The sequence below is a fragment of the Diplotaxodon limnothrissa genome, linkage group LG13 (assembly GCF_057381915.1).
Source record: "Diplotaxodon limnothrissa isolate DT_005_m linkage group LG13, D_limnothrissa_male_GT1.1, whole genome shotgun sequence".
Taxonomy (NCBI): Eukaryota; Metazoa; Chordata; class Actinopteri; order Cichliformes; family Cichlidae; genus Diplotaxodon; species Diplotaxodon limnothrissa.
Window position 1 is genome coordinate 5,446,887 of NC_140608.1, and position 232,400 is coordinate 5,679,286.

The window sequence follows — 232,400 nt, forward strand, 5'->3', positions numbered from 1 at the left end:
TAAGCTTGTAGACATTGGTCAATATGACCTGCTGTAATTCAAACCAAGCATAAGAATGGGGAAGAAATGTGATTTAATTGTATTTGGTGCCAGCCAGGCTGATCTGAGTATTTCAGAAACTGCTGATCTGGGTTTTCCCTACACAACCATGTTTACAGGCAATGGGTGGAAAAAAGATAATATCCAGTGAGTGGTAGTTCTTGCTGGAGGAAAATTGTCAAACTGCTTAAGGCTGTTAGGAAGACAACAGAAACTCATCTCAACTCATCTTTGAATGCATAACAGGTGCACATCATACTCCAAAGCAGATGAGTTAGAGCAGCAGAAAACAACCCCGGGTGCCACCCCTGTCAACTAAGTACAGGAGACTGGTTACAATTTACATGTACTCCCCAAAATTGGTCATTGGAACATTGGAAAGACATTGTCTCAGTCTCAATTTCTCTTCTGCAACATTTGTTGCAAGGGTCAAAATTAGGTGCCATCCCACCTTCTATCAACATTTCAGGCTGCTGGTGGTGTAATTATGTGGGGAACAGTTTTTTCCCCTTCGTAACAGCTAGCCATCATGTCAGTTCCTTTATGACTTCAGTGTACCCATCTTGTGATGGCTGCTTCCTGCAGGATAATGTTCCTTGTCACAAAGCTCAGATCATCTGAACATGACAGTAAGTTCACTGTACTCAAATGGCCTCCTCAGTTACTAGATCTCAATCCAACAGAGCCCTTTTGGGATGTGGTGGAATGGGAGATTGATTTCATGGATGTAAAGCCGACAAATCTGCAGCAACTGTGTGATGTTATCATGTTGAATTCCTGATGAATGTTTCCAGCACCTTGTTGAATCTGTGCCACCTAGAATTAAAGCAATTCTGAAGGATAAAGATGGTCCAAGTGGTTGGTGAGGGTAGCATACCATTATAGTGATCATTTAATGAAGTTTTAAAGTCTCTCTCTCTCTCTCTCTCTCTCTCTCTCTCTCTCTCACACACACACACACACACACACACACACACACACACACACACACACACACACACACACACAGAGAGAGAGAGAGAATAGTCTAAATGGCTAAAAGCAAATGAATTAACAATAATTCTCTCCCCAAACTCACCATCAGTTCCTTGCTTCGAATCTCAGTGATTTACCATCTGAGAAACTCTCAAATACTCTAAAAGAGAGTGTTTATTATTTTTGGCCCTATTTTGTTGAATTTTCAACAAATAATATGGATTTGAAGATCTAATGCTTTTCAATGTAGAGAGCACTGGGGATCTAAATAAATAAATTGCACTTAATAACCTTTGAGAGGCGCTGTTTATTTAGTTTAGTGTGCTTGTGTGCTGTAACATGACACCTTACTGAATTGTGTTGCCAAATTTACAAACTAGAATGTGTGATCTGTGAGCGGGAACAATGGCTACTACTACTACTACTACTGCAGTTGAATGTACCACAACTAGTGGCTTAGACACCGTCACATGATATTAATGAAACATAGAGGGGGAAAAAGTGGACAGACTTGCTTAAGATGTGACTCTTCATGGTGTCAAGTGTTCCTGGAGCTGAAGTATACACACAAACACGTATAAAGAGCTGGTAATACTTAAGTTGGTGAACAGCCAGTGTGATACTGCTGGCTACTGATTGTTCGACTAGTTTGTGTGGATTTGGATTGTAAAACTGATGCACTATTAATCTGTAAAAATTAGAATGTGATGTTCAAAATATCAGAATTTTGTCAGCCAGCTTCACACACACATTAAAGCATGATGCTATTATCTCCCGTGCCAGTATCAGTGGTAGTCATGTGTTTCTTTTACCTAAAATTTTGGCAGGGTGTGCAGTAGACACAAAGTTAGATTGTGATTAACTTTATGCACACTGCTTCAGGCGGTCGAGGTAAAGTAAACCACACTTTTTCACACCCCAAAGGCTATAATCTTTCCAGTCCCCTTTCTTTACCCTCCCACACAAAAATGCGCACACCTTTAGAGAGTTGCAAGAGGTTAAAAGAGAAGAGGAAATAAAGAATAAGGAGAGCGCTGATGAGAGTGACAGAGACAGAAAGAGACAAAGAGAGGCAGAGATAGCGAGTAAAAAAAGGGATTTGCGTCTAAATTTTAAAAACCTCACAGCGTGCAAGCAACAACACAGATGAAAAACAAACAAGGTTAGAAAAGAGACACAAAAAGAAAAGTTAAAGGTGTGCTGCTTTGTTGTGGGAGATTTCTCTGCCTTGCCGGTTGTTGCCGATTCTCACCTGCTGTTTTATGTTCACCACAAGAGTTTTGATAGCAACTCAAATTAAAACTTACAAGGCATACAGTGAAGAAGGTTTTACCTGAATGCTTGTGTTAATCTTTAATTACAACTAACACTACACAGTATTTTTTGCCATAATGTATATTTATGTATTTAATATTTTGTACATAATTTGTCCTTTTTTACTCTTTTCTGTCTGCTGTTTAATCTTCAAAAGACGCAGATGGGCAGACCCACCTGCTGAGTGGTTATCACACATAATACAAGTATACATACAAAGTTCTGCGTCTCCTTGGATGATCTAAGGATGTAATACAAGCTAGCCTGGATAATAGTATGATTATGTTCAGAATCAACAAAAAAATAAAGCGATAGATCTTACAGAATATTTATGGAAAAATAATCTTATTATTCCCATTTTGCAAATCTTGCATTGGAAAGCATTTTTATGAGTCTCAAAGGAAGTAAATAAAGATATAAGTCATCTAGAACGGCTATTTTTCTATTACGTAAGGATAACAGAGTATAGATGACAGTTGTTCCATCCATGTGTCATCCCAGAGTCATCCCATTATGTGCTCACGGGCGAGCGTTATCTCTGTCGACATGTCGGGATTTTGCAAGTGTAGCATGAGCAGGTTTTACTCTTTGCAGCAATAGCTCTCCAGCGCAGGGATACTGGTTTCTGGATGGTGTCGTTCAAGTTGATACAGCTGTCTTTCTGCCGCTTCTTTAGTCTTTAGTCCATTTTCCTCGTTTGTGCATCCACCATCAAACTAAAACGTCAGCTTGATTCAGACAAACAAACATACAGCAACCAAAAAGTCAACTCACATAAATTTGGGGCCAAATTCAAAACTGAATACCATCCATGTAAAGTCACATGTCTTGGAAAGCTTACATGAGTTGACACTTTGCTGCAACTCAATTGCAGTAATCTCTACAATGGAGGTGGTGAGAACAACATTAGCATGAACCACAAAGCCACAATAGCCACATTAATGGGAAATACACCAGGGAGAAATGAATAGAAATGATCTGTTAAGACTAACGTTTATGTAAACAAACAAATTGACATTCTTTCAGATTTTAAAATAATGTAAATTCAGCTCCCTCTTTAGACATCTGATCTCTTCTGATGAGTATGTTGGTATTTTAGTTGCTCTAATTTCTACAAAGACAACACTGTGTTTGCCTCGGCTGTTTAATGGTGTGTGATGTTACTGCATGTCTGTTTCACATTACAATATTCATGTGTCAATGTCAGTGTCACTGTGCTTTGGATTCTTTCATTTTTAGTGCATAATCTTTGCATTATTGAATATTGCATGTGTGCATGTCTGTGTGAAACCAGTTTTCCACTCATCTTCTGTCTCAAAGGCTTGTAGAGGAAACAATGAGTTTTCATTTTGAGTCAGCCCACTGTTCTCAATGGAAACTTCACACACAATCACACACAAACAAAGAGATATGGTATATGATGGAACATGCTGCTAACATGTGTGTATCTGTCTGGTTTGTTACCAATAAAACCCTGATATTTTGATATGAACAATACAAACAAGTAAGCATGCTAAAGAGTACTGGCTATATTATTCCACATTCAGAGTATGCTGTGTTGTCCTTAAACCTCAAACAAAAACCTTATTTCTTGCATATTGTGTTCCTTTGTACTAATCTGCCCATTTGCAAGCAAAATGAGGCATGTGAAGAGGAATCACATGCCTCACAACAGTTGCAGCAACCTGTATTCAAATTGACCTAACTTTCCATCAACTTCATAGGAAGCTTTTCTCTTCTTCTCTCGTGCAGACACCATTAGAATTGAGGAAGACAGTTGTTTCATATATGTTCTTTTTACAGAGTATCAGTTCACAGCTTAATGCAGATTCATTGTTGGGCAGAGAGGTGTATCGGGGGAGATTCTTGTGTATTCCTGAGGCTTATTTTGTGGTTAACCAGTCAGCAGTACTTCAGAGGAGCAGGGAGATGTATTTTACTGCTCATACTGAGAGGATGTAGTGTTAGGGAGTGTCAGTACTTGGCTGATAACATTTCTGCAGGCCAGTGTTAGTTCGCAGCAAAGCTGCTGTAAATCAGTGACATGCAATGACATCTAATCCACTCACAATTTACGCAAAACAATTCCACATAACTGCAGACCATAATCATGATACAGAGAAAACATTTTGCTCATGTCCAGACTGGTTCTGTGGCTTGGACTGCAGCTCACTTGCACACTGCTTTTAATGAAATGCTAAAGCAATAAATGGAAATGGCATCTAGCAGTCAGGCTCACTACCTTTTGGCAAAATGGCAATGAGTTTCCTTTGATCGTAACTGTTTTTTCTAAGTCTGTCATTCATTGAAAGTCAAGATATGATACATTACTTGTGAGAAATCTATCATGACTTTGTGACTGCTTGCAAACTCAAATTGTGTTGCCTTCAGAAGAGTCCAGGTCTATTTAAGGGGAAGTCCACCTCATATTGAGTTATTGTTTCAGACGGTTAGCAATGGCGGTCATCTCCCCCTACACAAAATCCAGCATTTTGGTTTTATGTCTTCTGCTTGTTAGAAATTACATTTGGTTTTTATTTTTCCTTTAATAAACCAAACTGCAGGTTCCCTGTTAAAAATATTACATCTCTTTCAAAAACTTTTGAGCATGCTTATTTTATTTATTTATGTATTTATGTCATAAAAATGCTAATATTATAAACATAAAATCGAATCGCAATTTTAGCTCCAATGTATTAACGTCACTGAAAATACAGAAACTTGCCTCTTATCTCACAATCTCATTAGTTTCCTAATAATAAAAACAAACAAACAACATTTTTAGTATTATAGCACAATGACATTGATATTTTTTGCTCTATACCCCAATGTGGGACTAAAATGACACCATCCCTCTGCGGGGGGAAACACCGAGTGCATATTCTGTTTCTACTTCTTTCATCTAAATATGCATACCGTCTCAGAATATCACCTTTTGGGTTTTTAGGGGAGTTTGTGGTGGGTTTATTTTTCACATGTGCTGTGCACGTGTGCTGCACAAGACAGAAATTTTAAACACACACGTACACGCACACACAGAGGAAAATTCAGGTAAGAAAATGTTATGAGGTCATGTTGTTGAAATTAGATGGCTCCAAGGTAGACCGCTTTGACATTTCAGCAATCCTTTCTTTGGCAACATGCTTTCGCATTATGTTTTGAAACTAAAACAAAAGCTTTTTTTGGTTGTTGGCATGTTAAATGCCATGTCTTTTTGTGCAAATAACTTTTACAGCAGTAAAAGGGGATGTGTGACTGATCTTTCACATGCAGGTGTATAATGTGTGCTTGCCCTTTTGTTACATTGCCTCATCTCAAAATTTCAAAATACCTGCTTTGAACAAGGCCTGTGGAATGAAATTGTGGTGTAGTGACAACGTGTATCTGGCACCAATTTACCACAAGAAGGCTAAAATGTTGCTAAAATGAAATTTTTGTAAGAAAATTTACTAACGTTATGCTGCTATCTGTATCTACACAAACCCATTTTAAGCCCTGACAAAAGTAATTTTTATTAACCAAACTCAGTGCTTAGAACAAACAAACATCCTGACACGATGAAACGAAAGACTGAAATGTGCATAGAGAGATGAGCTCAGAACATTTTTTTTCCAATTATTGGGTCAAATGTGATAACAGCACAAAGGTGTGTGTTTTTTCCACTCTTTGATTTGACCACATGTGGCAGTTAAGATACACAAACATACACAGGCACTGTAGAGACCATCTATTAGAGCAACCATGTCTATTTTTCCATTTCCTCTGTTCACACTAAGCTGTTGAGGTACCTCTCTAACCACGTGCTTTTCTTTTCCAAAAACGAAATTGACTTTCACCTCACAAAACGCAGCTCATTTTCTTTGTTTTGCACCTTTGTGTGAAGCTGTGCACGTGCACTGCTCAGCACCTGACGGTTTTAATAAATGTGCTTTTTGTTTGCTTTGCTGCTTCGTAAACCCGCCGTGGCCCTTCAGATGCAACAGTCCCCAGGTTCAGCAACTGCTAAGGCAAAATTCGCCCACACAAAGTTGCAGCGTTAAAAACAGCCGTGTTCAATATATATAAAATCAAAATAACCATACAAGACTTTGGTTGGAAAGATCTCATGCAAAATCACAGGGACAGACAAATTCAGCAGCTGAAGGACTCAAAATCAGTCAATTAAAATACTACTGCAAATACTTCAAAGGTCAGCCTGGAGGCCACAAAAGGAAGCAACAAAGCCATCAGCTTGAACTTGAAGTTTGTAGAATTCACGTCATGGAATAGTAAATGTTCGCATTTTTATTTAATCTACTCAACGCAGATTCTACTCAAGGACCCCTTTGCTATATTAATGTTTAACTTGACCTAAGGTTTACTTAGCAGGAGTTCAGTTAAAAACTGTTAAACTACATGTAGATATGTAGTAAAATATAGGAAGTAGATATGATAAATATATACACTAGTGTTTATGGGTATGCAGTGTGAGTAAAACATGGTCTTTATGATGGCTAACAGTGAGCTGGATTAATAAAAAAATACAAATAAAAAAAAGACCATATCTGAAATGAACCACTTTGCATGTGCACATCATGAATCTGAAAAAAGCACTAAGATTCTTTGATATTTTGATTTCGACGGTTTCTCTCTGACTTTTCCCTGCAGTCCATGTTGTTGTTGCACTTCTCATTCAATACCATGAGGGTTCTTTAAAGCTAAGAATTACAGCATGTGTTTAACAATCAAACCAACATGTTGCTTTGAATGTATGTTATTAGTATAAAATCCACTTTGTTGTTGAATGTGAGGAACTGGTAATTTCCCCCAGTCAGCGTCTTTCTGTCTTTTTTCTTCTTCTGCCGCAAGAAAAGAAGCTTAATTTTTTAATTGTATTACAAATAACACATGCAACACTTCTGACAGGATAGTTACAAGAATTACAGAGGCATTTTTTGCGTTGCTTCATGTTGGGCACTTTGTGTTCTTTCATTGTATTTTAGAATGGTTCATTCCTTTAATGGAGGCACAGAACACTTGAACGTATGCTGCCCATCAGTTTACATCTTTGTGGCGTACTAAAAGTGCAAATTTCAGCAGAAATTGCAAACCAGTATTTCTGTTGGTCTTTTATCTGTTAGCCTTTGAGGTTTGTTTGGTGTGTCATGGCCTGAAGGATAAACAATATGCCGAAAGGGGTTCCAACCCAACGTGACAACAGAGTAAAGTATTTAATTAGAATGATCCACGACACAAGGTGTGTGTGTGTGTGTGTGTGTGTGTGTGTGTGTGTGTGTGTGTGTGTGTGTGTGTGTGTGCACATGAGTGTGTCTGTCACTAGTGTTTGATCACAGCAAAGTGAGAACAACTGTATTACTGGACTGCTGGAGCAAAACAAGAGTATAAAGGATTATAAGCAGAACTGCGAGATGAGGGTAGAGACAGAAAAAAAGGCAAACAGGGAGCGGTTACTTTGGTCATTGTGCTATACAGCTTCCTGTATTTGTGTCTTGCAAATCAGTAAACAAATTTATGTAGAGTGAGCTTCTTTTACAGGTTAGTTAGGCTTCCAGTGAGGTTAACGAGTGTGGTCATGAAGCAACAGACTGCAACTGACAGTTTCTCATCAAAGCAGAAGATCTCCTACAGATTTTCCAGGTAACAGATAGAGTCTTTTGTCCCTCTGGGGGTAGAATTGCATAATAAATAAGCTTATTCAATTCCCAAGACAAGATGCGTAGATGTATGATCTTAAGCTGCCTCGACTGGATCTAGATTCTTTTGCGTGTTAGTGCATTTTGGGGAATAATTGAACCCTAAATCTTTAAAAGTAAATATGAGTGTAGCAAAGTTTTAAAACATTTTAAATGATTTTGTTCTATTTTTATGGCTTGTTTATTTATTTATTTATTTATTTTTAATCAACATTTTCTGTGCTGGCATAGATTTACCAAATGAACTGGACCATTGAGACGAGACAGTACAGAAGACTCACTATTTGGATATGTTTGAAAACATATTTGGATGAGCTAGTGGACAGACATAATTAGTCCACCAACATACTACGAGCATACTGAGGTGAGCCTAGAATTTCATTCACCAAAAATGGATCACAGATTCTTTAAACACAGTCTTATGTGGCGTTAAACAGAAGACTGCATAATCACTGCACATGAACAAAACCTCAGGAATGCACCAACACCACAAAGTCTTCTGTATCAGCATTTACCCGTCATTCGAAGTGGCCACACCCCTAATTTTAAGCTTTACTTTCATTTAAAAGGCTGAATTAAGAAAAAAAACATACCTTTTTCACTCATCTTTTTCAGCAGACAGGACAGAGGCTACTGGATCACCTGGTATCTGATTATAATCTAAATTTAAACAGATGTCATGGGCAATCACCACAAGTACATGAGCTGGATTCAGATGTTGCATGTGTTTTTTTTATATATATAAAATGATCTACTGTGCAAGTGCAGGGTATTATATTACTAATGTAACAGCCTCTCAACCTTTATGTACCAATTTAAAAGTATCTCTGTAGCATTGTTTGTTTTTTGTATTTATCTTTAAAGACTTATTAACAGAATTATGGGAAAAAAATGAACCCTTTTACACAAAAATGCTTTGTGTGTCAGGCTGTAAACATTCTTGCTTCTGCTTTGATGCTAGTGATTTTCTCAAGAGTCTAATGGGGCTGACTTGCTTTGGAGCCAGCCTCAAGTGGCCACTGGAAGAATTGCAGTTTCCCTTTTTTAGTTGTCCCTAAGACAACTAAATCCTGTTTGAGCAACAAATCTTAAAAGTTACATTATCGTGATATTTTGGAAAATATTCAGCTTCTATTAACAACTTACATTTTTCACATAAGCAAACACGCTGTTTGTTTAGTCTTTTTTGTAGGATAAAAGAAACAGTTCAGCCTCTTTCGCATAAAGTGCCCAACTCTTGATGTTCAGAAGTAAATAGTAAAAGTAAACTGTCCTTTTTTTCTTCTCTTTTCATCATTTTGATATAAGGTGAGTGCCCTGAGTTGCTTCTTTCACAGCGTGTCTTCGTCTTGTCTTCCTCCCCTCACCCCAATTGGTCACCCGTCCTTGAGCCTGGTTCTGCTGGAGTTTTCTTCCTGTTAAGAGGGAGTTTCTCCTTCCCACTTTCGCCAAAGTGCTTTCTCAGTGGGTGTCATATGATTATTGGGATTTTCTCTCTTTTCTTTGTATTATTGTATAACTGTTGTAGTGATTTAGAGTTATACAGATAAAAATGAACTGAAAAAACTAAAGTCCAGAGTACTTTGTTGCAAAGCTTAAATAGTTTCAATTGTTTTATGAACGGAAATCTTTTTCATTTTGAAATTTGGTAGAGCTCCACATCCTGTGCTGAATTTTCTGAGGTTAAACCTTGATTATTAACATGGACACATATTTGTGGATTTCCAGTGTAGAGTCCAGAAAAGCAATGTATTACACATTATTGGTAGCATGTTAGTCAACTACTAACTGGAGAAAGTAGCTGCTTACAGTATATTTCTTTTACACTGTTTTCTTGTTAGTCTGAAAAATGAACTGAAACACATTATCTCTTAATGCAATGCGAGACAATATCCATCTTAGACTAAAGTCCCACATAAAACACAAATTCCTATCCTAATGAGGACAATCTTTCTTTTGTTTTTTTTAATGTATGATCAGAAAGCTGACAGCTGCATAGCAGCCTTAATTCAAATCAATTTTATTTATATAGCGCCAAATCACAACAAAAGTCGCCTCAAGGCGCTTTATATTGTACAGTAGATACAGAGAAAAACCCAACAATCATATGACCATAAGAAACTTTAAAGTGATTCTGTTTTAGAAACACAAAGAGGCAGAAATGTCCTGCTCATCACTACTTCTGTTACCTGATCAACATCAGGTTCTGGCTGCTGGACTTAGCTTTGAAATCACTCTAGGTTCTTGGCTAGCTTTGTGTTAGCATGCTGTCTTTGCAAATGTTTGCAAAGAGCCAAAATTTTGTTAGCAGTGTAATAGTTGTTTATGTCCTGCATGAAGTTTCCACTTCACCACTGCGCTCTTGTCCTTTTGGTGCAATAAAAACAAAAGTAATGTCCACGTCTTCACTCTTCAAAAGCTGTGTGGCTGTATTGCTCCACCATTTTCCTCCTCCCACACACAAACTGAAATTAGCTGATGATAGTGTAAGTGCTAGAATACGGCATGTCTGATGTTTTTTTTTTCTTTCTATGTGCCCAGAGAACAGACAACAGAAGAAACTTTGTAATGCAGAAAGAATGAATAAAAGAATGTTCTTAAGAAATGCATTAGTACAGTAATGCGTTACAAACTGTGTTACTCAAAAAAGGGAATGTGACTACAGTAATGCGTTCCTTTGTAACATTACTTTACATTACAATATGTTACTTTGTAACGACCCAACATTGCTGATGTCCTGAAGGACACTGTGACTTGCTGCGTTTTCTTTGCCATGCAATCCACAAATCTTATGTTCTTCTCATCATTAAGTGTGGTTTAAATAACAAGAAACAATACACAAGGAGCTAAGAAACATTTAAGAATCAACCAATCAGTTACTTTTGATTCCTTTTTCTGTCTCACATAAAATTCTGTCTGTGTTGCAAATCCGGTAAGCCAAAGTTTATAAATTATTTTTTTTAAAGTCCATGATTTTACTTCAAGGAGAGTGTGTAGAGGCACAATGCCTAATGAAAAAATAGAAAAAAAAAGAAAAAAAAAGTAAATGTGTGTGCACATGTGTATGCGTGTATGCGTGAGTGTGTATGTGTGAGTGTGTATGCGTATGCGTGAGTATGTGTGTGTGTGTGTGTGTGTGTGTATGTGTGAGTATGTGTGTGTGCTTGGAGGTGGGGGTGGTTATCACATAGATGTGACCTCTCTCAGCATGGTGTTAGGTCTTCAGAGTCACAGTGCTATTGTGTCCTGACCTCTCACATTACAGCCGGTCAACACTAAGTATTATGGAAATACTTGCATGCTTGGACACTCACAAACGCACACTCATACACACACTGTTGGTCCAGGTGGTCAGTATTGTCTTCTTGGGGGAGGGGGATGCTTTGCTTCAATGCTTGAGCACTAGCTGGTAGTTTCCATTACCACTCAATAGCCTGGTAATCACACTTTTTTAAAACTCAGACTTAAATATATGCCCGTTGCTCCGCTTCCTTTTTAAATAATTTGTTTTAACTCAGAATGCCTCTAATAATGGTTTACATTATTAATGTATTTTTCAACTAATTAATCATTAATCACATTGTCTAGAAAAGTGCTTGAAAAGTAAAAGAATGTTCAGTGTGAGAAATAGTAATCAAAACTTTTCAGCACCCAAGATGATTTCTTGTGTAACCTGAAGGGACTCAAAGCGTTAATTATCATTTTGCATTGCAGAAAACTCATTTTCTGTCAATCACTGAATCACCAAATAGTTTCAGCTCTAATATTTATTATTTGAATAAATAGGCAGCAGGTGGCAGTAAAGTTGAACTTAGACTGTATAGTTTCCAGTATAAAAAGTGTTGCATGTTATTCTTTCTGATTTCTTCGTTTACAATGTTTGGCAGAAGTGATTTTTTTTGTATCTCTGTAACAGCTGAGAACAGGGCAGGACCAAGTGGGCAGTGTTTGGTAGAGCTTAGGTAATGGGTGATACACAGGACACTAGTTACTTTCTCTCTAAACTGGTTTAGGCAGTGAGTAAAGCTTGGATGGATATTTTATGACGCACGTGGCCCTCTTCCCACACACACACACACACACATACAAGTTAAAACTACAATTCCAGCTTTGAGTTCATTTGCAGTATTGATGTCCACAGAGGGAGAAACTGATTCTTCAGTGACCGTTCGGTGAACGTTTGCTTCCTGATTGGGCCTTCTCACTCAGTTACTGTCCTTCCTTGATTCATTGCGCTGAAACAAAGCAACAGAGCCTCTACTTCCTGTTTAGACTGGCACATGCATACCCAGTGAATGTGAATTGTCATGTAACATTGTGTAATAGTCCTTATTTCTCAAATGGTGCCGAAGCATTTTGTAACCTGAGATCGTTTTTGTTCTGCAATGCAGTTTTGAAATGAAAGTGCGTTATCATTTTCTGCCTCTGATGCTGCGATGTCCGTGTACGCCGTACAGATGGAGGTTCAAAGAGCTGGTTACAAGGCTTGCTAGGCGTAACAGTTTGCTGCTGCAACCTCATCTATTGCTAAACAGCTCTGATGCATATGTTCATGTGAATCTTAATGTGTTTCAGAGAATGTGGTGTATCACTGTATATTATTGAACATAGCTCTTTTTTTCTATTTAATGCTCTAACGTTCTGCCTGTGTGTTGTTAAATTTGTTTTTGACTATTTCTAAAGTATATTTGCTTAATGTTTACTTTCTTGACTGATTAAAAAAAGAAAAAAAGCTTCTATGTACATATATTTAAATAGAATAAATAGGTTTTCAAGGCCAAAAGAGTCCTGTCTGTACACTATAAGTTGTGTCTTTCTTGCTGAGTAAACAGCGAGAAGCCTGACTCAAATTTTCAATGCTTCATTGACTAACACCTGGGTCGATAAGCTGTAATGAAGCCTGTCCTGAGGCAACATATTTAGTGCAGTGACAATAATCACAGCAGTAAAATAAGCTTTAATTTGTTTATTACCAACATTACCAGCAACTACTGAGGGTGCAGCTGTTAATATCTCCTGTTTCTCAATAGGGAACTGATGCCTGGGGGAGTGGACTGCCATAATAACTGTTATAACACTGATAGAGTTTGTGGACAAACTGTGAAATATTTGTCACCCCCAACCTACTATTTATCAGGTCATATAGACAGGCGACCTATGGCCATCATTTTGTTAGTATGACAGAATTGCTGAGTTGGCACTGCAGTAGAATTAACAGCTATTTGTGTGTATATTGTGTCGACTGTAGTGAATAATCTGTAATTACTGTTAAATTCCCTGGGGGCAGCTGAAAGTTTCAGTGTTCCTGCAGTGTTGAGCTCCAACAATGATTTGCCTGTTTAAACCGATTTGCTGAGGAGAGCGCAGGCAGCCACAAACATCATTGTAAAGCGGGAAGCACTTTAACAGCCGTGAAATCAGCCATGCGTGAACGTCTCTCTTTCTTATCTCGCCCCTCTGTTAACTCAGCAGAAGTGATAGCGTGACAAAGGCCACGTGTATTTCAATTACCTTGATGGCATGTTAATTCCACCCAGCTTCTATGACCACCTTAAAAAATGTCATCATGCTATCATGCTGTTCCTTGAAAGCACATTACTTATCGAGGTGCTTATCTAAGTTTAGCTTGTTAGCATGGTGACACCTGTAAGTACAGGTGAGGTTGTATAATAAAACTAAGTTTTATTCTCCCTTTCTGATTTCTCATTTTTGTCGCACTTACATCCAAAGCTACCTAGCCCTATTTTAATAAAGTAATTGTGCTCATTGTTAAATCATGAATGAAGAAACCATCGTTTTTAGAAAGCTGAGATCAATTTTACTGGCAACACCCAGGCCTGGTTACTGCCAGACCTGTGGAATTAAGAAATCACTTAAGTAGAACCTGTCTGGCAAAATGAAGCAGGCTAAAAGATCTCTAAAAGCAACATACCATGCCATCAGTTTTAAAAGAAACTCAAGAATAGCTGAGAAACAAAGTCATTTATCAGTCTGAAAGGGTTACAAAGCCATTTCTAAGGCTTTGAGGCTCAAACTGCAACAGTGGTGCAGTGGTGATGATTTCCAGGATTGACCAGCCTACCAAAATTAGTCCAAGAGCACAACAACGGCTCATCCATGAGGTCACAAAAGAACCCAAAACAACAACTAAAGAACTGCAGATATCACATGCCTCAGTTAGGATCAGAGTTCATAATTCAACAATAAGAAAGAGGCTGAGGAAAAATGGGAGCGTTCCAAAGTGAAAACCACTGCTAACTAAAAACAAGACAATGGCTCAGCTCACATTTGGCAAGAATGCCATACCTGCAGTCAAAGATGTTGGTGTTGGTCTGATGGTCTGGGGCTCCTTTCCTGCTTCAGGACCTGAATGACTTGCTGTAAGTGATGGAACCATTAGTTCTGCTTTCTAACAGAGAATCCTGACAGTTATGCAACAGGACATCGAAAACAAACCAGTAAGTCCACCTCTGAATGGCTCAGAAAAATGAAGTGGAGAGGCCCAGTCAAAGATCAGACTTAAATCCAACCGAAATGCTTTTCACAACCTTAAACAGGCTCTTCGTGCTCAAAAACCCTCTAGTGTGGCTGAACTAAAGCAATTCTGCAAAGAAGAGTCCTCTACGGAGATGTGAAACACTCATTTCCAGATATCACAAATGCTTGATTGCATTTCTTGCTGCAAAGTTGTTAGATTAAAGAGTCACTCGTTTTTTTCACACAGGGTAGGTCTGGGTTTAGATATATTTTTTTCCATTGGTAAATGAAATCATGATTTAAAATGTTTTTATTTACTGGGGTTCTCTGTAACATTGTAATGTAACAAATATATATAAACTAAGAAATCAGAGAGAAAAAAAATTTTCTGCTCATTTGCTAAAAGAAACATAATGATGGTGTGTTTTCAGGGTCATGGCTGTTCATTGCTTTCAGCAGACATGAGTATATGTAACATGAGCCAGAATAAAAATACATAGGCCTTTGGGGAATGGATTCCAGTCTGTAGAAATTCCTTTGTCAATTTAAGAAATCTAGACATGTTTCTAATACGGTCTGAAGAATCCAAGACTGTACTTATTGAACCATTCAAAAGTAGCCAATGGAAATAATTAGTGTGTTTTAATATCAAACAAAATCAGGGACACACACATTTTATTTTAACTTTCTTTTATTCAGGCGTTACTGCCCGTGGCATTGTTGCAGTAATAAAACCATTTTAAATTATAATCAAGGAATTGTTAAAGTTATTACACGAAATTAAAGTATTTACCTAATTTCATGCTCATTAGCCAGTGTGTATTTAGTGGTTCCATTGTGTAGTGATTTGTACATTTGCCTAACAAGCAAAGGTTTCCTGGTTTGATCCCCAGAGGACACACAAATCCCTTTGGGGTTGTGTCAAAAAAGGCATCTGGTATAAAAATCTAACATGTGGTGACCCCCTGTGATTAAGGGACCAGATGAAAGCAGCTTATTTAGATAAAGCTCCCATATTCACCACACCCGGTAGCTCCTCATGTTTTGGCAAAGTTTTTCTGGTGAATGCCCTTCCTGACACAACTCCAAAGGGATTTGTGACTAAACCAACAAATTATAAATTCTGTAGCACTACATAAATGGTAATTATATTAGACCATAGTGCTGAAAACCACTGATATAAGATATTCATAAATATATTCTTATCGATATATTTTTTTTATCTTGCTCAATTTGACTTATAACCAGTTATCAGCAGGTGGGTTTTGTAAAACACTTGATGAAGATGAAGGTTATTATGTTGTTTACCACTCTTGCTATTTTGGTCTCGTAGTTCTTTATATTATCTTTCTCATCACTGGCACCATCGACAATATCACCTGCATCATCATCATCACAATAAACAGAGTTGTAAGCCTCCCAATGAACACAAAAAGGCAGAGTTGTAGAGCAGTTCACACACATTTTTCCCACACTCTGAGCAACTGATTGGTATTGATTACATGCAAATGGTACTGAGTGTCTCACTCTTGTCTGTTCATACTGATTTGTCTGTGTGTGTTTGTGCATACGTGTGTGCAACTTTTCCCTTAGTCCTTTATCACTGCAGGTGCTGAAGTTGTGTAGATTGGGCCTCCCTTATTGTTTCTTGGCAGTTGATACTGTAATGCAACTTTTCCATTTCGCAGCAAAACTCCTCCGCGCCTCACTGTGCACAATACAGAGCAGGCGCTCGCAACGAGATGGGAGACTTGTCTGAATGCAGTAGAAATGTGTAAATGTCAAATGTCTGCTCATATACGGTGTGAACCTTAGCTGAAGAAGGAATACAATACAAACTTATGGTTACCTGTTTGATTAAATTATATGTATATATGTGATCAGAGGTTTCTGAGAACAAGTCTATAAAAACTGAAAGTTTTAACAAGATCTAAACAAATTCTTACAACTCAGGGTCATCGCCTCATGCCCCTTAGGACCATTATCTGTGCTGCTATTTGATGATTTCTCAGTTAAAGTCTTGCTATATTCTCTTGCATGTGCTTCTGTGATGGGCACTTGATCTCTTCCAGTGCGTCGAAATGCTGGTCCTTCGACATGACATTTTTTTTTTTTTTTTTAAGAAATTGACAAAGGTTGATATAGAGAAATGGATAAAACTGCTAGATTTTTAAAGCCTACTGTGGCAGCATATGCTAGTAAGCACACCACAGTTCCTAAAATGTCTTCTGAATCTCTTTCAATAGAAATCAAAGGATGTTAGAAACTGTGTGCTGACAAACTCACTCTTGTATGCAAAATAGTGATGAGAATGATGAGATTTCTTTCGGTCTTTCATCTCACCTGATTTGAAAGTGTAAGTGTAAGCTCTCATTAATATATTTCATATCACATTTGCTTTCTGCCCAAGTTTGAACTCTCAAAGTAAATTGCGGATTATACAGCAGCCATGCTAGAAGCTGCTTGGTCAAACCTGAGAAGATAAACTTGAGTATGAGACTGGATAACTTTTACAGGTACACTTTTGGACTTTTATGGATCTTTCACAACAAAATCATTAAGCGGTCACGTGGTGAAGGAATATATTATATATTAATTAGAGAATGGCACACCAGAATTTAAGCTTTTCTTACCTGTGTTTGAATCATTCCATTATCTTACTGTATGTTGTTAATCAGAATCAGATATATGAACTTCCTGCAGTGCAGATATAAACTGTAAAATCCATGTTTTGTTGCATCCCCAACTAACTTCTTTAGGTGTTTTTTTTTTTTAAATATCTATCTTAAGGAATACAGTTATGGTACTAAGACGGCCTTAACGATGATTCATAACAGCAGTCCTATCTCATGTGTACTTTCACGCTAGCAGTCATATGTGTAGGTGTCAGTTTCATCCAGATTGTGAATGTCTCAATTTCAAATGCAGAAGATGCATGAGGCCAAATGGCAGTTAAAAGGAAAAAGTAGTAGTAATTTCAGTTTATGAATTTCTTGAAGAAGTGTGTGGGGGTTGGGTGCACAGGGGCAGGTGTTAATTTTGCAAATCATTCTGTAGTTTTAACTAGACCGAGTGCGAAAGCCTTGAGAGACCAATCAGTTCTTTATATTTTGCTTCCAAGGTGTCAGATGTTCTTCTTTTTTAAAGTGCTCTTCAGCAATATTTCTTTAAGTTTCCTGAATGTCTTTTAGAGTTTTTCTTTGAGAATTGGCTGCTTTTTCATTCATTTTTAATCCAGACCTTATACCTGACAAGGTACTTAACACTACTACAAATCATTCAAGGCACCTAACTCAAGGGATGAACCACTGGACTGTCTACACATACCAGACAACTTAGCAATGAATAAGTTTTAAATGGTATCTTTAAGCACTTTGTAACTAGTAGCGTGTTGCAAAAAGAGATACTTTGTTCCAGTTTCTTTAGTCAAATCTAATAACAGGCCGAAGATATCAAGATGTGAGCATTCTCAGGTTATGTGTCAGATACCTGACACATAACCTGAGAACGCATCTGGGCTTTCAGATGACCCATCTACTGTTAGCTGAAGCCTCATCAGAAATGGTCTCAGTGAAAGTGACTGTCTTATGGAAGGGAAACAGCGAGAAAAAGATTAGGTATTCCAAATTACACAAAAACTGAACTGAAAATCAGTGGTAATCGATCTCATGAAGCGATGAATCCAAAGTTACAATTTTTAGTTCAAATTATCAATATGCAGGGAGGGAGTCAGGAGAGAAATATAACAGTGAGTGACCACAGCCATCTGAAAAACACAATGGAGGCTCTTTGGTACTGATCTTCTCATAATTGATGGAATTATGAATGCAGGAGGTGTCATCAGATTTTGTTCCACTATGTAATATCATCTGAAGAGCTCAATTTCTCTGCATGATAATGATCCCAAGCACACTGCCAATGTGCTAAAAGCATACCTGGACAGAAAAACACACAATAGAATATTATCATTCATGGACTGTCCTCCTCAGAGCCCAGACCTCAGCATTATTAAAGCAGTGTGCAACAAATGCATCCAAAGAAGCTTTAGAATGTCCTCCACAAAGACTGGAGAACTATTCCTGGAGACCATGTAAAGAAATTAAAAGAAAGCTTACCTATGAGAGTTTAGACTGTAGTGAAGAATTATGGCATAGCATTTCAAGCTCATTGTGGTTGCAGAAACTTTGTTTTTGCCTTATATACTGCACTTCCATTTATGTTTCGATGTTTCATAAAAAACTGCTGCACAGATTTCCCATTTTCCTAGCAAAATACAAAGAAATGATGGGTACTGTAATTTTGTATACAAATCCTTACATCTGGACTGTGCCAGTGCACTTTACCAGATTTATGAAACTTGGATGAGCAAACTTGTACTTGCACCTTTTAAAAAGGGTGCAAAAAGAAGAAGGTAAAGTATTATACCATTTATTTTTCATCTTGTTAATGTCCTGCAGTGGAAAAAGGGAAATCCAAAAAATCCAGCAATAGGCTTAAATCTTATAATACTGAATAATGTGTATAAATGTAGGCAGATGTAAAAGTGCCAGAGAGATCACAGAGTGCCCCCTCCCTGTTTTCAGTCATTGTTCCAGCGTGCATACAGCACTTGTTTAAAATTTGGGAATCAATCATTTGCCTTTGCCAAGTTATAAACACAAACAATTGGGGCCAGATAGCCTGTGGCATAATGAGTGCAATGACAATTTAGGTTTAACAAAACTTTTTGTAATTACATTGCAAATTTTGTTTCTGTAACTTTTAATAATTGGTGTCCTTACATTGAGCACAAAGAAAGCCTCATGGGTAGCCACTGGAAATGCTCCTCTTGACATACAGAGGTCGTTCAAGAGCTGTAATAGGCTTTAAAGCATTGGTCCCTCCCAGGGGCGGACCGACTGTTGGAGTAGATAGTGTACTGTTACGCACAGTTTGCCTTATTGACGCGACATAGAGAAAGGGAGAGGAAGCAAACAAAGGGTTGAGTTTGTTTACAGGTTTGCAGACTGATTAAAACACTTCATTCTTTTTTGTTGTGTTTTCATGTTACTTTTTTAAGCTCTACTTGGATTATGTACTCAGAGGCACGATCCTGAAATGCATTCAAGGTGAGTTTTAAGGACGGGCTCCAAAAAATATGTGTGTTACTTAAAAAAAATACACAAATCTTTACAAACGTGCTCTTTAGATGTTTCAGTCGCTGTGTCAGGTGTCACGTTGCAAACAGCCGACACCTGCCTAGTATATTGGTAGATTTGTGGAAAAATCTAGAAATCAGTAGATCTAAATTTGAATTATTCATATTATTGTGAAATGTCACTGCAATCACCATGAAGACATTTTTGTTTAAAAGGTGTTTTAAACAAAGGTGCTCTTCCCACGCATGTCTACTAAGTGGTTACTAAAGCAATTAACAAAGTAGTGCAGTGGGTGTTTGAAACGACCGTCCCGTGTTTGATGGGACTTTCTTCTTTTACATTAATCTGGATTTGGGTGTGAATTTTGCAGCGACCCTCTGACTCCGCCGGTATATTTGGCAACGCGGCGCGCTGGCTCGAGTTCAGCTTATTAATCTGCTAACTCTGTAGACGGGTGAACGTCTGGTTTCACCCGACATCGGTTGTGTTGACTGTAAAGGAGATGCTGTCAATGCCGGTGTCCCCAGGGATGCAGAGAGGGGAAAAACATGCGTTTTATTTGCTCGATAGAGTGACGACAACTTCTTTCAAGAAATAAGCACACGCTCAGTGGGTTGAGGATTTAAGCGACAATTCTCCATTTAAACTCCTCAGAAGAGCTGATTTTTTTTGTTTGTTTTTTTGTTTCATCTTTCCCTTGTTAAGGGAGGTTAAAGAGTTCGTCCGCGTTTCTACTTAACGGCTACTGTCAGGCGATGACGCCCGCGTGGGAGATTTTTATCCACTCCGGCTAGTTGGCTTGAACTTTTCTCCCATTAATTCTTGTGATAATGGGCAATTACGGACACTAATGGATATGTTTGGGCATGCTACTATGAGACTCCCAGGACTGGAGATGGCGCACGACACCACTTGGTTTTGCAGATAACCATGCGAGGGATAGCGAGTAAAGCCGTACGCGCACACGGCCGCTCAGCTATTTTGCTGTTTGTGTTTTAATAGTTAAGTGAAACCTAATATGTTAACCGAGAGGTCACTTTCTTCTATCCGATGATAATGTCAGCCGTCACCCACGAAGACACGGAAACCTCTTTGTGTTCATAAAGTTTCGGTGCAGACGTGTCGCCGAGCGAATTTTCTTACATCTTCTGCCCTGTTGCACCTACATAAAACACACCGAGTTAGTGTTCTCGTACCGGCTTTGCGGATTTTTCTTCCTTCCCACTGTGTTGTTTCCCTCTTGGCGTAGTAGCCGCACGAACGTGTCACTGTTATTTCTCTAGTGCGCAAACTGTCTCCGGAGGCGCTCGGATCGGTACTGAAACCCACAAGGAAAGTAAAAATTTTCATATGGTTGAAGTACGGCCATCGCGCCCGGTTCACACAGTTGTCGCTCCTCCTCTGCTCCTCTAAAAGCAACGCTATGATGAATATTTACATTAGAGATGTGCGAAATAAAAGCGCGAATACCGGCGAATAAAAAAAATGTCTGCCTAGAATTTCATTTTGGCAGACGCCTTGCACTACAGGTCATTACAGCGGGGGATTCGTGGGCCGAGGAAGCTGCAGTTTATTCTGGACAAACAGGAAGTGCCGCAACAAAACATCATTTTCATGATTTTGTTTTGTAAGACTGTCACATTGAGAGTCTGAAGCTCAGTAATCCAAACGGAAAATGGCACATGTGTAAATCGTTGTTATCTCAGCGCAAATCACCTTAAATAAACTGACTTTGCAGAAACCAGTAGACTACTTGAGTGAACTTGATTTCACAAATCCCTTTATTAACTGCTAATAAGCACCGATGTGAGAAATTCAAGATTGTTATATTTTACTTATTTGAAAATGCTGATATGCAGGCTGATTGCGGTCTGTTGCGGCGCATTTATTTCTGGCTGTTTCTCTGTGACGCAGCTGAAGTCACTCTGGGGCTTCCTCATGCTTTTCCTATCAGGCAAACAGAGATGTGCCGCAATCAGCTAATTTATTTTCAAACAATGGAGGCGCACCGGGCAGCCAGTTGGACAGGAAACCTGGGCCACAGAGCAGGAACACGCTCAGCGCACAGCCAAACACTCGCTCCTGAACTCCCTGTGCTTATCTGAGTTTCAGCTACACAGAGAAGTAAGTTACAATACAGTACCGTTTCATAAAAGTCACTTATTGTTAGCACGTTACATCTGCTATGATTTGGCAAAAAAAGGAGAGAAAAAAAGTTGGCGCGTGTGTAAAATTAAGTTAAGTGACAGAAGTCCCGCAGTTCTGATGGGATATTTGGAAACAGAGTCACGTCCTGCCAGCGGATCGCTGGAATACGTGCGCCTGAAACTCCAGACGAAACAACAGCGAGAGGCTGTTGGCTGTTTGAGCACAGGGATGACCAGCCAAACTGACGGTGCCGCTCTGTTCATTCAACAGACCACCAAATTCGTCCGATGGCTCGACCGCAGTAACAGCATCGGAGGCCAGCGGAGGAGATCTACCACCTGTCGGTGCCACAGGAGCGCAAACGTCCCGTTTAAACCGCGGCTCTACCGGAGGAGGAGAACCGGATTCGCCTTCCTGGTGCAGAACCCCGAAGAGCTTTGACGTTTTTCAGAGCCGGACGATATTCCGCTTCCCTCGCCGTTCCTCCAGTGGATATTTTTCCTCTGACTGCGACTCATTGCCAAGCTCCCCGCTCTCCCCGAAGCCAGTGATGTCTGACAAAGCGATACAGACCCCGAGCCTCACCGGACAGGTGCTAATACACGCCCTGCAGCGCATGGGTGAGGTGCACGGTGAAGGACCGGGCACGCAACACGGTGAGCACAGACTCTTCATGTATAACTCCCGCATTAATGTGAGTGCACGCACGTGGAAGATGTTCAGGTGTCTTTTTGTAAAGTCGTTTCCCAAGTGATGGAGTGACAAACCGAGATGCAGGAACTCCATTTGGTAATGTAAGGTGGCTGTACTTCACATTACGGTAAAGGTGTTTCTCGCCTTGCGCCTTTCGTCATGATGTTGCTGTTGTTGTAGATGGTAAAAGAGGACATGCACACAGTACAATTTTCATGCTCACAATAAAGAATGCAAATTAAAGTGTAGGAATTTGTCTAAATGCCTAAACGCACTGCTAATACTGTTATAGGTGTGGGTGAAAGTTTGACCTGACTCAGTCAATAAAGACTACCCTGGACGTAAGACGGCTGTGTGGGTATGCAGCTTAATAGGAAACTAGATAGGAGTCTACAACTAGTTCCCTCACGTTTCCTCTATCAAAGATTTGGGGCTTTGGGCGGTCGGTGGTGTTGAGTGTTACCAATGATAGTGAAAAGATGAACAAAAACATACTTAGGATGTTTTTATATCTAGTTTCATACTTAAGATGTGTTTGTTTTCACCCCTTTCTCACTCTAGAGCTTAGTCATGAAAGAGAGCCGTTTTTCCACTACCTTGATGTGCTATGCTTGCTATTCTCACATGAGTAAGGCTGTTGCTTTTTTGTTTTTGAGATTCTGGTTTATTGACTAATACTCTGCATGTGCTACTCTGTTTGCCCTTGAAGAGAAATCCAACAAATCCAGGTGGAAACATGCTTATATAAAACACACTAATGACTCCTCCATGCTGCTAAATCCACTTCTGCTGCTTCTCTGTTTTCATTCCACTGTAGTAGTACTTTGTTTTTCTGGCGAGTAATGCCTGCTGCCTTCGAGTGTGTAAAACCTTTCTAAAACCTGCAGGATACATTTGAATAACATTCTCAGGTTTAATTTAAAAGGAAACTGTTGACTTGTTTATACAAAGGGTGAGTGATAGTTATAACATTGTGGACAAAGGTGGATCCAATAGGTTGGATGTGTGATTTTGTTTTGCAAAAAACAAAACAAAAAAACCCATAAAAAAAAAGCAGAAACGGTGACAACTTGTATTCACATTAGTTTTCAAAGTCTTAATCCCACCCTTACTCTGTAAGGGTTTGTCATTTTCATCTTCACATTGGTGGTTTGAGGGAGACAAACACATAATGGTGTAATGCGTGATGACCATTCTGTACCATGTTTCTGTTAGGAGTTGTTAATCCTGCTGATGTTGGTTTGTTTCAGACGTTGTCCTGACTCATGGCTAGACTAACAGGGCCATGCCCAGGAATGTGTGCATGTGTGTACTATTCCACACACAATGTAGGAACCTGTCAGTGAACCTAAAGAAACACATTTCTACTGACATCATCGTTACTGCCACGCGTAATGGATGTCAGATTTATATACACTTTTATTAGTCAAACTTAAAATGATGTGAAAGAGTCATAATGTATCAGTATTTCATAATGATAATTGAGTCTGTACTCTTAAAGACTCTTGACTCCTCAAAGTAAGCATTATTTAGCGTTCGCTAAGTATCACTTAGCAAACTTGCAGGTGAAATGCAGATGTGAAACACACAAACATTGAGCAATGGCTGAGCATGATATTTGGTAATGGAATCTTTCTGGTTTCAGTTTGTAGTCCAAGTAGTATTGGTTGGTCACATTTAAGTGGGCTGTGTTTGCATGCTTTAACAGTATTAAAGATGGCTGAAGTTTCCTGCTTTGAAAAGTGACAACACAGAAGTACCTTAAAGCTGCATTCTGTTTAATGGCCAGTAGGGGTGCAACTGAAGGTTGGCAATAAACTTGTAGTTGTAAAGTATAAAAGCCTATGTGGGAAAATAGGCCTCAGCTCTTTTGCTCTTCAACCTCAGAAGAGACTTACCCAATGGGGTAATTGCTGGTTTAGGACACATTTATAAAAAATAAAGTTAGTTTTTGTAAACTGTCATTACTGGAGTAAAAAAGAAAAGTGTTCATCCTGGATAATCTTATTGATTATAAATAATAAGTCAATCATAAGTGTGGATGACAGTGAGCATGTGGTGTCCCCGGGTTTCACAGTCAGATCCACCTCTCACCCATTATATTGCAGAAGTTGACAAAGAACATGCTCAGTTCTAGGATTCATAAACTAAGGTTAAGGTCAGGTTGTGTTTTAGATAGTCTAGGGTTGCATTCTGCTAAAAAAAAATGTGTATAAGCTGAACTACATGTTGATTCTCCAAACTGCACCAATTTCGTGTCATACTTTAGCCTCCATCAGCATTGATGCAGACTCAGGTTATACCATTCCACAGTGTGAAATACTGTTGCTCCTCAGATGCTGCTGTTGTTGCAGAAAAGGTGTCCATTTGGTGTTGGACTCTTGTTGGTTAGGTTTAGGCATCAAAAGTACTCGGTTACACTGAGTTAAAGATGAAGAACTTTGTCCCTTCTCAACATTAATTTAGTATGCTGAAACATAAGGCTTACCGAGTGTGTTTAAATGTGACACTAAAAGTATTGGACCACACCTCTTAATCTTTGAATCCAGGTGTTTTCTGTCTCATTGGTACAGGTGCACAAAAGCATGCACCTAACCAAACCATGTAGCCTGCTTTTACAAACATTTGTGAAAGAATGAATCGTTTTAAAGAGCTTACGTTGATGCCACCTCTACAAGTCAGTTTGAAATGTCTTCCCTCCTAGATATTGCATGATCAGCTGTAAGTGGTATTATTGCAAAGTGAAAGCGTGCAGGAACCACAGCAATTCAGCCACATAAAGTTACATAGCAGGGTCACCAAAGGCAGTGGTGCATAGTGTGTAAAAGTCACCAACTCTTTGCTGACTCAATAACTGCAGAGCTTCACGGCATGGGTTTCCATGGCCGAGCAGCTCCAGCAGGTGTACTGAGTAGGTGGCCTGGTACTTTTGTTCATATAGCATATCTGATGAGTGTGGATTGAGGCCCTTATTGCTAGTACCTTTATCCATATGTCCTCTGCAAACATACCGGTAACAGCAGTATTTGAGGCCTTCAGGATGCTAGCAGGTTGTTACTAAGAATTTATGTATTTCCCTTTTTATGGAATTAATATATCGATTGAGGTGTAAAGTAACTAAATACATGTCAGTTAGCTGTTAATTAGAATGTTCAGTTGATACTAAAGTAGAAGTAGAAGCTGTTTAACTTATCCAAAGAGCTTAAAATGAAATTCAAATTGCCATAATAAAAGATGAAAGCAGATAAAGTTTTAAATATTATAAAACAGGAAGTGCAAGTTATGAGCTTAGATTATATCATCATATAAACACATTTTCAAATGTGGACATTAAAATGTTGTGCCAATATTATTTTTTAATCTCTATACCACAAACTCATTACAAATCATTCGTGCCACCGTTGTATTTAGATGCTCATTAAACGTTAAATATTTAGTGTATACTCCCACAGCAATTTTATGACCAACGGTTTTGAGCATACATTGAGGGATTCCCCAAAATGTTTTTATCGGTTATCACAGCCTGGATCCTATTTTTATTGTTTTCTGTTTATTTCAATCCCAAACAGAAATGAAAGAACTGCCACCTCCAGCATCACTGGTCTAAAATAGTGCTCCAGTTGTCTTGTTTACATCAGCACAGCTTAGAAACAGAAGGCTCATACTTTTAGCTGTGATGCTGTTGGCTAAAGTTGCCCATCCTGTTGCTTGGTAACAAACAAAATTTTGCCAGGAGGTTAAAACTTGGCAAAAAAAAAAAAAAAACAGATAAAAGTACTAACAGAGTAAATGCCTTCACAGTGTTGCTGCAGTGGAAGGCAAATAAATCTTCTATGGAATAATGCTGTTCTGTCATCTTAATGAGAATAAACCTATTTGTTTTGCTCAGACTGGTAAAATTGTGCGGTTACGTTACATTACAGTCTAACCCTCTCTGTTTACATCTCAGCTTTAATCCTTCAATTTGTTTTTCTAAACACAATGGGGTTTTATTTTTTTGTAAATATCAAAGTAATCTCCTAAGGCTGAAATAAAACTTCTGAAAACCTGAGCATATTCTCTGCTTTGTATGTGTCGCTATTCTTTTTCATAATAGCAGCGAGTAGCTTTGCTGATTGCCTTGTGTCTCTTTTATTCTCTTTCACTGAAGCCAGACAGACAAGATAGCAGTCAAAACAGAGCAGTCCATGTGTGTGGTTACGTGTTGTTTATTAAGTAAGCCACTCAAAAAAGGACTCAGTATGTGTGTTTAGTAGCCAAAATAGGCTTCAGGTCTTTTGTAAGATGCAGACAGTAACTTGCATCTCAATCAGTCCACTGCATTTGCAAGATAGGACCAATAAACACAAACTGACTTGTGCAATAAGTTACACATTGTCCCCCCAATCACACACAAAAGTCTCACTTATCAAGATTGCTAACTTGTTTGTGTGTTAGATATGGTGCAGGGGCTTAAGGAAGATCTGTTTATCTTGTTGTTGCTGCTCGACATCGCAGTACTTCCTCCTGCAGCAGCAGGAAGATCACACTCGCAGTGCAGTCAGGTTTCTTCAGTTTTAGAGCAAAACAGATGCCTCTTGTGAGTTTTTGTCCTTAACACAGTCTAATTATAATACAACCTCAGGGCTGGATGGAACAAAGATAGATTTTGTCTGAGGCTTTGATCTTACAAATAAACTTTAGCTGAAATTCAAGTTACTGAGCTGCACAAAGCCGACTTACTGTCTGTTAGAGGAATTCACTATTTATTCAGGTTACTCTGGTACTCTTTTGACCTAAGATGCGACTGTTTGCTGGCATTTGTTTTTTGCTTTTTAACTGAATGCCCTTCGGCATGAGCAAACTGTGGATTATGAGCCAAAATCGGTTGTCAGCAGATTGCATTACAGCAGCCAGGTTGATGTCTTAGAACTGCTCCTATACAAAATCAGTATCATCATGTATACTATGTATAACTGTCGTTTTGGTTATTGTGGTCATTGTCAAAGGAACATCCTGATAAAGTAAGTCCTCGTGCATGATACAGTATTTAACCCGCTAAGTACATGCAGTGTTACTTAAAAGCATCTTGGACGTCAGTACAGAAATCTTTGAAAGGAGGAAACAAGTAACATATGCAAAACTTCATAGGAGTTCTTGTTTTGTGTTTTAAAATTCATTATTTGATGTCTTGAGCATCCTGGCATCGCCTACCTGCACCGTTCGTAGCTTCCAAACCCGAATAAATCAGTGAGATTCAGTGATTACTCAGCATTTATTACACTTTGAGGCATTGTAGCGTAGCTCCTTGCCCATATCGCCATTAAAATCCCTCTTGCTGATGCTGCAGTCAGCAGCTTGATGGATTGATTGCTGTATTGGTCTCGTCAATATCAGAGGATGTGAGAAATATTAAGTCTGGGTTTCATAATGGCGTGCATGAGTCATAAGCGGAGATCGGTAAGAGGTCAGAGCCTTTCATAATCGTATTGTAGTTCAGACTGAAAATCTAACAGATTAACCACGAAAACACACATTCACGCGCACTGACACATGAACGCACTCGCACTTTTCCTCATCCTGGTCAGCTGGCAACTGTAACACCATGAAGCACTCAAAGTGCACTAAATGTGTCTGATAACCTTCTCTACTGTTAATAATTAACAAATATGTTTGTCATTTACCTATTCTGTCTCACCTCGTTGAATAAGTACCCTGATTTACATCTCCTCTGGGGTTTTTATTATGTCACTGTGAGCATGCATCGATTATAACATCAAATAAACTGAACTGGGTCAAAACCAAAGGAGTCTCACTTTATGAATCACACTCTGATTGTTTTTCTTCTTTGTCTGTCGTATAGTTTCTTCAAAATTTTACCATTAAAAGGAGTTTATTGGTGTGTTTTTTTGATAAAAGCAGTCATGGATTGGCGGGAAAGCCGAACATGCACATCACATATGATTTTCTCCAAAACAACAACAACAACAACAAAAAAAAAACGATGAAGGTTTGAGTTACAGTGCTTTTCTGTTACATCTGTTCATGTTTTTTTTTTTAAAGATTCAATATCAACAAGTGAATCAAGTTCAAAGGAACTTAGCTTGGCTGCAGTGAATTTGGTGTAACCACAGTCTGAGCCATGTGCCCGGTGATGCCCAAAAGGACTTTATTTTCTTTCTGGGCAACCTATTGTTAACATAAGTTACGATCAGAGAGCCGCCATTTTGAAACACCTCGTATGTAAAGCTATGTAAATACATGCGCTCGGTTTCTGTGTTCCTTTGTGGTTTCTCTTAATCTTACAAGTCATATTTCAAATATCTTTGTGCTGAAGTTTCACAGTGTTTTCAAGTCTGAACCCCTAACCACAAATAAAGCTCCAAATACTTTTTGGTTATGCTTCACTTATATGAAGCATAAATAAACACATATTTTGTCTCGGTGGATAAGTTTTGAGCATTTAACCTCTTCAGAAATGTAATGAAAGATCATGTGAGTTAATGCTGTTGCACCCTGGAACTGACACGCAGGATGTATAACAGTTGTTTACCTGATCATCATATGCAAAGATGGCATGTTTTCTTTTTACTTTGTGTTGCAGATCCGTCACCCAGCCCCTCTAGGACGTGGCAGCAAAACGCAGCAGGGGACATGCAGGCAGAGACATTCGGACAACAGCTCAGACGAATAGGAGACGAGTATAATCATCTCCTATTGCAAAGGGTTAGTGATCACTGACACTATTTCTGTGTGTGCGTGAGAGAGAGAAAGAAGTCATATGTGTGTTAAAACCAGCCTGCAGCAGGATACATTTTTACATCTCTTGACCAGAAGGCTGAACACCCTGCAGCTGTGGTAGTGAAGCTGATCAGCTGACAGACAAGACTGCCATTAACTAAAGGATATAAACGACTTTTGCCAAATCATCTCATCTCAGCAACTCAAAAATATATAGGCTGTTGGAAAATTGCCTTTTTCATTCAGTGTTTCTCTGTGAATCCAGATTTGCAGCTGGATGCTGCTGAAATGAACCACATGTTCAGCAGGGCAGGAAACAAGAAAGGAAAAAAAAAACAGGACAAAATGTGTGTGTGTGTGTGTGATCAGAGTCTCTTAGCAGCTGGTCATTTCCACTCTGCTTTGGTTGATAAAAATAAAAAGACCTGTGATCAAAGTATTACACGAACAGACAGCCTGAATCTGCAGAAAATCCAGATGCCACAGTTACCACTGTAGTTAAAAAACATACCAAAAAACAGGAAAACAGCCTAATGATAGAAAAACCTCAACAGTGCAGGAGCAGGTGATGGATAGGTTAAGCGTAGAGAGAGGAAAGCAATGTTTACAGAAGTTGAAAAGAAACAAAAATAAACCTTGTGATACAAATTGACCTTTTAATGTGGGGAGAGTGAAAGAAGTTCATTATGCAGCACACGAAAACACATATGTTACATAGATGTATTTGTAAATGCCGAAGGTGAAATTCATCAGAGCTTTTTCAGTTTATTAATATATATCGCATTTGAGATGTTAAATATTTTCTGCATGCTATGCTGCTCTAGCCTCTCAGTTACAGTATTCTTGAAACTTCCTACTATATACCCTTTAGGCCAAATCACACACAAAAAATACAGGTTTAAGAAAATTCCTATCACCTTGCTTGCTTCGGTACTTGTTCCATGAGATTGCAGTTGCAGTATTCTGACTATTGCTCTGCTAAAGAGACGTTCATATTATTCTTGGGAGTATAAATCCTGTGAATGGTGAAGTTGTAATCAGACTTAATTTCCTCTTGGCTCCTTTTCCTTGGCAATATTTCGGCATATTGCATCACTCCGGCTTTATTTACTCCTCTATCAAAGAGCTGACTGGAGCTTTGGGAAGACAGAGAGGAAGCGAGGAGAAAACATGATCTAGTTTAAATTCACTTTAATCTCATCACAGAAATGGGTTAAAAAATAGAAGTCAAGAAAAATGCATGACAGGCCTATTATATCTCAGTAAGGAGCTTAAAACACTCCCTCAGTGTCAAAAGCTTAACAGTTACAAAGCTGCAAGTCTCCATTCGAGTCTTTTGATGCATGAGAAATCTGCTTCACTCACTGAGTGTTTTTTTTGTCTGTGTAACTAATGAGCTGCAAACAGGAATAGAGTGAACCTTTTCTGCAACTTTGCTTCTGCATTTTTTCCTAACCAACTCATATATCTGATCTCTAGTGACCCTGTGCTTACGTATTAGAGATTCAGCCGTGTAAACTGCTAATGCATTAGTAATATAAACAAGCACAAATGTAGAAATCAATGATTAAAAAATTATTTTTCAACATTTGTTAATATTTCTCAGCATTCTAATGTTTAGGTTTCCTCCCCCACACACTAAACAAACCTAAATTAGCCAGTGCTGTAATCACTGACCATACAGTTACTCAGCTACGGGAGTCATGATTTTGGAATGTTTTCAGTAAAAAAGCAGTAAAAAAGCTGGTGTTTCTCACATCCTCTGTGAGCAATTTCCATTATTCAGTGCTGAAGATGGTGAGGAAAGCAGAGTACAGGCTCTGACTCAGCACCTTGTCACACAAGTTTGGAACGTGTGTGTATTTTAGTGCCTCCGTTATCTTGATTGCAGAACCAACCAGAAAGTGAGCGCATGTGTGTTAGGTAACTTAACAAACTTACAAAGAAATAGGCTGGGGATGTTATCCACTGTCCTGACATTGTGATCGTTCACCCTAATCTACTCGGCTAACTGGCAGTTGCACTGAAGCACTGAAGCTTACGTAGCTTGCACAGGAAGGTCAAACGTTAAACGTAAGGCACTGTGACTGATTAAAGGCCCAAACAAAGGAGCTCAGGATGCGATACCCAATGAGGCAGAATATAGTTTACTTTTACATATATGTAAGTGACATAAAGTTGCATTTTTTAATGTTAAAAAAAGTAAAGGCTATGTTAGTTCTATTGCATGTAGATACCTTTATGATATAACTATCAGTTTGGGAGGGGTTTTTTTGCTCTTAAAGAAATAAACACACTGACTTTTCGATCAGTCAGTTTAATCAACATTTTAAATTACTGATGTTAAAGTGACCTGTAGTTTGTGGGACTGATTCTATATGTTCCTCAAAAGTATTAGCTTACTATAGCCCACTTTAGTAAGACTGATCGGTTCATTAAGTCATATATTAATGCCACACATGTGTGGAGATTTATAGTTGAATGAAGGAATATGCAGTGCTTGTGGTAAAAGACAGACTGTATATAGCCTTGACACACCCATGTTGTAGTTTTTGTTTCATAACATCTGAAACAAGGCAGCACGGTGGCACAGTGGGTAGCCACACAGCAAGAAGGTCCTGAGTTCAATTCCACCATCAGGCTGGGGTCTTTCTGTGTGGAGTTTGCATGTTCTCCCCGTGTTTGCGTGGGTTCCCTCCGGGTACTCCGGCTTCCTCCCACCGTCCAAAGACATGCAGCTTGTGGGGATAGGTTAATTGGATAATCCAAATTGCCACTAGCTGTGAATGTGGGAGTGAATGTGAATGCGAATGGTTGTCTGTCCCTATGTGTTAGCCCTGCGACAGACTGGCGACCTGTCCAGGGTGTATCCCGCCTCTCGCCCTATGACAGCTGGGATAGGCTCCAGCATCCCCCGCGACCCTGAAAAGGATAAGCGGAAGCGAATGGATGGATAAACATCTGAAACATACATAATACAAAAAGTACTTCCTCATGAACAGTGGCCTCCAGCCCCTTTAGTTTTATAGCCAGCATCACCAAACAATATGTCAGCACCCAGCCTGTAATGTAAGTGCTAACGAGATAAAGTGAAAGCCTTCATTTACCTTTATTTGTTTTTTTTTTGATGAATTAACTCCATCTGCCTTAATAAAATATGTCACTATGCTGTTTTCACTAAGGTAGGTGAGACTGGTTGAACTCAAGAGCTTAACAGATTACAGTATTACAACTCAGTGCACTAACGTCGGGGAAAGTATTTAATTTAGTCCATATGTGAACAGTCCCACGAGCTGGGATTTAGTACGTGATAAGCGTCAGTGGCGTGAGCCTGCCATGGCCTCAACGGCTTCGAAACAAACTTAAACACAAAGAGGCTGGATACATGTGAGAACAAAATGAGTTAAGGCTGTGACTCAACACCTTGTCACACTATCGCACTGCTGTGGAAGACAGGAAGAGATAGGTGTGCGCGTGTGTGTTTTTTTTCCAGTGTGTCTTAGTGGGAAATCATCTGTGAACGTGGTTGCAGAATCATCCAGAAAGTAAGTGCAGGTGTGTTTGTTCTTGCTGTAGAACAATAATGAGACGGAGAAAAGAGGAACGTGGAGACTTGTTCCTTGTTCTCTTGCCAGGTGTTGATGCTGCAGTGTATAAATGCACATGTGTGGTTACACATAAGGTTGACCAGGTTTCTCACTTTATGGGTGATTGCACAGTTTTAATCCCTCGCCTTTCATCCCACATATTGAGACAACAGTGCGCATTTTGATTAGCTCTAGTTTCCAAAAACCAGGACTGCGACACAGGCACACTTCTGATGTCTGGATTTTATCCACTAAAGAAAGCATACAAGGAGGTCATCTTGAGTGAAGTGCTGTTTAATCTACTTGAGCTATAGCTAATTTAAAAAATTGCATGCAATTACAAAACCTCAGGTCATACAGATTTCAGTGTAATATGATGGTAACTACAAAAAGGAAAAGGAAATTCAGCTGTAATAAACAGTGAAAGAGAAACTGCTCAAGTTTCAGTGAAACTGGTGAGAAATGATTGTCAGAGATCTTTTTTCCAGTTTTTAATCATAGTTATCTTGCAGTTTTGCAAGGATGAGAGTATGAAAGCAGTCTTACAAGAAATATGCGGTTTACAAAAAGATCGGGCTATCTGTCGATGCATCTTTATGAAACAGAACAGTAGCTGAAATAAGAGTACACTGATCAACCTTAAAAGCATTAAGTTTCAACATTAGAAATAAACATCTGAGTGCACCAAGAAGTAAAATAAACATATGAACTCATGTTGATATATTTTTCTACCACTGTGAGTTTGTGATGACAATTAATTCATAAAATTAATGATTTTCTGCAGCGTAATTCTCTTGTCTACTTTGCAGCTGCAGGGTTGTATTTTACTGTTATATTATTTCTGTTCTTTATAGATATCTATCACCCGTTCCTCTTGTAGCACCTCGTGCTCAGTTGATCTATTTTGCGCAGAAGAGTCAAATGACCCATCAGAAGCTTTGCTTTATGTGAGCGCACTAAGAGCCTAAAGCAGAAAGCCCGAGTTAACAAACAAATCCGATAACCACCATTGTGATACCAGTTTTCTCTGACTAGATTTTAGACTTTTTCAAGCCAGCTGATACAAAGAAATCCTGGCTATGTTGAGCATGCTTCATAGTACGTCCTACTGGTCACTCAAAATACTTACATTTTCAGAAGGTCAGCAACAAGACATTTTTTAAAGATAATTAAATCCATCTATCTGAATAATGTGAATTATTACCACTTCAAATATTGAAGTTTTACATTTAGCATTCTTTTTATGGTTTTTTTAAAGCCTTTATTATGACAGGAAAGCTGGGAGCGAGCAGGGGGAAGACATGCAGGCTCTAAAATAGCCTTATTGCATTATGAGTCACCTGTTCAACCCGGTGAACTCAAATGGCACTCCATTCTCGTGTAATTCAGAAAGCAAATTCTCAACAGATGTTCTCTCACATCCCTCAGGTTTCTTATGTCTTATCTGAGTGTTTGTGAGTGGCTGTGTCTGCGTTGAGATATCCTGGTGGGACTGCATCCTTGAAGTGACCTGGAGAGTTGAACTTTAGGAAGATTTCTGAATACAAGAAAATATAAGAAGTCTTCAGCACTGCCACGAACTTTACACCGTAATCAAACCGACACAGCAGTAAATGATGAATCATCTGGCTCCAGTACAGCCGGGCTAGACAAGGGTTGAACTGAGGTGATTAAAGCATGTGGTGTGACTGCCTGCAACCCTACACCCTTTTGACCTGTTGCTCCTTAAAACTAAAACAGTTTTCACTTCCAGCTTCCTTAACTCAAAAATGCCAAGCCGGCTGTGAGCATTTCTTCAAGTTGCATTATTTCACATACATTTTTGGATCTCTACTGATCCAATAAAACCATCTAAAAATATAAGATCAAATTATCAGTCTTCTTTTCTGCACATTTACGTGCTCCACAGAGAATGATTTCTACTAATGTTGATGGGCCTCTAACTTTTCTTCCAGCGGATCTAAAATGCTGACATTTTGTTTGTTTTTTTACCAAAATTTCCAAACAGTTTTTAATTACAATGCCACAAAATTTGGTACATGGTACACGGATTGTCACATTTGGTAAATCACGGTTCCAAGATGATCTATCCTTATGTGACTTTGCTGATATGCTCTTTTCTTCTATAGTTATTAGAATTACGTTTCTGGTCGTGTGTGAAACATTATAACAGTTATAAGAAAGATTAGAATGAACTTAAACTCTTACCACCAGGTCAACAGTTGAGCTTGAAGCTGTCCAGACCTCTGGGTTATGATCAGGAAAACTAATGACACATCCAACCACCCTGTTTAGATTCATCTCACAACCCTGCTTCTTTGGCACTCCTCAATTTAGGATTGCGAGTCACTGATCCAAAGGTGTCTTGAAATATCTATGAAAACAGGATCCAGTTAACAAAATTTTATACTTAATAGGGGAATTTATTATGTTTTTAGCTTCAAAATGAAAAACATTATTATCAGCCCGTATCACATTACTTTTGAACACTTAGCTGCCAGCATTGCTAAGGTTGACAGAAGAGCTTTATTCGACTTCATTGCCTGAAGCCTAAGAGATGCCTGAAGGATAAGAAACAGTCTGCCTCACTTCAGACTGCAGAGTGACTCACAGAGACGCTACACTGACACAGACTCTGGGTTTAGTTCACTTTACTGCCTGAGAAGTTTGAAAAGCACTTACTACTGTAACATACCATGCAACCATACTATATTATAGTGGTTAATTATTTTGCTGGAAAACATATGCAGCAGTGTATAATCTCAAATGTAATGAGTAAGCATTTGTTTTTTTAGTAATCTTCCACACACTTAGCTTTTTCTCCTTTGCCCTCAGTTAATCCATCCAATCTCTCTCTCTCTCTTCCTCCCTGTCTTTATATCTGTCTCTCTGTCTCTGTCAAACATTTACACAATGTGTGCATGTTTGTTTTCAGACTTCTGTGAACATGCCCAAAATGGTGTCCATGCCCATGTGTGTTTGTGTGTGTGTGTGGTGCGACAGCCCAGTGTCCGTGACAGTGTAGATTCATTATGGCTCAAACCTGCGGTTACAGAACTCTAAGGGAGCAAAGCACAAGGTCTAATTATCCTGTCCAAACAAACACACACACACACACACACACACACACACACTTACAGAAACTCCCAACACACACTGTCTTTCAGTAAGAGGTACAAGCCTTTGTCCTGAAGACAGAAATAACTCTGAGGAACACTCTGGACCAGTTGGGTGTCACTGGCTGGCTGCTTGTATTTGTGTGTGTGTGAGAGAGTGATTGAGTGTGTATGAAAGACAAAGGGCAGGACAATATTTTTAACCCTTGCTTAACCATCTAGGTTTGCCTGTTTCTGTGACTACACAGTGCCTGCCGTAGGTTCTGCCTGTTTATGGCCTGCTAGCTGAACAGTTGTTTTGTTAAAGGCGTTTTCTGAACTTAAACACCATTATCAATTTCTGCTGTCAGCTATTGTAACGGAAGGAACTTTGATGTCTCAAAGTTTCAAAGAAACTAGGACAGTAGTCACTGAGAGAGGAAAGTTATTTCAGCATCAATACATTTTTTTTCTATTTGGGGGCTTCAAATATTTCACTATTGACTCATTTGAAATATTGACTAATTTCAGGTTTCTAATATAAATCTTTATAAATGCATAATCACCTATTTCTCTCAGTCATGGCAGTCAACACCACATCTCAGTTTACTTTATTACTGCAAGATTTGGCAACTTATCATGGCCTTTTATCAATATTTACCCCACTCAGGATAACATAAAATCTCTAGGTCAATGCTAGCACAGCTTTCCCTCCGTTTCTCGAGTGAGATAGCAGAGAACTGCATCACTGTGATGTTCACCCAATCTGGTGCTTCGAGCTTTCTCTCAGAGGAATAATTTTACTTGTAAATATAGCGACAATGGTGAATTAATGTTATGGTAACTATTTGTTTCTGAATACCACCACCTCTCTAAAGCCCTCAAAAGAATGGTATTCAGAACACCCCAACCTTTCACCCATTATTCAAGTACACACAGAAAAAGTACACAGAAAAAAAATTAAATCTTTCAACTTGTCATGGCTCGGCTGTGTGGCAGGCAGGAGGAGGACCCAAAATGCAAAACTCACACACACGGGGATGAACTCAAAAAGCAGCTTTATTGCTGACAAAAGATAATAGGAGATACAAAACTAAACTGGGAAAAACTAACATAAAGCTCACCAGGAAACACGGGGGAATCACACACAGCATGAGGGAGAACGCGACGCCGAACAGAGGGAGACTCAGACAGAAATACACAGAGGGTAAACGAGGAAAGTGGGCACACACGGGGAACACAGGTGACACTGATAATCATAACGAGACAGGGCGGGGTGAACTGAACATGACATGTACAGGCACAGAGGTTCAGACAGGAGGAGAGAGAGCACGGGGAAAACACAGACATAACGGGCTGGGGAAACATGAAACAACCACAAAGGGAGACGAGGGCTCATAAATACATAGAGGGCACACAGGGGGGAGAGAGAGCACGGGGAGAACTTAGACATAATGGGCAGGGGAAACATGGAATAAAACATAAGGAGAGACGAGGGCTCACAGATACACAGAGGGGCACACAGGGGGTAAAAGCCATGAAGGGAAAACACTTAGGGAACAACACAACAGGGCAACTCAGAAAACATGGCCTAAATAAGGAACGAAATACAAAAATACAAGGAACTAAGAATACTGGGCCCACATGGCCCAGGACCATGACACAACTCAGTAGCAAGAGTTGGGCATTGTTATGCAAGTATTTGTAGCCGTTATTATGCATATTTCCCAGTGCAACTCTATGAATGTCAGTTTGGACAGATTGTGCAAGATCAATGAGTAGATGTTCAAGCTGACAGTAAAGACATCTTTTACAGGAACAGGAACTTGTTAATACTTGGTTGCAGTACTTTTGCATTCAGAACTTAAATTTTACATTTATTTTAGCAATGGTATGTGATTAAGTGAAGCTATAGCATGCATGTAAGACCCATGGCATATTTTTGTTTTAAAGCTTTTTTTTTTTTAAAAAAAGAGAGACAACTGAAAAAGAAAAGAAAAACACTTTAATTCAAAGTGGCACAGACACCACAGAGATGGTAATAGTAGATAGAAAAATAATGTAGCAAAACCTGAGTCATTTTGCATTGTGTGCATCAGTGTGTGTATGTGTGTGGTTGAAAGTGTAGCCTTGTTTTGAAAGCTATTTTTGAGAAGCAGCATAGTAAGTTGTGGTAACCAAATAAAATCACACGAGCTCTTTGGAAGTGGCTGACTCAATGTTTCCACTGTGAAAGGAACGAGGCAAGAAGAAGAGCAAGATAGAAAGATGAGAAACTTAAAAACCCTTGCATCAGAGATGTCTGTCTTCAAAGACTTTGGGCAGAAACAATCACTTGCAGAATGCGCACAACTTGGCTGTCTTTTCATTCGCATCACCTTTTGCATCCACAATTTTTAGATTTCTGGATCCAAAGTGCATCTTGTCAACTTTTAATATTTCTCAGTGTCATGGTAACACTGCAAAGGTTTTTAAATATGCTGCATTCAAAAGCCAGTGGGGAATCTTCGACTTCAAATCTCCTTTAGTGCTCTAAAACTGGCAGAAAGGCACGATGTTAACAGTAAAGGATTCATTTACCTGTGGCTTCCCAAAACAAACAGACCAAAATAATTCACTGTGCAAACATGAAAGAATCTGCAGTAATTGTGATAAACTGTTTTATCTCTAAGTAGATGAATTGTATCATCTTGTTTGACTGATGGGCTGAATTCTGTTTTTTTACTGATTAAATGCCTGACTGGTGAATTGCCGATGATTGGCTGACTTCCTGCCTTTCTGAATCTGTTTTTGTGAAAGTTTGGCTTTTCGTCCTTTGGCATCTTTGTCACAGTTTGCCTGCTGTTACATCCCGCTAGCAATTACTGTGGGTGTGTGCGGGAAAATGCATGCACTGTACACGGTACCTTCGTGTGTTTGCACGTGCTGTTTGAATTACTTGTTAGGAGCCTGCAGAGTTGCAGTGACAGCAGGAAAATGATTTGTGGCAGCAGGTTTTCTATTCTCAGATGAAGGATGAGGTTATTTGAGGTAAGAGTTCAAATGAGGAAACTATTAGAGAATTACCAATGTGTGTCTGGGTGTGCATGTGCGTGTTTCCTTTCTGTAATCCTGAGGTATACAGTAAGCTTGAAAATGAAACGTTTTTTGGGAAACTGGTTTTGGCTTCATGTCAGTCTCTCGGCCCGCAGTTTGTCAGCTAAAGGAATACATCTGCTTCTGATTGCAGTGCAATTCAAACCTCTTATACGGACTGTGAAATACAACCAATCGTCCAGAGTAACAGATCAACCCTATACACAGTGTTTCTGATTTAAGATGTTTATTGGTTTATCCCTGGATTTACAGTAATGTTAAAACAGCAAAAGAAAGTAGTTAAAACATGTTAATGTGTGATATTGTAAAGCACTGTTTGCTGTTCTTTATCATAAGCAAAGCTAAAAACGTTCTGCTCTCATACTCAAAGCATGGACATGACACTGAGATCTTCTCATCAAACTGCCAGCAAGAAAGCAAACAAGTCTGTTTGCCAAAACGGCAGACTATTTCTTTGAAATCTATGAAGTAAAGAAACTTCCAGCATGCATGTTATCAAATAAAGTATTATTAGTCCAGTTCTAATTATAGCTTAGATGCAGTTAATTTGATAACAATGAGAGGTGGTTTTAGATAGTCTGCATACAGGCTCCTCTCAGGTACACCACATCCTCCTGTTATGTTGTCATTCATAGTTTCTCAGCTTTCATTTGCAGCCAAGCATGACTATAGATCAGCACATACTGTGATTTGGAAGGTCATTCAGAAGTGGCATTTTGGCCTTTTTGATCAGGATATGAAATTAATCCAAATCCTTAATTTGGAATAAATTCACATGCTGTGAATCCAAGCAGTTCCTATTGAGCTTCCCTGTTTTTCATTGCACTGGTTTTGATAAACCACATAACCCATGTTCTTCAGTGTACCAAAAACAGCTAATATATTATAATAGTATCTAGACATCAATGGACCATTAAATAAAACGTTATAATGAAAAAAGCTTTCAGTAAGATTGCTTTGCGTCATGAGACCCATACATCTGCCAACAGGAGCCCTTCCCTTACTCTGCAAGCTGAAGACCATCATGACAGTCAAATCATTACAGTGGTTGGTGAGGTGACGAAAGAGCGCAGAAACGCTGCCAACTAAAGCAAAAAAAACAAAACAAAAACCCACAAACCTTGTGTCTGTGTTCCAACGCTGCTTTGAGGAGAGACAAGTCTCTAATGTGCAACATGATAAACATTGCTGCAAGCAAATTAACAATAATAATAATAATCTCACTGTTTCCATAACAAGAAGGTATAATAACATCTCTGAAGGCCTAGAGAAAATAAGTTGCCGAAGGAAAATTGCAACTCTTTATTGCTTTTACAAAAGTTCTTATTCGGGTTGAAATCCAGTGTAATATTCTACTATAAACAAAGGCAAAGCTCTAATGGTAATGTGTGATGTGAGACGCCAATTTTTGATGCCAAATGAAAGGGGAGGCTGAATTAATGGGTATTAACTTCACTCAAGACAAGAGTCTTGATATATAGTAATGGCAGACGTTCAGGTTGCGGAGATGAAACTAAATTGCCAAAAAAATCAACATGTGGAGAATTTACTCTTCACTTTCCTGCCAAATACAACAGTCCCCTGATGACATTCAGGGAAACTGAGCCTTAGAGAAATCAGTCTTACTGTATTGACTCTCTGCCGGTGATCGGCTACTTCCTACACTGGTGTAGCTGAATTGTTGATTTAAAGTTAAAAAGTTCATAAAGTGATGATTACTGGAGGAAAAATCCACAAAGGAAGAAAAAGTATCACATGTCCTGTCAGAATAAGATGTTTTTCCAGATGTGCAATTTTTTTCCCCCTCTGTCATGGTGAATTTGATTTAAACCACTGACAGATAATAAAACTTAGTCTTCAGTCCCACCAGCTCTGTGAAGCTATTCACAAGGGTACTTGAACCCAAATGCTAGCACCACAATGCTAACAGGATAATATTTAACAGATATAATGTTAACACCTTCCAAGCGATTGTCTCCAGATTGCCGTTACCATTTGAGAGCATTTCTGTCAGGAGATGTTAGTAAAGTGGGATTGTTATTTCCATCTACAGCAATTTATATTTGGCACCACTGCTATGTTCTGTGGCCTTCCCACCCTTCTATACCCACACAGGGAAAGCCTCAAGTGGGGAGAGCATTAGCTGGGATGTAAGTGGCAAATGGATCAGTTCTTTTATAGCACTTTTCTACAGTACCTAAGGGGTCAAAGCACTTGATATAACTTGTCTCATTCGCATAAGCACCTTTTTCTATACACGTGCTTCCTATCTAAGAAACATTCACAAAGGATGCATTGGATGGAGAGCAACTTGGGTGTTCCAACAATCCAGGCTCTTAATATCTTGTCGGATATTTGGCACACAAACTAGAGCAACCAGGGATTAAACTAGCAACCTTCCGATTAGCAGATTACCTGCTGAGCTACAGCCACCCCAACTACAGAAACTATATGCATAGATATCTTAAATGGCACACCAACCTGTATGAGATTAGCTCTAGGAATGTTATCAGCTGGTACCCGTGATTTGCCTGCCAGAACTAACCCTACGGTTGACAAGCTATACCCCATTACCTTCACCTGCCATAACTGTTTCAGTGTAAAAAAATCAGGGTCATGTCTTCTTCAAATAAGCATTCTGCTAGCTCTTTGGTCATCTAACTTGCTTCTTTGTTTAGTCAGATGTGGAATTAGAAGCACATTGTGATTCATTTCAGGGTTAACTAGTGTTCCCCTCACCTGTTTCCTCCTCTGGCATTAGAGGCTTCTGTGGCTTTTGGCTCACTTTTCAAATTAAACCACACAGCTTTTATATCCCTGTTGCATCTGTAAAGATCCTGTTTTTCAGAGTACAGTGTGGCCTGGGGCAGGCAGCATTATTTTGTGCCAGCGGATATCTGGATGATGTTGCACAGTCTGTCCATCCGGGCTAAATCTGAAAGGCTTAATGCCACAACGTGAGGGAAAAGAAAAAAAGATTCTTCCTACCCTTGTAAATTCCTTAGCTGCTCTTTAAATTATTCATGTATGGCAGTTTAAGCAAACATTTTGTACGGAACTCATTAAAACTCACACCTGAAAGCTGCATTTCAACCAAAACCATCCACTGTTAGCTACTCCGGGTAGTTGTGGCTGTAATTTCCAGCTGTTAATTATATAAGAGAGGATTCAGTTACTCAGGTGTTTTATTCTTAAAATAGGTTTAAAGTGGGTGAAGAAAATACATTCAGTAACTTGCACAACATTGTGTCTGAGTGAAGTAGCTAAAGTCTCTGTTGTTGTTGTCTAAAATGGCTTTCTGTGTACACAAGTTACTACATAATTTTCATTGTGGGGATCCCCTTCCACAGTAACAGGAACCTTGTTGTTTCTGGGGAGAGGTTTTTTTTGAGCATCCACCCTGAGGATGTGTTCCTGTTCTACTGACCAGGGAGATTATTACTGAAAAGTTACTCTTCCTGCTGCTGAAGAAATGGACTGAGGCCAAGACACTGAGCGATCAGCTGCAGGGTTACTGTACAGAAAAGAAAACACCTGTTTCAGTCAACAGCCTGCCAAGTGTATCTAGATGACTGAGGCAAGGAGTTACAAATAGACACAGCTGAGGGGCACAGTGTGAAACAAGGCAGGTGATTTCTGTTATAACATGCAGACAAGAAGACTGGGCACCCAAAATCCAACCAGACTCAGCTTTCAGCTTGTTTGCTTCAACTTTTATTTTTTAATGATTTGAAAAAGAAAATTTGAGCAAATTCAGCTTGACATTGTGATAATGCTTGAATGTGTCACTGGAGCTACAGCAAGTAAAATAAGTATTGAACACATCACCAGTTTCCTAAGGAAATGTATTTCTAAAAGGTGTCATAATTACCATGTAACAGCATTAACCTGAGGCTACAGCCCTACACACCAGCACAAATCTCTATCCAAATGAAGACACGTGTGAGCTTACGTGTGGCTGATTTCACCACAAATGATGGCTCACTTTATCACGGTGCTGTGCAGGGGTCCGCATTTACTCAGCTTTAACATCACCCTGGGCTCTTGGCTAGCTTAGCGTTAGCATGCCGTCTGTACAGGTGCCTGCAAAGAGCCAAACTTATGTTAAAAGTATAATGCAGTTGTTTCTGTCCTGGAGCGGTTTCCACTTTACCATCACACTCTCATCCTTGTGCAATAAAAAAAAAAAAGAAAAAGTAATGTCTATATCTATGCTGCAGACTGCAACACTATTTTCCTCCTACACACAAACTAAAATCAGCTAAATGTAACGAGACTGCAAGAACCGATAAGCGGGATCAATAGGCAGGCAAAATAACGATTCCAAGGAATTGGACTACTGTGAGCCATTCCCTGGGAATCCCTGATAACAACTGAGAGTTTCCCTGGCAGTGTGTTTGGGACGATCTTCCTTCTAAAAAGGTCCACCCTCATTTCAACATCATCATCATCATCATCATCCTGGTAGATTGCTGCAGATTTTTTTAATCACAATATCCTGGTACATTTTTCCATTCCACCTTCCTTCAATTACGTGCCAGTGCCGTATGCTGAAAAACAGCCCCACACCATGGTGCTCCCACCTCTAAACTTCAGTTATGTGAAATTGTTTTGGGGTTGATATCCAGTGCCCTATTTTCTCCAAACGTGGTGTGTATTACGGCATCCAAAGAGTTTAATGTTGGTTTCATCTGACCAGACTACATTCTCCCAGTATTTCACAGGCTTGTCTTAATGTTGTTCAGCAAACTTTAAACATGCTTCAACATGCTTATTCTTCAGCAATAGAGTCTCGCGTGGTGTACGAGCACACAGGCCATGGCAGCTGAATGCATTACTTATTGTTTTGTCTTTGAAACAATTGTACCTGCTGATTTCAGATCTTCCTGTAGCTCCCCACATATGTTCCTTAGCTCTTAAATAACACTTCTGATAACTCTTTTCATTCTTCTTGCTGGGAGCACCTGGTTGTGGTCGTCACAGTGAAATTATGTTCTTTCCAACTCCACATTATGGCCCCAACAGTGCTCACCGGACCCTTCAGTAGTTTAGAAATTCTTTTGTAACCAGCACCATCAAGGCTACAACGGTCTGCTCAGTAACTTTATCAATCACAAGCGGTTTCTTGTGTAACACCTGGGAATGAGACCTTTTTATAGGCCAATCAGTTGGGACTGAAGCAGCTGATTTTAATTTGCAAAAATTGGCAGGATTGCTTTCTAATTACTAATAGATTTCAGCTGGTGTCATGACTTTGCATGCTTTGTTACGCCTCCCTTTCTTCATGTGTTCAACAGCACATTTAGAAATACATAGAAAATTGGTGACATGTTCAGTACTTAATTTACTCGCTGTATTGACAATTCTCTTTTTAGCAGAGTTGACTGAACAGTTTATAAAGCAATTAACTAATTAGGAGTACAGTAGCACACCCTCATTCACAAAAAAGTTGAGAAACTCTATGAAATGTAACAGTAACAGAAGACAAATATATCTAATTTCATTAGTATTTATTTATTTATTTTATTATTTTAACAGTTTGCATAATATGTGTTTGTTAAAACATCTTCTGTGCTCAGATTATATCAAACCAATCATCTTCAGTTGTGCTTGGCATTTCGGCACTTGCTGTATCAGGCATTTCCTAAGCTTAACCTTAGAGGTTTTCCTGTTTCACATCTTTGTATCTTGCTTGGTTTTCCACCACTGTATGGAAGTGCAACATTAAATTACCATTTTAATACATTCTTGTACTGAACCATTTCATTGTCACTGTAGAATACATACAGCATTAATGTTTGACATCTGCTGTGGGCTTTTCTCAAATGGTAACATGAAGTTTATCAGGCAGCATTGGGCAGTAGATGGGGCTTTTGAAGTGCTGCTAATATCGGCTGCAGCAAACTTTCAGGTTAGCTACTGTTAATTAAAAGTGTGCTGGAGTGAAAGGACTGTGACAGCTTTTGTTACAGTACCACATTCCTTGTTCTGGGAATGTGTATGTATGCTCTCATGTAAAGGTAGTTAATATTCTCAGAGTGTGATCAACTGTATAAATTCTGCTGTCATGCAACATATAAAACAAGATTTTAAAAAAGTCAGAACTTGAAAGATCAGAAGCTTTCATACGAACCCAAAATATAAGAAGACATATACATATATGGGGTGACCGTGGCTCAGGGGGTTGGGACGCGTATCTGTAACCGGAAGGTCGCCGGTTCGATCCCCGGGCTCTCTGTCCTGGTCGTTGTGTCCTTGGGCAAGACACTTTACCCTACCGCCTACTGGTGTTGGCCGGAGGGGCCGATGGCGCGATATGGCAGCCTCGCCTCTGTCAGTCTGCCCAAGGCCAGCTGTGGCTACAACTGTAGCTTGCCTCCACCAGTGTGTGAATGTGAGAGTGAATGAATAGTGGTATTGTAAAGCGCTTTGGGTGCCTTGAAAAGCGCTATATAAATCCATTATTATTATCATTATTATTATTATATAAACACGTACATTCAAAAATGCACTCACACCGGGAGATGGAGAGAGTAAAAAGAGAGTTGTGGCAGGATGTTGAGAACTATACTTACATGCTTCCTGTAGACGTAAACATACAGTAGGTGTCTGCCCCTTTGATTTAAAACGTCAAGTGATCACAGGGTGTTTACATGAGCTTTAGATCTACATCACTGCACACTCAGAACATTTTGCGATATGGCAACACACTATGCAAATGCTAATGCAAATTCTTCATGTAGATATAATTTTTTTTTTACTGTACATGTTGTTAAATAAAACAGTTTAACCGTTTTATTAAGTTTAGGCATATAAAACTGCATACAATAAATACTTTCTTGGTAATTACTTGCACAAGGATTAGCATCAAGCACCCTCACCCTAAAATACTTACCTTTTTGTCTTGATTAGACAATGATTAGTCTATAGTTCCACATCAAGAAGCTCTCAAGTGAATATTTAAGACATGTCAAACAGAGTTGTTGTTGTCAAATAACTCAGTAAGAAGCAAAGTTAAGTAACACCAGACTTGTTAACCAACTCATGGAGCATTGGGTTGATTTTATATAAGCCCACATATATACAACAAGATATTCTAGTAAGAACAAGGAGTTAGCTTTTGTTTCAATAACTGGGTTTTTGTTACATTTTAATGCAGTCACATGTGTATTCTATGAAGCATAACTGTCATTAACTAAAATATCTCTTCTTCTCTCTGTTCTTTCTGTTCCAGAGGGCACCTAGACCGGTTGTTCTCCTGCCGAACATAGTGCCTCATATCCACCAGGAGCCTGTCACCCTTATCTGTGTAGGCCTACTGCTGATACTGATTGGGCGATGGATTTGGATACAAGGCAATACAAACACCCAGGACACCCAGGTTTAAAATGAGAGTGGTAGACCTAGAAACCCGGCAGATGTAGCATTTTTTTACTAACTGTTTTTGGATCTACGTTTTTTGGGGGGGGAACTCATTTTTAGCCTCTACTCTCTGCTTTTCCATTTGCAAAAAAGACTGCTTTTGTCTCCTGGAACTCTAATCCTTTTTTGTGTTTGCACCAATGTTTTTCCGTCATGGCCTCAAAGATTTTGTGATGCTACCAAAGAGGCAAGATTTTGCAATTCTTTGTGGGCAGGGGCAGTCGCAATACCTTAATATGCCTCTGCAAAATGACGCCTATGGAAATTCAAATGTGCCTTGAACAGTTTCTCGTTTACTTCGCTAGCTTTCCATACAATTTTTTTTTTGTACAAAGATTATGTTCTCCCCAGGTCAAAATATCTGTCAAAATGGATGACTTTGGTTTGGAATTGCACCTGCATCACATTCATTGCCATCATGCAGCAGACTCATGACCTCTGTAGGAATCAGCCGGACCAGACTTGCATCAGTATCCAACATGTTTTTAAAAATACTTGTGGCAGATTGACAGCACACCAGCATTTTAGAACTCAAATGAATTGGGTATTATGTTTTTCTTGAATCTATAATCTGGATTATTATCCCTTAAAAGGTACTTTTAAGTTACTGATATATAGCAGGAGACATCTGTATGAATCTTCATTTGTTTTCTAAACATATATAGCATAGAAATTTGTTGTCTTCTAAAACTGCAAAATTGATGTTTTATCACTGTGTTTCATGACTACTTTAACAACAATTGGTACATAATATACAGCACAACCTGATAATGAACTGAGCCCACCCAAGTAGATTTTACCATCTGCATCTTTTAGACTTTATCAAAAAACCCTTAATCATAACACAAGATGATATTGAACCAACTTCCTGCAGTAGTAGATACAAGTCTTCCAATCTCCACTAGAGAACTCAAAAATGGGTTATACCACCAAATACTATCTGTGTACATGGTTTCCTACAAGATGACATCAAAATGCAATAACAGTTTTCTTCTTTGGTCATTTTGTATTCAGCATTAAAGCAAAGAAAAAGAGTGTGTTAATAACCAAAATCTGAATGTGAGTGTTCCATTTTTGTTTAATAACAAAATTGGAGGAATTGTTACTAAGTTGAAATCCAGTTAGCAGAGTGGTGTTGATGAACAAAGTGAACAACAAAACTATTAAATAGTGTCATTTCACAGTGTCTTGTTTATGCATTATGCAACCTTTAAATTTAAACTAATCAACCATTACTGTCTTCCACCTTCTTCGTTAAGCATCTGGTTTTACCATTAGCAGGCAGAGTGCAATGGTTTCTTGACAAGGTCACGATATCCGTATATTAGCACAGTGATTCAGACCTGGCCAAGTCTCCATACGCTTGCCAGGTCATTAAATAGTTAGTTTGAGTTTTGGACAAACACCAAACATTGAATAGTGCAAGTCAAAGACTCTTAAATAACTAAGTGATTAGCGAACAGCGGAAATAGAGGCTTCAGATTAAAAACATGTATTTGTATCTTTGAACTCTTGATGCCAATGAAAACCTTTGTTGTGTTATAATGTAAGAATTCATGATCCTTAAAAAAATAGATATTGGGTTATGTTACGAAAAAATAAATGTTACCACTTAATCCTGATTAAATCTGAAGTAAATACAAACAACTGAGTACACTTGTCTGTGTTTACAAATATCAGAATTTACTCCCATTTGAATGTTGAGGGTAAATATAAATCAGTCCATTTTCTTGACTTTGAACATTGTTTGCTATCTGAATATAATGTGGTGTCAATGGATTATGCAAAAATACATTTAACCGAAGCACTTTATAATACCAAAAGTGCATGCTTCTACTAGGAAAGTTGAAGGAATCAACTGTGCACTACAGTTTATTGGAGGTGCGAAACCAAATCAACCAATACTTCTTATGTTCTGATTCATGAAAATTAGAGAAAAAGACACAAAGATAGAATTCCCGCTCTGTTTAACTGGCTTTTTTGAGAATAATCACAACATCCCTACCTCCTTTAAAGCATGGTGCACAGCCAACTCCTTGAACTTTTCTGACAAACTTTACCAAGCAAGCAGACTGACTAGGTTTGGTTGGAGTAGTAAGCATTAAACACTGTATTTCAAAGGTCCAATGTGAACACTGACCAATTATATTTGTGTACAACTCGTGTTTTCCATGTTGGTTTGAATGGTACAAGTTGAATATTCCCAAATTCATTGACATAATATACGTTAACTTGATCGGTACCAATAATAATAAAATGACATTGCCTAGTGTGCATGTTTGTTTAAGCATGGCACAAACAAAAATAGGGAAGTATCTTTTATGCCCCTGTGAGCAACCTTGGAGATGTACTGTGCTATTATGTGTGATACATGTGTTTGATTTAAAACTTCAGAATTAACGTAGTTCAATCACTGTTGACGACTCCCTGTGAGGTTAGCCCAAAAGTTTGTTGTAACACAGCAATAATCAAATGTACGTTTGCACAGTTGTGTCAACACCACTGAAAATCACTGATACATTAATGTGCTGGTATTTATCACTGCTACATAAGAATTTCAGCTACTCTGTCAGCTGTGTAATCTTACATTTTAATAGCTATTCATCAGCTATAAGTAATCATTTTCAAGCTTTCTCCTATGATATGATGAGATGGTTTAGGACTGGTCACTAATTGAAGGTTTTGCAGGCGTTATCTAAAGATATTTAGCATTACTTGTAGTGGATAAAGTCATTAGAATAATCTGTACTTGTATTGTTAAAAATCCACTTCTGACAGCAGTGTCATATAGATTATATTTGTCATATAAACATCACCGTACACATCTGGCTTATTGGTACAAGATTAAAATAAAAAATCGCAACAAAGAGACATTAATGGCCATAAAAAATACATTAAAAGATACAAAGAGATGTAACATAACCACAGAAAACCACAAAGAGCTCTTACCAATGTATTGTTTATTTCCGAGAACCACATTTGTCCACTTATGTTAGCAAAACTGCCACAGCGCAACCTAAACAGAAAACGCAAAAGCTGTTTTACACTACTTTCTGTTTCTGGTTGTATTTCCTCTTTGTTCTATCTTTTCCTGTTGGAGTAATGTATTGCATACCATGTAACCTTTCTGATTTGTCTCTGTTTGGAATTGAACACGTTCCAGGTGTGTGTTCATGTGCACCAAACCTAAGTGCTTTTGCTTTTGTCTCTGCTGTGACACTGAGATCGCTGTAACTGCGTGTTGATTTTTGATATCGTGCCATGTGAAACCTACAACCTCATTTTGAAGTACTGTATTACAGCTGGAGTGTGAGAGAAGAGCATGGCAGGGAGGAAACTGAAAGATGAATTAACGGCTTATGAAACTGATATGGAAACCTGGCAATGTGCAGATTCTCCGCCTATCATTTGTAGGTGTTAGAGCACAGAAACACTTGTATTACATTCAGGGTTTTACTGACTCGCTTTAACCCTGCTCAGGCTGCGTTTGCATATTGTGCTGTGCTCTTTGGGGCTTTAAGATAACAGCTATTATCTACATACAGTTATGTGAAAAAGCAAGTTGCAAGTTGTTAGCTTTTTTGGCATATCTTCAGTGCCGACTGATAAAGGTGGTCGACATGACAAGAATTTTTCAATCATGAATTTGACAAAAGCATGAACAGATGTAATGATGTGTGGAGAAAGAGAGTCACCGTTGGTCTTGGTCCCCTTCGGCAGAAATCATTTTTAGCAGGTGTTTTGTATAATTGTTATAACTGTCCTTGCTAAATGTCTAAAGTTGCAAAAGTTTTTAAGGGTTTTACTGATATTGCTGCACTTTTCTAATCCCCCCCATAACTTTTAAATGGGATCATATTTGGGTTGTTTTATATGACCTTTCATGGTTAATCAAATCCATAACCCTCAACATGTTCTTTTTGAGGCATTCCTTAGTAGACTGGCATAATTTATGGCACGTTTGGGCTGCTGAAAGGTAAACATATTTGCAGCTGAATCAAAGACTAGACGGGCAGGCTAGACAATAACCTAGGTGGGAAATCAACAGCAAAATTATTATCCACTATACTCCAGAATTGAAATTGCATAGGCTGAGAAGTTAAAATCTCCCCTGTTTCTGTTTGTTGTCTTGAGTTTTGTTTTGTTTGGGAATAGCAAAGGCTTTTTTATGAATGAATAAATACAGTTGAGGTCCAGTGATGCATACATGTTGATGCCAACAATTATAGGCGATACCTTCAGAGTTTGTGATTACAACTTTTAGATTTATGAAAACTTCAGTTTGCATCAGTCTGCCTTTGTTTGGAATTTAAGGTGGTTCTAAACCCTGGTTGAAATGTTCTGGTTTTTGAAGGTGTGACGAACACCTTTTCCACTCAAATTATTTACATGGAAAAATTACATAGTACATTTATCCATAGGCATTTTATGAAATGTTTAACAGATATGCCAAAAGAAGCCAGACTATTAAGACTATTCTCATGACAGGAAAATAAGATAAAAATAAAAAAATCAGTGGAATTGTTAAAAAGATAAAACACACAGTATAGTGGACCCAGAGACATAGCGGTTTATTTTGCTTTTGCTGAAAGTGCTGTACAGAAATGCATCTCTTGGATGGAGGTTGTTTGTGCAAGAACTGAGACAAACAATTCCAAATGACCCAGTAAAATTGTAGCAAATTTGTCTTTTGTTAATATTGTAACTGTACACTGAACATGTAATTATTGCTTCAATTTAAAATAAAGCTTTTTACATTCAATTTAATCAAAAAATCAGAGCAGTGTGATTATTTGTCAATACAAACCATCTTTTTATTCTAATTTGCATATGTTTGGTTATAGAAAGTTGTTTATTTAAATAAAATTTAGTTGTTAATATGAACAACTGTGAATGTGTAACCAATGTAAAGGTCAGACTTTGTTTGAGGCAGTCATGTGTACATTTTCTTTTTTAAAAGAAAACAGAATCCCCCTATTTTTCCCCAGTAGCCCATTTGCAGCTGAATTTTATGCATAAAGACTATGACTGAGATACTTGTTTGCCATACTCAGCTGAAGGCTTTTATATCACATCCACACACATCCAATATGCTCACTTTATTTGGAAGTATTAGTGAAACATCTAAGTGAAGCATATAAAATCTCTTTATGTACATCTTTCAGAAAAGAAATTATAGAAGTAAAATATATTTTACTAGCAAATATATTTTATTTTTATGAGATCTGTATTTGATCAAACATCAGTTTGTTTATTGGCATAAAATCTCAAAAAAAAAAAATGAAATAAAGTCCCTTCCCTTTCCTTTTGTGTTTGTGTGCGTGCGTGTGTTCGTGTGCTCATCTGCAGTACACGGAAAGTACGGTGCCTTCCAGAACTTGGCAAAAGCACATGCTCAGATAATTATATGTCTTCCACATTCAGACTCACATACACAACTCATTAACACACGCACACTTGGTCACACACACAAATGGTTTCTACACGCCTGCAGGCACACACACACACAGACACCAACACAAACACATTCATACACATGTGTGAGTCAGAACTGTAGTCTAGCCGGGGTGGATTCCTCCATCTGTAGAGAAAGAGAGAAGTAACAGTTTTAACTCTTAGTGGTTTGAAGGTAAGAGAACAAAAGGTGTCTAAAATGACTTTCATATAGCAGGTTTGTGTTGCTCAAAGTTCAACTAAAATGAAAATGTATGACTGTTTTCTGACACAGCATACAGATCTGCTTTGTAAACATAATTCAGTATTATATGGTGTGCACTCTTTAGAAGTTCAACATGCACTTCAGTTGCACTAATGTCCTATGTACAGGTCAATGAATTGTCGTATATTTAGTGTTTAGTCTGTTTCGTAATCAGTACTACAGACTTTTGTTCTTTTGAGAAATTATTTTCCCTCAATGTTTTACATAGACCAGGAGTCCCCAATCCCAGCCCCACGAGGGCCGGTGTCCCTGCACGTTTTAGATGGGTCAACACACCTGAATCATGTGATTAGTTCATTACCAGGCCTCTGGAGAACTTAAAGATGGTTATTTATCCATTTAAATCAGCTGTGATGGATCAAGGACACACTTAAAACCTGCAGGGACACTGGCCCTCGTGGACTGGGATTGGGGAACCCTGACATAGACCCTTAAAGCCTAATCCACAACCATGACACATGTTGATTCTATTGCATCTACTATTCCCTAAGAACACCACTGCCCTTTTCAGGATCAGGACAGGTAAGATAAGATAAGATAAGATAAAACTTTATTAATCCCTTGGGTGGGTTCCTCTGGGAAATTCGGTTTCCAAAAGCACAGCACCGACAGAAGTTACAGAGTCAGACTTAACTTATCAACAAAGTCTTGATTGTATTTTTTGTTTCTAAAAGAAGAGAATGAATTAGCTCTTCGGAGTGTAATGTGGTAAAGGAATGCTTCACTTTTTGTAACGCTGGTTTCAGTAGTTTTAACAAGGAAGTAGCATTTTGTGTATTGCACCTGACCTGATAAAAGTGCTATCACTTACCTTCAGTATGAAGGTACAGTGTCTGAAGATAATTATTTAGACTGCGCCAACAGTGATTCAGGACAGTCACTTTAATGGTTCAAGTAGCAACTGGTTTGTGGGAAAACAAGTGTGCTCTTGTTTTTAAAATTTGGATTATGCACCACTAAAGTCCAAGTATCAACAGCCATGATTCATTATCTCTTTATGCCTCATGTCAGTTTTATAAGGCAGGTCAAGGACTTCATCGTTACATGACGTATTCTTAAAAATGTTTGTGTAATCAAAGAACCATACTGCAATTTTGGCGCTTTTGCAGTCATTCAACCAACAGTTTGTTGACATTTCTTAAGTACTTAGGGCCAATTGTCAGAAATTCCTGCTAATAAGAAGCAGTTTTAACAATAAAAATTTAACACTAAATTTGAAAAAGTATTTTGATTATGATTTTTGGCAACAGTGGCACTCATGCTGGGCACACTATGATTATATAGGAAGTACTTATAAAAATGGTTTGTGGTTTGACTCCTTCAGACTACACTACCTACTGTGTAAAACACAGCAGGAACCAGGTGTGCGCATAGTTTCCTCACTGCTGCTTTTCACACATACAACTAGTGTAACAGAGTTCTTTCTGTATTAGGGCCAAGAGGAGACATATTCAGGATGCTGTGGTCAGAGACCTCCAATCTATTCTCTTCCTGTATTGAGTGCTGTTTGTGTGAAAAGTGAACCACAGGAAAAAAAAAAGTCCTGCATTTAAGGGGCAAGTATATAAGTGTTATCGACAAAGAGCATACATAAAAGTATTCACATCTAATTGATGTAAAACTTTGGCTAGCCTATAATAAGTTTTTATATTAAGTATAGAGTACAAAATAACTACATTTCCACAAGTGCAAAACAATGTATACACTCAAGTAGAACAAAAATGGAAACTACTTGCAGTTGTCAGTATATAAAAACAGATGTTCCTGTAAATCATAACTTAAAAAGAAAAAGTGAACTTGTTAAGTCTGGTGAATTTCTGCTGAATTAGACACTCAGGTTTTCACAACAGCACCTGCATGTGTAAATAATGTACACATATGACTCCAGCAGCACTTTTAGTGAACTTCATGTCTCTGAGCAAAATCTAGATCTTGAAATGTATTTGAACAAGGACATGTAAACATGTTGTTTAGTGCTTTTTTTAGCAAACTAATAAAATGCTGGAATTTCTTCATTCACCAAAACAAACCTAAACTCTTGGTTGGGATGTTTTTTTTTTTAAATTTGTCTTCTATTTGGCAAAAGTTGAATCTGATAAGTTCAAAAAAATAACCTTAATATTTGAATAGAAAGTAATCTTTTAAAAACATAAAATAAAGTATCTCATTATGTGGCCTTTACTGAGCAAAATGAAGTAGAGGGTGCAGAAAAGCCACAATGCAATGTCCCTATATAAGTATCAAGGGTCTCATGGTGCAACATGTCAGTTAAAACAGCCACACCACTAATAATGGAAATTTTAAGTCTTCATTTGAACTGGTAGACAGAAATAAGCTATAGTATGTCTGTGATTCTGTACATAAGTTAATGTTCTTATGGAAATGTGGGCATGGAGAGGGACTTGCTTTGCCTATAGTCTCTATTTCAGGAGCTGTGATTTTTGGCACTTTCACACAGGCTTTTATTTTTTGTTTGTTTAGCCATAAAAGTTGCTGCTTTATTATAATATAGATTTAAATTACACCCACTAGTAGAGTATCCTGCTGACCCTCGGCTACTATTTTATGCATCATCCCACCCCTCCACATACTATACAGATCTTTCAGAAACTGTATTATGTTCAAATATATGATAACTTTTTCTTTTTGTTTCACCACATTGTACTCACAAATTGCAAAGTACTTAATAAGAAAAAACAACAAAAACAAAATAAGAAAAGCATTTTCTGGTGTTTCTCTATTCATTTATTGTGTGTTGTCACACACACAGACACCATACATGGATGGTTAAAACATTACATACAAGAAAGCTTTCTGTAAAAGGCGATATGTCACAATAACAAATTTCCCCACAAAGACTCTGACTTCCGTGTGCCTCACAATGCACAGTACAGCTATAGGGACAAACAGATTAGCCATCTTTTCTTAACAGAACTCATAATCAGTATCTCCTAGTGGATATTCTCTTTTTACATAAGATAGCTGTACACAAAGCTTGTGGGTTCAGTCGGGATTAGTCAGTGGCAGCTAACCCTCTAAATGAGTGAGGATCACAGAGATATCAGAACACATCTGTTTCCTAGTTTTGACTGCTGACGCACACAACCATGTGCATGTAGGAAGAGTAAAATGCAAAAACTGATTCATGCTTGTGGCAGAATTTAACTTCATGAAAATCTGCCTGATTCTGACTGATGATACTGCTGATGAAAGTGGAATAAGTATTAAAGTACTTGTTGTTGTAATGTAATGTCACTAATATATTACACACACACACACACACACACACACACACACACACACACACACACACACACACACACACACACATATAGCTTCAGGGCCAAATACTTTGCATGCAAAACCTTTAAAGGATATGGCCAGCTTTCCTCTAAATACAACAAACCTTTGGCTATAAAGAGATTCTTCTTAGTCTTTACTGTTGGGTTTTCTAGCACGACAATAACTTCTATTTTTTTTTTTTTCACTTCCATCATCAAAATGTTATCAGGCTTTGATTCTTTTTTTACACCTTTGAATTTTGAGAAAATGCTAGCTTTATAGGTATTTACAGCAAACCACTCATTTGTACTTGCAGCACACCTCAAACTAGAGAGACATGCGATGCAACACGTCGAGTTGAGATAAAAACAAAATGCAGCATTTTTAAAATTTCAGACCCAGCTACAAATAGTCATGAACCAAATATTGATGAGTGAAAAATACTTCTTATGTGTTAAATTTGAATTCAGTGCCAGCAGCACAAAAAATACTGCGTACATATAATTATACTTACACATACTTTATATATTAGTCTAATAAACAATATAGGCATGAAAAGAGCATGACAAGCATGGTAAAACTGAAGATGAGCATGGGTGATTGTAAGTTAGGTCTTCAATTTTAACGATGTCTCCTGTAATCTTCTGTTACTTGAGGTCAAAACAGAGCAGAAAACATGATGAAGTGGTTTGTTTATGTGTGGTAGTCTCAGTTTGTCATAAACTGCTGAGTCCTCAAAGCAGAAGTGGGTACAACAGTGCTCTTGGGAAAAGGAAACACAATGGCCTTGCTAGTCCCAGCTTCAGACAGCTGCAGAGAAACTACGTACGTAATGCTTAGAGCATTATACATCTAATGTCTTATCTTAATGTTCAGTACTTAAAAGAGATAAGCAACAATGACACAATATGTGCTCAGCTTTGACTCTGGAATGCTTTTGATACATTTTATGATAAAACAATGTAAATATGCTGTGTAAAAATATTTCCACAGACAATGCCGAGAATGTATGCACGTTTACTAGACTATTTAATAGATATACCTGGATATTTATTCTCATAACAACGTTAATTTTAGTTAGCATTAGGCTGCGATGCTGCTGCTTAATGCAATAATCTTCATTTTTTTGTGATGCATCTACACACTTTAGTAACTGCAGTTGAAAAAAATAAAGTAAATGACTCAGTCCTGCTTGCAATACACGATGTCAGTGAGCAAGATTTCCAACAACCTGAACTCTAGCCAGCTGATGAATGCAGTAACATTAAACATTAATTTTTATGTTCGGTCTGGTTTTGCTTTCCATCATCTCTGGAAGGAAATATCTAGTTATCTATCTGCTAAAGCTTCTGCTGTTCAGTGGTTAAGTATTCCTTGTTGCTTGGCAGCATTAGCATAAAGGTTTCATCAAAGCCTTTTCTGTCTGAAGGAGAACAGTAAAGCTGCTGTTCTCCAACAGAGCTAGGGAAGAGAACTGCAGATGTGAGTTTGGTTAAGCCCTATTCACACAGGCCTAGAGAGCAGTCGGTGACCTCCTGGCAACTATTGGTCACAAGAGAAAAATGTGTATTCCCCGACAACAACCACCTATCAAATCAATATTTTCATTTTAGTTTTTCAATAATTGCTGGAAGTGGTAAGGGATTAGGGTTCCTGGGAAGTCACTAGGCCTATATGACTGCTGTTTTGTTTAGCAAATTCCAATGAATATTCCTATGGTGCCTACTAGCATAGCATGTTTTGTTTTGTGTGCTTGAAATAATTTATTTTAAACTTAAGTTTATCTTTGCCTGAATGGTTTTGAAGAATCGCAGCAAAATATATGATGAGTGCAATTAGAATTATGCATTAGTCAAAAGAACAGGACAAGAAGACTTGAATTTGTCTTTAACCCTGTTTGTATATGCATCCCATCCAATATGCACACAATCAATCGCGTATTTGCTTGTGACTTTGACATGTCGGATACAAAATTTAGAAAGAAATGGGCATATGACTTTTGATTTGTGGTTGTATTTGCCATATGGGAAAAAGAAATATAAGAAGAATACACTGCTACACTGGTTAGTCATATCTAGCATCAGGACAGAAATTCAGAGAGAACAAAAGGAAGATTTTTTTTCATCTCTGTAAGGGTGAGTGAGGGCAAGTCCACTTTAAGGAAGTTGTTCTCTTGGGCCCCAATATACACACGGTATCAGTGGAAATACCCCACAGTGTGTACAACATTCAAGAGAAGAATGTGGCTAAAAACAGTGAGTTGTAGGGAAGCTGTTGTTTCCTGTTATATTCTATTCATGGCATGTTTCCTTGTGCAGAGTTTTACTTTTTAACATCATATTCATGTTTCCTCATTAAAATGTAGAGTGCTTCCTATTATACAAGCTCTCCCTTTGATGACTGCAGAAAAAAAAGACTTTGCTCTTCAGAAGGATGTGGCTTTCTAAGAGAATCTCTTGCTGTCTCAGTGTATGTCTACGCACATACAGCATATGAGCTGTTTTAGTCATGTATCAAAGCATCTTTACATGTGAGCAGCGCAGTGTCAGGCACACTGTTGCAGCTATTTGGCTCAGTGTTACATCAGCTTCACTCCGGCAGATATGCCACTCTAGAATAGTCCAAGCCAGCATGTACCACCAGATTCACTGAGGCAAATCAAGCTAGCCACTCCAGAGTCAAACTCACAAATCCAAGCTAAAGAGGGGACAAACCACAAGTGAACCCAAGTGAAGGAAATAAAACCAACTTAAACAACCCACAGCAAAGAAGAACAGTGACATGTAAGAGGGCAAACAGAAACATGCAGTTGGTACGCATGAGTGATAATGCTGGGTAATGAGACTAATTACAAGAGTCTGACATACTCCAGCCCAGGACAAAACATGTCAGAGTAAATCAAACCAAAAGCAGCCCCGGCGAGTCCACAAACAGGATCCAGATCAAAACACCCAAATCAAACAAAGGCTACACAACCTGGACACAAAAAACCCCATGGAAATACAGGCAGACCAAATAGATCATATCAGTTACCAAATCAACTAGCCTGCAGCTAGCTAGCCAATCAGCCAAAACACTGTAATGGTTTAGATTTTCTGCTGTGCTTTGTTTCCTGTTTTTATTTTGTAACAACTCCCTTGAGTTTCTTATTGTTTACCCTTCTGCTGTGCCCGTTGTGCATTCTTGGGACTAGTAAAAACAGTACAAAGCTTAAAGTAGATTAAGTGAGGATATTCGTACTATTCTGGCAGACATGGAAATTGAGAGTTAGCCTGCTTCAGACCAGACAAACAATCATTTTTTGTTCTCAGGCCTGCATTATAAAGCAGGCTTTCACCGTATCCAGGTTGCTTCAGAGTTAACTGAGTACTTTTTGTTGGTTCACTTTATATTGGGGTAAGTCGCCAGAGTAACTTCTGTTGCAAACCCAACCTGCTCAGGCGATTAGATTCCAGATTTAAATCCATTCCTACTATCCAGTTCTATGGAAAAGAGCATTGCCACTCCTGGAAGATTCCTCAGACTTCTGTGCATGAATAGCTGGTTCCTACAAGGTTTTTCAATAGTATCTAAAGTCTTTGTGTTTCCCTGATAAGTATGACAATTTTATTACTTGACTTTTTTCCTGTTGGCAACAAACAATTTAACAACAATTTTACTGTTCAGAAAATGTTGACCTTGTATCAAAGTTGTGCAGAGCCCATGATTGTATTCTGTTCCAAAAAAAGTCAAAAATGTAACTAAAATCACATTTTTAAAAAAAAAAAAATCACAAATCAGATTAACCCACATTTTTTCCACAATAAAGCATAGAAAGAATTCCTACTATTTAATGGCAAAGATTAGCTCATCTTCAATTGTCCTGGCAGCAATACACCTCAAAAAAGTTGGGAAGGAGGCAACAAAAGGTTGGAAAAGTAACAGCTAGACAAATCTTTGCTCTACCAATTTGTTTAACTCACAGCAGGTCAGCAGCATGACAGAGCAACTTAGACTGGCAAAGGTTCTCAGAAGTAAACTACAAATTGCAGTTGCAGTGTAACAATTACAGACTAATGTTTCTCAGTGAAAAGCTGAATTTGAATATCTCATCATCTGCAGCACATAATATCATCAAAAGAGTCCTTGAGCTCGGAAAAATCTCTGTGCACAAGGGATGAGACCAAAATTCAGTAATGCATATCCATTATCTTCGGGCCCTCGGGCGCCACTGCATTAAGACTAGGCGTGATTCTGTCATGGATTCAGTACATGGGTTTAGGAACACTTCCAGAAATGAGTGTCTGTGAACACAGTTTGTGTCCACAAATATAGGTTAAAGCTCCGTCATGCAAAGAAAGGGCTATATGTTGACATGATCCAGAAACTGTGCAGTCTTCTCAGCAGCATAATACAGCAAAATGGATAACTGGTCAGATTAATCAAATTTGAAATTCTTTTTGGAAAGCATAGACATCATCATCAAACTTAAGAGGAGAGGGTCAATCCAGCTTATTATCAGGCCTCAGTTTAAGAACCTTCATATATGATGGTATGGGGTACATTACTACCTGTGCAACTGGCAGCAACTGGCAGCTTGTACAAGCAGTTGTTCAAGCAACTTAAAGAGGTCCAGACGCTTTTCATTCCAAGCACCTTAGACTACGATGACCTGGATCACTGAGAATCTTCACAGACATGACAACAAATACTTAATAAAACAAATATCTGGCCTACAAAGTGAATTGATTTTCAGTATTTAGATCATGGCCTGCTGGGAGCTCAACAACAGAAAGATTAATGGTTTCCACTGTTGCTTCCTATCAAGCAGGTTCTGGGTTTGATTCCATGCACGGTCTTTCAGTGTAGAGTTCACGGTTCTTCCTGCTTAGGTTAATGATGTGCAGCAGGAAATCTCTTCAGGACTTCTGCAGCACTCAAACTTTAAAAAAAAAAACCCAAATACATGAAAATACATAAATATATAAATACAAATCAAAATAGATAAAGAGTCAAGCATAATTCATAGATGTATGGTAAATTCAATAGAATAAAGCAAATATAAGGCTTCCAAATGAAAAGAGATGTACAGATGTACAAATATGACCAACATTTTATTAATCCATTTTGGACTAATAAATAGCATGCCTCTAGTCATAACCTCTCCCCCTGTTTCCCCCATTTTCCCTTTCCTTTTGTCACTTGTTTTCTTTTTGTTTCATGTGTGAGTCACGGGAGAGCCACGCCCTTCTCCGTCTGAGTGCCTGTCAGCACAAACACCTGTGGCTTATCGCCTCATTACCAGCAGAATATCCATTCCTGCTCGCCATTCTCATATTCTCAACTCTCATATGGTTGTGTTAATTACTGTGGTAGAGACACTTAGTCCTTTGTGCTTTGTTTTGCTACATTTGCATGCAGTGTTTTCACCTGTATGGATCCTTTTCTGCTGTGCTTAGATTGGTAACCTTTACCCCTCCAAACATACCACTTGTCATTGTGGCCACGGAGCTCAATCTTTGCCTTTACTAACCATAAATTTTTCTCCAGAAGACATTTGAATTGTCCTGCAGCTGTACATTTCAGTTGAACTTAAAGGTGAAGCGAATAAGTAATATACCACTTTGTACAGAAAAAGAAGAAAATTAAAAAGTGAATAAAAAAAGACCATGGCAGAGACAATTTCATGCTGTTCTATATATAACAACCATGATTACTGCAGCTTGTTTGTATTCAGTGCCAAGTACAGTATATTGTGTAATAGCTATTATGGTAATCTATCTATGTCTACTAAAACCTGCAAGGCTGATATAAATGTCTGTGCATATTAAAGAAAATTCTGTGGACTTTGGACTTATATGAAAATATTGAATGATGGGAATGATGAACTCATGTTGTGAATTTGATGTTTTCAAGGGTAACGTTTACAGGAAAAACAAACACTAACTAGAAATGACTCAAAGCACTCATCATACCATTTATATATCCACTGAAATATACGCAAGTTGACTACTATATTTGTTTGCATAACACAGAGGCACACACACACACACACACACACACACACACACACACACACACACACACACACACACACACACACACACACACACATCTATCTATCTATCTATCTATCTATCTATCTATCTATCTATCTATCTATAAATGATAAGATAGGTTTAGGGAGTGTCACTGACACTTTATATGGATAAATAAAGAATTACAAAAATTCTATCATTAGTTGTGGCTGGGAGACTAAATCTGCATTTATCAGATTTGCCCTCTATGCGTGACAAACACAGAGACCTGTGTGACAAGGCACAAGAGAAAGGACATTTTCTTCACAGTCTAATAGTAGGTATTGTTTATATCGCTATATTTGTTACTTACTGTAACAGGTAACAAACTGAAGTGAGTTATTGGAAATGATAAATTCTTTCTGACAGATGCACTTCCTGTACTGGCTCTCTTGCTCATTTTTAACTTCCTGTTTACAGCTCCAACATCCCACAAACCCCTGCTCCTCTAATATAGGAAATGCTAGACAGAGGCCCTCACACAGGCCCAAAGTCTGCAGCTACCTGAGTGTGACTAAGCCATTTAGAGATTATTGTAATTTCATTTCTGCTTTACTGTGAACTTTGTGACGCACGCGAGTGGGTTTAAAAGGCCAACAATAGGTATACTTGCATGTCTGTAGTTCAGTATTTGCAATATTTTGCTAAAAACTACTGTCGGTGCAGCACCATTCTCATATAACACTTTTCGGAAGAAGAAACAACACTATTTATCTTCCATTTGTTGCACTTTTAGTCTCCTTTGTACTTGTATGGGGTCCTTGATTTGGATCTTATTACTGCCAAAAAGGTCCCCACTTCCCTTACTTTTTATGAAAGAGGAATACTTTTGTGAATGTGGAATCCTTCTTTTTTGACAGAAACAAACAGGAAATTTGCACTTTGGTAAGATTATAGTTTTACTTACCACTACAATTGTTTTGCATCACTATTTGCTCTCACGCCATATCAGTCTGTGCAAAACTGCTTTTACTTGCCAATGGGAAGCATTACAAATGCTTCCTGTGCAGGGGACTTGGACTAATGACTGACATGTACAGTTTTCACACATTTATATGCACAAAAGAATCATAGCTATAAGGTTGGATTTCCAGCTACACCTTGGACTCCAATGTTCTTTTTTTTTTTACTTTTTGTGTGTAGTATTTTGGGTAGTAAGCTTTTGTCTCTGATGTGACATGTAAGTGTGACAAATGTGAATGTGTGAATTTGCAAAATGTCAAGAAGTCATTCAGTTTTCTCACCAAATCCTGAGAAAACAACGTGCCTGTTTTTAACCATTTTAACTTTGCTCAGGAGGAGTTTGTTGCTCAGCCCATGCTGCTGTGCCCTGAGGTTAATGACAGGTTTGTCTCACACAACATATAATCGCTGGCAGTTAGCAGAGCAAACACGTCATTCAGTGACTCACAGCAGAATTCAGTGTTTCTCTGTCTCCTGATATCACACTAACAAAAGAGCTGTAACAAGCCTTTAGTTTAAGAAAAACTACACAACTTTACATCGTTACTGTATCAGATTTTGTTTCAAATTTTATTATGTTTTAAGATCTAGACAGAGAATTAAACTTGGCTAAAAGATGGATTCAATTACTTACATGGAAATAATGTCAGGCTGCGCAGTAACTGATAGAGTAAGAGCTGCATATTTCATAAAAACATGATACTGAATGTAGCCAAGGTAGTGATGCTTTTTTAAGTTAACCCTAATAGAGAGGTAAATTCCAGGATTTTTCCATTAGAGTTTGGTGATTTTGACAATGATCCTGCAAAACTTCCACATTTTTGGCTTATTTTGGGAGGAGGAACTCATTCTCTGCAGTTAATCTATTCCAAGGATTGGTATCATACAATGGACGGCCACTGTGCAATGCCTAGGGACCAACTCCATTAATCCAAAAAAGCTAAAGTATGCAGAGTTAGTTATTTACCATTTAATGAAGGAGAGCTGCACAATCATATCCAGCTAACGTGCACTTAGCAGTTTATATGAAACTGCTTTTAAAATGTAATTATTAAAATTTAACTATGTAAAATGAAATAAAACCCGTCAGGGTTCTGTAAAAGTCATTGTGATATGGAGTGTTCTGGGTAAATGAGCATATAGGGATGCTTTACTGAGCACTTTGAAATGTAAACAGTGGGAAAGATTAACAGTCTACATGCATGTGTGAAGCTCTAGTTTAACTGCAACACATGTTCTGGTTTTCCATCACAGGATTTCCTCCCCTCCTGTCATGTGCCTCATTACACCACACTGTAATATTTCATCAGCCATTTGACTCAGTGTATACCTCTAAAGCAAACACAAACACATCTAATCTCTGTGAAGCTGGCAAAAAACCCTTTAAACCCCACTTAGGGATAAAAACTCAGGTGCTGCCTGTTGCAGAAACTCTACCACAGGTTTCAGAATCAAAAGGTTTCACATCTTCAAAAACAAAGGTATCAAAGCTAGTACATTACCCCAGGCAACTAAACAGCCTCACAATCCTGGAATGGCTGAACTCCGGGGAAAATAACGTGAGGAGCTTCACCTGACTAAAGTGAAAAGTTGAAAGGCTTGTGCAACGTTCTTGTTAAGGTGTTCATTTAGGGCCTTTTTATTTTTATTTTAGATATGCGGTGCTTCTTTGAGGTTCTGTGTTGCATTGTGTTGCATGTCATTGTTGTTGTGTTGTTTTGGTTTTGTGTTTTTGCATCGTGTCAGGTTGCTCTCTGTTGCGTTATATTGTTTTCTGCTGTTTTTAAAAATGCACAAAAGTGAGCTGAAAATTTACCTGAAAATCTCTGCAAATTAAAGAGATGCCAATGGTTCTCTAAACAGGGTTTGGTGCACTTGTCACAACTCTGCTGTGTGTCGGAAGAGTTAGAGTCATCAAATACCGTTAGTGATAAAATGGAGTGTTGGTAAAACCCAGCTATTACTAAATGTGATGAAATATCCTACTTTGTGGAAGTGAAATAATAAATTCTCGTTAGAACAGAATAAGTGGCTCAGATAGTTCACTTAGATTGGAAATACTTTTATAAATATGCTGACTCATATCAAACAGTATATGCAGGATAATCCTGCATATACTGTTTGATATGAGTCAGCACTAATATGAACCTCTGGAAAGTTCCCTCTCAAATTTATTGGAAATCAGATGCTCAGAGATTAGTTTCCTGCGTATGAGAAACATTTTGAAGTAATTTGCAGGTGTAGGTACAACTTTGAAAGCAAAAGAGGAAATGATGTTGTACAGCACTGCAATCCACAGAGGGACAAGGTCTTGGTGGTTGGTTGTAGAACATTGTACAATGAGACCACTATTTGCTTCCTATTTTTTCTTAAAAAAAAAAAATCTAATACAGTCAGTGATTTTTTTTTTAATTCAAAGTTGCTACAAATGAAGGCGCCATAGAATAAAGATTTAAGCACAGGCCAGAACATTCTTCATCAAGTCATTTGAGTGTCTGATTCTAACCACCTCAAATAAATATGTTTTCTACTTTACTAAATGTCTGTCGTGGGTGATAATATTTATAAATTGTATAAAATGCACACTGAACTGACATCTGAAATTTAAACTCTATAGTGAAAAAGCATATTGTGTATTTCCTGATGCCTGACTGTGCCCAAAAAGATACCTTGGTTTCCCAGAAATGGAAACTAAGATATTCCAAAAGAGGAAGTGACGTTTATCACACTGTAAAGTGCAGTAAACTCATACATCAGAATTTTGCTCATGACTTACAGTCAGCTACAAAGCTCCCGAGAACAAAACTTAATGTTAAGGCTCCTTGTTTATGAGGTGGCTACTATTTCAACAAGTTAAAACTAAAATATGTCATAAATGTACATGTAAATATAGTTAAAGCACACTTATACTGTTTAAATATTTATACAGCAGGTACATTTAGTTTTCACTGCATGTTCTAATGTCACTATTATTTATCAGATTAATATTTTCTGCATTATTTTTGAACTGGATTAATTATATCCCCATTTTTAACTTTTAGTTGTTGAGGTGGAGTTGATCTTGTGCTCCTGTCTTATTTTTTTTAACGCTATGACTTTTATGTGCAGCAGCCAATATTATATATAAACTTTAGCTGCATTGTTTTACTTTGTAAAGTGAAATGAAAACATTTCACTTTAAGTGCCTACTGGATGGTGACAGAAGAGAGGATGTCAGTGAGGTAAAACAAACAATGTATAGCTGCACTAACATGAGGGCAGCTTATTTGTTTGTGTCTGTCCATTGCCCTATTTCCCCGAATAGGTCTATGAACTTATGATGAAAAAAGCTCTCAACTTCCTTGTGTACTAAAAATAATAATTGTGTGTAACTGTATTTAGGGTGGCATTTCTGTGTGTGTGCTGGGGATTTACATAGTGTGTCATGCAAAATGCACATCTGTTGATTTTTGTTAGACTCTATTCACAATAAAAAACAAATATTCAGAATGGCTTGAGTATGAATATTAGTCAATTTGAATCCTGCTATCTTCTGTTCAAATCAGTGAGATTTATTTTAATAGTGATGGTCCCCTCACTTCAGAGGACATTAATATAAAAAACCCTTAACCCTTAACCTAATCTTAACCCAAGAAATTAGCCTGAAATACAATGATTTATATGGTTAAAAATAAACAAACAAAACAAACAAAAAATGACTTGCATTTTGTCCCACAAAGGAAGTCAGTGACAAAACATAAGCCTGACAAATTTATGTCCTCACAACATCAGTAATGCATGTAGAAACACAGAGTTGACTACACTTGACCCCGTGTTTACTCCTGTCCTGTCTGAAATCTCCAGGTACTTTCCATATGGATGGGTCCTCACTTACTGGTAATCACACCACACAGAAAGCTCCGCCTTTTTTGTTCTCAAGGAACCAATCAGAGAGGATTGTGTCTCACAGCCTGAGGTTAATCTGATCTCTTCTGAGAGTGCAAGCTGGTGTAGCTGGTTCTTGAAAAACTTCCCTTCTCTGACTTTCACAAGGTCTTTGAGTAAGATCTAACTCACAATATTCAGACAAATGTTATATGACAAAGTAAAACAAAACAAAAAATAATTGTATATATAGAGACCTGCACCTGCATTCCAGAGCACATTACAGAGGCATGGCAATGTAATGAAAATGAGAAATTAGCTGTATGAGGTAGCATGTGGGAAGACTTATTATCTCACCAGCATACACAGTTGACCCAGATTTGCCACCATAGCATAGCATAGAGCCTGCCTCAGAGTTATGGAGTTATATGACTTTAAATACAAATATCTGATTTTAAATTCTTAACTTTTTCCTTCTGCTAAGCTCAATGGCTCATGCTAGCATCAGAGTGTATAAAGCTATGACTCATACTTCTTCTGTAGTGCATTCTTTCATGGGAATTTTCACTTCACTTCTTGTGTGCAGTTAACACCATTTTTAGGATTTTAGAGGAGTTTAATTTGACACAGTGTGTACTGTGTCTTCACAGTCTGGCTTTAAAAATATAGAGTCATAAAATAAACACCAGACAATTCATCAAGAATACTTTGTTAGTTTGAGGATGGACCCCCTTCTGCCTTCGGGACTGCTTTACTTATTTGTGGCATAGATTCAACAAGGCGCTAGAAATATTTTTGAGATTTTGGTCCATACTGACATGACAGCATCATGCAATTTCTGCAGGTTTGTCAGCTCCCACCCCCATGATGGGAATCTCCAGTTCCACTACATTCCAAAGATGCTCTGTAGGATTGAGATTCAGTGACTGTGGAGGACTTTGGAGTACTCTGAACTCACCATCATGTTGACCTTAGTGACAATGTTGGTTATTCTATTGGAATTAGCCAAACGTTGAAGGATCAGCCTGCAGCCTGAGCAGTTGATACAAGGCAGAATGGTTCCATGCTTTAATATTGTTTATACCAAATTCTGACCTTGCCATCCAAATGTCACAGGAAAAATTCTTCTAGAATTTAGATTGGATCCTTTAGACCAGGCAATCCACAACAAAGACTTTTGCAGCTGATCAAACCCTCACACGTGCAATAAGACTGCTATATGTGCAATTCTTGTACAGTTCTTCTTCTGACGAAGTTGTACTTTTGTATTTTCTTACTCAGTTGTATATAGCATTTGTATCTCTATTTTATTCTATTGTATATATTATTCTATTCTATTTTATTCTATTGTATATAGTATTTTATTTTATTTTATTGCATTCCAGTGTTTTCTAATTTCTGCTACATAACTTTGCACTTTTGCTGTAACAAAACCAATTTCCCACCTGTGGGACAAATAAAGGTCATCTTATCTTATCTTATTAGTTTTCAGTCGTCTGTTGTCCAATTTTGATGAGCCTGTGTGAATTATATCCTCAGTTTCCTGTTTTTAGTTGGCAGGAGTGGTACCCAGTGTTGTCTTCTGCTCCTTGAGCCCATCTGCTTCAAGGTTTCACTTGCTGTACATTCAGAGATGTCCTTACTATTGCCTTCCTATTAGCACAAAGCTCATAACTCGGAGCAGCTAAAAACCATGCTATAGTAAAAGTCACTTAAATGTCTTTCTGTCCCTTTCTGATCCTCAGTCTAAACAGCCATCTAGCCCATGTCTGTGTGCATAGAGCTGCTGCCACGCGATTGGTCAATTAGACATTTGCAAGTAGTTGAACTAGTGTACCTAATGAAGTGTCCGGTTAGTGTACAAGATTCCTTTTAGATACTTAGCATTGCATTCTGTACAATGGCTTTCTCTCAACTAGACTACCAAAAATACCAGCACTTACAGCAGCAGCCTCCTTGGAGAAATGATGACTCAGAATGGTAATTTTATAGTAGTCATTAGCCTGACTTACATTAGAAGTCTATTAATTTAATTGGGTGCAATCTGAACTTGACATCCGAGTTTCATGAATGCAGTCACCCTCTTATAAAGCAGAGCTTAGTCAAAGGTTTAATACCAAGACACACAGAGGGATGATGATTTTTTTTAGAAAAGCACAAATTAAGTATTTTTTATTTGTAGAGGTGAATGGTTCTTGAGCTGAAAGTATCTGGCAGAGAAAAATATCTCTGCAAAGAAAGTAAATATCAAGCTTTCCCGAAGTTGTTATCACTGATGCCTAATGAATGAAAGCATTGTGCTTCATTATTTTTTTTTACCAAGGTGAACTCTTGTCCCATATGAAAGTACCTGGCAGCAAAGCTAGCTCTGATTCTCATTCAAACAACAATAAAAAACCCACCTGCACAGAAGCATGCATAAACCTGTATGCACTCAACTGAATGTACCTTAAAGTAAAAAACAAAACAAAAAAAGAACCTCTTACTTTCTCTGCCCTCTGCACTGAGTTTCCCCTAAAATTTCTCCTCATAATCACATTACTGTATTGAATGTGATACTGTCTATGACACATCACATGATTTTCCTTGCTTACTTTTCTACTTATAGTGAGAATAGAAACTGCCAATCCAAAGACTGGGCTAAACTTTGAAATCTGACAAAATCGTGGCTTCTTTCACATTCTAAATGGAGAGCTTCATACTATCACTGAACAAAATTACTTATGCATGAGCTGGTTAAAATAACAACACCAGGTTTAATTGGAAAAGCTTTTTTTTATTATTATTGTAGGGTCTTTTATCTTACATATAATGTGCCTTGAGGCAGCTGTTGTTGTCATTTGGTGCTATATAAATGGAATTGAACAGAAATGAAAACTGAATCGTAATGCCAATGGATGTTGTCACTGAGCTTCCTACTATTGAATGACAGACAGTTGTGAAGACTTTCAGTTTCATTTACCCAACCCATAACCTCTGCAAAACAAACAAAAACCAAAAGAGCCTTTAAGACACAATAGATAGCATTAGATATCATTATGACAATTTTACAGTAGGAATGTGGGGGGAGCAAAACGACTTCTATGTTACAATGGGGAATGCTTATATCAGGCAGGGCCAATGATTCAAATTATGAGGTTATTCCTGTGATCCAAGGGCTTGAGTTGAGGAGCTGCACAAAGGACTAGTTAAAAAAATAATATTATTGAACTACAAATCATATAAAGCTACACCAGTGTTTAAAAAATTAAAAATATCACTTCAACAAATACATGAAGCAGTAATTTTTGTGGTTTTGTCACAAAGGTAAGCAAACTAATGTGATGCATGCCTACACTCTACTTTGTCTTGGTTATTTGTTTTGTCTGTAAACACTCTATAGTGAAATGTTTATCAGGATATGTTTAGAGCTGAAAATTCCCGAGATATTAACACAGAACATTCCTGCTGAGCATTTTGTAGCATTTTCCACTGACTCTGGAGTGAGTATAGATGTTATCTTTTGTTCCACCAAGGCGAGACCTCAAACACAAAGAACTGACAGAAGCACGCCCTTACGCCGTTTCTGCTGCCTAATAAAAATCCTCTTAACAAAACACCATGGAACAATATTTTCTATTATTTATTTTTAGATAAATAAATTCCTCCACAAATGATAAATGACGAGTCTCGAGTAAAATAAACTATACCCATCAAGTAGTTTAAAACAAAGCACGAGGTTCGCATAGATCCTTACACTTGCAGCTGTGTGTGTGGGTGCAGGGGAATCCCTGTATGAAGCCGCAGAATATTTAGAACCAGATAAACTGTTTATCACTGGTTAATGGTGGACATTTTATGGTAGATTATGAACCAAAATAAATAAGATTGTTGTCATTGTTCAGTCAATTTTACAGCTGCTCCCTTCCAGCTGTTTCCAGTCTTTGTGTACATTTTACTTCTCAGTGATTTTGTTATTTATTGACATGATGCTCATAGAGTCGTCAACAAAGGCAGATTCATGTCAAAATTTGCCCGAATAACTTTAATATATGAGGCAAGAATGCTTAAGATAACAAAGATGAAGTGGATGCTTCATTGTATCATTTTTGTACCATATTTTCCTGGTATCATGTAGTGGTCCAATATTTAATGTCTTACCCATATACTGTATTCCTGCACTGCGAGTTCCTATAAACTCACAATATATTGTGTTCAGGCAGCAGCTGAAATTTGTTTTGCTTACTTTTTATCTGCACTGTTTTTGTATCAAAATAGTCAGTGTAGCACGATATTTAACAATTGGTAAACTTCAATATACCTACTCTTTTTTATTGGACATTTATTTGGACTTTCAATCTGTGTTCCTCTAGTGGCACACAGGGAGAGAGAGGAAAGCCTGCAGCACTTTATATTCTAAGTTAAAGATCCTACAATGTTAGAAAGAAACCCCAACAATCACATAACTCTCTGTGAGCAAGTAGTTGGTGACAGTGGGAAGATAAAACTCCCTTTTACCGGAAGAAACCTTTAGCTGAACCAGGCTAAGTGAGACGCAGCCATCCACTATGACTGGTTGGGGATGAAGGGAGTGCAGAAAGCTGCTCTTACAAAAATGTGCGAGCATTGATGGAAAACACTTTGGTTGATATTGTGGTTGTCTGACAAAGCTAAAGCTACTGTTTGATTTGCATTGACTATTTTGAAGTTTGAACTGCATCTAGTAGTTTTTTCTCTAAGTTAACATTCAGTTAAGGTGACAGAACACGTAAGAAGAAATGTGAAGAAAACAGGAAAAACATTTAAAACATTACAATAAACAGGAATGGTAAGACAGCTTTATTATAATGTACAAAAGTAATCCTTTGTCACTGGATGAAATTACAAATCATATTTCATTTCTGTATTCAGACTGTAACAACTGTAAGACTCTTGAAAATAGTCAGTATACAGCTTATTAGTTAATAGCTAAAGTTAAAACTGCTCTACTTTCATTAACTATGACACAGTCATTCATTTTCTTCTTTTCTATGGTGTTTCTCAGGAACATAAACATTCACACTTGTCATTGGTTGTCATGTCCACCAATGAGACACTGTTGCCTGGTGATTCAGATACTTCTCACCAGTCAGCTGTCTACTTTTATTTATTCACTGTGACTCATCTCCCTAGCATTAATGTGGCTGCTGATTGGGGGATTCAAAATACCTGTCTCTGTTTGTGATTGGTTGGGCTATTCTTATAGAGCTATATAAACAGAGCTGAGATTTTGTGACCATGCTCAGAGTGAAGTAAGCATACCCACTGCATGTGCAAGCTGAATAAAAGTGAAGAGATTGGAAAGTGATTCTTTGGCACATATAGTCACATCTTGATTTCCATTCTGATAATTAGATAATGTTTTATCCATCCAGAAAAAAAAAAAAAAAAACTACTCCCAAATTAAGCTTACTAGTTTTTAGAGGGAGGTAAACCTGCTTAAAAAGAAACATAAAGACACCCAAATTAAGGGAAATTTTTTTATTTCTTAATGGCTTCATACACACATAGTCACCTGAATACATTTCTTGACAAAGTTTAAGTTGCAGATGAAATAAAGTTCATAATATAAAGTCTAAAAGCCAGCCTTGCCCAATTTTATGAGCACCCAAAATTATGCTTGTGGACACAATACGGTCATTGTGGCCCAGTCCTATAGAAGCTCTCTGTCACTTTTTATTTTTGCATATTTGTCACAATTACATGATCAAACAAAAAAACAAACAAAACAAAAAAAATCAGTTTTTAAATTAAGATTTATTATATTAAGAGGAAAAACGTATCCAAACCTGTCTGGCCAAGTGTGAAAAACTAATTTACCCTTTGTTAAAACATGATTTAACTTTGAGTCATCATATGTTTTTTTGAGAAGCTGATTTCAGTTTCACTATCCACAGGCTAAAAGATCTCAAAAAACAATGTAGCATGCTACGATCTAATGAAACAGCTGGACAACATGTCATTAACATCTATTAGTCTGGAAAGGGTTACTATCTAAGGTTTTGGGACACCAGTAAATGGCAGTAAGAGCCATTATCCATAAATGGCAAAAAGCTGGAATTGGTGAACTTTCCCAAGAGTGGCTGGCTTACCAACATTACTCCAAGAGCACATCTCATCTAATAGGTCACTAAAGAATTCTAAACAGCATCTAAAGAGCAGTAGGTCTTACTTGCCTTAGTTAAGGTCAGTGTATCCATGAGAAAGTTAAAAGGTGAAACCACTGCTGACCAAAAGAAACAAAAGAATTAATTTAACATTTGCTAAAAGATACCTTGATGAGTCTCAAGATTTTTGGGAAGTTTTTCTGTGGACAAATGAGACACTTGGAGTTGCATTATATCTGACGTAAAACTAACAGCATTTCACAAAAAGAATATCGTACCAACAGTCAAATATGGTGGTGATAGTATAATGCTTTGCTGCTTTATGACCTGGATGACTTGCTGTAACTGATGGAACCATGAATTCTGCTCTCTACCTGAAAATCCTAAAGGAGAATGTCCAATCATCAGTTCATGCCTTGAAGCTCAACCATACTTGGCTTATGCAGCAGGACAATGATAAGAAAATACACCAGCAAGTCCACCTCTGAATGGCTCAGAAATAAATAAATAAATAATGGAGTGGCCTAGTCAAAGACCAGACTCATATCCAATCAGGCTGTTCACACCTGTAAGTTTGATAGATTTTTCCCTTAATGAATCATCATTAAAATACGGATGAACTTTTGCGCGATCTCGCAAAAGTCCGTCTTAATTTTTTTTTCTCCCGTGTCCCCTGCGGGGCTCCGTATAATATTACTCTTTCTGGGTCACAAAATAAACTTTTAAGATATTTTGAGGCGTGAATGTAGTTGTGTAAACGTCAAATATCTGCTCGGTTTACAAGACATCACATATTTGCAAAAGTGCTCCGACGTTTTCGGAGATCTGACACCCACTATCTCGAAGCTAACGGGAGGTTGAGACCTACTACAGCCGGGAGGAACACCGCTCTCCCGGCACATCGTGCATCGACCTCCCGGTTGGCTTTGAGCTGGCGGCCTCCGAAGAATGCGGCTAAAAGTTTTGCGAGATCCCGAGTTTGTTTTGCGAGATCTTGTTTTGCGAGATCTCGCAAAAGTCCGTCTTAATTTTTTTTTCTCCCATGTCCCTTGCGGGGCTCCGTATTAAAAAAATGCATGTTGTATTTACTGAGGTTATCTTTGTTACAGTACCCAGTGTTTGTCTTTGGATTCTAGTTTATTTGAGATTTAGTGTATATTCTTGGTTCTGGCTCTTTTAGTTGTTTTTCTGCTTTGTCTAATATTTTTAGTTTCTGGTCTTGGTTTTGTCATCTGGTCCTTTGGTTCTGTTTCCTCTGTGTTCCACGGTCCTTGTTTTGTCAGCCTTGTCATCATGTTTGTTTGAGTCTTGTCTCCACCTTTGTTGTTCCCTTTCTATCTCCCCAGTCAGCATTGTTCCTCCGGTCCCATTGTCAAGCCCGTCATAGTCTTTGTCTCCGTGGTTATTTGTACTTCCTGTTTTATTTTGAGAGTTGCCTGTGTTCAGCATGTTCAGTTTTGCTTTCCCTGTCCTGTTAGTCTGTATTAGTTCCAGGTCCTGTTTCCTATCCTGTCATTAACCTGTGTATATTTAAGCCCCCTGTTTTTCTCTGCTCATTGTAGCATCATCCCCACGTTTGCTTCATCTCCCTTGTTAATTTTATTTATTTATTTTTTTAAAGAAATCCATAAGGGGGTAAATACTTTTCACAGCACTGTGCATTTGCACTCTGAAGCTTGATGTTGCCATCGCTGAAAGCATCTAAAGTAGGCACCTGAATCTGAAAACACGTTAGAATCAGATTATGCCTATAGGTATATGTCATAATATAGTAATAAAATTATAATAAAGAAAAAATTGTATTAATAAAATAATATACCTACCATAAAACTGTTTTTAACAACACATTCGCTTCATCCCTGTTTAACCTTATTTTTTCCTTTTGAAAAGCAGCTCAACAAGTAGCGATATATTTATGCCATGCTCTTTGAAATTATGTCATGGTGGATTGTATTGTCCACTGAAAGGTTGATAATGGTCTTGGCATTCATGTGAATGTTCATTTGTAATGTACCACCTATCTAAACACTGTTCCACAGCCTTGAATGGCAGTGGTATTCCCTGATGGCACTATGGCCTCTTTCAGCAGGAGCATCCTGCCTTTGAGGTAGGCGTTTTGACCTGGAGGTGTTCATTCTATTTAGTCACAATGACTCATCCTTCTCACACTGCCAACCCAGCAGTTCATCTTCTACACACTGAATAGCAATTCTTGTACAGATATACAAACACAGCAGAGATTTTGCAGATTTATTTACAGAAAGAGAGCAGGGCAGAGAGAGGCTTTTTTAAATTCAGATTTGCTAAAGAGAAAATCTTGTAAATTTTCTAATGATAGCCATTGTTCCCACATTCAGCCTATAAACCAGGGGTGGGCAATGAATTTTACCATGGGGATAAATGAGAAACTGGGACTTTTGTAGAGGCCTAGACCAACAAGTTCACTAAATTCTGCTCAATATTAATTTTAGCTCTTTATAAGTTTATTGGTGTGGTCTCCAACAACAGTCCAAGTTTTTTCATGTGGCCCTTTGGGAAAATTAATTGACCACCCCTGCTCTAAACTACTCCAGGTTACAGAGGAATATAAAACATCATTAAATTATAAACACAAACACACACACTGTCGTGTTTCCATATCCTTGTGGGGACATCTAACTGACATAATGCTTTCCCTAGCTGCCTACCCTAACCACCAAAAATGAAAGCATAACCCTAACATAACTAAATTGTAACCCTGACTCTAAAACCACCTTTTGAGTCTCCCTATGTGCCCTATGTACTCAAACAAATGAATGCTAAATCCTGATGCATCTTTTAACTGGCAAAAAGATGGCAGAAGATCTCAGATCAATCTGTGTTTTGCTAAAAAAAATTAGTATGAGGGCAAATCTCCTAGCTTACCAATTTTAATTTTATTTAGCTTATAGAGCACATAAATACTTCTAGGTTACAAAGGATTTCCTGCTAATGTTTTGGTGCCCAGCTTTAGAGGTCTTGTTGAATTCATGGCTCATCTAGCAAGTGTCTGTTTTTGCAAATGCAGTGAGTTTACTATACTCAGTTTACTCAGTTTACTATCCTGAGTATAGTTTACTATCCTTTACTATAACATATGATCCAGGGGTAAAGTGCTCCATGCCACCTGCTCTCTCTCATTTCTCTATCCTTGCCAGCTTTGCAGTGCATAGTCATTGCAGGAGCCCATAAATTCAAGAAACCTGCATATGCCCCCTCTATAATGAGCACCTCTTGCCCAGTCATAGCTCTTCTGACTGTGTACTTGAAGTTTTCAAAAGCACATCTGTTGTTATATATCACACTTTTTTCTGTCCCTTGTTACAGGTTTTGTTGCTTAATGGATTTGGGCTCTTTTTATAGCTCATTCTTGCATGTTAGTTTTCTTGGTTCGGATTTTTTATTTGACTTGAAACTTCTTCATGGGTGCCCTAAGTGGTTTTCATATGTGCAAAATTCTCCAAATGCCCAAAGCTGATTTGTTAAATCTTAATTACTGAAGGCTACTACAAAATACAAAATCAGACTGAAAACAATAAACTATTTCAATATGGACTTTTGACACAGCCCTTTAACAAACAAAATTTATCTAGTCCTTGCTGAAGTTTTTAACTGCAGGGCATGGTTTGGAATGTAAATACATGTAATAGCCACTAAATAAATAAGGACAGGTACAGAAAGCACTTCTCATCTTATATCCCTGACACGAAAAAGGAATTGCCACACTTCCGGATGACATCACACATGACTACGTCAGTGTGAGTATGACTGTGCAGTTTCAGATTTCAACATGTCCGCCTGATGTCCGGTTTGTTAAAAAACAAAAAGAAAAGAAAGTCAGCACCTTCCCTAAACTCACCAGCAGCCTTACTACACCATATTGGGGGATGTATACGTGTGTGTCTTCATGCCTCCTCCGCTACACCATTTTAACCAGAGTCTTCATTTTCATGTGTATGTGGGTTGCAAAAGACTTTTTATGCCAATGGTTATTTTTTGCAAAATGCAAGGGAAAAAACATTTTCTTTACTCTGAACAGAAGAAAACCAGTGACCGCATGTCTTTTTCATGACAGGAAAGCACTAGTTTGTGTCTCGTTTTGTTCCAAGTGAGTAAACAATTTTTAGACAGATCATAATTCACTAAATTCCTTTTTTTAAATTTAGATGTTGTAAATGTAGACACGTTTTCATCTTTTCTCATTTGACTTTGATATCACAAAAACACAGAGTGCAAAGCAACAAACTAACAAACATAGATCTGACATTTAACGTTTGCAATGGCCACACCATATGCCCCACACCACTGATGCAAATCTTATCTACTCAACAACTTTCAAAATAGCACATTGTGTCACATTTGTATGTGCGTATCTGTGTGTGGTTTCACATGTCAGGACTGGATTCTAATCACTCAAATTAGTGTGACCATTGAGCGCTACGAAGAGTTCCAACTTTACACATTTTAACCTTGACAGTTAACGAAAGTGGTCACGAAATATGAAATATGAACTCTTTATTAGTCACAGATGCATGAGATGCATTTCTGTTTATGCTGAGTGAGCTCTCTGAACACATTTCAAAAGCTTTCCCTTATGATTTAGCAGCCACTTTTGCTTGTAAACCAGCTATTATTTGGAGCTGTAACTTCATTCCAGAGGAAAAATAAAATAAAATGTTTAAGTAAAACTGTAAACTGTGGGCACCATTACAAACCCTTCTGACCAAATCCAGTTTTCCTTTCAGGCAAAGATGCCATATGGAGTGCCAGTGGTTAGATCTATGCCTCAGCTCTTCCTCTTTGATAAACATATTTCACTGAACTACTAGCGTCAACAATGACAAGGGAAAAAAAGAATGTCTTCAGAGATAAGGCTTGATTAGTTGACAACTACTTTATAAAACGAATGACTTGTTTCTGACACATTACACAGTAATTCACCTTTAAATGGAAGTTCTAATTTGTTACAACTTGCATGTATTTCTCTTTGTGGTGTTCAAAGTAAAAAGTCCCTTTTGCAACATTATTTTGCTTTGATTGTGTTTATTACTGATCATGATGAGAACATGTTGTTATTGACGGGTCATAACATGTTAATCCTAAATGTATCTGAAATATATGTATTGCAAAAATATTAACATGTTGCCTTATAATGTCTACTGTTTCAATGCAATATCTACTCATAGTTGAACTGTACTCTACATAGTTTCTAAGCATGATTAAGTATGAAGGTTAGGAAAAGTTTTGTATTTTCTAATTTCATGTTAGCATTATTTTCATGCATAAAAGGACATTGGGATATTGTCCAGAGTTGTTCTCTTTCACATGTACTGGAGCACATGGTGAGAGATGGTCTCTCTTCTGGAAATATTACATTTGGTTTTGATAAGAGTGCTAGCTGGATAGTGTGCAGTAGGCAGGACACATAATGTGCATAATAATGCAAATTCTTCAGACTGCTGTTTTTGCTAAGAGATGCCAATTAGATGCCACATGGGCTAGCCCTGGTTGTATCTGATGATTGTGTCAGATCCTTGTCAAATGCAGATGCATCACAAAAGTGTTGAGAAGACTTCAGGACTACAGTGCATGTGGGAAAATGACTTGAGAAATTACATTGCTATTCAGAATAAACTTGTCAATAATTGAAACACTACATTTTTGAACCGTAGTAGAGTTTGCATAAGGTTAGGCTGGATGATAGGGTGTACAAAGTGTGTGACTCAGTCCCATTTGTGGCTAGTAATAAGCAAAAACTTGTGTCATGTCGGGAGTCACAATCTTTACCTAAATTTAAAATGAAATGCTGTGCGTGCTTAAAAAGGTTTAATAAAGCTGTAATCACTGCAAATGGAAAGTTTTTGGTGGTGGACTTGCCAAATATTGTAATTTTTATCTTATTAATCAGAAACTGATTGCACTATGCTTCTCTTGAAACACATTTGCTGTTGCAATTTATTTGCATAAGGAAGTTGTAGAAAATGGCACAAGTTTGTCTTGTGACAGTGGAAGTGGATGTTTGATATAAAATACTCCTGATCCTTAGTCTGGCTTTTCTACAGAAAGGAGAACTTCGAGAGGATTACATTGTAGAATAAAGTAGTGTCCTAAGCTAAACTAACTCCACTCCATTTACCCTTAAATATACTTAACTGTGCAACCACAAATGAAGCACCTGAAAGCCCTTGGTTTTTCCATTAAATGTTGTTGCTGAATGAAATCATGAGTCTTTATTTACTGTACTGTTAAGTGTGACAGCACTTGAAATGATTGCTCAGAACAAATTCATCTGCTGTGTTGCCTTCCTTGAGCTGTGGGATCGAGGCCAGACGATGTGTCAGCTAGGCAGGAGTTTCAGAAAACTGAGTCAAACAGAAAGAGAAACTAAATCAAAAATATTTCTCACATGAATCTTTCCATCCCTGTCTTAAAGTCTGCAAAAACACCTTCCTTCCTTCCTGTCTTCTTCCTCCTTCTGTCTTTTGTGTCTTAGCTGATGACATTTAAGCCTGAAAGGTCTTCATCATACTTCAACCCTAATGCAAATATTTTGTTTTAGACAGACAAATTATGTAAAAAAAACACAAAAAAAAAACAAAACCCACCACCACCAACAACAACAAAAAGAGTACTACTTTGGTAATAATAGGTCAAATACTGGCAAACATTTTAGCCAAATTATAGAAAACCAGAACTCACAGAGTTACAGTTGCAGATTTGTTTTGGAATAACATGCACCACCCCAAAGTCAGTTTGTAGAATGTGATAGAATGTCAATTAGTCCAAATATGTGTCTTTTAAATATAATTTTTCTGTATAAATTTTAACTGTATACATTTTTGTCACAGCGTAAACTTATATCAGAGTATAAATCTAATTCTGAACCGTTCAAAACATAGTTTAAGGTTCCTTTCACATCATGTTGTAGATCTCATTTTATATACCCATGATTGTGAGTAAACCCTTCTTTGGCATTACTCCTTCCTTCAGCTGACTCTGACTGGCTGGTTTTACTCATGTCCTAGGTGCTTAAAAAAAAGAACAAAAAGAAAAGCATCACATTGCAAATATGCTTCTTCGGAAAGATGACCATGAATGCATCAGAACCTTGTCATTTAGTAAATGACTGAAACTTACCCGAATCATCAATACTGTTTGCCAAGCACAGTGTCTGCTGGTTTGTTTTATGAACACCATGGCATGCTGGAGGCTGCTAACTGTTGCTAAATAAAATTGGCTGCAAAGAAGATACTGATTTGTCTGCAAACACTTGCCAACTACTTCCAGAACAGAAGTAAACCTAAGAGAAACTGCACCACAAACACAAAATTAACAATGTTGACCGTCAATGCAGGACCATACCTCTGTGCACCAGATTAAGCCTGGTGACTCCCATCTCCAACTGGTTGGGAAACACACACTTTTCATACTCCACCTGTTGTTGCCAAGGGGTTAGTGACCAGTCTCTGTGCCTGCATGATTGCAGGACTGTGTGACTGTGTGACTGGAGCCCAACCTTTACCACATTTAGCAAAAAATATGAAAGTCAACAATGTACAGTGATTTCTCATAGTTTGAGTGATAGTTATGACAGGGAAGGTTGTGTTGTCTGCTAACACTGAAGTCAGATCAGATATTGTTTCTGTTTGTTTTTCTAGAGCAGATTTTCAACATTTTGATGACCAAGTCCTGCTTTAAGGAACCAGCACATAGCTAAAAGCTGTACAGGTAAAATCCACTTTAATATAGTATTTATGATTTGTTTGTTGGTGTTTTATGTTGGTTTAGCTGTTTTATATTTTTTAACCATTAGTGAGGTGGCTGTTGGATTCCTTGACACCAACTGTAGTCTGTTTTCAAAGTCCGTGTATGAAAACTCAAAAGATTTGAAATGGTCTCATTCTGCCCTGCTGTTTTATAGTATGATATGAACTGTAGATGACTTAAACGTACAGCAGTACACTTTCTTTTCTCTCCGTTCCCTCACAAGCCAAATAAATTGTTGGCACCACTGGCACTGTATTTTGGAAGCACAGGAAAGTGAGTGTTTCTCATCTTCTGCGATAGATAGATTCAACTTTGAAAAGCTCACATAGTTATTAGGAGGAAGTATAGTATTTTGGTTAATTGATTTTCTTATTTGAAAACAATCAATTCTAAACAATAAAAATCCAAAAAGTATTTACTACAATATGAGACTAAGAAAAGCTGCACATTTTCACATTTATCTATCAAATCAGCCATCGCATGAATCATCTCTGCAGCTCCGATGTTGATCATAGTTAAGAAATTTAATTTAATTACTAGAAATATACAAAATGTTTGACATTTTGATGTTTAGCCACCATGACTTCCTCCATAAAAGGGTTGCTGGTACTCAAATGTCCTACTTCTGCATTTAGTTCTGAGACATTATAAACATGATTGGCACAACCCAAAGAGGTCATTTATCAGTAAAATATAAGCATATATAACATAATAAAACACACCATATTTATTTTTCCCAAGCAACATTTCCTCATATTTAATGTGGGTAAATTTAACAATATTCTATAAAAAGATTTCTGTGGAAGCACCCTTGGGCTTTGCTTGCTTTCTCTTTCTTATTGTCAAAAAAAAAACCCATTAGCTTATAGGTATATGTATATATATATATATTAATATATACGTTCCACTTTTTAAAGTTATTTCTCCTTTTCTTATTATGGTACTTCCCTTTTACATGATTTATCTAGAGTTACATGTAGCTGGCAGCTCTAACCAGAGTACAGATTTTTTTTTCTTTTGACAGTACAGATGAGCTAGTAACTGCATGTTTAATGTTCTCTTATGTTCTGCTATCTGTTGTTACAGATGTCTTGCTGCTGCTTTTCATGCCTGATGCATTCTTAACACATGCAGAAGGGCAGAGAGGTCATTAGTGCTACATAAGATGATTAATTTATGCAGTTTTAGGCTATACTGCAAATAATTATATTCATATATATGGCGAAAAGACCTAATGAAAAAGTGACTGCATTTATATTATTGGCTGAGACTGTTTTCACATTCATGATGACACTGATAACTCTAGTATCACAAATTACTGTGTTAAGCTGTTTGCTTCATTAATATACTGGCCTACATATGCAGTTACATGATTACCTAATTTATTACGTGTTGTGAAGGCGGTTCATAACAAGCCCATAAATTCTGGAGGTTGTCCTATATCCTGCTGAGGATGACTATTTCTTCATAGATAAGAATATTTGCTACCATGGAAAACCCCACTGTCAAGGGCGGAGGAAACAATAAGGGGATGTACTCCATATTCAGTATCTGAGTTTATGAAGGAGTGTTAGTTTGCTGCATTTTGTTGAATTAACATCAGATCAAAGAACTGCACCTGATTCCCCTGATCTTTCTTATTTTATCTTTTCAATTTCCTGATGGTAAAGATGATATGTAGATGGATTTACAGGGAAACATTTTTTTCTTTGTCATCAATATTGCAAAATTGTCTCAAAAAAATTTAATAATAAAGCAGCCAAGTACAAATGGGTCTCGTGAATATTTCCTGTCTTCAGTAAACAGTTCCCAAACCAGGAGTATAATTAGATATGACTACAAATGTGTCATTGCCATTTCATTTGTACTTTGGATAGAACAGCACATTAAAGAGGGCAGCTTGTACATTTAGGATTTTTCTAACTGGCTGTTTGAGGTCAGCGGTTGTTGTTGAGTTTACTAGTAAGTGAATCCATGGTGTGAGAGTGGGATTGGACTGCCTTATCTGGGCTGTAAACCAGCTGAGCAGCTGGTTTAACCACAGTCCATGGCTCTGTGTGCGTATGTGTTGCACCTAAGTGTGTGTGTGTGTGTGTGTGTGTGTGTGTGTGTGTGTGTACGCACGCGCGTGCTTGTATCTCTGCAGTGTGCGCATGTGTGCGTGTGCCTGTGGTAATTTTGTTCTTGGACATGTCTGGGCGTATTCTCAGTAAGTGCCGCACAGAGGCCTAAGGCAGTACAATGAGTGAGGTACACACAGACAGATGAGCTGTCATATAGTTTTTTAACATTCAGTACATGGAAATCTTATCCAAATCTAATCTAAGCCAAAAGAAAACACACTAAACACACCTTAGTAAAAGGAACCCCAAAAAAGTACACAAATACAAATCCTTCCCTTTACTATGCGGTTTTCAGTCTTTAGCCACGTTTTATAATTTTGTGTGTGTTTCTTTAGTTTGTTGTCATGACTGTGTGTAAAACAACTTGACAGATTATTCGTTTTCTTTATTTATGTAACACTGTCCTTGTGATCAACACTGCAGTCGGGTTCAGTGTAATGTGATGAAATCTTTGTCATCTTGATACATTAACGTCAAAACTGGTCAGCTCACTGGCAGCTCAAAGTTACATCCAAGCATAAAACATGTAGGGACAAAATTAACAACCTTATGAAATACTAGAGAGAGAAATTTTGAAGTAGAGAAAAAAATCTGCCTCAAAATCTGAAAGACTGGGTTTCTATACTTACTTGGAGCCTTAAAAACAATGCTAGAGCTTTCACTAGTTTTCACTCCCTTGTCCAAATAAAATGATTTTACAGTCAATAACATTTGTAACCATGCAGCCACATTTCCTTTAGATACACCAGCCTTGTTTCGTCTCCCATTTATTCCCGATGATTGTCTCCCAGTCAAGATAAAGCATTTATAGGCAGATGAATGGGATAAACTGACACTGTGTACTGGCATTCATCCATCTGTTGGTGTATCTTGTGTGCATCACTGCACATGACCTGATCAAAACGTCAGTATTACAGCCAGTCCTTTTTAGTTTCTATTGTTGTCTGTCACATCTAATCTCTGTTTAGATCAACTGATCAAACCAAAGCCACAGACACACCAAACTTTCCAGTCTGCTCTTTGCTCTGCAAGGATGCACAACAATAAGCTGTCCAATTTGTGGACTCATTTATTAACATTTTTTATTTTCAATCTTAGTTTACTGGGAACACAGTACTTTACAACACTGCATTTTCTTAGAGTCTGCAAGCTAAGAGGTTGAATGTGATGATTACTGAAACTGTTATTGGAATTGACAAATTAGTAACTTTGTTGAAATCAAAAGAACAGTTTCAAAGAAACACAGAAGACACCCTCTGACATGTGTAGAATCAGCAACCAGTGCCTGTTTATGCATATCTGTGACCTTATCCAACCTCAGCTTAAAAAAATGAACCTCCCATTTGTGAAACCAGTGAATTTGATTAATGATAGATTCAAATTGAAACTTTTACTCATAAGAGGTGTATCTGTTTCAGACTAAACTTATTCAAGAAATCTCCACTGCCTTTTCCCCCCACACCAATAGTGTAAACTGCTGACAAACCATCATCACCACCAACTGACAACTATCACTGGATTACTTTTGTTCTTAAGAAAGTTCTCATGTTATACAGAGCTTAATTTAATTTGTATTTTCTAAATAAGTATCTGTGGTCATTTGTCCAATATAGATTTTATGTATGCATATTAAGTAGAAGTTGCGTTGAATCTAAAATTACATGTATCATGACTGCTTAATGTACCTAAACGTCAGTGTGTATGTGTCACAGCTGCTGTTGCCTCTGGTGATTTAAAGCTGTAGCTACGGAAATGACATGATGCCATTCTCATGCATTTAGAATAGTACTGGTTGCACACAATTAGCACCTTGTAAAAACTTGAAGTGAAATAAGTAGCAGGCAGATGTTAGCTACACATCACTGAGCTAAATGACCTTTGAACTACTGAGGTGAAGTACCTTCAAACCATTTAGTGATCTGACCTTTTAAGCAGTTTTGTATGATCTCAACAGCTTTGAAGAACACTGAAGAGCAAATGAACACTATAGAATAAAGGGGCACTCAGGTGTGAGTTTTTCCAGGACTCCAGAGGAGATAGCTGAAAGATTTTTCAGGAAATAATGCTTTATACTGAGATTTCGAAAGTTTATGGATGCATATTTGGCTCAAACTAATCATATTAGCCTCACTTGCAGTTCACTGGTAATGGTAAAACTGTTGTGTGATTGTTTTGGCATGTCCGACGTCCCACCTCATTTTTATAGTTTTTATTAAATACTTTAAAAGTCAGCACAGGAGGTGGTGATGACAAAAATAGCTAATAATAATAATAACGAAAATGATCGTCACAATCTATCTCTAAAATAATCTGTACAAAAACAAAAACAACACTTTATTTGTTTATTTTCACAAGTCAGTTCATGGTCCAGGAAAAGAATTGAGATAATCATGTCACTTGTAGTTCAATTGATCTAAGTGCCAATGCTGTAAAAAAAAAAAAGGTCTATATTTGGGAGCCAAAGTGTCCATCTAAAAGTGTGAGAACACAGTTTACATTTGAAGCTATCAACAATTGCACTCTATGTCCTAGCCAAGAGGAAGCAACACTCCCTGAATAACACTGATATTCACCTATCCATTTGAAGCTTTGTCATCATAAATATTTTAATAGATCAGGAAAGAGATACCCAATTTGTAGTAAACATCTCAGTTATTCTTTCCTTTCCAGTTATACTTGCCAGTCCAGTTAAAACAAACTGAAAAAGGAATGTGAACTGAATGAACTAAACCAAATGTACAGAATGTGAACATCTTTTATTGAAATGTGAACTGTGGCTCCTTAAAGTGTACCAACAAACACAACAGACAAGTTCCTCAGTTTGAGATGCTTTATTAGTGTATTGTCATCATTTCTTACAGCCAGGATTCACTTCTGCCTAAAATGAGAAGCACGCAGAGCTTTATAGGCAGCTAAAGATATACGCCCTCTCTCACCACTTTGTCTTTCTCTTTTTCACATGCACTCTTCCTTCTTTGGTCTTTGTCCCTCTTTTAAGTTTACACGGTTCCTTTTACAATACACACACACACACACACACACACACACACACACACACACACACACACACACACACACACACACACACACACACACTGCAAATGTATTTTTTTCGTCTGCATTACCCATATGAACAAACTGAGCTCTTTTCCTGTCCACTCTCTTGTATGTACCATACTGATCGGCATATTGTGCGAGAAATTACACCTGAACCTGAATGTCCATGCCACATTAAACTCCTCAGTTCACCGATCAATCACCCACTTGCTTTAAAAAGTGTCACTTCACTGAAGCATTTCCTAAACATGATACCTGAAAACTCCATGACTCTTAAGAAAAACTGCATTTTATTACATTTTTTTATTTCATAGCAAAATTTCCTTGGTACTTCATACATTACAATCTTACATTCTGTGCCACCATTTTCAACATGGGGAAAAAGACAGGGCTATGAGAACCTGCTTCCTGCTCAGCACTCAAATATCACTGCCTCAATGTAACAGAGGTCAAACTAAACCAAGTCATGTTTTCATGTTTTTTTTCTATGTGTGTGTGTGTGCGTGTGTGTGTGTGTGTGTGTGTGTGTGTGTGTGTGTGGTGTGTGTGTGTGTGTGTGTGTGTGTGTGCAGGGGTGTGGGGTCATATATTGACTATTAATTGACTATTAAAAGTGTTGATTTGTCAAAGCTTCTTTTAGATTATTGATTGGCCCATAAGAATAGTGTATGCTTCTTTTTTAATAATTAACAGCCAAATGTATCAATTCCATAGGCTAGATAATTAGTTTATTAATTAATGGTAATGTTAGAGCAAAACAAGTACAGGGAAAAAGTAGGTGAGACAAGCATCCACATCAGGCCTTGAAATTCAAGATTGTAGGTACAAGACTACATGTAGTCTTCCCACTGCATGTTGTAGAATGGAAATGTTACATGTTACAAATCTTACACATACAGAAAAAAAAATTCAGGCACCAATCTTTATATAGTTAAGGGAATAAATGGTAAATGGTAAATGGCCTGCATTTGTATAGCGCTTTTCTAGTCCCTAAGGACCCCAAAGCACATAAATTAGTGTATATCAACATTTTCTAAGGTCAGGGTTTTCTAGGCATGACTCATTTTTCACGTAGTTTCTATCCACTCGTGTTAATGCCAATTCCTATGAATGCCAGAGTATGGATACATTTAAAAAGTAGAAAAGAGAGGAGTATGTCTTTCTCTTAAAACACAGAAAAGAGGAGCTCTTTAGATCTGGGGTTTCTCCAAACAGAAGCGGAGTCATTACATTCCTACAAGGAGGCGCCTGTTAAGCTCTTTAACACCATCTAAAGAAGTTCCCTAACATTGCTGAAGTCATACCTATGACTCAGGACGGATTAGTGGAAAATTTTTCAAAACCCTGCTCAAAACATGCGAATTTTAGGGTAAAAACCATTTTTTCCTGATGTAGTATATTTCAGGAGAAGTGGGGAAAAAACAGTTCCTATCATGTAAAATGTGTGCACATTTCTGATGAATGACATGTTCTCAGCAATAACGACTTTTTAAAATTTTACTACGTGGTTGTAATGTGTGACAATAGCCATGAAGCCCACTCGCCCCATGAATGGCAGCCTGTTAATGGTTTTAAAACACTGTAGTGTTACTCAGCAGTGTCAGTCAACCAGACCAGTTAGTCCTTAAACTGTGGAACTTAATCGCTGGTGTAAAAAGATATTTCTGATTAAAAATAATAAATAAATATTTTTTTAAAAACAGTTTCTCCATCGATTACGAAATTTGATCTGAGATACATCTAAGTCACAACTACAGACAAACACAGTCTGAATCACAAATACCTCTTGAATTCCTTTTTTTGTTCATCCTTTCAACCTTTGAGCAAATAATTCCCTGAGGCATCTCCACAGTGCAATTTATTTTGCCAAGAACCAGCAGCTGCAAACCACAACACAGCACCACCTCTTCTGTAGCTGCCTGCAGTCACCAGCCTTTCCATCTCATGATGATGAAGTCATAACCACAAAGTGCCTCAGCAACATCTCAACTGGAACAAACCCAGAGAAAAATATTGTTAGGATGCAGGGCAAGACATGGAAAACATGGAAATGATGAAGTGTAGGAAAAGACATAAAGAAACTGTTAAAACATAAGGAGACGCTGCATTAAGCGGTCATCTGATATTATTAGGCATCATTAGTACTGTAGTTAGAAAAGCACACAATGCAACACAATCACAATCACAATACGTTTTCAAACATCAAAAATAAATGTTTTAGAATAAACCCTTATAAGTTAGCTACAGCACTTGTTGTAGTTGACACCACGCGTGCATTCTCGTTATATGCAGCACAACCTGAGCTGCATTTGCTGAGTTCAATTACAATTACACATTTTCAGTTATGTTCATGCTCAACGTCTGATTATTTTCTAAAAGCCTTTGGAAATTTTCCCTTGAAGGATCAAATGTCTTAGTTAGACTTACACTCCTAGGAGATGAGGGCATGTCTCCCTCTCAACTGATACCACACTGACAACATTTCTAAACTCATCAAAAATCAATCTATTTATAAAGCGCTACTAGATTTATTTACTACCACTTCACAACTGTTGTTGTGAAAAGAACTTCATCAAACAATTCACAGGACTGCTTAAATAGCAGCATCTTTTTTTATAACTCTGAGCTCTTTCTCGGGCTACTACACACTGCATTACTGATGAAGGTTGGTGCATAGTAATGTATGTATCAGGCTGACATTCAAATCAAATTCATATCAAAGCTGTAAGTGTCTCCAACATCTGAACGCAGAAGCCTACTCTCTTTTAACCAGAGTGGCGGCTGAATCATCTCTTCAATTTGCGACTCAACAGCAGGAGGAATATTACTAACCAGTTTAAGTTTTACTTGCCATTTCATTTTGTTTTCTGGCCACATTTAATCATTAGAACTAGTTAGATTTATGTTGAATATTTTATGAGTATGTTTACTCCATATTCTTTAGTTAATCAGTGTATTTTGTTAAAAGGTGTAAATAAAACACGAAAGGAAGGTATCTCATTGTGTCAAGCACAAGAATCTTGGTCACAGCGATTGCTATTTTAGAAATGTTGCATTTATCTCACACGGAGCGTTTCAAATTCGAGCGAATAGAATCCGTCTCAGGCGAACGGTGTGCTTGTGTGTGCGTGTGATGATATTACACAAGAGTAATCCACATACAGCTCTGAACAAAGTGGCAGACAGAGCACCTGCACCCTCAGGCTTTCCTCATGGGCTATTGACGCATAGCATCGCGAGGCCTCATAAGGAGACTTATCAGTGTTTGAGCCACATAAGGAAGTAGTAGTAGGAAGTAAGGGAGAGAACTGGAAGGTATCTGAATATCTGCCGCCGAGGAACCCAGGGCTGCTCCGTTTCTGATTCTGTTCAGTCTGCGCTTTATGACACATATCCTTTGGCAATATTCTGTAGACTGTTGTTTTAGCATATTAACCTACTATAATGCCAAAATTAATTTCAATTACAAAACTATAAAAAGATCTAATATACACCTATTCAAAATTTTTCACCCAAAAATATACTTGAAAGCAACTTCTCCTGCCCTGCATGCTAAAAATTGATTCCAAGCCCAGTGCAGTAAACTGTGACTGTATCTGAAACGTTGGGAGTGACGCTCTGCTCATATTTCCTTTTTAGATACTAGAACTGAACAGCATAAAGACATGCAAAGTTCTTTATCAGAAAGTATACAGCTACAGTTTAAAGTTTGTAGGTTTTTAATCTTTAGACATGTCTGTAGAGTTCACAAAAGTTTATGAAATGTATCATTTTATGAGCTATGTATAAAGCTAAATTATGCCACTGAAACGTAGGCTACCGCACAATTTGATCTCTAAAATGTTTCGGTTCTCAACTGTTCATATGTAGTCATTAGCAAAGTTAGGAGACTTAACTTTTTCAAACTTTAGGAAAAGTGAGCTTCTGTGCACTTAGAGTAGATAAGTACCCCCTTTGCAAACACAAACACAAGTCTAGACAAAAAAAACAACTGGACTGCAAATGTAGTGGATGTTATTTCTTTACTACAACCTAGTGTTTATAAATTCACCGAAACATCTGTGTCAAATTGTCCAACATCTCTGTAGCTTCCCACTTTGGCTCCACACACACACACACACACACACACACACACACACACACACACACACACACACACACACACACACACACACACACACACACACACACACACACGGCAACGATCATCAAAACAAAGGAAAAATTGGGCTGTGATCATGACTAAAAATACAATGTAATTCACAATCCAGAGATGATTCTCCACTCTTATTAAACTTATTGGTGTATGTCGTTTCTTTTCCCTTCCTTTTTCCACAGACAAAGCCACAGCAATTAGAGGAGTAAGTTAGGTTTGGACATGAAAATAATTAAAAAGACGCTCACTTTTCAAAGATATCCTCCCATCATCTATTCATTTTCTTGTTTACACCAGTTTGTCCAGACTACTAGGCATAATACGTTGGCAATCTGTTTATAGGTGAATATGTACCATGCTACAGTAGCTTGTGCGTGTGTGTATTCCACTAATAATTGGAACCTGGAGAAAAGTTTGGATAGCTACCTTTACCCTGACCATTTAATCTAACAGATTAGCTTGTTCATCCTTAATTTATCTGAGACTTCTCACAAGCATTACCAGCTCTGAAGCAGGTGAGATTCTGTGAGCTTCTAAGTTAAAGGCATTAACCAATTATAAATTGGTGGTTATTTCTTCTGTTACACAATCTTATAACACCCCATAGAGCATACAAGTATAATCTCTGCCAAGAAATACAGTTAAATTATAGTCAGTAAAATATTACAGGCCTGATATTATTTACTTTCCATTGAATGTCACGCTCTAACTTTGGAGTTGTTAAAATAATGAGTACTTTTTCATAATTAAAAACAAAGTTTAATGCATGTGGGGTCAAGGTTAAAGTTTTTGAAACTTGTACTTGCTTAAACAGAATTTACCATATCAGATTTAGTTTTAAGGCTAATTATTAGGATGACGGTTGCTGTGCTAAGTCACAATGGACCCTGTCTGCACAGTCTAAACAGACTAAAACAAAGTGTTTCTGTGGCTCTGTCTGAAGAAAGAGCCTTACAGTTTTGGCTACACAACAGACAATAGAAACCCTAGCTTTGTGGATCGGTGGAAAAGATGGAAAAAGATGAAAGCTGTTAGCAGACATTTACGCTTAAGGCCTTTAGCAGATGAATTTTTTGGAAACCTTATGCTTAGTTGCAAGTGTTTTAACTGAGGATGAACCATATGTTTTCCGTTTGATTGAGGTTACTTTTTAACACAACATGCTGATCATTAAGACTCGTCATTCATGTTTCCAGTCTCCAGTTCATTTATTATTTTTACTATTATTGTTAATTTATGTCTTATTTCAGCAAGAAATACATGTTTTCTAATACAGATCCACTTGCAGCAAGGAATTTCTAAAATCACCTGGGGTTTTTTTCACAAATAATGTAATAATTTGTATTTCCTGCTCGTCTCTGCACACTATGTTTAAAGAGCAGCTGCCACTAGCATTTTACACAACTATAAATGTTCTGCTCTTGGCTTTTATTTAAAATTAGTTTTGGGAGAAACGACACAGCTAAAATCCCCGGAAACTGAGCTCTCTTATGTAAGTTTGCACAATATAAAACAGACACAGTATACAAAGTGTACACAACCACATTATTAAGACAAATTTCTACAGTTGTCCCCTAACTGACAGGATCTCCTCCTGAGGATGAATGTCTTTAGCCATCTTAAAGTACCATAGGTGAACACTGTGATTAAAGACTTTGTAAGACGTGCAACAAGATAAATTACAGTCTTCCATTTATAACCCACCCTTTCTCCTCACACTGCACCTATTACAGGCCGGACGGCTAGAAATTTTTTTGCTTTGGTGATGCTGTTAATCATTCTGCTAAGAGCTAAGGAGATAAATTAGTCTGTTGCCCTTTTAAAGTGGAGGCCCACTTAGTTTCAGACTCGGTATTGCTGTGAAAGACATTTCAGCATGCAGCTTAAGCTACATTTTTAGGGTTTGAGATTATTGTCAAAAGCATAGCTGCATAAGGTCGGATCTCAGGACACTGAGAAAAAACATAGTGTTTTATATCCGTTATATAAATACCCTAACTAATTTGTACAATAGCCCCAGAGCTCAAACTGCTCACACTCGCAGCACTTTTACCACAATCTGCTTCTCCTCAAAAGTAAACAACTTTTTGAAGAAAGCGGTATACAACGGGAGTGCCCGTTCACTCCAGTGATTCTTTTCTCTCAGGACAAAAACACAAGTTTGATGAATAATTTACTGAAGGTACAGGACTAGATTAACCAGTCTGATGGATGAGTGGGTGCTTTGTCTTCCCTGTTTGCTTTAGTGGATCTGCATTTAGCTCCTACCGAGTGCATTTATCAAAATAAAACTGAATGTGTTAAGATATTTAACATTATCGCATCTCTGTATGAATAAATAAATAAATATTAATCAGTTCATTTAATGGCATCATCGCTGTGCTTTCTAACTTTTAAATATGAAAGGTTTCGGTTTTGACAGATTGCCAAATGAATCATTAAGAAAATTAAGTTTAGTATTCATCTTGACACTTTTTTTTGATGCGATAACAACCAAAGGCACTCCTTTTAAATTAAGAATTTGTATCTTTAAATTGATGCCGTTTGTGTGTTTGTGACAGCAGATTGAATTTATCACGATATGCGTTAGGCAGATTTAGTACCCAGTATGCAGAGTAAAGGTAAACTCATGAGACTGGGACTCAAGGAAATGCAAAACAAAACTAAGCTGGAGCTAGAAGTGCAATCTTGGAGTCAAAAGGGAAACCACAGAAGGAAGGCGCACAGAGCATGTAGGAGAACACGACAAGGAACTGAGGAAAACTGAAGGCTTAAAAACACACAAAGTATCTGAGGAGAGGACACGGCTGTGGAAAATGAGGCACAGGTGAAGAGAATCTAACTAACAAGACAAGAAACCACAAAACTGAAGATGAGGGACTGGCAAAATAAGGAAACAATGAAACATTAGAACTCCTACACTGAGGGAAGGCTACGAAAAATAACAAGACACTATACCAAATTACCCAAAGCAGAATGCTAATAAAAAAAACATCACCTCAAATTTTGGTAACTATTGTCCATGATGTGAATATGTAAACATTGTGTTTCTATTCTGTGTCCTGTTCTGTTTGTATATGTGTGTTTTTGCTGCTGATACACCAAATTTCCTCTTGTGGGACAATTAAAGGATTATTCTATTCTATTCTATTCTATTCTGTTCTATTCTATTCTATTCTATTCTGTTCTATTCTATTCAGGAAACTAGAACTCAAGCACAAAATCCAAACATAATTATAAGCACACTGGATATCATAGATAAGAAAAATCTTAACTGAAATAAGAGAACAATCTCAAAATACTGAGTCAATGACCCAGGAGCCATGACAGAATTTTCTTAGGATACAAGTTATTTTGCTTTTAAAGAACAATGTCAGTGCTCGATTAAGCCGAAATGCACTGAAGCTGTTCTTTATATTAAAAGCACTGCTGGAGCTTTAACCTCTTCAGACTTTGTGCTCTTTTCCATGCACCTTGTATGGAGCTGTAGCTCTTTCTCTTTCAAGGAAGATGAATTTTAGCAAAGCTTAAAGCTTTTTTTTGTGTTTTTGTAAAGACAAAAAGAGCAGGAAATTTGTGCAGTTTTGTTGCATATGAAGACTAAGTTCCATTTACAGTGAGAACTGAAGTGCAACAGCTTTTCTCTGCCTATTAGTCATGATCTTGGAAGATAAAAAGAAATGTATCTGTACTAATTTAGTCTTTGCTTTTAAACCAAGATAGCCAAAGAGAAGTAAACTGCAAAGAAATAACAAAAATAAATAAATAAATCCTGTGAAAGGAAGAAAAAAAAATCACTGGCCCCAAAAACAGATCAAATACAAGATGAGAACAGAAATCTAGGGACACATGCTCTAAATCCAGAAATGCAAAATAAAAAAAATGTGTCATGAGAGCTCCTGAGCGATTCCATTTCTGGGGCTGTTTTTTAAAAGAGCTGTTCCAGACACACATGCGTAATTGTTCTAATTCTAACCTCATTAGGTTTTGATATATTTCATGAAAGAAAAGTAACATCCGTTGTATCTCTCAATATAGGGAGTGGTTTCCTTTAAGCACTTTCTAACTATCATGCTTACCTACACTCAGACAGATGTAGGGGGCAATTTTGGGGTTCAGTATTTTGCCCAAGGACACTTCAGCGCTAACCTTCTCATTAGCATACAGTCCCATCTGCCTCCCAAGACACGGCCGACATTCACTGGTGGCCATAACTGGCTGCATACTGTCAATGTAAATGATAAGTTCTTTTTAGACTTTTTTTTTTGTTAAAGTCAGAAAGAGTCAGGGTCCAAAAACTGTAAACAAAAAACAAAAAACAAAAAACAAAATGATGCAAGGACATAATGTTGCAAAGAGGAGTCCACATAATTTTCCAATATGCAGCACCATCTGCAGTACTGCTATGGCAGCTAGGTGTTTACAGTGTAACAAATATACTGTGTTTTTTCTGTGAGGGCTGACACACTAAAGGAAGAAGGGATTTTCTTGCACTTTCAGATTTGGATTGAAGGTTGGGCAACTGAAGCTAACTGATGTTCACTTTTAATTTATTATGTGCAGCCTGTGAGTGTTAACACAAATTGCTTACTGGTTAAAGATCAAAGGTTATACCATGGGATTTCTCAGTTAAATCACTCTATTCATTATCGGTGGAAGGAGATGAAGCAGCTTGATGGATGAATGGATTTATTCTCTTATTGTCACTTTTGATAAATTGGAAACCTGCATCAGCGATAAGCAGGTTTCAGAGTACTTAGCACCAGATGTATGAATTGGCTGGAGATCAAAGGTGAAAACAAGGAACTTGTGCAGTGGATAAGTTATCCTCCTGTCAGTCCTCTCTGGCAAATTGTTTTCCTTTTTTGTCTGTATCTCTCAATTTTACTTCCCAATAAATGTGTCTAATTTGGCTAAGAACACACACCATAGGCAGTTAATAAAGTAAGGTATATATATGCAAACACTGGAAAGCACATGAAGAAAAACTACTATTAATATTCAAACTAGCAATGAGGCAAGCTTTCAGAGCTCAGAGATGCCCATCGTCATAGAGCATGCAGCAAAACAAATCAACATTTTAAGTTGGCTTACTGATCCCTTGTGATCAAATGAAGCAAAAGCCGCCTACAACAGTGCAGAGAAACCACATAACATTTAACACAGCTCAAAGCTTTGAAAACAACAATCCTGTCAAAAAAAGCCTGTTTGCTTGGTTGATTTACAACACACACATGAGCACAGTCCTTGATGTTCACTTTTATTTTGTATTGATTGAAAACATAACAAAAAAACATAATTTCTATGATTTTATTTGCATTAAACTAGTCCTGGTTTTATTTCACAATATGTTTCTTCAGTGCTGAGAGTCAGTTACATTTTGTTTGAGTTAATAAGTATATTTTAATATCTACACAAAGGGCTAGTGAGATACTGCAATGACACTGTGCACTTGTGCATGGTGACTGTAAATGTCCTATTTCATAATTTTCCAGTTGAAACTACAAAAATAATGCAATTGCTTAATTACTGTATGTCTATGTGAGTCTATAAGTACTCTGCTAATAGAGCAGGAGTGAGTGATTTATTTTCCACTGGACTTGCTTTCCGCTTACATTTTTACAGAAAAAGGAGTTCACTTGCTGACTCGAGAGATGGATGTGGAGATAAATGGCTCAGCCAGAGACCAGAACGAGAGAGTTGGGACATTTACCACAAATTGTGATATGGTCATGCACACACACACACATGCACGCAGCTGTCAAAACAAGTGAAGGAATAGAGGTTGTTTTGCACAAGAGGGAAAATCTATAACATCTGCTACTTTTTTGCTTATTGGGTGCATGTATACTTGCATTAGTCATTTTGTAGAGTCATAAAATCAGTTTATCACAATGTAGGGAGTCCGCTAACTATTAGTAAGGAAAAATAAGTCTCCTGTAGATGTAAATTAATTTCGGGGAGAAGGCTTGGTTTAAGGTAAGTAGTGGTTATGGTTGGGGCGAGTCTCCAGGAAGTGTGCCAGTGTCCTCTTAAGTGATGCAAACACAGCCATGTTTGCACATCTGTGCGTGTGGAAGAGTGAAGACTGGAAACCATCATACTACACTTGCTCTCACGCACTCACCCTGAAGAGAGTTGGCTAATTAAATTATGTGGCTGTCAGAATAAGGCTTTGCAGGTCTGCATTCAATTTTCACTTTTCATTTAAAAGAATTAAAAACACAATACTGACCAAACCCCAGGGACTGGTCTCTGTGTAGTGTACTTTATTCTAACTATTGGGACTAAAGCAACACTTCTAACTTAATGCTGATCTCACTACAACTGTGCAGTTGAATCAAATCTGTTAAAATAATGCAAATTATGTTAACAGAATGTAACATCATTTACAGGCTATTTCACATAAATATTCAGGGAAGACAATTATTGTACAGCTGCACCATTTCTGGCACCTGTTTTCCATTGTTAGACCTCCGATTAACAGTACAGTTAAACTTATGTTATACTATAACTTTGGACACAATAACACTGTTCCCCCAAATGCGACAGCCTAATTACTACTTGACGTAGTTGCAAAGCAATCTTGTTTATATTTCCTTCCTTGTCTTGTATTTCTGTCTTTATGATCCAAGGTGAGTGAAGTGAGCACAAGGCAGGGTCTCCATCCAACAGAAAGTTATCCGGCTATCATGGAATGGTTTGCAAAACTAAGGACATTTATCTCGTGGTCACAAAACTGGACTTCTCTCTAGATCTTTACCTTAATATGTAAATGGCCCTTTATTCATTTTCAGATGTGATTATCTATTTTTCCATTTGTTTTTGACTGCAGTAACCGATTTAGCAGTTTTGCCAACAGTCTTTGTAAGAGACATGAGATTAAAATCTACAAGCAAGCCTCTTATACTTGATATGTTATGCTTGCAATCCTTCCAACAAACTGTCAGGAAAAAATGAGCTGCTATTGTCACACACTCCCCACTTAATCACACTTAAAATTACTGTGATAAAGGTGCAAACATGTTGTGGCTGGTGGGTCAAATCGCAGTAATCCAGCACAAATAATCACAGTTTTATAATCAGTTGTGTTTGTGGGAGTTCCAGAAAGACATTTTTTCCCTTTCTTTGACAAATAGGTTTACTTACATTTGGCACTACAAAGAAACGTGTCATACGATCTCAAATAAATTTGTAGTTTTTCTTACTTGCTGCTCTTTTTTTTTGATTCAACCTTCACCTTTTTTGGAAATATTCCTAAAATTATTACCAGTTTCATATTTATTCTGTTTATATGTCACAGAGACTGCCTCGGTTTCCAGATAGTCTCTATGAAAACACACATTTAGATGTATTTTACACACATACTTTACAGTATGAGCTTCACCTCGTGAGAGTTGCATTTTTTTTGTCCCTCCATCTGACACCTTGACGTTTACAATATTGACCATTAACACGCTGATGAATGAACAGAGTCCACTTTAGTTAATTAATCTGAGCTGCTGCAGTCCCACTAACAGTCCACCAGCAACGTAGAATTGACTAAAATACAGATGGAGTAACATCATTTCTTTAATGTTTCTCCATACATTTAATTTTTCCTATTATACACAGTACTGGATGTGTTTTGTCCCTTTGCTTAGTGTGAAGAAAGCAGATTTATGTTGGTCGTACTATAATTTTTTTCAGCCAGTCTTGAAGAAGGCGCACAGGCTCCACACTGTATTTGCACTATTTTAAACTCTATGCAGGAGTTTGTTGAAATAGAATATCAGCAGGCACTAGAGATAAGGTTTGGTGTTGCTCAAAAGCACACACAGAAGGAATCACTGCATTGCCCTGCTGTAATCTGCATACAGAAACTGAGAGACATTGTTGGAGGACTTTTGATACCCTAAATGACTAATGAACTACAGCTTTTACTAATTTAGGCAAAATATAACAATATCACAGAACTGGTGAGATGAAATGAAATTACTCCTAGCTCTAGTGCTCACATTGTCTGCAACTGCGAGCTGGAGATGAGCAGACTTCGACAAAATAGGGTAATGTCAGGTAGGTGTATAAATCACTTTAACTTCGGGTCAGGGGTTTCCCATGTTTGATCTTGACTACACTCGCAACTATATAATCCATGTGTGTAATATGCACTGCCGACACACAGTAGGAATAGCGAAGGATTAAAATCAGATAAACATATTTGATATCTTCAACAAGGCACTAATCAGACTGCCAAGTACAGTAGTTTACAAATGTGTGCACTCCTACCAGATGAGCTTTGCTGGGGTGGTTTCCCCACCGCTTGTCAGGATGGGTGAATGTGGTGGAAACCAGTCTGATAGTCCTGTGGTGAAACTGTTTCTCAATCCTGCGTCTTAGACCTGCAAAATAAAAAAATCCCCACTTTAGCATATCACCTCAAAGAATTGAGTCCTGGAAACACGGCTTTCAAAACAAGCAGATATATTATCTAAAGAGTCTCAAACTGTAAGACAAAGACATCAGTATGTTTCATTTTTAATGATGTTTAAATAAAAAACAAATGTCTTAATTTAGTTTTCTCATTTGTTTTTTCCAAGTTCTTAGGAATTCTGGAATCTCGGTGCCGCTAGGTTTTCTTCTAAAGTGTGCATTTGCTGTGACACATATGCTTTTTAATGTAAATACACCGAATATAATTGTCTGGACAAAAATTAGGTCAGTTTTGTCCTTAATCTAGCATCGGTAATATACCATAGCAACACTAAACCATCCAAGAAGCCAATATACCACCATTATGCACAATTATACAATCATACTAACAGAATTGTTATAAAAAATATCTAGTCTGTTACGTGTTTACAACGTGATTTATTTTGCAACATTTAAAATATTACTATAAAAATGTCTGTTAAAGCTTAAATAATATGTTGCCCAAATTCTTTGATGTTATCGTTTTGTAGGGTGCAATATGATATCACAGTCCTTTCAGCTGACTCATAAACGTCTCTGTATGAATGGTGCAAAGTTTATGCGGAGGTATACGCACACACACGGCACAGTTTTAATTCAGAAACACAGTTTCCGTACAGAAAGAGCCGCGTGCATTTGTCATGTGCAAAGCACCCATTATTTACGCGCAAATTTCTCACGGAAAACTGAAATGACGCTGTCTTCATTGCTACGCGCAATTAAAAATTTTCTGGAGTGACGCCAGGATGCCTTCACTGCTGGAATTTATCGTCTCTCACATTTTAACCACTGAAAGATGCCGGATGAGTACACATCGTTTCATAATTAGGTGAAGTATGCATGTTCCAATAACACTGTACATGGGTGATGGGTGCAGTAACTGATGACAGAGTACCGAAAAAAATATACGTATAAAATCTTTCTAAAAAATAATTTCCAGAAAACCACGTACACTTGGATCCGACTATCTGACTTTCTCTGAAAATAGTACACAGGTTTTAGAGATATTCCAGTAACTCACACACCAAATCACACAAAGGTTTTTTTCATTTAAAACAAACAACAATCTCTAACCACTTAACCTTCCTACATGGGTCAGAGAGAAAGTGATAGGAACCCGGGTTTAACATTTTGTGCCAACAGTCTTCTGACTTAGTTTCTCACCATTCACATGTCAGTGCATTGTTTGACACATGAGACCATGTCTGAAAAGTCATCCCACACACAGCAGACAGATGCAAAAAGCCCTTTTTGTGTGGGTGTGTTTTAACTAAACATGAAGCCTGCTTATGTGTGAGAGACAAAGAGAAGGTGAAAGAAGCTCAGATGTGGGCGGTCAACTTTTAATATTCATATCTTCCTATCTTTCATTTATAAAGGAATTATTTAAAAACTTTGGAGCGCTATTTATATCCTTTTGTATCCTGTTCCTCCTTTGTTTTGGCCTTACGTGTTGAAATTTTCAACAGTAGGACACAGTTTTCCCTCGAGAATTCATAGCAGAAATACTGCACTGAATCACTGATGAATTCTTTTTGTACTTAGAGATTTAAAATGACCAGTTGCAGAATATGCAGAACACTAGATGATGAGTGGTTGTTAGGATTTTTTAAATTTGTTTTTTTACACACACTCACACACACCAGAGCTCCTCTAGCTACACTGCAGCAGTACACCCCCAGCAAATCTGACTCCTTATTCTGAATTCACAGGACCACTGAGGTTTTTATTTGATGCTTTTGCAGAAAATCTGACCCAAAAAAGTTGGATTAAATCATATTTACAGGGATGAAACATCTGTGTTTTCAGTGCTGGAAGGCCATGACTGTAGAAACAAGCATGCTATTATTTACAAAGCTAAGCTGTCTATTTACAGATGACAATTGACAAAACCTAAATGAATAAAATGTAATCTATGGGGTAATGGGATAGCAGAGAGGTTTGAGCAGGTAACCCATATGCTCAAAGACTAATGCAGGGGCCTGGATTCAATTCTGCCCTGGACTATTTCTTGCGTTACATTCCTCTGCTCTCCTTCTCCCACTTTTTCCCAAAATAAAGCTTTAAATATCTAATCTGCATTATTAGTTTCCTTTCAATATCATCAGCTGAATCGCTGCTAATAGTGTTCTATATACATTTTAACACTGAGCCTGGTTCTGCCGGAGGTTTCTTCCTGTTAAAAGGGAGTTTTTCCTTCCCACGATCGCCAAAGTGCTTGCTCATAGGGGCTCATATGATTATTGGGTTTTTCTCTGTATGTATTATTGTAGGGTCTAACTTACAATATAAAGTGCCTTGAGGCGACTGTTGTTGTTATTTGGTGCTAAATTTAAAAAAATGAAGTCAATAGAGGAATAAACTTTTTACAATGTGTGCTTTACTCATCACCAGCACACATTGTAAAAAATGTAACTCATGATGCAGAAAAAATATTCCATTACTTATTAGCTTACATACTGAGACCCCTTTCAGCCCTTCAAATCGTCCACACCCACAGCTTAAATAGTCCACATTTAACACCGAAAGTAACAGAAAAACAACACATTGTGGTTTAACGATATCAACTGCACCCAAGAGGACTCCTGTCCAGCCCTCACACCAAATGTGAAGAGTTCTCATGCCCTCCTACTCTAACATGAGCAGATCATTTTTATATGCAGGCAAAGCAGTAGCTAAAGTTAGCACAACAGATTGGAACACTCAACAAATATAAAAACTTCAAATTTCCAAAAGGCTCTGAGCTTGGCGAGTTCAGCTGCTCCACATTTGTATGCTATACCTCCACCAGTATCTCTTTAAAACAATAAACCAACTCCCATTGATCTGAAGCTGCAATTACAATAATAAACAGAGGTGAAAATAGTTATAACTACAAGATACCAGCTCATGAAAGTCTTTCCAAATATTATCTGATGCTTTATGGAATGAAAAATAAAGGATAGGATAAATAATCGACACATTAGCTGATTATAAACTTCTGAATTTTAAGTTTTAACTCCCCCACATCAAAAACACACTTAGTCATCCATCAGTAAAAATGTTATCCAAGATAATGAACCAAAGTTGGTGGCATTCACTATGCAGCTAAATGAGTCACTAAGCACAATCTACAGATCTGTACGATCAAAGTCTTTCACTGACCTTTCACAAACAAATTTTTTGCAAGCATAACAGTAATGCTCATCTTGTCAAACCTGTTTTGGTGGATAATACCATCACGGAGATCTAACCCGGTCTCCAAGAAATTTGTGAACTCGACCAGAGTTGGCCGGAGGTGTTTTTTTGTCAACGGCACAAACACCTTCCACTATAGTGTAGAATGGTGGATCCAAAGCAGATATCAGTGAAATGCTGAGCAAATCGAATGTACATAATAACAGCTATTTTAAGCCAAAAAGCAGAAAGGTGGGAATTCATCCTGATTTCACAGAAGTGAATGAGAGGCATCAGACATGATCCTTTCCATTGCTTTGCTTTGTAATCACAAGACTTACAGTAAACGTATCAACAATATTTCACTTTTAGCTCCCAGGCCAAATTTAAATATAATATTTTTGCTGTTAAAATAAGCCAGCCACAGGGGGACCTCAAGTCAGTGTATTCCTAGTATCGATCCCAAGCCTGGACAAATGGGGAGAGTTTTGTCAGGAAGGGCATCCAGGATCAAATCTTTGCCAAATCAAAGACCCCTAAAAAGAATAGCTGAAAGAAGAAGATGAGAGCTCATTTTTGAACCAGTACAGGTCGAGTATTGTGAAAATATCTAATCAAATGCAGAAGGCCCTTCTAATATTTCACTACAGAAAGCTACCAGTGGTTTGTAATAATTTCTTGGTCCATAGTTGAGTCAGAGGTGAAATAAACATGTAGGCAAAATGAATAAATTTGAAAAAGGCCTCAGAGTTTCTCCTTAAATTTAATTAGCTTCATTAAAATGTTCAAAAGTGCAGTAGTTAGCATTATCTCATCATTCCTTTTTTTAGTTTGTCAAGGTAGCACTAACATTTATCGACTCTATCATTTAACATTTATCACACCGTTTGTTAATCCTTGTTTGTGTTTTTCCCCAGAGTGTTTTTGTGATCTCTCTATGCCCTCCTTCTTCTCTCTTCTTTCCCCTTCACCCCCCAACAAGTTACAGCAGATGGCCGCCACTCCCTGAGCTTGGTTCTGCAAGAGGCCTCTTCCCGTTAAAAGAGCTCTTTTTTTCCCATTGTGGGCAAGTGCTTGCGCATATGGGAATCACCTGATTCCTGGGGATTCTCCTCAATCTTTAGGCTTGAGGTGACTATAGTTGTGAATTTCGCACTAAATAAATCTAACTAAACTGAAATCTAATAATTAAAAAATATTTTTAAGACTGTGTTTTTAAAGTGTATCTAATACTAATGCTTCCTTTCCATGAAGAGAGAACTGCTGAATGATTCATGTTACCAGTGACCTCTGTCTTGACCAAAAATGCAGCACATCCTTTTTTTCTGGAAGTTTGACTTTTAAAATGACACACAGTGCATGATGGTACTTGGGTATAGCCATCAGCATCTGAAAAAATATGTAATGTCTGGTTTCACTTGCATTTAGAACTATTTACTCAGAAAACTGTTAGTTGTAGATGGTAACAAGCAGTGGCTGACTGCCTACTGGGACATTTCCCCGTAGCTCGAGGGTCATTTTGTCCCGCTGTGAACAGCGGTAATAAAACAAGCAGGAATGAGTCTCAGAACACACCGAGATAAACTCTGTGCTCTTGCCACAGTATCCACAGGACAAATACACCCATAAATACCTTCCAGTCAGTCCCATATATTTTCTATTTACTAATTGGAATAACATTCCTGGCATATGTACATAGTGGACAAATAAATTGCACCTCACTACTAAGGGTGTTGCTAACAAATGATTGTATTGTGAATAATCATTTTACCTCTAAATGAGTTACTGATAACTTTATAAACACACATAAAATCATAATTACTTCAGTAATGCTTCTATTGACCTACTTTCAAATAGTTATGGCAACTAACTTTTCTTGTTCACTCACGTGTTGAATTAAATGTTAATTAATTACCGACTGATTATTATTGTTTTGTTTTTCTCATTTTCTATAGATTCTGAAGCAATATAGCCAAACTGAATTTTTTTGTGAGCAATACCCGCCTCAATTTTGTTTGGTTGGTTGTTTTTGTGCTAACAGAGTGGCCCGGGATTAAGTAGAGTTTTCAGCCTTAATTACTGCTTCAAGTACATCTTTCCGCAGATGCACTTCTAGTATAAGATGAGAGGTTACAATGATATTTGTGCTGTTCTAAACAAAATACGCACTTAAGAGAACACATTGTTTTCAATAGTAAACCGATTCTGTGAGCAAACAGAGGCCTCCTGTAAAAATAGCATGTTGGCTGGTAAACAAAGCGGCTTCAAAAAGGAAGTGAGAGGTTTAATATCAGTGAGTGACTCAGGCAGCGGAGCACAGGGAAAATCCAGAATCAATACGTTTCAGTTCTCAGTATATGCTGTACTGTGGCATATTTACATTTATCTGAGGTTCCTATGCAGGTCACCGACTATGTTGACAATAGCAAAGTGGTTCCTAGAACTAAAGCCTTTCATGGCGATAACAGCACGCAATGATGAGCCACTGAGAATAAGCAAAAGTTAGGACTAATATTCAAGGGAATCTTTAACTTTCCACAACAAAACTTCAAAGAGTGCAGTGGTTCCAAACTTTCTGCTGCTAATGTTTTTGTTTGCACCTTAGCTCCCTACCTGCAGATTTGCTGCCAACATTATCTTCACGGAACTGTGGACTCAGAGAGCTGGTTTAGAGTTACAGAGGACTGAAGCCGAGAGTAGAAGTGATAGTGAATGCTGATCTATTTTTATAGCTCAATATATGGTACGTCAGCAAATACCCTTTGATTCATATTACTGTAGAGAAATGATCAGTACGTCAGCTAGTAACTAATATAATGAATTCCTTAATAAAAATGATACTATGGTGATGGGTAATGAACACTGAGGTAGTTACTGGTGGTTTGCATTTAGCTGTTAGTGATACACACATAAAACACTTATTTAACCTCCTAGGACCTGGCGTCCACATATGTGGACATCCCATTTTGGATTGTCAAGACCAAAATACTAACTTTTGCTCTACAATGGTCTGATATCCACTCACGAGGACATTATACTGCCACTGCTCTATCAAAATTTTAAACAAATAACTTCATATGTGGATCTCATTTTTCTCAGAAACAAAAAACTGGTAATTCTTTGTTTTTACATTCATCGGGTCCCAATATGCCCAAATATCAAAGAGAAATTAAAAGTGCATGCCATGGAAGAGTTCGGGTCTTAGGAGGTTAAGGAAAATAGAAGTGAAATAAGTATTGATTTTACTATGACAGCTATTTACTTTACCAGAATGAAGGTGCAGGTAATTGTTCCTACATTTATAGTGTTAGCTGAATAGGATGCAATTTGATTAAAAAAACAAACTCTGCAGTTCCTACATCATTGCTGGGCCCCAAGATTTCTTTTAGGTTTAATGGTCTGCACTTATAGACAAGTGGGTCATACAGGTGCCGTGTATCAGTTAGGACGGTGTAAGGGCTTTGAAATACTAAAAAACGTTGACACCCACTATTCAAATGATACAGATATCATAGTGCTACAACCGAATGAACCCAACGTAAACACAGCCGTAGTGAAAATGGTACTATGGTACTCTGACAAACAAAACTAGATCATGCTGCTATAATCAGTATCAGTACAGCCAGCCTGAAGTATACCACTGAAAACTTGAAACTGCAAGAGTGTCATGTAGATGTTTGTTATATTGTGAACAGGAGTTAAAATCCAGACATGAAAAGATAACTATCTGAGAGTGTCATTTGAATTTCAGTTTCAAGAGGCTGAACTTGTCCAAAGACACACCTATACAGATTACACAATAAAGGCTTGGAAACAGATAATATTGTATGTGAATTTTTTATATCCTTCATATAGTCATTTTTTAAAAACAAGTGGCAGTTGTGCAGACTACTTCATCAAAGTGAAAGAACATTTGACTTATTCATAATAACTGGCAAAGTCAATTTCAGCCAGCTGAAATTGGCAATAGCTGAATAGATATCATTGTTTAATATATCAACACAGGCCTTTGTCATAGTGTTTACCTCAGGATGTGAAGTGTTGATGCCTTAAGACTCAGCGATCTGCGGCATATTTTGGTCATAAAATGTTGATATAAAAATAAAAATCTTTATTTTATCACACACAAAACTTTCAAAGCCCTCACAAAGAGCATCTAAACAAGGTCTTCATATAAAATGCTGACAGCCAGCATCCTTGCATATTATAGGAAATACAATATCAAAAAAGTGTTGAAAATGCCATTTTCAAAATATTGTGTAAGTCTTGTGTTTTGTTGACACAGATACAATTTCCTCCTCATCAGCCTCATCAAATCCCTCCTCTTGCAACAAAATGTATATGAAAAGTAAAGGCAGAAATCTGAAATACGTTTCTAATTCAAAGGTATTTGCGAGATAGTCTTGCATGTGCAGTTAAGAGGACCTTGCCTCTGCAGGACCCAAATAGAACAAAAAGAAATAAAAAATCATAATAAAAACCACACATACACAACATGAAGTAACTTTAAAGAGCTATAAAAAACACGAGTTTGATAGTTTAAAAAAAAAAGACTCAACAACATGGTGGTGAAGCTAAAAACAATTCTCTCTTAGTTCCTGAAAAGTTCTGGCAGATGTGAAGCCTTTGTTTGACGTCAGCATCTCTTAAGTAGATCTTACAGTAAGAGACCGAGTCTTTACATAAAGCGACTCTAGTGATTATCTAAAACAAAACATGAAATCTTCTCATGGCCCTCAAACAACGATAAACAGTCTCTGATTTGAATGTTTAAATGTCAGCTGGGCCAAATGATGAGCAGCGAGAAGAGGGAACAAACCCTTTCACACGTCCACGTGCATGCAAATATATACGTGCACTCTGCAGCCCACACACGCAGGCCACTGTACACATTGAAACTGCTAATACTCACACATGCATTAATACTCACACAGAGTAAAGGATCAACTGACCTAAAAGATGTGTAAGTAAGCTGACCCCAGACCTCATGGACAGTCCTGCATGACAAAGAGACAAATTAAAATTAGTCAGGAAGTAATGTTGAACCACCAGATCCTGCTACAAGAGCTTCAATGGATTTACCAACTATTTGGAACTCTACTGGAGGGCTGAACATCATTTTTCCAACCTATTGCCTTATTTGATGTTTTTATGATGTTGTTCAGTCCGAAAATCTTACCCAGTTGTTCAAATGAAGGCCAAACCATATGATTCAAATCTATTGCTGAAACCATTCAGTGAACCCCTAGAGGCCTATGAGTTGGAGTATAATGGGAAAGATCGCACCCATCAGGCTTTGATAATTTCAGTTGATAGGGCTGTGCAATACAGCAGCTTTAAATCTGACTGTAGAGGGAGTAATGTGGTTCACAGCATTTTTGACACTATATCTATATATCTATCGATATATCGATAGATATATAAGAATCTTCATTTGACACGTGTTACAGACTGATAATCCTTTAACAGCATTGAAAGTCTAATAAAAATATTATTTTGTTGCCAGGTGTACTGACACAGTTTGTAATGTTAAGAACTGTGTCCAAATCCACTGATTTTAGTGTGTTTGTTGTCTCCATTACTTTCTGCAGGCTTTTCTATTAAAATATTATTAATCCTTATCTGCAAAAAGCCAGAAGTAACACATGTTATCATTATATTTTCCTAAAATCATGTACTCTAGAAACTTATGGATGATAGCAAGTGCCACATATAAACACACACGGACAAAAACATGGGCACCTAACATAACAAAAAGAAACTGTCGTATGTCCACATAGACCACAGTATAATTATTATTAGTATACTTGCTTACTATACTGTACATGCAAACATATTGAGAAAGCTACAAAACCTGTTAAATTAACACAAACACAGCTGCTCTACAATCAGCCAACATACACATTCACAAATGCATATACACAGAAAGCCTACTATTGTCTGCTGTTGTTGCTGTTATGATTTTCATTTTTATAATGACAGTTTGTAAAAAGTACACACACACACACACACACACACACACACACACACACACACACACACACACACTTGCAACAGCACATCAATGTCTTAGGTATAGCAGGAGTACTAATTTTACATAAGTTGTAATGTACGCACATGTAGTGCACATATAGACAGACATGATAATATGCGCACACCATATGTGTAGGCTAAAAATATAAACACTGAAAAAATCTGAAGCACATGCTTAGAGCAACACACAGTGGCATATTAACATAGATAACTGCCTTTATATGAAGGCACATGCATACTTAGAAACACATATAGATGTATGTGCTTCTAAGTATGTTGTACAACAAATATGCACAAATACTGCACGTAGCTTTACAATGGCACAAAACAAAAATGTGTGGATGCACTCACACACCCTTCAGTATTATATGTGCACTGAGCAATGAAAACAGACAAACGTGCAGAAAATAGAAAAAAAATATATGCACACAGCTATGCACACACTATGTTGACATAAACAAAAACAACTACACATGCTGTCAGAAATAAAACTACATATTTGCCCAGTCACGGTGCAAATATGTAGTTTTATACAATATGTAGTTAGAAATAATTAGCACAGACTTTAAGTGCATTCAATTACAACAATTACTTCACACACAGATGCAAATGTATATTAATCTTGGCAAGGACAGATACTAAGAGACATAAAAAGACAAAAGAATTAGAGAAATTACTGTGTATACAAAACAAAACACACACACTGTATTTAAAAAGTCATAATAAATACCAGAGAGCTGGTGTACACTAATTCAGAGACCCCAGTCCCATCCCCCACCCTCCACAAAAAAACAAAAAAAACAAACAAAAAAGAAAAAACCAGCCACAAACGCACAAACAGTATAAACACAGATCTGCAGATATATTAACAAAGGAGGAGTGTACTGTGCACATACACGTAAATATTCACTGCTAATGTATACGACCTCAGATATGCACTAATCGGTGTATGTCTACCGATCATGTGTGCACAGAGATCAATACATATGGTAGCTGTGCAAACAGACACACACACTCACACACACAACACATACACGGAACAAATTAGCGACTGATTAGTCAAACAGTTACTGATGGCAACAAAGTGATGCCACCCACGGACACTGAGCATGCAACACTGCTTGTCTGAAACCATAAACATGTTTATATTTACTTATTGTCTCATTTTAGACCAGAGAAACTTTTCATACAGACTCTGACATTTAATATCTTAAACTAACCACTGTGTGGGAGCACTATAAGAAAACTCCCTGCAGCAAACTCTGCAGCAAATGATTAAGGTTATAATTAAGATAAGAGATTAAAGTCAGCAAAAGGAACAACTAACTCACCAGCTGTCAGAAGTAATCAACAACCTGACAGTTGTCAAATATTTTTTTTTTCATCTTAAAAACTACATCACAATACTGAAGGATACAATTTAAGCACAAAAGGGTTATATGGAAAAGGTGGATATTTATGATAAATATAAAACAAATTTTCATAAAACGATTAAAATGTTTTTTTCTGCATTTGAGTAATCAGCACAGGCAAATATAACCAGCACGAGCAGTCAATTCAAACTTAAACTACTCTAGAGGGACAAAGAAATTCTGAATTGTTGTTCCAATGAAACTGCAGTTAACAACTGGGTCGCTAGTAAAATTAAATATGATCAAAATTGTATGTGCAGAACGTGCCATAAAACGGTCTCATTTTGAAACTACTTGTCTCAGTCATAAACCAGAAAGAAATAATCAGACATGGGTGACATGAGACGTGTAATAAAAAATATATTTAAAAATGGGGAAAAACACAAAGAGAAAGGTGAAAAATAGTGAGTCAAACTGACTCTGGCACGAGTCATAATTCTGCTGGATCATCACCAGCAGGATTTTTACTGATCTGATTGTCAACAGTCCAAAAAAAAAAAAGAAGAAGCTAAACACAACTGACAATATTCAGCCTCCCTCATTTTCACTCTTTTTTTTCTTTTTCTCTTCTTTTTTTAAGCATGCATTTGTTGTTGCTGAAAAGGTTAAAAGATTTTTTTTTTGTTTCCAGTCGAAACTGAGTGGGCAGGCAGCGAACCGAACATTCACAAGGCAAATTTCCCCTGATGCTCTGGTAATATTATCACTCCAAAGCATCATAGTTTCAGAATGACTTATGGATTTATTTATAAGAAGAAAACAAGTGTGACACCAATTAACTCACAATCAGTCACAGGTTACGGCTCACATGTTAGTTTTGACCATTTTGAAACTGACATAGATATACTCGAAAAACATATTCGACATAAATAAAAGGTCACGTTAGTGTCTCAATATCTGCTTCACTTTCAATATGACCTATCATTTTAGAGATACGAGTGTGGCAGTGCTCATATTGTATAATTTATATTGTTCAATTTGTTCATAACCAATGATTTAAATGTCAAAACTGGAATTTAATAGTTACATAAACACTCGATAAAATACTGACTGTTTCAGCACATGAACCCTTTGTTTCCTAGTGACAGATGAAACATCCCTCAGTGGAGGCACACTTTCATAAATGTAGTTTGGACCTAACAAAAAAAAAGAACCGTTTGCCAACATTTAACACCACTCCACCCACAGTTCAAGAGTTTATATGTCACCTTTAAAGAATCATCGATCAAAGTAATCTCATTCTGATTCAGAGTTTCACTATTACTGGTCGTTTTATTTATTAAAAAACACAAACATGAAGCAAATAAACCACACGCTGTGCTCACGTCCAGATTTCTATAATTACTTAGCATACTCTTGTACAACAACACTGACAATTTAACTTGCTTTTCACACTCAGGGACACGGAGTAGCATTCAGGGGCCTATGACAAAAAGAGCAGCCAGCCTTCGACTACAATTTTCTAGCGTCAGACTAAAACCGTGAACACACAGTCAAATCAGATTTGAGGTGGACAATTTTTCCCCAGACAACAGAGACCAAGTTTGCCTTCGTGCGATGTAAATAGCTATTGCTGGAGACGATCATCCCCCCGACCTATTTCACAAAAGACACCTGATAAACATGACATAATCCAGCATGACTACGTCGCCTAAAAATATAAAGGAGAGACAGACCAGCTTTACGCTGCATCATTTACTATCAAAATTAGTCAGAGAGCAAAAGAGAAGACGTTGAGGCTAAGCTTTGAAGCGATCAGGCGCGGTGTGTGTTTCAAAAACTCAAAAGGAAGCTGCGAGGATGAGACAACAGTCGCTGAAATCTGCTTTTCCTCTCTCTCTCTGTCGCAGATGTTTTGAAAGAGGGGAAAAGTATACGAGAAAAAAAATACAAAAAAGAAGCAGAAAGGGAGTTGTGACCAAAATAAAGAGCTTCCATAAATAAGAGCAATCTAATAATTTCTGCCTTTAAATAAACAAATTAAATTTAGCAAAAATGCATTTTTGCCTCTAGGAACTTTACTTCCCTACATTCGAGTGTCACTGATATTTTAGCCTGCCATGATACACAGAAAAAAAAGAGAAACAAAAACGAAAGTAAAAAAGACTGGTGACTTAACAATTTGAAACAGGTAAAATTATATTCAAAAGAAATGTGGGAAGCTTTTGATCTATCTATTAAAGAAAAAAAAGGTTTGTCATAAATTCTGCAACACATTTACTAGTCATACTTTACATTTCACTATGAAGCATTAGTTTCTAAAACGTGGGTTCAGTCTGAATCATGTCACCTTTAATGCCTCACCGATCAAAGTAGTTCTCTTTTTGATTCAGTTTCACTGCAGGCGGAGGAAAAGAGAAAAATCTACTTTTCACCCTTTGGTGTGCAAAGAGTGTTTGCACACATCATGTTTCTTTAAACCAGAAACATGAGAAAAGTGAAAGAAAATAAAACGGTATGAAAGAGGGAAAAAAAACAAGAAAAAAGTAACACAGAAAGACACGTGGGTTACATTGTGGTGCGTGTATACCTATCTCTCAGTTGACAGAGCAGGGATGTGGGAGGTTGCACACAGAACAGAGCCTGGGAGAGCTATGGCCTCAAAACAGCCATCTCCATTTTGAAATGAGATGTCAAAACGACACACCGCCATCTGCTGAAAGTACTGTGAAGTGGTGAGGAGAAAAACCCTATGACTAGGCCTCACACACCTCCACACTAACTGTTTCAAGAACAAACATCCTGCTGCATGAACATATAGGCTACATTATTTCTATATTAATAAACTGCGTTTGTTACCCTGTTCGTTTTGAACGATACCAATTCATTCTTTAAATTCGCTCGCAGTGAAGCCTGGTATTAAGGGATTAAATCAAGCGGTTTGAATTTTACTCACTGTGACTAATAACACAACCTGCCTGCCTGCAGCTGGCGTAAAATACGACGTAGAGAAAGTCAAGCTCGGAAAAACTATGTGGAGAAAGTGAATGAGTAAAACTCTCCCCCGGCTCAAAAACTACCACTATGAGCGTGTGTGCTCTGTATGTTTAAACACAGATGGTCTGAGGTTGACCTGGGCAACTACCAATGACTGAATAAATGTATGAATGACTGTCAAAATGTGACGTACCTAAAATTATTCGCTGAACTGTTCCACACAGAAGTGACAACAAAACTTGTGACCCCCCCGATTTTAGCAACACCTCAGGCCTCCTGTAAGTCTCCATTAGCATTCTCCAATAGTATTCAAGTGTAAAATGGTTTATAAAACAATAATATAATTGCAGGCACAATTGCATATTTTATATTAAAGCATTTGCCAACATCTGTAACCTCTCCTGCAGGGAAAACATAGCAGCAGCGGGACATATTTAGATAATTATTCATGTTTTACTTTAGCACAGTTGTTAATAACATTAATAATGTCTCTGTTCTTTTGAACGGTTCCCATGAGCCACGCTAGAGCTAGCATGAACAACACCACATAAAGCAGTTAAATGGATTTATAAAATAAGCCAGATTAATTTCAGACACAGTATATAGTGAGTGCATAATGTAAGAATAAATGTACGAATCAAGGGAAACACATTGCATTTATTTGCTTTGTGCTGCAGCTGTGCTGACTAATAATTCCCCACTACACTCTATAATCGAGTAACTAGCAACCAGGTGGTCTGCTGGCAGCAGAAGATTCAGAATTAAACGCCCTTCCCTTGCACTTTAAGAGCCCATATGCTGTGTTTAGGGTCCTCTGCTCCACTGAGCATGATGATTGACTACTTAAAATAATTCACAAGAAAGAAACCCACGAAGCTGAAGACTTCTTTTCTGGGGTTTTTTTTATTAATTTTGACTGTGCCGACAAAATGATGAGTGATTACAATGGACTGTGTCTCCCTTAACATTCAGTCTCTTACTATCATGCTGATGACTAACACAGATATCTGTTTGAGTTATGGAAGGTCACTTAAGTATCCCACATTGAGGGGAAGTGAATCAGGGGAAGTCGACGCAAGTTTATTAAACCACTATCATGTGTGCAAATATGAATAAAGAATTTTACATAGCATACTGGGGTTTTCAAGGATGCTGAACTTTCAGTGTGATGCAGCAACCTTTGAACGGGCCACACAAGAAATGCATGACAACCTGTACGTTTAAGCACCTGCTTGCTGAACTCTGAACGAGCAGTTTAACACGTCACTGGTCATTCTACTGGGAAGTGCTCCCCAGCAACAAGCAACAATGGGACATAACAAGCATAGCAAAACTCCATTCAAATGTCTGCTGACCATGTGATCGGCACAATAAGTAATATCCTGTTTTGTTCTACGCTGTTGCCAGTTCATGAGAGAAAGCTGAAACGGACACCTTTAGAGAAATGATGTAAAAGACACACGTCCATTAAATGGATCACATGCATAGTTGACTGGATTTTTTAAGACTTCATATCTATTCATTGGTTTTAAATCAGCTTTGTGTAGATTCATGCATTAAAACTCAGTTTAACCTCAGTTTAAACTCAGTCTAACTGAAGTGTTTAGTTAGCATGTAAGGACTCATATGTAATCAGAAAGACTCACAAATTATTGTTCAGTAATGAACTCTGACCACTGCAGGAAACAAAACAATGTCTTTAACAAGGACTTTAAGCAAACATCTTTCTGGTAGTTTTAGTGATGCAAAACAATCTGCACTTTAAGCTTTGGTCTTTTGAGTAGATAAACCAACAACTGCCTGTCTGCAGACTGCCGGAGTAGATAAACCAGTAGCCGTCTGGAGTAACCAAACCCACCTGTCTGACTGGCACGTAAGGCTGACGTCAAACATAGGTCACGTCTGCCACTATCAGCTGAGGCATACTCCATCCTAGCAAGAATTTGAGAAATCTAACTTCCTATCACATTTAATCAATCATATGACAGTGACGGGGGAAAAAAGAATTATCCGAGCATCTAACATTAGATGCTGTGTAAATGTGCTTCTTTGCTTTGTCTTAAGAATATGAAAATTGACTAATCAGCGGTTTAGGATGGTTGGTCAATCAAACAAATGGTTAAAATGTGTTTTATAACAAAACTTTATGTTCTTTCTTATGAGTACAAACTTAGTTTTGACATATGACAAGCGATACAATCCTTAGTGAAACCTAAAATTCACTTGTATTTCATTAAAATGCAAAAAATTAAAAAAAATCCAAGAGAAAACAAAACTACCTGCTGTTTCCAAGTGCAATGAAGCCTAAAGTCTTGTGCACCACTGACTCCCACTCTCTTCCTAAATGCAAAGTTTAAATGTTCTGAAACAATGAGGCCGGTCTGTTTAATTCTCCTTCGTTTATTTAGAGTTATAACAAATTTCATAAGGTGCGAGAGCCTAATATACCCAACTCTATTAAATCTCCCACAACATCATTGCCAAGAACTCTTTGCTCAAAGTGCAGAACTTCATCTCAAGAAATTCTCTGACTCAGCGCTCACAAACAATCAGGAACTGATTAACTACACTCAGGTCTCTCCCATCTCCAGAACCCTCTGTCTACTTTTAACTAAGCTATATTTGTATTTTTAAGGACAAAAACCAAACAACCAGATGTTTTCTATTATAGAAGTTACAAAACATGGTCAGCAACAAATCTGACAAGCCAGAAAGTGGAAGCAATCTACATTTAATGTAAAAAGATCAAGTACAGATTTTCTCTCAATCTATTTGATGGCTTGCCAAGAATTTTGATCAGTACATTGTACAAGATAAATTATAATAATTTTCCCACCTTTGCTTCATATTTAACTACTCTTCCACACAGGGATAGAAATGGAACCATGCTTAAAAAAAACAACTAAAAACAACAAGCCAGCATCCTGATAATTATAGTAATAAATAATAAAGTGTTTAGATCAAAGCTAGTACGGAGCCCAGGCAATGTAGTTTAAAGCCTTTGCAAGAATCAAACCAGTGACACTTTATGTGGGTTTATGTATTGTTGTTTTGTTTGAGTGTGTGGGGGCTTTTTTAAACATATATAACTTGCATGTGTCTCCTTTATGGTAGTCTACCTGCCTCTCTGTACACCACATTAGGACTTTAAGCAAATTTATGTATAAAAATGCAAAATGCTACATCATCTACAAAACTGCTACTGCAGAAACATTAAATCTGTGCACAGCAGGTTTCCCCCCTCAAACATCCCTTCAGTATTTACACTTTAAACATGTTGCTGCATCTTTTAACAACAACAAGCTGATTTTATCTGGGCAGGTGGGAGGTAAACTGACTATTTGACTTATAGTGTGCCCTTACATCAACTTTTTTTTCTCCTCTTGTCTGTTTATCAGACTGTACATCACAGAACAGTGTGTGTGTGTGTGTGTGTGTGTGTGTGTGTGTGTGTGTGTGTGTGTGTGTGTGTGTGTGTACACAAGTGTGTCTCTGTGTGTTGGTGGCATGCAGACGTCTAGCTGTCCTGATGTGAAAGACTGCAGGCCTCCTACGGTCTAGGAGAGAAGGCAACCACAAGTGGGAAAGGTCTCACGCACACAGAGTCACACACAAACAAACAATGGTTGGGACCTAATGTTGATAAGACAGTGACTAGTCTTTTAAAAGTGTTTTGCTTATCTGTCTCTATTCAGTATGAAGCCCATACAGTAAAACAAGTGACAGACTTTGTCACCATAACAATGTTACTTAACAGGCCAAACATTTAAGTTGAGTTCTAAGAATAATTTAAAGTTAATCTAAAAGCTTGAGGTGAAAATCTGACTACAATGAAGATTTTGTCAAATAGTATTTAAGGACAAAAGCAAACAAAACAAAAAAACACCGTGTTAAGCTTATTTTTGTTGCATGTTTATGTGTTAATACATATTTAGTCAGATTTTGTGTGATTTGCTGGTTTCCTACAATTTGCAAATATGACATAGCCCATTGACAGTTTTCTGTGGTTGTAATACAACTGCGGCAGTCCAAGAAACGTAGTCGAGCTGTCAGAACTGAAAAAACAATCTTACATTTGCTTCATTTTATCTGACAACTGAGAATGAGTTCAAAGCGATACTGACACATCAGTGCACTTTAGAGGTTTTGATATTCCTACAGAAGAGCTTCTCAACCTTTCAGTGCAAGCCTTAAAACTTTTTTTTGTCAACATGGTGTTGGGTAACAGCAACATCAGCTTTAAGTAAGATAGCACGGCTAAAATTGGACTCAAACATTTATAGATAGCTCAGGTTTTTCGTGCATCCATGCTTAAATTCCACCTGTCTTATCTTCTGGGTGATACATTATCTAAGGTAAAGCAGATAGAAAACCAGTTACTGTAACAGAGCCAAAAAATGTCACCTGCAATTATGGTTTCAAGAGCAAGTGCATAAAGCAAAAACAGCCAGCATCTTAGTAGTGGAGTTACTCACCAGGGAATTACAATTAGACATTAGCAACAAATGAATCAACTAAAACAAATGCAAATGTTTGTCGTACTCATGCAAAATGAGAACCATGAAAATTTGTCACAATCAGCTGCATGATTTTGCACTTTTGTATCAAACACACTCTGTTTTTTCCCATTTGAGTAGTGCGGGTGTACCCCAGTGATTTCCCAATTCACAGCTTATAGTAGTTGTGAAATACTAACAAGCTACTTTTCACATAGGTCAGCCTGTCAGCTGTCACATCAAAAACTTTGCTAGCTTTTAATCTGACCATTAAAATAAAATGATCCACTTAACGCTATGAGGAGCAATTAACTCAGATGTGGAGGAAAAGTAAGACAATGACTACTCAGACGTTATGTACAAGACAAGTCATTGTGAGACATTTATTAATAGACAGGTAGTTTTCCTGTCAGCAGTAAACCCACCCTCGCTATGACATGTTGAGTCATCGTTTCACAACATCCTTTTTTGAGAAAAACTTATCTGACTAGTAAATGTAGATAAACTAATGATTGTGAAATGATGCCAAACCAGCCTGAAGCATTTTGTGAATATAATGCTTCATTGTGCAAACATGCAAAAGTGAATGTGGATGGCATCAAAAAATAATGAGAATGTTTTCTTGGACAAAAGCTCCTTGTCAGGAGCATGGACTTTTTTGTGGCCATCTTTCACCTTTCATCTTTCTTGCAGGCTTAAAATTGACACAACCAACTTTGCAAAGTGTTTCTTACTAAAGCTTTGAGATCACTAAGTGAATGTCAGTTTATCTAATGACAGTATAATGATATGTTGGACCCTTGTCCAACAAACCAGTTTATTCAGATGAAAACTGCTGAGCGCTAGGCAGGTCTGGCTTTAATCAGTAGGCTTTTGAAAGAGTTTCTTCAGCCTTAAAGGCAGGGGAGTTTGCTCATTCTAGCCTTACTTGAAAACCAACCTAAAAAGCAAACAGTGGTGGCTTTGTAGTAACTTTCAGACATGAATAATTGGCTGACTTAGTAAGAAAAAGACTGATTTATTGTATAGTAAGTGTCTTCTCTGCCAGACTGTAGCCCTCCATTAGAATCTTTACACGAGATTTACATTACGTTAAATCATTTAAAAAATAATCCAGTCATAGCTTTCTAGACTTGTTGATTAGATCTTTACCGTATTTTGCTATTGTAAGTGGTGGGTACAATTAACATTACATTATGTTTTGATCCTGTGGTGAATTTTATAGTCTCTTCTTTTTTTCCCCACCTTTTTTACCGCGGCTTCAACACACTCCCGAGCTGCACGTTTGGCTTCATTCATCAACACACTATTGAGTCAGCCAAGTAATACCTGCTGCCTGGCTTTAATCTTCTGAGAGACTGCCTTTCTATTTTGCTCTGAGGCTATAGGCCACCATCAAGTTTTTCTGTGATTTATAGGCCACAGGTGCAAGCAGGTTTGTTAAAGCTTCTTACGCACGGTTTGTTCAGCATCTTTAATGAATCGAAGATATATATAGATATTTATATATATGTATATATATATATATATATACACATATTTATATATATGTATATATATATATATATATATACACATATATATATATATATATATATATATATACACATATATATACACATATATATATATATATATATATATATATGTAGAGAGAGAGAGAGGTAGATGTATTTTGTTTTTTTCCGATGACACCCTCGTCTGTCTTTACAGAAGACAGAAGAACAGTCCCTTTTGGCTGCAGTAAGAAATTAATGGTTGGCAAAGTTTGAGAAAATTAATATCATTTTATGGACTTGTGCTACTGCTAACAGCATCATCTGTGCTACTGTCTCACTTACATGCTTTTCGCTACAAGTGTGATGCAATCACATTTTAACATCCACTTGAACCTTTTTTAATACATGTTTGAAGTTGCTTTTACTCTCATGTCATGGTATCACCATTTCTTGACGCACCCAAAAGGGTATTTCTATACCCAAAAGAAAATGTCTTATTTCTACCTGTGCTATTTTCTACCTTCCCACCCTTTCGTACGCATGCATGAAAGCTGGAGGTGGAGAGCAACTAGATTCAGCACTGCTCAGAATGGTGGCAACACACATGACACTGATTAAATTAAACACAGAAAGAAAAGGAGTTTGGGTGGGGGTGGGTTGCAAAGTGACTTGCACAAGCACAGAAACTGTGGGTTGCTAAAATGGCACACTATATATGAGACAACTGGCTACACACTCCCAGTTACCTATTGGCAAATCTTAAGCTGACGTGGGCCAGATCAGCATATCTGCTGGGATTGCAGCTTACTTACACACTTTGTGAGATCGTATGTAAGTAAGCTCCAATCGTAAGAACTCTACTTTGTGGCCTGCTTGAAGTAATGCCATGGTCAATATTTGCCAGTTGTGCACTACAGGTCCATTGCACTAGCAGCCAACTTGCACACTATGAAATAGTGTTTTTCCAAAAACCTCCAATACATTAAAAAAATTCCCTTCCAGAAAACAAGAACAAGAAAAAAATTTTCTTAGGTTGCATAAATACTTAAAACACAGATGCTTAGATGCTTTTTTGACACCTTGCTGTAGAGCTACACCCAGCCAGGTCAGCACGTCACCAGAGAAGAAATATGCAGTTTCCTTGCATCTGAAACGGTTGTAGTCAGATGTGATAAAGGATTGAAAATACTGGGAAAGTCCAGTTCAGGCAGATGAGGCAGAGTTCTGCTTTAATGATGACACAGCTTTAGATCAGTGAGAGGCCGATCAGATAAGGGCAGACAGTAAGCAGGTCGCCTGTGATCGCTCGGCACATGATTTCTCTCTGCCTCAAATTAGCAGATCATTTCCTTGCACCGCGCAGTGTGACTGGTAGACAGGAACAAGCAGGCTGTGAAAGGGGAATCCATCACAAACCAACTGTTTCTGATAAATAAACAGGTGAGTTGTGGCAATGATTCTTCATGTGTTCCAGGAATGTGAACAATTCTTGGCGCAAAACATTTTAGTCAGTGTCAAGGTGAACCAAGGCTTTTTTTTATTTTTTTGACAACTTCTGAAAAACAAAACTGAGAAAAGGTTTGTGGGTTTCAGACAAGGCTTTACTATTCAAGGAGATGTCATGATGACATTTAACATTTTCTGTATATGTGTGTACCATCTGTGGCACCAAATAAAGCCCACGCACTCCCCTCACCTGAACTCTCCACACTTCATCTGGCTTATTTTTTTTCAGTTTCTTTCATCTTTCCCCACATCTCTTTTTCTGTGGATTTTTATACCAGTTGTAATTAATCACTTTAAAGAACATTACACAATTACCCCTAATCGCTTCTTAACTGTAAAAGCGTTTTTAAACAAAACTACTAAAACTAGGCTTCAGCTCTGGTTCCAAATATTGAGCCAATAGATTGACAAGCCAGTATATAGAACTAGTATGCAACGGCACACAGTAGCATCTGGATAATTTTTTTTTTTTTAGATTTCAACAAATCAAAGAAACAAAATAGTAAAATTAAAAGTTAAAAGAAATAATCTACCTCATTCACTTGGAGTGCATCAGGTACAACAGATTTCTCATCATTTGTTCCATCATTGTGTGCACAATGATTAATATATAATGTGAAGTCACACACACTCCTGCAGAATTCTGCATATTTTTAGATATATAACAGGATGATGTACCTGCTATTTACAGCTGTGTGCAAGATTCAAATGAGTTTTTCTCTCGATGTTAACGTTCAAAGGTCACGCTCATCTGCTCTAAATGCCATGCTAACAATGTGTGGAACATCAGGAAATGCATCAAATTGCAGAGAGAAAAGTGACATTTTGAGCCAGGTGGTTAATTTTACTGAATATACTGCACAAAAAAGGAAAACATCCACTACTGCATGTGGTTACAGCTGAAGAAAACTCTGTGAAGAACCACCCTCGCCAATTAGTGGATTGTTGTTGTTGCCTTGTTGGCTCATTTCTGGTGGGTGTCAACCGAAATTTAAGTAAGCTATTTTTTTTTCTATTCTATTTAAATGAGGCCTCTTTGTAAGGGAAATTCCCCTGAAAATCACCAATAAAAGTCTTAATCTATTATATATATATATATCCATTTTCTATGCAATTGGAGCCAAATTACAGGTTTACAATAAAATTTACAAGACCATAAAATTAAGGATTACAATTTTATGCCCCAAGGTTAAAGTCTGCATGCTCTTTCAGAGGTTTCTCTTTACAGTTATGGCAGGGAGAAACAGAACCCCATATTTATTCATTAAATCTAACATTTCTTGAGACAAAAATCTGTCAGACTTAAACATATTGAGTGTACTACCACAATTATTGTATATGTTACTGCACAGAAGTAGGCTAGTTCTACGGTAAAGTCAATAATGAATGATCTACGTGTGCTCACAGTGCAGAGACCACCAAAGTCAGTAACCCTGTTTTGGGAATAACAGTCAAACTGGTCAATCTGGCCGGTTTCCTTAGCCAGCGGTGGACGGTTCAGTTTGGTTGACCAGGTTGGTCAAAGCAACTAGACATGAAATCCATGGCCTTTGGTAACTAGTTTTATCACCAAGATCCCAAAATCAGAGAGTCACTGATAGTTAAGATAATACTTTCTGAATTGAAAGGAACATGTTGGGACATAACACAAAAAGGAAAGTTTCACTTTCCTTTCTGGAACAATAGTTGACTGTTAGCTGTCTAAATATCTAAAAGGTGTCATTTTTACCCCCCAATGGCAGGCTGCAACCAGCAGAAGGGGCGTTACCTGAGGTTATCTCGCCTAAATCAGTAGCACTTAATGGAAACCTCGAAAAAGACCCATGTGTCATCAACACCCTAATCCCTGTCCTATTCTTTCCCAAGACTCCCCCAAAAAATCTGTGTTATCTGTAACATTTAAATTAATTGAAGGATTTAATAGTGACTTTAAGATGGACATTTTGCAGTAATTAATTTGGAGTTAAGAATTAAATGATCCACGGACACCTGGAAGCAGAGACTATCATTTTATACAAGTGCCAAAAACAAAAAAACTCTTATGGACACACAGCAGGTTCATAATATATCAAGGTGACTCATGAGGTTTTCACTGTGCCAAAGACTTTTATAGTCTTCGCAAACATTACGATAAAATGTCAATGTAGAAAGCCATGATGATGGATTCAGTGCTAAATGTGAAAGAGACAAAGTGAGAATGTAAGTTTGTGAGATTTTTGTGAACCTGCATGCGATGTGCGAGGGTGTTAGCAGCTCTGGTTGTGTAGGTGTATGAGGGACGGGATGACTTAAATGATAATGATCTCTCATTTCCCTAGCTCGCCTTGCCTCACTGCAGGATCCCTGTCTGATTTCCTTATGAAGCTTAGGTGGACACAAACATTAGGTTTTAGTGCACACCGACTGCTGCACACTAAAAAAAACAAAAACCAAAAAAAAAACAATGAGTCCTTCTATAAAAATAGAAACTGTGCTAAAAGTTTTATTACAATAGGCTCTAATTTAAATAAGACCTTTACATTAAACTGTCCTTTGGCAATCAACAACACTAGGTGATCCAGTTATTTTAGGACATCTCTGACAGAGGCAAATACTGGATCAGTGATGTGTTTTTAATGCTGTTATTGATTCAACATTGGCCTTACATAACCTGAGCATGTACACTGGACAAACATTACTTCAGCTCCAATCTTCTCTTCAATATAGCCAAACTAATAGCATTTAGTTTAATTTTGATTCATGATTTTACCTTAAATTGTCCTCTCAAATATATATGTTTTAAAAACTGAAGCTGTATATTGAAATGCTAAACTACAAACACAGCCATATTCAAGTTTCCAAGCACTGGAAAGATTAATAAACAGGATTTGCTTAGAGTTCTGTGACTGAGAAACAATATTTGCTTTGCAACATGCCTTTATCCAACTCAACCAAACGCATGAGGAAATAAATTCTCTGCCTTTTTCTTTGCTGCATCAGTAGTGTAAAACAGTCAGGGGCTTAATAGCTTGTTTGTATTTGTTTGGTCCCTAAGACTGCATGCATGCTGTTTTATTGTATTAAATCAAATATATGTGTATTAAATGAAAAGCTGACTAGGAGAACCTTAGTTCAAACTATTCACTTTTTGGTTTTTCTTCTTTTCTGATTGTAAACTTTTTAATTAAAATGAATAATTTCTCATATTTTCTGTGACAGAAACTGCTGCAAATCTTTCCAATTAAAGTAAATAGATCCTAAAGACTTTCACTTCCTAAATAGGAACAGCAATTACATCTTTTGCTAAGTATAAATCAGATGGAGGGTCAGCACCTGCAGAGTGAAGTGGTGCATTTAATTTCATATCAGTACAATTTTAATGAAACTACAGAGAATGTGTTTCTGTTCAACAACAGGAAAACAGTTATCAAAGCAAAATCAGGGATGCAGACAGTTGAGTCCTCTATCCCTGTATAGACAGGCAATGTATAACTAAACGGGGTACAACAGGGGTAAACAAACAAACAAAAAACAATAAAATACAATTTCTTTTTTTTTTAAACTACAAAACTATCACTTCTTAATTGAAAATGGACAGTAAAATAACCTCAAAGCTAGAAGTCCTCCTTTAAATTATTTCATTAAGTTATTAGGAAATGCTTGAAAGTCAACAATCGCTTTGACAAAAACAGGCAGTTGTATTATCATTAACGCACAGCAGCTCGAAACCAGAAGAGTACAACACATGGTGCTTTGATGCCCACATATTTTGCAGAAGGTATCGCCCCAGATCAGATGAATACGATTTGAAAAAATGCACCATTGTGCAGTTTTATTTGATACATGTGGGAATTCGAGTCCTTTCCTCCCTACATCTATGGAAGCATCCGCTCAAGACAATTGTGTTCAAGGAGAGAGAGGGTGGAAAAAATAGAACAAAAAAACCCAACCAAACCAAAAAAAAAAAAAAGCATGCAATTAATTCACTCAGAGCACTTTTGTAAATAAAAAGTCCTCTGAGTCAAAGATTTTTTTTAAAAAAATCTTCACTGTGCAGAGATAAAAAGCCTGCAGTCTGTCGATACAGTCATCTGATGAAGGAGGAAGCACTTCGGTGATCACCTTGAATGTGTTTGCACAAGAGTGCTTCTGCCACACACAACCTTGAAAAAGCTATTCTTTGGTCTAAAATGCAGCTTAGTCAAGTGTTAAGGTGGTTACTACAAATATCAAAGTCACAGAGAACGTCTTGCACAACGAAGGAGGAGAAACAACTATAGCTGCAATTTTTAGTTGATCTTTTTTCCACTACAAAAATTGAGACCTTTAAAGCAACATTGCCTCAATTATAGTTTCAGCGAAAACCAAATTAAACCTAAGAAGGAAACATTTATTAACTAGTATACTGTCAGTGTGCTTTCCCTAAATCACGATGTAAAACAACATAAAAAAGTCACATGAATTTAATTAAATGTACTAAAGCAAGTACATTTTACTTAATTTGAATAATTCTATTAAAAAATTAATACATATAAGCCAACTCAGAAAATTATTCAGAGTTCTTAGATCTTACATAAAGAAATAAGTGATGTGATATGTCTCATTTTTGTTATTGCATCCTCACAGCAACAGGAACACTGCTTTAATTAACATTTGACTAACAAAGTCGCACTAGTCACTTCAGCAGTCTCAGCCATGCTGGCCTGTTTTAACACACAAACACTGGAAACCACAAATCCACAACAATCGGCGTCTAAGTACAAGATAAGTGAAATGAGGATCAAGACTGCTAGATCTGGACTTAAACATTAACAGTCTTGGTTCTTGCACTTGCTGGTGCAGAACTGTCCATACTCAGAAAACCGTGAATTCACATTGAGAAACCAGACGAGTGTTCGGGTAAAAAGTGGTGAAAATTCAATGTAAACAAGTAAGAAGAAATATTTTATTTTAAAAGTAAAATTAGCAAGGGCAGTAAAGCAGTGACAGCAATTTACAATGAGCAAAATATTGAACACATTTTATACCAAAAATCCAGCGTATCCAAGTCTGAATAAAATCTAATTTCAACATAACAGCAATAGCAATTTATACATTTCATATAACATACATGTTTTTATCCATTTAAATTGTACTGACTGGGGTGTTAATCTTTAAACTGTAAGTGTTCTCATTTTAAAGCAGTGCAAGGGGACAAAATGGAAATATCTTTTGCAGGAGCAAGGCATAAAATAATGTTCCCCTAAAATTATTGCCAAACTATCAGTTTGTTTCCTGGGGTAGTTCAATTATTTTCTATTTTTCAGTACACCCTTTACTATTATTTTGTGTGGTTCACAGTTATAGCAGCTTAAAGCTCGGTTTCCTAAGCAAAAGCAAAGCTACAACGTGAAATACAAGTAAACACGGTCCAAATCCTACACCCACGTGAAACGCCTCAAACGTATGCCCTGCACAGAGCTACCATTCAACCTTTAACATTTCTAATATCCATTTTACGCTGACTTAAAGTGAGAGACATCAGTGGGGTGAATATTATCTTCCTCACAACCGCAGGTGACTCAGAAACACACAAACACACTCACGCGAGAATAAAGATCTGAAACTTTATATATTCAAAGTTCAAAGAAAATGAAATTCAAACTCTGAAGTTGATTTCACAGTTGGGTGCTTGTTTAAGCTGCTTCAAATCTGGTTTTGAATTTTCCTGTCGTATTTTTCTGATTCTGTGCAGAAGCATGACTCGGATGTTAAATAACTGAAATTTACTTAAAGCTCTTTTGTCTTTAGTCTTGTCCATTTCTTTCCTTTCATGAATTTTGTCTTTCAAAGCTCAAAATTAAGCTTACAGAAAAAAAAAATGCAAGGATTCATGTCTGTGTGTTTTGCACAGAATTTCATAATTAATCGAGATAAATTGTACAAAAGATTGATATTTTTTCTAAGTATTTATGCTGCAAGACAGAAACTATTTCACTTATTTTTAGTGCTTTTGTCAGGTTTAAAATTAAATGAAGATGAAAGACTACAGTTACTAGCTATAAATGCTACACATTCCAAGAAATTGAATAAAATATCCATTGCAAAAGCTAAATATTTAAAGCAACTTTTATTTACACCCCTTTTGTATTTTGCATGTAGCCTCTATGTTTTTAAAACAGATTCATCGTGAATTCCTACGCATCTGAATGTAACTTAATTTCCTTCTGTGTGTAAGAAAGTGAGAGAAGGAAAAACAAACCCAAAATGTCAAATGTCTGCCTTCACATCACACAGGAAGCTTATCAGGCTGTGACCTTTTGATAATTGGTTCTTGTTGTTTTTGTTGTTTACAGGGTGAATGTATGCCGGTACACTAAACTGACGTGGGAATTTTAGTGCATATTTGCAAAGAGAAATATACCTCAATGTATTGTTACATTATATTCACGTGACGATCTTGATTTTTTCGTCACTATGAAGCCATTTTTGATTATGAAAGATGTCTTGAGTGCCGTTTTTATTTCGAGCACGGACAATATGAACGCAGTGGCAGATCACCGGAACTCCTTTGTATTTTATAGACGTATAACATCAGCTTCGGTCGATCTTTTTATGCGTCATTTTAATATTCCAAGTTCAGTAATGGGCTGTTGTGAGAAAACACTAAGCAGCCTGATAACATAACACGTTCATAGAGTCGGTGGAAAATATGGTGTTAAAAGCAGGGACGCGTCGAAACCTCAGACACCCACTATGTCTTCCTTTACGAATCAAAGAGAAGTAAGACAAGACGTGAAGTGACCAAACGGTGGTCACATTAACATTTCATTTCGTCCACGCCTTTGTCCCTTTATTTCCCTTTAGGTGAATAATTGTTCTGCGCCTCAAAGCAGAAGCACACCGGACATGTTTTGAGTTTTCCAGGCCATCGACTCTCTCCGCAGAAACCAAAGTCCGAAGAGCCCAGAGACGATCGAGGCATCTCAAGTAATCAATCAAGAAAATAAGGCTGAGTTACACATGCACACGTTCAAAGAAAAATCACATTTCCATGTCGAATTATTTATCACACCGAGGAATAAAATCCATTCCTGCAAATGCAGCTTACTGAAACTGAATCGACTCTTCATGCGCCTACTTATCATTAAACATTTAACTGCGTACTCTGCTCCTGTCTTTCATAAAATCTTCGAGACTCTTACATTAGGACTTATAACGAAGTCATTCTTTTATTATTTAAAGTTTCATCGTGGTACACACATTTTTCTTGGAGGGGAAAAGGCACGCAAAGGTAACATGCAGAAAATTTCATTACGACGATAAATTTAAAACCAGGGTGTGTGAGGTTCTCCCCCATAGGTCACGGGGAAGAATCGCAGTATTTTATTTTGGCAAATTTGATTTTTGACATTTGCTGGTGTTGAAATCTTGGAAGGAAAAAAGTACAAAATGACCGCATTTTAATGCGAATTCTGTGGGCTAAGACCGGACACAAGAGGAAGTCTGTTGTAAATAATTTCACAGCAGAACTGCTCAATATTAACAGGTGATGTCGACTATGTGATTTTGATTAAACACAATTATAGGAGGAATGAAAGATGTCAAAAGCAACACAGGGTTGTTTCCTTTAGAAAATATAACAACAGGAAAGAAACATAGAATAAAACTCATATATATCTATTTTCCCCCCAAGTTTAAACTCACCACTGACCGCCACAACTACCCAGAAGTTAATCGGGAAAAACTGGATGAAAACTACGACATACTGTCCGAGAAAAGGTGGATAAACTTTTTTCTAAGATGTGACAATAGCCTGGACCATCTGTCACGCAAATTTGGTATTAATGTTGTGAAACAGCCCCTGGTCGGATGTTAGGCTGATATTTAATCGAATTTTTCATATATATATATATTTTTTTTTTAAAGCGTCGAAAACAGTGTTTTAATTTGCCTGAAATGTATTTTAGGCGAATACATATGAGAGAACTGCAGAAGAAGAATAACAAAGAAGAGAGACTTGGCTTTTTTCAGTGGGAAGGAGTCTCCCTCTAGTGGTTAAAAAAATAAACTACACCAATTTATCGCCTCTTCCCTTTTTCTGGCTTTCACATTGACATTTAGCGAGTGTAGCATGACCTCATCTTACTGACAGTCACCTAGGTTTCAGTTTCTGAAACACCCCTGCAGTGAGATCTACTCCGACCAGGTAAAGTCCGCATATGGTGACTTACTGAGGCAGTGACGAAGGGGGGAAACAGTGTTTCCTGAAAAGCTGATGAGCACAGGCTAAAACCACAACAAATCTAATGCACTGATGAAGTTTGACCAGAGCAAATGGAATATTAAAATACTCTCTAGATTTAAATGGATACTTAACAAGCTTATATATTGAAACAAATTTAACTAAACATAACTGCAATGTGCAGTTATGCTATAACCTGTCAAATGAGTTAAAAAATGTTTTTAAAGACATGCAAAGAAAATAAACTATATTAGCTTTCCAGAACTTTTATGAATGCTTGTGTGACTGGCAGCCTGTCCACGGTGTACCCTGCTCTTGACCTAAGACAGCTGTGATAGGCTCCAGGCTCCAGCCCCCCCCCCCAATTTGGATAAGTGAAAGAGAATGGATGGATGGAAGCTAACTTATTCAATGAGGAATTCATTCATGCATTCATTTTTTCCCCACTTTTCCACTTGAGGTTTGCAGAAGTATAGTAGCCCATCCTAGACATCAGAGTGAAAGGCAGGGAATACTGTGGACAAGCTGCCAGTTTATTACAGAGCCACACAGAAACAGACAACCACTCATGTTCAAATTTACACCTAAGGACAATTTAGAATTATCAAGTAACCCAACATGCATGTCTTTAGACTAAAGCTGGAGTGTGTGGAGAGGACTCACACAGGTACACAAAACCCAGCCACTGGGTCAAAACCCTTCTTGCTGCAAGCAAGTGTGAACTTAGTTTGTTGTCTAAGTTAATGGTGTCCAATTAGTTTTCTGCTTTAAGTTTATTTGGTATAGTTTCATTTTCTTAGCCTTCCCCTCATATCTTACTATGTGAAGTTGTATGTTAAGAGTCTTTGTCAAGGCGTTGAGTTACTGAGTCATTTCCTGTTTTATTTTGGTAGTCTTTTATGTTTAGTCTCTTGTTTTGTCTTCCATGATTAGTTTCATCTGTCTTCTCTATCCCTTTCCTCTTCCCTCATTATCTCTTGTATTTATTGTCTCAGTCTCCTCTTGTCATTTGTGGAGTTGTCCTTAGTTGTCAATCACCTAGAATCAAGTCCCCCTCTGTCTTTGTTAGTCCTTTAAAATTCTTAGTATTCTCTGATTTTTGAATTTCTTCTCCACTGGCTTTTTGGATTTGGGATTTATGTTTATTGCCAGTGCAATCAGCATTGAAGCTTGCACTGAGCCCCAGTCCTGCCTACTATGTTCAGATCTGGGATTAACTTGACAATCCAAGTTTCTGTTTAAGATTTGTGTTGGCGTTTGTTTTGCAAAATAGTCCTGTTTTTATTTTTTATGTTTTATTCTTTATTTAAACAGAAGGAGATTTAGCAGAAAATAAAACAGGTCAACTCTGGCCTCTAGTCTAAGATCTCCTCTGCTTCTTTACTTTTCTTTGTCTACCTGGAAAGGTTGTAATAATGCTAACACTCACACCACCACCACCACTACTACTTATTATTATTATTATTATCATTATTATTAGAATATTAGAAGAAGAAGGAAATACAAAAGTCCATCCATCCATGGATCCGTCCTCTTCAACGTATCCGTTTCAAGGCTGCAGGGGGGCTGGAGCCTATGTCATCTGTCACAGGGTGAGAGGACAGGTCGCAAGTCCATCACAGTGGCAAGTGTTTACCTTTAAGGTGTGCTGCTGAACTGAGAAAATATTCATTGATCATGTAGCAATGAAAGTAAATATACATATATAAATATATGTATATCTCTTTTGACTTATTTGAGCTCCCCTATTAAGTACAGATGTACAAATAATAGAACAACCTGGGCTTTCTATTGATATCTCATTTGTTTGGGTGGCCTCTTTTATCTTCAAAGAGGAAGGAAATCACAAAAAAAGTTCAAGGGGAAGATCCTCTTTTCCCCAGTTCTCATGAGGATATAAACAAATATAAAAAATGTATTATTTTATATGCATTTTTTGCAAAGTGAAGACCTGCAGGCTGCTTTGGAGTCAGGTGCATTCAGAAACATTAGCCATGTTGCACCATAAAACACTGACTATGCTGTTGATCCCTCTATATATAGCTTTTATAAACAACTGTTTCCATGGGGGGAGATGATTTGTATCCTATAACTGGTACAATTGTTTCTGATATTGATTCCCAGAACAAAGACTTAACAATGATATACCTTTATACCTTTATTAGTCCCACAAGGGGAAATTTGTTTCCCACACGGCTGTTCTCTCTACATGTCCTGTTCTTCGCCCTGGCATAACTCTGTTTGGTTTACAGATCACGAAGAAGAATAGAAAGAGCCAAAAACAGTCATCTAACATTTAAACCAGGTAACCTGACACGAAGTCGAAACCGTGTGGTTTAACCGGGGAATGAGAGGGTGACTTTGGAGGCGGCAAAGTTATAGTTTCTTTAGTTTGGTACCAAAAAACGAAACAGATACGCACACCTTCTGAATTCAAGTAAAATACTGCAAACTCTTTATAGGCATACAAATGCACTGTTAACCAGCTATTGTCATTTTACAGGCTCTTTATTCATGATTATAAAGCAGTAACTAATAACTTAAACTGCATGACAATATTCTCCAAGTATTTTTTAAGTATACTAATAGTTTTCCCTGAATAACCCATTCATTACTGATAGTTAACAAATACGATTTTGTTTGTGAATTACAATCTTAATATACTTTGCTCAGTATGAATGTCATAAGGTGATTTTACTACAAAAATAATGTATTATTGTATTGATATATGTAACAAAAACAAAAGTATCTCTTTTGCATCTCTAATTAAGAGGTTATTGACACAAATCCCTTATAGTTAATAATCTTGTCATTGCAGAAAACAATCATACAGAATAACTTATTAATTACCACTTTATAACGACCAATAAAGCGTTCCTATTCTGCTTGTTATTACAATGTCCTATATGATGTCATTATGCCCTAATTTTCCAATGCAACTTGCATATATTTATTAAGGTTAATCCCTCCTGATATACAATGATTTTCATTAACTAATCATCATTTTTATTTGAAAGGAAGCCATCTGTAATGTTTTGCACAACCTCGGAGCATTAAAGATATATTAAACACTTTGGTTTGCCTCTCAGTTCTTGAGCATAAGCTCTTTTTCTAAATAATTCTGTCCCATTACATTTTATGTAAAAGTATTTTAGTTAGTTTACCATCATCTATGACAAATTGCTACACAGAACCTAAACCTGCATAATGTTTGATAGTTCTGACAAAACGGAGATTTGATCCTATTAAAACGGCAGATTGAGAAAAAATTAGTACATCAATCCTTGCAGCTATAGTATTCAATATCTTTTATTTTACATTTGGTTGAAAGCATGATCAATTTTTTTCATAGCTTTGCATTTTTCTTTCTATACAGAAGGCAGATGACTTTAAAAAAACATGAACTTATAAACGAGAAATGCACTGTTGTTAAAATGGAAAAATGAAGCACAGACAAGAAACACCACTAGAGGCTGACAGCACTTGTACTTTATTTACAGTAACTGTCCTGACTTCTTTAACTGAATGTGGCCATAGTATAGCATCAAAAGGTAACACAAAGCAATTTCAAACTGAGGCGAGTTCATTTTAAAGGATCATTTGAACCCTGTAACCTCCATATTTCACCAAGTGCTGTTTCTAACAGGACAGTCATTTTTCTCTGAGAGTTACCAAGAATAAAAGCCTACAAATGAGACAGCTAACCGTAGAATATGAGCTTCTGAAAACTTCTTTGTCATTTGTCTCTTACAACCCTGAGTAATGAGCAGAGTGATGTTTGTGCCGTTCTTAGTCATTTACTGTATCTTGAAGCGTAATTCATGATGAGTAAAGGTGCAACAGAACACACACGCCCACGAACTAGTGACCTACTACTGTTTTCACCTTGACAGGATATTCAGTTTTAACATTTATTGATCTCAAGCCTGACATCTGACTCACACACCCTTATCCTGACTGTTGTGAAGGGTTTATCGTCATTTAGGGACACAGAAACCTGGCCTACAGCGCACACGCCCATGCGATACCACGTGCACACACACACACACACACACACACACACACACACACACACACATCAAAAGTCACTTGACTTTTTTTTAGGAGGAGACTTTCTGGAGCTCAGCAGTTAGATTTTCATGTGAAATAAAAACAAACATGTGGGAGGCTCAGTTCTACAGAAAATCATCAATCTATTGTCGCACTATTTTAACTGTAACACAATACTTATTTCTACTAAGTCCACAAGTCATGTGGCACCTTGACCCCATGACTGGAAAAGTGTACAATACTGACTCATGAATTTCTACAATGAAAGGTTTTTTAAGGACAATGTCATAGTTTCATGTTAAGACAAAACAAAACCTGTTTGATTCAAACCAATACTAAACTTACGTGCACACACTTGCTCACATGCATACAAAAGCATTTTGCTAGTTCTTGCTTATGTTGTTTTTTCATCATCTTTATATAGTCACTTGTTTTGGTCTGTTCTCATTTTCTGGATTTACTGTAAAGCACGTACGAGATAAAAATATATTCGACTCACTAGTTTCTAGTGAACCTGAGTCAAAACTACTCTGATTTCATATACAGTCTTCTGCAGCTTTGGGCCTTTTCATGCCTATCAGAGTAAAAACAGCATGGCTGAAATATTTAAACTAGATAAAACATTTTGAATAGTAAATAAACCCTAAGCATACTGTAAATAGTAGAATTAGGATTTATTGTGCAGCTCACGTACTAAAGTTATTCCTGATCGTTGGAGCCAATTTTTAAAAAAGTCACTTGTTCTGTCGTCTTCTACTTTCAAACAAATTCTCTTAATTTTTAAGGAAAGAGAAGTAAACTGAAAATTTTTATTTTTTTTATGGGAAAATATTACTGGGCACAGACCAAGTTGGGAACCCAATTCATTAATCGGTTACATCAGGACAGTATTAACAGTCCTTTATCTAACTTGCAGTATATTGACAAATCAGTTTTAATATATGTATTCATGGGCATGTGAGTGAAATACTATCAAACATTTAAATACGGCGTATTCTCAGACTGAGAACACAGCGGATCACTGTCGAGGGAGACGTGATGCAGAGTCATTTTCTGTTCTTCGGTTTCTACTTTAATTTTCTGGATGACACATAGCAGGTTCTCACTTCTTCTATAGCTGCTCTTATCTGTCAAAGGCAAACCTTTAAATAAATAATTGTAACCCTGTCAAGTAAGTTGAAAAAAAATATCTGCAGCTGTCCTTATGAAGTCCCTATGTATGCATCTCAAGGTGCTTTGATGTGTAACATTTTAAGCCCAACTGAAAACGCTTAAAACTCGTATTTTTAGTGGGTGAAGCTAAATTTGAGCTTATCCCTAACTGTACCTTTACCATTTTAATAATCACTATGAGTGTCACTTAAGCTGCAGTAATTAAATCAACAAAATTCAAAAAAGAAGAAGATATGCTAAGTGCTTCACGGCTAATGTTCAGAGTGGGAATTTTCTGATAAAGTAAATTGTATCAGCACACATCCTTGTCTACTAAGTTAGACTTAGACAAAAAGACTTCAAAAACACTTCACAGCGTGCCGTAAAAAATGTAATCCCTCTATAAGATTCACCAAACTTTTTTCAAATGCATGTTATGAGCTGTCTAACCAAATCACAGGCTGAATTATGCTCTGAACGGATTAAGGACTGCATTTATTATACCACACTTCAGAGTTAGGGTGCACGTTCAGAAAAAAAACAGAGGTATGGAGAAAAAAAGTGATCTCAACCTTATCCCAACTATATTCTCCAAATAACCTGTCATATAATTAACTTTATATAAAAAGCTTACCGCTCTCAGCGCAGTCTGCTCTCACCATCTGTTACTATTTGTATTTTTTAAGTTAGGATTAGATTGTTGGTGGATGTCTAGAAATATTAAGCGCTAGCTGCGCAAGAGGCTGTTTCCACCAATAGAAATATGCAAGGCAGCTAATTAATTAATGTGAAGTGAACAATGTATTTCAGAGGACTCCTTCACATGACTGATGAACGGTTTAGATGGGTGTTTACCAAAGGATGAGGCATGAATGACAACTACCTTAAAAACAGTAAATTTTAAATGTATGGGAGTGGGAGTGTGTTTGGCGTTTCTCTACCCGGCAACAGAGAGCTGAGTCATCTCTGTCACAGCACTCCCACGCCTACCCACGCTGCACTGCTCTCAGTCTCTCTTGGCGGTGGAGATGCATGGCCACGGACACGATACCAAAACTAACTGCATCACTTCATTCTGGCCCACAGGTGACAAAAACATACATTTACCGTAAACGGGGGGAGCCTTGGCGGAACAGGGCTGGCATAGGTGGGTGTGAGTGCATTGTGTGTATGTGTCGTGTGTGAGTGAGTGTGCCATCTGACAATACATGGAAACTGATACCACTTATCAAACATTACGAAAAGTGCGTGGACCGAAAGGAGTGTTTGAAAGAGCAGAGAGCAAGAAAGAGAGTGAAAGAGTTGTGTTTCTATGTACATATTTTGACCTTAATTTCATACAGCCCAAAGTGCTTCATAAAGCATGATTAGTATTGCGCAGACCAAGCATGGCCTAACAGTTAGAACTTAATGAAGCTCAAGGTCAAATACATCATTCCAGTGTGAGTAGAGAAATGGCACTGCTGATGCATTTTTGGCATGTTAACAGTTTAAAAGGGATTTACATGTAAAAAGGGAAATCTTTCATCTTAAATGATGATTTAAGCCTAAACATGAGGCAGATGTAAGGCTTCCCAGAAGTCCACATTAACACACTCCCATAATATTTGTCTGATTAAATAACCCCATGTGACCTAACTACCTCCGGGCATTTTGTTTAGCTTGCACAGCTGTTCACTTTATCATGTTTTAATTAGTCGTTCGACTCCTGTTTTCAGCATGAATGTTTTTGTGCATAGGACATAAATAACAGGTTTGTAACTTCTTGAGCCCAAATTATACTTTCCATGTCCAATGAGCCACAAGGAACTGAACACTGGCAATAAATTCTCCAGCTGCATATCTCAGAGGTTTTGAGCCATGTCACGACATCCACAGGCTGTATACGCGAACAAGACTCAGCATATCTCCTGTGTTTCTGTCTCAGCATATTACTGGACAGAAACATAGAGCAACTGTCTGCATTTGTCCAAGTGACAACTTTGTACAAAAATACACATCTATGTAGTTAATAAGTTTAAAAAAAAGGCTTTTGTAGAACGTTATGTAAAATATTGACTTTGACACTATCACATCAATCATTGGTTAATGAAAAATGCAGTAAGAAACTTTAAGCTGAGCATTTTTGTTGTTGCTATTTTGTTATTTGTATGTGACAAAAGCAGTGAATCTGACTAAGAAACTGAGGGAAACTCATACTGAAGCGATCCATCGATTACAAGCGAAGCCCACCCTAAAGCATACTGTACTTTAACGTCCTTTGGACAAATGAAAGCCATCATTTACAAAATGAACATCATGTTGTCTCAATTACACCTTGGAATTAACAACTGAAACCCTAAACTCATAAGGCTAGTGTTTACTGGCATCATAGATTGAGGGAGCTGAGGGTTATCTTCCCGTTAAAATCTATTAAACTGAGCCTCTACTTGCAAAAGGAAGAGTTGCCCCTTGCTGATCATTGGAAACCATGAAAGTTTAAGGCACTTACACACTGGCTTCACGTTCCAGAGCTGAAAGATTTTTAGCAAGCACAAAGCTAGAAATGCTCACTGTCCAGCTATCACGTTTTTCACGACATGCAAGACTGTGCCCGCAGCTACAATGATAAATGCAACTGGATAAAATGACCCTTTTTACTGATGCAGTTTGAGCCATTTTGTCTAAAACCTTCCTTATTTATTCAACTTTCATTGCAAAAATGCTCCTCCGTGTGAAAACATGATTTTAGGTGTCTTAGTGGGTTAGAACCATTAAGTTGGTGACTCAAACAAAGAAGTGGCTAAAAATATCACCGCTGCTAATAGATTTAATAGACAAAGTACAATATGAATCTCTACATTTTTATAGCCGACTTAATCTACACCAAAGAGCTGAGCTCCATTTGCTATACCTGCTAGATAAATAATTTAAACGTCACCTGTCACGAAAATGGCAAACTGGGGTAAAGGCTGTGTGGTGCAAAGTTGAATTAGATCATGAACAAATCTCTCACTTTTTTGGAAGCAATGTACCACACAGAGTACCAGCTAGAATCCCAGTAGCTAGTTCTCCAGTAGCTTACCCAGTTTAGTTTTATATTCGTCCATTTTTCTCACTCAAGAATTTAAATATGCAAGTTTCCATTTGCCACTGAATGCAGCATTAACATGAACTACAGCTGATATAGCTCGATTTTGTGATTTTGGTCAGATAAACAGATACAATTCAACATTTGGTGTGTATATGTTTGTTGTTTCTGTCACTGCAGATCAAACAGCAAAGCAATGCTCAGTTAGCGCTTGATGAAAATAACCTTCTAGTAATCTTCCAGCCTTTATTTACCAAGTGATAGTCTAATTACTTTTATTTATTTATTTACTTTTGCAATCTATGCCTCACTATATGTCTGGCACGTTATAATAACGCTGCAACCTGTGAGGCAATAAAGCCCTCACTTCTAGCTAGCCTACTCAAAAAGGCCTTTCTGTTCATTCAAAATGTGAATCTGGAGCGCAGCATAATGTTTGTGTTTTTGATTTTCCTCCTCATAAGCATGACTTTACACAGCTTACAGATCTTTGCGTCAGCGCAGGCTGTGAAACTCCCACTAACGTCACTAAAATACTCATTCTTGTACACAGACTGATCAAAGTGATTAACGTGCTCCTGATCTGGAACTCTTTGATCCCCTTGTTCCATCTGCAGACAGCTGCTTCAATATCACCAGGAGGTATAATACCGCCACTTTCACTTTAGCCCTTTAGAGGTGCGGTCAGTGCGTCACACTATGATTAAATGACTAAGTTTAGAGTTATTGTACATGCCAAGTGCTGAATATAGCCAATATCTGCCACAACCTGTCCGACTGCCAACTAACTCAAAACATTTTTCTTCACAGTGCTATTTACCATCTCTTTCATTCTCCACTGTCCGATTGTTCATTACGTTTCCTATTTTTAACCCATCTCAGCAAAAGGCGAACCTGTGTTTTGCATGCTGTGCTATTTTGTGCTGTAGGAAAATATTGTGTGCTCTATTTTTAAAAAAGCAGCTTATTAACGTCTTTTTCTTTACTTAAGAGGGATAAAACGAACTCAAATGGCCCCGCAATCAAATTCACAAGGTTCCGAAACATTTGTAACATCTTCAGGCTAGTACCTGATTCCTTCCTGCTCTATAAGATTGTATTTTCTCTACTTTTATAAATACACAATGTGTGATCTTTCCTTTACTTTGATCTATTTTACCAAATGTCTTAAAGAAGCAAAGCTTTTCTACAACATCTGCAGAAATTACTACCGAGCGGCACACAGATTAAAATATGAAAGAAGAGAGTTTCCTAGAACTGTGTTTCTTCTAAGTCTGATAAACATCAGTCAGTGCTAAAAAACAAAGCTAAAGTCCAGCTTGAGGTTTACTTACCAGTTTGTCTCTCCTCATCCTCATCTTCATCAGAAAGTCAATGAGAACTAAAAGGGTAGAGAAAGAAAGAGAGAGAGGATAAAGAAGAAGGAATGTTTTAATCACTCTGAAGGAAGCCAGTTATCTTCCCACTCACATTGCTGAATATCCTAGTAAGGCAGACACACAGCACATGCACACTCTCTCATACACACACACACACACACACACACACACACACACATACACACAAAAATACACACTCAGAGATGTCTCCAAAGGTCAAGATGAATCAGGGGGAAGAGAGAAAAGGTGGTGGACAGAGACAGAAAGGGTGAGAGTAAAATAGAAAATAAAGATCCAGAATAGAAAAGAAGAATGAATAGAATGTAAAGAGCAAAGCAAATGACAGAGGGAGGAGAGAGCACAGAGAGACTGGAGAGAGAAAGAATGAAATGCATGGCTCGGCTGAGTCATCAGTAACCACCACTTCCTCCAACGCACAGAGCTCTACTAATGACTGGCCAACTTCTGAGTGCACACACACACACACACACACACACACACACACACACTTAACCTGCCATCTATCTACTTTCCACTTCAAACTCTTTTCCTTTAAAGCAGGAAAAGAGTGTGTCTGTCCATCTTTGTGAGAACTAATTTAAATCAAAAACAAAAAACCACTGAAACTGAGGCTGTTTACGCTTGTCCTAACTCTGAGACAGCACACTGAGACAGACCTTCAGTGTGCTGTCCAAGGGTTCAGGTGGGGGTTAGGAATTTAGTTGTTATAATTGAAGTTTCTCCAATGTGCTTTGTAATTCCTTTTCTCACTGAGAGTCCTCACAAGCCTTAAAGTGCAAACATGTGTATGTGTATTTAGGAAAAAGCCTGAGAAGGCATGTCATGAGCCGACCCCACAGTGTGTGTCATGAGAAAATGGCACAACAACCAGACAGTTTTCCCTTTTCCCAGAATTCCCAGGGGCATGGTCTCTTAGCTTTCATGTGTTGGGGGAGTTGCTTTCCTTCACACCCACAAGCTAAAGGGCTGGAGAAACCAGGCTAAGTGCCTTGGTTAAAGAAATAGCTCAACAGTTGCATGTTTGAAGCTTATTGGTCTGATATCCACCAGTTCAAAACTAGGTCTATAACTTTTTTCATAAAAGAATGACATTTTTTAAATGAACTGACAGATTTGCTGGCAATAAAAGACAATCTTCCCAACTTCAGTAGATTGTACACCATTACTTGTTCTGACCAGCAGGCTTTACTACACAGGCTAGCTTTAAAGGTAGCACTAGACTGAGCACATGTTTAGTGTAGCTGAACTGTACTGAAAGTACTGTAGCAGGACAAAAGCCCACTGACAACTCTAAACCTCACTTATTAACCACAAAGAATCTTGCTGTGTTCTTAAGGAGAATTGTAAAAAAGTAACTAATTGGGTCTCTAGTAAACAAAGTTCTACCAAATTGTTCTACAAAGGAACAATTTCCTGATTACACTAGATAATTATCTTATGCACAACAGGTTGCCTAACATGCTATAATTTTTACTTTTGGTTTAGAACACCGTTAACCCTTTATAGGACACTAACTGAAATACTTGAAAATTCCAATTTTCAACCCTACATTTTTTTTAAACGTTTGTATTTCTAGAAAACTGGTCTACCGAGATTTTCCTGAACAACCATCTCTAGGATTTAGAGAGAAGTGTCTGAAAAGGAAAAAATATCCAGTTCCCACAGTTCTCTGAGCAAATATGTCTTGTTGATGTCAGAGGTCAGAGGAGAATGGCCAGACTGCTTTGAACTGACAGGAAGGCAACAGTAACTCAAATAACCACTCATTACAAAAGTATGCAGTATACAGCAACAGAAGACACCACCTGGTGCCACAACTGTCAGCTAAAAACAGAACACTGAGGGTACAATTTGCATGAAAGCATGGCTCCATTGTGCCTGTATCAGTGGTTTGGGCTGATGGCGATGGGGTAATGGTGTAGGGATATTTTACTGGCACACTTTGGCCTCTTTAGTACAAACTGAACATCATTAAATGCCACAACCAACATGAGTATTGCTGCTGAAAATGTCTGTTCCTTTATGATCACAGCATACCCATCTGTGGTTATGCTGCGATCATAAAGGGTATACCAATCATCTCAAACTGGTTTCCTGAGTATGATCATGAGTTCACTAGACTCAAATGGCCTCCACAGTCTCCAGATCTCATTCTGATAGAGCATATTTGGACTGTGGCAGAAAAGAAGATCTGCATCATGCATGTGAAGCTGAACAATCTGCAGAAACTGTGTGAGGGTATGAAGTCAATATGGATCTAAAATCTCAGATCAATGTCTCCAGCACCTTTTTAAATCTATGCCAGGAAGAATTAAGGTAATCCTGAAGGCAAAAAGTGATCAAATTCAGTAGTAGCAATGTGTAACTAATTAAGTGGCCGGTGAGTGTATGTAGTCACCAACAACCATATTTTTATGTCTTATAAACATGTAAAACTTGTTAACTTCAAAGTTATTTATAGGCTTTTTCTTCAGGTTCGACAAAGTGACAAGATTAGAGCATTTCTCAAAAATGTTTAATCCTTAAATGCCCAGTTACCACTTGTGATTTAGGAAGTGTCTGCAAGTGCAGCATCAATGTACAAGCTATATATAATTGCACAAGTGAAACTCGGTAGATCTCTGAGGTCAAAACTGGGAATAAGACTGATGGTGAAAGTGCAACTTTAGGACAATAAGTCTGATGAACTGTAATGACCGATGAATCACAATAGCAATAACCTCAGAGGAAACAAACAAGGCTGGGCACAAGCTTTAAGCCACTTGGTGTGATTTCTTTTAAATCCTCCATCATTGCTTTTAAGGAAATGGCTTTATTTCACGTGAATGTGTTTTATTTATCAGAGCCCTTAAGCATTTGCATTTTTATCTTGACCAGCACTTTTGGTGACATTTAGAAACTTGTCACCTTGCCTGGCATTAATACATATTAACAGAGCATTAATACAACATATAAAGTGGGAAAAAATTACTGGATCATTCTGAAAGTGTATCACCCTATTGCTAATTCTTTGTTTTTTATATCCATACGCATCTACAGTAACTTTTCACCTGACATACTCCATTACAGTTTGCACTGACATTATGAATCAGTTTGCCTCTGGGGTTATTGTAATACAACCCCCCACGTCCAGCTCCATCTCCTATCCAGAGGAATTCATGGGAACTTTGAGCCAACTTCGTAAATACACGTTTCCTCCTCTGCAGTTCCCACACTTTTCCCAACACACTTACACACTTCACACACACACACACACGCACACACACTCACACATACCCCTATTATATACCCATAGACAGAGACAAGTATAGACTTGGGCATGATGTCTCATGCAAATTGTGCATAGTCATACTGGCAGTAGCAGAAGATTACACCGGATGCTACTGTAGTTCAGGCTGGTTAATTACTGTATATTGCTGATGAACAGGATATGACAGTTTTGCAGCATTACCGCTACAATGCAGGCTCTATATGGTAATCTCTGGTAGAAGACCATTCGGTATGCATTAGCACATGCTTCAGTTACGGCAGTTTATTAAAAGGGAGATAGGAAACTTAGCTGCTCTGTGAAACTTGAATCGTTTTCTGTTTATTACAAATGAAGCAACAGAACCATATCGTCTCAGTACTCCCATTTCAATTGATGAGCGAAACGTGCTACAGTCGTAAGGCCTAAGACCATATAGCCATGTAGCATTTAGCTAAAAGCTAGGCTACATGTCAACTTCATCTTGTTAGTGCTTAATACAACAGTGCTGGTGTATGTACAATGCTAATAATCTTAAATTAAGACAGTGTGTGTAAAAGTGTATATCACGTCCAATTAGTGGGGAATAAAGCCACTGCAAGTGGGGTGTGAATGACCAGGGAAAATAAAAGAGTGAACGTAAACTGAAATAATATCATTTTTATGTGGAAAATAGACGAAGAAAAAAGAATATGCTTATGCTCGTGCTGCTCTGTGTTTAGATCTGTTTATTTTGTGTCCATACCTATAAATGTGGGGGCATGAACTGGTTTTTGAAGTTAGGCTTACTAGAAGAACAATAAAGTGTTAAAACCATGTTTATAGCGCTTTAAGGATTGGTCATCAAATAACATTTCAAATATATGAACTGGGAAAGCCGTAACCCGAGTAAGCACCCTACAGATTTCCCCAAAAAGCCAACCCCTTGACTTTCTGCCATGCCACTGTAAATCACATTTACAAAGGCAGCTGAAGAAATGAGTCATGTGAGGTTAAATGGGCAGTGTGTGTCAGCATAAGTGGAAATCAGTCATCATTTTTGTGAGTTAAAGTAAAATAAGCCCACCAGTTGCTACCTGACTGGCTATTGTTTCATTTGAGAAGTCAGCAAAATACATAATGTAAGCTGTCCAAACAGAAACCATGTGGAGCCCAACAGAAAATCAAAGTATCACCTTTCTTATAATGACTTAGAGTTATACATGCTCTTATCATGACATGACTAGATTATTGTAATCCTTTCTATGTAGGTTTACCACAGTCATCACTTCGTTAGCTCAGCTAGTAGAAAACGCTCTTTGACGTTTAACTGGGACGGGAAAACATGAACATATTACGCTAGTTTTAGCTGCACTCATTAGCTCCTTGCTAATTTTAGGATTAATATTAAGGTTTATTGATCGTTTCTCTTGATTGGCTTATTAATGAACACACTCCTGTAAGAGCCATGAGGTATGGTAATCAGCTGATCCTCAATATTCTAAGATCTAGACTTAAAAACCGAGGTGTCCGAGCTTTTTAAGTTGTTGCCCCGTGTCGTTGGAATACCTTACCATTTGATAATAGAACTGTTTCTATTTTTAAGTCTTTGCTCAAGACTCCATTCTGCCTCTGGCCTTTAATTCAAGCTAAGCTAAGCTAAGCTAAGCCTTGATATCGTATAGTTATCATTCTTGTCATTAATATTAATATCATTTTATACTGGCTGCCTGTGAAGCACTTTGGTCAGCCTTGGTAAAAGTGCTTTACAAATAAACTTGACCAAGAATTCAAGCCATTTCAAATTGCCAAGGCATTCTAGTATGAATAAAAGTAGATCAACTAATTGGGAACCACTCTTAAACCTTGCCATACCAAATAATCTCACAACCCAGAAGAAGCTGGGAAGCTATTACCCTGTAAAAATCTACAGACTCCTCTCAGTTAACAAAGACGTGCAATGAGCTATGACTTTCTAACAAACTCCAAATAATGTGATCATCATTAAACTTACAGAGAAAGACTTTCCCTACGTGCCAACTGTCTCTGGGGTAAAATTCACCCTGAAAATGGTGGATTTAAAAAAAAGAAATAACCAGGCAGTCAATATGAACAGCTGCCACAGATAAACATGCAAAGAAAACAAAAATCCACAGAAACTGAAACTTTATCTGCTTTATCAAGAAAGTTCAAGACGTCACAGTACAGCACACAAACACACGTACACAGAGAATAAGGATTAAAAATAAATTTTATATATATATATATATATATATATATATAAATTATAAATTTTATATATATACATATATATATATATTTTTTTTTTTTAATTAGGTTGTTTTCAACAGTTTTAATAAAACAGTTACCAAGAAATTAGCTTAGGTGTTCCAAAACAGAAAAACAAGCCTGTTTACTTGACTGCCACGTAGCTCTGCTGAGTACATGCACAGAAATCAAGAGAGAAAGTAAGACGTTGAGAAATGCTGGCTCAGCAGAGTGCTCATTGTGGGAGGATTGTGGGAGATTGAGTCTATAGATGAGTCAAGGAGCCATTACACATATTATCAGAATGAATAGCATGGCAGTCTATCTTTAGTGTCCGTGTGGGAATCAAATATGTGTTGTACAGCTGGGATATGGCACTAAACATTCTACCATACCATAAAGACAATGGGAGTTTTTCACATTTCCTGCTACTCTTTGAATGTTATAGTTAAAAAAAAAAGCAAGTCTTTATGAATTATCACCTGAAGACATGTAGTATGGTACTGTCATCTTTGTCTACAGTTTATGTTGTAGCTGTGTACTGACACCTTTAACATTATTATACTTTGCTGATTTGGAGTAATTAGCAAACAAACTCTTCCAATCCACCAGTGAATAGGCCTGTTTTCCAGTACCTGAAAAGCTCCCAATCTCTGGCTTGATCAGTTGAAATGTCCCATGACTTTCCTAAACAAATCTGAGACAGTGAAATAGAACACAAATCCATCTTTTCCCATTTTCTTTCCTTTAAAAGGCACCAGTGTTGTGCCTTTCAAATAGCCCATAGTGAAATTTACAACCAAATTATGACCTATGCTGTTTATATGCTCAGATGGGCTTTTTGACTGCGTTGCTGTTGTAGTATTTCTGAATGTTCAAGGCATTTTATCTTCATTTTTATCAGTGGCTTGGTGGGCCTGAAATGCATGAAACCAGTATTGCAGATTGCATCTTGTGCAAACATGACTGTGTAACACCGTAATTTTCAGTTTTGATGGCTGTTGCATTACTTGCCTTCTCATAAATCTAAAGCAGGATGAAATCTTGATTGTTAGCGGTTTACTGACCAAGTGTTTAGTTGCTTTAACCCTATATGTATAAATATTTAGCTGCCTTAACCGTATAAGAACAATTAATTGATCTAAAAAAAAGGCAGGATGTCATTCTCTGTGTTCTCTTGACAGCAGTACATTAACTGTGTCACCAACTCCTATTTAAATGAAAGGTTGCTATCCTAACACATTTTTTAATCTAAAAAAACCTTAATAGTATATCTTAAATGTTAGTAAACAACCTTTAAACTGGTGCCACGCACTTATACTCCAGTTTTTTTCCACCTAGTCAGCTTTTTTAATGTTGCTAAAACAACCACTAACACAACAAACTGAAGTATGTTTGTATAAAGTATTTAAAAATTCACACGACAGCTTAACTTTAAGGAGTGCAGGTAGCATGTGAAAAAAAATCTGTTGAATATTGGGGATGCGTTTAATGCTCAGTGGTACGTGGAGCAATAACCAACAGTGAGACCTGCTCATGAGGCTGAAGATGAAGTTGGTGAAGTCAGATTTCTTCTGACTGGATGCTCCTGGCATTTGAGGTTTGAACCACAAGTTGGTGGTGCTTCTGTGCCAACAGCCAGAGCTGTGTGCGTGAGATGGCCAAATAAAAGATATCCACTTTCTGTGACATCACAGAGAGTAAAGAATAGAAAAAAAGGAGTGTTTAGAGCCTGAGCTTTGCACATACATTAATATTCATGTGGCTGTGTGTAATACGACCATCCACTACTGTAACAATGGCTTTCCTTAACAGAAAAACCTAATGGGATCCCTTTAATGGCACTTTCTATTTGACTTGGCCTTTAAGAGCCAATAAAAGTTGAAATGTTGTTGCACTTACTTAAACTATGTGAAAAAAAGATATTTGATCTCACCTTAGGATTTCTATCATGTTATCTCTCTGCCAATACTTTTCCATCTTGTCAAAAAAAACACTCCCTCCTCTGTCCTCTAAACCATGAATTTGCCATTATTGGTCGCTGCAGTGGCAGCGCTGACGTAAGTGGAACAATTTGTCTGGTAATGTTTTGCATGGAAACACTGTTAGGCAGAAGGACTCAGAGATTTTACAAGTGGGAATAATCCAGCACCCACACAGCCATTTACTGTATCTCACTTTTTCTGTTACTGTCACGCTGCGTTCATTTATCATAAGTATGAACAGAATCAAATAAACACTATGTATCAGTATGGTAGTCACTTGTTTTGTTTGTTTAAAATTCAGATTTTATGGGACTCCTTGGGTAAGGCATACCGATTCTTTTAGCTTTCACCATCACTACGAAATACAGTAAATCACTGTTACACCTACGCACATTAGTCACATGAAGTTAAACGTGCATTATGTCAAGTAGAAATCTTATCATATAAGGAAAAAAGCTTGCACATCACAGAACTCCAGTTTTAATGGATGGATTTATGGACGGATGGATTTATGGACGGATGGATTTATGGACGGATGTTCCTTGTGCAAGCAAAATACTTACTGCCAGACTGACTGCTAAAAGCGCAGCAACAATTCACTGTTGTAAGTGGACCAAACCTCCAGTATGACAATGATCTCAGCAATTTAAGAATATGTGAATTTAGCAACACAGACCCACGAGAGCCTCAAAAATGACCACCAAGACAAAAACATGTGATTGCCTTGGATTTATGTTTAATTTAAAATAATAAATAAATTAATTCCCTGTCTCCCTTTAATTTTCTCTCCTTATACAATTCCCACAATCTCACCCCCAGCCTTTGGTCTCATCTCCTGCTTATTCAGACTGGGCCAGTCCAGGGTTATGACTCAGAGGGAACAGGGCTATGACTCAACCCCACTATTAGTTTCCAGGTGGTCTTAGATCCCATTGTGCTCCTGATTAGCATTCAAAGACATATGAACAGGCATAGAAGTGTTAGGAGGCACAATTCCCTCACAAACACTGCAGACTATTTGTCTGTAAGGGAGTCAATGTGGAGTCCCAATGTCTGCATCCTAAGATTTTGCATGTGATTGTGGGAAGTAATGTGCATATCCCTGGATGTTGTGTGTGTGTGTGTGTGTGTGTGTGTGTGTGTGTGTGGTCCAATGGATTGAGCATCTGTGGCAGTGAGACAAAGAAAATGTGTCTGCTCTGAGTGAGACCACCAAGGCTATGTCTGTGTCTATATCACAGGTCCATTAGTGACTCAGTCCCATAAAAACTCATTTAAACACATTTATCTAATACTTGACATGTCCCAGACGTTTAACATTTGGCAGCTGATTAATGTATGTACTACTATAAACTTACAGATTTTATCAGTTTAGCAAGAAAAAAAATCATAAACAAATAACAATTACAAATTAGGTAAGTTATTTAGGAACTGGGACTTACCAAGTGTAACTCTTCAGTTAAAATTGTGGACAATTATTGGTTATTAAAGGTAGCCCATGTCAAAGGAAAGAAGCAAAAGACCACACTATAATGTTTCATCAACATCTGGCTATAGGCCTATTCACTTTCTGTTCTCACTCAAAGGTATGAGTACAAGCCATCCAGACAACACTGGAGGCGTCATCTACGTTCCATTTTCTGACTGGAAACAAATGAAAGCCAAAGTTTCCAGGTCACTCTGTGTCTGACTTTCACATTTGTCTCCAAAATAAGACTAAGACAGGCTGTGTCTCCAAATCACCGCCCAGTCAAACCAAAACATAAACTAAATCCAGACTCCTCCGCCTGCCACAGTGTGGAAAGTTATACGTAAACAGAAGCTGCTCCTTTATATAAAGTGATATCTTTCTAATTAATGGCAATTAAAACGTAATTTGTTTTGAAATGTTAAAATTAGATACAATAGCATGCATGTGAAGAAAATGTGCCACCTCTGATCTTAGACTACTTTACTGTATGCAATAGACACATGACAATGAAAACTAGTGACATGGAGTCAAAAATGGAAATGTTTTAAAGTACAGGTGTGGTCAGAATTGGTTCATTTTGGTGACCAATGATTTTTGTTATGTTTTCGTCACTGAACGTCATTTTCGCCCTGATGAAAACAAGATGATAACGAAATCAAATTTAATGCACAAGGACAATAACGAGGATGAAATGTACTGACAATTTAATGTGTCAGATCCAATCAGACCCTAGATGCACACATATCAGCTGCCCCTGACAAACAGTATGGTGATGGGGTGGGAGGGCTTCAACCTGCTCCCAGTATCCCTGCATCTCGTGATGCGTTTTCACGTTTCAAATATCAACGCCTGGGACATACGCACACATTTTGGATTTGACGTAAAAAAAAAAAAAAAAACACTTTGAAAACTGCGTGGCACAACTTTCACCGTTAAAAACACAAACTTTTACAGAACAAACTTTTTTTAAACTAGATCTAAATTTGCTGTCAAAATTAACACTGTTAAGAAGATTAGACACACTTAGTCCAAAGTTACCATGACATGCACCCCCATGATGAATGTACTTATAACTTCTGCCACCTGTAATTCAACTAGTCACTTTGTTGTAGCATTTGCCCCCAAATCCCTACTGTATTCTTCTCCTTAGGTAAGTGCCAAAAATTATAGTTAGTTTAGACTTAATTTTAAAATTTAGGACCATTAAGCATTTTGTGTCTGCAGACTTAACACGATTTTTTAAATTCCTGCTTTCTAAGAACAGCCACAGCTGCTGTCTGCTTCAGTTCATGTTATTTCCAATGAGAGTTTCGCACAGTTTGAAAGTGCCTTCCGGTGCAGTTTCAACATTTGACTTTTGACAATTTGGACATAAAAAATTCACTCTTGTTTTTTTTCATTTTGATGTATCTGTGTGAAATTTGGTCAAATTTAGTCTATGAAAAGAGCCAAAAAGAGCTTTGGCAAGATCACAGTGAAGAAGCGAGTTAATGTACGTGCCAAAGAAGAAGAAAAAAAAAAAGAGACAAATTGTATCAGATGTGAAAACGTTATTGTGGTCACTAGAGGCTATCAGATATAAAACCCAAGAATATAATGGCTCCACCCAAGTGCTGCATAGAAACATAAGATCTTCTGCCAGTCTGTGGTTGCCAGTGTCATTTATTTTGCTGTTGTCTGCTGGGGGTGGGCATCATCAACTTCCAGAGAAGCCCGGAAGCATCATTACTCAGAATTTGATGGCATTTTGAGTCAGTGAGGTACATGAGGTCAATGAACAAACTGCTCTCCATCGTGGACAACATCATCACACCCTCTCCACTCCACACTTCCACACCACTTCCTCTCCCTCAGACTCAACCCCACAAAGAACGCTTCAGGAAACCCTTCCTACTGTTCTCTATGCTCTTCATACTGTGATAGGTGATGCACACCTGCCAGGGATAAGATCCCAAACATATTTTTGTGTTTGGGATCTTCATGCAGCTGCTTTTCTAGGATTTATAGCATACTTGTTATTTGTTAATGTAATTTACATTTCTCTCTTATGCGCTGTCAGTCTTACTTTTACAGTTTTTTTGTCACTGTTACTACCTCATCATATAAGGTGCCTGTGGCATTTGTAATGTTAACTGTGTTGTTTTTTTGTTGTTTATTATAGACAGCCCTATTTTTATCCATCTATAAAAAATGTGAAAAGGTTATCGAGTGACTCCTTTTTGCTAAAGGCTATGCCTAGTATAATGCTGTTTTCAATGGAAATATGTCTAAATGCATAACCTTTGTGAAACAGTTCATCCTATTCTGAAACTGCTTTTTGGTTTTTCAAATATTCCAGGCAGTCCAGAAGTCCTGAGTGTTGTCACAGGACCATAAAAAGTTGAGTAGGTTGCCTTTGATATTGTTTTACATGTTCCTACATATCTGTCACAGTCTTTTCATCCCATGTCAGGCTTAAAATCACTTTCCCGTGTCTTCTTGAAAGTCTGGTTGTAAGTCTAATTATAAAAACAACACACACATGCTTAATGGTCTTTGCTAGTTAGAAAAAATTGCAGCAATAATAGCATTTCAGTCTAGTTTTGGGAGTTTGTAAGCTACAGTAGTTTGCAGATACTGAAAGAATTGAGGCCTGGGTATTCAAAAGTGTTATACACAATTTATGGTACATTCAGAGCGGTCGAGACAAAAACATCCCAGAAGATTTAGGAGAACAAGTCAAGGCATCCCAGTTTACTATTTACTATTGTTTATTCTATTTCTGTGTGAAGTGTAGTACTGTGGGAATCGATTTCATGTGAATGGAAGTTACATATAGATTATAGTCCTGCATATAAGGAGAGTTTGTCACTTTTTTGTTTAGGTAGAGGTCGGTTTCCTTTACAGAGTGGATTAAGAAATGAATGAAGAACTAAAGATGTGCAGTTGCCTCTTTGTCCAATGCAAACTTCAACTGCAGCCCAATCAATATTCATTAAAAAGGATCCACACATATCCACACACACATGGAATTAGTCTAACACATCGTCACAGCTCCCTCAATTGACCCGATCCACTCTGTGAACCAGAACACGACTGTTTCTCACTGCTCTCCTCTATTGTTGCTTTTAAGTATGCCAATCAATACCTCCAGCTGACACTCGCCAACCACTCAGTCTCTTCATCCCCCAGGGGGTGTGGTTTCAGTGTGTAATCTCTGGAGATACCAGAGCTTCAAAGAACGCAGGGTTGCTGTGCTGGAGGGCACAAATCCACCCCGCCTGAAGTCCAACACACAGATGCTCAGTTGATTGGGATGATGTGGAAAACACTGCCCTCTGCTGATACTAACCCCACATTAACTAGGATCTACAAGTCATTTCTGTCTCTGGTATTTCATGTGTGTAAACTGTAGTTGTTTGTGAGATATTCACAATTAACAGTAATTACAAACTGACAATGCCTCTTTGCAGATATTAAATATAGAATTATTAAAAAGAAATTAATAGCAGCTTCAATATGGCATGGATATATACACTCACCAGCCACTTCATTATGTACACCTATTAAATTGCTCATTAACAAAAAATTCTAATCAGTCAAACATATAGCAGCCACGCTGTGCATCTAGCCATGTAGACATGGTCAAGATGACCTGCTGAAGTTCAAATGAAATATCAGAATGGGGAAGAAATGTGATTTAAGTGACTTTAAAAGTCACACAGTTGTTGATGCTAGACAGGCTGGTTTCAGAAACTCATTTTCCCACACAACCATCTCTGGGTTTACAGTGAATAGTCTGAAAGAGGCATCCTGAAAGTATCCAGAGTGCAGCAGTTCTCTGGGTGAAAATGCACAGTTGATGGCAGAGTTCAGAAGAGAATGGCCTGACTGCTTTGAGTCAAAAAGAAGACAACAGTACCTTGAAGCAGATACTCGTCAGAAGCAGAACACCACTGCAGGTGATTCTCCTGTTAGCTAAGAACTGAAAACCGATGCTACAATTCACATAGTCTCACCAAAATTGGACAATAGGAGACTGGAAAAATGTTACCTGACCTGATGAGTCTTGGTTTGTACTGTGGCATTTAGATTGCAGGTTAAGAATTTGGAATTTTGGAAAAATTGGACCCCCTTAGTACCAATTGGGCATCATTTAAACACCACAGCCTACTTGAGTAACATTGCTGACCATGTCCATCTCTTAAGTAATCACAGTGTACCCTCTCCTGACAGCTGACTCCAGCAGGATAACATACCATGACACAAAACTCAAATCACCTTAAACTCACCTCTGGGATGTGGTGGCACAAGAGATCTGCATTATAGATGTACAGATGACAAATCTGCAGCAAGTGTGTAATTTCATCATGTTAATATAAACCAAAATCTCAGAGGAATATTTCCAACATTTTGATGAATCCATGCCACGAAGATTTCAGGTAAATGGTTTCCAACGTAGCATTAGGAAGGTGTAACTAATGAAGTGGGCCTTTACAAGCGGGTTCTGGAGTAAACATGAAACTGTGTCATAAAGGCAAAGAAATAAGGTGTTGTGCAATGTGTTGTTAGATGTGTCATAAACCAAGATTTCTGTTAGTCATGGTTTCATACTCTTGCTGTCGTTGGAGCCCACAGTGCCCCCTCTGGTGTAAAAAATTTTAAAGGTCACCAGGCTTTCTCTGTTCTTGCTGCACGGCTCGTAAATAACCTGCAACATCAGATAAGAACCTGGTGACCAGTGACGGACATTAGACCAACTGTAAAACTGGATGCAGTTTGTTCGCACTAACCAAAACAGCTACTATCTTCATCTCATGCGGCCTCCCTGGCGCCAGCTGGATGCTCAAGGCAAAAGCTGACGGGAATAACAATTCTACATTAGATAACAAGACTGTGTTGTGACTTTATCCCTCTTCCTTCAAGGTTACCCGCGTCGACCGAAGACTGTTGACTTTTGCCTAACCGGGTGAAGGGACACTTTCTCTCGGCGGAACACGGAACACACACACACATGCATGTGCACTGACACAGACTCACCCCCCCCACCCCCTCCAAACGCCTTCGAAGCTTATGTCTTCTATGTAGTGAGATGTGCGGATTCATGTGCTGAGGTGTGTTTTTTTTCTGTTCTCAAACTGATCTCCCTGTTGGAGCTCAGTCTGGGGGGAGTTATTTTTTCTCCTCGTCTTTCCTCATGTTGTGCATTTTCCATTGTTATACCTCTCTGACCAGTCTTCCCCATATGATGTTGTAATGTATGTATGGTCGGAAGGGTAAGATGGCGCTGGCAAAGGTCGGCAGCCTTAACCCAACAAATTTCCTACGCGTGGGACTAATAAAGGTTATCTTATCTTATCCAAAAATCGGTCAATTCTGCAATGTCTCAGGGTTGTTGTCAGTTAGACTGAGTGTTTTCTTACTACCTGTCCATCCATTCTCTTCTGTTTGTCACAGAGGGACTGGAGGCTATTCCAGCTACCACAGGGCGAGAGGCGGGGTACACCCTGGACAGGTCGGCAATTCCTAAGTATTAAGTTGAAATCAGTGAAATATTGAGGTAGAAGTGCTGAATACATATTTCCTTAAAAGACTGCAAGTTAGTAAACAGCAGTAAAACACATAAATTAAAGAATGCTGTTTGCCTCCAACTCTACCAGCAGGTGGAGACAGAGTGGTGGTGTAGTTGTATGCCTAAAGATGAAGGTTTGACAGACCCTGAAGGCTCAGAAAAGATGATGATTATTTTTAATGTTTTTTTTTTCTTTTTTTTAAATTTTGGTGTGAAAAATGACCTAGTGTACAACAATAAAATCACTTCTGTTTTAGCAAACTTATTATGTTCACAATTTGATGGTGTGTACATTTTTAATTTCCATCAGCCACTTCCCGGCATTAAACAGAATGCTGGAAATGTGTCTTTCTTAATATTTCTATATAAACTATATAAATATTCGCATATTAACATCCTGAAAACCCCGAGAACTACAGTGTACAGACAGTAAGCTGATTTATATGTTGGGTATCATGTCAGTGCTTTTCCACTAGGTGGCGATATAACTCTGTGTATAACTCTTGATTCAACGCTCCACCTCCATTCAAAAAGTAAAACGTCGTGTGCTGTAGACACTTCCTAGTGTCTAAATCGTAAAACTATCAGGTTTACTGTTAAAAACAATCTTCAACCACTTCAACACAAACCACCAACAAACAAATACAGTATAAATACAGTATACCACCTCAGTTTTTAAGCATGACACACGAGAAGTAAGTCAGCAAGTGCACATGCACGTGTCCTCTTCATTGCAGTGCTATGGCTTTGACCTTTGACCCTTTTTCACTCCGTTCCCATTTCAGGAATCTGCAGTATCATCAGCTCAATGAAATAAAAGACAAATATGTAAATGCACATTCTGCAAAAATTTTGCATGAAAAGATAAGTAACCGACAAGTGAAGACTGTTTTCATCCTTTTCTGAATGCACGTTCAGGCTCTGCCACTACCACTTCCTCTCCTGTAAAGCCACTAGGTGCAGTTCTTTACTGGAAACCAGTAGCTCTGACTAAAAACACCACAGTAGTAGTGAACAGTGCACTTGTGGCAACGGTTAGTTATCAATAAGTTGCACAGTGTGAGACAGTTAAACCCTCAGTGCCGACTACCCAAGAACTGTCACACATTCTCCATCTTCTCAGCTTCATAGAGCAGCAGCTTACTGGAAACCCTGTAACTGTAAACTAGCGTGGCCAACCAAAAATACCTGCCTACTATGGGTTTGAGAGACCACTCTTACAAGAACAATTCTTAGTTGAGGAAGAGAATTTGCTTGTAAGTACAAGTGCTGATATCAGACATGGGAGTGTTTCCTGTTAAGATATGCAAATGAATTCTGTTGCTAGGGCTAAAGTTACTGCAGATTCTTAGGCAGGATGAAAACATTAAGTTTAAAAGTTACAGGTGGTCCAGCTATTATACAGAACTGCAGGTCTAGAAGCATGCGCCCTTCACACGCATTGCTCGGTCTTCCCTAAAATTAGTTAAACAATCAGACTCAACATTTCAGTGTCAATATCAAACTATTAATAAATGTTAAAAATCTGCATACATTGCATTCTGCTTCCTTCTGCTCTTTTTTTCTTTTCCCTGCTTCCACTAAAACCTGCAAAGTCCTTCTTTTATAACTACTGTGCATACTTCCAGAAACATCAACTTAACACAACCCTGGCCCTTTGAATGCTCTGCGAGAGATTTCTTCTGTGTAATCAATACAATACAATATAATATCTTGAAATGCTTGACACTAATCCCCCCCAAAAAAGCCATAAAAAACATAAACTACTGGTTGAAATTCTAGCTGTCACTCAGTGACAAAATCACAGTGTGATTTCTGCACGGGGGAAGCTCTGTGCAGCCATATCTGAAACTTTCTGAGAAACAGAAAGGAATGAAAACAGCCTACCCACCCTGCTTAGAGGTAAAGTAAGGCAACTATCAAAGAATATATTTCAGGTTCTGAGTTTGTAAGATTGGACAGAATAAGACAGAACTGCTGCTCACATGTTAGGCTGTCTCCAAAGCAACTGTACTTTCACTTTTAGCTAAGAAAGGATAAAAGGTTAAATCTGGCCACAGGAGCAACAGGTATGCACATACAGTGCACCCACTCACTCACAGTGTGCACAAACACCTTCATAAAAGTCTTAACACTTTTACACGTGAATCAGTGGATAAAGAAAAGCTTTATTTTAAGCTCTCCAAGGCAGGATATCTCGTTCGCATCATGAGAATTTTCCATGAAACAAAATTTGTGGTTTTCCTTGTTTAAAAAGGTGTTCTTTTTCAACATCTCACATGGTCAAAGCCCATTGGTTAATCAGAAATGTGCAAAACAACTCCCATCAAGCTGCAAACAAGGCTTCTTTTTTAGTTCCTGAAAAGCTGAGATGAGAGAGATAAGAGTGTTTTAGGCCGCCTGAGGCCATTATTTCAAAATCGAGGCTTGATGGTGACAGAAGAGGAAGTGCTGCTGTCCCATGGCTGTGACTTACGTGAGTGACTGCGAATGTGTTTGCATTACCAGGCTGTGGTGAAGAACAAAATTCACACAATTACCAGGTACAAAGGCTTAAAGTAAAAAGAGACTCCAATGACACAGAAGACTCAAGTATCGTCTCAGCCAGCCTCTTCACAGCATAGCAAGAATCACTAATGCTGCAGACTTGAAAATCTGGTGCCAAACAGCTCGGAGAGCTTTTAGCACATTTCATTTCATTTGAAAGAAAAAAATGTTTGTTATTCTGTATCTTTCTTACTTAGTGTATTGTCTGTCTTTGTTAGTTTTTATACTGGAGCACTGTAACAAAAATAATTTCCCCTAGGGATCAATAAAGTATCCTGATTCTGATTAAACTAGCATAAGCTAGCAAGATGAGAATGTCCACCCTCACCATCTTGGATGAAAAAAGAAAAAAATATCACCAGTCATGATAGGTGGCTACCCTGAAATGGAGTTAGTTCCTGTTTAAAGGGAGTTTTTCCTTCCCACTGTCCCAAAGTATTTGCTCATAGGGGGATGTGTGACTGTTGGGCTTTCTAATATTGTCACGTCTTTACCGTACAATATAAAGCACCTTGAGTTGACTGTTGTTGTGAATTGGTGCCATATAAATAAAGCTGAAAATTAATTGTGTCGCAGAGAGGCTACTGTGTCTATGAAAAAACTCACGCTCTTTGGCTAACGAGTTGTCAATCACAAGTTGATCCTTCACATTGAAATGTAGTATTTCGAAACAAAACAGACTTTAACTTTTGTTTCTTCTTTGGTTTGTTTGTTTGTTATTCAGTATGACACAAAATGAGCCCATAAACATAACCATCAACAGGAACGCCTTTACAGAGGTCAAATCAGAAAGTTGTTTTCTTGTAGACTTCTATAGGCCAAGAAGATCTACAGCTATCGCCAACTAGTGGCCTCCAGATAAACTGCCGTATCGGCTTTATTTTTCCGACCCAGAAGCTACGTCCATGTTTTATACTGCATATGGTAGTAACATTAGCTACTCAGCCACCACCCTAACATCTCAGCTTGCGTCACGTTAACATTTTTGTTCCACACTGTCCCTGCTTGTATTTACAGAAATGTGATTTTTATAAATGTTCATGTTTCTGAATAAACATGAGTAAAAACCTACAGTACGGGTGGTTTTTCCAAGCCTGCAGCACTTCCTCACTCCGTACTTAGTAATGAATCCAACAAAATTCCATCGCAGATACAAATTTTGTGACCGCACAGGCAGTTGTGCAATGGTTGATAATCACCTACCATGGTCGTCGCAGTAACAGGCCTCTCTAAATCTTGGTGGTTAATATCAAAACGCTGCATCTTTGTAATTTTTGTGGTTTTAAATTTCTGACAAATACACCCTGGAGATTCTCTACTGCTTGACTGTAACTAAATTTGGGCAGCAGGAACCTAGCCGTTCCACGCCACTTAGTCATTATGATATGTACAGATATGAGGCTGGTATATTCCACTGTAATTTTTAGGAAGTTTAAAAAAAAAATCCAAAATGTCATACTGCGCCTTTTAGACCATTTTGAGACCCTAAAACTCTTCACTGAAACTGCTACAGCTGGAAATGAAAGTGGCTGCTGAGGGAAAATCCACTGTTAAAGTGTCAAGAAAAGCCGCTTTACATCTGTGAATCGATCCACTGCGGTTGTGAGAAGGTTTCATCAAGACCGAAGGTGGTAAAAGAAGAGGAACAAGATACTACTACAGCTGAAGTGAGAGCTTTAAAATAATAAGTATAAGTACAAGATTTTTGAATGACACGGACAATTACAGAATACAGACTTGTGTGGAATCTAATCTTTCCCTCCTAATATAAATAATACCTAATAAATACAGGTTAACAAGTGTTTGTTTTTTGTAATATTAATCTATGTGAAATTTAAAGTCCTTTCATTTCTAACCCGAGTAATGAGACACAATTATTCAGGCTCACTTAGGAGCCAGTAAAAATTACACATGTGACAGCAAGATGACTCGAGTGAAATTTCAGTATGTCTGCGGTGTGTGATGTAAAAGCTGCCTACTCATTTGCTTTTGGTCGGTGCACAAATAGACACATGGTTTACTTTCATTTGAATGAGCCATCTGTGGTTTGCATCTCTCAATGCAACATGAAGAGCAGAAGTAGCCTTTACAGTCCTCTGCTGACTGCATGCTCAAAGAAGTGAAGCAACCTAGCCGCAACCCAGTACAGGCGAGGGTAAGAGCTCCTGAAGTGAACCGAGTCGTACATGTGGATGTTTTGCTCGTATGCTACGATGCTCTAATCTCAGTAAACTGGTCAATGCATAAAGGTGCTAGTACCAAATCTAAGGAAAATTGTCACCAGATTCTTCAGTTCTCCTCATCTCTACAGAGTATGTCAGAGTGCTGCAGCTCACTGTTTCGATTTTCCCAAGTGTGAATACATTCTTCTTAGAGTTGGACACAGAAGCATAAATCTTATCTTATTAACTCATTCACTGCCAGCCATTGGCAGTGAATGAGTTAAACCCATTGACTCATTCACTGCAATTGACGGCTATAGACGTCAATGGCAGTGAATGAGTTAAGTTATTCTGTATCTGCTAGAAATGTAAATTTGTCTACTGAATTCTTGCAATAGTTTCAAAGTTGCTATTTAAGCTTCTTTCCGCGGCCCTAAAGTGACCAAAAATGAATTCATGGATTAAAATGAAAACAAAAAAAACAACCAGATACAGACTTAGTGTCTGTGTTTGTTTGTTTTTTCCTTCTTGCCGTCCTGGGTATGAATCCACCAGTTGAGGCCTTTCTGTGCAGTTGATTGTTCTCCCTGTGCCTCAGGGCACTCCAGTTTCATCTCATGCTCCAAAGCATGTATGCTAGGTTAGTTGGTGGTTCTAAATTGGCCGCAGTTATGAATGTGAATGTGAATGAGTGTCTTTCTTGGTGTGTTGACTGAACAATAAACTGGCAACATGTCCAGGATGGATGACTGAATGACACGCAGTTCACTACACAATCTTATTTTTAACATTCTTTTTTTTAGAACCTACTGTGTGGTGGATTCTTTGAATTCTTCTGGTTTTGACCTCAATGAATTATGATGCTGTTGAAAAGAAGTCTCAGCATGAACATGGGTTAGACTGATTTGCCCGCCTGTGGCTTTCAGTAGGGTTTCACTTTGCATCAGTCATTTGGATCCCGTCTCTTTCTTGGTTCTGTATTTTCCTTCAACACACAAACAGATTTTAAATTCAGCTGAATCTCACCTGCCTTTAAGAATGTAGTTGAACTTAAATGACCCTCACAACTTCAACTCTTGCCTTTCTCTACTTTTGCCTGTGTTTCTATAGCAACTTTGCATTTATATTTCCCCTAATTTGTCTAGATGAAGGCAGAGCACACACATAGCAACCTGTAATCAGTCAGTTCCTGCTTTGACTTCATTTCCATGCTTACCTACTCACAACACAGCTATACACAAGAGCGGCCTTTCTTGTCATTATGAACACAACAATGTGACTTCTCTGTGATTCAGTAATTCCTAGAGGGCAAAAGAAAGTTTATTGCATCAAGTCACACTTTTCTGTGTCACATTGTGAACAGATTCACAGTAAAATATACTGTAGAGACTCTTTACTTCATTGAAAACCACTGTGTGGCTGCTGTTGTGAGAATTGTAATTAAAAGTACGTGACCACTTGCTGAGTTGCAGAATTTCTCACACAGAGGCGAGAGAGGTGCACAAGCTCTATTCTTCACATCTTGAGAAACCTGCTTCCCCTACAGCCCTTTGACTTGCTCAGCATTCAGTATTACAACATCAGCAGATAAATAATGACATGACTTTAAATTATCGCTATTACAGGAACACATTTAAATTTTAAATGTTTTAAATATAATCTTTCACATTTGTCTCAGTTTTTGACTTGAATATATAAAGTGCACAAGTTTGAGCTCTGCTACTTCCTCCTGCTAAGCTTCCAATTTAGGTACTGTGGATGCAAAATGGTGCAAGTGACAAGAGGAAGTTTCTACAATACAGCAGGTCACTAGGCAACACAAAGAAGAAATGCATGATTGTGTTTGTTACAAAGAGTGCTGAACAAACACACCGATCATAATAGGTATAAATAATATATTCAAATAGGCTTCCTCCTATTGTCTGCCTCTCACACACATACACACATACGTTTTCATGCTCACTCTCACAAATGTGCAGCTTCCCTTCCTCTCTCTCCTTCAAACGCACTCACTCAATATTCAGCTCATATCCGGGATGGTAACTCTATACTTCTCTGACTCCAGCCACATGAATGAAGAAAATAGGGACAGGGAAACCCCATGTCACTCATTATGAAACTCACACACGCTTTACACCAGAGTTAGTCTACATCTTTACTCTTAATGAGTCCAAAAAGCAGAGAAACGAGGGGGTGCTAGGATAACTGCCAAAAGAAAATCTGAAAAAGAAAGTTAGTAGAAAGCTGAGTGCTGTTTCTTTAGCTCTGTAAGCTGAATATGAAGGAAAATCAAGTGGAAGGGAAAAACAAAGCTTGGAAAATATTTGTTCCAATTTCACATCAATGCAGAACATGTGGTGAAATTTCAGCCAACAAATTGCTTATTTGTTTAAGCTGTCACTGGAGCGCCCCCTTTAAGAGCAAAAAACAAATTAACCCTACCTAATTTGAAAGCAAAGATGCAAAAAAGAGCATCAAAATAACCACAAATATGAGACTGATCTTGTTTTTTTATACAATAACTTCTGCTCAGCTATTAATTATGAGGTCCCTGGCCAGAGGTTTTTGGAAATAAGTGTGTTCAAACCGCATGAAAAATGACATAAAGTAATTATTTGATTTCAAACAACCTCAATAACTCTATAATAAAAAAAGAAAAAAAAATGGAAAGAGCCACCATTTAGTGTTAGTGTACCTCTTTTGGTCAATATTGTTTTAAGGTAGACCATAAAATTAACATCATGCTGTATTAGGAAATAAATGAGAAACCAGCAATCAAGACCATTAAATCAATTGGAAAATGTTTACAGAGGTCATAAATGGAGAAGTAGGGTCGTTTTCCCACTTGATTTTTATTTTTGGGATGACCTAAACACAAGATCCATCAGAGTCACGGAGAGCATATACAAGTAAAATAAATAACTGCATATAATAAAAGTGTAGTTTTGTTTAAAAAAAAAATCCTACATTGGTCGGATTATTATAATTATTTTGATGGTGAAGCACAAAATACTTGTATGTCAGAGCTGTCTTTTTAATCATTTAGAACTGCAAAATTACATCTTATATTCTGTGTATTTATTTATTCATTCTGGTAGGGGTAAGGTGTAGAGGTGGGAATCACCATACATCCCACGATACGATATTATCACAATACTTAACGCACGATATGATATTATTGCAATTTTTTTTGTAATATTTTGCGATATTCAGATTCTGTACATAAAGGTAAACTTTATCAATATTCATTTTATCTAATATCAAAGTCTCGCACTCAGTCATTCTCTCATTTCAGTCAGTTTTATTGTTGACAAACTGAACGGTTTGTATTACAGTCTAGTCCAACTTAACTGAATGCAACCATCTGGTACAATTATAGCTATTCTGAACTATACAATTTATGAAAACTATGCAGCCCATTCAGCAACTGAAGAATTTGAAAGTAAATTAAAACAAAATATAATTTTACATTAGATAAAAAAGTTTTAAACTTAATTAAAATAAAACATGTCTTAAATTAAAATAAGTAAACTGTCATGTTTATTGCTGCCAAAAAAAGTTAAACACATTTGGACAGTGAAGGAACGTCAGGATTCTTGCTCAGAAAAAGGAGCTGATCAACATGCTCTGAAGTCAGAGCACAAAAACCTTTTTTGTAACAAAATATCGAATTCTGCTGTCCCTGTATCGATACATTATTAGCAAACAAAATATCACGATACTACACAGTATCGATTTTTTTTCCCCACCCCTAGTAAGGTGGGTGTTCTCAGGTTTTCAAATCCGAATAGCTTTACTCGTTTCCGACAGCACCTGAACGCACCTCTCCCAGTTGCTTCCTTCGCTACGGCAGTTTTGGTTCATAATGAAGAGACGCTCACTGCGCTCTGGTTTGCTTTTTTCCAGGAGGTGACGCTCGCCAACCACACACTGATAAGACTGAGCTATAAAAAGGATCGGCGGAGTTCACATAAGTCACGTGGATTTTTTTTTCTTTCTTTGCAGGTTTCGCACGATAATAACCGGGCGCAGCTCGCGTGACGCGCTTGGATACGGAACACACAAAAAATGCGGACAGGGTGCAGCCCTGTCAAGAAAACCGTTTCAGGTCCAGTCATTCAATAACGTTTTTAAAAAATACAAAAAGGAAGAGGAAGGCCGGGTTACTATCTCTGTCTGACACCGCATACTTCCTTTTATCTTTGTGCAAACCGCCCATTACGCATGAGTGAGCGTTGCACGGCCCTCAAAACTCCCTGAACCTCTTAAAACGGATAGCATCTCTAATGTGTCTAGGTCTGTGCAAAAAGTACTGAAATACTGCAGTGAATCTGCAAAAAGAAAATCAGCTTTAGTGAATGCAAAGTTCCATCAAAGTCATAATCTGCTTCCTCGTTTGGGCTTTGAAGGGAGCACAGCTGTGAAGTGGTGAATTTATTTGATTTATATGCGTGTAATTCATAAAATAATATGAACTGACAGACTTACCCCCACATCACTGGCGGTCAGGCGCAAACGTTGCACTTCTGTTTCTTTTTTAAATTCAGCCAACATTTGCGAGGCGCGCTTTTGCACCAATATGACCTGACACATTTTCTTTCACTTTCAGACTTTTGCAGTACGGTGCAAAAGTCATCCTCTAACACACAGCAACGCACTTGAGCGCTTTCCATCTTTCTCTCACCTCTCACTAGCTTTCTTAATTGCTGAAACAAACTTGTCCGCTCTAGCTCCACCATTCATACTGAAGTGTCTGCCAGACTTGCAGTGTAATACATTTTCGTATTTTTGGTCACACCCACTGTTTTCAGTTCGCCCAGCCCTCTATGTCGCGCCAGGGGAAGCCTCATGAATGGAGTCCTCTGGTCATCAACGCTGGATTTAATCACATGGAGACTAAATTTACCTGAACACTCTTAACAGTGGTTCACGGTACAAAATTCCACTTAGCGTTATGAACAATGGGTTCAAGTTAACCCAGTGCATGAGTCTTAATGCAGAATACAAGCGTTGAAGCAGAATCCCTGGAACCAGAGATTAGGAAGTGCATAAAAACGCATTAAAACATGTTGGATGTGTGCAGTATGATTGCACTTATATAACACCTAATAAGTAGGAGTAGAAACAAAATAATTTAGTACAAAGTCCAGTTTCACAGCTCTTATGTGCATAAGAAGAGAATGTTACAGCAAACCATCTTTGAGATTTATGCAGGCATTTCACACATTTCAAAGTTTACTTTATTCATCCAAAGCGTCAACCCCCATAGCAACTCTCTGAGGCTGTAATTAGCTTAGTGAGCCACAAAAATGCTTGCAGGTACCTGTAAACGCTCATCAAATGCACATTCGCTTATTAACAAAAAATCATAAACTATACAAAATATAGTTTATGGGCGTGGCTTCCAAGTGAAACCGGTGCATTCTTTCTGAGGACCCTCTGTGACCTCAGGAAACACTTTCATGATCTCAGCTGCTAGCTTATAGTTGTACTGAATACAACTGTGTAAATGTTTTAGATTAGGGTTGTTACTAGATTAAAAAAGGATGATATAGCAGAGTATGCTTTATAGCAGGCCTAAATTGTGATGTTACTAGTTACTGATCCACAGTTTCTTAGTCAAAGTCCAATTAGAAAACGTCAAGATGACAACAGCAAAAACAGAGGCCAACAGGCTAACATTATGTTGACTAGGTCCATCTTTTATTTACATTCTATGGTGTGAACAAAATTCACTATAAATGAGCCATGAGAACTAACCTGTAAGAAGTACACATAAAATGAAAGTTGCAATGTGATAAGGAAACCCATGATATACGCTATTCATCTGCCACGCTTCACAGTGTGGGGCATTATGCAGATATATTAAAAGCAATCAAGCATTAAAAGACAGGGAAATAAAGCACATTTTCATGAACACACACAGGAAGCAAAAGCAGAAGTTTGGGCGAAAGCTGGGGTGACTTCCCTGTTGCATGTTTCGTTTGGTTTTTGGTGCTTTGCTCAGAAGTACCCATGTTCTATTAATAGATGGTAAAGGGTATCCTTTTCACTGCTCTGCATGTTTGGAAGTGGTAGCCTATGTCAGTGAAAATGCTTAAGCCTCAGTGGGATGAATATGATCACTTCCTCTTGTGGAAACAGTTCTCTATTTAACAAGATGAACCAAGATGAACTCTGCCCATCTTTAGTATGCTGAGTGAGAAATTTCCTGTTTAGACTTACATAATTTCTATGTCTGTGCAAACTCTGTTTAAGCAGAGGAACTGATGTAACTACTAGTTACATCAAGTGTTGAAGTAAATAGACGTTACAGGATGGGGAAGTGCAGTTTTGTCATGTCAGGATCTCCTGAAAGAAGCGTTCGCCCAGTGTGTCAGAAAACTAACCGAAGTTCCAATGAATTAATTTCTGTTCATAATTCAGAGAAACAAATAGAAAGACTTCCATTAAGTAAGGACAGCCCTAAATTAGTCCGTTTTTCTTTACTCAAAACTAAATGTATTTCCCTGTGACCTTACATTTTCTAAAGAGGTTTCAGTTCTTCAACTTGAAAACTGTCATATGTGACTGTTAAATTTGGAGGAAGGGCTAGCACACAATTAGCTTAACTCAGCAGAAATGTGATAACAGGGTGCAAAAGGTCGATGCGCATTTATCTCAACGACGTTCTACATATATGGTGACTGGCGAGGGCACTGAAGTCCATGGAACTGGTGGGTGCTGGAGACCCTGAATTGGAAAAGGGAAGGATGGTTGCTTCTTTCTGAGCTGACAGGGTCTGATAGCACTCAGTCAAAGATAAAGAGGACTTTAACTTTTAAACATAACTTCCTCAAAACACAGTCATAAAGAAGTTAATATTAAAACTGAGCTGTGTCTGTTCCAGTGGTTGACATTCTGTCATAAAACGGCAGTTTATTAAGCTAGAAAAGATGACCATCTTGCTTTATTGTTCCAGGGGCACAAGTATTCAAGGTTTGGTACTTTTAGCCACTTTTGAAACACCGCTACAGTTCCCGTCACACCAAATATGAGTTGCCATTTTAAACGACTGTTGTTGTTTTTTCACCTAATCCTGGGCAACAAATTAAATTTCCAAAGTTGTAGAGTATATTGTGACCACCTCTGTAAAAGCAGTTTGATCAGTTAGCTGGTCAGAAGCATTGTATATTTACACAATACCACAATCTTCCTAGGAGTGAATGTCCCAATAAATTCACCCCAAGGAAGTGTAGCCAGAAGGAAAGCGGTTCTCTCTAAAAGAAGAATATAGCAGCATGGCTTAGGTTTGCAAAGTTGCATACGAACCAACCACAAGACTTCTGGGACAAACGAGTCTAAAATGGAGATGTCTGGCCAGAATGCAGAGTGGCATGTCTGAAAAGCAGAAAGAATGTGTCACCACAAACACCTCACACCAACTGTCAAGTGCAGTGGTGGAGGGGTGACCATTTGCGCTGATGCCATTAAAAAAAGAAAAAAAAGAAGTTCCTTATGGGGATATGAGAAACTAATAAAGTCATACAGAAAACAATTCAAGTTATTGCTGCTAAATGTGGTTTTACAAGCTGCTGAATCATGGAGTGCATGTACATAGACTTAGTTTTTACGACAATATACTTTGCTTTCTCTTGGACATATAATTTTGGCCTATCTGGAAGATTTCCTATAGTTTCTTCTGATTAGGATACAACCAGTTAAAGATGTAGAGCTAACTGGCTTAAACCAGATGTCACAAGAACGGTGGGAATCTAATAAATTGAATGACACAGCACATTTATACAATAGTTATTTGTCAATAGATAGGCCCACTCTAAGACAGGGCCTGTCTTTATAAGTACCAGCCCATTTACCAGTAGCTCAGCTGAGCACTCTATAAGGTTCATTCACCCAATCTCACACAGATTCATACATCACCTTTATCTATGCCTCTCACTTACATGGATGCATCTGGGAGAACTGAATTAAGTATCTTCCCAAAGGATACTTTAGCTGGAGACAGGAATCAGTCGCCTCTATTGGTAAGCTTGGTAAGCCACCTTTTAATGAGGACCATGAATAGCACATAATATTGTTTTAAAAGAAAATAGAAATCCCCCAAACAGACATCTGAGCGTCCATTGACTTCTATAGACCTGGGCTTTTCCAAAAGGGGGAGTTACCATTGGATGTTCACAGAAAAGAATGCAGGTTTAAGCAACTTACACAAAGGTGTCACTTTTCAAATTTAGAACGTGCATCCTTCCTTCGCAGTCTATCGTTGGTTGTAGCAGCTGTTGGACTGCCATGTCATGGACTGGCCAGAAAAGCTGCAAAGTATAATATCATTGTATTCTGTTCTAAAAATTACATATCAGTATCTAAGCTTCTTGATCCTATTTAGAAGATTTTACAGTAAGTGATCATTTTTAATGTTTTAAATATTTGGCCTTGATTTTACAATAAATATATCTACTATTGTCAAAACATAACGTCAGAATTCCCTTTTAATCATTTCAATATTATTCTTGCTTTGCCTTCTTGGTGGTCTACAATCAAGTTGTGTTTGTATGAGGGTTAAAACAAAATACAAGTCTATGTGCGCCTCTGTGTAAAGTTAAAACATGAGAAAAGCCAGAGTGTGAGGGCGTGTTCACCCATGACACACTTAAATTGGCTTATTGTGGAAACAAACACAACTGAATTTTTTCCCCTTGCCTTCTGGAGGCAGATCTTTTCCCACAGGCTCAATGAACTGGTATTACAAACACTGCACTCAGTCAAGCATCCCTGTTTCCCAAGATTGTAAATGCATATTTCTTTTGATCTGTTTGCGTTTTATCTTTTCAACTTAAAAAAATCCTACGCTACTACCTTAACATTATCCATTCATTCATCATTATGATCCTCCATCCTAAGCTCTTTATTCAGGTACGGATCATAGGGGCACCAGTCTAAGAAGAGATGCCAGGATCATCTTCTCCCTGGTACCAAAGAGTTCCCCAAGCAAGCTGAGAAATTTTATCTATTCAGCAAGTCTAGTCTGCCCCAGGCCCTCCTCCAAATTGGACATGCACAAAACACCTCACTCAGGAGGCATGCCAGAAGGCATCCCAGTCAGATGTGTGGTGAACAACCACAACTGGCTCCTTTCAATGTGGAAGAATAGCAGCTCTATTCCAAGCATCTCCCCACCCTCTCTCTTCGTGTGAATTTGGCTACCCTTTGGAAAAAGCTCTTGACCAGATCACTTTCAAGCTTAGCTGTCTCTTTACCACACCCAACATGCACAACAATGAAGACGCCACATCAGTCAATAGGTCAGTCTCCCAGTCCCGCTTTACTTCACATATGAACAAGACATTTTTTTTCTGGCTAAGAACCATGGCCTCAGACTTAAAAGTTGCTCATTTTCATTCCTGCCACTTCAAAGTAGGTTGCAAACCACTCTAGTGCAAGCTGGAGGTCATGACTTGATTTAGCCAGCAAAACCACGTCATCTGCCAGCAGATGAGATCCCAAGACCATCAAATCTGCCACCTTAGGCCCCTCAACTGTGCATAGTAATTCTTTCCACAAAAGAATTAGTGGCAAAGGGCAACAGCCACTGGAAACTGGCATTGTGAGCCAAGCTCTCATTGCTGTTGTACAGGGACTGAATGGCCCGGAACAACAGGCCCAATACCCCATACTCCTGAGGCAACCCCAACAGGACACCCTAAGGGATGCCAATGAATGCCTTCTCCAGGTCCACAAAACATAGAATAGGTGAGTAAACGCCCACACATCCTTGAATATACTGGAGAGGATAAGGGCCTGGTTACGGTTTCCACAACCAGGACAGAAACCTCAATGCGCCTCCTGAGTTGGAGTTTCAACTAATGAACAGATTGTCCTCTCGAGGACCTTGGCAATGACCTCCCCAGAGGGGTCTGTGTTCTCTGAAGTTGGAACACACCCTCTGCTTCAAAAAGGAACCACTATCTGAGTTTGCCAGTCCAGAGGCACTGTTCCAGGCTTCCACGCAATGTTACAGAATGATGTCTTAACAAAAGTTTACTAGAGATGGGCTGGCTGTTGCGCTGACTTTCTGTGGGGCACAATAATGTTTTCAATATGAGGTCAAGACAAAAATCTGGTTCCCTTTCTTAATTATTTTAAGGGGTTTTCCATTGTTGTAAATGAGTAAGTATTGCAAGTATTAGTAATGTCATGCATATCCAGTTAGAATAGTGATTAGTTATATACCCTTAATCAACCTTCTGCACTCTTTTCTTTGATCTATACTACAGGACATTCAGAATTTTTGGTTTTGTCTGGACTGGTTACTTTTCTTCCACATCTCTTCGCCATCTCAGAGAGATGGTGACAAGATGTTGCTTGGGCCGCAGGTGAAGTGAGTCACACTGAAACATGCTTTCTGTTTGAGTATTATCTGCTGTTATTTTTTATTTAGCAACCGCAATGACATGAAGACCAGTTAAAGAAGACTTTAGTTTCTTTGTGACTGTTTAATTTGAACTGGATATCTAAGGCAGGCATACACTGCATTGTATGTGTGAAATTCAGAGGAAAACCTGTGAGATAAGATCTAAACACAGATTTTCTGCAAAAGAATACACTCCCACAGCAATTCACATGCTGTAATGTTCAAAACAAAGTTTCTCTGTAACCATGAGACATTACCCACCCAGAAAATGTGGGATGCCTACTATTCTGCAAGAGCACATGTGGCCCTGCAGCATCATAACAGTAGGGATACAAGGAAGTTCAAGAAAGAAGTACAGTCATTTACAGCCTTCAGTCGAGACTTGAGGACTATTAAAACCACGAGACCGTCATCATCTGACAGACATCCACAGGCCATCCCAGTTCCGGTTCCTGGGCTCTGTTTACTGATTAACATCATGTGACTTTTCTCTGGAATGTTTGTTAAGACGTGTTGACTGAACCAGCATGCGTTTCCAGGAAACCACATGCATATAATCAGCCAGCTAAACATGCAGCACAGACACTGGGTGCCTGGTTAGCTTACAAATTACACTGTGTGTTACTAGATACCAGTCAAACACAATGCTACATGGGTGGCATTGTTGGCATGCAAGAACAGAGTTCTTTCACACTAATCTTACAGGAGTTATTGCAGATAAGGAGCAAGTCAACAGTTGTCATCAGTTTAGAAATAGTTTTACTATTTATATTGTTGTTTACCAGCTCCACACTTACAGGGGTGTAAAAAAAAAAAAAAAAGGAAAAATTTTCCCCTTCTTGACTACTTATTTTTTGCATATTTGCCAGACTTTTGTGCTTCAGATAATCAAAAATATATATATAACACTAAGATAACCCAAGAAAATAGATCATTACATTTATTAAGGGGGAAAAAAGCATCCACACCACCACATATTGGGGAAAGCAGAGTTCAGTGTGGCTAGCCTCGCCCATGCCTGATTACTGCCAGACCTGCTGAACCAAGAAACCGCTTAAATAGAACCTGTCTGAAAACATGAAGCAGATTAAACGATCTCAGAACTCAACACATCATGCCACAAGCTAAAGGAACTCCAGAACAGATGCAAATGGTTGCAAAGCCATTTCTAAAACTTTGGGACTCCAGTGAACCATCATCTACAAATAGAGAAAAACTAGAACATTGTGTACCTTCCCAAGAGTCGAAAATCTACCAAAATTATTCCAAGGGATCCCAAAGGAACTCAGAAAAACATCTAAAAAACTGCGGGCCTCACTTGCCTCAGTTAAGGTCAGTATTCATGATCCGACAATAAGAAAGAGATCAGGCAAAAATGGAGTTCATCAAACCAAGAGTAAAACATGGCGATGGTAACGTGATGTTCCGGGGCATTGCTGCCTCAGGACCTGGACAACTTGCCATAGCTGATGGAAGGATAAATATTGCCCTCAACTAGAAATCCTGAAGGAGAAGCAACTGCAATGAAATGAAGACCATTTGAGGAAGACTTCCATTGGTCCATCAGTTTGTGCCCTGAAACTTAAACATACTTGGGTTATGTAGCAAACAATGATCCGAAACATACCAGAAAGTCCACCTCTGAGTTGCTCAACAAACAATCTAAATGAGGATTTTGGAGTGGCCTAGTCAAAGCACTAACTTAAAGATGCCTCAATGTGAGGTTAGGTCATTCATGCTGGAAAACCTTCCAATGAGGCTGAATTAATAATAATTCTAAAAAGAAGGGTGGACCAAAATTCCTCCACAGTGATGAGCAATACTCATTGGCAGTTATCACAATGCTTGATTGCAGTTTTTGTTGCCAAGAGTGGTACTGCATTTTGTATTTACTAGGTTCATCTTTGTCTACTATTACAATTTGTTTGATAATTTGAAACAGTAAGTATGAATGTGAAAACTAAATAAATAAACATGCAGGAAGGGTGCAAGCTGCATTTAATTTCTCTCTTAGGGTCAACATAGCAAGCTAACATTGATTATAATTAGCTTAAAAGCACACCATGGTTAACATGTTACAAGCAACTAATTCACATGTTCAGCAGACAAGGATGCATTCATTATTAGTGAGCCAATATTGTTTCCTGAGGGAAATTTCTCTCATTACTCATGATCAAATATTTATTAGCAAGATACTTTCTGTTTCATTATCATTTCCCACTGGGAAATACCCATGTCATTATCTATTACCCATTACGCATTATCAATAGCTGTCCATCCGCTGCTAAATACTCCATCACTAGGGAGCTTCATTTTGTGTCATTTTTAAACCAAAACCGTGAGCAACAAGTAACTAAATCAGTAGACCTGAGAGACAATTCTCCATGGGTTAGCTTTAGAAATTAGTTACCACTGGTTAACAATATCATCATATGTTAGGGGGATTGGGAAACTTGTAAGGTCTTATTTGTGGGACATGGCAACAAAAAACAACCAAATACTCTTTCCCATATGAGCATAGCCCACTTTAAAAGCCTGGTGGAAAACAAAACAAAACACAAACACATGTGGAAAAACATTCAAAGCTGGAAGCAGAAAAAAAAGTCCCTTGCCAATGTTCGGGTAGGTAAGTATTTGGACAATGAGCTTTTGAAAGCCCCATTAAAGGATAATAAATTTCAATGTTGATTTAGCAACTGCAATGAAATGAAGATCAATTGAGGAAGACTTCCATTGGTCGGTCAGTTTGTGCCCTGAAGCTCAAACACATGTGGGTTATGCAGCAGAACAATGATCCGAAACATACCAGAAAGTCTACATTTTTTTCAGTTACTCAAAAAAAACAAAAACAAACAAACAAAAGAAAAACAATCTAAATGAGGATTTTGGAGAAGCCTAGTCAAAGCTCTGACTTAAAGATGCCTCAATACATGACATGAGGAATCATGTCTCAGCCTCTGAAAATGAGGGACGATGTATAAAAATGACTCAAATGAATACAAACATTATTAAGACACTTTTGTTAAACCATTTAATTAAAGCGGAGAGTCTGCATTTCCATCAAATCTTGTTGGAAATCCACTGTGGTGATGTAAAGAGGTACAGTTACAAATATCATGTCAGTGTCCAAATCCTCATGGGTTCCTATGCACACAGAAGCTAACCAACAAAGGTGGTTTTTAATATTATGTCTCTTTAAAGAAAGGGCCTCATTGTGATGGGAAAAGGAACTAGTGTTTAAGGAGACTCAAGCACCATATCCACCCAAACACTTCAGACAAATTCAGATAAAAGCCAGGAAATATTTTAGAAAGACATAATAGAATGACCACAATTGTCTTCTTGAGCAAAATAAAACTCCACATCTTCAGTCGTGGCCCTGAAAATGTCTTTTCATCCTTCAAAGCTATGCAAGTCACGTCTGGTTGCTATTTTAGAGCCTTTTCAAGGTTTAAACCATCGGAAAAGACTTGTTTAGCACAGTAGGAAACACAATGGTGTTTAAATGTGGGTGGACCAGCCAAAGGAGTGCTTAACAGATGCCTGAAATCCTGTGTTTTGTCCACCCAAACCATAGCATGTAGCCTCAGAATGAGGAAGAGTAAATTAAAAAAATAGAACACTTGTTGGTCCTTTATTATAACCTGTCTTATCTGTGGATAATGACTCAATTAACAAAATATAAGTGAAATGACTGGCATTTGTTGGAAGCTGGAAAGTTTGACTCGTCTACAACTTTTGCAAATGGAAGCAAGAATTTGCTGAAAAATAGAAAACTACAACTTCACTATATTATCTGAAGAGTTTGATGCTAGCATGCTCTGTGTGTTGCAGCTCTATGAGGTGGGTGTGGGCCACTTGTTTGCTCGGATGTTTTCCATTTGCTCTGGAATGTTCTTAGAGCTGTTGGTTAGAAATGATCTAAGACTGAGCTAAACACATACTGCAAACCCTCCCACACAGGAACTACATGACATTAAGATTTCCATACTCAGCTGGGAATCAAAATCCAAGAGTTTTCTGAGAGTTTAAAGGCTAAAGTGGGGTTTTTTCCACCTATAATACTGGGACACACACACATTGTGGAAGAGAAACATATCCAGATATTGATAGAAAAACATGAACAAAGGGGTTAGTATTGATTTAATAACATCTCTTTGGGAGTTGTAAACAGGAAGTGTAATGTTGCTTTGGATGTGGGCTGCAGCTGGATATATTTATTTAAATTTGAACAAAATGGGTATTGAAAAGGTCTTGTTTGCAATGAATCCACATTTGAATAGACAACCATAACTAGGCTAGTTTGATAATAAAACGTAAAACCTGATGGCACTCCAGCAACTACAGAAAAAGCATCTGGGAACCACACTGAGCCACTGTTGCAGCTTATTAATGTGAGGATTAGTGACCTTACAGTCCCTTAAAGTCTTTTAATGAAATCTATTTACTATTTTTCTCCAAATTTTTATTTCGATATATCCAACACAGTTAGTATTATCATCATTAAGATATACATCAGTTAAGTTTTGTTCCAAATTTCTGTCTTTACCCGTTTCATTTATATAAAATTTATTTCTGCTCATTGTTGGTGAAACTGTTTTATAGAAATCTGACTCCGTGAGCACTTTGGAAGAGAAAAGCGTCAAGAAATGGTCAGTTAGTTTTCACTAACTCGGATTTCCACCACTACATGCAGTAGTGCATTTTTAAGCACTTATGCTACAGTCATGAACTGCAAAGGAAAGTCCCAGTCTGGGGTGTCAGATTTTCTGGCTAAGCTCAGCATCAAATATCCAACAGAAACACAAAAATCTGTAAATGTCTTCAAGAAAACACCAGCATAACTTACTTCATAAGAAATTGTGGTTTTTTTGTTACTACTAGCACATTTTAACCTGACCGTTCAGATTACCTCCACAGTTTTATGAGTTATGGTTTGGTTAAATAAAGGCAAAAATTTAGAGGATTAGATGCTGACCTCACGTTCTCAGGCCATATCACAGTTTCTGTGTTGGTGTAAAGATTCACAAAGCAAACTAAAGCAAGTAACAGTGCAAATAACTAGCAAACTGAGCCCCACCTGTGGAGGACATTGCTTTACTACAAAACTATCACTGGAAGATCAGGGGATTTCTTTCATGTGGCAGGACACCTGAAACAACACAGACCATTTTGTTTCACGCATCACTTAAAAAGCGACCTTTATCTTATCCACACTGATGCAAGGCTGGCACCACAAAAGTAAGATCTGAGCTAAATAAACAAGCATGACGGACACTGGCAACAACACATCAAAAAAGATGAATGCAGTTCTTGTGAGGGTTTAATGAGCAGTAAGCAACTGGTCTTTGTCAGAAACATAAAAACACAGGAAATGCAGCAGCATTTTCAAAAAGAGTATCTTCAAAGTGGTGGACATAATGAGATCTAAAAAAGAGGAAACAATAAGGCAGATGATGTCCTGATTATGTTGAGGAGTCTCATTCACCCACATTAAGCCACAGAATAAAAACAGTATTCATGGAGTGTGCAGGTACTTCTGCTTTTTATTGCCTTTTCTGTCTTTTCATGTTCACTCAACCCAGTGGACTGAACTCAGCTTGAAAACTAGTATATGACAACAGCTGAATTATAATGATCAGTTCATTCTGTTCTATCTGCCACTGGAATTCTGAGTAACCATCTGAAAAGGTTAAACTGCACGATTACTGCAGCCTAAACCTTTTTTATACCATTAAAAAAACCCCAACCTAAATACAAATATGTTACAAAGATAATTACTTTAGTTATTTCATTTCCTAGAGCCTCAGAGGGAAAAAGTCAGTTCTTCTCCATTCAAGGCAGCCATGCTGCATTTAGACAAAAGATGTCTAATGCTCACATTTTGTCCCACGTGCTGCACCTGTTTGCAGCTGTTACAGGTAGAAAATCAGTCCCACGGGTGCCAGCAGTGCAAGGCTTTGAAGTGTTTCTCTGAGAGGATACCAGCCCATTTACGAGTTCTGAGAATCACAATCAAAATGCTTGCAGTGGAAATCCCAGCAGTGTGTGTGGTCCAGATGCAGAACCCAGAAGGACAGGTACGAGCCTCAGCAAATCTCTCAAAGGGATGCCCAACTGGCTGCTAAGTAACAGTAAGTCCCCAAGTGAGCTGCAGCCTGCATGTGAAAGAATAAAGCCTTAAACAAGTGTGCAGTTTTCATCATATGAATTTTTTTTGTACAATGGTTTCAAGTTCTGTATGATAGATGTATGGATAGATAGAAACATATATGTATATATATTAAAAAAAATAAATAAATACACATGACATATAATGTAATTGCAAGGAGGTATTTCTGTAGTCTATTGATACTAGATAGTGGAAAAGGGGTGGGATTAAATAAGCTTATGCTTCTTCCTGCTCCTTTTTGAACAAGAACGTTATTTGGAGTTGTGGTTGCTCGTTTTCCTTTTGTTTTGCTTTGTTCATTTGTCTCTTTTAATTCTATTTTGTTGTACTTTTTCAACATGTTCAAAATAAAGATTCAATCAATCAATCAATCAATCAATCATGATGGTAGAAATGCTACTTTCCCCCTCTTAGTTACATTGTAGCGATCTAAGTCATAGAGGTAAATTCTTGATGCTGTCAACAGCATGCTGGATGTTTATATGCAAAAGTACAAATGCAGTTTCATGTGAGCGTATGTTTGTCTTACCCTCCAGCTGTGTGTGTGCGTTCTTGAGGTAGGGGATTGACCGGTACACCAAGAAGCAGGCCAACATGATCGATTGGGTGTCCTTTGAGAGTGCCTCTCCCTTCATGTAGGTCCTCAACACAGAGCTGTTTTCTAGGAAAGAAAACAGATATTTGATGAGAGAAGACACAGATATTTTTTTTATTTACATTTTTTTTTTTTAAGCTTATACCGGTAATCAATTATCTTACTAGAAAATGCCTTTTTCCATTCTTTCTTTCTTTCTTTTTTGAAACCTGATACCTGTCATGTTTTTGTCTTCTTTGCTCATACATGGTAGAGTGAGCCAATGTGGATTACAGACACTGAATGAATGAACAAAAGAAAACTAAAAACAGAAAAAAAAAGTGATTTTTGTGCCTAAAACCAGAGGACCCATAGTTTTCACTATCCCAAAAGAGGATATCTGCTTGTTATCCCTCTGGAACTATTAGGTCCGACTGACGCTTAGCACCAGTGATCTGGCGAAAGCCAAGGACTTTATGAAGGACAGTTCTGCACTGAAACTGGAGTAATAAAAGGCTGCTTAAAGGCAAAGCAGCAGCTGTTCAACAGGCAGTATTTAAACTCTGTTTACAGTTCCACTTTAGCCAAGGTGACAGCAGATAGAACAACAGATTCATGGTTTGCCCTCCGTGGCCTTGATGTAAAAACAAAACTTTACTCGTTGCTATCTGGAATGTGCGTCGTGTCAGCAAGCCATGTGGCAAATATGCAGTTCTGCACATTTGCTGCATGTGGCATGCAAAGTCACGCCTTGATTTACTTTCAAGCAAGCCAATTTACCTCAAAACTGTGTAATCATGTCACAAGACTGTAGAAATGTGTTTCTGTCCCCAGGCTATGCACGCATCCTTAAATATATTTCAACAGGAAATGCCCCTGGTGATTTTAAGGGTGGAAATCTCCATCTCTCTCAGAACAGTTGTGTGAGAAAAGGTCTCAGAAAAATAAGTCCTATGCTGCTGAATTTCCTTACATTTTCTAAAAACACAATTCAAAACTAATCTTTAATTGATAATGGTCCCTTTTAGTATTGCATGAAATTCAAAGAATCCCATTGGGAAATATCTGTGACTTCTTGTGTACCTCAGTATCTTTTATGAATGAATTCACTGCCGCATGCAGTCACTTCTCAGAAAGATACAAGGGTTGAAACAAGAATCATAAAAATAACAAGCAAGCTCTTGATACATATTTCATTCATGGTTGAGTTCCAGAGAACTTCACATTCCCGATGCTTGAGGTCAAGCTAGTTTGGATTTCCTTTCAGCTGTCTGCCAGAGGCGAGAGGCGTCACAAAACATAAAAGTAAAGGCATGTTTGAATTATTTCTTGAATGCAGTCCCATCCAACTACTTCACCTGTTTCCCACGCTGCTTATTGTGCATTTATTACCATGTGGGTGTGTTAGTGTACTTGTGTGTGCAATTTCTGTGATGGAATGCGTGTTTGTTTAAGTATATACACAGGCTGGTTAACTTCTAAACTATGACATTAATGTGCTACACCCGTTACAGGAAAACAAGCTGAAACACATCCTGCCTGTGAAATACTCGGCATGTGACACTGCTGCTCAGCAGAGCCAACTCTTTGTCACATGCAGGCACTGCAAAAATAAATGCTCACTAGATCTATATCTATTATCTATCTATACATGTTATGTGTTCACAGAGTCTATACTTGCTGATATTAATGCATCTAATGTCAAGCTTGTTTATCAGTAGAAAAAAAAAACTGATTGCTTTTGAAGAATGTCTAGCTAACAGCTGACTTTCCTCAGCTGACACCTGTCATATGGTGGCCTTCCATTTCTCTCTCATACAACTTGTCACATTGTCCTTAAAGTGGACTATTGCGCCAATTCCTGCTCCACTCAACTCTATTTTAATCAAACAGAACAATATGAAAAACAAAGGTCACCCACATTATTACAGAGAAAACTGCACCAATCAGATAATCCCCTATGCACAAGCAGTAGGCAACAGTAAAAACAACCCCCTTTTAATGATGATGCCTGTCTCCCAAATTATGGGAGACTGGCAGCTGCTTCCACATGAGAGGTCCATAATAGCTGGAGGCTCTGCCTATGATTTTACTTTTAGAAATTCTAGGAGCCACAAGTAAGCCAGCAGTCTGAGAGCAAAGTGACGGGAAAATGAAGTACGAGGAAATCTTTACGATATCATGCTGGCGGATTATTGAAGACCTTGTAAATGAGAAAGATTTTAGATTTAACAGGGAGCCATAGAAGAAAATCCGTGTCACTACTCTTGCTCCATTATTTTGGATTAAGGCTTTTCAGAGAACTTTGAGAACAACCTGATAATAATGAATTACAATAGTCCCATGTAGAAGTAATAAATGTATTAAGTAGCTTTCACCCTAAGTAAGGATGTTTCTAATTTTAGAGAGATTGTGTCGATGAAAGAAAGCAGTTCTGTATTTTTACTTAATGTGAACACTAAATGACATAACCTGCTCAAAAATGACTCCAAGATTCTTCACAGTTTTACTGGAGGCTAAGGTGATGGTATCCAAAGCACACCAAAACCAGAGAATGCTGTTAGATTAGTTTTCTATGATTCACAATTCTAAATAATCTAAATAATAATATTTTGTATACTAGGCCTTGATGCAGGGCCTCAGTTCAGCCAATGCCTGAAACAAGCCCTTGCAGTTCCTCTTCCTTTTAACCATTTTTTCTGATTGGCTGCCCTTCATAAAGAGGTGAATGTGGCTGCTGTACTCACAGTTAGAGCTGTCTCTGAGATGACCATATTAAGAAAATCCTCTTTCATTATAAAAGTTCTGGGCAAAGTTAAAGAGGCAAGATTTAGATGGTTTGGACATGCGCAGAAGAGGGACTGTGGATATGTTAGAAAAAGGATGAGAAAAAGAGGAAGACCACAGAGAAGATTTATGGATGTAGTGGAAGATGGGGAGTGTCTCCTCCCCTGTCTGTTATGACAGAGGAGGGCGCTAGGGATTGGATGAGATGGAGGCAGATGATCCACTGTGGCGACTCCAAAAGGAGCAGCTGAAAGGAGATTATAGAAATTCAAGAATGAAAGGGAGGGGGATACAGATAGATAAATGAATGAATGAATAAATAAATGGAGCATTCAGGACAGTCTAAAACCTGAGATCTGAAAAATTCCCCCTGACGTTGTTGATATATATTGTAAGAAACACTTGAAAAAAATCTATTATTAAGTTGTGTTTGCTAAATGTGTTACTGAATAGGGTAAGACATCTGAGCCTTTGCTCAGCATTCTTCATGTTGTTCTCGTGTTGATACCATCAATTGATACCCACATCAGACATCTGTAGCAGCAAACAGCAATCTGTCCCGCATCATGTGCTTTCTTCTACCAACACATTCAGCACAGCTTTACATCTGTTTAAATGTGGTGTAACCAGGCAAGAAATGCAAACAGATTCTTTGCTACACAGCACAGAGGAAAGTCCCATCTCTGTTGGTCAAGAATGTATTTGGAGTTGACACATTCCTTTCTTAACATTTTAACAGCAGCGCTTTGGGTAAAAAGAAATTAGGTACAGATGTGATCTTTGCAAGACAGATGTTTGTGCAAGCAAACACCAAAAACCTCAACTCAGGAACTGACCTGTTTCGCACATAAAAAACATCAGCTTTTTTGGGGTGTAGGGCGTACTTGTTATACATAAAACAGTTTTTATACATGACTGCAATGCACCCTGAGTGTTTGATCCAGGATGAAATAAGTCATTTTTATTATTAATTTTTACGATTGACACATCTCGATTAATCATTAACTACACTAAGTGCAGATATAGTTAGTGACCTTGGGTTTAACTGCTAAAATTTTTATCAAACACTATCAATTAGTCCTCTGTGACCTGACTAGGCTATTTTTAGTTTCAGTACAGACTCTTTAGTTTAAAGGTTTGTAAGATTTAACCTCTCTTCATTAATCCTTGAATTACCCCTCTTACAGTTAGTCCCACAATTTGTTGAATGAAGACCATTTTTGTAGTTATGCCTCTGCACACAGTCACAGTGGATTCCCTTTCCCCTTAAATGCTCTGCTAGATGTTTACTAACTGCCTTTAACTAATGTGTGTTTGTGGGTCTCTATGTTCAGCTTTGTCTTCAATTTTGATTAATTTTTTATTTGATTAATTTACATGTTGAAAGGGAGTGGGAAGAAGTAAACACTTATTTAATCCCACCCCTTTGCCATAAATTATCAGTTAATATTTAGTCAGCTTCCTTACTGATAACTGAAAAGCAAGCTCTACAAGGTTAAGATCAGATGACTAACTTGACCATTGAATAATATCCCATTGCCTTGAGAAAGTCTTAGATTTCTCTTGCTTTATCCTTCGGGTCAGGTCATCCTGTGCTTTGGGTTATGATATCCTATGGTTCAGGTTATTCTTTCAAGTACAGCCCTGTTGTGAAGTTGTTGTTTTTTTTCTTAACCACCGAAATAATTCCGTCATTATGTACTTTAGTTATCTTCTGTGCTCTTTTAGGCCTTTGGGTGTTGCTGAGGTGGCCAGTGCATTCATCTGTTTCAAGAATGCACCGGATTGATTGTCTGGTCACTCCTAAAGTGGTTCCTCTCTAATAGATTTACTCTGGTTTCTCAGTCTAAAGATGGCCTCCTTCATTTGAACTGGTATCTCTTCATTTCTTCTTCTATCTCAATGAAAAATACAAATTCAACACTTGTGGTTTACGGAGGAAAAGCTGCAAAATGTGTCTTTGTCCAAAAAACCCCAAAATAAAACTATGGACCCAATTAAAGAAAAGTTCTGAACATGTAATCTCTCTTCACCTTTGAGCCAGCTGTCGAGTGTGGCATCCACCGCATTCTTCATGACCGGCAGAAATTCAGAGGTAAGCAGGGTGTCGCGGCGGTTCGCAGGACCTCGCTGCATCCTGCTGTCCCACAGTTCCACTACCAGACGCAACTGCCACAAGGGAAAGGTCTGCAGCAAATCACCCCGACGCAGAGCTGACACTGCCTGAGAGACACCAGCAAAGGCAATGTGTTCATGTGTCTTAACAGATGTAGAGCACTTACTGAAGGTCTGTCAGGCGTATCTACCAGTGGACATTTAAAAACCTTGCAAAATTATTTGATTAGGACATTAGCTTATTTTTTTTGTGGTTTGTTAGCCACAGCTTTATTTCTGTATGAATTTGTATTTTAAAAAACAAAGCAAAACTCTGTACTCCAGGGGAAAAACAGGCTATAAAGATTCTGTGGTATGAGACAAAGGAACTTTAAATACAACAGGTAAAACTAAAAAGTAGGAAAGGCCACTTAACATTCTAATACACCTTCCAATTTATCTGATATATATACACATTTGTATGATGTATATACGTAGTTATATCCTGTTATTGGTCTAGATTTTTGATAACCATGATTCAAAGAATATTATGTGTTTGTAAATGAATTTTCTAACTTTAAGGTAAATATTTTTTCAGTTCATTTCACTTAGTCATTTAAAACTTAAGCCAACCTGACACACACTAGTATTTCATTTCATGGAATTTCTTTTCTGGAACGTTTGTGTTACTGTTACTTGGTTGTTTAATTGCTTTACAATTGCTAAAATGTACTGACAGGGAAGAGTCATCTCTCTCTCACATAATCTGTGCGTTTGCGTTACCTGCTCGATAGCAATATATGTGGGCAGCATCTCTGGACACTCCTGCGTCACACATTCGTACAGCATAGCTGAGAACAACACTAGAGTATCTTCTCTCTGCAAAGACAAAACATGGAGTGAGTGTGTGGCAATTCGACAAGGCTCAAGGTCTCACAACATCCAGAAAAATATGTCTCCCTCTCAAAAAATAGATGTGATTTAAGTTCAGACTACTAAGCTTTACAAAAGATTTTAGGTTCACTAAATACAGGGAGTGCAGAATTATTAGGCAAATGAGTATTTTGTCCACATCATCCTCTTCATGCATGTTGTCTTACTCCAAGCTGTATAGGCTCGAAAGCCTACTACCAATTAAGCATATTAGGTGATGTGCATGTCTGTAATGAGAAGGGGTGTGGTCTAATGACATCAACACCCTATATCAGGTGTGCATAATTATTAGGCAACGTCCTTTCCTTTGGCAAAATGGGTCAAAAGAAGGACTTGACAGGCTCAGAAAAGTCAAAAATAGTGAGATATCTTGCAGAGGGATGCAGCAGTCTCAAAATTGCAAAGCTTCTGAAGCGTGATCATCGAACAATCAAGCGTTTCATTCAAAATAGTCAACAGGGTCGCAAGAAGCGTGTGGAAAAACCAAGGCGCAAAATAACTGCCCATGAACTGAGAAAAGTCAAGCGTGCAGCTGCCAAGATGCCACTTGCCACCAGTTTGGCCATATTTCAGAGCTGCAACATCACTGGAGTGCCCAAAAGCACAAGGTGTGCAATACTCAGAGACATGGCCAAGGTAAGACAGGCTTAAAGACGACCACCACTGAACAAGACACACAAGCTGAAACGTCAAGACTGGGCCAAGAAATATCTCAAGACTGGTTTTTCTAAGGTTTTATGGACTGATGAAATGAGAGTGAGTCTTGATGGGCCAGATGGATGGGCCCGTGGCTGGATTGGTAAAGGGCAGAGAGCTCCAGTCCGACTCAGACGCCAGCAAGGTGGAGGTGGAGTACTGGTTTGGGCTGGTATCATCAAAGATGAGCTTGTGGGGCCTTTTCGGGTTGAGGATGGAGTTAAGCTCAATTCCCAGTCCTACTGCCAGTTTCTGGAAGACACCTTCTTCAAGCAGTGGTACAGGAAGAAGTCTGCATCCTTCACGAAAAACATGATTTTCATGCAGGACAATGCTCCATCACACGCGTCCAAGTACTCCACAGCGTGGCTGGCAAGAAAGGGTATAAAAGAAGAAAAACTAATGACATGGCCACCTTGTTCACCTGATCTGAACCCCATTGAGAACCTGTGGTCCATCATCAAATGTGAGATTTACAAGGAGGGAAAACAGTACACCTCTCTGAACAGTGTCTGGGAGGCTGTGGTTGCTGCTGCACGCAATGTTGATGGTGAACAGATCAAAACACTGACAGAATCCATGGATGGCAGGCTTTTGAGTGTCCTTGCAAAGAAAGGTGGCTATATTGGTCGCTGATTTGTTTTTGTTTTGTTTTTGAATGTCAGAAATGTATATTTGTGAATGTGGAGATGTTATATTGGTTTCACTGGTAAAAATAAATAATTGAAATGAGTATATATTTGTTTTTTGTTAAGTTGCCTAATAATTATGCACAGTAATAGTCACCTGCACACACAGATATCCCCCTAAAATAGCTCAAACTAAAAACAAACTAAAAACTACTTCCAAAAACATTCAGCTTTGATATTAATGAGTTTTTTGGGTTCATTGAGAACATGGTTGTTGTTCAATAATAAGATTATTCCTCAAAAATACAACTTGCCTAATAATTCTGCACTCCCTGTATGTGCATTAACCGCTTATACTGTTGGCCACTGAAAAATGTCCATATTCTCCCGTTTGACAAACCTTTGCATTGTATTTGGAGTATGTTTTGTGTCATTATCCATGTTGTGGAAGTTTTCCATTTAAAGCCTGCAGACAAGCGGTGAGCGGTAGATAACATCCTTTAATAAAAACATGGTCGCTGAACAACTGTTCCATGGATGGGCTGATCACCCCTGAGGGAAAAGGTACCTTTGTCCTACCAGCTGTTGAAGCGGAGAAAATGGAGGATTCACAGAGCTGTGTGTTTTAGCCAGCACCGAAACCATCAACTTTGAGACGACTCTCAGTGCCCCCCTGACTGACGTCCCTCCTTATGCATGAGATAGTTGAAATAAAGGTGCTGTTACAACTCATTGTGTCTGCAGGCTTTATTAACAAATTTCCACAAACATTATTTCCACTCTGAAGCACTTTGTTGGATCTGAGCAGAGAATATAGCCCTGTGCACTTTAAAACTACTTCTTCAGTCACATAATCTATAACCACTAGTAACCAAGTTCCTTTGACAGCTATACATGCCTATATGACCATATAACATTGTCCCTACTATGTTTTACAGATGAATTAGTATGCTTCAGATCATAAGCTCCTTCTCCAAACTTTTCTTTTCCATCATTCTGGGAAGCTAATCTTTCTTCTGTCCAAAGGATGTTTTTCTCAGAAATGTGCAGGCTCTTTTGAGTGTTTTCTGGCTTGCACCTTGTTGTAAACCCCCTGCATTTACATCAATGAAGGAGTCTTCTCGATAGATTTAGTGAAGGGTTTTTCCTTAACTGGCTCACCAATGGATTCCTTCTTTTAAAGGTGATTGGTTTACTTTAACTTTTAATCCTAATGGCCTCTTTCACTTGCATTAACATCTCATTGGGCTTTCCAGGGCAAAGGTACCAAATGCAAGTTCAGCATTTGGAATCACGGCTATCCCTTCACAGCCTCAGCCTCCTAGTAAATACACCTACGGATGTTCAAGATCCTATGTCGCCTTGTTCTCGAGTTTCATTCGTATTCACAAGACTTTCAGAAAACTTGACCTCTGACCTCAATCTCGAGGTCGCCAGATCCGAAGATTTTTAGTAGATACACCCGCTGGTATCAATTTCAAAATCGTACATCTCTTCGTTGTCAAGTTATCACATTTACAAACTTGATTGACCACACCGCCTGCTTGCCCGGTGGGTGATGACAATAGCCCATCAGCCTTTCACAGCTGAGGGGTAAAAATGTCTCTCTCTCCTAAACAATGAATGCAACACTTTTGTTAAAACCCTTGAATTCAAGCTGAAAGCCTGCAATCAGCCACATGTTTAGTGTATTAAAATTGTGTCGCTGTCTAAAATCGTATGAATTTAACTGAAGTTTGTACAGAACACATCTTAATCAGTTCCTTATATAGAGGCTGAACTCTGATTAAAAACTAAATTCATTACTTTTAAGGCCATCTGTTCATGTTAGGCACACTCTACTGACAAGGAGAAATACGGAGCCTGTTGGGATCTGTATATTTAAAATCTAGGCATGGAGCTATTTCACCCCACATTAATACCAGACAGCAACGAATCTTGCAATTACACGCCAGAAAACAATTTCCTGAATTTACAGGCTATATTCACATTTAATAAACAAGTAAAAGTAGAAAATATAGAGGCAGAAATGCTGAGATTGAACAGATAAAACTAGACGAACAGCAAAGAGATGTCCTCCTGTTCTTAAATTTAATTACAGAACACTATGCTTCAACATGATTAATTTTCTTCCATTTCACCATGCAAGTTGAAACCAATGACCTCTGTGCAATCTAACAGATTACCCAGATGTGACGAAGCAGCCACTTTACTCAAAATAAGAGTCAAGTGATTAATAAGATCAAGCTGTAGGTAAGCATTTTTTGGGCGTCATTACAGTTTATTTTTTTCATTAAGCTTGTATGCAAACCTGTTTTGACTGAAATATCCTAAAAACTATTCTTATTTTAAAGCCAATCTTTTTTGTGAGTTCTGTGATTTCACTTTTGCCAAATGTATTGCTAAAAGCAATGTTAAGCTCATTAAAGGCACAGAATGTGTGACTTTGAGGTCAAAATTGAGGTAAAATATAGTACAGATGTTAAAAATGTGCAGGAATGTTAAGGGGTAATAACCTGTGTGAGTTTTGAATTTATTCAATACTTTGCCTTTATGACCAAATATTTGCAAACTAGCAGCAAATATTTACCAATATACTCGACTTAAAAGTAATGAATACAGGAAAAATGCTACTTGGAAAACTTCAGCATATGTGCATTATGCAGACTGGCCTCAGAGGGCCACTGAATGCCTGTTACTCCTGTTGGCATGTTGAGTCAAAGTCAAGGTCTTGAATATTTCCCACATTTCTACCAAGATCTATACTGTAGCTGTACTTGAAACTTGAAACTTGTTTTGTTTGTAACATATAAAACACTGATACAGAGTCTGGTAAATGCTTCCTATATGCTTTTAATTTAAGCTAATCTCTTCTAAAGGCTGATATGGCTGTTTGTAGTTAGTTTTCCCTGATTTTTCATCTTTATGTTTATCGTTTGCTATAGCAGTTTCCTGAAATTGTCTTTATTCTTTATATAGAGAACAATTCCTTTTAATATATTTGTAACATTATAAAATCATGCTCATGGATGGGTTGTCCTGCACAAGACCTGAATCAGGATACAGGAATACATGGTGTATGAAAATTGTTGTTTATCTAACACAAAACTGACCTATTTGGGTTTTGTCTAACATGAATCTGGGAAGACATTTTATTAGCTTTTTGTATTTTTCCATTGCTTATGTCAGAGCTCCTCCACAATCATGGCTCCTTGTTTACTCTAAAGGGAAGAATAGTTTTGTTTACAATGTAACTATATTTCATTGCCAACTATGTTAACAACAAAGCTGTGAGATATTTCAAAGGTCAGGCTTCCTGGGAAAATTGACAAACTCTTGTCTGGAATAACTCTCTAAAAATACTGGCAACTACGAAGTACTACCCCTCAGCCTCCTAGTAGGCACAGCTATGGTGCATTTTTGCATTTTTTCTCAAGTTATTGCATTTCAGAAAACTTACTCTGACCTTAAGATCAAGGTGACCGAGAATCAAATTCATCCAAGATTTTTAGTAGATGCACCTATGTTATTAATTTGGAATTTCCTTCTTCAGTTATTGCATTTAAAAGATTTTCAGAAAACCTATTTTGACCTTGAGGTCAAGGTCACTGAGAATCAAACTCCTTCAAGAGTTTGAAGCTCTTGCATCGCCTTGATCTCAGGTTATCGCATTCACTAATATCCGGTGCCAGGAGCCAGCCCCCTGCCTGGTGGGGTGACGATAATAACCCATCAGCCTTTAACGACTGAGGGGTAAAAACGGTCGGTTCTGTTTAAAAAAGAAAAAGAAAAAAAAGAAAGAAAGTAGGGAAAATGCTGGATGCATCTGGATAAATGAAAACACGTTTTGTTACCTTTTGTTTGCATTTATATTCAACACATTTGCTTTAGAAATCTTACAGTAAACTATAACTCACCACTGAGCTGGCATCTCTTAATAAAAAAAAATCTGTTTAAGGCTGAGTGTTTTGCAATACCATTATACTCCTTGTGTTTGTTCAAACCAGCCACAGGCTCTCTGTTGCTCACCCACAACAGTAACATGACTGCAGGGATAAGCCATTATGGAGGAAACCTGCCTTCAGAGTGTATCCGTATCCATTTTTGGATGTAAAACTCACATGTTTCATTCCTTCAGAAGTTTTACAGAAGAGCTCGGCAAAGGAGACAAGAGCTGGCTCAGAGGTGAACGTAGAGATGGCTTCAGGCTGCAGAAAAACAAAACAATTGTAATATTGCTATAAATTAACATATGGAGGAGAAAGAGAGAAAAGGAAGGATACAAAAGACAGATAAAGAAGCATTTGAAAGAAGAAGACATTTAATATAAGGAAGGGGCACAAGAGATGTGATCTGAAGAAATAAATGAAATCTTATGCAGTTAACACTTTTTAAACAAATCAAATTCATCTTAAAGTGTTACATAAACACAAGACAAAACAGAGGAAAAAGAGGAGACTGTGTCAAAATTGCAACATAGAAGATCAGAAAGAAAGAGGAAACTAGAAGAAGAAGAAGAAATTGAGTGGGGGGGGGGGGGATGAGTGTGGACAAGTGGAATAAACAGTGTTTGTTTTCCCCCCTCTGGACTTCTAAGTATATTGACAGCATACACTGAGACCATCAGGAAACCAGTAAATAGTCTGTCAACCACACAGCTGCCTACTGAACATTTAGTGACAACCTGCCAAGACTGGACAGAAGCATTCACTGGGGAGGAGGTCAATTCATTTCCAGTCACTCCTATTAATGTGTTTGTCTGTTTTCAAATCAATTTTTAAAGAAGGGTTTGTAAGAAGCAAAATGCAATGGAAAACTTAAATTGGTATAGAACCCCCGCCCCCAAAAAAACCATAAACTATTCACTGCAAATCAACAGTATCTGAAAGTCATGTTCTTAAGAAATAGGAAAATATACACCAAAGATTGACACAGGATCTTTAAGATGTATCTGGCCCCTCAGTTGATTGAACTATAGTTATTAATGCGCATTATAAATCTAAAAGAAAAAGGGAACCATGAGCGTCTGTGGGTTAGTAGTACCCGACTCCCTACTAAAACCCTTGCTTATCTCAGGCTTCTGAAAGCTGTGTGCAGTACTGTAAGCAAATTGTTGAAGGAGCTCGTTTGCAGATGAACTCGCTGGAAAGATGCAAACTGACTCAAACTAACAAGGGTGCGGTGCAAGTTGAGGTGAGCTTTGCATTTGGCACTGTGTGGAAAAAAAAAAGTCTATTAAAGAGGGAGAGACACAAGACAAAAAAATAAGATAACCTATAGAAAACTAAGAATAAAATGGCTGTTTTTTTCAAATTTCCATCCATCCATCCATCTTCATCCGCTTTGTCCGGGGCCGGGTCGCGGGGGCAGCAGCCTAAGCAAAGAGGCCCAGACCTCCCTCTCCCCAGCCACCTCCTCCAGTTTATCCGGGGGAATACCAAGGCGTTCCCAGGCCAGCCGAGAGATATAATCTCTCCAGCGTGTCCTGGGTCTGCCCCGGGGCCTCCTCCCGGTGGGACATGCCTGGAACACCTCACCCAGGAGGCGCCCAGGGGGCATCCTTGTCAGATGCCCGAACCACCTCAGCTGGCTCCTTTCGATGTGGAGCAGCAGCTGCTCTACTCTGAGCCCCTCCCGGATGGCCGAACTTCTCACCCTATCTCTAAGGGAGAGGCCAGCCACCCTTCGGAGGAAGCTCATTTCTGCCGCTTGTATCCGCGATCTCGTTCTTTCGGTCACTACCCACAGCTCGTGGCCATAGGTGAGGGTAGGGACGTAGATCGACCGGTAAATTGAGAGCTTCGCTTTTACACTCAGCTCCCTCTTCACCACGACGGACCGGTGCAGCGTCCGCATTACTGCAGCTGCAGCCCCAATCCGTCTGTCGATCTCCGGCTCCCTTCTCCCATCACTTGCGAACAAGACCCCGAGATACTTGAACTCCTCCACTTGGGGCAGGAACTCATCCCCGACCCGGAGTGGGCACTCCACCCTTTTCCGGCTGAGAACCATGGCCTCAGATTTGGAGGTGCTGATCCTCATTCCCGCTGCTTCACACTCGGCTGCGAACCGCTCCAGTGCGAGCTGGAGGCCCTCACCCGATGAAGCCAACAGAACCACATCATCTGCAAAAATCAGAGATGAGATTCTGAGGCCACCAAAGCGAAAGCCCTCCGCCACTTGGCTGCGCCTAGAAATCCTGTCCATAAAAATTATGAACAGAACCGGAGACAAAGGGCAGCCCTGGCGGAGCCCATCACCCACCGGGAACGAGTCCGACTTATTGCCGGCAATGCGAACCAAGCTCTTGCAACGGTTGTATAGGGATCGAATGGCCCGTAGCAATGGGCCAGACACCCCATATTCCCGCAACACCTCCCACAGGACACCCCGAGGGACACGGTCGAATGCCTTCTCCAAGTCCACAAAACACATGTAGACTGGTTGGGCAAACTCCCATGCACCCTCAAGTATCCTGGAGAGGATAAAGAGCTGGTCCAGTGTTCCGCGACCAGGACGAAAACCGCATTGTTCCTCCTGTATCCGAGGTTCGACTAACGGACGAACTCTCCTTTCCAGCACCCTGGCATAGACTTTCCCAGGGAGGCTGAGGAGTGTGATCCCCCTGTAGTTGGAACACACCCTCCGGTCCCCTTTCTTGAAGATGGGGACCACCACCCCGGTCTGCCAGTCCACAGGTACTGCCCCTGATCTCCACGCAACATTGCAGAGGCGTGTCAACCAGGACAGCCCTACAACGTCCAGAGCCTTCAGGAACTCGGGGCGGACCTCATCAACACCAGGGGCTCTGCCACCAAGGAGTTGTTTAACTGCCTCAGTGACCTCGCCCCCGGAAATTGGCGGGTCATTCCCCTCATCCCCAGACTCTGCTTCCTCCTCGGAAGACGTGTCAGTGGGATTAAGGAGGTCCTCAAAGTATTCCTTCCACCGCCTGACAATTTTCTCAGTCGACGTCAGCAGCGCTCCGCCAGCACTATACACAGTGCAGGTAGAGCACCGCTTTCCCCTCCTGAGACGTCTGACGGTTTTGCCAGAATCTCTTCGAGGCAGCCCGAAAGTCTTTTTCCATGGCCTCTCCGAACTCCTCCCACACCCGAGTTTTTGCTTCAGCCACTGCCCGAGCCGCATTCCGCTTGGCCTGTCGATACCTGTCGGCTGCCTCCGGAGTCCCACAGGCTAACCAAGCCCGATAGGACTCCTCCTTCAAATTTGTAATATGAAATTGTCTCACTTCAACTACAACGCATCTAAAATTTTCCACCACCTGTAGATTTTTGTCTATGTGTATTAGGAGAAAAGCGTAAACAAAAAAGCTTGATAATGCTTACAAAACCTGTAAATCTACATAAAAATGTACTAAAGCCTTCATTAACCTGCAACATGTTAATGAACTCTCACCACTAACAAGTACACTACAGAAAGAGAATACAATGCAGATGCTCTGGCTGATAGTAGCAAACTTAATCTAATTTTTTAAAAAGGTGGATATTTATTGCATTTAGCACAGTTGCTTCGGTTAGCATCTATGCTGAGCTTTAAGTCAGGGTTTTTTGTGTCACAAATATGGCTCGCTTTTTCACCAGCTAAATCACCATGGTAACATAAGCTGAACACATAACATGAATAAAAACAGATTATGTTCAGACTTTCAGTTTAATATCAGCTATTTTTCTCCAATTCATTTTATTTACAGCATATTTTAAGTGTAATCCTCTACTGGGAGAATATGATTAATACATAGGAAGTTGCTTACGTTGCTAATATCATGAATGAAGCCCAAATGTAAAGTTATGGCAGTGGAAATTACTGTAGCCGGAGGTAACTGCAAATACAACTTCTCTCTGACTGGGGTTTTAGGTTTAGCCACATTACCTAACACAATGAAAGCCTGCTCATGTTGAGCTTCCCCTATAATGTCGTTATGCTTTTCAGGTTGGTGTGACAGTTTTACCTTGAAGGCTTTGACTCCAGAGCTGCGGTGGTTGACTGTGGTGGCTACCAGGCTCTTCCAACCTTGAGGGTCGTCCTTGTAGGGCAGCTGGCCAGCCCGTAGTTTTACATACAACACCCCATCTCTCGACAAGATGGACCTTAGAGAGATAACAAAAGTAAGATTCGCATTTCCGTCTAAATTCCACTTATACATTTACAATAAAAAGAAGGAATTATGGTCCTTATCATTTAGCAAAATCATTACTGTAAACCTCTACCAAAGTTATACATGTTCTCTCTATACTTGCTTTAGATGCTGTGTTTCTTTGCTGAGGTCTACAGACAGTTCCCAGTAACGTGGTCCTTTCACTTTTACCTGAAAAAAATATATTGACAAAAATTACAAAAAAAGAGATTTTTCCAGGGTCCAGGGAATGCTTACTGCAGTTAAAATGATTTTGGGTGGCATAAGAAATCAGTGTTGTTAATAAGGAGATTGCAAACTTCTATTCTAGAGAACAGCAGATGATGGTAGGAATGGGGTGAGATTCCCATCTTTGACAAGGGGGACCAAAGTGTGTGCTCCAGCTAAAGGTGGATCACACTCCTCAGCCTTCCCAGGAAAGTCTATGCCAGGATGTTGGAAAGGAGAGTCTTGTCCATTAGTTGAACCTTGGATGCAGGTGGAACAATGCGGTTTTCTGCCTCGTTGCGGAACACTAGACCAGCTCTTTACCCCCTTTATGGGAGTTTGCCCAATCAGTCTACATGTGTTTTGTGGATTTGGAATTCGACCGTGTCCCTCGAAGTGTTCCGAAGGGAGGTGCTTCGGGAGTAGGGGGTGTCTGGCCCGTTGCTATAAGCAATTCGATCCTTATACAACCATTGCAGGGGTGTTGTCTGTATAGCCTGCAATAAGTCAGACGTGTGGTTATTGAACTCATCTAGGTCTGCCCTATTCTCAACTATTCTATTCATAATTTTTTTATGGACAGAATTTCTAGGTGTAGCCAGGTGGTGGAAGCCTTCCACTTGGGGGGTCTCAGAATCTTGTCTCTGCTTTTTGGAGATTATGTGATTCTGTTGGCTTCATCAGGTGGTGGCCTCCAGCTCGCACCAGAGTGGTTCACAGCAGAGCGTGAAGCAGAGTGAATGAGAATCAGCACCTCCAAGTCTGAGTCCATGGAACTCAGCCAGAAAAGGGTGGTGTGCCCACTCTGGGTCAGGGACCAGTTACTGCCCCAAGTGGAGGATTTTAAGTACCTCGGGGTCTTGTTCACAAGGGAATGGGAGACTGACAGACGGAATTGTGCAGCGACTGTAGTGATATGGATGCTGTACCAGTCTGTCGTGGTGAAGAGAAAGCCCAGCGTAGAAGTCAAGCGCTTAATTTACAGGTTGATCTGTATCACCTTACCTTATGATCACAATCTTTTGATATTGACCCAAAATAAAAATGTGGATACAAGCAGTGGAAATGAGCTTTTTCTGAAGAGTAGCTGTCCTTTCCCTTGGAGATAGGCTGAGAAGTTCAGCCATCCGGGAGAGGGTCAGAGTAGAGCCACTACTCCTGCACTTCAAGAGGAGCCAGTTGAGGTGGTTCAGGCATCTGACAAGGATGCTGCCAGGGTGAGGTGTGATTGATGGATGGATGGATGGATGGATGGATGGATGGATGGATGGATGGATGGATGGATGGATGGATGGATGGATGGATGGATGGATGGATGGATGGATGGATGGATGGATGGATGGATGGATGGATGGATGGATGGATGGATGGATGGGAATGCGGCAACCCCTACAGGGAGCAGCCAAATAAAGGCAAAGAAGAAGAACAACTATTCTCTGGCTTTACCCGTTTGAGAAGTTGCAGCTCAGGAAGCAAGGTAGGAGCCATCAGTTCTACTGTTGTCTCGTCATACCACTTAGTCTCCTGAAAAGAAGAGGAAATAGTGTCACTCACAAAGTTCGCCTGTAAGATCTCTAAGCACCTTACAATTTCACCAAAGTGCACTATCACCCTTTTATCCGTACAGGGTATTAATACACATAATATTTTATAGAACTGAAACATACAAAACGATACACATTTGATCTATATTTATACACAGTGTCACCAAAAAAACTGCAACAGCAGTATAGAATAGCAGATTGTATGTGAATGTAACAGTATAACAACATGAGGGACAGCACCCCTAAATTCATTCACTTAAATTCCTTTTGAAACAAACCATCTCCAAGTCTGAGTAAGCTTTGACAGATCTTAAAAAGCACACTCACACTTTTACACACACACACACACACACACACACACACACAGATCTCTCCCAGCAGCAGAATTTATAGCTCTTGCAGTTTAAAACACAAATAACAGTTTAATTAGTTTTAGCAACAGTTGAAGATGAAAAGCAAAAGACACACAAAGGGATTGAAGTAATGATTCTGTACACAAATAAAAATTAGATTCAATTTATCTAGCCCTACAACAAACTGGCAACCTTTTGCCCTGTTACAGCTGGGATACGCTCCAGCCCTCCATGACTCTTAACTGGATTAGAAGAAGAAAAATGGATGAATGGAAGCTTCTATATGGCGGTTGTTTTTTTGAAATGTGTAAATTCCCATCTCTTTGGGCTTCCTCAGCGTTTGTCAAACTACGAAACCAGCAAAGAAAAGATTATAAGTGACTCAATAAAATATTAATGAAAATGACTACGACTATATGAAGTAACTGAAAAAGGTTTTGGAGCAGACACTATTTGCTGGGCATGCTAAAATTCACTAATGCTAGAGGCACCATGGAGGTTACAAAGAAGGATCTTGCGTCATTTCTCCCTTCCTCATTTCATCACTCTACAACAGTACTACTATGACAAAACAATTTTCTTGCTCAGAGCGCATCATTTCAAAAGTCACTGGTTTTGCTCTGTAGCCCTTTTCTTTAAAAAAAAATGTTTGTTTTTTTTAAAAATGAGTAAAGACTTTTTCCTGACACACCTCTCAACTGATTTCCTCTCATTTTAGACACAAGCATGTTGAGACCAACTGTTCCAAGAAAGGTCTGCTTGTGGACTAAATTTGCAGAGAGTTAAGTTCTGAAGGAATGAGCAATTGCCAAAAGCAGAGAAAAATGCTCCCCAATTAATCCCAGATTATACTTTGTGTGTATTTTACACATTGGTGTAAAAAAGAAAAAGAAAAAAAAGAAAAGAAAATGTTCTTCTTCTTACGATTACTATTTTTTTATGTTGCCGATCAATTTTGACGATGTATTTTTGATCATATGTTATAGCTAGTTTTGCTTAAAGTATGACAATAACTACACAATGCCAGTGTCGTCTGTCATTTATTTGAGTAAATTCCCATTACCTATTGGCTTTGTTCCCAAGAGTGTCAAATATTTGCTTTTACAGATATAAAAAAAGCCAGCAATTTCTATGGAAAGTATTTACCTTCACACATGAATGGTTGACAACCATTGATACTGGGAAACGGCACCAATGTGCGTCACTGTGGCATCCTAATGATGCCACAGTGACGTACATAAAATTCTAACAATGTACTTGCTGAAACAGAAAACAATTCCTGCTGTGTTTTAACACTAGGGATGTGTGTGTTGCCCTTAATACTAGAAACTTTTTTTCCCTTCAAGACTTTAGAGAGAGGTTTTGCTAAGCAGTTATGCTATTTTCACTTTCTCTTATATAAAACTGAAACCTACACAGTGCTGGATACCAGTTTTGGAGAAAACTAAGGTGCAGTGCAATGACTTTCCTCCATTTACATGTAACATGTTTAACTAAGAGCACATAGGCAGTGAGGCCAGCTTTTATTTAATGAAATTGTCACAGATTAATTTGAAAGCACATCTTTTGTCTTTCAAAATCAAGGATACTTGATCAAAACTAACAACGAGGAAAACAATGAGTGGCATATAAAACTATACATGTCTACATACCAGAAAGGAAACTAAAGTTAACATAGGAAAAGACTATATATTTATGTACAACAACCAGATGTGCAGAAAAAGGAAAACTGTATGAACAGCTGAATTATTGCTAATCAGTTAAATGCAAAATTAGTAGCATATATATATATATATATATATATATATATATATATATATATATATATATATATATATATTAGCTACTCATAAGCTGGCATAAAACTGCTGCTCTTAAAATTTTAAAATAGCACCAATATGAATGAGATGAGACCACGGTAGCTGATTTTACACTGACATGAAGACGATTTAGTTTGAAAGTGTATGAAATCAACTGTAGAGGAAGTTGACTAGCTAAGAGCAGTTAACACTGATAAAAAAGCAGAACACAGTGGTATAGTGGACAGGCAAGTTTTTCTAACACCTCAAAACGAACAGAAACCATTGTGCACTACACTCTACAATCTGAGTCAGAACGTACATTTGCTTTTGTGTTAATGTAAAAGTGGAGCACAGAGCACAGCGGTGCCGTTTGGGACAATGAGCTGTGACAAAGAATGAGAGGTGGTTTCAAAGGTGGCTTTGGGACAGGAAAAACTATGTTCAATTTTGAAACATGAACCTAATGGTCATTCACAGGTATTAGGTTGGTACATGTTTCTTGTAACCTGACCTTGTAAGTGACCTCTAAAAGGGCATAGCAAGGCTTTAGGGAGTCCACATCCACAGGGACGAGCAGTCGAGGCTCTGCAGCCAGCACAGCCAGGTGCCGAAGGGCCTGCAGGTGGTAGCTACAGCAAACACAGAAATACAAATATGCATTTGTTTTTGTTTTTTTAATTACTAATATGAACGGATAGACATTCATAACAAACATATTGTTTTTTTTAATATAAAGAATGACAGAGAATTGTGTTGTGATTCTCCAAAATTGAGACAAGCTTAGTTTTTTTACTGCAGGTGTGCCATTCTGAATTTTACAGATCATACGCCACTTCAAGGTTACATAATCTCTACACCATATTGGGGCTAACACTCCCAACTCCGTTACTGGTTAAAGGAGCAGAGGTGTAGTGCTTGAAAAGTTTTCCTACCATTTTAGCTATGATGTTCTAAGTATTGGACAACTAGGCTGACTCAACAAAAACGGCAATGCATTTCAGCATTTAAGAAAAGTGAAGTCAGAATTAAGGAAGGGGTTTTTGTTGGGTCTTAAGTCTCTGAAATGATAGTTGAAAATAAATTTAAAAGGAAACTAAAGCCACCTGAATCAGCAGCATCGGGGAAGGATTTGTGCAGGTTGTCCAGTACTTTTTTGGCAATCAAAGAGCAGAGACGGATTCTGAGCTTGTGGATACCATGCCGAAAGCACATCAGCTAATGAGTGCCAGAATATCTTTTTTTTTTACACCAAATCTGGCCAATGAGCATGGGAAAGACTTCACCAAGAAATAAAATTGATTGAAAACCAATATCAGGGAAGATTTAACTTGAGTGCTGGTTTTTGCACAGATGAATGGATGTGCAGTACCAGCGCAAAAGCAAGCACCACAAATATTTTTAAGCACACTGCACTTATTTTAAGCTAAACTGATAGAAAGATGCTTCAATGCATTTCTTGCATCGTCTTCTTATTTCTTTTCAGAATAAAACACCAAAAATATTTTGGTGGGAAACATCTAAACACATCTAAAATTAGTGTAAAGCACTGTGCAAATTTTATAGAAGTTGTACAACAACTAGTACAAAAACACATGAGAGAGCCACACAAGCAATCATCTGTCCATCACTAATGAAATGATCACAAAAATCATATTCTTATAAGTTTCTATTGCTACTTTTTGGTACTTACACAGGTTATCAACTAAACTCTTATTTTAATATTGTGCGCATATGTATTAGTCTCACCGGTTGTCAGTGCTGTGAGCAGGGAAGTGTGGATACAGGGCACACAGCAGAGCAGCGATGGCTGAATTGGAGGTACTGAGGGTGTACCTGAAAGATGACGTCAAACAACATCACTAAAAAAAAAAATACAAATACACCGTTCTTTCTTTTCACAAAACATTAAAACATGTTCAGTACACACTGATGGGTTTGTAAGGAGAATTTAATTACACAAGCCATTGTAAAGAAAAACGACAACAATAAACTTAAACAATAGAGTACTGTACATAAGTCTTGAGTCACCAATGATAGAGACTTCCAAGTAATCTTACACTGCAACTTAGTGGCAGCAGGTCTTATGGAGTGAGGAATCCAATTTTGAAATGTTTGGTTCAAATTGTTGTCATTTTGTACGAAGGTCAAGCAAGAGCTACAACAGTGTCTACAGCTATCTGTAGGCTCCTTCATGGTCTGAATTTCAGCCAGCTTTTCTGGGGATATTGTCAAAATTAATGGAATTCTGATCCATAGCAAAATATTCAGAAATAAGATATTCCTCAAGACTTTTGCACTGTTTTTAATCTAAATATATATTTGAAGAACCTTGTGTATAAAAGCAAAACACATTCTTCCACATAAACTTTGTGTTCTGTTAGTTAAAGCAGGTGAGTGCTGTAATCCAGTTAAAACCTTCAGACTGCAGTAGAGCCACTTAAACGTAATAGCTGGCAGTTAAGCATCTACTTTGACTCAACATTATTAAAATGACCCCATTAGTCATACAATAAAGGCTTCTTGTGTCTGGAAGGTTACTGAGGTTCAACTGGGATAAAGGATGTTGCTCTTCATTTAATGGCTCCTTAATACTTTTAATTCCTCTACTCTAGTAGTTCCAAACGTCAGGGTCAGCATGCCCTAGAGTTTCATAGAGGGTGTTACAGAAGTCCTGCAGCAAGTACACAGTAGACAGATAACACAATCATCATGCTTCAAAAAAAAACAACCAAACTATTTCCAGCTTCTCAGTTCTTGATAAAAGTGAAAATAGTTTGGGCTTTGGGGCACAAAAATGACAAAACAATCATAGTAAGAAAAATCGACACTTCTGTTAAACTAAATGTCTAACTTTTGCTTATACATTCCTTGAGACAGAATACCCTTATTGTACCCCTATAGCCTTCTAATAATTGCACTCAAAACGCTGGTTTCAAAACAGACAATGGCATATGGCAAAGGGAAAACAAGGACAAACAGGATGTCCTTAAAATCCTAAAACAATTGGGAGCCACTGCAGTGCTCTCTACCAAAATACTGTTTACTTTATACCGCTACACTAAAAGCACCTCAGTCCAATGAGGTGCTTTAGTGAAGCATCATCAGTTTTCTATTTTAAGCAAATAAAGATTTTTTTTCTGCTTGTAGCACTGAGTCAGTCAAACTGACTAACAGCAACATTACACGACTGAAGAGTCCTACCATTTGGGCGCCTGGCTGCTGCTTAGACTAAAAGAGGGATGAATGCTAACAATCAGTTCTTTTGAGTCACTTTCCTTTTGTGGTGCGCTTGACATTTTCAAATTCTGTTGAAATGAATGAACTTCGAGGAGACTGAGCCAAAACAAAAAAGAAATAAATCCAAACAAAATAGGGGCAAGTAGCAGAATCTAACTCTAGTTCTGAGTCTAGCATTTTAGTCAGTGTCAGTGGGACAAGTATAATATATCTTATGTGCTCATGCTTAACTAGTACAAACTGAAACTCATGCAAACAGAAAGAACTCGTGATAGAAAAGCCACAGTCACCTTTGAAATACAGATCTAAGCCCTCTTCACACAAACTGTGTACACTGTTGGAAGAACTGGATTGAGCTGCCCATTCTCACATAAGCAGTGAAAATGGGCAGACAGTGTTCTTACTACTAGAAATACAACATCTGAGGCAGAATAAAGGTGCTGTAGGGTGAACTGTGTAGGGCAAATGAACACTGGCTCACAATATCTGTCCAGTTATCACATGGGACCAATCAGACATCAAACAGTCTTCGTACTAGGGAGGTGACAGTTTAAAAATTATTCAATGTGAAATCCAGCTGTGTCAGACACAGTTTGCGTCACTTCAGTTTCCTACTGGGGGACAATTACCAAGCTCTATCTCAATTGAGATCCAATGGGAAGAGGAAATTAAATACGGTAAGTAAATAAAGAAGGAGAGGTTGAGGAAAGGGGAAATAAAGAACAAAAAGGATCACCAAATAAAGAGACCAAACGTAAATGGGAAAAACATACGTGAGAAATTGAATGAGGAAAAAAAGAAGGGCCATGATGTAATGATAACTGCTAAATAAGTGGAAAGCAAATGTGACCAGGACATTTTCAATGGAAACAGAGAAACTAAATGACATACGAGCAGACAGCGAGACTGCAGGAAAAGTGACAGTGAAATAGCATGACTCTGCTACCCAGCATGACCTACAATCTCTGAAATGACACAAGACAAACTGCTTATGAAAATATATGCTATCGTGCAGAGCATTCAAACCTGCAGTCCTTACAGTGTGTGGGCTTTCAGCTGGCAGGTCTAAAATAAAATGTGACCTGAATGAAATGAAAAGGTCCATCTGATTATGGCTGTAGGTGGAGAGATGTTTTTGCAGAATGTGATGAAAGAGTGGGAGCTGTTGTTTCTCTTCAAAATACACAGACCAGGGTCAGCGGTTTGAGGAACCTGGCTTGGGTGTGTGTTTGCGTGCACATGTGCGCATGAATGTCATTCATTATGTGGAACACAGCACTCAAAGCAGACTTTTTTTGTATTTGTGTGGCTAACCCACGCTGTGCATGTGTACGTGTTGCATATGGTCTTTCCCAGAAAAAAGCAGGGTGGGTGTGGGTTTGCATGTATAGATGGATGGATGAATGCATGCAATTGTTCAATTCAGGTGTCATATGACAGCCTACATACAGAATATAACTCAAACCTCAGTGTCTTCCTTCATTCAAGAAGCATGAGCAACATCAAAGTGTGTGTGTGTGTGTGTGTGTTGGTGTGTGTATTTATTTTTTGAAGCATGATTCCTTAGAGGTTGTTGTGGAAGTTTAAAACAATGCCCACCTTGTTGGTACCTTGCCTGTTGTATAGTCTTGAAATGATTTTATGTATGTAAACATTTGCGTTTATCTATGAGTATATTGTACAGTTTTTTCTTCTTACTGTTATATTTATTACTACTGTACTTCCAAGCTTTACAGTTCTTCAGAAAAATCTACATCAGAGAACCACATTGTTTCATTGTGTGAGATGTTTCTCCAGTATCTTGAATACTGGAGCCACCGTTGTTAAGATATCATCAGTACAACACTAAATATGTATTCATCTACAGCTGAAAATAAAATGCAGCAAATGGTCTAGTTGATGCTTTTTGGAAACAAAAATGATTAAAAAAAAGCCAATAAAAAACAAACAAACCTATATTTAATATTTAGAGACTAGAATATTTGTCACCTCATCAAAAAGTTATTTAGGACAGAGTAAGCCATCGCTAGCCAAGAGTTAGGCTAACTACAAGAAAACCAGCCTGATCTTTATGTTCAAGTAAAAACACAAGTTCAGTGATTACAGAAATTGCTTTACCGGCCGCTCTACCCTTTCCCCAAAGCAACTTGACAAAAGCCTTTTGATTTTTGGCCTGAAAATGCACTTCAGCTATGAATAGATAATTGACAATTGATATGAATTCAAATGTATTATAGTTTTATACTAGTTTTCTTCACTTGCAATAAGGAATATATTTTAATAAATTTCAATGGGATTGGGAAAATGGCCATATTTTGGTTGTTCCCATCTCACCTGCCTCCTCCCAGAAAGAGCAGACCCAGTGCCATGTGATGAGCCATGTGGAAGCCATAGTTCATTTCACCACCAGTCCGCTTGTGGAAGAAACGACAAAGCTGCAGGACCTTCAGGTTTCCTGTACCAGACATCACCATGGACATAGCCAGCAGAATCATTGACAGGCAGGTCTGGAGGTTGTAAAATGTGTGCTAGGGAAGAAAAAGAAATCAAAGAGAAAATAATTTAACTGTAAGTAGATGAGGTAGCACAACATTGTTTCTTACTGTTAACAAAGTCAAAAATATAAAACACTCACAGCACCCACAGCAGCTGTACCAGCAAAGGACATGATTGTCATGTGGGTCCTGGCCAAGCTATAAAGGCAGTCAAAGGCATCAGAGTTGGCAGAGCCAGCAAACCGTAAACCAAGTGCCAAACAGGCCCCAGCTGTAATGTAGTCTTGGGCTTGGCTAAGAGAAACAAATACAATCAATTAGCAGAATTCAAATGTATAACATGAGTTGATGTTTTTGGCTTCAATACTTACGCCATCGTCTCCATGTTAATGTCCTCTGAAGGGTCAAAAGTCCCTCTCATGATCTGAAAACAAAATGAAAGTTGAAAACAAAATATCATAGGCAGTAAGGTGACAGTGGTTTAGAGTTAGCTTGCTCTCTCATGTTTGTGTGTGGCCAGCTTCATCCCATAATCCAAAGACATGCAGTTACTGGGGCTAGGTTAAGTTAACTGGTGATTCTAAATTAGCCTGACTGTCTCTCTCTCTCTCTACTGGTTGTGCAGCAAGCTGTCCAGGATGTACCCTGCCTGGGTCCTGTTGCAGCTGGCATAGGTTCCAGCTAGCACATGACACTGCACAGGGTGAACTTAAGAAAATGGATGGAAGGAATGAAAAGATATTAAAGCATAAATCTCTGTATAGTGCTGACTATAATGCAGCTATTCATACCTGATTAGAAGGGCAATAACCTGTTTTGAGTGTGCCAAGGTTCTAGTTACTAGTATTTATTGCCATTCAAAATACAAACCACAAAAATGTAGTTTTACATATTTATATCCAGTGGTGTAAATTATACTGTAGCAGTGTTTCTTAAACTGTGGGGGTGGGCCCCCCTACTGGGGGATAAAGTCATTGCAGGGGGGCGTGGACAACCAGAAGAAAAACATAAAAGATGGGAGTGAAACTAAACTGAGTTGAATGCTATCATGCTGACAGTCTTTTTAGTTATCTATTTGACAGGGGGGAAAAAAACATGAAATGGAATACATTTATGTTATTAAAGATTAAAAGTATGGGATTATTTTTTTCCTTTTTGTCATAAAAAGGCAGAACAAGCCTGAATTAATTATTTGATACTCTTCCCAAGGGGAAAATATTTCTGGCAGTTTTGCTGACCAATACATTGAATTTTCTTCATCATGAAGATATCAAGCAACAAACACTGCAATAAACTATCCACATCTACAGGTAAATGCTTGGCTGATTTACAGATAAAATTTTGGCCTTGGTCAAATTTATCTGAGTTTATGTTATCAGTAAGCCTATAAGGACATAGGAAGTTAAAGGCTAATATGCAGACTATTTGTTTTAAAGTCACTGTAATTATTCACAGTGTTATCAGACACGGCTTATTTTCCTGCCATTTCTCAAGCTTAGCGGCCACACAGGTTTTCGCTGTTCTATAACTATATTTACATATACACGTTGGACATTTTTTAATGTTTACTCTCCCAGTCGTTTGTTGAAACATCTCTAAGATGTTTCCAAGTTGTATTTTGCTCAGATAACTTTTCTGTTTTTAGAAATAGCCTTTTTCTTGTTTATCCACTGACGCCATTTCTGCTCATGTAAACTACCCATCCATCTTTGGGTGCATCAGTAAAGTACAACTACAGACCAGGGGAAATGCTTTTATTAACAGAATGTAGCTAGAGTCATTATGCTGTTACAGCAATTACCAAGAACCAATATCAGTGCATCTTCCAAAAAATAAGCCACCAGAATTGGCTAAATTAGCTAACTGAAAAAGGGTAAACCTGCCTCCATCCACACAAAACCACACGTCACAAATGGGATTTTCTTTGCAAGTTGTTGATTTGTTGCAGGGTGTGTGGCATCATGGCTCCAAACATGTCCACTTGTTCCTCTTTGTGTGTGTGTGTGTGTGTGTGTGTGTGTGTGTGTGTGTGTGTGTGTGTGTGTGCTTATTCTCACCTGTGGGATGTTACTCTTGACCCAGATAGTATTAGGCAGGATTTCATCCCACATGATAATACACCGGGCCAGAGTCTTTAGGGGTAGAGAGAAAAGAAGAAGAGACACAGGTATATCAGATTAAAATATAGAAAGGTGGGAAAAAAGATCACACACAGAAACACACAGAGCTAGATCCACACTAACCCTCAGCAGCAGAAACTCTGGCTTAATGAAGTCCAGGAGGAACAAAGTATCTGGAGGTTTCAGCCAATCAGCAATCGACCTAGTGGGCGAAACCATGATGAGAAAAGGGAGTGTTAATACCTTCTTTCAGCACCCTCTCAAACAACAGATAGCAGATGAGTTTTAAAGAACCTCTTGACTGTTAGAAACTGGAGGAGTCTCAGTCTGATGTAGTGTAATGTCACTATTTTTTCCATCAAATAGGCTATGGTGCTCCAGTTACGGTTCACGTGGGCAAGAAGTGGTTAGAAAGTCGAACACAGCACAGGACATTTTGGCCATTTTAAAGAAACACCCCACCAGCATTACAGAGTAATTATGGTGGAAAGATTCTGTGCCCCTTGAACAGTTTGCTACTTCTAATTCTATAACACCGGTATTACATTTTTTGGGGGGTAAATATTTAATGTAATATTTTTATGTTTTTTTTCCCCAGTTTATTCTATCTAGTTCTGTTTCTCCTAATAAAATAAAACACTTGTCAGCAGAGTATCTCTTTTTAGATTGTTTTGTCACACCATGAAGAGTATGCCTACACTCTTTGTATACAAATTTTAGGAGGTCAGTAGAAAGGAGATAAATCTAAAACAGAAGTCTTTAAGTCGCCTTTCCAAGACATGGAATAAACCTATTTTCATATCAAAACTTTTTTTATTTTATTTTGGAGACAAAAATGTAAAAACCTTTTTTCTCTCACCTGTTGTTGGTTTTGAGGTAGATCATGGCGAGGGCTAGCGTAGCGCCTGGACATGTCACATCTACATTAATAGTGTCACCCTCCTGAAATGACCAATGGTAAGGTTAATTAGCTAATCACAGAAGCCAGACCACTGTTTCATCAAATCATTTGGTCAAACTTCATCTAAAGAGAGGTGTGTCCCAACTGCAAAACCCCTTCACACCTACATAATTAAATATGACAATTAGCTTTTGCAATTGGGATAGTTTATTTAATGCAATATTGTTTACTCGTGCTACTTTAGAGTTTTCTTACACATTTGACATTGGCACATGTGACAACAATAAACTGAGAACAAACCTCAACTAATACGAATATGGAAAATAAAATTCATGAAGATTTGTTTACCAAATCCTTTCCTATTAGTGGGGAAAAAACAATACATCAGCACAGACTGAACATATGAAGAACCATGACATAGTTTTTGAGCTGCAGTTCTTATTGTATGGTAAAATTCTTTAGTAGTTATACAGTCACATTCTTCAGTATTATTTTATCGCATTGAAATAACACTGCTACACTGTAGACAAAAAAAAAAAAAAAAAAGGGGGTTTCTTTCATGTACCTTGATTTGGTAGCTGGGGGATTTGTGCCTCTCCCGGTTGGCCCCAGCCTGAGCTCTGCGATGTCCCCCAACCATGTACTGATACAACTGCTCAGGGACATTCAGGTCTGTCATCCCAATCAGGTTGCTGCCATGCTATGAGGAGAAAGAGGAAGGAAGAACAAGCAAGGTAAGTGCAGGACAGAAAAGGACGAGAGTAGAGATAAGAAACAAGAGACATGCAGAGACAGATGTCAAAGAAAACCAATATTTGAACTTGGGTTTTGTCCCTTTATTACTGGGCTTCAAGCATCATTAACACCTGACAATATTATGATCTGAGGTTTCTCTTACAGAAGTGAGCAGGTATCCAAGGGACTTTTAAAAGAACTTATGTGGCTTAATAACAGAAAAAAATGTATGTGTACAAAAAAATAAACATAACAATCGGGTTTTGTGAGAAGCTGTTACTTTTTTTTTTTAATTAGTTACTATTGCAACAAACAAATGGAAAATGGCAACGTATATTCATATATATATGTTTTTTTGTTTGTCTTACCCCCAGACAGACCATACCAAGAGCGAGCCCAGCTGCTAACGAATAGGACTCTCTGTCTGTACAATATTCCATCTCTGGTCCAGGGGGTCGACCTGAACAACAGACAGACCAAAAGTTACCATCTATGCATGGCAAGAAAAATCTAATTAAAGTAAAAATAAAAGTTCAACAGTGAGACTGGATGCAGTGTTTAAAATGGAGCAACAGAGCTTAAGCAGAACTTCTAACCTGACTGTTTACAATGTCTATTCAAGAAAACAGTATTTTTCTTGCAGTTTGAGAGATACCTATCCATTAAACATGCATTTGGCAATTAAATAATAGCCCAAAACCCAAATTATATTGTGCACTTTTTTTTCAAGGTGTTACATATATAAAATACTGTTTATTTACTTCAGTGAAATTCATATCCAGCTCTTTAATTAACAGCTTTTAATGTATCCGATTTAAACTTTTAGGTAATTTTATGGAACTTTTTCCCATTGTGTTGTCTCCCTTTTGCGCACACACACTTACACACCTATCTCAGACAGCAAGACTTCAGCATTGTGTCTATGACCCGTTCCTTGGTACACCAGCCCGATGCCAATTACAGCTGCAACCTGTAACAGAAAAAGAAAAAACAAAGAAAAAAAAAAACAGATGAAGAACTGAATGATCATCCAGGGAAGATAAAAAGAAATCTCTTCGGGGGTGCGACAGGAAGGGCATCTAGCGTGAAAATCTGACAAATCAAACATGCAGCACTACCTGCTGGGGCCACCCCCTGTGAAAACGGAATTAATCGAAATTAGCTTTATCTTCTTCTTTATACGTACTCACTCTTACCTGAACATTGTGTGGCACGTCCAGCTCAGTGGAAGTGGGCGGGAGAAGGGCAGGAATGTGTATGCCAAGTAGGCGAGTGATCGACATGTCCATGGTGCCCAGTTTGGCTGAAGACACACCCAGGAGGAGCCCAATGCTGGTCATTTCATGGCCCTGAGAGACAGAGGCACCCAGACATTAAATCACAATAAAAACTGCATCTGCAATTATCAGTGATAAACAACAACTTTCTAATATTTCATACACCTAGCAAAAGCTAACAGTAGAGAAATATTATCAAACAGCTTCTCTTCAAATAGTAGTCACTTTTAATAAAATTTAGACTATTACTTATTGAAAATGCAGTGTAATGCATGCTCTTTTGCACTAAAAAAAAAATGCAGTCTAACTGGCTTGATCTGTGACTCTCGTATCTGAGATCATGACAGACAGTTTTCATTAGACCCCTGTGTGCACATTTGTTTGACCGACCACAACATGTTTTAACACAAACAGCATGAAATAGGTGATTGCCGTGCATAGTGAACACATGCCATGAAGTAAGAGGCCATCTGTTGGACAGCCTTCCTTAGCCTTCATAATTTAGACATCATATTATCATTTGACTAAAAGTAAATGAAAATATTCTTGTATTGAATGACAATGTAGACAAAAAGCTCAGAAAATGATGATTAACCATTTACTAGCTTGTGAAGATAACCGCTGGGACCTTGTATGAAATTGTAAAATATGAGTTGCTCTCTTCCAGGGATGTCAAAAATCATGGGTCAAATACGAGTTAAAATACAAACTGAAAAACTAGATACAATGACACAGTTTTTGCTTGTAAAACGCTGACGCAAACTGGAATGTTTAAAAGGTGAATGGCATCACCCCAAATTCTTTTTAAAACCACAGTCATAAACAATTCTAATGAATTCTGATCCTCAGTATGCAATTCTCTATCACAGCAAGAATAGAAACTGTCAAAAAACCACTAGCAACAAACACGCTTCAACCACGTTCATTGCTTTCATTCACACTGGAAGCTGTGACATATTTTACCATCAACTCTCTGCATCTGATTAGTTCATTCTTGTGTGTCGAGCTGTGGATATTTATTTCTGAGCCTTTATTTTAAAAGATCAATTAGTTAGGAGACTATGAATGAGATACTATAAAGCTATTATAAAGAATATAATTTAAAATAAAAGAAATATATACTGGTGAAATCTCGATATTAGGGCAGTTGAGTTCCAAGATTCACCATTACGGTTTTTATACCAACAATATAATTAAACGTTAAACGCATACAATAAAAATTTGCAGTGAAAAACATTACCATGTAAATGCAGAGGGGGAAAAAAGAACTCAAAATAGGAGGACATGGTGTAGAACACAATTAGGACTGAGCAGACTTATATTGCATTCATACAATGACTAATACAGGGAAATAACTGTGATTATCATCAACCACAGCTTAAATTTACACAAAAATCAAAATTCAAAACGGGAAATGAAAATGAATCAGTCTTAAACATAGCGTGGATACTCAGTATGGATGAGGTTCAAAGGCTTAGCAATCAATCTTCAAATACCCTTTCACATAGACATTTGAATTTAGAAAAAAAAAAAAAAGATTTGGCTTGCGACATCCTGTTGTTTTTCTCACCCGAAAGTTGGAAGGAGTTGTCTCATGTCTAAGTTCTCACAAGGGAAAGTTTCACTTTGACTAGCTGCCAAGCTATGACGCATGTTTATGTATAAACTGTATTTAACTTCAAATTTGTTTTCATCTTATCGTTCTTTGTAAGTTGGGCGTGTGACAGAAGCGGGAGCTCTAAATTATTGCAAGAAAACAAAATTTAAAGCACAACCGGCTCTAAACTGAGCATTTAAAGTACAAAGTATTCTTTGAGTGTAGAGTGTTATACATGTACTTACGCACACTTCTTACTTTCTGCTGTAAAACTCAACATAGCAAAGAAATACTGAAATTGTTCCAGCACATGTAAGCCTGTGTGTAGACAGGTGTGCACCTTTGTGAGGTAGTCATGTATGTTCAGCGTGGCCAACTTGGTGAGGTGTCCATTGAGCCCCAAGGCCATAAGGAAGCCTGCATACTCATTAGCCAGCTCAGGGCTCTTTGGCTTGTTGTAGGCAATCCAGGCTGAGTCCACCTTAAAAACAAAAAACAAAATTAAACTATATTTATTGGTATAACACTAATAAATGTCTTTGTTGCAAGAGAATGAGGTTTTTTGAGTATTTACAATTATTAGAATATTTTATTTGTGCTCAGTTTTAATATCCATTTAGCATTACACTGCCCAAAGAATAAAAGACACTCAAACTAGAACAACAGTGACATTGTAACTAATATGGCTCACGTTCCATTCACAGTTATTACCCGTACAACTACTCTAATGCCCATTAAGTGATCATTGTGTGCAAGATTCGCTGAAATCGGACCAAAACCCTGGAAGTCTCCATTCTTGTTAATTATGAAGGAACACAATGACAGTAGCTTTAGCCAGAGTTAAAAGCTAAAAGCTAAAACCAGCTGAACAGTATAAATAAATATTCATCAAATGCTTAAATCTGTTAGCATCAATATCATATTTTTTTTCAATACTCTCCAGTTTAACATAACAATGACATTAGAAATAGGTAAGTAGTAAATAAACACGATGTTGAATAAGCAATGTAAAATGTTTTACATTTAAGGTTGGATAAAACTGAAGCTGTGGAACAAGCTAGCGGGTTTTAATTAAAATTATTCTACAGAATTACAGGTAGAGCTAATAGAAAAATACTAATAAAATAATAAAAAATAAAAATTTAATTTTTAAAAACATTTATAGGCCTGTCAACATTAACATTTTGGGGTATTTACTAAGTAACAGACTGATTGATTAAACATGCAATGATTTCAGTCTCACCTGTGAGGCAGGGGCTATTTTAAGCCCAGCAGCTACTCCGTTATGAAAACTGGGCCAGCTAGTCATATTGGGAGGAACATCAATGTTTCCGCTGTTCAGATCTACCACAGTATTCCTCGGAAGGGCACGGCCTGAGGAAGAAAAATAAAAATGAGAAATAATCTGCAAATGCATGTAGTTATTAAAACGTTAATCCTCTTAAACTTTGGAATATTTTGTTCCTGATTTAGCAAAGATAATTACAATGTTTTTTCTTTTTTTGGAAAGTTATGTTTCCTCTAGGGCAGTGATAAATTGTACTGCAACAGCTTTTATTATTGCACAAACTAATTTTATCTTCCTGTTAAATGAACCATTTACAAATTTCCACATTCTCGTCAACTTGTTCCAGTAGATTTTATTTTTTAACTGAAAACTTAAAATACCTGTGAGGTTGAGTTTTGGGACAGGTAAAGGTTCAGTCGGTACTGGGTGATAAGAGAAGAGAGTGAAGAGGCCCCTGCCAACTGGCAGGGCCATGGTCCTTTGACACAGCTGCAGGAGTCTATAGAAGGCAAGGACATGGACAGGGCAGGTGATAAAAACTATAAAAACATCACAGATTCTAAAAAAATGCCAACTGGCCAATAAGTTTACCACACAGATTAGGGGAGAAGAAAGGAAACACAGAACAGTACAGAAATATATACTGCATATGCCTTTTTAGAACTGGTGTTTTGCTGTCTCTGTTTCAAGACCAAAGATGTTCATGACAAATGCATGCATTATACTCACTTGTTCTCTTTCTCCTCTATGTACTCATGGTCAGACACCTCTGGGAGCTGGACAACACTAACCCGGACAGGTCTGGAGCTCTGCAGAAGCCTCCTGACCTCTTGGACCCTCAGATCCTGACTCCAAATCAGTCCTGTGACCTAGTGAGAAGAAGACATAAATATCTGAATTTTTTCTACAGAACACACTACTAACAAAAAATATATAAACATGTTTATGAATTTGTTTACCTCTTGAACAATGTCTGACATCCCATCCTCCTCCTCATCTGGTTCTGTGGTTGCAGGAGGTTCCAAGGACAGGCCTGAACTTACAGACTGGAGAAACACACAAATTATAAGGCCAAAAAAGAACCAAAACTTTGAAAACTTACTTTCCTATTTTAGAATCTGCAGACACTGAACTCCATCTTTATCTAAATAATTTAGGTTTTAAGTTTTTTTACACTCACAGCTTTGCTCTTGGCAAGGGTCATTTTGTGGGCTTGTTTGGTAAGATCTTGTCTTCCAATCAGAAGACAGACCTCCTCTGACCAATCAGAACACGGCTGCTCACGGCACCGATAGATTGCCTCTCTAATAGGCAAAGCCACACCAAAGGGGACCGACTCCAAATCTTTCAGGGTGAAACCTAAACCAGTGAAAAATGCACAGTTTTTTAGAAACAAGGAATATTCTGCTTTAGAGGCAGTGTCCTTTGTGTGTATTTATGTTAGCGCTCAAACAGGTGGGTGAAACTCAAAAGCTGCTACAACTGTTGTATGTACATGCTTTATACTATTGTCAGCTCACAGCTGAACAACTAAAATATCATAGGGTACATTACCCATTTTAAAATAAAAAGATTTAAGAAGCACACTTATATTAAAAACCAATATTAAAACCTTTATTCACACAGCAAACATGTCACCCAGCAGTGAGAAAGCACATTCAGGTTCACAGACTGGTTTCAGTGGACAGGTGTGAATGTGTAAATATGCATGTAAACCACTGTGGTGGCAAAAAAGAGGATATAGCTTCAACATTCCTTTCTGAATATAGATTCTTTTTTTTTAAAGAGACATACTTCTCTTACCCTGTGAGGTGAGCCAGACCACCAGCTGCTCAGCCAGATTTTCACTGGAGGACATCACTTTAACACTGCTCTGTCTAGAAAACATACACACAAGAGAAATTAACGGAAAACTTTAACTGTTATTAGGTATAAGATTTTTACAAGTTGACCTTTAGGGGTATATTAACAAACAGAAAAATAATACAAAAGAATGTGCTGGTATCCTGTATGTCAGAATTCATTTTAGCTGTTTCAATGCCTTAAAAGAAAAAAAAAGAAGAAATTTAAAAGCTCTTGCTCATGTTTCTGTCAGATGAATTACCTTCTTATTTGGGGTTCAGTGGCAGAGGATTTCTGGCCTGATGAAAATGAGAAAGGGGGGTGAGGAAGATCAGCAGCAAGGAAAACAGGTCAATGAATTTACAAATCAGGCTTGGCACTCTTTTTGCAGCTCTTACCGTATTTTCTGCACTGTAAGGCATACTTAAAGTCCTTTAATTTTATCAAAAATTGAAAGAGCGCCTTATAATCCGGTGTGCCTTATGTATGAATTCTGGTTGTGCTTACTGACCTCGAACCAATTTTATGTGGCATACGGCGCTGAAAAATCTGTCAAAATGTTTTAGTACAACTTTGGTACGCTACGAAGCCACACCGCTAGATGGATTGTCGGAGCATTATGGCTACCGTAGTCAGGGGCCTCGCAGACTGGGACCTTAAGAGGACGGAGTTTTGGACCCAAAGTCAAATGAACACTGCAGCATCAGTGAGAGTTAAAAACCATAAATTCTTTCAGCTTTAATAAGATGATCAGCGTTGCTGCTTTACCAGGTGTAACAATTAAGTTTAACATCCAGGCATCCATGAAAACAATGTATTAAATTTAACAGGGCTGGAGGTTAGCAGGAAGTTACCTTGCTAGTTTCCACCTAAACATGATATAGCATGTTATAACTGAGAGATTTCTGAAAAAATTAAAATGTACAGCTCTGCTATCACTTCCAACATAAACAAAGACAGAAAACTAAACAGCAGTGACATTTGTATGGTTACTGAAGTTGGACTAGCTGGTATATAATGATGTGCTACGTGATCGCTAGCGAGACAGCTATGTTAGCATAATTGAAGCTGAAGGATGAACGCTAACTTTTTGCCATTCCAAAAGAATTAACGTGCGGGTTCTCGATGGTTAGGGGAAAATGCAATCGCATGGCCGGTATGCTGTAAACGGACTAAACTTCAGTCAGGAGAACAACTGAGATAACCCATCCACAATACGAGGTTAGTCATTAATATACTGCAACAACATGGGAATAGAGCAGCTTCGAGAGAATTCAGCATTGATGAATCAATGGTACGGAAGTGGAGGAAGCAAGAATCCATCCATTCATTCGCTTATCCTTTTCAGGGTCGCGGGGGGCACTGGAGCCTATCCTAGCTGTCATAGGGCGAGAGGCGGGGTATGCCCTGAATAGGTCGCCAGTCTGTCGCAGGGCTAACACACAGAGACACAAACTGCATGTCTTTGGATGGTGGGAGGAAGCCGAAGTACCGGGAGAACACATGCAAACACAGGGAAAACATGCAAACTCCATGCAGAAAGACCCCGGCCTGATGGTGGAATTGAACTCAGGACCTTCTTGCTGTGAGACAACAGTGCTATCAGTACCATGTCACCGTGCTGCCAGGAAGCAAGAATGAGTAAAGTTTGACGTATCTGACTGTTTTGTTTCGGTTATTGTGCCTTATAATCCAGTGCACCTTATGTATGAAAACAGACACGTTCGTCAACAGTATGCCTTATGGTCCAAAAAATACGGTAAATATATTAAAGCATTTTCAAATCTGTAGTAAAAACTGTAACCAAAAAAAGAACAAAAAAAAGAACATTAAAATGAGTGGTTAAAATAAAGGCTTGCAAAGAAAAGCGTCTGGACTTCTTTAAGTTGCTTGAAGACGTTTCACCTCTCATCCGAGAAGCTTCTTCAGTTCAAAGGTCAAATGGTGGAGAGTCCCAGATATAAACCTAGTAGGAGTATCCCCCCACAGAGGGACAAAAGGACCCCCTGATGATCCTCTAATCGCCTGAGCCAAGGTGTGAAACTGGGTGTGGGTCCCAATCAGCCAGAGTTTCGGGTGTGTTCATAGTAGGTTTATATCTGGGACTCTCCACCATTTGACCTTTGAACTGAAGAAGCTTCTCGGATGAGAGGTGAAACGTCTTCAAGCAACTTAAAGAAGTCCAGACGCTTTTCATTGCAAGCTCCTTTGACTACGATGACCTGGATGACTGAGAACCTTCACAGACACTTAAAATAAAGGCGACATTTTGTTCCTGATGAATGTGGGATTGTGTTTGAGTGGGATGGCATCTGTTTATTAAAAATAGCAACATAGTGCTCAAAAAGTCACTCTGGATTCTCAAGCATCTCTCACACAAAGCCAGTGTCCAAGTCAAGGCAAAAGTTCATCCAACACCTGCAGCAACAGCTGTTACCTTAGCGCTGTATTGTTTTTTGTTGAAATAAACACAAAGGAAATCAGGTGACACACAAACCTGCGTCACTCATCTTTCTTTCTGTGCTACTGGGCCCTGAAGCATGAAGGCAGGGGACTGGCAGGTAATAGGGGGTGGTTGTCAATAAATGAACCCAAACATGCATACCCACAGAGAAACACACAGTGCAGCATGCAAGAAAATGATCTTAAAGGTTAGTCACTAACAAACCTGCAGAAAGCTTGGCTAGGTACTTGGATACATCTGTTGAAGTAGCATTTTCATCTCCAATGACATAGAGAGCATAACTCTGGAAAAAAGGTTAAGAGAAGAGATGTAAATATGATACAAAAACACTTGCACAGTATAGATTTTTACTGCATAAAAAAATAAATATTGACATTTCCAGTGAAGAGCAGTTATATTTTCTAAAGAAAAAAGAAAGGGATAATTTAAATAAAACTGTTCTGTGAACTGCAATGAACTGATGTGATCAAAGCTTTTTGATGGATGAATATGAACCTCAGTTCTTCACTCCATCCTGTTCTAAGTGGTGAAGGGGAAAACCTTTAATCAAGAGGCATTTAGGCTTACAAGGAGGGGACTTAGAGTGCTCTCACACTTTACTTTACTCTTCCTATTGCCGATTCAGGAGATACTGTGCGCATCGAAATATGAGCCAGTACACGGTAACGAAAAATTGTGCCACAGTGATAATCAAAGCACATAAATTTGTGAACAAATATTTGAACAAACATGATAATATGACCAATGTTGTATCCATGTCTCTCTGTTGAGTACTGTCTTTTTAAGAGTGATATGAAGCACCAAAACTTAGGCCCTTCTTATTTATCACTGCATATCCATTTCTATGCAAAAAAAAGGAAGAGCAACATCATTTTTACACTGCGAAAGTACAAATGCCTGAGTGTCACCTGCACATGTGGTGCTTAATATTTTATTTTTGAAATAAGAAAAAAAGGTAAGGAAATATGGTTCATGAATTGCAGCTTTCTAACAATTCTATAAAGCAAGTTAAGAAAAAGGAAAGACGGACGGCATTAACTTCTTGGAGATATATAGATAGATAGTAAGCTACACTCACTATACTTGAAGAAAGTTATTTTATAAAATGACAGATGTGCTTTAATCGTACCACAACCAGCAGTCTGGTCCTCTGGCAGATACCCGGCAGGTAGGGGAAAGGTGGGCTCTCCTCTCCTCTCAAGCAGCTACTGAGCCAGCTGAACACACAGGGAGGCTCTGGTCTCAGGAAAGACGGCCGCTGCATTTGGCAAATCAGTGCTAAGAAAAGCCAGGTGAGGAAGAGGAGGGAGAAAGGTGGTGGGTGAGGTAAAAGAACAAGAGATAAAAGGGAGCTGGATGGTTATGTCACTTCATCCTTTCTCAGAAAACCACGTGCACAAAATAACAGCAACACTTTATATTCAACCCTGCAAGTATCCGTGTCACAAAGCAAATAACCACCTGACAGGTGTTCACATAATTTTTAGGACATCTGTCACGAAAACTTAGTGACAACAAGAAAACTTCCCCCGCACTGAGTCTTTATTTTTAACTAAACCTTGTTTATATTCAGACTAATTTTAAGTGCTATGTGTTGGGAATGCCCATCGGTAGAATTTCACACTCAAAACCAATCGGGTCAATCACAAGCAGGAAATTACCAGGAAGCAGGAAAGTCCACCCCTGTGGAAAGAATCCGTGCAATGGCCTCAAAAGCGTGTAAAAAACTATTCCTCTGTTCAATGGTGCTCTATCTCATAACAGCAATGCAAATGATTGGAATATTGTGAACCAATCACTGCTTAGCCTACATAAGGTAACATTACACTCATCTCATATTTAGAAAGAAGAAAAACAAAAAAAACCCCAAAAAAAATAACCCCAACAACAACAACACACCAACACACAATCCAACAATTGACAAGCTAGCTCAGTTTTTGAAAACCACAGCTGGACTGAGGGAAGATTACACGTTACAGTGCCTCGTCATGCAAATTTATTTTGCATTTGTTTACATTTGCAGCACCTTTAGGAGTCCAAGAAATACAAAGGAAGGCTGCTAAAACAGCTTTTACCAGCAGCAGACCATCCATCCTCCTGTTTAACATGTCTTGTCTGTTTCCTGACTTGATAATGTTACAGACAATTAAATAAGCCTTACCCTGGTCTATCAAGCAGCTCTCAGTGAAGCCACTAATTATTGAAGGGTAGTCTCTCCAGTACAGATCCACATACTCTTCAAGCTGAAGATCTCTGCAAACAGAAACAAACATACATTAGCATTCTTTAACAGTATTTTTTTTTCTACGTAGAAGAACATAAGGTTTATAACCTTCTATCAATGGGTTATTAAGTCTACCATGTACTAGGACTCACACATGCATATTTCACTGCACAGCTTTGGACTAAATTGCTGCAAGTAATTAAGAAAAGTCTAAAAATGGCTCAAATAGCCTCTGTGACATTTAACGTGTTTCAGGTTGTAATTAAATACACAGTGAAAGTAATTAACAGCAATGAATCATTATCTTTCAGCTTAGCATCAGATAATCAATATTTTTTAATCTTGGTACAAACCCCTGATTCCTACAGATTCTAGCTGTGTGTGCACTTGTAAGGAGCGTACAGTTATCCAGGTTTGTAATCTTTTTCATCTGAATTCTTTATTTCTTCTACTTCTAGCCATGTCTTGTGCTCCTTCTCTAAGTTGGTTCTTTTTTTAAGCGTCTATATTAATTAATGATAATGATAAACTGTAACTGGAAGTTGACTGTGGCTGCCATAAAGCCTCGAGATGAGAATACCCCCCATTGCATTCTTCATGTTTTGAAACTGGAGATGCACAAGATGTGGTTCTATGAGGAATCGGGGAGCAATGTATGGTCAAAGTAATGATATATCAATGACCAAAATGTGACTATTCATTGCTGTATCCGCCACTGTTCACTCTAATGGTTCAGTCACACTAGAGTAAAAACAACCACTGTAGGGACTAGGAAAAAGAAAAAACCGGTGATTATCCTGTGATTGCAAACAGCCAAATTAGTTGCGGTGACCCTAAAACTCTGACCATTTTGGATTGCAAAGCAATTCTAAAGGTCACCTTGAGGGAGGAAACCTGTCTCCAACCAACTGCGGTCCATTGTTGACTAACTCCAACCACTCTCAAACACACAGGCGAAGGTAAGTGCAAATAACTGCCTTCTAATTTATAAATGCAAACAGATTGCAAAAATCAATATGAATCAGTCTGTGCCAATGAGTGCAAATCATCTGTGATGTGTCTCTTTGCAGTAGTGTTCTTGACTCAACTGGTTGCCAACTGTATTCAGGTTCTATTCCTATATAAAATCCAGGTTACTGAGCACCTGTGTCATTTGACAGTTAAATCACAGTCCTGAAATAACTATGTCACTTTTTGAGGTGGATTTTATGAATTACTGTTTCAAAACTCTAAGATTCTTCCAATACTTTATACTGTGCAATTTTTGTGTATGTAAACGTCACCAACAACACAACACAGATTGCATATAATTGCCAACTTGACCCCATTCAACAGCAAACAGATAGCAGATGGACTCCATCTTATTGCTGTTTTATCACTGCTCTGAAACACTGAAGTCGTTTTGAATTTTAAAAAAAAAAAAAAAAAAAAAAAAAAAAAACAGTTACAGTTTTGATCTCTACTTGTGCCATAGTCTCCAACCACAGTTTTCCCTAGTTAGACTGTAGTATTAAAAAAGGGACCATAATTTACTTAACAAATGGATATATAAGCAAATATCAAAAGTCAGTAGAATATAAATATCACACTGTATTCATTAATACTTGACATGACCAATTAAGACAAAAAACTCTTCAAGAAAGTGTTTAGTTAGATTACAAGTAAAGCGAAGCCTCATATAACCAAGCTACTTAAAAATATTTATAACACTATAGGAAATGTAGGGAGGATTTTTCTGGCTTACATGTATTTGGGATTGCACCAAAAATGACCTAATCCAGAGAAAAAAAATGAAAAAGAACAACACGGAGAGACTGAGTTTTTCAAAACTGACAATCACGGGTTCACCACTTTAAAGCAGTTAACAGTTAAACTCGGAATAATATTTATCATCACTATCAAATTGGAAAAGAAGGTACTTCTATCATATATTTTGAACTATAAGTGTTGTATCATCTGGGCTAAAGAAGCACCATCAGGTTTGTTATTACTGCACATCCATGATGGTATGAGTGAGGATTAGAGCACATTGCAAAGTTGATTTGTGACTAGTTCATTCTGTTAAAGCACCATTAATGTTGAATATATCTGTATGGATCTGCTAGAGCAACATATGCTCTTATCCAGTGTCCTTTTCAACCAAGACTAAGGAAGATAATGACAAACCACAATGATTATGCAATGCAATAGCATGGCTCTATGATAAAAGTTTAGGAGTTAGCCTTGAAGCTGAAACAGTTGAAATTCATTTTTGCTTTCAAAACTAAAGAAACTGGTCTCTGCAGTTCACAGGCACAGAGGAAACAGACTGGTCATGTCTTGACATTATGTTAACAGGTTGTTTTAGATTTAACATAAAAACAGGTCATCCTAAAACTCCACTGTAAATTCTGCAAAGAAAATTAAAGCAACTGCTCATTTAAGGCATTGAGATTACTTATTTAAAACTGTTATCGTGCCAGTTAAATGCCTAATGAAACCATCAGAATCATCATTTAACCAGCTTAACCAGTTAATAAAGTACAGAGAATGCAAAAATTAGAACCATATTTGCATAACAACCCACATACTGACAATACAGGCCAATTACTCTAAGAGTACTTCATTCTCCCACTCTCCCTATTCTGTTACTGTCATTGTCACCAATAACCGAGGTCACTTAACAACCTGCTGAAGTATATTTCTCAGTAAAGAGCATGGATGGCACACAACACAAGCTTTCACAGAAAACAATGTGTGTTTTTCTTTTCTTCTCGTGGTTTGAGTTCACCAGTGGAAAATTAAACAAGGTTCTGTTTGTTTTGATAAATGTCGCCCAGCTCAAGGCTAGCATTTCTTTACGCCTCATAAAAATAAACAGGATCTTGTAAAAATGTTGGACAAGTATCTTATAGAAAGATTCGGTCATCTGGACAGCCAAAGCCAACTGAATGTAACTTACTTTCCTTATACAAGAAAAAAGAAACATAAAAACCTCAAACACACACACAGACAGCTAGAAGAATGGTTACCTAGCCAGCTGTTGCAGCAGGCAGACTAGTGATGAAGCTCTCGCTCGCTGCAGCTCATCCAGCTGCAGTTCCTGATAGAGCAGATGGAGGACATAGAAGAGTGCAGGGATGTGAGGGAACAGAGGAGCTGAACTGTCCAACTTCAGAGATGGACTGGGGGGAGAAGAAGCCTAGGACATTCAGTGGCAAAAAGAAAGAGCAGAAACATTAAATTAAAGGGGGAACAGGTTAAACAGGATGTAACAGGAGATTTTGTAATTGCCTGGAGATATAACAGCAAACTTATACTGACATGACATCGTGCAAAAACAATCAGGAAGACTACAAGTAAATGCATGCCAATGTCTTTTGCTCTTCTTTGCCAGAATTGTCCCCACAGTTAAGGTGAGCTCCAGCAGCCCTTCAATAACACCAAATGAAATTCGGTGTTATGTTCTTTGCACAATTTTTTACTTACTGTGGTTTTCCTTTAACCAAATTAAAGGTGGTATAGTTGCAGTGTTGAGCTCCCTTTTCTAATAATATTTCATGTTTCAACTATTTTGTCCACAACAATAATCACAAAAAAGGAATATAGGCTAAATAACAGAAAGCACCTCTGTGTATAAAGCAATACAAATCAGCAGTGCTATGAAAACAGAATCAAGGAGACTCAAAAGAAGGTCAGTCAAATCAACATGACTACAGTTTGCTAGTTCACAAAAGTCTGCAGGCATACTGAATATACCTACAATCAGTGTGCTGGGAATCTCTCATTGTTTTATCAGGAAATTTGAATGAGGAAAAAAAATAAGGTGGTGATGGAAGAAGAAGAAGTATGGTTGATTACACCTCTATTTGTGAGCATTAACTCTTATTCCAACAAATCATACCCATAATGTCTAAGCCCAAATACACCAACAAACAAACAGAATCAAAGAACATGCAGTATATGGATTCACCCAGTGTTTGGTACATACAGTGCACAGGCCTTCAGTTTCTGAAGTGACTGTACTATTGCCACTGGCATCCAGTGAAGTGGCAACGGGCAAGAAATTCATCTGACGGTGGTAATGGGACCCCATCAAGTAGTCCCAGTCCTACAGGGAGAGGAAACAAAGATAAACACCAGTCAAAAAGATAGCTTTTAAAACCAGAGACCAAAACATCAAATACAGTCAGTAAAATGTTATGTGAACTGCAAAATGATCTTTGAGACATTTCTGTGCATTTGGTCACTTGACAAGACAGACCGCATTTTGGTCCAACTCATGGCTCTCCATTGTTTATAATTTGATTGGTAAGGGGATGCAGATCGTTAGCAAAATAGAAACAATAATATGAATGATGAATGAGTTTGGAGAAAAAAGGGAGAGGCATGCAATTCAAAGAACATCATCCCTATAGTGAAACACAGTGGTGGGAGTATTATGGAACTGGAACTGGGAATTTCATCAATTTAGTTTTGAAAGAAAACTTCAAGCAGCAGCAAACTGGGTCTGGATTGTCAGTTCGTCTGCCAACACAACGATGACCCAAAATATGAAGCACTAGATTTTAAAGACCAAAATGATGTTACAGCACAAAGCCCTGATCCTACTGAAAATGTGTGAGGTGAACTGAAGACAAAGGTCGATTCTATCATCGGGGGGCTTATACTTTTCAGTTTGATTTTGTTTTTCGTGAAATAATTGTGTTTCTGTGGGCAAACTAAAATAATTTAGGTATCCAAATTAAAAATTGGGATGTTTGGAAAAAGCTATGCTGAATATACCTTGCTCTGACTTGGGAAAACCTTCAGAAATGAAATAATTCTAACAATTCTGCCCTCATCTTTATATCTTTGATGCAGCATGAAGACAACAGAGGTAAGAAGCTGACACTGTCGTCCAGTCTAATGTGACTCACACATTTCTTCAGGTCACACACACACACACACACTACAGCCTAAGCCTCCAGCTAACTGACATTTTCCAACCATATTTTGCTCTAATGAGAACACATTACTTAAGAAGCCAACCAATAATTAGGAATATTTAAAGAAGACTGTGGAGGGGCCATTTCAAGGGTTAAGACTTGGGTTTCAGATTTAGGGTTACAGCAAGGGGAAAGGGAACACATTGTGCCAATGTGAATCTCCTCAATGACAAAAGCACAAATATGTGTAACTATGTTTAGGATTGTAGGACAGATTACAGTCCCCCCCCCACTGCCCTCCTCCTAAGAGTAAACTGGGATTTCCCATCACACAGAGTTCTCCATGACTGTACTGGTTTACTTCTGGTTGCTTCTTTTTTTTCTTTTTTTTACTAAAATGTATTTTTTAAATCTTTAGGTTAAAGGCTTTATTATGTCCTTAAAACTTATAAACACAATAGCAAAAGTAAACAGCAAACAAGCTAAAATGAAAATAGCTGAAACTGTTTCAAAACAACAGTTTCTAAAGCATGAATTTGACCTTTAAAATTACTGTTTAATATAAGAAAGAAAAAGAAAAATTTTTACACTATTTTAGATCATTAATTTAACCAGGGAACTCTTACAGAGAAACAAGAAATTATTTTTCCAGGAAATTCTGGCCAAGGGGCCACCACAAGCAGTATATAGAACAAATGTAACTTTAGTAACTGAGAAAATTAAGACATGGAAAGAAGTCAAGGGATGTTTCATGAGACTAGAAATCATTAGTGATATATATTACTTTCTAAAATCTGCAATTTGGGGGATTCAAAAGTATATAAGTATAATATAAGTATATTCAAGAGTATTGAAGCACTTTCTTTTTGCTGTGTTTTCTTTTATAACACTTGTTTCACTGTCTCACTATGTGAGACAACCCTTGCATGCATAATTGATTGTTAAGGGATTATAAGTCTACAAGCTGTAATCAAGCTTGATAATTGTGCTCTAAAACATCACAACAGCTCACACTTAAGTAACACACCTCATCAGAACCTCCATCGGAGGGACGAGCCTTCTTGGCTGCAATCACTGGAGAGAGAGGCATTTCAAAATGCAGCTGTGAAAGTAGGAAGGAGGACAGGGAGCAAGGTCAAGACATTCAAATTACAGTTTAAAGCCACAATAGGATTTTTCTAGTCAAGAATTAAAAAAAATAAAAAATAAAAAATAGTTCAAAGCAGACCAGGCTTTTGGCTGCCAAGAATCATTTTGTATTAATGTACAAGATTTTTACTGAAAGTTTCATTTTTAAATCTACTCAGTATGACTGCAAATGTCATTAATTATGAAACAAATTGGAAAGCCATTTCTACAATACATTAACTGGAAATTACAATTACAGTTTAAAAAACAAAATACAAATGCTGACTCACATTTCGTGTCCAGGTCAGGCGCTCGGTGTTGTAGCCCATCAGTGTCATGAAGCAGGTGACAAACAGGCTCCACTCTGTGTGGGCACTGGGACCTCCAGGTGCATTGTAGATGTTATACCATTTCACCAAAACCTGTTGCATTTAAAGAATTTAGCAAAACTAAATGAAAATAAAGAGTATATCTGCATGTTTGTGTGAAAATAAAGCCCTGAAAAACATAATTTTGTCATTCAGCCTCTTACTCTACCTAATGAGATCCTATACAATTTCTGCCAAAGCCTAATGAGGCTGTTATTGTATACATTTCCTTCTTTGTTTTTCCTTCTTGATTAGTTGGAGACAGTTAGTTGGTCAACTCTGATGTCATACTCTGTACACTAACCACGACTGAGTAACATTTAAATAAACATGATGGAGAGCTTACGCTCTAAAGGTTTCAGTGCTTATAAATAGCACAGCTTGAGGTTACCTTTCCTGAGTATAAAATTTCCTACACAATATCATACACAAGTCCCAGATTCAGACCATCCTTCTTGATGTCTGGATTTGGATTAAATTGCAAATACATTTACTTAAGACCATCAACACAAGTTTTCCCAATTTTTTGCCCTTCATTTCAGTTTGAAATGCATTTGTGAACATACGATGGCCAAATTCAATTATGTGAAACCTTTCCCAAAAAATTAAATCATGGGTAAAGATCCAGATCCAGACTGACCAATCACAGGTAGAATTTTCATGCAAACCCATCAATAGTTTTTTGAGTAATCATCTGAACGAACACGTACGCACGCACGCGCGCACACACCTCCTTGGTAGAGTTAATAATGCACTGAATTAAAATTATTGGCAGACTGGTTAAGTTGTTATTCTGAATCTTTGCTTGTCTGCGCACAATGTCAAGTTTTTAACTAATACATAATTTGTAACTGAAATTCCACATGTTCACTTCCACCAACCTTCATAGCAGCTTCCTTAGGCAGGATAAAACGAATTGCCTCAAGGCACTTTCTCACTGAAATACACGAAGGGGAACAAGGGAAATAGCAAAAGTGTCACAGTTCATGGTAGTTAGGTGTGAAATTCACAATCATATGAGGCAATTCAGAAAACACACATTTACTAACATTTTTTCTATATAATGGATGGAATTAGATAACCATTGTACAGTTTTATTAGTTATATTACATTTAAGAATAATAATCATTAAGAATGTGAGAAAACAAAACATTAGTTTTTCTAAGATACAATAATTTCAAAACAGGAAAAGATGAAATACATAAAAGGTTGCTGGTTGGATTCTCTCAGCTGTAGAAAATGGTGGAAATGTTATTGTAAAAGTGTTAAATTCAGTAAAACCACTGCCTGAATTCTAGGCTTAAAACTAGAGCTAAAACTTTTAATACTTGTGCTACCAACCACAGACAAATGGAAGTTTAGAAACAAACACAAAAAAAGTGCAATACAATTATTTTTAACAGATTTTTTTTAATGAATCTCATCCTGATCTGACAATTTCCACCTATCATCCTCTACCCCCCAAAAAGAAAAATGGAAATTACAAACTAACTACCACAACAACAGTAATTAGCGCTACCATGTCTCCTAACAACTCTGGCCAATCAGATGCTTAATCAACATCACTGGGAATCTTAATTGGACACCCAGAGTTGGAAAGGTCAAGAAAGAGGTAGCTAAATGCCATTTCATTAGAGGAAGAAAGCCTTGTCTACAGGATCGATTACAAAATAATGGAGAGCAACATATGAACAAGACACAAAGGCAGGTACACAAGGCAGCAAGAGTGATACACACTGCTTAGTGACAATGAAGGCTTTAAAAATAAAAATGAACAAAAGCTAGAAGAGAAGGTTCATGGTCACAGTAGATCCACTAGTGGTAGACAACAGATGAAATCATCCAGCTGACCTCAAAGTTAATTGGTTAGAAAAAAAATATCTGTAATTTAGTTTAATTATTACAAAGTACATGGTCATCAGCTACTATGTGCTATTGGGAAATGAAATCATCGGGGAAATGAATAGGTCTGTCTGCTGTTATACCATAGAGTTTGTTTTACCAGCTGAGTGGTCTTTCCAGAAAAACAAACAGTAATTTTCCATTTCATGTGGAAAATCTTACATAAGAAAACGAAGCAGACAGAGCAGACAGTCAGAATCTTTGGAAAAGTTTGGAAGGTTTAAAGTTAAAAAAGGCATTTATTTTTTTAAGTTAATACCTTTGGATGATTATCTAAAAATGCTGATTAGATAATCAAAGGCTGTGGTACAACATAGCAAGAAAATATATATTATGCAAATCTGTTTGTTGGATCTTAAAAATGTTATTAACCCCCCCCCCCGGCAGGTACTTTTAAACAACTGAAAGGATAATGACATTTCAGTAAAGCCAAAAGGTGAAAACCTTAACCAAAAAAAAAGAAAAAAAAGAAGTGGCAACAGTGGTTTTATCAGCAGTGGCAAAGATGCTGCCCCACATTTGTTTAGATAAAAGCTGCTAAAAGCTTTTAGTACTACCTGAAAAGAAGAAGATCCCTCCATTTTTATTCCCACTGTGAACTGATGTTAATGGTTTAGCAAAAGAACAGGCTTTTTAAAAACAGTGAAAACACCAAATAGATTTGTTGACTAATTTTTACATCAAGCCTGTGTAAGAGATTACACAATAAGAGCAGATGTGGATATCTGTGCTTCTGCACATCTAAAAACAACTGTGTCATCTTTCCAATTCACCTCAGCATAGCAGGCCATCTGTTTCCAGATATTTTATTACCAGAGGTTCAGACACACATTACATTTCGCTTTCAGTTCATACATGTACGACCTTTCCTTTCCATTTCCTGAAGTAGTTATGATGCACAACATCATTCTGTTAAGCCATATATAAAGATTTGAGCTACATCTATTATTTACAATAGATTTAACTATCCTCTTTAATAGATTAAAAAAAAAATAATTAACAATTCTGGTGTTGTGAAAGTGTTTATCAGTGTAATGTTTTGTGCTTGCTGCCCATGTGTGTCTGCCTCATAATGGTCCTCAAGACATCAAGATTATATGTCACTGTGGACACGATGCAGAGAGGCTCTCAAACCTAATTAAAGGACCTCACCGCACTGACTAAGCGATCTGTGTGTGGTCTCACTTAAAATGTACACGCCAACATTGTCGGCTGCAATGTCAACTCTTAAATGTGTGAGAGCGTTTCTTTGATTTATTTTTTTTAAATGTATATATGTGTGACTCACCCAGGTCTGAAGTAGCAATCTCTGGGATAGAAATCCTCAGCATTGTGCCAATGCTTAGTTCCTGGAGAAATTGTGGAGACAGATTGTGCATACATTTAAATTATACTCTTTAAGTTCAATTTCACATCAATTTTATATCAGTGCAAAACAGCTGTTTGTGAGCACAAAACTGATAAAAGACCTCAACAGAGAAAGCCTGATTGCAAATCTCAGAAAAAAGAAACTGGTGTGTGCAATAACTCATTGTCTTCGGGTATACTAGACAGAAACACTAAACAACAGCAAATAACATTTAATTACATGCAGTCAGAAACTTCCTGGCTGCAACTTAAGCTGATTAAACTTTCAAGCACTACTCCAATCACTGATGTCACATCAGGCGTTCTTACAGCATTTTGTCAAAAGTGCAACACACATGAAATTTTCAACCCATAACTTGAAACAAAATGCTTCGAAATATTTCAAATAAAGATTCCTGTATTGATTTGTCATAAAATAAGTAGTCTGATCTTCATCTATAATTAATCTCTGCCTGTACATCCTGTAAAGATCACACCATAAGTAAAACTTGCTAACACCTTTGTTCATGTGTTCATTATAAGAAAAAGATTGAAAAAGGAAAGTTTTGAAGGACAGAATAGAAAGTAACCATTAAAAACATAATTACAAAACATCCCATGTTTGCAAAAGACAAAATGGAGGTTTAACAAAACTTCTTTGCTTTGTTGTTAGGCAAGCTAAACCTGGACCTTCGGTGAAAATTAACAATGTTGAGTATAGAAGTGAAGAAAAAAATAAATAAATTTTAAAAAAAAAAGCACTGCACAACAACACCTAAACATCTACGCAACTCTGAAGAATGGTTTAGTTGTGTTAGGGATGCCTTGAGTCTTTGTTAAAAGAACGATGAATTCTAAATTGTATTCTTTATGCCGGGTCAAGGCATTTCTGGTGTCCAATTCTGGTGTGACTGTGAATGAGGACTGTCTCTCTCTATTAGCCTTGTGATGGACTGGCGACCTTCCTAGGGTGTACCTCAGGTGGATTTCAGGGCCTTTGTGACCTGAAACTTGGGAGAGTTGGTGGTGTTGGTGATGCAACAAGACAATGACCTAAAGCACACCAGTAAGTCAACAACAGAATAACAGAATTTTTTAAAACGTGCGTTGAAATGGTCAAGTCAAAAGAGTCCCGTCTTCAACCAAATGACTTCCTCTCTCTGCTGGGTTTAATCAAGACATCCCAGAAATACTGATGAACTGAAACAGTTACATGAACACTCCAACAATTCTTCCTGTTGATGTGCAAGTCTAAGAAGCAGCTTCTTGATGCTAAAGAAAACTCAACAAGATATAAATTATAGGGTTCACTTAATATTTCATGATTGCTTGCACTCGTTTTACTTTTCTTCATTTTTTCATTATGTGTTTTATCCAATTGTAAAGTGTCCTTGGGTGTCTTGAATTATTATTACTATATTATTATTGCTATACTTTACGAGTAATCAGTTCACAAGTTGCGGTAATTCCGAGCATTTCCTGTCCTGCAATTATGTATACAGCAGCATTTTTCTGTTGCAGCAAGTTATATCCAATTATTCTACCAGCTGCATCACAGCTAATATCATCAGCTGAAAAGAAAAATAACCAAATCAGTCACTGAGAGCATGCAACTTTCACATTTTCACCAGGATTATAACTGTATATTTCCAATTATTTTGAATAGCTGTGCTCTAGATGGAAAAACAGACCAAAACCTCTCATCACATTTTCTCCAGCAGGTTTTGTCCTGTTCTTGTCATTTTTTCATGAAAGAAACCCTGATGTGAAACTCAACAGGAGCAGGAGGTTTGAAAAGTCCAGTGCGCCGCATTAGGAACAATTAGTCTCTGGATTGACATATTGAGGTCTCAAACAGAAATTCAATGAGCAAAGTCAAAAGAGCAGCAGCCTGCAGACAGAAAGCTTTCTGATGATGTATAAGAGAAAGAAACAGTGATGTTTGGCTGGTGTGTAACTTAGAGAATAATGTAAAGTCCTGGAGCTGAAGAGAGTGTCTAGACCAAGTCTGACAGGATTAACCCAAGAGGCAGAAACACGAACAACGTTGCTTTTGTAACCGTCATTCACAAATATGAATGTGCCTGAATCACTTGTGCAGACACAGATAGACATGAGAAACAAGAAACAACACCTTAAGGGAGAGTCTCACTATGTTGTCGTGGTGCAGTAGCAGTCAGTCCAAATTTCACTTGATGCGTTTTTACCCTCCACTGCACTGACAGCTGACAACCATCTTTTGGCAGTTTGTATCCGAAAAGTCCCCTTCTAATAATCAGCTCTGTATATGTCATTAAACTCAGATGAGTTAAAAAATTAGGACACCAAACATTAATTTGAACTTGTGTTTTGTTTTGGCTTTGATTTGATTACATCATCTGTATCATGTACTGACTGTGAGTGTGTGGATGACCGATCATCTGAGTTAATTCCCCATGATTACAAAACACACGTTTTACCTATTGTTGAGGGAAAAAAAGGGATCAATGCCATCTATGTTAAACACAGAAAACCTACCAGAGTCACCCGGTTGCAGACAGGATCACGTAAGGCATTGATGTAGGGTGTGGCTGGCTGAAATGTGTAATCCTCCAAAAAGGAAGCATCATGGTGTTTAATGTTTGGACCCCTTAGCCCTGTCACTGGTGAAGGCATGGCATCCTGAAGAGAGGTGTTAAAATAGAGAGGTGAACCAAAGGAGTCAAATGTACCAGATATACAGTACACACTTAAAAAGCAAAGAAAAGTGCATTTACAATGCATGTTAATACCTCATCAAGTCTTTGGAGATGCCTACTGCCAGCGTTAGCAGGTGTGCTAACAGTTTCCACTGGAGTGCTGCGGTGAGGGAGGTGATTGGTCAGGCTGAAGGAGGGTGACAACAGTCCAGGCACAAACACCTTGCTGACCTAGGTGACAGCCAAGAAAGCAATCCCATGATTCATTACACCGTTAAATAAATAAATCAATCAATCAATCAATCAAAAAATCTGAGAACTCAATTGTCATCTACAGGAAGCAAAGGCAGCTGTGCTTACCCTGGTGATTCCTGTATAGAGAACCAAACTACCACAGGCCTCCAGAACTAGCATGGCATCTATACTCTGAGGAGCAAAGTTTCATTGTCAGAAACACGTTGAATGTTACTCCAAAAAAACCAAACAAACAAACAAAAAAAACCTCCTGCTGTAATTTCCCCAACTGTCAACAACTTAATACAAAGAAAATTATCAAATATTCACACAAGATGCTAGAACCTGTAAATGTGCATACCGGTACTTAAAAAAAATAACTTAAAAGTTGAAATGATAATGAATAAACATAAATCACTGGTTTCTGCTCCAAAATTCAAGCATCCAACTCCATAGTTTTCCTGGGAGACCTCAGGTCACATGGTAGTTTTACCATCCAGATGATGGAGAAAACTAAACGTTTCAGGAAAGAATGACCAACCTGATCTAAACTAGAAAAAACATTTTGCTATTAGACTTTTTTGATAGGCATGGACCGGACATAACCGCCACTATGATAAATAATTACAGTTTTATTTTTAAAGTTTTAATTACAGTTTTTCACAAAATCCTTTGCGGAACAGATTTATCTCATGTATATACACACATTAGTTCCTGTAGGTAGCAAGGAAAACCTTAATTATATCTTGCAAAACTTGTAATCATCCGGATAAGATTTAAAAAAAAAATAAAAAATAAAAAAAAAATACAGGAAGGCCTTCTACACAATGTTTACAACTTTACACCACCCATGCAACAATTTGTTAAGGTGGAAGAGACTGCTAAGGGCTATTTTCAGCACAGTACAGCACCATAAACTTCATACAGACTCTTGACTCTAATGAATACAGTTTTCCCCCGTTTTAACTTTTGTGCTTTCCCTTTCAACTCTCCAATGATAGAATTTTATAATGCACCTGCAGAGGCTCCGCATCTTTAGCAGGGATGGTTGTGACAGAGGGGAAGATGAGCTGTGACGTATCATTGCTCTCAATAAACTTCACACATCTGCAGAAAATAAAATGATCATGAAAAAAAAAAGTTAACTTGTGAACTCACATTTCACAACAAATTAAGGTGGACAAAGATGTGTGTATGTTTGTTTACCTGAGCTGTTGGTGAGATTCCACCAGGAAACACAAGTAATGATTCTCACAGAGATCAGAGGTCAGGAATACTTTAGATGCCTGGCTGCTCATTTCCCTGTAAATGGTAAAAAGAGATGCTAACTGATGTCAAACAGCAGAATTTGCTAAATTGGAACAGCCTAAAGCAACAGAAAGAACTGTATTACATAGAATACAAATGATGTCTTTTAAAAAAAAGTTGTGTATTATGCAAACACAAAGAGCAAGTTGCTCACAAACTTTGATCTAAAGGCTAATGAACAACTTTGCAAGACCATTCAAGCTTTCATTGCTTATTGTTTTTTCCTTTACTGATTAAAATAGCCTCACATTTACAATACGACAAAAGAGTTACAGGCTTAAAAGCAATTTTTACATTTTTAAGAGCGGCCTTTGAGCTAAAACTAGTCAAAAGCTTTGAAGTTAGATTTCAATGCTGCCAATTACCTGTTGGAGCCAGCAGTGACCGCCTCACTCCATAGCTGCTCCATGCAGAGGTCAGGTATGATAGGTTCCATCTCTGGGACCAACACTGTCTCATTGATAGTACTGTTGGGAGATGCTAACAACCCATGGTGCCCCCTGGGGGATGAGCTGTGCAAAGACGTGTTGAAACGAGCCACACCTGAAAAGGATGGAGCTGCCATGCCTGGAGAGTGGGCACGGCTGAGACAGGAGGACAGGGGATAAGCATTTTTCAGTTTTTACCTATTATGGGTATGGTCCTCATTGGCTAGGTTAACCTCACCTGAGGGCGGCCATGTTGGATATACTCGGAGAATGAACTCGAGAGTGAGTTCCTGGTGAGGATGTGACAATCCTGCTCTGGTGGCTGTGCAAAGCACTGTAGTGGAGGGGAGAGCTGGAACCAACAGCACTGCAGGAAGAAAAACAGTAACCAGGTCAGATGCTGACGTTTTGGTCTCCAAGTTTTTAACTTGTAATTATTTTTAAGGCAATATAATCCATTAAGTATCACTTTATTGTTCAGTCTGTATGACACAGCAGCAACCCCAATAACTGAGGAGCTGTCTTTAGACAGTGGGACTTTTGCTTTACTCAGAAATGTCACAAGACGCTAACTAATTCCTGCCCGTCTGCTAATCACTTGATTAGGCTGCTCCACTTTCAGTACCTTGTTCCAGTCCCAAGACCATGCCCACTTGGACCAGTGCCACCAGGGGAGTCATGACGGGAGACATTCCGCAAATGAGAAGTGAGAAAGCCTGAAGCCATCAGACCCAACGGTGTCCCAACCGGTTCTGCCGGACACCGCAGGACTGTAGAGCGCTCCTGACAGGGTTAAAAGGCTTTAGTTTAGGAAGAACTTAGTTGGTTTTAGTGTCTTTGTGTGTATTCATGATCACTCACATCATGTGTGACTTTGCGCAGAGTCCAGACAGAGTGTATTCCTTGAACTGTGTCATATGATACAACTATAGACGGCTGACAGCAGGTGAACACTATCTTCATGGCCGAGTCAGACACATACTGCACACGGGAGCCTTCAAACAGGCCTGGAAAAAAGAATACGCACAAATTCAGGAAAAATATGAAATACGTTCACAAGATCTCATTCTGAGAAGATCAGTGTCTCATACCTGCAGGTTTACACACAACTGGTGCGATCTCATCTAGAGGATGCAGCATGCTGAAAACTGTGGGCAGAGGTTCCCTGTATGGGGGGGTGGGGGGGTGGAATAAGAGCTCAATCCCTCGTTTATATACTTTGTTTGTGTATGTAGGTCAGTGTAGAAATGTCTGTCACTACATTATTTCACATGGATGCACTGATTAATCGAAACATGTGTCATGTAGAATAGAATGCCTTTATTGTCACTATACAGTTGTACAATGAGATACAATGAGATACAGAGATACAAATGTACTTGTGAAGGCATGTGATTGCAAGTGCAGAGTGTGAGCACATACCCAGGGGGGCTGAAATGTGCATCATTTGCTGTGTTTTTACGTTCCATAAGAAGTCCAAACTTTGTTGCCCACACATTTGACACCTTGAAAAGAAAAGACAGTACAGACTCATGAAACATTTTTAACAGATGTCTGGTATCAACAATTTTTAAAAACACTGATGGCAGCCGATGGTACTCCCCAGCCTCCTAGTAGAAGTATGAATTTCCAAATTTTACATCGCCTTGTTCTCATGAGGTCAAGGTTTCTGAGATTCAAACTAGTACAAGATTTTTAGTAGATACACCGATGGTATAATTTTCAAAATCCTATGTGACTTCATTCTTAAGTTATTGCATTCACAAACTTGGGTGTCCATATAGCCCCCTTAAATGCTAAACCGTTCAATATTTTGACCTGCATTTAAAACAATAAAAAAAAACTGCATTCTGTTTACACAGATCCATCCTGACCAGTAAATAATAAAATTCATAGTTAGGTTAAATTTTGTCCAACAATCATGAATAAAGTCTCTGTCAGATATTTATTTTAAGGCTAGAGGTGCCACTTGTTTTCTTTGCTTTCCTAGAGTAGTTTAATACAGCCTTATATAAATGAATATTGAAAAACTGACAATATTCACAAAACTTTGCATTTTACATCCCAACTATTAAAATTCTTATTTAAAAAAATGGTTACTTGTACCATTTTTAAATTATCTTGAATAACTTTCTATTGAAACTAATACTAATGATATTCTCTGCCACTTAAAAACAGCACTGAAAGGTTAAGAAAAGTGCAACACCCTGAGAGCTTCAGTGTCAGGGACACCACAGCAGTGGGGATTCTTCCTGTCACAAAGGCTCTCACAAGGTGTTTCTTGCCTTTCTCACAACACCAACCCACGGTTTGCTTGCCCCTTTATTAAATTCAGTTATTTAGTAAGAGTGTATGTCCAACCTTTCCCGTAAGAAAATATCAAATGCTTTATCACGAATGCCTCAAGTTTAAAAAAACAAAAAAACAAAACTCAAACGTTGAAAACACATCCTGAAATCAAATTATATTTTGTTGGTGTGCAACAGACTACTGAGTGAAAGACACTCGTAAATACACAAAGCTATGCACACACATAAACTCACACACACTTACTTCCCACTATCAGTGATGCAAATTTTCTATCATTACTGGTTAACCAGAAAATGGTTAACCAATAATGGCTCTGAGAAATATCCCTAATCCAAACGTGGTGGGTTGTGTGGTTTTAGTTCAGCAGCGAGGTGGGGTAATGTTTCAGAGACTTATGCATCCACTAATCAAATTATCCTTTTATTCAGCAGTGTTCTGGAACATGGGAGACACACAAAGAAGCCTGCAGTTACTGCTGCATGTCAGCTTGCATCTGTGTTGAGGTGAAAGTTTAGGTAGTGGAGGTCCAACTGAGTCACACAGATTTAAAAGAATTTTGTGGCTCATGTGTAGACCCATCTCTTTCGCTGGATATAAACATTCCCCATTAATATTGCTCTATACCTCACCTGGAAGGGCAGTGGTGAGATGAAGTCTTTTCCAGTCATGGTGTGAACATTAACACAGCTACTCTGGACAATACACACTGTGAGCTCCACTTCTTCATCTGCAAAACATTAAAAACATTCTGTGTTTTGTTCATCAGGACTGCAATATGAATAAGCAAAAAACTGCACAAAAAGACACAGTACCATCATTCTTCTTGTGAGGAGCAGCAAAGTTGCACCACAAGGCCTGGAAATAATACAAAAAAAAAAAAAAAAAAAAACTGTTTCAAGTCTTAGAGCACAGAATCCTGACAATCATCGTGGGTGATATACAACCTATATAGTAAAGCAAAAGCCATACTGATTCCTGACAGAAAACAAGATGGTCCCTCATTTGCCCTTAGAAATGAGAATGGACAAGCACAATTATGAGAGACCATGTAGTACACAAAACAATTAGAAACAGACCTGCTGCACTGGGCTGTCAACAGTGAAGGCCTTATATACACTGGAAGCTTGAGCCCTACTACCCTGGCTCCAGACAACCACGTTTCCTGCTGCATAGAGTTCTTCTTCAAATTCCACATCTTCCTCTTTGACTCCCTTGCAGCCCTTCCTAAGCTGCCAAAATTCCTGTCATTCAAAACACATCAACACAAAAACCAAATCAAAACCACATTTGAGCTTAACAACACATTAAGTACTGCAGTGCAGCAGTGTTGTAACAATTGCACTGACTATATTAGTGTAAAAAAATAATTAAAGATTTAAAGTAATTAAAGATATGTTAATGAAAAAACAAATTTAAACGCTTTAGGTGTATTCTATTTACCATTTTCCTTCTTATATTTTTACTGTTTAATACACACCAGTTCCTCTGAAGAGCAGGTCAGGAGAACAATTCAGGCTATCCATTAAATAAGACTGTTAGATGGCCCACTCCTATTATGAAAAATTATAGATCATAATACTAGACACTCTCACCCTCTCTCTCTCCTGCAGACTGACTTCCTGCAGGGACCCCACCAGGCCAGCAGCACCATCTGATGCCCACAGCTCGGAGGCAGGCTGGAGCTCTCTGAGCTGCAGGTTGAAGGCGTTTGGATGGTTCCTGCAGTGCTCGCGGCCAAACGGGACAAATGACTGCAATTCCCCTGCGGCAATCATCGTGGCTGTCTCTTCATACACGACTTCCGACATGAGTTTCAGATATCAGCATTATTTCTGGGAAGAACAGAGTTTGAGGTATAAATAACAGTATTTAAAAGCAAGCAAGACCTTTTTTCAGACACAACTGAAGAGCATCACCAATTTGCGCCATACCAGTCCGTTTAGCTGTAGTATTCATATCCATTATTTAATACGATAAAAAATAAAGTATAGATCCTCGAGACAAGTTTACTGTAGTACTTAAGAACAAAGAGTTTCACATAAACTGTTCTCTTCTGTCATTTTCTCTTTATGACATTAATGATGACATCACTTTTATCAGTAGCTTATCTGTAAAGTACTGTGAATACCAGTGAGTATAAGATGAGGTGTAAATACACTTCCTCTGCGTAAATAACTTTAATTTACTTGACTGAAGGACAGATTGCATTACTGGTGGCTAAAAAATGTTCTCTATTAACACATCGACAACTTAGCTGGCTGAAGCAGGCTCACTGGACCTTTACTATTACTAAAACTATCCCGTTAGAGGGGTCAACATAGTAGGAGATAGAAATCTCATTAACAATTTCCACAGGACTTCCACGGTAGCAAGTTTCTGTTGACTTTGATAGACGCGACATGCTAGAAGTTAGCTGGAAGTTCTTACCTCAAAAACTCCCCCAAACAAAGTTCGGTACTCTACAGAAACTAAGACGCTGTAAATTACATAAATATACAACTTGACAGTCAGCTATGAGTCTGCATGCTGACACTAAACACCATTGAAACGGCCCGACTAGCATGCTAGCTATCGTTAGCTGCAGCTAGCTTTCAGCTTACAAGGAGACATTTAGCCGCTAACCTGATATTAAGGAATAGTCTGGCCCTTGTCGCGGAGTCCTTATCTTTCCTTTCAATGCGTCTCGCTTGAGCACAACGTTGTCACCCTACAAACATAAAAACAAGTGGCAAATTCCGTATTCGCCTATAGCAGGTTTTCAAATGAGCGCGGACATCTTTGCTGTCCCGACATCCCATTCCTCCACGAGTCAGCCAATCAGCAGCGAGGAGGCGATATGTTGACATCTGATAGGCTGCCTCCGTCAGAGCTATGGACACTGCTGTGAAAGACTGATGATCAGGATGTCTTATGTAAGTAATTCAGCCATAAATTAAAAATATAATATAATTAATATAAAATAGAATTTAAAAAATAAAATAATAGTATTTCTAGAAAATCTAGGTATATATAGATATATGAAGATGAAAAATAAATAAATAAAATGAAACTCAGTTGTTTATGTCTTTCTTTAGGGACATTTACTATTAGAGACCATTGGTAAATTTGCACTTGAGGCTTCCAGTAAGGTGAAAGCTGTCGGAAAGGA

At 38.1% G+C, this 232,400-nt stretch overlaps 2 protein-coding genes and 1 long non-coding RNA gene across 3 annotated transcripts; 1 reads left to right on the top strand and 2 right to left on the bottom strand.

The window, feature by feature from the left end:
- Positions 1-19,459: 19,459 nt before the first annotated feature.
- LOC146619726 (uncharacterized) lies at positions 19,460-46,912 on the top strand. Its single transcript, XM_085369059.1, has 4 exons — positions 19,460-19,606; positions 22,055-22,440; positions 29,061-29,182; positions 46,210-46,912. Exons 1-4 carry the CDS (start codon positions 19,596-19,598, stop codon positions 46,360-46,362), a joined length of 672 nt encoding a protein of 223 aa, XP_085225185.1. The 5' UTR covers positions 19,460-19,595; the 3' UTR covers positions 46,363-46,912.
- A 50,875-nt stretch (positions 46,913-97,787) lies between these two features.
- Positions 97,788-160,831, bottom strand: LOC146619727 (uncharacterized). Its single transcript, XR_014906667.1, has 3 exons — positions 160,591-160,831; positions 136,827-136,873; positions 97,788-97,908 (listed from the first exon to the last, which is right to left on the bottom strand). It is a non-coding gene; the product is annotated as an uncharacterized LOC146619727 (long non-coding RNA).
- Positions 160,832-172,195: 11,364 nt separating this feature from the next.
- On the bottom strand, positions 172,196-232,011 carry anapc1 (anaphase promoting complex subunit 1). Its single transcript, XM_085369061.1, has 53 exons — positions 231,875-232,011; positions 230,845-231,084; positions 230,329-230,493; positions 230,065-230,107; positions 229,882-229,979; positions 228,365-228,447; positions 228,034-228,107; positions 227,804-227,949; positions 227,568-227,725; positions 227,181-227,309; positions 226,880-227,098; positions 226,413-226,508; positions 226,223-226,313; positions 225,333-225,398; positions 225,066-225,203; positions 224,812-224,955; positions 222,236-222,296; positions 219,927-219,982; positions 218,968-219,099; positions 218,577-218,651; positions 216,613-216,732; positions 215,654-215,823; positions 212,580-212,671; positions 211,548-211,696; positions 210,623-210,701; positions 208,217-208,253; positions 207,916-207,989; positions 207,293-207,471; positions 207,072-207,158; positions 206,842-206,981; positions 206,493-206,611; positions 206,068-206,198; positions 205,165-205,305; positions 203,147-203,299; positions 202,839-202,920; positions 202,319-202,410; positions 201,781-201,915; positions 201,174-201,256; positions 200,438-200,516; positions 200,252-200,326; positions 198,566-198,618; positions 198,335-198,488; positions 198,034-198,227; positions 194,209-194,295; positions 192,974-193,091; positions 190,210-190,287; positions 188,660-188,727; positions 188,371-188,509; positions 184,520-184,606; positions 178,924-179,019; positions 178,080-178,269; positions 173,215-173,346; positions 172,196-172,671 (listed from the first exon to the last, which is right to left on the bottom strand). Exons 2-53 carry the CDS (start codon positions 231,058-231,060, stop codon positions 172,529-172,531), a joined length of 5,946 nt encoding a protein of 1,981 aa, XP_085225187.1. The 5' UTR covers positions 231,061-231,084; positions 231,875-232,011; the 3' UTR covers positions 172,196-172,528.
- Between the last annotated feature and the right edge of the window lie 389 nt (positions 232,012-232,400).

Coding starts and splice junctions, on each gene's coding strand:
- LOC146619726 (XM_085369059.1), top strand. Junction 22,441..29,060: donor AGGACCGGGCACGCAACACG/GTGAGCACAGAC, acceptor TTTGTGTTGCAG/ATCCGTCACCCAGCCCCTCT. Junction 29,183..46,209: donor ATCATCTCCTATTGCAAAGG/GTTAGTGATCAC, acceptor TTTCTGTTCCAG/AGGGCACCTAGACCGGTTGT.
- anapc1 (XM_085369061.1), bottom strand. CDS start 231,060: ATGTCGGAAGTCGTGTATGAAGAGACAGCCACGATGATTGCCGCAGGG. Junction 219,983..222,235: donor GATTGCTACTTCAGACCTGG/GTGAGTCACACA, acceptor CGTGTATTTCAG/TGAGAAAGTGCCTTGAGGCA. Junction 172,672..173,214: donor CGCACACACACAGCTGGAGG/GTAAGACAAACA, acceptor TTTCACATGCAG/GCTGCAGCTCACTTGGGGAC.